The sequence below is a fragment of the Dipteris shenzhenensis genome, chromosome 33 (assembly GCF_047967505.1).
Source record: "Dipteris shenzhenensis isolate YYH24624 ecotype China chromosome 33, Dip_SZ_1.0, whole genome shotgun sequence".
NCBI lineage: Eukaryota > Viridiplantae > Streptophyta > Polypodiopsida > Gleicheniales > Dipteridaceae > Dipteris > Dipteris shenzhenensis.
This window is the reverse complement of record NC_141628.1, coordinates 38,875,775-39,144,673: the sequence shown is the minus strand read 5'-3', so window position 1 is coordinate 39,144,673 and position 268,899 is coordinate 38,875,775. Positions and strand designations below refer to the sequence as shown.

General features: G+C 44.7%; 3 protein-coding genes and 1 pseudogene across 5 annotated transcripts; 2 read left to right on the top strand and 2 right to left on the bottom strand.

Moving 5' to 3' along the window:
- Window positions 1-11,912: 11,912 nt before the first annotated feature.
- LOC147880092 (GTP-binding protein YPTM2-like) lies at window positions 11,913-14,822 on the bottom strand. Its single transcript, XM_087372122.1, has 8 exons — window positions 14,628-14,822; window positions 13,805-13,877; window positions 13,630-13,677; window positions 13,468-13,515; window positions 13,252-13,323; window positions 12,983-13,138; window positions 12,499-12,602; window positions 11,913-12,396 (listed from the first exon to the last, which is right to left on the bottom strand). The coding sequence occupies exons 1-8, from the start codon at window positions 14,639-14,641 to the stop codon at window positions 12,303-12,305; spliced, it is 609 nt and encodes a 202-aa protein (XP_087228248.1). The 5' UTR covers window positions 14,642-14,822; the 3' UTR covers window positions 11,913-12,302.
- Window positions 14,823-43,112: 28,290 nt separating this feature from the next.
- LOC147880090 (kinesin-like protein KIN-UA) lies at window positions 43,113-211,777 on the top strand. Its single transcript, XM_087372136.1, has 17 exons — window positions 43,113-43,248; window positions 43,355-43,472; window positions 43,555-43,657; window positions 43,896-44,010; window positions 85,259-85,362; window positions 85,769-85,855; window positions 86,260-86,340; window positions 126,892-127,022; window positions 130,048-130,109; window positions 130,602-130,661; window positions 130,916-131,008; window positions 178,018-178,106; window positions 178,200-178,313; window positions 178,703-178,869; window positions 178,981-179,059; window positions 179,166-179,225; window positions 211,670-211,777. The coding sequence occupies exons 1-17, from the start codon at window positions 43,113-43,115 to the stop codon at window positions 211,775-211,777; spliced, it is 1,707 nt and encodes a 568-aa protein (XP_087228262.1).
- Window positions 133,444-135,040, top strand: LOC147880091 (uncharacterized; annotated as a pseudogene).
- A 37,422-nt stretch (window positions 211,778-249,199) lies between the features above and the next one.
- On the bottom strand, window positions 249,200-264,290 carry LOC147880089 (pentatricopeptide repeat-containing protein At3g53360, mitochondrial-like). Of its 3 annotated transcripts, XM_087371901.1 has the most exons (4): window positions 260,631-264,290; window positions 250,476-250,744; window positions 250,241-250,316; window positions 249,200-250,138 (listed from the first exon to the last, which is right to left on the bottom strand). In XM_087371901.1, the coding sequence occupies exon 1, from the start codon at window positions 264,143-264,145 to the stop codon at window positions 261,839-261,841; it is 2,307 nt and encodes a 768-aa protein (XP_087228027.1). In that variant the 5' UTR covers window positions 264,146-264,290; the 3' UTR covers window positions 249,200-250,138; window positions 250,241-250,316; window positions 250,476-250,744; window positions 260,631-261,838. The 3 variants fall into 3 exon arrangements, with proteins under 3 accessions (XP_087228027.1, XP_087228026.1, XP_087228028.1); XM_087371900.1 differs by having other exon boundaries at window positions 249,200-250,316; XM_087371902.1 differs by lacking the exons at window positions 249,200-250,138; window positions 250,241-250,316; window positions 250,476-250,744 and adding an exon at window positions 256,921-258,593.
- Between the last annotated feature and the right edge of the window lie 4,609 nt (window positions 264,291-268,899).

Sequence of the window (268,899 nt, the reverse complement as noted above, 5' to 3'; positions counted from 1 at the left end):
GACAGTAGTTGCACTTTGACACATTGGTGGATGCATTCCCTCGTCCTTGAAATCTTCCTCGATTGGAATGATTTCGTCTTTGTTGATTTGCTGAGGATGATGCTGATGCTGATGCTGATTCTGACTTTGATTTTGTTGATGATGACCACTTTTCTGATATGATCTACCTCTGTTTCTACCTTTGCCTCTGCTTCTGTCTGAAGCTGTGAATGTCTGATCATTAGAATGACCTTTACATGCTTGAATGGCCTGAGTCCTGAGTTCTTCACCAAGTAGAACTGCTGACTGAAGTTCTTCCAGTGTTGGAATTTGCCGTTGGATGGCAATACTCTGGACTAGATTCTCATATCCTTCTCTTAGTCCATTCAGGATTACTTGAACCATTTCTGCGGGATTCATAGTCTCTCCTGCTGCTGCAAGTTGATTGTTGTAGTCTTTAATGCAGAGTACATAAGCATGATCGGTTTCACTGCTGTTGCGAAAACTCTGGTTGATTTGGTTTCTCAGGGTGAGAATCTTGGATGTGTTCTTGGACTCGTAGAGAGCGGCGAACATATCCCATGCTTCTTTTGATGTCTTGACTGTGTTGAGTTGTCCTAGCATGACATCTTGCACATTCTGCTTGATCAGGTGATAGGTATACTTGTCTTTCTTATCCCATTCTGCTTAAGCTCGAGCAATGGCAGGATCTACTACTGGTGCAGAAACTGTTTTGTAGATGTAGATCCCGATGTAGAACCCGTTGCTGGTGCTGTGACAACAGATGGAGTAGAGCTACTGGTGGCTGGATCAGCCAATGGTCTAGGTGTAGACCCATCGACATACTCCCATTTGTCCTGAAGCACAAGAATGGTCTCCATTCGGTATTTCCATGTACCGTAATTGGAGTTTTCTAACTTAGCAGATGCCTCTAGATTGAGGTTGCTGGTCGACATGGTGCAAAAAATGTACTCAAAAAATGTCCTGAAAATCTCTGTATGAATCAACTGCAAATACACTGAAGATGCCAAGTGAAATCTCTGTACCGTCGGTGAAGATAGAACTGCAGTATATAAAATCTGATATGTATTACAAGGCTTGTGGCAATGATGCCGAGAATAGCCAAGAGGCTTTACAAGGCTGAAATGATGTGCACAATGCCGTGAGATAGCCAAATAGGCTTTACAATGGTGGCATGTGTGTGTGAAATCAAGTGCTATCTGCCCACTGAATCAATCTGCAATGCCTCTGAACTCTGAAGTCTGCTCATTGAATTGATGAACGTAAGGTTTCAGGTAATGTAATGATATGAAATCGGATGTGAGCATATGGACTGACTCCGAGTAGGTACTAGTCGGGAATTTCGGGCATGGCTTAGATTGGCAACTTGGGGAATTCAAAGCGTCCCCTCTATGGCGATCAAGTCTACTCTGATCTAGATCTAAACCAACCGTCGATCGATGAAAGAACAGCAAATAATTCCTTTTCTTTTGTTCTTTTTAAGTGCTAGGTCAGATGCATCGATGTAGAGGAAAATGTGCGTGAAGGAAGTGGTTTTGTCGGCGAGGCTCAAATGTGAGTGTAACTTGTGCCGAAATGTGCACGTGATGTGATGAGCACGTAGAGCACGAAAAAACGAGCGACTTTTCTTTTTGGAGCGCCCTCAAATTCTTCCTAGATCAAGAGATATGACTTGATCTAGGTGGAGGGGCGAAAGGAGTGCAAGTGGTGCTCAATGATGATGTGTCACTGTGAGTCACATGCAGTGATGATGTGGCACTGTGCCTAGCAAGAGGTGTGCCAGTGAAGCTTTGTGCTGAGGTGGCAACTGTGTGCACATGCAGTGTGTGCATAGTGTGCCTGACAAGGGACTGTGCCTGCAGAGGGTTGGTACATATGATGTCAGTAAGGTGATGTGGCAATGCTGACATGGCACTGATGACATGTCCCTGATGACATGGCACAGGTGACGTGGCTGATGATGTGGTAGTCAGTGATGACGTGGCCTGGTGATGTGGTACTGATGATGTCTCAACTGAGCTAGGCTGCTAACGTGGCTGCTTACGTGGTGTTGATGACGTGGCTTTCAGTGATGATGTGGCAGATAAGGTCTACCACGTGGCTGGTCCTTAACCAAGCCCTAGTGTGGTGACCCTGAGGATAAGACTTGGCCACGTGTCGCTACGTGGTCAGCCAGAATCTTTTAAGGTGCTGACAGAATCTCTAAGATTTCATCGACGGAACTTCGACGATGCTGAGCTTGGGAGCCCATGAGCTCCGTGTGTGGAGGCGCTGGCTATGTATGGGAGCTTGTTTCATCAATGGCATTGGTTGATGGAGCCTTGCACAACACTAGAGAGGAGGTGCTAGGCTGCAGAAGTCTGAGGTGCCGGCTATGAGGGCTTTGGAGCTTGGAGCTACCCGGGCGGCTATCGACCGTCGCTCGGTGTGGTATAACGGGAGCTGCTGGCGTGGATGGAGTTGTTGATCATTGGAGTAGGCGCCTCAGTTGCTGCGTTGCAAGCCTGTGGTTGAAGGCTATGGCACCACAGAGAATGGCTTAGAGGTCGTCGAAGAGCCAACGATGGAGCTTCGTTGCAACCTTCCCCCTGTCGCTCGGGAGAATCCGTCTGCAGTCCGTGGCTAGAGGTTGAAGGTGTCTTTAGAGGAGTTGCGTCTACGAGAAGGAGCTCTTTGAGTCTCGGCTGGCGTTGAATGGAAGAGGTCGGTTGGTGAAGTGCCTTTCGTAGAAGGTGAAGCTCCTGAGCTCCCGAGAAGGCTTGACACTGCCGCCTCTATGAGATTTACAGTAAGGTGGGCTAATCCTCAAAGAGCCTATCTTTGTGAACAAAGGTACAGATCTCTTTTTTTTTAGATTGTCGTCGTGATGAAGGCTTTGAAGCCTTGGGTGCTACAGAGAAGCTGGTAGTGAGTCGCGGCCCTTGGAGAGGTCGTTGTAGACTATCTTCTTGACGCCGCTTGAGGACGAGCCACCTTGTGTGGCTAGTGCTAGCTATAGGAGTTGCAAGAGTTGTAGTCCTGCTTGCTTGTTGCAGCTAGGTGCTTGCGGAGCACTCAGGCAATAACGGAAATTACTATCTCTCTCTCAATTCTTTGAAGAAACTCTTGATGGAAATCCTCTCTCACTCAAAAAGAAGAAATCTCTCTCTCACAATAAGAATGAACGGAATTCTCAGACATGCAATGGATGAAGTTCTCTCAACGGAAGAGAAAACTCAAGTTCACAATCTCTCGATCTCTATCTCACTCTCGCATACGGATCACAATGCCTCAGCGGAAGGTAAGGGAGCTCTGATACCATGACAAAATATGAAGAGGGAGAGGAGAAGAGTGGAGATGAGGAGAGAGTGCACAGCTAGAGAGCACACCACAAATGACTAACTGTACACTAGATTTAGTTGAAAAAATAGAATATATACAAACCCTTTTAGGGTTAGGGTTAGGGGTTCTAGCCCTTTCCTTTATAGCACTCTATAAGGTTAGTGCTATGCACATATGATCACGTGATGGTGCTATGCACACATGATCACATGATGTTGAGCGTGAACTCTCAACAATCGGCCCCTGGGTTCAACACAAGAGACTCCTGCCATTACCTTTGCCTCTTGGTACCAAACCTCCATGGATAAATTGACAAACCAATGTCTTTGGGTTTTCTAGTGGGTTAACTAAGCCTTTCATTAGTGTGTTTAGCATACTTAGAAAGATGCTCCGTTTATATTATGTAACCAAAGGAGCATGGTTGGATGTCACAATTGTGTCTACGATGCATTAAAAATCCAAGTTTAGATAATAAAGAAGACATAGAACTCATTGAGAGGTGTCTAAGCAGCTTGGTATATGCTGCGAGTTAATATGTTTCAAGTATTACATACTTGAATTGTATGCTTTCACTATAGCGATGGTCACAAGATGCCAAAATACCACATCTAGAAGAAGCACCTAGAAATGTTGCCGAGTGGAAGTCAATAAAGATTGTAGAAATGTGGTGACTTGATCACAAGCCCCAAAGATGACTACTCTAATGTTACATATCAAGGCTAGGGTGCAAATTTCCACTAGAAGAAAAAAAGCAAGTAGCTAAGCAAATCATGATCCACTTGAGGAAAGAGTTGGTGATGATATATTATCATGGAGAGAAGCTTTAAGTCTTAAAGATGCCATGAAGGATGACGCGCCAAAGCGAATCCATTGAAAGGGAAGACTTGACCCGCAAAGTGAATCCATTAAAAGTGAAGAGTTAACCCTTACAGCTTGGAAGACCTTTAAGGATCTTAATATCAGCATGACGATGAGATAACTAATGGAAATGGCACCCTATTGCAAGCAATTCTTCCACTGCAGAGAGACAAAGAAAGCAATTCATGTACCTACAACACGTGTTCTAGAAGCTATAGATGCTTTGCAATTTTTTATGTGAAGCTAAAGAGGAATATGAGTCAAAGGAGTCACAATGGATGGAGATTTTGGTGTTAATAACAATTTTGAGTCAATTAGAAAAAGGCACAAAATAAAGAATGTTAGTATATTCAATGAGCATGTTAAAGGATGTTTATATCAGATTCTTGTCACATTTATTGTGATCCAAATGGAAGAGGATAATGCCTCTCATATGCTACTCAGCAGGTCATGGCTTAAGACAACTAAGGTTTTGCATAATTCGGGAAATGAAGAATTGACAATCAAGACATAGGAAAGCAAACGAAAGTCTTCAATACATCCTATGCACTAAAAAAGAAACTCAAGCTAAAATCTTTGCAATCCTAAAAGGATGTTCCAATAGATTGAGAAGAATGTAATGTTGATGTATCCATTTCTAGACCTTCATGAAGTGCTAGAGAAACAAAAGGGAATGTTCTATCGAGACCTATTTCTAGCGGCCATAATTGACCTTTTTGTAGTAAAGGTAGATTTTCATGAAGTGCTAGAGAAACAAAAGGGAATGTTCTATCGAGACCTATTTCTAGCTGCATAATTGACCTTTTTGTAGTAAATGTAGACCTTCATGAAGTGCTAGAGAAACAAAAGGGAGTTTCTATTGAGCCTTTACCCCCTCAAGTGTCATATTGACTTTGATCTATTGAAGGCTGCTCATGATTATTTAGAGATGCCAATTGATCAAATGGCAGGTGTTTGACTAGTAATTATTGGGCTAGTAATATAAACAACAAGCAAGGGTTGGGTCAAAAGGTGAGAACTCTCTATTGTTGTAGATATCACAAAACTTCTTCTCCACACTACCACATAGGCTTCAATAGTTGATGCTTATATGGGGGAATAGGGGGGGTTTATATAGGGGCTAGCTACCTCTTTTATTTGGCCAACCTAATGGTCAGTTCCCACAAAGTGGGCCGACTAGACTCGTTGGCTACTGGCTGACCCCTTGGGCAAGTCTATAATAGGCCCTGACAATGGCTCTTTTTGCTTGTTTTTGCTGATGCTCCTGTAGCCCATGCTGCTGCTCCAAACCTACCACCCCATATCCCTTCCCGAGTCACAGTCATATGCCCCCTATGTCCTCATATGGGGGTCTCACAATTGGGACACTTTAACAAGAAATGCATCCATTTACTCCCACGACTAGAAAATCTTTTGTCAATCTCTATAACCTTTTCTCTAAGCTCTTTGGCTAAGGAGAATTACTATATTCAATTGAAGCATCACTAATGCCTTATCTTCCTTGGCATGACAAAGCATACATAGATGAAATAGAAACATTTGAGCTGATTTTATCCCTATAGCTTGTTAGGATCACAATGCACATTTGACACATTTTCATCAACAGGGAAACCATGAGCATCAATACATCAACTTGCATTTGGACCTCTTGAAAAGCATATAGGCTCATATAAAGACACAAAAATCTCCCAAGTTATGCGATCGAAACAATGTAAGGAGATAGCTACAATTGCTTGATGAAATTTGTATAAAGGCACAACAAGTCTCTAAGATAGGATGATTTAATAGAGCTAGCTAGATGTAGCCTTTAAATTCGAATAAACATACATTTTAGAAAAACCACCACAATGAGGTGAAGAACTTCCACCACAATCCAATCAGGAAAGAAGACAAGAATCTTGGCTTATTCAAAGGCATGACATTATACTAACCAAAAAAGCATGGATATATCTACTATATTGGCCATGCCTTGGCAACTTAAACTTGGAAATCCAATAATCACTACGTAAGCGAGAATGGATCTCGTGTGCAAAATGCCAATGATTTAAAAGAATCACATAATAAAGAAAAAACAACAAAAATGTATATGTGGCATTGATTATCCTAGGCTGTACAAATGATCGAATCTCCCATTGTGTAGTGTGCCCAAACAGAGAGTCTCTTGCTATTACACTTCAAAACTATCCCCCCACGCTTCAAACCAAAGCAAGGACTCCATTGTGTCTAAATAACAACCAGCAAAAGATTCCTAAAAGATACTCTTAACAATTTTTATGATATTTTGAATTTGTTATTTCTAAAATATGTTCATTGTAACGGTTCATGCCGTTATTGCATATTATTACCATCCAACCTACACGTGAATCCAAGTTCAGGGATTAGGTTTTGATTCATCCTTGAAATCAAATTAGTATGCAACCTTCTACACAAGCACCCAACCTCATCTGTAGGATTGTAAATTGTATACAAATATAATTCCAAGAATTTGGTCGGGGTAATACAACCAAGCATGTGAAATGTTATCTCAAGAGATATTTCTACTACCAAAGTATGCCTCTTGAGCTTCTACCACTCCTTAATGGTCAACATCGGGCAACAACCCACTACGTTTGCAATAGAGTTTTTTAGCATTCTGAAAGTATAATGTAGGCAATTTATATTCACATTCAAAGTGTACATAATGATTATAATTGTCCTTAAATAAAACAAATGATTGTTAATTGATTGACATGTTCTTTCAAATCAATGCACTTACATGCAATACCTTGATATTATGTTCCCACTATAGCTCTCAATTATCTCTAGGTCTAGGTTGACCATGTGCGTTCAATACCCTCGACGTTTGTTCTAAGGTCAATTATCTTACCTTCTCCTTGAGAAGTCCGATTTGATTCGACATTTGTACCAAGGTCAATTCCAATTTGGTTATCGATTGGTCTTAGCAATAGATTTATATGGATTTAATAGCAAGATGCTTTCTACCTCGAAAGCTTGTATCATAGGCATGCTTGATTGTCACTACATCCAGATGATGCCAACTCTCAACATCCCTTTATTTATAGCAAGTTTGATAGCTTTGTTTCCACACTCGATGAACATCTACAACTCAACCATTCATGAAGCTAGGAGTGCTACTTGACTTGTTTGCACCCTTCATTATGTCACATGTAGTCACATCCCACTAGACCGCTTATTAGAGTTGCTATCTTCACTATTGCCTTTACAAAAATGTAGACAAATATATTCCTTCCAAGAACCCACACCAACACCCCATCAATAGGGAATTCTCCATGAGAGCATGCCGATTCTATCTCAAAAAGCAATATCTTGCACCCACTCTAACTACATGCTCTTGTACCATTTGCTTCCTATTGCTAACTTCCCAAGCAAGGTCAAGAAGACCTAGTATCCATCTATTGGGATATGTGTGATCAAGGGCTTGCTAGGTGCATGTGTGCATCCACTACCAGTCATATGGTTGTGTGTGTGTGTGTAGAAGAGGCACACTTAGTGCCATAGGCCATGACACAAGTGATGATGTAATGCAAAGGCCCCCACATGGGGTGGTGCCTATGATTTAGGAGTTACCTCCTTTGATGTAGGAGATGTGCCATTGATTTAGGCCACCCTCTCTGCCATTCTATGAAAGAGAGGACTTTCTCTTAACTCAATGAAACAATTTTGCACTTGGTTCCCACACTCTCTTCCATGGTGTCCTCCTTCTCTCCCACTCCCCAACATGTGGTATCAGAGCCATGGAAGCTACCATAGCCCAAGAACCCTAGCTAGGTTGTGCTGCCACGTGGCATCATCCCTACCAAACTCACCTTCTTCCTTCTCTTCTTCTTCCCCAGTTCGTGCTAATCTTGTCAAGCTCCATACACACACTCAAGGCGACATTTCTCCTAGCCCTCTTGGCTAGAGATAGCTCTCATATAGGTGACCTTTGAGCCTAGAGAACTCTCCAACATTTTGCCCCTGCTGCCCACCATTACGACTTCTCTACCTGTGACCTCTTCACGAAATTCATCATCTGTGGGGCACATGTCGACATTTGCTTCTAGCTTTGCTTTAGCAATAGTATGATCAAGCTTCTCATGAATTTTGAGCTCAAACTGAGCTAAAATCATGGAAAAATCATCACTTTTTCACTCAGGAATGGTGCATCTCTAACAGGCTACTGCAGATTTCATTTCGCCCATCGTCTCTAGTGGACCTTAGCTACAGTAAGGGCATCGCTTTGCCTCCAAAAGCCCTCTCCAAGTGTGCTCATAACTCCTCAATTCTGCCCTACAACTCTCAGTTTCTCAAATTGGGAAAAACTAGAGAAGTTCAATCAAAGTTTGACTATTCCAATCAATTGACTAGCCAACTATGATGTTTATTATCTATTATAGTTTGTTGGACTCTCAAATCTATATCTTGACTGGGATTCATTCAGATTTCAAGTCTCCAAGTGTCACTAACACTTTGGAAATTATGCTTATCATGATGTATGAGATGAATTTACTTTTTAATGATTTCTTTTTGCCATATATTTATGAGATATATGAGCTTCAATGTACAAGAGTAGACACTGCCCTTGTTTTATCAACAAGTGGTAAGACCCTCTTCAAATCTGGTTACTTTGAAGGTATATGGTATGCATTTGAGGGTTCTATTCTAGAGGCATATCTCATGGAGACTAAGGAGAGTGATCAAGGTGATTACAACATCTTGGCAATCTATGCAAATGATTTTGTAGACTGGAGAACTAGAAGATGAGTACATTAGAAAGAAACCTTGCAAATTTCGTGGTTTAACTATACACAATATGGAGAATCGTCACTTAAGAAAAGCTATCCCTTGATATGCTTGCTAAGAGACAAGCTGAAGAAGATGCCATGAAGGGCAAGGCCTTGTGGAAAAACGAACGCAATCATTGTGGAAAGACCAAGATTGCTACAAGATCAATCCTTGCACTTATTGTGGCAATAATAATCATTCATAGAAGTTTTGCAATGAGCAAAAGAAAAACATGGCAAATCTGGTTAAAGAGAACTCCATCAACAAATGAAGAATAAAACTTTATGGTAGAAGACAAAGACTACCTTTTGAGCACTTTGTCTTTTGAACTTTATTTATCATCACTTGGTCAAATTTTTGAGGTTCTTTGTCGAGAATAGTATTCCCAAAAGATGAATGATATTCAATCATTCATAAGGCCTACCCAAGATCAAAAAAAGTAAACAAAAAGGAATCCACTGAAAATGGTGTGAAGGAAGAGGAGATAAAGGGGAGAGAGAGAGAGAGAGAGAGAGAGAGAGAGAAGGGGACTAGGAGAAAAGTTAGAGATCATGTGTAAAAAGACTTGAGGAGATAAAGCAGGGAAAAGAGAGAGAGAGAGAGAGAGAGAGAGAGTCAACCACTTTAAAGTCTGCATTCAAGTCCAATGAAGAAGACCCAATAGAAAAAATACACTTTCAAAAATTCAAGAAATGCCTAATTTCTGCTTTGCCAAAATCTCATCATTGCTAAGGCTACGCTGAGGGCTGACCAAAGAATGTTGTGTGTTTAGTCTTTTGTAAATCACCTTTGGTCACCATATGATGTAAGCCATGTGATATGTGTTTATCCTCATGATACCTCTTGCAAACATGAGAAACTAGGTCCACACAAAGGCCTAAAGATTAATCCTTGTACATGCAAGGGAGGTAACCATTTGAGGGGATCTATCCCATTTTTGTAAATCTTGACCCTTGGGTACCTTTGCCAGCATAAGATCCTAGCCATAGATTTATCCTTGATCATCATGAGATGACATGTGAAACTATGTGACTAGATGTATCCTTGACATAAGGAAAAGCAAACCTTTGAGAGGAGGTATGTTGGAATATGTGTGATCAAGGGCTTGCTAGGTGCATGTGTGCATCCACTAACAATCATATGGTTGTGTTTTTGAGTGAGGCACACTTAGTGCCATAGGCCATGACACAAGTGATGATGAATGCAAAGACTCCCACATGGGATGGTGCCTATGATTGTGGAATTCCTATGATTTAGGAGGAAACTTCTTTGATGCAAGAGAGGTGCCATTGATTTAAGCCACCCTCTCCCATTCTATAAAAGAGAGAACTTTCTCTCAACTCAATGGAACAATTTTGCACTTGGTTCCAACACTCTCTTCCATGGTGTCCTCTCCTACTCCTCAGCAACCAGTAAATTAGAAGGAAATGGAGAGAGGTGAAGGTGAATGAATATAGAAAAACTTAGATGAGTGAATCGAGAGAAAAAAGAAATGAAACTTAGATAAGTGCATCAAGAGAAGAAAAGAAATGAAAGAGAGGATCGCCCATTAAATACGAGTTGGCCATTTTTGCAAGAGACCTCTTTTTAAATAATCACATGCTTTTCATAAAGATGGTCTCATTCAAACTAAATGACAAAATTATTCACTACACCTCATCTAACGCAAAAACTTCATCCAAACAAAGTGAAAGTCATTTAAGATCCTCACAAAGAGACAAAACCTATACCCAAAACTCATTACAATGGCCTAAACTACCACTAATCCTAACACTAAACACCCATTAACATGGTCACCTTTACCAAATGAGCTCAATTATAAACCAGATTAGCATCATCCCTTGCCCAAAAATTCCCTTAACATGTGCAACAGCTAAACAACATGATGGGAGTGGGCAGCTTTGCTAAACTCCAAATCTCACATGAGAAGACCTCTGAAGTCCCCTTCTTCTATCACATCATACATGCTTGTGGACAGTGAAAAGCATTCCTTAAGTCAACTTTCCACCTGGCCTCCTTAAGTCAAGGAAGCAACGATCCAAACAAGCAGTATTACTTTCCACCTGGCCAACACCAGCTTGCACACTGGTACTTCATGCACAATTTTTTCACATTTTTATTTATTGGGGAGGCCAAGGGAATGAGGCATCACTTGGATGCACAAACCAGAGCTCGTAAAACAGAGCCCAAGCAGTATTACTTTCCACCTGGCCAACTTTCCACCTGGCCAACACCAGCTTACACACTGGTACTTACATGCACAATTTTTTCACATTTTTTATTTAGTGGGGAGGCCAAGGGGGTGAGGCACTACTTGCATGCACATTCAGAGCTCGTATAAACAGACCTAAAGCTCTCTTCATGCGTCCAGAGCTAGGTTCTACAGGTTCAAGACTGCATGCAACCCATTTTGTCTAAAAGCGTAGTGAGGAGAATTTGGGGGTGAAAGGATAATTAAGGGGTGATCGTCGGCAGGTGAAAGATCAGAGCTACCCTCTTAATGTTCATAGTACTTTGAGCCTCCAGCTCTACCCTACCCTACCCTGCAGCACTACATTCCATTACCCTCCCTTTGATTCATGCTGTGTTTGCTAAGCGCTAGCAAGGGCTTTTGTTGTTTCACACCTTGTTGGGATAAGAACTGACAAAAGCAAATAACAAATGAATGGTACCCTATACAACTAAGACACCATGCTACTCTTTTATATCAGACTGTCATGCCCTCTTCACGATCCTGTTTACCAAACTTGAAACCCTGTACCTGTCATACCATGCCTTCATAAATAGGGCTGAAAACCAGTAACATAATTAAGTGCAATAGAAACTTGTTCGCATGCCGCCATATCTGAACACGTACCTAAGAGGTGCTGAAGTCTTCTTTCAGCATTCAGAATATCATTTGCAATATCCAAGCTTGAAAATTGGCAAATCATGGACGAGTACCAAAATAGAATGAAAATCTACCTTACTGTCCCTTCCTTAATGTCCATACAGGTCTGTGAGAACCATCCTTCAGATACAATTATCGCTAGAAATAACCTAACAATGCTAAGAGAGCTCATTAGACCAAGCCAAAACATCCTCTTTTCACAAATAGACTAAAGAGTTCAGCTTCATCTCATTTCAAAAGAATGAGTTAGTTTTACATGTACATCAATATCTCCAGAGTTTCAGCACAATTGAATGCACCCCCCAGAGAAATGGTCAATCAGAAACTCATCTCAAAAAGCCTCAGACCAAGAGGATCTTCAATAGGACAATAATTAGCATGGACTTCTTGAGGTGATCAATCAAGTTGCAAGGCTTATGAACCTGCTTCAACGCTTGCAAGGGACAGCCTAAGAGCAGCAGCCGTTCTTTTGAGGGATAGGTTGACCGTGCATTTGCACAAGCTTTGGCTTGCTGCTATTCATAGCTGGTTGACTTGCCATCCTGAAAAGGAAGAGCATGCATTAGAAGCTTAGATGCATGGAGAGACTGGAGATACCAAAAACGACAAATAAAACTTGAGTCCATGTATCAATTGTTGTTCACCTGTTTTTAATCTCCGCAGCCATTGTCATGAAGGCTTGCTCCACATTGGTCGCATTTTTCGCACTTGTCTCCAGAAATGGAATGCCAATTTCATCGGCAAATGCCTGTCTCCCCAAATACAGGAGTCAAACGCAACTCACAAAACTTTGCCCCATACATTTAAGAAGTGCATAAATACAATTAGGAAAATCTACACACATCTCAACTAATGTAGAAGTACAGTTACAGTACAGTTTTAACTCGGTAATTTAGAATGTATGGAACAAACTTGGTGGTCTATTAACATGCCCAATTCTAACATCTTAAAAGCAAACTGCAAGCACAATTTTAACATTGCCGACGCTTTGTTAGCACCATAGCTGCGTGAACCTCTTGAGACTCTCTCTCTATATATCTATCAATCTATCAAAAATAAATCCATCCATCTCTCTCTCTCCCTCCAAGTTTAAACATGAGAAGATTAAATGCATGAACTCCTCCACACCTTGGCAGTCTGCGAGTCAACAACTTTCTTTGCTGTTAAGTCGTTTTTGTTTCCCACCAAAAGCTTGTTCACATTTTCACTTGCATAACGGTCAATTTCATTCAGCCACTGTTTCACATTGTTGAAACTATCCTGGTCTGTCACATCATATACAATCTGGAAGAGGGAAACAAAAAAACACATCAATTATTGTGGCTCCAAATAAGAATGCGGAAACCTTGCATTAGTTGAATACAGCCTTGAAGAGATCAAAGCAGTGAGGTGCATACAATTATCCCATGTGCTCCTCTGTAATAGCTGCTTGTTATTGTCCTGAATCGTTCTTGCCCAGCCGTATCCCACTGCAACAAATCGCCAAACAACAAATGAAATTTTTAAGTAGGAAGGAAAAGTATTTATCAGACACAGAACAGAGCAAGGAGAGCGTAGCACTTGTCTACAATCACACTGACATAGCCACAACTTCATATGGTGATGTTACTCACAATCTGAAGCTTGATCGTTTTGCCATCAAGTTCTACAGTGCGAATTTTCTGAAACGACACAGCAAGTTAATTATGCGCACAGCCTCTGACATGGCAAAAAGAGAAGATGAGACACTGTCAATCTGCAAGCTGATCCAGTATAACTCACGCAGTTACACTCACAAAATCAACACCAATAGTACTGATGTAGCTCTCGAGATACGAATCATCCTGAAAGGAAACACAAGTTTAGAAAATCCACCCTAAAATGACAACTATGCCTGCATGGAAGGGTATACGCTTCACACTAATAGCTACCACCCAATGAACAATTCTTAAAAAAAGCAGAAATCATTACCGCAAATCGCAATAAAAGGCATGACTTCCCAACGCCTGAATCGCCAATCAGCAAAAGCTTGAATAGGTAATCGCTACACACCACCAAGAAGCGAATCAGCCTCTTAGGAACCCTTTTCATGTTCACGTTGCAAAGCAAGCGCAAGAGGCCTTAAAACCTTTACAGTATAGTGCTACAAGGCATGGTTTAAACAGATCCGTTCACCCAGACGTTTAATTGAAAAATGCAGAACTTAGATGATCCATTAAGCCACAAACCTTCGTCCTTTCCTGCTTTCCTATGCTATCGTGTAACGAAACGAAGTAAGACCTACCACTGCCTCTGTATTATATTGTCGCAAACAAATTTCAAACTGTTCACGGTAAAACCATGCTAAATCTCCCGTTGCAATTTGGGGATTCAGTTTCTCAAGCCCATGCTAAATCTCCCATTGCAATTTGGGAGATTTAGTTATATTCAAGCCCATGCTAAATCTCCCATTGCAATTTGGGGATTCAGTTTCTCGAGGAAACCGTTCCTCTTACAGATCTCCAGATCTCCTAATGATGAATAACCCTCGACGTTTTTGAAGCCGTCGGATCTCAAGAGCATCGGATGAGACGTGCACAAGAGGGAAAAGCTCCGAGGGAGACGAGCGATGCAGATAACACAACCTTGCCTACAGATCCCGGCCAGAGGGGGGGCGGATCCCTCAAGCCAAGGAAGGCTGGATCGCAAAGGGAGCGGCGAAAGAGCAAATCGGAAGGAAAGACGAAGCAAAAACGCAGAATCGGAAGGGAAAAGCCACGGATCTAAAGAAAAAGGGAAAGGGGGAGGAACTTACTATTCAGGATTCATGGTCGAAGGAGGAGGAAGGCGATGGAGATGAGGAGCAAGCTGGCTATGGCGATGATGCAAAAAACAACAAAAACCGAAAGGAAACAATGAAAGAGCAAAACCTTAAAAGAGGAACAGATTCACCGACTAGACAACCACCCAAACTTTCCTCTCTATAAACTCACTCTTAATATCTTCCTAGTTATTGGCCCCCTCAGTTATTGGCCCCCCCCCCCCACTCCTCTCTGCTCTCTCCTCTCCTCTTTGGGCCCACAGGCCTTGTGCCTTGCCTTTCGGACTCTTCTCACTTTTACCGCCCGCCCCCCTTCTCCCCTGCCTTGACTCCACTTGGCTTCCGTGCGCCCCGTGTGTCATTGCTCACCTTATTCTTGCTTCGAACATCGGTCACTTCCATTGTACAAGGAAGAGACATTACAGTAGAGCATACCACTGAATAAATTAGTTCTTGCATTTGTGTAAACAATATTACACAAAATGTTTGTCCTCTTTAACTTAAAGAAACCATCCACCTTGACTCATCCCCCGGTAAATATGGTATGATTGCACCCCTATTACATCTCCTTCCACACTTTACATCACATCATGCACAAAGTAAATAACATCGTGGCTAACTATTACACCTTTAAGGACTAAGCAATAATTCAAAGACAAAGAAGGCCAACTATAATAAGACCACCTTTTTGCTTACCAGACTCTATATAAATCATAAACTTCTTTTGGGCTTCTTTTTTCAATGTTAGAACTGCTCGTTAGCCTTATAAAACTAACAAAAAAAGAGAGCTCACACAAAGAGATGTAATCATTTGAGTATAAGTTTCTGGCAGCAAACACTTATATATAGAGAGAACACAAAAGGCCTTCTTTCTATCCTTCCTAAGAGGAATGCTCACGTGGAAAGCTGTAACTCTTTGACTAAAGCTCTTGCATCTAAGCTTGCCTCTTCTTCCCATGTGAAGGACATTTCAAATGACATTTTTGCATGACATAGTAGAATCCTAGTTGATTGCTTTGAAATTTTATTATATTTTCATGTCCTTGTTTTTGTGTGTGAGTTTTTTTGTAATAAGGCATTCATAACCTACGTCAAAAACATCAATAGTCATGCATATATTTGCCCCCCTCCATGCTACTAAAACATTTGAGAGCATTCATCCTCGATCTTGTGATAATTACTAATTATGTACCCCACGTTGTGAATTGTGATGACACCATCTCTTTCTTCTAGGAATTTCCACTATATGGGCCAATCATCCTTCATGGCATGAGACCTATTGCATCTTCCTATAATGGTGGGTTTGAGCAAGTGCATGTGTTGGATCCCATTTTGGATGACTATAGGTAATGCCAATTGACGAGCCATGTCCTTACAGGGGGTTTGCACACATGGACTCATCTATTTAGCTTTCTGAATCACTCTCCATACCTATGGCATACACATAAAGTGCAAGGTTGTTTTCATCGCATAGACTTCTTGTCCACTTTTCACATCCAACACCATTAATGCAATTTTAGGGTGAGTCTTGAGTGCTATGCGAGATGTGTGCAAATCTATAGATATGCATCTAACCACTCATTACTAAGGGAATGCAAGGTTGGCATGTGTATAATAGAGGTTGAAATGCTATAAGAAATGATAATTTGGTTTTGCATAGGCAAGATGTCAGAAACTGGGGACAACAAAGACATGCAAAGATCAAGTCATTCGAAGTAGAGGTCTTTTGAGCAAGCCTTTCCCCAAAAAGGAAAAGTGCCATTGCACAATGAACTAAGGATACCTTCATACGTAGAAGAAACTCACAATGTTGTTAGAACAGTGATGCCATGAACTATTGATTGTGTACACTAGCTCACCTTCATTGCTCATTAACATAGTAATAGGTAAAGAACTCACAGTAAACAATCTACAAACCTCCAGGTGAGCATATCATATATCAATACCTCTTCACCCTCCAACTCAACCAAGAGAAGTTGCTGAATAGGAGAGGAGGTGAATATGCATCAAGTTTTCCCTACCATTCTCCCAATTGGGAGGTTCATCTGTTAAAATTCACACCATTCGTATACAAGTATTCAATTGATCCTATTATTTCTTACAAGAAGAAATAAAAGAATTGGGATTCTCTTTTTGTTCACACTTTTTGTCCTTAATCTCATGACAATATGAAAATTTCACATACCAAGGGTTTCCAAAGTATGTGTGCATGCATATGTACGAACATGTGTGTGTGTGTGTGTGTGTGTATGTATTTTGGCTACACATTTTTAAAGTTTATACATAAGTTGTTCAAGTCTGAAAGATGCAGCATGTGTTCACGTCCATGTGAGGAGATCAAAACTAGAACCAAGTAGGCCATCAATGGTGTATGCACAAAATTTGCATTGCCCATACTCATTAGCTCAAAAATCTAAAAATCATTATGCAAACATTGAGCAAAAAGCTTGCAATACAAGATTGCTGAAATTTCACAAGCTTATGCGAGTCCCACAGTCTTGAAGGTCCTAACCCTAAATATTTTCATTCCATCCATGCAATAGGCATACCTTAAGTTAGTCCATTTTTGTACATAAAAACGGCAAAATCCTCTCCTCCATTAATTACAAATTGGATTCGAGAATTAATGCAATTCTTTAAAATATGTGCATGCACATATGCACGCATGCGCCTACACATGCACATGCACAAGCGCACACACAAGCACATGCACGCACACAAACACACACACACACACCCACATGTACATTCATGCACATATGCACATATGAACACACACACACACACACACGCACACGAATGCAAACACGAATGCAGACACATGTGCATGCATGCACATGCGTGCGCGCACACACACACTTGCATGTGTGCGTGAGTATGTACACATGTGGACATGCGACAACACACACACACACACACAAATGTACACACGTAAGATCACGACAGGCAGCTACACCAAGAGGAGGTGGAAGATTGTAGTATGGGAAGAGGCTACCACGAGCAACCAGCAAGGAGGTAGGATGCGCTATGACTTAAGTAGAACCATGCGCAGTTCGGAATTCAAAGCCACCGATTGGCCAGCTCATAAATGACATAGCTAGCCTTAACTTAAGGGACCCTTAAGTTTCTTCAATAAAGAACCCCATCATGGACCCCCTCATTGCAAGGGGTAAGAACCCCCTCATAAAGATCCAACCTCCTTCAAAAAACTAGATTAATAAAGGGGTGAACCAAGCTTGGAAGAATAATTATACAAAATGTTAGAATTATTAAGTAAAAAGTTCTAAAGGAGTACTTAAAAAATCATAAAGAGGGTACTCCACACCTTTAGAAAGATAAGTAAACATAAACACTGTAAAAGATTGCTTAAGTTTGGGGAAAATAATTTTGTAAAGCAAATTATAACCTAGAAAAAATTAGGGTACATTAAAAGCTTGAAACAATTACTTAAATAAATTAGGAAAAATACTTAAGGTTAGAAGCAAAATTAGGGTTAGAATTTTTTTTGGAAAAATACAAAAGAATGAGTGAGTGTGTGAAACAAAGAATGCTTGTAAGAAAATCCTAGACATAAGTAAATACATTAAAAACTGCAATAAAAGAGAGTTAAAAAAGTAAAGAAGAAGTAAAAAAGGAAGAAACTGGGTTCTGACCAATGGAAAAAGCACAATGAAAATATAGTCAACCCAAAGGTTGACTAATAAAAGACACTCACAAAGGTTACCGGTTTAAAAGTGACTCATGAAGAAGCAGGAGTCTGTAGCAAGCATAGACCAATGAGCCCGTAATGTCACTTCGAAGAGAGTTGAAAACCAAACCATGAGGCAACCTACGAGGTGAACCACTAGCTAGCCAAGCACCAAAGCTGGCCAAAAGTGACAACAAGAAAAGCTCATGAGAAGGGGACAAGAGGCACGTATGCCACAGGAGCTAAGAGCACGCCAAAGGTCTACAAGAGAGAGGAGTACGCAAGGCTTAGTAAGGAACAAACCAAGAAGTAGGTTCAAGAGAAGAGGGCAAACACTACAAGAAGGAAATCACGACTAGCAGGAAGAAGTCACGACAAAATCGCCAAGAAGCACGAAGCCACAAAGAACATGCCATTAACTCATAAAGAAGGAAATCACGACTAGCAGGAAGAAGTCATGACAAAATCACCAAGAAGCACGAAGCCACAAAGAACATGCCATCAACTCATAAATAAACAAGAGGGAAAATCATGTAGTTTGCTTGCCAAGCAAAGGCAAAAGAGTAAGAGGCAGGTAAACTAGAAAGGAGAGGAGCAAAAACAAAGGAAAGGAGACGCCGAGCGACGACCAAAGGTAAAGAGAAGGTGTTGTAGCAGGTCACGATAGGTCCAACCATCAAAGCAGAAAGGAGAAAAGGCCATGCGCCTCAACGACCAAAGACAAAGGTAGCCATGCAACTTGTCGGTCTGGTGAAGCTTGTCTTATAATCATAAGGTCGAGATGCGCTAATCAAAGTAGAAGCAGAAAGACGATGATAGAGCAGTACAATTGATACAAATCTTGCAGTCGTAATAGCTTGAGCATTGCCCATAAGAGCAAGACGCAATGTATTGTGACTAGACCAATAAGCCGTGTTACCAAGAATAACAATGGGTTGGAAAAGGGAGAGAAGGAGCCAGCAGAAGAGTTTCACGGCCAACCAAATAGACCAAGCTAGAGAACTGGAGCTTCGTGGCCAAAAAAAAGACAACGATGACAAAAAGAAACGAGCATAAGGGGATGAAAGTATGCAGGGTGAAGGAGGATACACAGGTTCGAGCACCTGAGACAACACCACGAGCCACCCACTAAGAGCGTAGATCAAGTGGGTAGGTGTGCAGCTGAGTGGAGGTATAAGAGGTTGAGGAAGAAGTGGTTGCAAAGGACTAGTTTCTTTCCATCAAATAAGAGAATGACCGTATAGTGTCATCACTCATGCCGCTGCCAACCTAGGTATGCATGAGTGTCTCCATAAGTGTACATTATCTCTTTGCCCAACCTTCTTATCCATTTGAACCTTAGGCTATCCTTTAGACCAAAATTTTGCACTTTATAACCCATTAGTAGTTTCTTTTTATAACCAAATTATAATCAAATTATACTAAGGGTACAAAAAATACAAAAGTTTAAAAAATAAAACATAACTATATTTAAGATGGGGGTTTAGAAGATAATTAAAGAGTAGCATAGAAGATTATATTGTCTAAACCCAAGCATTAAGGTTACACTTTTTTCGAGGTCTTTCAATCTTCAATACATAATGTTCATACTCAGCCCCCGAGTTACTACCCTATATTGCAAAGCATTATGAAATGGAATAGTTAGCCATCAATGCTGCAAGATTACCCCAACCAAATACTTGGTCATCCTAGTCATCTTTTACCATTCTGTTGAGTATCATTAAAGCAGGCACCTAGTATCATTCGTCCATCAAAGTAATAGTACCTTGTATCTAACAAAAAAATTGTGAGTTTGTGAAAAAAACAAGGGAGAAACTTGCTTAAGCTATATGTGCCTGTCATTTTAAATGGTTGTGGAAGAGAAAGGTATGCGAGAAAAGGTGTGTAAGTGTGTGTGTGTTTTGTGAATGGACAAAGTTCTGAGAGAATTTTGTGTCTGTGTGAAAATAAAATGGAAAAAAAAGGGGGAGAAACTAAAATAAATTTATTTATTTTAATGGGAGGATAATAATTTTAGGGGGGGTTTTGTGCATGTGTGTGAAGAGATGATTAAGTGAAAAAGTAAGTGTGTGTGTGTGTGTGTGTGTATTCTTTTGTATGTAACATATATGTGTTGATTGAGGACTAGTAATATGTGATCTAGACATAGCTTAATGCAATTCTTTAAAATATGCATATGCACGCACATATGCATGCATGCGCATGTGCCTGCACATGCACCTACACATGCACATGCACATGCACAAGCACACACACAAGCACATACACGCACACACACATGTACATTCATGCACGCACACACACACACATGAATGCAAACACGAATGCAGACACATATGCATGCATGCACATGCATGCGCGCACACACACATGCATGCCATGTGCATGCACACACACCCACACCCACACTTGCATGTGTGCGCGAGCATGTACACATGTGGACATGCGACAAAACATGTACACACACACACAAGTGCACACACCCACATCATACATACATACATGTGTGTGTGTGTGCATGCGCACATGCATGCATGTGTAAAAGTGTTTTATATATATTTATATATATATATATATATATAGAGAGAGAGAGAGAGAGAGAAGGGGGGGGGTATGTATATTCTATCATCTATTCAAAGAAAATACAGAGCATACCTTCTATATATTTAAAAAATACATTAAATTAGATTGAGAACACATATGAGTAGTCTTGAATCAACATGCACATCTTACTTTCAAAAGTATTATGTTAGAATGTGTTTGCACAATCTTAAGGCATTAAGCAAAACAATTGCATGGTCATTCACACCATGATATGTAGGTGGGCCATTATCAAAACCTCCAACACACGATGCATCATGACTTCCAAAGTCTCAAGCTCGCAACTTTCAAGGCCTCATAGCAATAGTAGATTAGCTTTTGAAATCAAATCAAATGTCTCATTATCAATCTTATATAAGGAAGTCTTGAAGTAAGCACCAAATACGATCCCCCCAGCAATCATATCTTTAGTCGTAGTCACATCTATAGTCATTTAAAGAAGTAATAAAAAATCTCATTATAAAACTATTTCTGTTTCAATCACACATTAGAATTCTTGCAAAGACCTAATGATCTATCATTTAAGCATCCTTCATGCAACATTCATCACTCTATAATTTAACCTTACCATGGCCTATCAATATTTAGTATTTTCTTTCTAAAGGCAAAGATTAATCATTGAACTAAAGTATAAGGTGAAAGGAGGCATATCTCTATGTTTTGGAAACCTTCAACTCTTCCCATTTTTTCTTTAAAGGTCAGCATCCTCCTCCTTATTGTCGTGTGGACTTATCACATGTAGGATTGCTTGATATCTCTAATGTTAACAATATGTGGGCTATTAGAAGACTATCTGAATAAATATATCCTATAGTTGATTGGGATTATTCATGCACTCATATCTATTGGCACAATTTGTTACAACAATGCACCGTAGCTCAAATAATTAAATTGCGAGTTTGAAGGTCTTTACTATTTTCAAGAGTGATCTGCACTTCTAAATAGTTTGGAGGATATTGTTTAAGACTAGTGATGCTCCTAGAATTTCTCTATTGTGCGAGATATTTGACATTAAGCAATTGTTACATTTACATGCGTGCCCCACCCCTCGGGCCGCCCCCCCCCACACACACACACACTTATTTTCTTAACCAGAAATGCACACACGATCTAGTATAGGAGTGAGTGTTTGGCCTTACTAATTTCCAGTCCGTGTAACTCAATTATTCACGTCGTGACATTGACGAGCATAAAAACCAAGTGTGCATGTGCACTTATTTATGGGTACACTCACTCCCCCTAGTATGCCTAAGGGCACTTTTAATTGAGGACTAAAATCCAAAATGAATTACACGAGAAAGGGACAAGGACTGTAGTCCTCCTGTGAATCATATGCATTGGTAACTTGCAAGCTTCTTAGTGGTACAGACCCTAGCCACTTGACTTCAAAGATTAATATGCCACCTTATATCACCCCCTTGGTATGTCCTAATTACCCTTCCTCTATAGAAAATAACTATCTCACATGTGGGACTGGAAGGCCTCCAAAAAACATCCCAAGAGTACCTCTTTAGTCAATGAGGATGACTTGGCTCCAAAGAACCTTTATGGTATTTTTCTTATACTAATAATAAAGGAGTTTGGTGCCTTGCTACTAGGTTTGGCAATCAAGTTTATAACTATGGTCCCTAACTCTCCTTGGAACTTAGAAGCTCTCACACTTTATCATAAGAACTATCCTAAGAACTGTATGTTTTGAATTCAGCATGTTAATATATATCATTTTTTGCATCTTAAACTGCAATTACAACATCAATTTCCTTTACTTTTGTATGTCCATTTGGTACACCAGTCATAGAACCCTACCTAATTCCAGGAGTGGTCCCTTATTTTACACACACACACATACACCGCGCACGCGCACGTATGTACATGCATGCATGCATGGATACAAACATACATCTATGTAACCTACCTACCTATCGCACAAACACACACGTGTGCATGCACATACACACACGCATGCATGCACTCGCGCATGTGCACACACATGTGCATGCATGCATGCATACAAACATACATCTATTGATCTGTTAGCAATGTTAGTTGTGTAAGCCTTGTGGGAGCTTCTTTTTCTCTAAGGTGCAGGGAGTGTGGTTGGCCAACCACTTGTCAGTTTGGTATGCATGCATGGATGTGGGAAGTTCTAAAGCAGTCATGAAGATTTTGGTGCTATTCTTCTTTGAATAGTTCGTGACTTGAGGGTAGCTCAATAAGAGTCAGTGTGGTCATGGCTCTTAGTAGCAACTATGAGACACCCCTATAAGCAATTCAATGATTGGATGAGCTTGTTGGCATGGGAAGAACCGACTCTTCTATATAGCAGGCTTGCTTCAGATGGTTGTGTGTGTGTGTGTGTGTGTGAGCACTAGAGAGTCACATTGTCTTTCATCTATCTTGCGATTGTGTGCCGCCCCTATCATCCACATCTTTGTAAGCCTTTGTGGCTAGTCCCATTGTCAGTTTTTGCTGCAATAAGCTAGTGAGGTTGAGGCATATAGTTGTCTTTGTTGTTGTATAGTATTGTAGGAGATTTACTACTTTAAGAATTTAGTCGCCACCTCTCAAATTTCAATATACTAGTGTCATTTTATGTGAATAGTCTTATATTTTATGTGCAAGTTCTATCTCTCTCTGACTATCACGTGGTTGATTTCTTTCATCACAAGTATATACTCTTTGCGAGCTCTTTGCTTGAAAGCCAACAATTGGTACCAGAGCAATTTCTTCCACAGTGATATTTCAAGTCGCTAGGTGAGAAGTTGGGAATGGATAGTTGGTTTAAGTCATCTATGTTAGATAGCTTGAAACCTCAGTTGTGATGTTTGATGGGAAGAATTTTCCATCCTAGCAATTGTTTGTATGGTTATTACTTATGGAGAAAGGCCTCTAGGTGGTAGTTTCAGGCATGGAAAATAACTCTGCAAAGCAGGATTTGCAAATAAAATTCATGCTTGGGAATTGAAGAATGAGAGGTCTAGGGCTCTTGGGGAAAGCTCTGGGGGTCGATTATTTTCATCATATTAATGTGTCCAAGAGGCATATACTAGAGACATTATTTGGGTCCAAATTCAAAAATTCAAAGATTTTTTTGAAGCAAAAATTGTGTGGACTCTAGATGGCAGATAGTGATTTGTTGGAAACTCACTTGAACCGGATGCAATCATTGTTGAAGCAATTGCAAGCTTAGGGAGTACGTGTAGAAGATGATGATGCAAATGCTATTCTGTTGAGTAGCCTTCCATTGAAATATTCAAATCTTGCTACAATTTTGAGGGTGAATTTGTACTTTCTTAACTCTCACGATGTGGTTTCAATGTTGATGAGTGAAGAAAAAAGAATTGAATCTGTGTGGCCTAGAGGTGAACCTGCATATACAATCAAGGACAAAGGTAAAGGAAGAAGAAGGGTCTAGTTTGTGATTATTGTGGGAAAGAAGGACATGCCGCAAACTTCTGCTACAATCGTGCCTTTGATGTCAAGCAGCAAGACTCAAACAAGAAGGTTTGCCTCATGGAGGAAGGATGTGAAGAAGATTTGGTAGCACTTTCGTAGATAGAGACACCACTTATCGACTTGGAAAAGGATGGTGATTACACCTTTTGGTATCTGCTCATAGTCAAAATTTTGTGCTTCATAGATGGCGATAGTTTTTGGCTTTCCTTGTCAACATTTTCCCCCACTCAGCTTATGGGGGGCTGTTAGCAATGCTAGTTATGTAAGCCTCATGGAAGCTTTTTTTTCTCTAAGGTGTAACCACTTGTCACTTTGATATGCATGCATGGACGTGGGAAGTCCTAAAGCGGTTGTGAATCTTTTGGTGATATTTTTCTCCAGATGGTTCGTGACTTGAGGGCAGCTCCATGAGAGTCGATGTGGTTATGGCACTTGGTAGGCAGTAATGAGGCCACCCTACAAGAAATTCAGTGATTGGATGAGCTTGCTGGCATGGGAAGAGCTAACTCTTCAATATAGAGGGCTTGCTTCATACGGTTGTGTGTGTGTGTGTGAGCGGCATTGGAAAGTCACAATGTCGCCCCTACATTCACATCTTTGTGAGCCTTTAAGGGGCTAGTCCTATTGTCAGTTTGCTCTACAAGAAGCCAGTGAGGTTGAGCAGATAGTTGTCTTTGGCATTGGTAGTATTGTAGGAGATTTACTAATTCAAGAATTTAGTCACCATCACTCAGATTTCAGTGTACTAGTGTCATTTAATGTGAACATACTTATATTTTATGTGCAAGTTCTATCTCTCTCTAACCATCATGTGGCTTATTTCTTTTGAGATTCCCCTTTTTCTTGGATGGACATGATTATAGCATCCTTATTACCTTTGAGATGAGATTGTGTTCTTTTCTACCACCCGCTTGTTACTTTGGCAACTTCGAAATGGAATCTTTTGGTAGCTATTAATGGACACTAGACACAAATGGATTCAGTATTTCATAAAACTTTCTGGAAACCCTATATAGTTGACATTCCTTCAAGAGGTGTCATTGCTTTAGTATGTTGGTTCCACTAGCTTTTCCTACTATTGATGGATAATTAGAAATGTCTTTGTAGAAAACCACTTTGTTTTTAAAGGAAAAGTCATTGAATTGTTTGTTCTAATAACTTCAATAGTGATGGGTTCTCTCATTGGGTGTATCATGAGAGGATCCTCTTTGAATTTCCCTTGTCTTGGTGTATGTTTTCTAAAGCAAACAATAATCCCAAAAAAAAAGCTTTTTGCCTCCATCTTGTTTTAAATTGGGAATAGATAGTTTATATTAATACACAAAGGTTTTATGAAATCATGTCTATTTCAAATTAGCAAAGATGGTTGATAGTAGTAGATAGAGTCACATTACTAGTACTAATTGTAAGAAAACAATACAACGTCTGTGCTCAATAGATAACAGGATCTTGTATGCAAGAGAGAAAAGCAGATAGTATGGAGAATCAAAAATTTGATTACTGTAAAACTGAAACAATAGATGGTGCTGCCTCCCAGCCGTGCGCTCCTGTGTGAGAACCTTTGATGGCATGCTGGAAAGAGTAGAGGACGGAGGCTGGATCTAAGGAATCAGGGTTGTTGTAGCCAGTGATGATGATGGGATTCACGGGCTTGCTCTTACATAGCCACCAGTCATAGTTGGTTAGACCCAATTGGGAGATCGCCAACCCAGTCCGCCTAGAACGATCGAATGGGGGTCGGTCTCGAAATAGGTCACCGACCACACGATAGAACCGTGGCACAAAATAGAGCAACTAACCTATGGTTACCATTCGGCCCAGAGCCATCCGGGATCATCTGGGGCTCCAAACAGGCCTCGCAACGTGAGAGTGGGCTGCCCCGAGAAATGCTCCGTCTACCCTCAGTGTAGTCAGTCATGGGATGCCTTCCCACACTTGCATGTAGCCTAGTTGGTAGTATGCCAACTCTATCTGAAGCCATCCAGCCATCAGGCCACACATGGCCCCCATCTGGTGTCCAAACCAAGACCTATCGAATAATCGAGCTACTCAAATGCCTTCTCCTCATATGGGGGGCTTACAAGTAGAGTTAGCCGGTTCCCGCGTAGTTACACGAGAGTGGAGCATTGATATCTAACACCCCCCCTCAATGTCCACCTGCAAGTGAACTTACTTTTTCGGCCCAATGCCAAGTCGATGAAGATGCCTCTCCAGCAAGTCTCTTCCAAGAGCCTTCATGAAGATGTCCATAGCATTCTCTGTAGTCGGACAATACACCCATCCATGATGAGCTCGTGTACAAAGTGATATTGAATCTCAATGTGTTTTGTGTGAGCGTGGAACACAGGGTTCTTTGCATGATAACTACGTAGGCTTGTTCTGCACTGCACCCATGTCCCCTAAAATCCTCCTCAACCACACTGCCTCACAAGAAGTAAAACATGCTAATTTGTACTTAGCCTCGGTAGAAGAAAGAGCAACTATGGGTTGCTTCTTGCTGACCCATGACACAGCTCCACATCCAAGTGAGAAACAGTAACCTGTCACTGATCTCCTGCTATCCACATCTCCTGCCCAATCCGAGTTATAGAATCCGGTCAAGATGTTGCCCACTCTATTATGAAAATTTTTTGTATCGTGTAGGAACTTGAGGGGGATAAGGAGCCAACGCTAGGAAAATAATCTTTTTTTAAATGGAAATGAGAAGGTGGGGGTCGGGAAGACGTAAAGAGCGCCATAGAATGAGCTAAAAAATAGGGAAAACAGGCCTCCAAGGAGACCACATCGGCCTCTTAGGAGTGGTGGTGGTTATTTTTTTTGCCCATTCAAAGGTTGAGCAACATGCTAACAAAAAATGGCAAAAGGGGGCTTGAAGGAGGCCATGATGTGACAGCCTCCTAGGAGTGTTGTATGGCCATTTTTTCACCCCTTCAAAGGCCACACCAAATGCTAAGAAAATATGGAGAAAGTGGGCTTGAAGGAGGCCGCGATGTCGTGGCCTCCTCGGAGTGCTCTTTGGGTGTTTTTTTTGCCCCTTCAAGGGCTGTCCCAAATGCCTTAAAAAATGGCAAAAGGGGGTTTGAAGGAGGTCGCGATGTCGTGACCTCCTAGGAGTGTTGTTTGGGCATTTGTTTTGCCCCTTCAAAGGCTTCGCCAAATGCCCAAAAAAATGGTGAAAGGATGCTTGAACGAGGCTGTGATGTCGTGGTCTACTGGGAGTACTCTTTGGGCATTTTTAAAACCCTAAAAATGCCCCTTCAAAGGCTTCAACAAATGCCCAAAATAATGGCAAAAAGGAGGCTTGAAGGAGGCCGCAATGCTACGACCTCCTGGGAGTGGGCATTTTTTATGCCCATTCAAAGGCTCATCCAAATGGCCAAAAAAATGGTGAAAGGGGGCTTGAAGGAGGCCTTAGGAGTGTTGTGTAGCCATTTTTTTGGCCCATTCAAAAGCTATGCCAAATGCCAAGAAGAAATGGAGAAAGGGGGCTTGAAGGGGGTCACAATGTCACAGCCTTTTGGGAGTGTTGTTTGGCCATTTTTGGATGCTTGGAAGATGTGGTACTAGCAAGGTTAAGGTAGATTTGAAATCTTGAAAAAACAGTGAATGGTGGGTCCAAGGAGACCGCGACATCATGATCTCTTAATAGCCCAAGTTGGACATTCTATTTACCATATTATAGGCCCATACTGTGTGCAGAAAGGGCCTGCTTAAGGTGCCAAAAAATAAAGCAAATGAGGTGTATAGGAGGCCACAACATCGCGGGCACTTTTATGCCCTCTTTATTCATTTTTTGCAAAGAAATACGCATCTCAATTTTATCATCTAAATTGGCTTCATAGCATCTCAAATTTATCAATCTAATGGCATTTTGAAGAATTGTTTATTTCTTGTGGTTGTTTGTGTTAGTAGATGCTGGGAGAGTACAATTACTCCACCTAAAACAAGAGGAAAGGGTAAAGAGAAATTAGTTTCACCTCCCAAAAAGAGAGAGAGGAAAAGGAAGCAAACTGTCTAGCCTAATCTTGTAGAGGGTGAGGTAGATTTGGGAGTTGAGATGCCTGTAAACACAGAGGATACTATAGATCTTCATGACACTGAGGGTGGAGGAGATGAGGTTGATTCAACAATTGAGGATATAGACTTGGACCTTGTTAATGGGAGAGATATCATTTCAAAGTGTAGGCTCCTTAGCTCAGATGAGTGTCCCAGGATCCTTCCTTGTAGACTCATCATTTATGCTAGAGTGAGAGGTTTAAGGAGTGATGTGGATGCACTAAAGAGTGCATTTCAGTATGAGGGATATCTCCCCAAAAAGGGAGCATTCATTATATCCATTTGCATGGGGAGTGGGGAGGAGATGGTGATTACTCTAGCAAAGAGAGACTCTTGGTCTCAGATGTGGAGAGAGGTTAATGACATGCTCGAAAAAGAATTGGGTAGAGGCCAGATTTGCATTATCTATGTAGTGCCTCCACCTGTTGCTACAACTGGAGATGGAAGCGATACCTCCACACCAGTCCCTACAACAACCATCATGGCGCCACCTAATGTCACCCAACAGCCACATGACTCGCCTCAGCAACTTTCCAATTGCAAGAATGCCAAGCAAAATTGATAATTTGCTTGAGGTTGGGTGAAACACCTGTGAGTCAGGTCCAAGATTGCAACACCGCCAATGAAGTTTGGGAAATGCTCTGCATACTATACGAAGATCGCAATGTGGCAAGCATCTTGACACTGCAATGAACACTGAGCAACTTACACTTGAAGGAAGGAGAGCCCATAGCTCCTCACATAGAAAAATCCAAGGCCATCGCTTACCAACTCGTAGCAACAGTAGCAGGTACTCCTGTTCCACCAAATCAACTTGCATTCAATATCTTGAGTAGCATGCCACCATCATTAGACCCCTTGATCATGACGATTGAAGGGAAGGCTTCTGAAATCACTGTTCAGAATGTAACTGCTCGATTGCTCCAAGAAGAGGCCAGGCGCAAAGCAAAATGCTCCCAGAGATGAACACGCCCTTCTTGGCGGACGATCAAATCCCAAAAGAAACCTTCAAACTACATTCCTCCTAGAGGTAACAATCACACACCCTCTTCAAACGAGAGGGGGAAGAAGATAGTCTGTGAAAGGAGGCATGATTGCTATTATTGCAATGAAAGAGGACATCACCTCAAAGATTGCCCGAAAAGAGCTAAGGACATGAAGATGCGCTATCAACTATGTGCCCACCTCGCTCAATCGATGGGAGATGCACAACCGAATGCCCTGGTTGCTATAGTCCATGAAGTCGACAATCAACCAAGGGAATTTGCTTTCACTTTCCAAGGACCGCATGAGGAAAGACACGGCATCGATCTTTTTTAGTACCTCGACTCTGGAGCGAGCTACCACATGTGTTTTGATGGACAAGTGTTCTCTACATGTATCAACCCCTCCCAAGTGGATGAGATGTCGTCATCGGCAACAGTGGTTCCAGATCTACAATTGGGCAAGGAACGGTGGAGATTTCCCTCAATCAAGGAGAGAGAGGGATCATACACAACATTCTTCATGTCCCCGCCCTAGCCAAGAGTCTACTGTTTGTAGGTGTCCTTGACACTCGAGGAATTACGGTTCAATTCAAAGGTGGCAGATGCTTACTATTACGACATGGTAAGTAGTACACAACTGGAGCACACTGCCAAGGGCTTTATCAACTGCATGCAACTACCATTTACCCATGCTCCACAGCTCTGACCGCAGTGCCAAAGCCAAACATGATCAATTATGGCATCGAAGGTTCGCCCACACAAGTGCATCAAAACTAGCAACCATTGCCAAATACGAGCTCGCTGATGGCTTCGACTATCAACTAGGTACAAATCTTGAATTATGTACAAGGTGTGTGTTTGGAAAAGACCACAAAGAACCTTTCAAGCATCATGCAGGACACCGATTTACTGGCATCTTGGATCTAATACACAGCAATGTATGCGGCCCCTTTCAAACAACATCAATCGGCGGCTCCAACTACTACGTTACCTTAATCGACGACTACTCTAGATTCACATTCATCTACTTCCTCAAAACGAAAGATGAAGTACTCCACAAATTCACAGAACTAAAGGCATTGTTGGAAACACAAACAGGTCGCAAGGTGAAGAGGTTCCGATCCGCGACAATGGTGGTGAGTACTACAATCAAAAGTTTCATGAATTTTGTGCCATTTCGGGCATCCACAGAGAATCCACAATTGCATGTACCCCTAAACAAAACGGCATCAGCAGAAAAAAAATTGCATCATCATGGAAATGACAAGGTGCATGCTACATCACGAAAATCTTCCAAAGTTCCTGTGGGCAGAAGCAGCATCAACAACCGTCTACATCCTTAATCGAATTCCTACAACTTCCATCGAGATCACAACACCATATGAACTATGGCATGGATGAAAACTCCTAGTACATCACCTGTAGGTGTTTGGATGCCCTATATTCGTTCACGTACTAGAGGAGGAATGAAAGAAACTCGACCCACGTGGCGAGGCATGTCTGTTCATCGGTTATGCCACCAATGGCAGAGGATACAAGGTATTTCATCCTCCCACTCACAAAATGAAGTTTTCATGAAATGTACTATTCATCAAAGATGACAATCAGCCACGTCCAATGCATGACACCCCCTCAACTAGCCACTTATCCTCCTCTCCTTCCATGGATGCCAATGATCCTGCATCCATACCGATCCTCCCCCTGCCATTAGTCTCTCATTCAGCAGCTTCAACAGCCACCCCTCCCCACAACACTATGCCCTCACCACTAATCACTGCTCCCGCCATCCCACCCGACGCCCCTTGCCCAAATACCTCCAATACTGAAGCACCCTTAGATCCAAACCCATCTACAACTCCCGTAGAATCTTCATATCCTAGACGCCCTAGCAAAGAACCCATGCTCCCCACCCACCTCTCATCGCCGACAGATATTTCATCCACTAGTTCACCACATCCAACTCCTATTGATATTAGGGCCACCTCCCATTCCATCAAATTCTACCACCCCCCCCCCCATTCCACATGAAATCCTCAGATGATCCACCCGGATACACTACCCACCAAATCGTTTTGATGACACCTCTTTTGTTGCATACGACTTCACTCGGCTTTCAAAGATGTAAAAGTGATCCTAGTCTATACGTCTCCACTGCAAATGATTTGCACTTGGTCTTTAGATTGTATGTTGACAATCTGATCATCATCTGCAACAACCTCACATAGCTAGAAATCTTCAAAAACAAATTACACCACTCTTTTCCAATGACTGATTTTGGCCCAAGTCACTACTACCTTGGCATACAGGTACAACGAGATCGACAAGCAGGCACCACTTAGCTTCATCAATAGAGGTACATCAATCACATGCTTGAAGAATACAACATGCAAGATTGCTCCACTCTTGCAACTCCCCTAGAGCCCAACGTCAAATTAACAGTTGACATGTCACCACAAACTGATGCCGAACGGCAACAAATGATAGCGTCTCCTATCGCAGCTTGATAGGCTCTCTGATATACACAATGGTTTGTACTAGACTAGACATTACCACAGCAGTCAACAAACTTGCACAATTCATGGTCAACCTCGGTCCACAACATTGGCAAGCAGCCAAGCACATTTTGCGCTATCTCAAAGGCACTGTAGATATTGGCATTTGCTACAAACCATCAGCCATAGAACTTCTCGGGTTTGCAGATTCTGATTGGAACTTTTGATTGGAACATACCACCATCTTGGATCAGAACGATCCGAATGAAAAACCACCTATATTAAAGATGGATGCCAAATGCTGTCAATTATATATATGAAATTATGCTTAAGTACATGTATCAATGGATCATTAAAAACGAAAAGCTTCAATTAATTAAATCATTAGTATGCACCTGCTCACAATGCTCGGGAAGAACAAAAGTATCACTTTCATCGGCGGTCCAAAGTTTGGTGGAGTCTATTGCAAAGAAATCACTACTGTCTTTTCTCACTGTCGCATGGGGACCATTGTAAATAGTTCTAAACCATTTTACATCAAGAATGAAAATACTAAATCGTCTGAAATCAATTTCATAGATTTCGCGTATGGTTCCACAATAATCCAACTGCGAGGAGAGATAATCGGTATCCGAAGCACTTGCTCGGCTATCTTGTGTGAAGTTAGCCATGACTCCACAATCATATGTGACTCTCTTTGAATCGATGCATTCCACACAAAAATGTTGTCCATATGACCATAATGCACTATACTTTTTGTACTGCAAAAGAGCATCATTAAAATAATGAAGATGCATCTATTTTTATATTACCACAAATAATTACTTAATTACGTCAAGAGGTAAGAAACTTACATGCATCTTACATTCAATAACTCTCACTCACGCTCGTTTATTGTCTCTCCATTGCGTTTGGCTTTACGTAGAGCCAGTTGTAGCCAATCAAGTGACATGTGAGTAGGGAGAAGGGCGAGATCCCGTGGATATGGTTGCGATCACTCTGAATCTCTTCCTTGCAACTATTCTTCTTGCTTTGGCCGCTTCATATCTCTCAATCTACTTCTGCATTTGCTTGTTAATTGAGGATATAAAAGTTATTGAATTTCTCCATTTGCTCTTCGCTCATCTTTCTTTCAATCCCTTTTCCTTGGGGAACCTCGCCAACGATGCGATCATCATCCTTGTTATGCTAAGCCTGCGGCATATCGGGATCCGTGGATGCAAGAAACTCCGTGATATATACTAATGACTCTTGTGCAAGCCATCCCTTTGCCATGCTTGCTTTTGGTCTTGCTCTTTGTCTTGCAAATCCCTTCAAAGTTTTCATAAACCGCTCGAGAAAATACATCCACCGACTATGAATGGTACCTGCAATGGCCACCTCATCAACTATGTGTACAAGCAAGTGCACTTGAATTGTCATAATGCTCAAGGGAAAGTGCTTCTCAAGCAAGCATATGGCTTTGATGGAGTCCACCTGATATGGAGATCTCTTTTTGAGATATCCACCTATTTCACATGCCCATGTAAGATATATTCATAATCAGTCTATAGATTATTCAGCTTAAATTGAAGAAAATGCAATTAATGCATTTGATAGTAAGTATACCTCACAATACCACTGATCTTGAATATAGCATTTCTAACATCTTCTTGTAAGCACCCTTTTATTGTAGTTGGGAGGATGAAATATCAAAGCAACAAAGAAGTCATGTCAATAATATAACATGATCATAATTACACTAATGCATCACGATTATCGGTACACTAATCCTACAACTTAGAATACTTGTAAGACCTTGTGCCAATCATGGGACTTGAGCCCACTAAGCTTTCTGTCCTTTGAAAATGCTCCTTTCAAACAACGCATGTACCTTGTGGATGCTCGAAAGGAGGCAATGTCTGCCTTGACCGTTGCCTCCTCTCTCGTGGAGAGGATCCATGTTGCCTTTGGGAGAATAACTTTTCCCGAAGCACGCACTTGGGGCCACAAATGAGACATCCTATTCATAGCACGGAAGTCTCTCGAGTCTTTGGAACCAACCAAGTGTGTCCAAATAGTAGCCCCCACATTCTTGAAGATATGCATGGGATCCAAGAGATGATTGATTTGTAACTGACCCCAATAAGGAAGCTCATGAAAGATGGATAGCCTCTTCATACCACGAGGAGGTTCCTCTCCATTTGCTCTCCAAGCTTGAATCCAATCACTTGTCTTCAAATATGGTGGTGGTGGATCAAGCTAACATCCACGCGTGAGATGGTCCAGTGGAAGGTATCGAGCATGACCTTCATAAACATTTTTCCTCATATGTTTGGAGTATCGTGCAAGCGGTTTCAAACCTGGTCCACAAACAGGACAAGCATGGTACCCACTTGTAATAAGTCCTGCACGTGTGCATGAATGTGTTAGTATAGGACATGTGCATGAAAGAGAGTCATAAAAGCATAATCCTATATTATACATGTAAAGACACAACCACGTACTTGTGCACTCTCGATATCCTGGGTAGTCATGCATGGTCCACATCAAGATACCCCTGACCAAAATATCATTGGTATGTCTAGGAGCTCTCGAAATATCAAAGACCCGCACTCCTTTGCATAAGATCTGTAACTCCTCTATCAAAGGTGCCATGTACACGTCCATGTTTTTGGCCTTGTACTTTCCTGGCACAAGTAGTGCAAGCATGAGGTGTCCCTTCTTTACTGTTAGCCATGGTGGGATATTGTAATTCACCAAGACTATGGGTCATGTCGACCAAGATGTCCAAGATGTAAGTTGTGTGGCTCCCTCACAAAGTCCAACCCACTGATTGTCTATGTGCTTCCAAGCTGCACAATATGTGGGAATCCTCAATGTGTCATCAGTGGACTGATGAGATGCATGCCAAGTCATCAACTCCGCTATGGATTTGCATCGGAACATGTGCTATATTCTTGCAATGATGGGAAAGTGTCTCAAGACCTTTATCGGTATTTGCTCACCCCGCAAGTCTTCTCTATATCCTTGTTCTCCACACTTCGAACAACTAGCCAAATCTTCATGCTCACGACGAAAGAGAATACAATCATTATAGCAAGCATGGATGGTAACATAATCCATAGCCACCGTTGTTAGCATCTTCTTCACTTCATCTCTTGACGTGAGCATGGTATTTGGTGCAAGTAACATCTTTTGGAGCAACCTATCACAATTCAAACATACATAGGCTTCGAATAATGATGATTCTCAAAACAAACAATATCTAAATAATGAGTCAAATTAATGCGAGAGCTAACCTCATTAAGGCCGAGACACTTGTATCCGACCACCCATACTTTGCTTGCAGATTCAAGATTGAGAGACAAGCCCATAGTTTAGACATCCTAGAACCCTTGTACAACTGTGTTGATTGCACAATTATCCCATATTGACGTCAGACTCTGACATCACGTGTACATGTGATGTAGTGCTCCTAAAAATAGAATCCATCATGTCCACCATACCCTCGTCAGTCATCATCTGGCACATCCGAGAGACTATAGTCTTGCTCAAAGTGTGAAGGTATATGCGCACCCTCACCACCCTCATCTTTTCTCAAAATTTTGTGTAAATATAAGATCTTGTGTCAAGGTTTCGTGTCATAATGGTATCCAATATTAATCACGAACTCAAATAGCATTGATTTACTGATGATCCATCACCATGTGCAATACCAACAGTAGGTACTGGTTCAGGCTCCTCCCCATATATCTGCAAGTGGCACATAACAATACGATGTTGATGTCATACTTCTCGCTTGTAATGAGTGCAATGACAATACAACCTCTCCGTAAGCCACTCTATGCTCCCGGGCATTGGTGCATCATCTGATGAGCTTCCACTCATCCCTTCCATGTGCACACCTTCAAAATCAATACATGAGCTACAAGGAAATCTATTAAGATCCAAAAAATAGCCACCCATGAGCTCCTTTTCTCTCTTTTAACAGAAAGTGCCCTGAACCATCGCTATATAGTGATGCTTTGCCCTGTTCCATTGCTGTATAGTGATGCTTTCAGGATATAAATGTTGCTATATAGCGATTGACCAACGTCGCTATATAGCGACGCTGGGGGCTAAAACCCGAAACCCTGCGTGATGCCATCTTTCACATCTCTATTGCAGGAAAAGCAAAAATCTCTCCTCCTACCTTATATTCGATGACCTCGCTTTCCTCCTCTCTATTCTCCACTCCTCACCCCTATCCAGCCCCTCTCCTAACACTTGTGCTCCCTCTCCACCCTTCTCCCTCTCTGCTTGTGTGAAAGGAAGTTTTTCAAGAAGGTGTGTCTCTTCAAGCAATGTAGGTTCATTTTTTAAGAGATTTTGTTTTGTGAGTGTTGAACCATGTTTCTCCTTGTATTGCTGAGCCTATGTGCTAATTTTCATGCTTGATTTTCAGAGGTTAAAGACATATGTATTTGCCTATGCTTATGCTTATGCTTATGTATATGTATTTGCTCATATGCTAATGCATAAGCACAAGCTTATGCTTTCTCTCTTTTTCTCTTACGCTCATATGCTCATGCATAAGCATAAGCATTGTTTTTTTCTCTTATGCTTATGCTCTTTTTCCCTCTTCCTTCTCTTATGCTTATGCTCTTTTCCTCTCTTCTTTTTCCCCTTTTTCGATCTCTTTTCCCCTCTTCCTTCTCTTCTTTTTCCCTCTTCTTTTTCCCCTCTTCCTTCTCTTATGCTTATGCTCTTTTCCCCTCTTCCTTCTCTTGTTTTCCCCTCTTCTTTTTCCCCTCTTTCAATCTCTTTTTCCCTCTTCCTTCTCTTCTTTTTCCCTCTTTTTCTCTTTTTTTCATAAGCATATGCCTATGCCTATGCCTATGCTTATGCTTATGCTTATGCTTATGCATGAGCATATGCTCATATGCTCATGCATAAGCATAAGCATATGCTTTCTCTCTTTTTCTCTTATGCATATGTTTTTCCTTCTCTTATGCTTATGCTCTCTTCTCCTCTTCTTTTTCCCCTCTTTCAATCTCTTATGCATATGTTTCTCCTTCTCTTATGCTTATGCTTATGCATGAGCATATGTTTCCTTCTCCTTCTCCTTCTCCTTCTCCTTTCTTTCTCTTCTTTTCCCCTCTTCCTTCTCTTATGCTTATGCTCTTTTCCCCTCTTCTTTTTCCCCTCTTCTCTTCTTTTCCACTCTCTTTTTTCCTCTCTTTTTCTCCTCTTTTCATAAGCATATGTATTTGCCTATGTTTATGATGCTTATTTTCTTCTCCTTAGTCGTATTCGGTTCTTTTTTCACATGATCCTTAGTCGTATTTGGTTCTTTTTTTTTTCAAATAGATTCTAAATGGAACGACCACACCCTCACCCACGGGTGCCCTTCTTAAACCCCAACCCGATTCCCCATGTCGCAAGGATTATAGACATAGCTTCTCTGCTAGCTCATGTAAAAGAGAAGATTGCGCAAGAGAGTGACTGGGTGAAGTACAACGTGGGGGTGCATGCTTCTGGGTGGGGTCCAAGCCGAAGGGTAGTGGAGCAAGGGCGACTGAGGAATCATCACACAACCTACGGGATCTCCATAGGTTGTGGAGAGACTGCCACGACCAGTGGAGCCTCAAATATGATTGTGTAAAGGACATAATGGATTGTGTGGAGGCATTCGTGGATTGCGAGTACAAAATCGCTGAAGAGCATGACCGCATATTAGAAGAGGTGGAGGATGAGGTTCCCAGTGACCCACCTAGCAGTGCGGAGGAGGAAAGTACCTCTGACAATAATGTAGAACAGTAGACCTCCTCCACCATTTTGGCATTTTTGGAGAATGTCTCTTTTGGAGACAAATTTTGCTTAAGCATACTTTTGGAGACATATTATTTTTATATACATAATTTTGGACACATACTTTTGGTCTCTATTTTATATATATATATATATATATGAAAATCTTATTGGATTCCACTTGTCTTTCATAATATTTGTCTTTTCAAAACTGGCTTTTCATAATTGTCTTAAGTAAATAATTGTCCTTTCATATTTATACTTTATGCTTGATGTCATTTTATAATTTTCACAAGTGATTAATTGCCTTTTCATTATTCCTTGAGTTTAAATTTCATAATTGTCTTAATTAATTGTCTATCCACTTCTTACCCGCTCTTGTTTTTTGTTTTTTGTTTTTTGTCTTCGTGTTTGTGTCTACGTTTGTCCAATCTCCCCAAATTAGACATGGGATCATGTCGCACGTCCGACGAGTATGAAAACCCTCGTAGGAGGAGACATCATGATCTCTACTCTCCAGATGACTTTGATTCCACTCACACGACACCTTAGGGGCCTACCCCTGTGACTACCACTAGCCTGACTCCTCTCGGATGTAGCACTGTGAGCAGCCCATGGCTTTGTCGGGAGTCTTGACGATTTTGTCACACAGATGACCAATGCGAAGGCAGCGAGATTCTTTTCTTTGCTATCCCAGAGGACCTCAGCAAATCCCTATCCTACACCGATGGCTGGACCTACTGTCCAGCCGTCCCCTCTAGCTCCTTCGACTGAGGGGTCATCACCTGGGCATGCCCATCATAAGGGAAGAGTAGGAAGGGTCGCTTATGTTGTGCTAACTCGGGAGATGTAAACGAGTCAGCACACTCACATCCCTACAGGTCTCCACTTGGTCCCGAGACCGAGTACCATAGTTAGGTCCCTTGCCCTCTCCTACTCCCACTGCTACTTCTCGCTCCGTAAGCACTCGCAATAACACCACTCGCTCTGACTCTACCACTACCATGAGTCCTCCTTACCCGATCGAGGACCTGTCCTATGAAATCATGGTTACTGGAGAGAGAATAGAAATTAAAAAGGGCTCAATAGCAGTGATGGCCACCATGAGGCGGTTAATGAGCCACCACTTTAGGAGTAGCATAACTACTAACTGGCGGTACCAAGATGACCAAAAGAAGCAGGCAGTCATCGATGAATTGAAAAGACAATATCCTAACCTCCCAAATTGGGAGTTCAATTCGGATTACATGAAAGAGCGCATGGGGGTCCTCTTGAAGCATCGTAGGTCAATCTTGCGTACTTCCATCGCAAAGGGGAAGGCTAAACCGAGCTGGGTAGACAAAGTTGACTAGAAGTTTTTCAAGAAGCAGTACAGGGACCATCCTGAACTGTTTGAGGGTCAGAGGAGGGTTGCGAGGAGATGGCTGGACTACATAGGTACTTCACACTTTGGTGCAGGCGAACGGTTGGTGTTCGAGGCAACCATGGTAAGTCTACTTCTTCTCATTTAATGTATTGTTCTATTTGTTTTACTACATATTGGATGCACTTTATCTAACTCCGTAAATTGGGCCCACAACAAGCTGCGATGGGTCACCTTCCCATAGACACAGAGACAAGATGCGAGTTTTGCGTAGGAACAAAGCCCTGGTTTATTAAGCAGGAGGCGTTGGGAGTGACGGTCGATTAGGCTGAGGTGGCTGCTCGCACTGTATAGTTCTACTTCTACTTGTAATCTCACTTTTTAAACTATTTTATGAATATGGGCTTCACGGGCTTGCTCTTATATAGCCACCAGTCGTAGTCGGTTAGACCCAATTGCGAGACCGACCCAGTTAGCCCAAAACGACCGATTGGAGGTCGGTCCCAAAATAGGCCATCGACCACATGTTAGAACCGTGGTGCAGAATAGAGCAACTGACCTACAGTATCCATTCGGCCCAGAGCCATCCGGGATAATCTGGGGCTCCAAACGGGCCCCACAACCCGAGAGTGGGCTGCCCCGAGAAATGCTCCATCTACCCTTCATGGGATGCCTTCCCGCACTTGTATGTAGCCTAGTTGGCAGTGTGCCAACTCTATCTGAAGCCGTCCAGTCATTAGGCCACACATGGCCCCCATCTGGTGCCCAACCAGGACCTATCGGATAACTGATCTATTCAAATGCCTTCTCCTCATATTGGGGGCTTACAATTAGAGTTAGCTGGTTCCCGCATAGTTACACGAGAGTGGAGCATTGATATCTAACAGTTCCCTTATGATCCTTCTTACAACTTTTACTTATAGGGGGTGACATTGAAAAACCTCTCTCAACCTATCTTCATGAAAGAGTTTCTTCAAAGAAAACTCATTGAAGCAAGCCATGCAGGTAGTTTTGCTAGCAAAACCCCTTTGAAGTAGGACTTCCAAGGTAGTTTCGCTGGTGGCGAAACTACCTTGGACAACACTTTTAAAAGTGACATAACTTTCACATCCAATGTACAAATATACTCATTCAACCACTCAAATTGATCGAAACACTTATTTGAGCACATCTATGGAGTTATATTTTGGAAAATATTGCATATATAGCATTAAATATTACATATATTTTATGAGAGTGATATATAAGCCCAAGTTAATACTTATTTATAGTAATTTAAGTATCTTCTTTAGAAACATGTCCATAAATGTCTTGTTATTTATGCTATAAAAGCACTAGAAAGATATTGCCATATGATTTAAATGTGTTAATAAGTAATTATATATGTATAGTATTATTACATTGAGAATGATTATGAGGGATGTTTCTTAAAGGAATTATTTTTCAACAGTTTTTAAAGGTAATAATAGGGGTACAAAGAGATGTCTATGAATAAGAAATATATGTTGTGTAAAAATGAATGAGTGACTAGTTTGTATATTTTTATGATAAAGGGATCTAGTTCTAGTGAAAATAAAAGTGTAAAAACCATGTTTCCTAAAGAAATACAATTTTTAAAATCTCTTGACAAACACGCTTGGATAAACCTGCTCATAGGTTTTTGCTCGTAAAATTGATGCATTTGCGTAGGCCGAGCTTGAGCCAAGGCTCTGTGTTGGCCAAATTTTATATTGGGTGTTGTTTTGGGGTTTCACTCTTGGTCTCTTTTGGGGGGGGGATGCAAATAGGAAGATGGAGGATTTCGAGGGATACAAATAGCAAGTGCAATTTAGCCCAATCATAAAACTATCTTTTTGTAAACAAGGTGAATGCTCATAAATCATTCATAAGGCTTGCCTGAGATGTGTAGCATGGAAAAGAGGGCCAAAAGTTGAGAAAGACAAAAGAGAGAGAGGAGGGAGGAGAGAGAGAGAGAGGGGGGGGGCTAGGGGGTGGTTATATGTAGAAGTTAGACTCTAGTTGCATGTAGTTGGAGTCCAAATTTGGACTAAGTAGTGGAAAAAGAATTTTTGGAAATGATTTAAGATGAGTTTCACTACTAAGGCTACCTTTCAGGCACTCCAAAAATAAAAGCCTCAATTTTCTCTTTTGGAAACTAGGCACCCGTCACTATACCTTACCCCCTCTAGGGTAGGTAAAAAAGGCATATCATTTTTCCAACTGAGATTTCTAATTTCAACCGCTTTTTGTGAGCATTGGTTGTCGTGCATTAAATGAGTACCCTTAGATGTAAACCCAATCTGACGATACGTGTGTGAATCTACTTATTCCAATTGTTAGATCATCAGATCTCAAATCCGACGACTCGAGCGGCACGCTCGTTTGAAATCGTAGATTGAGATTCAATCCAACGTTCCCTATTCGCCCATCATAAAAAGCAAACAACAAGTAGGACAGCGTCGTGCCACGTGCTCCACTTGTGCTCACCATGTGTGAACACATCTGTAGCACTTTGCATTAATGGTGGAGCAGTTGGGTGTTTTCAATTGACTCGTTCGATTCGCTAGGGATGCCCTATTGCACCCTTGTTATTTGCCATTGGTTCGGTCTCGTTGCTAAATATCCTCAAGAAGGCTCAAAGCTCTACTAATTTGCATGGAGTTAGCCTGCCTTTTTGTAAACAAGATGAATGTTCATAAATCATTCATAAGGCCTACTTGAGATGTGTAGCGTGGAAAAGAGGGCCAAAAGTTGAGAGAGACACACACAAAGAGAGAGAGGAGGGAGGAGAGAGAGAGAGAGGGGGGGGGGGGTAGGGGGTGGTCATATGTAGAAGTTAGACTCTAGTTGCATGTAGTTGGAGTCCAAATTTGGACTAAGTAGTGGAAAAAATAATTTTGCAAATGACTTAAGACGAGTTTCACTACCAAGGCTACCTTTCAGGCACTCCAAAAATAAAAGCCTCAATTTTCTCTTTTGGAAACTAGGCACCTGTCACTATACCCTACCCCCTCTAGGGTAGGTCAAAAAGGCATATCATTTTTCCAACTGAGATTTCTAAATTGAACCGCTTTTTGTGAGCATTGGCTGATGTGCAATAAATGAGTACCCTTAGATGTAAACCCAATTTGACGATACGTGTGTGAATCTACTTATTCCAATTGTTAGATCATCAAATCTCAAATTTGATGGCTCGAGTGGCACGCTCGTTTGAAACCGTAGATTGAGATTCGATCCAATCATAAAAAGCAAACAAGTAGGGCAGCGTCGTGCCACATGCTCCACTTGTGCCCGCCATGTGTGTACTGCCAACTGGACCTCATCTTTGTGCACCGCGAAAGAGTCCAATCCAAACAAGCCCCGAGGGGAAGGGTGCCAAATGCTCCAATCCTACGAAGCCACACAATCTACAGAGTATCCGGTGGGAAACCAGCAACGGGCGGCATCGGAACGAGGGAGAGTATTATGTGCTTGGGTCCTACATGCCTGGGTCCGTCAGGGCCCTGGTATCTTCTCTGCTCTCTGGTGTTATGTTCTGCAAAGGGTCCACACTTGAGGTGGCGCCGAATAAATAAGGCAGGGGAAAGAGTTCTCCATGAGATGTCGGGGGGTGTAAGCGCATAAGAGAGCAAAGCCGGGCTCTCAAAACAAAACAAAAAGTATTTTGTGGTAAACGGGCCTTTTGAAATAATAATAACATTTTCTTGAAAGCTGAAGAGTCCATGCAAATGTCACGTAGCGCGATTGCATGTGCATGCATGGAGCAATCACAAGACGCTCAGAAATCTGTTCACGTAAGCAGTTTTCGATTCGACTGCATCATCAGCTGATGATAAGCGCAACCTCAGTGCATTGCATGAAATCTTCGTTTCTCGCCAACTTTGGCCGTTACACCATCATCTTCCACGAATCATCCCCGCCAATCTCCTCTTCGATCTCTTGCTCATTCGCTCAGACGATTCCCGCCTTTTGGATGCGAAACCTTCCTTTGCTGATGCTTTCCATCGTTTTTCCTAAGCCTTCGTAAGCATCCGTAGCTATCGTGAGCGGTCTGTTTCACAAAATATGAACAATCACCCTGCACCCAGAGTACCGCCCCTTTCCTCCAAGCGCTGTAAACTTCATGGGCTCGTCAGGGCAGACCCGAAATGTCTCAGCGCCGATCGCAGCAAATCGCATTTCTTTCAGGAGAACGATAGTGGTAATGCTTCCGTTGCCACAGAGATCAAGGTGACTATAATGTGGCTGTTTGGGCCTGTGTACATGGTCGATAGCGCGTAATTTGTGTTTGTTGTTGCCTCATGCAGAACGAGTCAGGGTAACGGTGAGAGCAAGGCCATTCACCAAGGCCGAAGAGGAGAAAGAGGATGCTGTTCCAGTGGCCTATGTCAATGCTGAGAAAAGTACTGTTACTGTCCGACGGAGGTACGTCTCTGCCAAGTTGGGCGTAATGCCTTTGTGAATTGTGCTCGAGACCGGCTTTTGATCTGGAGCATCTTCGTCACAGGGGAAGCTTTGTCGACTACACAGAATTTCGATTCGATTCTGTTCTTCCCGCTTCTGCCTCCCAAGCCGACGTCTACCGTGTTGCTGCTCACCCCATTGTCCTGGCAAGGCCTCCACTTCGGTCTCAATAGTTTGCTAAACAATCGCAATTTGTGTCCGGGTCGCTGTCAAAAAATAAAGTATTTCTATCGTGTAGTCACTAGTCCGGACTGCGAAGTTTCAAAGTGTCAGTCAGCAAACAAGGGCAAAACGGTTTCTGTCCTCCACTTCGTAGTAGTTTGCCTGTGACCTGTTTTTGAAACTATTATGATAGTCGACTCTTTTGCACGTAATGAAATGCAGGATGTTCTAGAGGGTTACAACGGTACGATAATGGCATATGGACAAACAGGAGCAGGAAAGACATACACGCTCTCTGATGTGGTGATTGATGATGCGGGCGAATCAAGAGTTGAAGGTACAGGACTTTTGTCATTGCCAAGTCAAGTCGAGGTTGCTCTTAAATAACACGTGTCTCTACGAAGACGGTGCACACGTCAGAATGAGCAAAAACTGGGCTTTGATTTTCTTCTTTTAAGCTGATATAGTACTGTGGTCTCTGCTGTTAGCGCTCGGCACGCCGAGTTAAGCGACGGAGGAATGGTCTTTTCGGTGGTTTCCATACCACGTTGGAATTAAATAAAGTGCGACTATAGTCGGAGAACTGTTTAGTGTTAACTGACTCCGTACATCAGATCGACTTGAATTAACACGAGAATGCAGATACTGCATGAATACAGAAAGTGAAAAAATTTTACCCACGTGTTAAGAGTAAATCTTTGGCTGCACGATCTTTCCTTTAGGCAGTTCTACTTTGGATGACTGAGGTAAAAGCATAGGTGACATCTGAGATGATGATGCGCCAGTCCACAGTTGGAATATCCTATCGTCCGCTTAGACTTAGGCACATGCCATTTCGTCAGTCCCGATAATCCGCTTGCTACTCTTTGAGGCTTTTGATTGTCTTGCAGTGTCTCTGGACAGGACAGGACTGGTCCAATCACCAAGATGGCAAGTTCTCCAAAATTAAATTCTGGCCTTATAGACGTACGGATATATTGAGTCCTAACAAGAGAGTTCTTCAGCCACCTTAGCGGACGAGCAAATTCCTTGTAAATCACAGTTTAGTAGCGTGTGATTGTTCGCCTTCGGGTCACAATCCATACCTGCAGAAGGTTGCCGGCTGGGATTTCTCTGAACCAATGACTTCTTTGGGGTTGAAGCTGGTACAGTTCCTTGGCAAGGGTTTCTTCTGAGATGGCAGAACCAAGGTCATCAGGTCACTGGTTTTCTTCCAATGGAGTTTTCTTTCCTGAAGCGTAATGCTGCATCCACATTTCTCACACTCCTTTTAAGGCAGAACTGATAGGCAGCAGAATGTTGGTTTTTTTTTTCCAGCTCTGCCACTTTTATTGTACTGGATAGATTAATAGGTTCTGGGGCACGTGCTATTGCGTGTGAAAGGGCTGAATTTCCTCACTCACGCCTTGCCTGCACGAACATTGGGAACTTTTCCCTGAGATGTAAAAAAGCAGGCAAAAGTGTGGTGGGATAGTGACGTGAATACGAAGGGCTTTGTTGGTGGAAGAATTGAAACCACCATACAAGAGACGTCGAGCAGATGCCAAATTTGACTCCTCATTAAAAGAGATGGGGTCCTTAGTATCCAATACTTGAGCAAATCTAGTAGGTAAGGTAAGATAAGTATCCATAGCTTGTGCGACTTGTTGAGCAGAAGCTTGAGCAGGTGTAGTGAAAGGAACAGGCAATGAGATCCTGCAGACAATGAATCCAACATTTAGTTCTATGTGATGCATTTGAGTCATGTGCAGGTTTTCCCGCAATCATGTTACATTAGAATGCATTTCACTTCTCAGAGTCTGACAAACTTTAAGGCACAAATTATGCAATGTGGGCATTCGTGGTCAAGCATACCTTGATTGGCAAAGGTCTCTGAGAAATTGTGATAGGAAAAGAGACTCATCCTCTGCTGCTCCTGCAACGCCTACGTCATCAGGTTCATCTACCATTACTTCTGTCACTTTATCAGTTGAGCAGAAGTGCTTTGACAAGCGCAATGGGCAAGCAATTTCATTGATAGTGAATTCAGTCAAGAAGTTGGTGATGCATTCACTGAAATCATACACATTGGCAAAGGATGTATGGGATAAACTTGTACATGTCAAGAATGAGGCAAGATTGTTGTCTTTGGAAACTCAGCTCTCAAGGAGCTAAATATGCAGGTCAATCAGACCATTCTTGAGCATATCACCAAATTGACTAATCTGTGTGATCAATTTGCAGCTATTGATGAGAGCATTGGGGATAAGAAGATGATTTCAGTCACACTGAATAGTCTCACCCCCTGGTATCACACATTTATTACCTCGCTGAATATTACATTGCGTGTTGCACCTGAGTTCCTAAATAGGCCATCCAGTGCTGTGTACACACTGAATGAACTCACAATTGTCTTGGCTCTTATTGGCTAAATATAGCCAACTGGCCCCTTTGCTAATAAGCAAGTCCTCTAGTCCCATGTTAGCCTACTTCCCTTTATCCCAAGGCCCTCTAGCCTCGTTGGATTACGTCCATAAATCTGAGGATTAGTGTCTAGTACATAATATTCTTCCCCTCCTTTAAGCATTTACTCTTAAATGAAATCGGGAAAGCTCTTCTGTAAACTAGCAATCGATTCAGCCATGCATCAATACACTCAGGAGTACGCTCCTCCTCCTCCCATCTCAGGTACAGTAAAGGAGGATGCCACGGGTACCCCTCCAACTCTTACGCCAGGCCCGTAACTGTGGCTTGCCGCACTGCAATCGTTTGAGTTTGCATCTTGAGGCACGCTTCTTGGGCTGCAAACAGGTCCTTCAAGTTCATTTGTGTTTTGAATAGGTCTTCAGCTCCATGTGTTTATCTTCACCAAATCAATCTCATCCTCATCTCATCATCCTCTTCTCCACCACGAGGCTCTTCAAGTGGAGGCATGCTGGCTGCAGCTTCCTTTTGCATGCGACTCCCTTCAGCCCATGGTAGGAGAATAGCAGAGGAATGCAAAGGTGGACAGAGAGAGAAGAAGGCTGTGAGTAGAGAGTGGAGAGAGAGAGAGAGAGAGAATCTGCAGATGCTATTCACTGCCAAACAGGTGCGAGAACTTAGAAGATCTGCTGCTAGCTTCAATGCAGTCTGCAAGCTGCCTTCTATGAGGCTATTTTACTGGCTCACAATCTTGTGTGGAGATTTAATCAGCTGGTTTGGTTTAGAACTGAATGAGGTGATCAGTGTCTTATGGCTGCCACAAGGGGAACACAAGGTCTTTAGCAACCTGGCCCTCTAAAGCTTCCAAGATAGCCTTTGATTTTGGTGGACTTTTTGTAAAAGCTCACAAAAGTCTTTTGCTTTTTGCTTTCCAGAGCCTTCAGCCTAGGATAGGCCGACTACTCCTATGAGCGTTACTATGCAGGCCTTTAATCAGCGAGACAAAGTACTGCAAAACCCACGATGACTGCCCTAAAATAATAACCCCCATATTGCCAGCGAGTACCTACAGCAGGTTTGCAGCAGAGTGCTTAATTTCCCCACTTTTAAGGGGAAAGCACAAGACAGTGGTGCCCCACTTCAATGGAGTGCCCACTTCAGCCAAAAGCAGAAGAGGCAAGAGCTCCTGCGAGCTTCCCCCTCCCCCTCTGTACCTCTACCTCCCCTAGCCCTCCTCCTCCTCGCCTTGACTTCACCTCCCCCTCACCCGCTGCCGCTGCACCCTCCCTCGCCATCCCCGCTCACCTCCGCCTCACCCCCCCTCGCACCTCCGCTCACCGTCCTAGCAACCCCGCCTCACCCCACCCTCACCCCCTCACCCCGCCTCACCCTCCCCGCCTCGCTCCGCCCCCCCTCGCCACGCTCACCCCCCCCCCCCCCGCTCCGTCTTTCCCCCCTTGCCCCTCCGCTCCACCCCTCCCCGCTTCCGCTCCGCTCACCCCCCCGCCTCCCGCTCCGCCCACCCACCCCTCGCCTCCCGCCCCCGCCGCCTTTCGCCTCACCGCCCCCCCTCCATTTCACCCCCGTCTCCCCTTCCCGCTCTCCGCCCCCCGCCCCCCCCCCCGCCCCTTCGCTCCACCCCCCTTCATCCCACCCTTCCCCCTGCCCCCCGCCCGCCTCTCGCCCCACTCCGCCTCTCCCCCGCCCCCGCTTCCGATCCCGCCTCCTCCCCACCGCCCCCGCTCCCCGCCCCCACTCCTCCACCCCACGCCATCTCCGCTTCCTGCCCCCCCATCCCGCTTCCTCCGCCCCCCGCCCTCCATCCTTCCCGCCACACCCAGGCTCCACCCTCCCGCATCTACCCCCCTCCTTTTTGGGTGGCAGCCTTTTCCTCATCGGAAGCCTCGCAGTTTGTCTTGGCGGTATGGCGGCCCCTTGCCCGGAACCGGAGGCCCAGACGGACCCTCCCTCTCCAGATGCCTACCGCCGCATCATCCTGACAGAGCAACAATCATCTCGGGTTCAGGAGGTTGCCAATGACTTTGCCCTTACCTCTGTTTATGGCAGAGTCATTGGACATTCCCCCTCCAGATCAGCCATCAGGGACTGGCTCCAGTCCACTCTCATGCTAGAGGACGGCCATATTGAGGAGGTGGCCCTTATGGGAAGGGGCATCTTCTGGCTCAAACTCTCCAATGCGAAAGCTGCGAGCAACCTGATTGCTGGCTCCCCCACGACTGTGGATGGAAAGATTATCATGATAGTCCCGTGGTACCGCGGATTTAGCGCAGCGGATTTTGATGCTCGGTTCCGTATACCTCGTCACCCAGTGACGCTAGTTTTTCCAGGTCTTGCTGCTGAGCTACGGCCGATTGTCAGGGACCTGGGCTCCCACTTTGGCTGGGTTATGCACGATACTTTCGCCGATGCGGTGACTACGGCAGGAGCCCCCCGAGTCCGTGTGGCTGTGGCGGATCCTGCGACTCTCCCGACAGTGATCGAGATCGTGACAGATGCCGGCAGCATTACTCAGAGCATGGTAGTCACCGGACAGCCAGGGCAGTGTTTGAGGTGTCACGGCTTCGGGCACCTGGCGGCTGTTTGTCCACGCTTCGCCAGCTCTTCTCGACCCCCCCCGCCACCCCCCTCTCCGCCCCCTCCCCCCCCCTTCGGGCAACCACGCCAGGAGGAGCAGAGGCAGCCGGAGCCCGGACCAGAGTTAGCTGGCGGCTGGACTGAGGTTAGAAGGAAAAGAGGAAAGAACAAGAAGATTTCTGATAAAGGCAAAGAGGCTGAGGTTACCCAACCTGCAGCTGCACCTCAGAGACCTGACAGGCAGCCGCCCCAGGGACCTGGGAGAGCATCTTTTTCGACGGTAGCCCGCCCTCCACAGACTCAGGTCCCCCTCTCCTCCTCTCCCCAGCCTCTTCCCATTCAGCGCCAGGCCATCCCCCATCTGCACCCCATTTCTCCCGACCCGCAGCTTCAGCCCCCTCCTCGTCCTCCTCAGTCTTCTCCCCCTCCTTCTCAGCCCTAGTTCCAGATGCATCCCCATTCCTCCCCCCCCCCCCCCGCCTCTTTCAGCTCTCCCGCAGAGCTAGTTGCACCGACGGTTCCTCAGCCGAGGGCAGCCCCCGTTCCCCCTCCTCCTCCTCCTCCACTAGTTGCCCCTGAGGAGTCTGAGTTGCCTATTCCCCCGCCTCCTCCCCCTCCCCCTCTGCTGGCAGGACACTCTGAGTCTACACCTTCACCGGAGCAGGCTTCTCTGTCCGCTAGCCCCTCAGTAGCAAACTCCGACGGGCCTCAGCTTCAGGAGAGAGAGCTCCCCCGCGACTTTTACAGATCTGGCCCCTGGGACTACTTGGATGTGGCCGACCTCGGGACTTTCCCTGCTTGCCTCGACATCAGTATCTTCCTGCTCCGCAAAGGGGCGGATGGGAAGATAGCCGCCTTGGCCCCCAGGGATGGCCCTAGCTTTGCTTTCACGTTCCTTAGCGACGGCACCGAGACCTGGACAGACGACTCGGTCTGGGAGGCTCTCAGGGAGCAGACACATGCTCAGGTTTGCTCCTGGATAGGCCCCCGTCCGGTGGGCAGCTTCTCGAGACTCAGTGGTCCGAGGGTGACGTGCGCCTGCGGTGGCGTTGCGCCGCCAAACGCTTCAGACTGATTGTGATCCTCAGGCCCCCTCTGTCTTGGCCCCTCCCCCAAGATGTCAGAGCCTGGACCCCTCAGAAACTCCGCGCTTTCTACGGCATGACCACATCAGAGATCTCGAGCTGGCTCGAGAAAGCTTTCGTTCATGGTACCAAAGGCCTCTCACCTTTGCTGAAGGTGTTGAAGGACGGGCAGGATGACCCCGCCTCCCCCTCCAAACCTTCCCATAAGCGTCACGACTCCACTCCGAAATGTCAGCTTCTTCTTCGACTTCGACCGCGAGCAGACAGCTGTTCGCAGCCTCCCAGCTCTCACCATGAGCCTACACCTCGTTTCCTGGAATGTGAACGGGTTTCACTCTTCTGGAACCCGTGGTCCTAGGAAGCTCATTTTGAGACAAGAACTTCAGCCAGCAGTGATAGGTCGTTTGGATGTACTTCTGCTCCAGGAGCACAAGCTTTCTGCGGCTCACTCCCGCAGATGCGGGAAGATTCTCCCTGGACGTTCTCACACTTATTGGGAGCCCTCGATCGGCGCACTGGGGAGGAGTGGTGGTGTCTGTACCTCCGTGGGCGAGCAGCTAACCCAGGGAGTTTTCGGTCATGGCACGCTGATACCAGGCCGTGCCCTTTGGGTAGGCCTGGAACTGGAGGGATCCAGAGTTGGAGTCCTTGACATTTATGCTCCCACAGATCTCCGTTGTAGAGCCACCTTCTGGAGGACACTTACAGGGATTCTCCCAGACATGGATTCCTGGATTGTTGGAGGTGACTTCAACAATCTGGAGACCTTGGAGGACCAGCAGGGCAGAGGACCGGAGTTTACAGGTATGTCTCAGGCAGAGCAGTCAGCTTGGGACTCTTTTATCTTTGCGACAGGAGGAAGGGACAGTTGGCGAGACCCGTCCTTCCGACGTTGGCACGGGAGCTTGGACTTCTCGTGGGGCTTCCGCAGGGAAGGAGGTAGACTCCTGGAGAGGCTGGATAGATTTTATGTTAGTGATTGGGCCATCGGCAGAGGCGGTCAAGCGGGTATAGTTCCAGGGACGACACTGTCCGACCATGCGCCTGTGTTCTTATCATTAGATTCGGCAGCTCAGTCCCTTCCCCCCCGCTCATGCCGGATTCCTGACTCCATTTTCTCGAGGGAGGATGTGCGCAGCAGTATATGCAGTCTTTGGGACAGAGACTGGGGCGAGTGCGTGGATATGGTTGGCTCGGTGGCGCAGGCTTTGCAGGAGTCCAGCCAGATCTGCCAGCTCGCAGTCCTACAGGTTCGACAGGATTGGTGGGGCAGAGAGAGAGCTCTTCGGAGGGACCTCGCCTCCATTCAGTGACTCCAGCAGGCTTCCCCGGGCTCGGAGGAGCTTCGGATCCAAGCCCTTCGAGCCAGAGCCCTTCTGGAGGAGACACTCCAGCGTCGCTCAGAGTTTTCCTATCATGCCTCTCTCTCCTTCTGGGCCCGGAAGGGTGACTGGATGTGCAGGGAGTTCTTCAGGACGCATGGCCAGAGAGCTGCAGGTGATCAGCTTCGGAGTCTCAGGACAGCGGATGGTCACATCGTTACGGCGGATCCGGGGGAGGTCTTGGGGTTGGCCACTGACTTCTACAGGACCCTTTTCCAGCAGGAGCCGCTTGCCCCTCGTACTCGACGTGCCCGTGAGGAGGTGTGGAGGCACACTCCATCCCTGTTCCAGCCTAGCATGCAGGCGACATTGTTGGCACCATTCACCATGGATGAGATGCTGGAGGCCTTGATGGCCATCGACGGACAGAAATGCCCAGGTGAGGATGGGCTATCCCGGGCATTCTTCACCTCCTTCTGGGACCAGATCCATCAGCCCCTCCTTGCAGCTCTGCAGAGGATTTTCAGCAGCGGTCAGATGCCAGAGAGCCTTTCCTCGGGACTGATTTGCCTCATCCCGAAGGGAGGAGATAGACAGGAGATCCGTCAGTGGCGCCCGATCACTCTCCTTACCATTGCCTACAAAATCCTCGCCAAGATGATCAGCGCCAGAGTTCGGCCTCTACTCCCGGACCTCATCCATGACACTCAGACAGGCTTTGTCCAGGATCGCAGTATCTTGGATAATGTCTTCACCTTTTCAGAGGCGGCGGAGTGGGCTCAGCACAGCGGATCACACCTTGCTATTCTACTTCTCGACTTTGAGAAGGCCTACGATCGAGTGGACTGGTCCTTTTTGGAGGGGACTCTAGAGCGGCTAGGTTTCCCAGCAGGTTGGATTCAGGGTATCTCAGCTTTGTACAGGACAGCTTTTAGCAGGGTCATCATTGGAGGCAGGATGGGTGAGCGCTTTAGCTTGGAGAGATCAGTGCGTCAAGGCTTCCCCCTTGCTCCTTACCTGTTTCTCTTCTTCGCCGAGGCTATGACTTACTACCTTCGGGCGAGGTCTACAGGGATCAGGGGTGTTCGCCTTCCACTCCGAGAGGACACGGAGCTTTTGGACTCGGAGTACGCAGATGATACAGCCCTGTATGTCCAGGACGATGAGAGGATGCTGGAGAGGGTGCGGATGGCCCTGGAGGTCTTCTGCTCGGCCGCTGGTGCGAAAATCAACTGGAACAAATCAGTTGGTTTTCTCACAGACCCCGGGGCGTGTTCTCAGTGGGGGAGGTTTTTGGGTTTCAGATGGATCCCTCGGGGACAGACAGCTAGATACCTTGGTTTTCAGGTTGGCCTGGACATCACGCCAGCTCAGCAGTTTCTCCCGGTGCTAGATTCCATCCGACGGAAGCTGGCTTTCTGGAGCACTGCTAAGCTTTCCCCTGCAGGTCGTGCCCTGGTAGTTAACCAGGTCCTCCTAGCCACGGCTTGGTATGTGGCTTCCTGCTGGTGTTTCTCGAGATCCAGCGTGGCACAGCTCAGGAGGCTGGTTCGGAACTTCCTTTGGTCCGGGGAGGATGGTCTCAGAGATACCAGAGCCAGGGTTGCTTGGCAGACAGTCATTCTTCCGCAGGCTGAGGGTGGCCTGGGGGTCATCGATCCAGAGCTTCAGAGTCAGGCCTTGTTAGGCAAGCTTGTCATCCGCGGTTTGACCCCGGGGGGGGCAGACGTGGAAGATGCTACTTCAGCAGGGAGTCGGTTCTTGTATCCCGCACCGAGGTGGAGAGTGGCTACCGTCCCTCAGGTGGATCTTCACTTCCGCCCCGCTCACTCAGCCCCGTTCCCCACTCGTTCGTAGCCTCCTCATGGTTTGGAGGTGGCTCCGCCTCAGTCTCATTCAGTCCCCTCCTAGCTGTCAGGAGGAGATCGATCGCCAGCCGCTTATCTGGAACGGTCAGGTCAGAGATGCCGAGGGCCTTCAGTTGGAGGAGAGGTCACATATCAGGTGGGATGGCTGGATGAGGGGGCCAGCCCGGTCCCTTCGAGTTTGGAGGGATACGTACAGACATCTGGAGACGGCTGATCTTGCAGACGCAGCTGGAGGTGCACGTGGAGCCCAGGCGAGACGCACGGAGATCGACGGCGCGATCCCAGTTGATTGGTTGGTTCCACCTGAGCCTTAGGTCCTCATGCCTGGTGACGCCCGCTGGCTGGGACAGTTCACCCCCCATGGCATCCCACTGGTGATCGCAGGACGTATGGATGACTCCTCTATTTCCTTCTTCGCGGTTTCTGGGGATGGACGACTTAGGAGAGAGGATGCGCTCATCGACCCCCTACTCCCATGGCAGAGGGTTCGGGTCGTAGGCCTTTTGGGGAAGGTCTGGCGTACCGATCCTAGCATCGAGCAGGACCAGATGCAGCTTTGGTGTCTCTGGCTCTGGGAGAGGCGGGCCTTGTCAGAGCTTGATTGGGACCCAGGAGAGTGGTGGTGGCCAGAGATTGTGACAGGACAGGGGCCGACTTCCTTCTTCGCCTACAGCACGACTCTGGGCAGGCGAGTTCTTGGGAGGATGCAGAGCCGCCCCCCCACCCAGCGGCGCAGTTGGTATGCACAGGGTATTTCCAGGTTCTTTTTGCAGGCCTTCTGGAAGGCCTTGTGGGAGAGCTGGCGGCTGCGGAAGATCTCATACTTCCTGTGGCTTCTTGCCCACAAAGGTCTTCCAGTGGGGAGCTGGTTGCGGCAGATAGGCCAGGACGGATGCTGTCAGATTTGCCATGAGGATGAGGAGTCACCAAAACACTGCCTGTGGAGCTGCACTCGCGCCCAGGAAGTGTGGAGGTGGACTTTCGGGATTATTACTCGCGCAGCACCAGAGCTAGGATTGATCACTTGGGGCGCGTTCTGTTGGTGCAGCACCGCACCTGGTCTTCATCACTTATTCGAGGCATGCCAGCAGGACCCCACTTTCCTTATCACACAGGGGACGTGGGGGCCGCTCGAGGGTATCCCGCAGCACCTAGCAGAGGCTGATACAGGAGTTCAGGAGAGGCAGCCAGTCTGGGAGATTATTAGCAGCATTGCAGGGTGGCACATCTGGACCTCGCGCTGCACGCAGATCCTCGGTGGCACCTCCTTATCGACTGCCCAGATCATGACGGAGATTTGGAGCGAGATTATTCATACCCTCAGGGGCCAGTGGGACCAGATTCAGGGAGATTCCCGGGCCGGCTGGGAGAAGCGGAGACGCTTCCTCCGGGCTTGGGACACACAGGGCCTCTTCTTCGAGCAGACTTCGCAGGGCCTTCGGTGGCACTACTCACCACCCCGATGGCTGTTCATTCACACTCGCCTTATCCCTCCGTGAGAGTATGATTTATTTTGTTACCTTTTAGGGCTGTGTCCGATTTGTGAACGCAGCCCGTCAGCTACAAGCTGACCTTTTGTATCTTGTTCTCGAAGTAATATAATTAGCACTGTTTTTTCGGCTAGGAAAAAAGCAGAAGAGGCACCCACTTCTAGGAGAAATCGCTTACTTGAGCCAAAAGCAAAAGAGGCACCCACTTCTAGGAGAAAGCGCTTACTTTTTGACAAAGCCCTAAAGCCTGCTTTTGGGAAAGCTAAGAAAGCTCCAGCTTTCAGAAAGCAGGGGGGGGGGCAGATTTTAGAAAGTATATGCTTTCTAGCTAATCATCAAGTCTATAAATTGAGAGCCCTTGTGCTCCCAAAGCTGTTGAGATTTGTACTCAGCACTTGTTCCCTCGTGAGCCATCTTGTACAAACAAATTTCTATTGCAATAAAGACCTACGAGCAGGGCCAGCTCTTATTTTTGGCTCCTAGTGTTGTGTTTTCTCCCTCTCCCTCCATCTCTCACACTCTCTCTCTACAGCAAATTAAATTCCAGCCCAATCATTGAGTTCTTTCTGTACCATTCTGGATTTCTAGCCACCATGCGGAGTGTTTCATAAAGTGCGATGTGTTCTAGCGTGCTGCAATTTGGATTTCGGCTCCCATGGTCCCATTTTTTGAGGTGTGGTTTATCTAGAAGGCTGCGATTTTGATTGAAGAAGCTGGGTTTGAGATTTGGTTAAGGTTTCAGTGGTATTAGAGCTCAGCCTTGTCACTTTCCTTAGTGACAACGATCCAAAGCAAAGCATATTGAAGAGGGACAGCAACGAAGTAAAGGAGTGAGGTTTTGAATGCAAAAGATATAGGCAAGAAGCTCAGTTTGATTGTGATTGTCGTATGTGTGAGTGCCACATGTCATGTTGGGAGATATCCCATATACACTTTGGTATTCTAGTGTGTGTCTATCCTCCTATATATGATTGTACTTGTGTGTCACATCAACACACATAAAGGAGACTGCATCAAGCTTTATCAATGTGAGTCTTTATATTTTGGTCTATTGCTAATTTCCATTTTCTTTCACTTTCTTTATGTTTCCATTTAAGTATTATCTTCTCTCTCCCTAGCCTACCCTCTCTCTCTCCCTCTCCCTCTCCCTCTCCACCATGTATCTTCATGTGGTATCAGAGCCATCCTCCCTTCTCCCTTTCTTTCTTTCTCCATCCTTCCTTCTCCTAGTCTTTTCCCTCTTGCTCCTTGCTCTTGTAAGGGATTGAGGTGAGGAAGGCCCATAAAGAGGAGCTACTCTCCCTTTTTCCTCTTGGAAGGGAACCCTTCTTCCTTCACCCTTAGTCTCTCCATGAGCTGCTGATCTACATCGACTTTGGAGCTGTTTTCGTGGAGTTGATTCGTGGAGCTGCTACATGATTTGCTGTGGATTTTTGCTGCGACTATCAGCCTCAAATTTGCTGCAGATTTGTGCTTAGATTTAGAGCAACTTGGTCACCATTCTTGTGGGCATTAGTGGGCGTCTTCGTAGAGCAAAAGACAGCTCCTTTTTTGCTCAAAAGCAGCCCGTTTTTTGCTGAAAGACAGCTCTTTTTTGCTATTTTTGGGGCGTTTTTGTGAAGGAAATAGTTGCTTACTGTTGTGGAGACATTTCTACTACTGGTCTCCCTAAAAATGACCTCATTTGGAGCCAAATTTTGAAGAAACGACCTACTTGAAGAGTGTTGTTGCTGCTGCTATTCACGCCTCATGAATGCCACCATCTGCCCTGCTGACTACAACATGAGCTACTGCCTACGCTATTCCAGCTGGTCCGATGCCTTTTCTTGGCCATTTTCTGCCCCGAATGCAAGCTAAGCTGCTGCTACATCCCAGACTATTCTAGCCTTTGCTCCGAGCTCACACTTCAGCCCGTTGCTGCAACATTTGAAGCAGACATGGAGTACTCCAAAACGGAAATTGTCATTGAAAAGTTTTCTGGTAAGAACTTTCCAACTTGGCAAATGAAGCTGAAGCTTCTGCTTATGAAGGAAGGTGTGTGAAAGGTGGTTAGTGGTAAATACAAGAAACTTGACTCTGATGAAAAGAAAATTGTAGCGTGGAAAACTCTCAATGACAAAGGTCTTTCTATCATTGGTTTGGGTTTGTCTGATGATGTTATTCATCCCTTGGATTTTGATGACACTGCACATAAATCGTGAGACAAGCTAGAGCGCTTATTTGGCAACAAAATTATCAATTTTAAAGTGTTTCTCAGACAGGAACTTTTTATTTCCATATGAAGCATGAAGATTCTCTTAATGCTCATTTCAATCATATGGAATCCCTCATCAACCGACTTGCTACTTTGAAGGCCCCTGTTGGGAAAGATGATCAGGTGGTTGTCCTCCTTTCCAACAATGAGAATATTCCTCAGTTTTGTGATATCATATCAGTGCTTCGAGTAGCACGGGATATGTTCTTTGATGAAATGGTAGCAATGCTTCTCGATCATGAACAAAGGCACAAAGATGTCCATAAGGAATAGGCATTATATTCCAAGGGTAAAAGCCATTCAAACCTTTCAAATGTACGTACTGTAAGAGGACCATTGTTTTCAGAAGCTTGCCTTGCCAAACAACAATCCAAGGAGCATGCTAACTTGGTTGCAGCTACCACTAGTGAAGAAGAAGAAGATGACACTCTCACTGCTCGTCTCCTAAATCTATCCTTCCCTCAGGAGGTAGAGGAGGATGATGAATATGTCTTCTAAAATATGTCCATGAGCTTGATGTATATGGGTACTCTGCCCTGGGTAGTCCCCAAAAAATTGAATGTAAAAATCTCTCTGAGTCAATAAAGGTTCTCAGCCTTGGATAGTCCTCCTAAAATGATGTTTTGCTATCTATGGTGTGTGGCTCCATGAGCCAAGGGGGGGATGTACTATGGGAGCCATGTATTGGCTTTGATAGGGTCTCTTTATCAGGCCTAGCCGAGTTCCAAGATGTTGGTGTATTCCTAGACCTAAGAGCTGGTCATGTAGCCATGCTGATACGTGAGCCTCTGAGTCATGTTGAGTCTCAAGCCATGAGAGTGCTTGGATCAACCTTTGAACACGCTCAGACTTTAGCCTCCGAGTTACATGGGATGCACAGTTTAGTAGTCCGTCATTGTCATGTTTTGTTCTTGGTTCCATTCCAGTAGCCCCTCACCTTTCCTTCATGGGGTCATGTTAGAACATGAAGTCAAGTTGAGTGTGTTTTAGAGTATTCTACTAGGAGTTCTAGTAGAGTCTTATGTGTGAGTCCCACATGTCATACTGGGAGATATCTCATATACACTTTGGTATTCTAGTGTGTGTATATCCTCCTATATATGATTGTACTTGTGTGTCACATCAACACACATCAAGGAGTCTACATCAAGCTTTATCAACGTGAGTCTTTCCATTTTGGTCTATTGCTCATTTCCATTTCCTTTCACTTTCATTGTGTTTCCATTTGAGTATTATCTTCTCTCTCCCTAGCCTACCCTCTCTCTCTCCCTCTCCCTCTCCATCATGTTCCTTCATAAATGACGCCCGATGCGAGTAGTATACCAAAAGAACGAGACCTCATACACCCGGTCCGAATGCCCTATGTGGGCTCGCCAAAACCACTCCCCTAGATCCTACAGAATGTCACATAAGGGTCTGCTCCCTCTGGGGTCGATAAGACTATGGAGGGATCGATGTACCAAGTCTTGCCCAAGCAGCCCACAATCCTGACCCTCTACCAATCCAAGTCCTCTAAGTCCACCTCTGTCTTCTCCTCCATCTCCGACTCAGCCTCTGCAGTGAGCCTCCTGGTCCCACCCGCCGATAGAAATGAGACTAGGGAGAACCAAGAGACTCCCAAAAGAAGTGTATCTAGAGCAATAACCCTGTCCACGAGAACTGTCCTGACTAGTAATGGGGGGTCAAGGGCTCCATAATCCTTCCCACCAAGAGTCCGAGATTGCCTCCTAATGCATGCTCCTTGGAGAGGGTCCCATCTCTTGATGATTTGATTCAGCTTAGCTTGTTATCAGCAAATCGTTTTGCTGATTTGCAACTGAACAAAACTGATCCAGCTATGGCCGGTTTTGATCTATCAAAATTTATGTGCACACCATGGTTTCGGAACATGGTATTTTGGCTACTAGACGGGCCAACCAAAGGGATCTTGATGAAGGGTTTGTAAGAGCCATAATTCAAGAGCTGGAAACTTTAAAGAATATTCCTCAATTTCTGTATCTTTTCGAGGGTACACACATGTCTTAGCAAGTGTCCGTCTCCAAGGACGTAAGCTGGTGGTGTTCACCTAGCCTATCACCTTCCCGAGAGTGTCATAGCTCAAGGAAAGTGGAAAGAGAAAGAGATCTCCTACTCCTTAAAGTAATACGTGCACGAGAAAGTCATTTAGCTCCAATTCTAGTACGAGTTCTTTGACTACTTCACGCCGAAGGCACCAAGGAGAACATTCAGAGCCTAAGGAGAAAAAGTTCAAAGGAGGAGGTAAGTTTGTTTGCTTTGTCACTTACGATGGAGCTTATGGACACACAGACAAAGCTATGAAATTCATACGCTAATTTGATGTGACTTTTGGTACTGAATATGAAGAATCATCTAAGCTTTGCATGGTGAGTCTACATCTCACAGATATAGCTAGTGCTTGGTGGAGTGCCCAATCACTGGAAAAGCTCCCAAGACTTAGGTAGATTTTAAGAAATCATTTTATCGGTAATTTCTTCCAAAACAATTTGTGGATAAAGTACATATGGCATGGGAGGGCCTCCACATGGACGAGGACGAGCCTATCGAGGCCTACAACAAGAGTTTTGGGATGCATATATGCAAGTTTCTCTTGTCTCAAAAATCCCCGGTGAGGTATAGCTTCGGAAGTATAAGGCAGGACTACCACCTAAAGTATGAGTTTACATGAACACCTCACCCAATATATTGATTTAGGATGTTATGCCTTCAGCTTCTCTTGTATATCAAAGACCATCCTTATTTGGAGAAAACAAACAAAGGGGGACCAGAAAAGAAGAACATTCTGCCAAGGGGAGTGGGGAAGAAATTATTTGTGCCACCAATATTTGAAAAGAAAGAGTTTCAGCCAAAGAAGCCGAGGGCTGAACCAAAGCCCTATAAAGGAAAGTCCAGATTCACCCTAGAACAGATCGAGACCTTCCGAAAGCACCTTGATCGGAAGGTTCTCTACCTTGCATTCCCAAAACTGCTTCCCGTCCGAAAAGTTGCACCTCATATGTGTGATCACTAGGTGTCGTGGTCAGCCCCAACTTTTTCACAAGTTTGTAATCCACAAAATTCTGAGCTCTGCTCGGATTAAAGAGAGTGTGTACTTGTTGATCTCACACTTCTCCATAGACTCGAAAAAGATCATAGGGGCCAAACAATTATGATTAAAAGTTCAAATACGAGAAATGAGTAATGACATTAACCGGAATTACCTGTCAAAGAAATCTGCTTGGTATCTTTAGACTTTCCACCTTGACCCAGTTTGGGTTTAGGTTCGTCGGTCCCTGCGGGGAATCCTATTTTTCAAACAGTTCGACTTGGTGTGACCCCATTCCTCGCAAATAAAACAGTTTCCCTCTTTCTTGAGACGTAAAGTGCATAGAAATTGATCTTGATTGCCCTTTGTTAAATTCAGCATTTTCTCGGAAGGGCTGTCTTGAGAGTTTCCCTCCCCAGTGCCAGAAGAGAGCTGGAAGAACTTCTGTTTGTTCTTTCCTTCTGTATCTGAAGTAGCTGGCTGCTTTGCTGAGGTCATAGTACCACGTAGATGCATGCGTATCCTATGGCCTCGTGTAAAGTTGTACTCTTGTTGTTCCTTAACCTGAATTTTATAAGAATCAGGTAATCTGTTGACAAAGAATTCCAACATAGTGACGGGATCCGTCTTGGTTGCACGTGTCTGCAAGTCTCTGAATTTAAATGAGATTTTGCTTGGCCATGTTGAGGGCTTTAAACTTTCCCACGATGTCATAATCTTCCTTCTCCTTCATGAATTTTTTCCTAGAAGGTTTCTTCGAATTTAGTCAAGGTGGTAGGTTTTAGCCACAATTTCTTCTACCAGAGAAGTGCTTTGTTTGACAAATACCCTATGGCAAGATGAATTTTCTTGTTATCAGCATAGCAATGAACTTGGAAGTGTACCTACCACTTACGGAGCCAAGTATCAACCACCTCCTTTGTTTTGGGCTTCTGTCCTCTAGGATAAGGATATTTTATGGCAACCAGGGCTATATCAAAGACTCCTAGTCCCTTAGATTTGGTACTAGGACCATCTCACCTTGGAGATTCTAGTGTTCTCCCCAAGAGGAAGGACGTACAAGTCCTGATGAATTTTTGTCAAGGCTTGTTTTAGAGGGGGCCCAACAAGACAGGTAGAAAATTGAAATAGGATAAATGCAATGGTTGAATAACAACCTTTTACTTGCAAGATTGGCTTGAAATCTCCTCCATTTATCTAACTTCTTTTGACATCTATCCATAAACCAATCCCACCTTTGCTTCATAGCAATATCAAAGCACAAAGGGATTCCAAGCAGCCTGAACACAGTTCCCTTACTAATAATATGGCATCCATGCCCCTTATGGATTTTCTGCTCACCTCCATTGAGAGTAGCATATCCAGTCTTTGTGTGATTGATCATGGATGCAAAGGCCTTGCAAAAAATGCTAAGACATTTGATAGTGTATTCCACATCTTGTGGTGTATTTCTAGGTGTGAGGGTGGTGTCATATGCAAACTATTGGCATACTAATTGCTTTCCATAGGCCAATTCTATGCCTCTAAGTCTCCCTTCCTTGACTTGGTATTTAAGCAGCCACCCTAGACCATCTACTACAATTGCAAAAAGCAATGTAAAAAGAAAAAATGTAGATTTTGAAGTCCTCTAAATAACAAAATCTGGAATTCGGCCAGCAGAGACGAAATATGGACGTCACACTGTCTACAGGTCTCAGAAACAGCACCTCAAGGTTGCCCTCACACAAAAGATGTCTCTTACGTAGAAGCTGGAGCTACTTCATGAAGAGGAAGTGGAGAAGGAGAGAGGCTGGAGATGAGTAAGTGGAGAAGCAGAGAGGCTCTGATACCAATTTTTGGAATCATGGGATCATGCTGAGAGAAGAAGCATGAAGCAGGAAACACATGATGGAGACAATAGATGAGGCAACTGCAACAACGTTGATTGATCCCCAAGAATGAAGTACATAAGCCTCCTTTCGTAGGCAGGGGCTGCCTTATCTTCAATGCACACATACCTCATAGATGAGGTCACACCATACAACTCACACATGACACACAAGAATCTAATCACACCTAACACCTAGGAGGTGGCACTAATTGCTCACCCACAATGACACACAAGAATCTAATCACACCTAACACCTAGGAGGTGGCACTAATTGCTTACCCACACACTAGCCCTAGTGTTACCACACCTTAGGCTACGAATATCCAACAAAATATTAGAGAGCATTAGGAGGAAACTCCTATTTTGGAGTTCGGCGAGACTTGACCTTGCATCCAAAGTGGTGGTTGTAAACCAGGTACTATTGGCTACAGCAGCCTGGTTTGTTTGCTCTTGTTGGTGCCGATCAACAAGCAATATCACTCAGCTCAAGAGACCTATCAGGAATTTTTTGTGGAGTGGATTAGACGGCACTTCAGATGTGATAGCCAGGGAGGCTTGGGAGACTCTTATTCTATCCACTGAGGAAGGGGGTCTCAATATTATTGATCCAAACTTGCAGTGTAGAGCCTTGCTATGCAAGATGGTGGTTAGAGGTTTGATGCCTGGTCAGGAGCCTTGGAAGGATTTTTTCTTATAGTATACAGACATGCACACCTTCTCAGGGAGGAGATTGGATGGACAGCCCTAGATGGATCTTTACGTCAGCCCATCTCAGATCTCCTACCTCCCCTCTCATGGCTGCCATTCTGCTTGGGACAGCTTCAGAAGTACTCTTCGGAGAGTTCCACCCTCCTCTCGCGAAGAAATTGACAGGCAGCCTGTCATGTGGAATGATTGTAGACTAGATGAGCATGGCAGATCACTGGGCATGTCACACTACATGCAGTGGTCTAGATGGGAGTTGGGCCCTGCATCCACAATGGGTGCTTGGAAAGCTTTCAAGATGCTTCCAGAGGATCAGAGAGTTTGTTCAATTAGTCACCTCAGAGGAAGTGCAGCCAGGATGTAGCAGATAGATGCAGCCATACCAGTGGAGTGGATGGATACAGACCACTTGCCTATTTCGGAGTCCACCTAGTTAGGGGCTTTTACGAGGACAAGTATCCCTTTGCAAGTTATAGCCTTGCCGGATGCACATGAGGATACCCTTGTCTTTCAGGTTCATGCAGGAGGCAGACTCCACAGATCTTCAGAAAACATTCTCTTGGAGGCTCCTTTTTAGCCTGTCAGGATTGCAAGATACATGGAGATGGGTAGAGAATCACAGTGGTGGCTTGATCCAGACCCCGTTCTCGTGGCTCTTGGATCTTGGAGGCTTTGGTTGTATGGAGGTTTCCCTATTAGATCCTTGCAGTGGGATCCAGGGGAATGGGAGTGGATAGATGCAGGGCACCGAGAGAAGAGCATCCCCTTCTTTCGTTACACGGTCAGAAATGCCAGGAGATTCCAGCTTAGTTGTAGAGGTTGGAGGCCCTCTAGAGCTCCTCATTGGGATACTTTTCAGATTTTTGCAGAGATGCAGGAAAAATTTTGGAGGAGACTTTGGAAATCCCTCAGGAATAGGAAAATCACGTTATTCATCTGGCTTACTATTCATGGAGGGATTGCAGTGAACCTGTGGAGATCCAGTTTCGGGGCTGACCCTACATGTCCTCGATGTTACTCAGCCGGTTGAGTCAGTGCAGCACTGCCTTTGGGAGTGCACTCAGGCGATTTGGAAGGGTGTCGCTACTAGGATACTTTGCATTTTTCATAGAGCACCCTTCTTCATGACCTAGGGATTAGTTGCTTGGTTGTCACTCACTGGTCCACATGCTTTCTTCGGGGGACATGACACGGACACAGCTTTCTTTGTTCAACGACACCTTGTGGATTCATGCTCCCTCCAGGATGTTCCGTTTACTCCATTCAGAGCTCCCCACGCTTCTGTCGACACATCTTGCGAGATTCGGGCTAGTATTACAGCATGGCATATTTGGAGAGCCAGATGTACAGAGGCTTTTGAGGACTCCCAGGTTCACCCTTCTCAGACTATGGCCAGTATCTGGGGAGATACTATACACACTTTGATGGCCATTTGGGCGAACATACAGGGAACCTCTAGGACTGCTACTGCTAGGAGGGTTGCTTTTCTTAGAGTCTGGAAGGGTTCTCCTTTCTTCTCTGACTCCCCTTCAGGGATGAGGTGGCATTTTTTGTTTGCTCATTCTGAGCTGTTTTTTCTCATGCTTGACATGATGTACTCTCGCACTTGAGCTTGCTCTGTGGTTTTTATTCATACTTAATGAGGTACTTTTCTTGCCAAAAAAAAAAAAACTAGAGTCATGGAAAGAGTTCAAAGACCATTTTAGCTGGTAGACAATGATTTAGAGGGTCTGTTACTATCATGGCTGATGGAAAACCCCTGGAGATGGTAGATTAACTCTTGGGTTTTATAAAACATTCTGGGAAGTGATTGGGCCTTATCTTCTCCTCTTCTGGCAAGAAAGTGCCAAGAATGGAGCTCTGCCTACCCATATTAATGGAGGGGTTATCAAGCTCATTCCCAAAGAAGGGCCTAAGAATGAACTTAAGAATTGGAGATCCCTCACTATGCTTAGCTATGGTTACATAAAATTTTGCCAAATTTTCGGCTCTTAGAGTATAAAAGAAGATGAATGATTGGATCTTACAGGAATAAAAAGGATTCATTAAGGGAAGACACCTCCTTGAGGCTATTATCAACATATGGGAGGGCTATGAATATGCCAAAGAGTCTAAACAGGACATATGTTTCCTCAAGGTAGATTTTGATAAGGCTTATGATAGAATTGAATGGGACTTCCTTATTCAGTCCTTGGAGGATATGGGACTGGGGCCTCTTTTTGCTCTTATGTGAAGCTCCTACTAACTAATGCATCAACCAAAACTCACTTTAATGGTGAAATGAGCCAGTGTTTCCCTTTAAGAGGTCAATCACACCGACTCAATCCGACTTAACTGTAAAATGTTATGATCTCTGCAAGTTCTGTCAAGACTTTGAGCTAGTGATGGAATTCTTACTTCCTGATTCCAGAAAGTGTTTTTTTTATATCAACGTGGTGGTTGCTACTATTATTTGCTGAAAGCTGTTCAAACAGAGCATCTTATTGCTACTATTCTCATTCAAAAGATGGAGTATGTTGTATTCACCTCAGTTTAGATCTGAATACACAGAAACTTATGATGTGAGGTTTGATTTGTGATCATTACCTTGTAAAGCCTAAAGCTATAAAGGCTACGTGAGTAGCTTTATGTTATAAAGAGCCTATCTGAGTTCATTCACATGTGACCTGAACAATTGTTTGGGGCTTCTTTGATTTTCCCTCTCCTAGATCAGAATTGAAGCCTCCCTCATGTAAAATTTGGGATTTTGCTAAAGTAAGCAGAATTGACCAGATTTGAGGTCACCTTCTCCACATTGGTGACTACTACCTTGACATTTTGAGAGTCATGCTGTGATTGCTCTACGCAGCTGCTCCTATGGCCATCACCAACATATTCTTTGCGGACATTTGTGCCAAGAACTTCATCATGGACACTTTATTCGGATACATGATGTGCATACCTTTGTATGCAGCAGCTGTGAGGAGGACATCTCTCACTTGAGAGATCTATATTTGTATTTCTTCATTTATTTTTGAGCGATTGGGTTCTCTGCCCTTGCTATGCATAAAATGATTGTTTTGTTGCATCAATAAGGGTACTCTGCCCTAGATAGTCCTCCCAAAATGCTTGTAAGCTTTTCCTTTTTTGTTTGAGTCCTACCCAGTACAGAGTAAGGGGGGATATTCTAGAGTAACCGATTTCAGGCTATGGATGGATATCCAATATCAGGCCTGGCTGAGTTCCAGGATGGTGGTGTATTCTCTAGACCTATGAGCTGGTTATTCATCTATGCTGAGACATGAGCCACTGATCATGTGGATTCTCAAGCCGTGAGAGTGCTTGGTTCAACCTCTGAATCATGCTCGGACTTAGCTTCTAAGATTGCATGGGATGCACAGTCCAGTGACCATCGTAGACCTTGTTATGGTTTTCTTTCAGTCATACCACCTTATGCTCTGAAGGGGGAATTTGTTGGGTATTCGTAGCTTAAGGTGTGGGTGGTAACACTAGGGCTAGTGTGTGGGTGAGCAATTAGTGCCACCTCCTAGGTGTTAGGTGCGATTAGATTCTTGTGTGTCATGTGTGAGTTGTATGGTGTGACCTCATCTATGAGGTATGTGTGCGTTGAAGATAAGGCAGCCCCTGCCTACAAAAGGAGGCTTATGTACTTCATTCTTGGGGATCAATCAACGTTGTTGCAGTTGCCTCATCTATTGTCTCCATCATGTGTTTCCTGCTTCACGCTTCTTCTCTCAGCGTGATCCCATGATTCCAACAGTATCCAAGGGCAAAACATTTGCCTTCTGCAACATCAAGAGAATCCCACATTGACTTTCTGTCTGCAGCAGAGTTTGGGGCATATATAGAGGTAACTGAAAATTTATGACCCTTCATTGAGCATTTGAGCATTTGAGCATTATCCATCTGTTTTGGGCATCAGTTATAGACTGAAGTACACCTGCATTGTAGTGTGATAGGACTCCTATTGCAATGCCCCTATTCCCTTCATCATGAGAAGTGAATTACCAGTTTCTCCTTCTATTAATAGATTTTAGTCTACTCTCTAAGCAGTAACCAGAATTCTTAACCTCTTGAAATGCTAGGAAGGTAGGAGAGAGGGATTTATCTCTAAGCTAGTGAGCTATTTCATCATCCCTACCAGGATTAGTTAACCCCCTAACATTAAGAGCCAAGAAAGACAAAGATTTATTTGTCATTCTTTTTTTGCCCCTTTTTAGCCTTGGCGTTAGGGCTATTTACATGAGTGGAAGATGCCTTTGCTTGAGATTGCCTTCTTTTATTTTGTACAATTGTAAAGGCCTTACCTTGAATAGTAATATCCTTGTTGCCAGCATTAGTCTTTGGTTGCTCATCTTTTGATTCCTCATCACTTAACCCATCTCCTTCCATTGCATCTTCTCTATTAACATCTTCCTCAAACTCCTTGGACCATCCTACTTCAATCATAACATCATCCTAAATTCCTTGATTCTCTTTAATCCACTCCTCAGCCTCCTTGTCCAGTAAAGCCTCAAAAGACTTTTTGGAAGCAAAGGAAGAGGTTATAATCTCTTTTGCCTTTTCTGTAGTGATATTGCTATTAGAGGGAGGGACCACCTCCTATCCTGGTTTCTCTGCATTTGCTGGAGCCTTAAGAATGTACTTCTCTATAGAAGTGGGCTGCTTGGGTGCAGGAGCAGCTGTTTCCTTGGGCTTGATCCTCTTAAGGGGACAATTTTTAACCATGGCTAGAAAGCCCACAAAGGAAGCACGAATTGGGTATATTCTTATACAGAAGCAGAGGCTGTTCACTACAGATACTTCCATTTCTTAGAATAACAAGGGTTTTGGGGCGCTCCTCAGCAATATCAAGCTTGATGTAGATCTGAGGATTCCCTCTGGGGTTTATAAAATTTTCCTGTTCAAGTCCAAGAGCCTCTCCTAACCCACAACATAAGAAAGGCAATTGATTACATAGGGATAGAGGTAAATCTAGGAGTTCAACCCACACTAGAATTTTGGTGGATCTAGGTGCATCAAGAGAGAACTCCTGAGACCACCATTCCAAGTATAGAGGAGGCTGGTGCCTTATTGTCTAAAGTCCATACTGTAAGGCTCTAGCAGCCATTTCTGGTCTCTTAAAGAGAAAAAGAAAAAAACCTTTCTTCAAGAATTTTACATTGATAACATTCATGCCCTTTCTAACCCAATTGGTTCTAATCCAGGTTTCTAGATAAGCCATACGAGGGCGGACTCCAGGAAGATGACCTACCAAAGCATGGGTGCTAAGCCAATTCACTAAATCTGAAAGTAACTTATCATCCAGGAAGGCCATGATACTCTTACCTGGATTAAATTGCTCACCCTCACCCGGAATTTTGTGTGCTCTTTTAGCAGTTGTTCCCTCATCTCTTCCTGCTCCTTGGTCATTCTTTAATGCACATGGTAGGAGGAATGGAATGGAAAGAAATGGAAGAACTAGAAAGCAATGAAAGGAAATGGAAAGTACAAAGCAATTATAACCAAAATACTCAGATGATAGAAAAGCTTAATGTAGACCACTCTGATGTGACACTAGACAAGTACAACACTATATATCGTGACACTAGACTCTACAAATCCAAAGTGTATATGGGATAACTCCCAATATGACACGTGGCATGTCTAGAACTCACTAGACTATAAAAACACACCTAGAACACTCACTTTGAGTTCACGTTCCAACACCTCCCCATGAAAGAAATGTGAGGGACTACTAGAATGGAACAAAAAACAGAACAATGATGGAGTCTACTGCTTTGTGCACCCCAAGTAGCTCAGAAATGAAGCATGGCTACCTGACCAGCACTTTCATTCTAGGGAATGCACCAACATCCTGGAACTTGGCCAGGCCTGATAAAGAGACCCATCAAAGCCAATAGAAAGGCTCCCACAATACATCCCCCCCTGGCTTCATAACAGGATATGGTAGGAATCCACACACCACTCGTAAAGGAAATAAAACATCATTTGAGGAGGACGATCCAAGGTTGAGAACCTTTATTGACTCAATGATTCAAGGAGATTATTACATCAATTTTTGAGGGACTAGCTAGGGCAGAGTACCCAAGTACATCAAGCTCATGTAAAACTTAAAATGCAAAGTCACGATCATTGGGCCCAAAGATCTATAGATGGAGAGAGAGATCTCGGATGTGAGCCGTGAGAGCATGTATCGGTGATGGCGGGTCTTCATCTGCTTCCTCAGCTTCACTATGGATGGCCGCAACCAAATTGGCATGGTCTTTGATTTGTTGCTTGGTAAGTTTCTTGAAGAAAAGATCCTCAGTGTGATCAAGCTTCCCACAATATGTGCACTTGAGAGGTTTGAATTTAACTTTACGCTTTGAAAAAAGTGTAGTAGAGTCAGGAATCAGTATACCTTCGTTCATGGTCAAGTAGCATGGCCGCCATGCCATGGAAGGAAATATTTGCTACTCTTAGTGCTGGAATGACCTCCTGGTACTTTGGAATGTCTTCAATGCTTGAGAGGAGGACAACAACTTGATCATCTCCCCCTACAAGGGCCTTCAAAGAAGCAAGTTGTGTGATGAGGGACTCCATGCGATTTAGATGGTGTTGAATTCAAGGGACATGATTCAAATGGGTTTTTTTTGGTTCTCTGACACTTAGTAGAGTCATGTTTACTACAGGATGTTGCTTTTACTCCTTTCAGAGCTGCACATGCTTTGGTAGACACATCATGGGAGATTCTGGCTAGTATTGCAGCTTGGCATATTTGGAGAGTCAGATGTATAGAGGCATTGGATGGATCCCACGTTCACCCCTCTTAGACATTGGCCAGTATTTGGACTGATACTATACATACCTTGATGGCCATCTGGGCGAGTATGTAAGGGTCATCGAGAGCAGCCTCTGCTAAGAGGAATGCTTTCTTTAGAGTTTGGAGGGGGTCTCCTTTCTCCTCTGATTCTGTCTCAAAGTTGACTTGGCATTTTCAGCCTCATCCCTAGTTATTTGCTAGCTCTTTTTGAGCTTTGATTTCCCTCATGTTGTTATTGACATGATGTACTTTCACATTGAGCTTGCTCTGTGGTTTTCATTCATACTTAATAGAAGTATTTTTTGCCAAAAAAAGAAGAAGAAAGGATACTTGTGCGTCCTGTTAAAGTGGTTGAGATGTAGAGTCTGCACTCGATGTCATCTTCTTTTGGCCTTTTTGGGCCCGCTTGAGCATGCCTTGGTAGGATAATCCCTCCACCTCATAGGTGATCTCTAAAAGATCCTCTGTCACCAAGAAATCTCTCTGACAAGTAAAGATCAAGCAAGGTGAGGTCTGTGACGTACTCCTCGCCATATAGAATGTGGCCTACACCATTGCTCCATGGCTTCATTTTGGATGTGTACAACTTCTCTTAGCGCATATCACTTACCTCATCCCCCACCCAATCCTCTCTTGGTTCCCTCCAATCTAGATGTGTACTACTACTCTTCTTGTCCAATCCTCTCCTCGTTCCCTCCAGGTTCATCATGATGCATTAAAGGTGTCAATTGTTCTTCAAGAGTCATCTTAGGCACCACCCGTTCTGGGGTGACATCAGTCACCTATTGGTCATCCTCCTCTTCGGTATCATAGGGATCATACTGGTCACCTGACTTTGTGTCATTATCGATTTCATCTTCGTCTGTTGTTACCAGATGGTCCTCAACTTGGTCCGAACTTTGCCTCATCATGGTCATTCCCAAGGTCACACAGCTGACCTCACAGCCACCTTGTCCGATACTTGTAACCACCATCCTCCGATACATGTGGGGATTGTTGCAAAGACCAAAAGATATATTTTCATAAACTAGTTTATCTAAACCTGGTGAAGCAGTTTAGGCCCGGTACTTGTAGCCACCATCCTCCAATACATGTGGGGATTGTTGCAAAGACCAAAAGACATATTTTCATAAACCTGTTGCACCATCATTGGGCTACCGAAATGGGCTTCAAAATCATATGGGGCACATAACTCAACCATGTTGACTGATAAGGAGCCCCTGGCTCTCATCCAATCCAAGATGGCAGTTTCTTCCTCTTCTGAGCCAGCCAGATCCAATTAGTATGTCAAGATCTCACTAGCCTCTCGTGCAGCTCCATCGAAGGTTTCATCTTGAAAGGGTGAGCCCTCATTGTAGGCCAATTTTTCTCTCTAAATAAGCCAATCCCCAAGAGCCTAACGCTCCTCCTCAATGCATGCTTCCTCTTCAAAATCCTCTTCCCTAAGTTCTACTAGCTGGTGATGAGCCTTTCTGTTGATCATATCTATTTTCCAAGGATTTTGATCCTAAGGGCAATCTGACCTCATTAGTGTACCAATATTGAATGGCCTTGCCAAACTGCAGTCATGGCTTGTCAAGAAAGAGAGGATAGGTTTGTTCATCTTTGGTCATATCCAAGACTACAAAGTTAGATAGGAATGTGACTCCACCAATCTTCATGTGGATACCTTTGACTGCTCCCATATGTTGGGAAGTGGTGGGAGAGAAGAGATGCATCATGACAAGAGATGAGAACACAAGAAGAAGCCAAAAGTGTCTTCTATTGATTGTGAGAGAGAAGCCTCTCATTTATAGAGTGGGAGAGAGGGTGTCCTAGATCATAGACACCTCCCCTACATGAAAGGCAATCAATCCTACATCATAGGGACTTCCTAAATCATTGGCACCTCTTGAAGAGGGTGCCTTCTACTACATCATCACATGTGTCATGGTCCATAGCACTAAGTGTGCTTCACTACACACACACTTTTTTTTTTGTGAAACCAAGAAAATTATATCATGAAACATTCATTTACATCAGGGCAGTGCTCAAAAAGAGAGCCAAAGCCCTATCCATCAGAAGCAGTAAAAGAAAAGCTGAATACAAGAAACATCCAAATCTTCCTCATGTAAGGCATCATATAAAGACTGCCGCAATGAGGCTCGAAAGAACTCATAAGGATGCTAAAGGGGAGAATTTAGATATGCTTGATTGCGCTGTAGCCAGAGGGTCCATAAGGCCCAGTATCTGATCCAGTGGAAGAAAAGAGAATACTGTGACAAAGAAGCTAATAGTTTGCCATACATCCAGAAAAACCTGTAGAACTTGTGTGCTGGAAATCTGAGAGATAAGAAATAGGAGATTTTGTCTAGGTGGTCTCTGGAATATGAACAAAACCACAATAAATGCGGAATACTCTCAGAAGTAAGGTGACATCTTGGACAAAGAGGTGAAGCTATCCGTCATTGAGTCAATTTCACTCCCACTGGAAGAATACCAACAATGCATCTCCATAGAAAGAGTCTTTGCTTCAATGGCATTTTCAACTTCCATATCAATTGCAATTTTCCTTTCCACCAGGCTAATGACTTGTTCAAATGCCATAGAGAATTAGCATGATGGGCAATCCAGGGAGGAGGTAATATCAATCGATAAGCCTATATAGAAGTCAATAAATGCAAAGGCCTAGAGGATATGCTTGGACTTGAAGACTGAAGGTGCCAATCTTGAAGCCTGTCTCTTACATTCAATGTCGGAATCGGAACCAAAGGGAGTAAGAGATCAGCAATAGCTTTCCAAATAGGTCTATGATGCATCCCTAGATTGTATTGTCGACATGCTACTGGAAAAGTGAGAATATTTCCTTGCATATCTACCACGTCATCAATGAACCGGATACCCAATTTCATAAGATTGTAAGCTCTGATGGGTTGTTGAACAGCAAGGGGAGAGGAAAACACAGCACTCCAATGAATACTTTCCATTCTGAGTGAGGAAGCTATAGAAGAAGGATGGGGAGACCATTTGATGTGAGAGAGTACTTGCTTCCAATCCTGAATCAAGGAATTAGAAAATGGACAACCAGGGATTTTACCTTGAAATTTGCCAAGTACTACTTCCGATGGATCAACTAGCCAATGTCCATAAGCATTTGTGCGCATCTGACCACACAAAATTGCCAACATGATAGACCAAGGCTGCTCTTGTTGAAAAAATGTCTTGAGCATAGTGATCTTTCTTGCCAATACATGAAATTTGATGTTTATTATATTCAAACCACCATGCATTCTTGGTGAGCAAAGCAAGTCCATTTTGAGTAACCGTAAAGCTTTTTTATGAAGCTTAGTTTTCCAAAAAATCTCCATGGCTTGAGACATAAAGAAAGTGAGATCTCGAGATGACCAATGTAATAGAGGAAGGTAGAACTGGACATAAGTTAGAACAATAGACTAGACAATTCGAAGCCGTATATGCAGAGGCCAAGTGGAGATCTTCCAATATTCTAATTTGTCCTGAATTTTGTTTGACACCCATGAAATTTGTTGCTTATTGTTGATTTTCCAGCCAATGGGATAGCCCAAATGTCTTATTATGTTTTCCGGATAAATAATCTGGCCTGGCCACAGGATAGCATGCCAGTCACAATGCTTGAGAGGCAAGAGTTTTGATTTCTGAAAATTAATTTTAAGACCAGCTGCCAACCCAAAATTTGAAAGGGTATCCATCAAGAGGCGAATCTCCAAAGGACTGTTCTTTGGCATGAAGAATGAATCATCTGCATAGGCCTGTGCAATGAAGGGTCGTGAACCAGAAATCTGAAGCCCCTCTAACTGCCCAGTATCAACCATGTGATCCATATAAAGAAGCAAAGGATGTGAAGCGATGGCATAATGCAAAGCACTGAGAGGGCATCCCTGTCGAACTGAACGGTCGAGAGTTCAAGACTCAGACAAATGATTCCCTATAAAGCATTGTGCAGTGGAATCTGAGTAAAGCCAATATATGACATTAACTAGCTTTAGCCCAAAACCAAGTTTTAACATGATTTGAGAGACATAATCCCACTGTACCGTATCAAATGCCTTCGCCACATCCACCTTCATGACCAACACATCTTGATCTGAATATTTTGCATATTCCATTGCGATGAGAGTGTTAGAGATATTGTCATGTATATGCCGTCTTGGAACAAAACCATATTGCTTGGGATGAAGTCCATCATGAAGGATATCCTTTATCCGATGTACCAACATTTTGGCAATAAGTTTGTATATAACCGGCATCAAAGTGATGGGCCTCCAGTCATCCATTGTCTCACATAGAGGTTTTTTGGGCACAAGCTTAACTAGACCATGCTTCCAAGCTGAGGGAAGATGTTGATGCTGCTAGGCTACATTAATGAACTTCAAAATTGGACCCTTCAATTCAGCTCAAAAGGCTTCAAAAAATTCAACCGTCAGACCATCCCAGCCAGGGGATTTATGTTTACCCAAATGCTTAAGGGCTTCATCCAATTCAACATCTGAGAAAAACATTTCTAGCATTGAGGCTTTTTCCAAAGAGACAATAGGAGAAACAAGCTCAGTAAATCTGTTTCGAGCCAATGCAACCTGAGGTGTAGAAGAAGATGGCTGAGAAAAAAGAAGCTGAAAATGATCCAGACATTGTTTTTCTAGCTGAAATAGAGTCTGGGTCCAAAGACCGCCGTCTGGTTTCCTGACCCTCATGATAGATTGGCTTTGTCTATGTGCATGTAAGTTCCGAAAGAAAGATTTCGAGGAACAGCCCTTATCTAGCATAGGTTTAACTCTGGCCCTGATCTGCCATTTGGACAGCTTGCGTTTATCATTGGCATCAATTATGGAGGAAGCACAAGACAATAAATGCTGCTCAGAAGCAGATAGAGACCTTTGATGGCTAATCTGTACCAAATACTGCTTGTATGATTTTGCCCACTGGATATGCTGTCTGGTTTCTGCCATGTACCATCTTCCATATTCCTTAATGACATTTTGAATATGATGTATAAAAGAGGTCCAAGCAAAGTCCAGATCCTCCTGAGCATGGGATAACAATGGCATGCAAGCCAGTCTGATCATGTGCTGGAATTTTTCATGAGAAAGATATAATTGATTGACCTATAAAATTTTGACTGAAGAGAGCTGCAAGTCATCCAGAGGCATTCCAAAAGAAAAGGTGAGCCAAAGTGGAGTGTGATCAAATAATTGTTGTGAATAATCAGTCCACATTTGACATGTATATTCATCATATTGCTGAGCATGAGTGAGAGAATATCTATCAAGCCTGGCCCAATATTCTGTAAAAGCATTATGATGATATGTAAATCCCATAACTGAAGGGTGAGTTGCTGTCCATAAATCTGCAAATTGAAGTGATGATGTCATATGTTCCCATTGCTGGATTTCAGAGGGCAGCATATGGGATTTATGCGTGGTATTGTCCTTCCAGTGAGGAGAATTGTTGAAGTCACCACAAAGTAGAGCATTTGAAGACCAAGGATATTGCTTTATGGAGTTCCACATTTGAGCTCTGGAAGCTGAATTTTGAGAGGCATACAAAGATCCTATTTCAAAAATCTCTCCATTGATCATACATTGGATAATCATCCATCGTCCACCAAGATCATTATATGCTATCCAGGGTTGCAGATCATGTCTGGCTAAAATGCACAGCCCAGAGAATTGTTCAGATCCTGAATAAAATATATCATATCCAGAAAAAAACCCATGCTGGCCAGCAAAAAAATGCTGATTATGCTCTTGCAGACACACAACATCTGGATGAGTTGTATTTATATAATGCCATAGAAGCCTCCATTTATAAGAGAAGCACGCATGAAAATATGTACAAGAGATGAACAGTCCTCCAAAAGAATGGGAGGCATCAAGCCTCTGCCATTGCCACAGGGTCTTGCTGACCCTCAGCATCCAATTCCCTAATTATATCATCTTCTTCACAAAGGGGAAGACCCTTCTTGACTGCATTAACCCATGCCATTGAGATGGGGTTGCTCGAAGAGGTAGAAGATTGTCCTGGAGAAGGAGCAGAGGCATCCCAATTACGAGATTGGAGAGGTCTTTATTTGAGAGGCACCGTCTTCTTTGCAGTCTGCCATCCCTCATGAGAAGATGAGTTATTTTCCCTAATTATATCATCTTCTTCACAAAGGGGAAGACCCTTCTTGACTGCATTAACCCATGCCATTGAGATGGGGTTGCTCGAAGAGGTAGAAGATTGTCCTGGAGAAGGAGCAGAGGCATCCCAATTACGAGATTGGAGAGGTCTTTATTTGAGAGGCACCGTCTTCTTTGCAGTCTGCCATCCCTCATGAGAAGATGAGTTATTTTCCCCTAACTTGCTTTTTCCTTAATCCTTATTTTGAGCCAAATTGGCCTGGCTTCCTGTATGAACTGAAGGCTTTACTCCTTTAGCTTCAATCTTTTCCACATATGTCTTCTGACCTCCTTTATTAGATGGCAGAGGAATAGCTGCTGGAGGAGGTGGATGAAGGATAGAGGGACACTCCGAAGCAAGATGCCTAAACTTGTGACAAGAGAAACAAGCTCCAGCAAAAATGCCCCATTTTAAAGTGAAATATTTCTTTCCCAAATTAACACCCTCAATCTCAACTGCAATAGAGGAGGGGGTCGGTCTATCAGTATCCCATAAGATGCAAAAACGATTTTTATTACCTGTGGGACGAGGGGGGCAGATCACTTGTCCCAATGTCATAGCTAAACCTGGAAGATTTGTTCTCATGTAATCTGGAAAATCAACTACTTCAACCCATACAGGGCAATGATGCTTGATGAGGTTCTGATAGTCCTTATTAGGGGACCAGGGCATGATATGCACCATTTGTCGACCAAAAAATAAAGGGGACATTTCCAGCATCTTTTGTTTTGTCAAGGCATCCAAAAGGTGAACTTCATAAAATCCTCGGGAGGCAAAATAGACTCCTTCTACATAGTATCCACCTAGGAGAGAATTCACCCATTGTCCCACATCATTAGCAGAGGGTATTTTGCCTGGGAAAAAGATGATAACTGCAGTTTGAGAGAGCTTCTTCAAAGGATGCACAAGAGAAGGCAACTTCATTTTGTAAGTGAGTTCCGAAGCAGGTAGAATCCATTCTCTTCTACTTTGTTGAAAATCATCATTCAACATGTCAAACACATAGGAAGCATCTTCAGATGAAGGAGCTATGGGGGGAGAGGTTTCCCTTGATTGCCTTTTGGGTTCAGGAGAGAGTGCTCTCTTGACATAATACTTGCTTGCTTCTGCCATGGAGGCTAAGGGATTCAACAGATATCAAACAGAGATAATCAGACGGGGCACAAAGAAGGGCTGACAGGCTGTACGGATGCTGGACTAATGCACTGTACGGACGTACGGAGAAGTTGACAGACTGTGACAGACTGTACGATAGGATTGACAGGTTGCACGAAAGGACTGACAGGCTGTACGGGACAAGTGACAGGCTGTACGGGAAGATTGACGAGTGTACGGGAAGACTGACGGTGACAGTTGCACAGAAGTACTCACGGTCTGTATGGACTTAGGGAAGGAAAACTGCAGGAAAGGAACAGTCGTGCAGGTAGGAACGGAGCTCTGTTCCAAGACGCGTAGGTAGGAAAACTGCAGGAAAGGAACAGTCGTGCAGGTAGGAACGCGTCTTGGAACAGTCGTGCTCTGTTCCAAGACGCGTAGGTAAGCCAACCTGGTGCGGTATCTTCTTACTGCCGTATGGGAACCGTACGACGGTCGTACGGAAGTACGGACGGGAAGACTGGCGCCATGCGATCTCAGACGACGTTGATCAGCTGAGGCAGCGAGCACTCAGACCCTCACGGACTGCTACAAGATGCACACAGGCACCTTAGAGCAAGCCCTGGAGCACAAATAAACCAACATACCCCCCCTCAAGGGTTTGCCTCATGCTAATTTGTGGATACATCTAGTCACATAGTTTCACATGCCATCTCATGGTGGTCAAGGATAAATCTATGGCTAGGATCTCATGCTAGCAAGGGTGCCCAAGAGTTAAGGTTTATAAAATGGGATAAACCCCCTCAAATGGTTCTCTCTCTTGCATGTACAAGGATTAGGCCTTTGTGTGGACCTAGTTTCTCATGTTTGCAAGAGGTACCATGGAGGCAAAAACACATATCACATGGCCTACATCATATGGTGACCAGAGGTGATTTACAAAGACTATAAGGACTAAAACACATAACCATAACATTCTTTTTGGAGTACTACTCCAAGTAGAGAACCTCAAAATTGACTACATGACCAAGTGATGACAAAAGTTCAAAGATGTTGGACTTTAAAAGGTCCAATCTTTATTTTCCTTTACAAAATTTGTTTCTTCATTTGCTGATGCTATCACAAAATTTGTTACTTCATTTGCTGATGGCGTTCTTTCTTCAACCATATTTACCTTGACTTTCTTCTTCTCATTGCAAAACTTCTTAGAGTGATTTTTTTTGTCACAATAAGTGCAAGGATTGATATTATAGCAATCTTTGTCAAGATGATTAGTCTTTCCACAATGCTTGCATGCTTTGTAGTTGCCCTTTGATGAGAACTTCACTGTAAGTGCCTGAGCTTGATCTTCTACCTTGAATTCTTCTTTCTCCCTTCTTCTTGTAGAGCACTGATGATGCTCTCTAGTGTTGTGGTTGGGGAAGATTCTTCAAAGTAGTCACAACATAGTCAAAATTGTGAGGCATATTCTTCAAGAGCACAACCATTGCATCATCAGTGACTGGAGAGTTGACTGAGGCCAATTGTGTCATAAGACTTCTCATAGTGTTGACATGAGCTGCAACAGAGTCAATTTCGAATTATGAGAGCTAGCAACAAATAGCACATCTAACTTATGCCAAGCCTCAAAAGGAGATTCCAGATCTGAAATATGATGCACATAATCATCTCCCAAACCTAATGCAATAATTGCATAGGCTTTCTCTAGCCTTTTAGCATCTGCTGGTGTTGTTGAAGCAGAGTCACTTGCCTTCCCTTCATAAGAACAAATGAAATTTTCATTTGCCAAGTATGGAAGCCTTGGCCATTGAATTTGTCTATCCTAAAGGTAGCCATGAGAGGGTCTTACCTTTATGTATAGGCAGTGTCTACTCTCTTACAAATGGCTATAAATCTTAACCATACAAGTGCATATTGCAAGCAATGAAATCAGAGAATCCTAGTCTTTTTGCATCAGAATAATAATTTGGCTTTTTCTTCACAATCTTTCACACTTTTCTATTGACATATCTAGGTGCTTCTTTCTTCTTCTTCCCTTTCACATATGAAGCATTAGAAGAGTAACAAGAGCTAGGAATTGTAAACAAACATTACCAATGGTGGAGAATTTACTATCAATAAAGTATCCTCAACATGTTTGAACTTGCATCAAGCATCCATTTCCCAAACTGTTAAGAATATTAACCAAAAATAGTAGCAATCTTGGAGACCAAAATGTGCACTAATAGAAGAAGAAATTAGAGGGATTTTGAAGCAGAAATAAAGGTTGTATACCATCCAAGGTCTACACCAGAGGATGGGCACAATTGCGCGTCAAGTTGCCATAGACAAGATGAAGAAATTTGACTAGTTTTTCTTTAAATTTTCCTCACTCTAGCAACCATTTAGGCTTAAAATCAGGAGGTAGCTTGTAGCGCCTCCCAACTTTTGCTAAGGGCAGGTCTAAATTTATTCTATAGAAGCTGAATTGCGTAGAAGTTTGTTGGGCGAAGTTTGTGTTGGAACGGGCTGTAAAGGGGATATTTCTCTAATTCCTTTAAGCCAGAGGTGTGTCTTATCAAGGGAAAACTACAACTGAACGGGCTCAAGAAATGGTGTGGAAATGAGGGAGAACAAGCTTAAGCAAAAATTGGCACAGAAGAGGGAAGAAAATATGAAGAAGGAGAGAGATGGGAAGAAGATGATGATGTGGCAACTAGGGGGCTAAAGGGTTTTCTAGAACCTAGAGCTCTGATACCACATGTTGGGAAGTGGTGGGAGAGAAGAGATGCATCATAACAAGAGATGAGAACACAAGAAGAAGCCAAAAGTGTGTTCTATTGATTGTGAGAGAGAAGCCTCTCATTTATAGAGTGGGAGAGAGGGTGTCCTAGGTCATAGGCACCTCTTCTACATCAAAGGAAATCAATTCTACATCATAGGGACTTCCTAAATCATTGGCACCTCTTGAAGAGAGTGCCTTGTATTGTATCATGGTCCATAGCACTAAGTGTACTTCACTACACACACACACACACTTTTTTTTGGTGAAATCATTGATTGATTATATTATATGAGTAGCAACCTAAAAAAAAGGTGCTACAATTACATTAACTGAAAATTTCAGTATATGCCAAAAAGACCTCATGATCTATGCAGCGGGTCTGCAAGCAATCAAAGAAAGATTGCTGCAGAGAACGCCTAAAAAAGCCAAACAGAGAGAAAGTAGGATCACCAAAGACTTTACAATTCCTATATGTCCATAAAGTCCATAGTGCCTAGTAGCGAACCCAAACGAAGAAAAGATGAAACTCTGGTCTGGATGGATGAAACCTGAATAGCCAGAAGAACTTCCCAAACGGAACAGATGGGAATCTCGCTCGCAGGTGCTGTCGAAGCAGATCAAAAAACTCACGAGAGCACGGACAATGCCAAAACAAGTGAGGCACAGTCTCCGAAGAAGCAGAACATCTATGGCAAAGTGCAGGAGCAATGTGTCGATGAGCTAATAGCTATCCAAATGGAAACACTCCCAAAAGAACTCGCCAAAAGAAAACCTGTTGCCGAAGCGGTACTTTATAGGCCCAAAGTTGCTGTAATCTTTTCCTCCACCACTTGGCTGGGCGATGCATTCGCCAAATAGAATCACCTCTCTCTGAAACCCAAGGTTGAGGCAAAAGGATTTTATACAATGTAGACACAATAATCTGAGATAGCCTCAAAGGACAAGAAGAGGACCTTGGAGAAGTCAAAGTCCAATCTTCCAGTTGGTCCTGGAGTTCCAAAGGAGGAATCGGAACTAAGGGCAAAAGCATAGAAGTAATTTGTCGCCACAAAGGATGATAATGAGAGCCCAATCCATATGTAGTGGCTGCTAGAGAAAAGGGGACCACAGTACCAGCATCATCTATAACATCAGCAACCGAGGTGATGCCTTTAAACGAGACAAAGTAGGAACGTCGAGGTTCCTGTAAAGCCAAGGGAGGCTGAAAGACTTTCGACCAGTGAATGCTTTCAGCTCTCAAAGAATTCCCAAGCAAAGATTCCCGTCCATTCCATTCCCGATGAGAAAGAACATGCTTCCAGTCAAGAAGCAAGCGCGAGACAAAAGGGCATCCTGGCAAAGTGCCATCAGTGCAGCCAAAAAAGAAATCCCAGTGATCGAGTTGCCAATGACCACACGCAAAAATACTGATATGAGTGACCAGAGTGCTAATCATAAGAGCCCAAGTCTGATCACCTTTGCAGAAATTGCAGCAACATTTTCCCCCTGTGGGCAAGAATATGCACATGAATATCCGTAATGTTCAATCCACCATGCATCTTGGGAGAACAAATGTGATGCATCGAAAGCAGCCTGAGACTTTTTCTGCCATGTTTGGATCGCCAGAAGAGTTCCATAAAGACAGACATGAAAGATGTAAGATTTGCCTTAGTAAACATGATCAATGGCAAGTAAAATTGAATATATGCCACAAGGATGGACTGCACTATTCGAAGACGAACGTGCAAAGGCCAGGTTGCCAGTTTCCAATACTCAAGCTTTTTCCGAAGCTTAGCCAAAACCCAATCAGTTTATTGTCGGCGAGTGAGTTCCCACCCCAAAGGGTAACCAAGATGACGAACAAATTGAGTGGGTGGAATGTTATCCTCGGGCCATAATAGACTATGCCAGTCTTTGGAATGCAAAGGGAGCAGCTTAGACTTCTGAAAATTAACATGAAGACCAGCTGCCAAACCATAAATAGAGAGGGCCTGCATCAAGGCACCAAGATCATGGGGTGTATTCTTTGGGGTAAAGAAAGAATCATCAGCATAAGCTTGAGCAACCATGCTGCAATTAGCATCCAATTCCAAGCCATGAAGTGATCTTGTAGCCACAAGATGATCAATATATTGCAGCATAGGATGAGTAGCAATGGCATACAGTAAAGCACTGAGAGGGCATCCCTGGCAGACTGAACAACGAAGAGTCCACTCATCAGAGATATCCCCAGAGATAATGCAAGCCGCATTGCTATCTCTGTAAAGCCAGTAAATAACCTGCTGCATTTTTTGTCCAAACCCCAAAGCTCGCATAGTTTGCGAGATGAAATCCCATTGAACTATGTCAAAGGCTTTTGCAATATCTACCTACAATAGTAGAACATCCTGCTGTGTGTATTTGGCATATTCAATCCCAATATAAGCATTGGCAATGTTATCTGTGATATGGCGACGTGGAACAAAGCCATATTGGGAGGGATGGAACCCATCATGCAAATAACCTTTAATCCGATCAACCACCATTTTGGCAATGATCTTGTAAATGACTGGCATGAGTGTGATTGGCCTCCAATCACCCAGTGAATCACCTAGCTGCTTTTTTGGAATCAGCTTGAGAAGACCCTTTTTCCATGACAAAGGCATCTGCTGATTTCGCCATGCTGTATTTACCATTTGCAGCAAGGTGAATTTAAGAAGATCCCAGAATGCAAGAAAAAATTCAACAATGAGACCATCCCATCCTGAAGATTTCCATCTGCCACAGAATCTCAGTGCATCAGACAATTCCCTTTCAGTGAAGGGATGTTTAAGTTCCAAAGCCTGAGCATCAGACAGAATTGGATGAACATGCTGCAAAAGAAGCTGACGTGCAAACACGACTCGAGGAGAAAGAGTATCCAGATGCCCAAAATGAGTGGAGAAGTGCTGCACACATAAATCAGCAAGCTCTGAACGAGATGTTGACCAAGAACCATCAGGCATCCGGATCCGACAGATATTGGCGGCCTGTCTTTTGTAGTATAAACTCTTAAAAAATTGCTTGGAAGAGCAGCCTTTATCCAAAAATGCCCGTTGTCTGGATCGAGTTTCCCATTTAGCAAGCTTTCTATGATCATTAGATTGAAGAGAGAATTGAGCCTGACATAAGAGCATGCTTTCCTGTGAAGACAAAGGGTGAAGATGAGCAAGCTCAGTCAAACTCTGACATGTAAATTTGGCATGTGCTACTTCCTCCCTTGTGGCTTGCATATAGGATTTGTCATAATCTCGAATAACTGCTTGCATCCGAGCAACAAAAGCCTGCCAGGCATAATCCAAACCAATGCGTATCTGACGAGAGAGAGGCTGAATAGCATCAGAGACCAAGGCTTTAAAGTCAGCATGCTCCAGATAACTATTATTAATCAGCAAAAGCCTTCGGCAAGGCAATCTGTCAGTGGGAAATTCATGTAAGGAAAGCCTCAACCAAAGAGGAGCATGATCCGAATGTGTGAAAGCATGATCAACCCAAATTTGACAAGTAAAGGCATCACAATGCTGTGGATCAATCTGATACCATCTGTCCAAGCGTGCCCGATAAGAAGATTGAGCATTATGCTGAAAGGTATTACCCGGAAGCATGGGCTGTAATTCCTTCCAGAGATCAACCAGGCAGATCAACCAGGCGCAACTGAAGCAAAAAATCAGACCATGCCTATGTTTCAGAAGCCAACATATGAGTGTGGCCTGAGGTGTTGTCACCCGATTGAGGGGCATTATTAAAGTCACCACAAATGAAGGCATGTTGTCGCCATGGATAAGTATGCATGGCAGCCCAGATCAAAGCTCTATCACGAGAAGACTAGGGGGCATAAACCGATGCAAATTCAAAAATTTCCCCTTGAACAAGGCATTGAACAATAATCCATCTACCATGGCGATCATTGAGAGCCACAACAGGTTGAAGATCGTGCTTTACAAAAAAAGCCACACCAGAAAAGGAGTGCTCTCCAGCCACTACACACACACACGTGACTACTACTAGATGCACCCATGCACGTTAGAGCAAGCCCTTGATCACAAATATCCCAACACCATAGGCTTCACTCTCCGTTGATCAGCATTCGTACTTGGAAATGCACATCACTTGTTAGCTTCAATCCAATTGGTTGTATTGTACCTCTAGGGATGATGTTCACAAGTGCACCACCATCCAGGAGGACATCCTGTAGTTGCATCCAATTTATTTCCATAGTGAGCTTGGGACTTTGCTCACACATGAGGGAAGCATAAGCTAAGCAATGATTTATTGTTGGTTCATCCTCACCAACTCTCTCTTGAACTAGCCCCTTCTCTCGACTCCTGGCATGCACTTCAAGAATGCAATCGTCTAGTGCCTAATTTGTGGAGACAACTGACATAGTTGCCTCAGGGTAATGTTGGGTCAAAATTCTATTAGATTCTCCATCAACAAGTGATGCATTTTTTTGATCGAAGAATCTTGGCTTTGGTCGGAGGATCGAAGCTCACCCGAGGTTGATGGCATAAATCCTAATCTACAGCCCTTGTCTCTTGTATTGGGGTATCCATCAGCCCTGTACCTTTGTCATCCGAAGTACCATGGCGTGCTGTTTTCCTTCCCCTTGTCGGATGTGCTTACTGTGGGAAGAGTGAAAGGTTCTGGTTGCTCTTCCTTGTTTGTGCTCAGTCCTAGTGTCGGTACCCTACTCTGGTCAATTGTTGCAAACCTCACTGTTTTGGGCTTCCAGGAAGGAAACTGAGGAGTGCTACCCTTTTCCTCAGTCCTTGATTGTATCTCTCTGGTAACATTCTTAACCACTGCCTATCAATTGAAGACGTACCACTCTTAGAGGTTGTGGCAGGCCATGATGATCTATATCCTCGTAGATATTCTATTGGATTCACTAATATTTGAAGACAAGGGCAATGCATTATTGGGCACATTGCCTACCGAGAAGATGTGGGGGATGACTTCCTTGAAGATGTTGCTGAGGACACACTTGTACTAGCTCTTGTGATGAAGGTGTTGGCGATAATGCCTCTGGTATGGATACTGAGTTGTCACCAAAAATTTTAGCTTTGGTTTGTGACCTTGTCACAACTCCAATTAGATGCGGGCTATCTACCTCCCTCACCGCTCCCACCTCAACTGCTCGTTCCTTCCTTCCATTGGGACAATCTTTGTTGTAGTGGTCATTAGTGTGGCACTGTGGGCATGATGGTCCCCCAAACGATTGTGTACAGTCATCCTGGCAATGGCCATACTCACCACATCTATAGCACATAATGGGTCTACGAAGGTCGGTCCCCCTGGCTGGTCCTCCCCGACCTCATCCAAAAACCACACCGTATACCACATGGGAACTATGGTCCATATCCACCTCTTGGTTGGTATGGTGTATAATACAGCTAAGGATAGAAATATGGGGCCCCAACTTGATCGGGTGCAAATACCATTGGTGTGGCTCTTTGGACCGCATAAACTATTAGTGACCCCTTAAGGTACCGACATTTTTCAAAAAAGGTACAAAACAAGGCAGAATTCAGTACCTTATGTTTAGAGGGACATTCCTAGCGACCATGACCAGAACCTTAGCAGTTGGTGCACCAGAGCCCACTTCTAACTTGGGTTTCAAAGAAGGTCCCTCTACCCTTGTTCTTTCTTTAAGTCCTTCTTTGATTTCTTCCAACTCCTTGAGATGCTGCCATTCTAATGATCCCTCCTCTCTTGGAAGCTTGGTGGGTGCAGGTTGTGGTGGTGCAAAACTCAATTGTGAGCATTCCATCTTCATTGCATCCCTCATGATGTCTTTCAAAAGGCATACTCAGGGAATTTGTCTACTAGCCTGATTGCAATGGAGGGAGGTGGTTCTGGTGGCCTCCATTTCCTTGCATGGAATCAAATCATATTTTGTGCACTAAAAATTCAGTATTTGTGCATTATATATATATATATATATACTTTTTCTGCACTAATATTCTCTCTGCTCTAATTTTGTTGCGAGTAAGCAGTTATTGGTTTGAATGGGTTTGGAGTGTTCCTATTTTCTTCTATATTGTGCTACAAGGAGTTATTGAGCTAAACATTCTTAACTTCAAAGCTCCTTGGGACCTTTTGCATTGTGCAGGTATCATTCCAAGGTCTGCTGCAAACATTTTTGAATATGCCTCAAATGATAAGGATCATGAATATCACATATCCATGAGCTACATTCAGATTTACATGGAGACAGTGAGATCATTTGCTTGACCAATTTATCTTGATTGTCGGAGGTTCAAATAATTTGTATAAGATAACAGAAAGCTGCAGTTTTTGATGTGTATGATATCCTTGCTTTGTTTTTTTGCTGTTTGACCAAGGGTGCACTCACTGTAAAGTGATTTAAGATGTGTCATGTTCAAATTCAGAAGGTGCAAAAATCATAGATCATCACGTTGACTTCTCTTATCTTGCCCATCATGAAAATAATACATTTTGTGCTAGTAAACTGGATTTTATACACCTATAAATTTCACCTAAATGCAATATGCCTTGTAAAACCATTTATTTCTTATGAAAATATGATCCTTTCAGAATTGTTTGAACATGCCCTCGGGTTCTTAAAGATTCCATTTAAAAATAGGAATAATGATTGCAGATACAAGATCTACTCAATCCAGAAACGTCAAATCTACAAATTCGGGAAGGAGAGGAGGGCGGGATTTTCATAGCAGGTGTGCAAGAGGTGCAATGCTTTTCCATGTTTAGTAGGCCTTCGAATTTTATCTATTGTTTTAGCTATGTATACAATTGGTGTTTAAAGAATCCGATAAATAATTTTCTTACTATTCATGTATGTATATTCTTTGACTGTTTCTCTAGGAATACTCTTTTCTCTGCTACAAAGCGAAACTAGCTGTAGTGTCCACAGGGAACCTTAGTTACAGTTCTGATATCTTCTTCAATCTCTATTGTTTTATAAATTTTCTAGAAAAGAGGAAATCTGTTTTTTTTGTTTTTTTGGGAGGGGGGGGGGGGGGAGGATCCAGGATGATCTCCTATAGAAACCCTCACACAAAAGCAGAAAAGAGCAAATCATAAAGATGGCAGCATCGATAATTCTGCTTGTTCTGTTCATTTTTTGAGCAGATTGAAGTTAAGTCCATTGAAGACGTGGTAACACTTCTGATACTAGGTGATTGCAACCGTCAATATGCCTTCACTAAGCTGGTAAGAAAAATATCTTGTTTACCATATTTTAATTGAGAGCTGATCTGTTTGGTGATATACAGAGAGTACATTGGTGCTTTTTAAATATTGAATTTGATATCCTGCTGGATATTTTGTCTTTCTCTCTTCAATTTCCTCCTTATACCCTTTTCTGCTTTCAGTTCATGCTTCTATTGCCAGGGAACGGGAACATTCTGGGAACTCCAGTGCGCCTCTAGCAGTTCATGCTTCTATTGCCAGGGAGCGGGAACATTCTAGGAACTCCGGTGTGCCTCTAGCAGCTGCCTCTTCCTGGCCACACAAGTTCCATACACAGGCTATGTGCCATATAATCAGCTTTCCATCTTGCCATACAAATAGGCCCCTTTTTGCCGTACAATCAGGTCTCCATTTTTCCATTCCTATCACCACTTATAGCTCATGTTTCAAGAATGAATCCTGTACAAAAAGCCGTAAAAACAGGCCGTACATGGAGCCATTTTAGTGGCCGTACCACTGCTTCCCCTCACTCTGGTGCTGCCATTTCAGCGAGTTCATCTGATTGTAAGCCTGTCCAGTTCCATCCTTTTGTGCCCGGGTTTCAATCTTGATTCCAGGTGCTCAAATATAGCCTCAGCTCGACATTTCTTTTACAAATTCCTGGCCTGTGGTTGTCTTGAAAATCCATTGTGTCGGGATGGTGTTCACCATATGTGGTAGTCTAGGCAACTAAATGCTAAGTGTTGGAGGCATGCAAGTGATTGAATGCCTAACTAGAACCATATGGGGATTAAGGGCTTTGGTATAGTTTGAAGGAAGGATTGAGAGAGTGGTAAAAAGCATGGGATGACGTGGCTGATTTTTGGAGAAGAGAAGCATGCATGCATGTGGCTACGTGATAGGAAAGGAAGCCTCTAGTTGTGAGCTGGTGGAACGTGAAGATGGCAACTATGAAGGTGGCACAGGGATCCTGGACGGAGGGAGATCTGGTTTAGAAGCTTCACGTGAAGGAGAGGCTCTTCTGGATGAAGGCGACGGCTAGAAGGAGCTCAGAAGGAGCTTGGAGACCGGTGGCTCACAGAGAAGGAGGTGAGCGCAGAGGCAGGGAGGACGAGATGATGCGGCAGAGGGGGATCCCTCAGAGGAGTTGCTGGAGAATCCTGGTTAAAGGGGCTGCTGGTCGGAGGTGCTGCTGCGTGTGTGAAGGATAGACTATGAGGATATTGGAGAAAGCAAAAGGACCAAAAGAAGCGCAAGGAGGGTGTGGAAGGAGACGTGGTGATCTGAAAAGCTCCAAACGGGAGGAGAGCAGGGGCCGTGAGCAAGTGAGGAGCTTGCATGGGAAATCTGGGCTAACCAAGATTGGAGTTTGGTTGGGTGTGGCAAGCTGTGAATGAAGGGGTCGTCGGTTACATAGAGCAGAGCTCCGTGAGCAAAAACACGCTATGCAGTTCATGGCAACGCGGAGGAAACGTGAGCTCGGGGACGGGGAGCCTCTCATTGATGGGAGCTCTAGAGCAAGGGAGAGCGGCTGCAGTGAGGACGTGATTACAGACTGCAGGGTCTGAAGGGAAGCCGAAAATATATGAGGCATGGTATGAAGCTTGCGGGTTGGAGAGTCGGGAGAGAAGGATACTTGGATTATCACGTAAAGGCGGTGATGTTGTTTGAAAGACACACTGTGTGAGCTAGAGCTTCTGGACTTGGATATGGCATCTTTATAAAGTAGGTCGGGAGTGCCTTGATTGATGGAATGTGTGCTCTGTGAGATGAGAAGCTAATCAAAAACAAAGCAAGCTTGTACTCTATGCCTCTGCTTTTCTCCTCCCGGATCAAAAGGATAACTTTGAACCTTTGCTGATGTTTTTCTTTAGCTGCTGGACATGAATGTCACAGTTGAAGAGAAGGGGTTGCTAGAGATGTGTGGATAAAAATGAAAAAATGTTTTTCACTTGTTGATGGGTGAGTGCATAGCTATGTACATAGCTAGTTGGTAGTGGAAATGAACTATGGACACCCTCATGAAGGACTCCACACTGATGATATACTTTCTTGAGATGGTAGGTACTTCCACAAGGACTTTTGGGAGATAATGAAGTGCAGTGTAGGTGCACCAGACAATCCAAAGCATGGTATTCAGAGTGTGATGGAGTTTTGTTGTGCGATGACATGTACTCTTCATGGTTGTCCCGAATCTTTTTTGTATGAGGACATGAGCATTTTTTTGTTATGGTTGTCTTGAAAATCCATTGTGTCGGGATGGTGTTCACCATATGTGGTAGTCTAGGCAACTAAATGCTAAGTGTTGGAGGCATGCAAGTGATTGAATGCCTAACTAGAACCATATGGGCATTAAGGGCCTTGGTATAGTTTGAAGGAAGGATTGAGAGAGTGGTAAGAGTGGTAAAACGCATGGGATGACGTGGCTAATTTTTGGAGAAGAGAAGCATGCATGCACGTGGCTACGTGATAGGAAAGGAAGCCTCTAGTCACGAGCTTGTGGAACGTGAAAATGGCAACTATGAAGGTGGCACAAGGATCCTGGACAGAGGGAGACCTAGTTTAGAAGCTTCACGTGAAGGAGAGGCTCTTCTGGATGAAGGCGATGGCTAGAAGGAGCTCAGAAGGAGCTTGGAGATCGGTGGATCACAGAGAAGGAGGTGAGCGCAGAGGTAGGGAGGACGAGATGATGCCGTAGAGGGGGATCCCTCTGAGGAGTTGCTGGAGAATCCTGGTTAAAGGGGCTACAAGTTGGAGGTGCTGCTACGTGTGTGAAGGATAGACTACAAGGATATTGGAGGAAGCAAAAGGACCAGAAGAAGCGCAAGGAGGGTGTGGAAGGAGACGTGGTGATTTAAGAAGCTCTGAACGGGAGGAAAGCAGGGGCCGTGAGCAAGTGAGGAGCTCGCATGGGAAATCTGGGCTAACCAAGATTGGAGTTTGGTTGGGTGTGGCAAGCTGTGAATGAAGGGGTCGTCGGGTACATAGAGCAGAGCTCCGTGAGCAAAAACATGCTATGCAGTTCATGGCAACGCGGAGGAAACGTGAGCTCGGGGACGAGGAGCCTCTCGTTGATGGGAGCTCTAGAGCAAGGGAGAGCGGCTGTAGTGAGGACGTGATTATAGACTGCAGGGTCTGAAGGGAGGCCGAAAATATACGAGGCATGGTATGAAGCTTGCGGGTTGGAGAGTCGGGAGAGAAGGATGCTTGGATTATCACGTAAAGGCGGTGATGCTATTTGAAAGACACACTGTGTGAGCTAGAGCTTCTGGACTTGGATATGGCATCTTTATAAAGTAGGTCGGGAGTGCCTTGATTGATGGAATGTGTGCTCTGTGAGATGAGAAGCTAATAAAAAACAAAGCAAGCTTGTACTCTATGCCTCTGCTTTTCTCCTCCCGGATCAAAAGGATAACTTTGAACCTTTGCTGATGTTTTTCTTTAGCTGCTGGACATGAATGTCATAGCAGAAGAGAAGGGGTTGCTAGAGATGTGTGGATAAAAATGAAAAAATGTTTTTCACTTGTTGCATGTTGATGGGTGAGTGCATAGCTATGTACATAGCTAGTTGGTAGTGGAAATGAACTATGGACACCATCATGAAGGACTCCACACTGATGATATACTTTCTTGAGATGGTAGATACTTCCACAGGGACTTTTGGGAGATAATGAAGTGCAGTGTAGGTGCACCAGACAATCCAAAGCATGGTATTCAGAGTGTGACGGAGTTTTGTTGTGGGATGACATATACTCTTCATGGTTGTCCCGAATCCTTTTTGTATGAGGGCATGAGCATTTTTTTGTTGTGGTTGTCTTGAAAATCCATTGTGTCGGGATGGAGTTCACCATATGTGGTAGTCTAGGCAACTAAATGCTAAGTGTTGGAGGCATGCAAGTGATTGAATGCCTAACTAGAACCATATGGGCATTAAGGGCCTTGGTATAGTTTGAAGGAAGGATTGAGAGAGTGGTAAAAAGCATGGGATGACGTGGCTGATTTTTGGAGAAGAGAAGCATGCATGCACGTGGCTACGTGATAGGAAAGGAAGCCTCTAGTCGTGAGCTGGTGGAACGTGAAGATGGCAACTATGAAGGTGGCACAGGGATCCTGGATGGAGGGAGATCTGGTTTAGAAGCTTCACGTGAAGGAGAGGCTCTTCTGGATGAAGGCGATGGCTAGAAGGAGCTCAGAAGGAGCTTGGAGACCGGTGGCTCACAGAGAAGGAGGTGAGCGCAGAGGTAGGGAGGACGAGATGATGCGGCAAAGGGGGATCCCTCTGAGGAGTTGCTGGAGAATCCTGGTTAAAGGGGCTGCTGGTCGGAGGTGCTGCTGCATGTGTGAGGGATAGACTACAAGGATATTGGAGGAAGCAAAAGGACCAGAAGAAGTACAAGGAGGGTGTGGAAGGAGATGTGGTGATCTGAAAAGCTCCGAACGGGAGGAGAGTAGGGGCCATGAGCAGGTGAGGAGCTCGCATGGGAAATCTAGGCTAACCGAGATTGGAGCTCGGCTGGGTGTGGCAAGCTGTGAATGAAGGTGTCGTCGGGTACATAGAGCAGAGCTCCGTGAGCAAAAACACGCTAAGCAGTTCATGGCAACGCAGAGGAAACGTGAGCTCGGGGACGGGGAGCCTTTTGTTGATGGGAGCTCTAGAGCAAGGGAGAGCGGCTGCAGTGAGGACGTGATTAGAGACTGCAGGGTCTGAAGGGAGGCTGAAAATATACGAGGCATGGTATGAAGCTTGCGGGCTGGAGAGTCGAGAGAGAAGGATGCTTGGATTATCACGTAAAGGCGGTGATGCTGTTTAAAAGACACACTATGTGAGCTAGAGCTTCTGGACTTGGATATGGCATCTTTATAAAGCAGGTCGGGAGTGCCTTGATTGATGGGATGTGTGCTCTGTGAGATGAGAAGCTAAGTGGCAGCTATAATCTCATGAAGGTGACAAGTGCAGCTGCAGGGACCTTGACAATGAAGAGCGCCAGTGATGGCAAGCTATGTTGAGTGTTTTTTCTCACTTCAGTTTTATAGGCAAAAGATATAGGAGGTAGGGTCAACAAGTAGTTCTTCTCTACTCTTGGCCCCAGATATAGTAAGGAGAGTGTTTCACAGTTTATTGACTCATGTAGAGTTTTATAGACACATCCAGATGCCATCTTGCAGGTAGCTACACATTTCTATGCCTCCCTTCTTACAATAGATCCTGACACACATGTTGAGGAATATGGTGCCATGTGCACATAGATTAAAGGCTAAGGTATGGTATAGGAATGTATTAAAGTAGCCACCCTAAACCCTAAACCGTAAACCCAGGGAAGGATTTGATCTTGTAATACCCACACTTGTCCACCTTAAGTAGCTAGGTATGCACTAAGGGGAGGTGATGGATTTGTAACTCACATCTGACCCCCTTGCAGTAGCCAATGGATCATGGCATCGAGGGAAGGTGTTGAGAAATATGGTGCCATGCGCACATAGATTAGAGGCTAAGGTATGGTATAGGAATGTATTAAAGTAGCCACCCTAGGATGTGGACAACATGATGCAAGGATGTGGAGCAAGGACATCCACTAGGAGAGATCTGGATCAGAGGATCCCACAAGTGTTGACTATTCTAAAGGCTCTCTCTATATAAGAAGCCTTCTTGTATTGTTGAAATACACATTCACTCAAGATTCTATTTATGAGTCCAAGCTAATCTATCTTGGAACCTAATTGAGTAACATGCCATGAACACTCTCTTAATCATGTTTGCACTGAGGTTGCATCCACCATAGATTTGTGTTACATTAGGATGTCCTCGCATCACTAGGAGAACTCGATCCCCCGATTTTAACATTGTATCATAGCTTAGGTATCCACAAGCTTAGGTAGATTAGTGTGTGTGATTTTTTCATGTTTCTTGTAAAGAGAAGAAAAGGAAAATTATGGCACACGCTTATCTTTGTTATGTTAGGGAGAGTTTCTGAAGATTGTTGCAAGAAGAAAGAAGGAAGCTGTTGTGCTTATAGCGACGTTTTTCCAGAGAGGTTTTTTTTTTAATATAGGCCTTAAAAGTTAGTTTTTTCCCAGAAGATGCAAGACATGGAATGGAATGGAAAGGAAAGGCAAGACTAGGAAAGCATAATGGAAATGAAATAATTCAAGAAAGAAATATACAACCAAGCAAAGTACTTACATGATCAAGAAAGGCATGAGGCTTGATTCTCAGAGGCAAGTGAGCATAACATAGAAAGCTCATCTAGCATGGCTCACAGGCTCAACATGCTTGTATGCATGATCAACTCAGAGGTCTAGGAGACCAATGCACCAACATCCTGAAACTCTCAAGCCAGGCATGATAAACAAATAGACCTATCAATGCCAATACATGGCTCCCACAGTACATTCCCCCTTGGCTTCATAACAGGACGTGTTAGGAAGCCACACACTAAAATAGGAAATCCAATACATCTTTTTAGGAGGACTATCCAACGTAGAGGACCTTACCACTCAATGACAACCAAACACTCAGCTACATATCATTTTAGGGGGACTACCCAGGGCAGAGAACCCCAAAATACATTAAAGCTGTAGGAAAAATAAAAATAGATCTCTTAGGAGTAAGAGAAGTCCTCCAAGTAGCCACTGCACATGTGTGCACATCCCTGCGAGTCGATGACGATGTCGATGAAGCACTAGGCATGGATGCCCCAAAATATGTGTCGGTGAAGTCCATGGGATAGCTACATGGAGCGGTCATGGCATGACTCTCAAAATAGAAGATGGAGAGTCACCAAAAAGTCGATGTAGAGGCTGGAGGTGCCACAAGGACTAGTAGAGTCACTCAATATGCAAGCCTTGCAAGCCTAGCACCACGGGCAATCAGAGAAGTAATCGGAGAAGCCGGAAAGTAACCGTACCTCACATCAATATCATTTTTTGTTATCTTCTTGCTGCAAATTGGTGTGGAATCTACACACCGTTATAGAAGGCGGATGAGGTGTGCAATGTGGCAGCTCGAATGGCGAGAAGATAGAGCTTTGTGGGCAAGAGGAGAAGCGTTAGAAGCAGGAGCAATAGCATGGGCAGCTAGAAGCAGCGTACGCAGCTAGATGGCGGGGGCAGAGAGGATAGCTACGTGGGCAGCAAGAGAAGCTGCGTGGGCAGCTATAGCTTAGCTTCGTGGACACCAACTAGAGCAGCAAAAGATGGAGGTGGATATGAAGATAGTGACAATAGGCTAGAAACTATCATCCCGTGACCTCAAGAACAAAATCCGCACGCAGGAATAATTTTCGTCACTTTTTGCAGGAGCTATATCTTTTCATAGAAAACTCGGATTGCAATTATGTAAAAACAAAAATTTTAGTACTCAAGGTCCTCTACAACTTTCATGAAGACACAAAGCCATGATTCTGCTTCTAGATCCAGATAGAAGCATCACATCATTCGCAGGTCACAGAGAGAGCAATAGAAACAGTACCACTCCAGGACGTCTTTGTAGCTGAAGGAAGGAGAAGAGCTCACCAAGGAAAGGGAAGAGAGGTGGCAGAAGCTCAAGTTGGAGAAGACAACATTGGAGGAGAATCCCAGTGTTGATGTGGCCTTCAATGGAGAGGAGTAGGGAAGGGGAGCTTCTCCAAGAGAAGAGAGGGCAGCTTCTCTTTCCGGCCACCCTCTACCTCATGGAGAAGCAAGAAGGAAGAGAAGGGCTAGAAAGGAAGGCTTTGATACCATATGAAGAGACATGGAAGCTAGCTAGGAACAGAATGGAATGGAAATATGAAAAGCATAATGAAAGGCAGAATGGAAAGGAAAGAAAGTACAAGTGCAAGTACAAGTGCAAGGCAATAACCAAAATACTCACAATATATTGATAGCTTGATGTTTATTGTTGTAATAGACAATAGACAAGTACAACACTATATAGTGTGACACTAGACTCTAGAAAGTCACAATGTCTATGGGATATCTCCCAATATGACACGTGGCATGTCTAGGACTCACTAGACTATAAAACACCACCTAGAACACACATTTTTGACTCACTTTGGCTTCATTTTCCAACACCATCGACCTCCTAGCTTCATCTGCCATAGCTGCCATACTGCAAGGGTCCCAATGACTCAGTCCAGCACAAATAATAGCTCTAAATAGTGCCACATGCATCAAGCAGCAGCCCACAGGCGAAGGCGACCAACAAAGAGCAGCAAACATGAGTAGCTTGTGGCTCGATCAATGCCAACCATCACACGAACAGGGCAACCAGTAGCTCGCAAAATCTCTAGTAGCACCAAGCTCTTGCGAGTGTGCTTGATTGTGAGGCGATCGGTCAAGGATCTTCAAGCGGCAGACACAGGAATCGGCTAGCAACAACGAACGGAGCGCTACGATAGCGATGAACGACGATGGACAAAGTCTCCTACAACCCTAGCAGCACAAATACCTTAACTCAGATAAGGTTGGGTATGGGTGTGGCTAAGTTAATCCATGGTGAGGTTTAGGGTTGGTTAATATGCCACATCACCATGTTCCACCCAAGCATAGTTCCTTTCTAAGCACAGTCCTGCAAGCAACATGTGAATCCATATGCCACATCATCAATTGCCCCTCTTCTTCATAAAACTTCAACAAGCCATAACTTGCAATCCAAGAAGAATTTGCACACGCTCCAAAAAGGAAAAGTAATCATATTTTTTAGCTCTACGCGCCTGTCAAGTCAGAATCATTACTAGCAATTAGACACTACCATTTAAGCAAAACTAAGCTCATGGTAAGACCTTTGCAACAAATGGTAAAGCAACGTATGAATGCAAAAAGCACAGGAAGAACAAAGCATCCTGCATTAAGCAAAGAGAAGTAACAACCTTGCCACCTTTAGCCCACATGTTTGTAAATCAAACCTGATCACCTGAGGGTACCTATGAAAGCACCCAGGGGAGGATTTGATCTTGTAATACCCACACTTGACCACCTTAAGTAGCAAGGTATGCACTAAGGGGAGGTGATGGATTTGTAACTCACATCTGACTACCCTGCAGTACCCAATGGATCATGGCATCAAGGGGAGGTGTTGAAGAATTTGGTGCCATGTGCACATAGATTAGAGGCTAAGGTATGGTATAGGAATGTATTAAAGTAGCCACCCTAGGATGTGGACAACATGATGCAAGGATGTGGAGCAAGGACATCCACTTGAAGAGATGTGGATTAGAGGATCCCATAAGTGTTGACTATTCTAAAGGCTCTCTCTATATAAGAAGCCTTCTTGTATTGTTGAAATACACATTCACTCAAGATTCTATTTCTGAGTCCAAACTAATCTAACTTGGAACCTAATTGACTTGAGTAACATGTCATGAATACTCTCTTAATCATGTTTGCACTGAGATTGCATCCACCATAGATTTGTGCTACATTAGGATGCCCTCGCATCACTAGGAGAACTCAATCCCCCAATTTTAACAACACAGGCTAGAGATGATGCTCGAGTTGTTATTTGGAAGCACTAACCTATGGTGGAGGCTGAAGATATGATAGTCTCACTTGATGCACCCTTCACCAGCATAGGGCTCAGGACTTGCTCTCTCTGCCGTTCACAAGGGCAAGTGCCCTGGATCAAATGGAATTACCCCCTCTTTTTTATTTCATTTTCGGATTAGATTGGGGATCACATTACCTCAACTTTGCAGGGCGTTTGGGACTAGGGTGAGATGCTAGACTCACTTGCAGAGGCTCTCATTCATCTACAAAATCTTAGAAAAAGCAATCAGCCTACGGTTGTAGCCCTTTCTTCTAGATCTTATACATGATACGCAAATGGGCTTTGCGCATGGCAAAAGCATCTTTGATAACATCTACTCATTCTGGGAGGCTTCTGATTGGGCCATGCATAATGGCCATAGGCTTGCCATTCTATTCCTGGACTTTGAGAAATCTTATGACAGAGTAGACTAGGGCTTTCTAGAGGATACCCTCGTTCACTTTGGATGCACAGAAACATGGATCAGAGGGGTGTCAACTCTCTACATATCAGCCCATAGTCAAGTTCTTATTGTGACTCATATTAATTGGAACAAATCCAATGGCTTTTGGATTAGTGATGAGGACAATCCAGATTGGGGAAACGACATAGAATTCACTTGGATTCAAAGGGGTGTTTCCAGCAAGTACCTAGGATGCCAGGTTCAGGTGGGCATCTCTCCAGCACAAGAGTTTTCTCCCATGTTGGAGAGCATCAAGAGGAAACTCATTTTTTGGAGTTCTACCAAACTCGACCTTGCATCCATCACTACTCAAAGTCAGAATCAAAACCCCAAAGAGTATGAGTCTCAAATCGATTACCCTCACAAAACAAAGAGAGGAGATCCTCACAAAGAGACTTTAACTCAAAAATGACAGTCTGTCCAAGAAAGTGAAAGGAAAAACCAAAACACCACACCTTTGCTTAAGGCATTACAATCATTTAGGGGAAATATCCCGGGCAGAGAACCCATCAAACAAACATATTCAAAGCATATCTTCTTATTCTCCATGCAAGAGTGAAGCCAAATGCCTCCACAACCGTATTGAAACCTTCAAGGTGGTGGGTAACCATGGGCAAAGGATTCGATTGCTGGACACGATCAGTTCTGAAATAATCATTATCTCCAACACTTGCAATTTTTGGGACAGCGCTAGAGTCACCATCAGCGACAACTAAACCTTTGATATCCAACAAATGATGCAGCTTGTAGCCCATGAGCACAAATATGTCACACCAGTAAGCAGAGAACTGCTCAAAGCTTTTTGAGCATGTTTTCCGAGAACGTCACCATAAAATAGGTAGACACGAACTTCCGATCAGCATCTACCCAACCTTCGGATCAGCCTTGATGGTAGATATACTTGTGGATTTCGCTAACCAGCAGTAACCTTTGGAGAGCAGCAGGAGCTCACAGACGATTAGCCATCAGCGTTAAGTATCTTCACGGGCAACGTAAGCAAGTTGGGTAGATCTCACGTTAAATAACATCACGGATTGGATCTTCAGCAAGAGTCGGCAGCAACAACATTCCGAAGCAGTGCACATACGATGACAATGAAAAAGACCAACCTTCTGAGCTGTTCTTCAGCATTGGATAGTCAGCAGCTTCGTGGACCTTGAACAGCCACAGCAGCAGTAAACCTCAAAAGGCAGCGTTGATTGTAGGAAGCTCTTGAAGGCGACGGTGAGTAGATCTTTACGTAGCAAGAGCAGTAAATCGGAAGGAGAGACTTGTGATGGAGTAGAGGTAGCATGGATGCAAGCTGAGAGTGTGGAGAGGTAGAAGAGGAGTAGGAAAGAACACTGCTCTGATACCATGTTAGAGTTTAAGCCCTATGGAGGCTCGTAGAAAGTAGAGGTACACATGACCAGAAAGAGTACAGATGTTCACAAACGATGCAAGCTATGGAGGATCAAGCATGAGTGAGAGAGAAAGTCGACAGTGGACACAATGATCATATCTTTATTCATGAGAAGAGCCATTTAAATAGGCTTGGAGATACAAAGCGTCTTCTTCCTTCATGCATCACTCATGATGTCATGAGGGGGATCTAGATCCTAAATCTCCTCCATAATTATCTCCATCACCTAACCACGCTTACACATCACCTATTGCTTTATTGAGCACCCAGTGGATTATGCAGCTCAACACGAGCTCTCCTACTGACTGGGCCTCCCTCAATAACTCACAAGCATTCAGATTCATGATGCATCCATTCTTGCAATTCACAAGGCAACCACCCACATAGTGACCATGGTTAGTAACTTGTCACCCATCTCTATGTTCATATAATGAATCCCAGAACCACGGCTATCTCTTGCTCACAGGATTTGTGGAGCTCATGGACTCTATTGCCCATCACCTCCAACATGGTTTCGTCCTAATATTAATAACAAGTACCAGGTTCGCTACAGCCAGTAACCCTCAAGCTCCTACGAGCTGAGGATTCCTCTCCGTCGCGAAGAAGAGCTCCTGAATAGTGAGTTGGCAGATGACACGGTTATTCTTTTGGATGCCTCCCCCAGAACACTCACTTCCTTCCGGACAGCCTTGGATTTATTTTGCACAGCTGCAGGTGCACACATTAATTGGCATAAATCCAATGGTTTTTGGATTTGAGATGATGATACCCCAGATTGGGGTAATGATATTGGTTTCACTTGGGTATAGAGGGGTGTCTCCATCAGATATTTGGGCTCCCAGGTTGGGGTGGGCATCTCTCCTTCACAACAATTTGCTCCGGTGTTGGAGAGCATAAGAAGAAATCTCCTTTTCTGGAGCTCAGCCAAACTTGACTTGGCATCTAGAGTGGTGGTGGTTAACCAGGTTCTTCTAGCCACAGCATGGTTTGTATGCTCTTGTTGGTGCCACTCTAGGGATTGTATCGCTCAGCTCAAGAGGCCTCTATGAAACTTTTTATAGAGTGGTCTAGATGGCACAACTGATGTTACAGCCAGGGTGGCTTGGGAGACCTTGATTCTTCCTACAAGAGAAGGGGGTTTGAATATCATTGACCCGGATCTACAGTGCAGAGCCTTACTCTGCAAGGTTCGTGTGAGAGGACTTATGCCAGGGCAAGAGCCTTGGAAGGACTTTTTAATCAGATGCATACAGTCTCGCACACCCACTTCAAGAGATGATTGGATACACAATACCAGATGGGTTTTCACCACAACCCACCTCAGATCTCCTTCTTCCCCTCTTATGGTTGCTATCCTGAAAGCATGGGCCAGCTTCAGGAGTACTCTTCGCAGGATTCCCCCGTCCACCCATGAAGAGATTGAAAGGCAGCCTATCATGTGGAACGAGAGTATTTTGGATGAGCATGGCAGACCACTTGGAGCTTCTCTTTACATGCAGTGGCCAAGATGGGAGAGGGGCCCTGCATCTACTGTGGGAGCATGGAAAGCCTTTAGGAGGCTTCCTGCAGACCCGACAGGCCCAGGTGGTTCATAAGCTCAGAGGGAGTGCAGGGAGAGTTCAACAGATTGATGCAGCCTTGCCCTTGGATTGGGTGGACACAGATGACATGCCTATTACTTGTTCCACCTGGATGGGGGCTTTTTCCAGATCGGGCATTCCTTTGCAGGTGATTGCTTTACGTAACACACATGAGGATGCCCTAGTCTTTGATGTTTCTTCGAGGGGCAGGCTGTCCAAGTCCACAGACGATATATTGTTGGAGGTACCGTTTCAGCCAGTCAGGATAGTGGGCTTCATGGAGCATGGCTCTCTTTCACAGTGGTACTTGGATCCTGACCCACTATTCATTGCCCTAGGCTCATGGAGGTTGTGGCTCTATGGAGGTATCCCAATTAAGTTTTTGCAGTGGGACCCTGGGGAATGGAAGTGGATAGATGAAGGGCATCGAGAGAAGGACATCCTTTTCTTTCATTACACGGTCAGTAATGCCAGGAAATTCTAGCTCAGCTGTAGGGGTTGGAGGCCCACCAGAGCTCCTCATTGGGAGAATTATCAAATTTCTGCAGACTTGCAGAAATTTTTTTGGCAGAGGCTCTGGAAATCCCACCGGAATAGAAAAATCACTCTCTTCTTTTGGCTTTCTATTCATGGTGGGATAGTAGTGAATCATTGGAGATCCAGGTTCGGGGCTCACCCTACTGGCCCTCGTTGCCTTTCTGCTTCGGAGACAGTACAACACTGCCTTTGGGATTGCAGACAGGCGAAAAATCATATGGAAGGGGATTGCAAGACCTTTAAGCACTTTTGTTCGCCTCCCCTTCTATATGACCTGGGGATCAGTGGCTTGGCTCACTCTTTCAGGGCCCCAGGTTTTCTTCGAGAGACATGACTCCTCTTGGGCTCTACACATCCGACGACACCTTGTAGAGTCATGCTCTTTAGAGGATGTTCCGGCCACTCCCTTCAGGGCTGCTCATTCCTCGGTTGACTCTCCATGGGAGGTTTTAGCTAGCATTGCAGCATGGTACATTTGGAGAGCTAGATGCACTGAGGCTATGGATGGTTCTCAGGTTCACCCTTCTCAGATCTTGGCCAGTACTTGGACAGATACGGTATACACTCTGATGGCCATATGGGCGACCATGCAGGGATGCTCTCGAGCAGCCTCCTCCAGAAGAGTTACTTTTCTCAGGGATTGGAGAGACTCTCCCTTCCTTGCTGAGACTTCTACAGGGTTGAGTTGGCATTTTCAGCCTCAGCCTTGGTTTCTTTCTACCTCATTCTTCTGAGGTGTTTTTTATTACATGCTTAGCATGTTGTATTTCTGCACAGAGCTTGCTCTAGTGAGTTTCTTTCTTACTTAATAGAAGTCTTCTTTTTGCTTTATAATCCCGCTACTAGGAAGGTAATAATCAACAGAGATGTTCTCTTTGTTGAGAATGAGTGTATGCAGCCCGCTAGTGCAGACTTGCCACCATACGATGACACCCCTTTGGACCAATTTGAGGATGATGAGGTGGAGTCTCTTGATGCTTCCCCTTCTACTTCTCATAGTTCAGATGGCTTGCCACATGTTGAGGATCGCTCTCCCTCAAATGTTTCAGATTTGCAGCCAATTATTGAGAATAGACAGCCTCATGTTTGGAAACATTATCAACGTCGTGAGGCCACTAAAGATGTTGATGCAGCCCCGAGTGGTACAGCAGAGAAATCTATTCCACGTTGGTCAAGGTTGACCATTCAAGATGCTAAGGATCAGCCTACTTTGGGGAAAACCAGGGCCAGCACTCATAAAAATAAAAAAAAAGTCAATTTTGCTTTGATGACCTTGATGGAAGCTGAAAATGAGCCTCATAGCTTCAAGGATGCTCAGCATAATCTAGCATGGCAAAAAGCTATGGAAGCTGAGAATAAATCCATCGAGAAGAATGCCACATGGGACTTGGTTGATGCACCCATTGGGAAAAATGTGTTTGGCACGAAATGGATTTATAAGGTGAAATACCATTCAGATGGCAGTTGAGAAATACAAAGCCCATTTGGTTGCAAAGGGGTATGCACAAGAGGAGGGGATAGAATATAAGGAGACTTTTGCTCCATTGGCCAAGATGACCACCATTCGTTCTGTCATCTCTCTTGCTGCATTTTATGGTTGGTCAGTGTACTAGGTTGCTTTCCTCAATGGAGATCTTAAAGAGGAGGTCTATGTACATCAGCCACAAGGTTTTGAGGTGAAGGGACGAGCACAAGGTATGCAAGCTCAGGAAGGCTCTATATGGCTGAAGCAAGCACCTCATGCGTGGTATCAGAAGATACATCAGTTTTTGATGTCCAAGGGCTTCGTAAACACTCATACAGAGCCAAATCTGTATGTTCTGCAGCAAAAATCTGAATTGGTCATGTTGGCACTATATGTGGATGACATCATACTCACTGGCAGTGATTTGCAGCAAATTACAGCAGTGCAGTCCACTTTATGTTATAACTTTGACATGACAGATTTGGGCCTATTGCATTATTGTCTTGGCATTGAGTTTTGGCAAAGCCATGATGGGATTTCTATGTCACAGAAAAAGTATTTGAAGGTGTTGTTGCAGAAATTTAAAATGGAGAACTGTAAGCCTGTGGCTACTCCATTGGAAAAGGGACTCAAGCTAAGTAAGCATGATGCTGCTGAAAAGTTTGATGGCCCTTTGTACAGGTAGTTGGTTGGCAGTTTGATATATCTATGCTCCACACGGCTTGATATTGCCTACGCCACAGGGCTTTTGAGCCAGTTCATGCATTGTCCCATGATCACACATTGGAATGCAGCAAAGTGGGTTCTCAAATATGTCCATGGCACTCTCTCTCTTGGCTTGCATTATGCTTCAAATTGTGATCTAGGGCTGAGTGGTTTCACCGACTCAGATTGGTCAGGGGACATTGACAAACGGTCCACTACTGGCTATTGCTTCTCATTGGGTTCAGCCTGTATCTCATGGCTCAGTAAGAAGCAAGAGCGAGTCTCTCTTTCCTCCAGTGAAGCAGAGTACAAAGCTGCAAATTCAGCGACTACGGAGTTAATGTGGTTAAGGAAGCTTTTGCATGACTTGCATCATGCATAGGATGGCGAAGCAAACTCTATCTTCTATGACAGCTAGAGTTGCATTGCCATAGCTAACAATCCTGTCTTTCATGCTCGCATGAAACACATTGAAAATCATTATCATTATGTACAAGATTGTATTTTTAATGGATTCATTGATCTCATCTATTGTCCATACGACGAGGACAATGTGGCAGATATCTTCACCAAAGCCCTGTCAACAGATCTTTTCTTATGACATCGACATGGCTTGGGGATCAGAGACATTCTCACAATGTCAAGGGGGGTTGTGAAGTGATTCACAATGACATTGTTTTCATGTACTCCTATAGGTTGCATATCCATCTGGATGAATTTGTGCAACCATGGTACTTTAGGTACTGCAGGGTACATCTGAGACGTTTTCAGGGTACTTTCAGCCATATCTTTAGGGGGTATTTGTAAGACATTACAAAGATATGGTGTTGTAGGCATAACCATCTTTATGGGTTCGATCTCCACCAACTCTCTTCTTGTGGACAAATTCAAGGGGGACGAATTCCCCACATGGCAAACAAAAGTGCAACTTCTTCTCATGAAGGAGAATGTTTGGGATGCCATTGAAGATGATGAAGCACTTGAGGCATCAACGGACCCTCAAACACACAAGATTTGAAAGCAACGTAATTTGAGGACCATCGCAATCATCGGGCTTTGCCTAGATGATCCATTGATTCATCATATTGACTTCAAGTCCAAGGCTAAGGAGATTTGGGCACGCCTCGAGAATATATTTGATAACAAGATCACCAACTCCAATGTTTTTTTTGAAAATGCAATGTTATAAATTGAAAATGGAAGAGTCTGATACCTTGAGTGCACATATAGCAAAAATTCAGTCTTTAGTTCAAGAACTCTCCAATTTGAAGTGTTGCCCGGATGACGAGGAAAAAATGGCTGTCCTCATGACAAGTATGGAAGGGATTTCTCACTTTGTGAATGCCCTTGAAGTACTTCCCATTGGATCGACTACATTCAAAGATATGTGTCTCTTCTACTTGAAAACGATCGCCGCAACAAAGAATCTCCATCTTACTCATCGGATACTACACAAGCTCTTGCCTCCACCAGCAAATGGAGACCTAGGTCATCGACTCCACCAGCATGAGGAAAGACATTCAAGCCGTTCAAGTGTACTTATTGCAACAAGCTTGGTCATACTGAGGACAAGTGGCTTGCTCAACAACAATCGAAGGATCATGCCAGTTGGGAGGCATCCGCTACTAGTGATGATGCAGAAGAAGATGACCAGCCGACATAGGATCATGCTCTTACATCCTGTCTCCAGCATCTAGAGAATGATGGAGATCATGATTTTGCTTTCTAAGCATGATATATTTGGGTTCTCTTCCCTGGGGGTGTTTCCCAAAAATGAATGAAATAACTCATGGGTGTTAAGTCAATAAAGGTACTCTGCCTTGGACAGTCCTTCTAAACTGATGTATTTCTTTTCTACTTTTGCTGTGTGGCTCCATGTTTCTCATTAGTCTTTGGATCCAGGAGGGGATGTACTATGGGAGTCATGTGTTTTTGGTCTATTTGGTGGTGCATTGGTCTCCTAGACCTCTAAGTTGATCATGCATCCATGCATGATGAGCCTCTAAGCCATGCTAGATGAGATTTTTATGTTATGCTCACTAGCCTCTGAGCCATGCTCACTTGTCTCTGAGAATGTGTGGGAGCCATGTCTAGTTCTAGACCGGCATGCACAGTTTTTGATGACCATCATGTTCTGTTCTTTGTTTCATTCCAGTAGTCCCTCCTTTCCTCCATGGGGGGGTGTTAGGAAATGGAGTCAATTCGAGTGACTTTTAGTGTGTTTCTATTGAGTTCTAGAGTAGTACTATACTACTTTATATCCTAGAGTGCCACGTGTCACTATGGGACTTATCCCATATACATTTGACACTTAGAGTGTGTGTGCCTATTCTATAAAGGCATTGTACTTTCTCATGTCAAATCACTCAAGCCTCAAGCCTTTCTTGGTGATGTAAGTACTTTACTTCAGTTGTACATTTCTTTCTTTCTTTCATTTCCATTATAAATGTTTAGTCTTGCTTTCATTTCCATTCCATTCCATGTCTTGCTTCTTCATAGACCGGCATGCACAGTTTTCATGACCGTCATTATCATGACTTTGGTTCCATTCATGTAGTCCCTCACCTTTCCTCCATGGGGGGGTGTTAGGAAATGGAGTCAATTCGAGTGACTTTTAGTGTGTTTCTATTGAGTTCTAGAGTAGTACTTTATTACTTTATATCCTAGAGTGCCACGTGTCACTATGGGACTTATCCCATATACATTTGACACTTAGAGTGTGTGTGTGCCTATCCTATAAAGGCATTGTACTTTCATTGTCATAATTATCAAGCCTCATGCCTTTCTTGATCATGTAAGTACTTTACTTTGGTTGTACATTTCTTTCTTTCTTTCATTTCCATTATGGTTGTTTAGTCTTGCTTTCACTTTCCATTCCATTCCATTCCATGTCTTGCATCTTCAATAAGCCCTTGTTGGCTACAGCAAGGCGCTCCTAGATCCAAGCATCTATAGGCCATTTTTTAATTCCCTCTGTCGGCGGGTAGCCACCTGCTAGCGAAGACCAACCTCCTGTCTGAGAGTGACCACTCTAAATGTAGCTCCAATCATGGCAAGAAGCTGATGGTACACTTGGGACAGACCTAGAAATCAAATGAAGAGAGACATTGTCTTCCTACTATCCTCCTCTATAGGATCGAAACCAAGAGAGAAGAGCTTAAAGAAGATCTTCCTGGGACCAAGCCGTAAGGGGTTGGAATTAAGCACAGTGCTTGAAGTTCTAGGAGTGTCAAAAGACACCTGAAAGAATCCTTGTCCCAATAATATAATTTAGTGAGGTATCGGGCGAGGTCCTCTGATAAGACCACAAGCATCCAGATGAGGGGAGGGGCTGAGAGGGGAGAGGCTAAGGGCACGGGCTGAGAAAGGAGAGGCTTAGGACGGGAAGCTGAGGGTGGGCAGAGTGAAGGAGAGAGCAAGCTGCCTTTGACAAAAAAATGCTTATGCCCTCATACAAAAAGGATTCGGGACAACCATGAAGAGTACATGTCATCCCCCAACAAAACTCCGTCACACTCTGAATACCATGCTTTGGATTGTCTAGTGCACCTACACTGCACTTCATTATCTCCCAGAAGTCCCTGTGGAAGTACCTACCATCTCAAGAAAGTATATCATCAGTGTGGAGTCCTTCATGAGGGTGTCCATAGTTCATTTCCACTACCAACTAGCTATGTACATAGCTATGCACTCACCCATCAACATGCAACAAGTGAAAAACATTTTTTCATTTTTATCCACACACCGTCCCGGTGAATAGAAACGGAGGACGAATCCGTCAAAGGAAAATAAAAATGAACTTACAAACCATTGATATGGTGATGGAGTAGGAAAAGGAAATGGTACAGACCATGTTGTTGGCTGTGGGAGTAATCCAAGATTTGTATTAAGTTGAAACATGAAAAATAAACTGCTGCGTGATAAGGGACAGCATGGAAAATTGCAAAAAAAACTGAGTACATCTTGAGGTAAAACACTGATATTTACAGTGAGGGCCAAGCAGCTTGGCAAAAATCTAACAGTGCAAAAAAAAACCCAAACACCCATTATCAAACCCTTGTATGAGATTACTGAGGGTGGTAATCAGCAGCCTGTTCCTCTGCCTTCTCCACTTCCGCCTTCGTATTTGGCTCTGTGGCCTTTTGCTCATCCCTTTGCTCTGGCTCAGTCATATGTATCTGTGGATGGGGTGCTTCCTCCTCACACTCAAGCGTGTCCATCACATTTCTCAGATTTTCATACTTGGCTTTATATCGGTGGTATCGCTGGTAGTAATGATCCTTTTGCCCTTGCAAGGTGGACTGGGAAGTCTGGAGGGTGGCCAACTATGTCCGAAGATCTTTGAATTCTTCCTCCATGGATGAACGCTTGTTTTCCAATTCAGCCACTCTGGATTCTGATTTTTCCTTGGCAATCTTGGAGGAAGACAACGACTCTTTTAACTGTGTAATCTCCTGGTGAAATCTGGTCACCTCTGTGACATGCTGGCTTTGCAAGGTTGCCAGAGCTGCTGCATGTTGGCTGTGTAGTGTTGTCATTTCTGCTTCCCATTCCTGCTCGTGATTATGGAGGCGATCCTCAAGGGCAGCCTGCTGAATGTTCCAAGCGATGTCACGCTCATGTATTGCTGAGTCCTTCTCTTTCTGCCACCTTTCCTCCTGTTGTCGAAGTGTCACTTTTATGGCGTGCTGCTGGGCTGCCTGTGCTCTCTCGAATTCTAACTTCAAATGTTGCTATTGAGAGAGGAGCTTATGGGCATAACCTGTGGAATTGAACACTGCTATCCCAAGCTGCATGAAGGTGTCATCCATGATACATGGACCTTTTCATCCACACATACCTATCACTGTAATTCATCCTGTCTGCCAAATTAATCACGTCCCCCAATTCCTCAAACATGTCAGGGAGAGCTCCCTCTTCCTCGGTTGATAGGTATCCTGTAGGTGCCAATTTGTCTAAGTGCACAAAACATGTCGGGGCCCTGGAGATCTTTCTATTCTGTGCGAGGCATTCCTGCAAGGGAATGGTGAAGATTTGATTGAGATCCTCCTCTTCCCTGCATACTGGTGAGCATTTTTTGTGAAGGACAGATAGTAGTTGGCTGTAATCTTCATTCTGTTTTTTCACCAGGGAAACATTTGAAAGAGGTGGGCCTGATGAAGCAGCTATGTCTGTGAACATATCATTCTCATGAAGGGGTGGGCAATCCACAGATTGGGACAAAATCCCTCCCTCAAATACCTCCTCTGATGCTGAAGTGGCCGATGGAGGATCTCCTCGAGAGGGGCTCCCACTTTGGTCTTTGCTCCTGTCTCTGCCCTATGGTGGTCGTGGTGGGGAGGCCGAAATGTGAAGTACTCCTTGGGATGACATCCCCTGAGAAAGCCCGTGGGACTCAGGGCCCACAGGCTAAGATTTAGGTCCAACACTTGGTCCAACACATGGTCAGAGGTCACCTGAACTGTGGTGATGACTGCATCGGTGAAAGTGGTAGGGAGGGAAGATGAAACAGCTGCAGTCCTTCGTAACAATACATCTTTCGAGGAAGTCCCTGGTACAACAATCGTATCTGGTACAACAGTCATCGTCACTGGTACAACAGGGGGTGTACCTGGTGCAATCCCTCCCACTGAAAGTTTGGAGATCCCTAGAGAAGCCTGGACAAGTGTGACTGATGGAGAGGCAAGTCCTGGCACGGGCACGACTGATGGAGATACAAGACATGTCACTGATGGGAAACCTGTGGCACAGGTAACAGAATATACTGAAGAAGCTCCGGCACAAACTTCATGAGGTGGCACTCGTCGAGGTGTCCTCCTGATCGAAAGAGGAGAGGAGGCAGTTCCGAGGGAAGGGACTCTGGAAGTGACAGTGAAAGAGATGGAAGAGGGGGTGACAGGATGGGAGAGAGATGATGAAGGGAGGCAACCTGTGACAATGGAAGGAGGGTTGGCCTTCCAGTGGTGAAGTAAGAAGGTGAGGTGGGGCCCAGAAGTACAGGTATATGTGCCCCGACTCTTGCGAACTGTGTTACGGAAGGCAGAGTAGAAGAGTGAGGCGAAATCGTAGGGAGTGACCAACTCATGGAGTCACATTTGTCCCCCTAGACACAACTTGTTGGTGAAGACCATCTCCTTCTGCCACTACTACAATATCATTTGCTATATTCATATGCAAGACCCTAACAAAGGAAAGGCAAACCTTTCTATTGAGGGGCTGCTCTTGGTATACTTTGCAACACAGTGCTAGCATGTCTTTGTACTTGTCTTCATGCAGCATTCAACATTTTATTAGGCCTATCCCAGTTCTCATCTCTTTCAATCCAATGAGCCATATCTCATTTGGAGCATCTGAACTTGAAGGTTAAGGCTTGTCGAGGCGGTACTCATCATGGAAGACCTCTTTGGTTCTACCAACGAATTGCTTTTGTTACAAAATTTCTAGACGCAACGCTTGAACTTGACATGCGTAACATTTAAAAAAACAAGAGAGAGAGAATTTGTTCCCTATTAAAAATCTATCTCTGTAAGGCAGAATGGATCGCCTTGGTGATGAAGAAGTGGCCTGGGGCAGAGTAGAAGTGCGTGAACAAATACCTCGCTAAAAGCGCCTCTCGGCTGTTCCCTTTGAGAACCTTCTTGCACTCATGTCCTCTGCGATGAGTTTTACACGTAGACAAGAAGGACAGGAATGTGGGTGAGTCGGTGTGAGGTGGCAAAAAGGGAAGTGTGGGAAGACGGAGATATGTGGATATGAGACTAGGAGTGAACATGTGACGGGAATTCAGGAATCCAAATGTGTCTGTTGCAAAGTCATAAGACTGAATGAACACAGTACACATTTGGACGTCCACCTGGGGAAGTGTGACATCATCAAACTCCATGAGAGACATGCGGGCTATCTCATCAGGTGACAAGATGCTAGACAGCTTGAGTGTGGGATCGAGGAAAGGCTTGAAAACCACCCAAATGATCGAGGAGGATGAAGCAGGGGGTGGAAGATCACAAGCTGTACTTTGTGGGGCCAAATCACCGCCACCGGTACTGTGACCACTGTGCCCACTGGATGCCTTGGATGGTGTTTTGATTGTACCTGTGGGGGGCAGATAGTCAGAGCCTCCATGATCTGAATCAGAGGAACTTGAAAAGGGAGATAGCTCCTCATCTGATATGATAGTGATCCTGTTGGAGGGAGGTGAATCTGTAGCTGCTCGAGATCGTTTAGAAGTGCTCTGTGGTGTAGACCCGGCACCCAGGTCATCAGTGGTGCATTTGCTAAGTGATGCCATGGAAGATGGTTCTGATCCTATTTTGTGGCCTGCCCGAGCCCAATGAAAGTCAACGAATAAAGTATCACAGGGTAATCTGGGTTTGTACTTGTGGCGAGGGGCACGGGTAGGCATGAACGATGGCATCGTATGGAGAGGAAAAGAGTGCGGAGGGGGTGTCGATGTCGAGGTTTGGAGAGGCAAGGAGGGAGGAGGAGGTGTTGATGTCGAGGTTAATAAGAGAGGAGCCCGGAATCTGCTACGAGAGAATTCCTTAGCAGAGCCACCAATGCAGGCCCATGCTTCGTATGGAGAGGAAAAGAGTGAGGAAGGGGTGTCGGTGGAGAGGTAGAGCAAGAGGACGGATGTAGGCTGATAGGGAAGGAGGGGTGACGAGGGGGGGAGGAGGGGGGCGGGAACAAGGAGGGGAGAGGGGGTGACGCAAAGGGTGTAGGGAGGAGAAGGGGGGAGAGTTGTGCAGGAGAGGGGGACGTAGGCAGGTAGAGGGAGAGGGGAGAGAGGGGGTTGCGCTGGAGAGGGGGGAGGCAGGTAGAGGGAGAGGGGGGAGGGGCTGCGCAGGAGAGAGGGGGAGGGGGAGGGCAGGGTGGCGGGTCGAGGGAGAGAGGGGAGGGGGCTGTTGCGCAAGAGAGGGGGGAAGGCAGGTAGAGGGAGAGGGGGGAGGGGCTGTGTAGGAGAGAGGGGGAGAGGCAGGGTGGCGGGTAGAGGGAGAGAGGGGGGGGGGCTGTTGCGCAAGAGAGGGGGGAGGCAGGTAGAGGGAGAGGGTGGGAGGTGCTGCGCAGGAGAGAGGGGGAGGGGCAGGGTGGCGGGTAGAGGGAGGGAGGGGGGGGGCTGTTGCGCAGGAGAGGGGGGAGGGCAGGTAGAGGGAGAGGAGGGAAGGGCTTCATAGGAGAGAGGGGGAGAGGTAGGGTGGCAGGTAGAGGGAGAGAGGGGGGGGCTATTGCGCAGGAGAGGGGGGAGGGCAGGTAGAGGGAGAGGAGGGAGGGGCTGGGTGGCGGGTAGTAGAGGGAGAGAAGGGGAGGAGAGGGAGCTGCGTGGAGAGGGAGAGAGCTGGTTGCCAAGGAGAAGAGAGCTGGGAGGAGGAGCTGGTTGCCAAGGAGGAGGGAGAGAGCTGGTTGCCAAGGAGAGGAGAGTTGGGAGGAGGATAGTTGGCCGCCAAACTAGCGCGCTTTTGAGTGTGGTGTGTAAAGGGTGGAGAGAACCAATGGAGGGGAGAGAGAGCCAAAAAGCAAATCCACCAAACTTAACCTTATCCACAAAAAATAGCATATCCACTAAATTTAGCATATTCGTCAAATTTAGCTTATTTGCCAAATTTAGCATATTCGCCACATTTAGCTAAGTGCCAAAAATAGGTTGGACGTGCATGCCAGGATGATGGAAGATGGAAGAAAAAGAGATGAGTGTGACAAAGGGTGGAGAGAGAAAGTATTGGTAGGAGAGAGGTGGGGAATGACATAGGGTGGAGAGAGAAGGTGTTTGTAAGAGGGAGGCAGAGGTGGAAAGGGTAGCCAGGGTGGCTTGGGAGACCCTGATCCTCCCCACATAGGAAGGGGGTCTAAACATCATAGATCCGGATCTACAATGGAGGGCCTTGCTCTACAATATGGTGGTGAGGGGACTTATGCAGCATCGTTCTGTCTCAGAGTTGTACATAGACGCTCACCCACATCTTGTTACCCCTCGGAATTGGAGATTATGGCTTTATGGGGGTGTTTCTATACGTACTTGTAGTGGGATCCTGGGGAATGAGAGTGGATATTGATGAAGGCACCGAGAGAAGAGCCTCCCCTTCTTTCGTTAAACTCTTAGTAATACCAGGAGATTTCAGCTTAGTTGTAGAGGTTGGAGGCTCTCCAGAGCACCCCTTTGGGAGAGATTTGAGACTCCTTCTTACTTGCAGAAGAAATTATGGAGGAGACTCTAGAAATCCCATAGGAATATAAAAGTTGGTGCAGATCTAGAGGTTGTATTGCTCAGCTAATGAGACCTATCAGGAACTTCCTATGGAGTGGTTTAGATGGCACCTCAGATGTTGAAGCCAGGGTGGCTTGGGAGACCCTCATTCTTGGTAGAATATGAAGCCAAGTTGAGTCGGTTTGGTGTGTTCTAGTGTGAGTTCTAGTCTAGTGAGTTCTATGGATGCCACGTGTCATATTGGGAGTTATCCCATATGCATAGGTGTTCATATGTGTGTGTGTGTGTGCTCTTATATAAGAGTTGTACTTGTCTAGTGTCAAATCAATCAAGTATCAAGATACAAGCTCTTTGGTCTACATGTGAGTACTCTCATTTTTGTTCATTGCTCTAGTCATTTCATGTCAATTTCATTATGTCTCCTTTTGAGTATCACTTCCTCTCTCCCTAGCCTATCCTCTCTCTCTCCCTCTTTCCATCATGTTTCTTCATGTGGTATCAGAGCCTCCCTTCCTACCTTCCCCTTCTTCTTGCTCTATCTAGAGGATGAGAAAAGCCCGCAAATGGAAGCTCCCCTCTCCTCTAAGGTAGAGCCTCCCTTCCCTTAGCCTTGCCATGGTTCCTCGCCATCAAGTACTCCAGTGTCCTAGTGATTGCTCTTGGTCCTCGTTTGTGAGTTCAGCTCACTCCCGCATCAGTTCGTGGTTCTCCCTCAGCATTGGCGGACATTCCTCGTCAATTGGTCGCCAAAAACTTGTTTTGGAGCAGTCCAACGGCTGTTTTTTGACCTTTTGAGGGAATGAGTTTGTACGAAAGAGGTGGGGGTTGGACAGAGGGTGGAAAGAGAAGGGATTTGTAAGAGAGAGGTAGGGGGTTGGACATAGGGTGGAAAGAGAAGGTGTTTGTAAGAGAGAGGTAGGGGGTTAGACAGAGGGTGGAAAGAGAAGGTTTTTGTAAGAGGGAGGTGGAGAGTTGGACATAGGGTGGAAAGAGAAGGTTTTTGTAAGAGGGAGGTGGGGAGTTGGACAGAGGGTGGAAAGAGAAGGGTTTTGTATGAGAGAGGTAGAAGTTGGACAGAGGGTGGAAAGAGAAGGGTTTTGTAAGAGAGAGGTAGAAGTTGGACACACGGTGGAAAGAGAAGGTTTTTGTAAGAGGGAGGTGGGGAGTTGGACAGAGGGTGGAAAGAGAAGGGTTTTGTAAGAGAGAGGTAGAAGTTGGACAGAGGGTGAAAAGAGAAGGTTTTTGAAAGAAAGAGGTAGAAGTTGGACAGAGGGTGGAAAGAGAAGGGTTTTGTAAGAGAGAGGTAGAAGTTGGACAGAGGGTGGAAAGAGAAGGTTTTTGTAAGAGGGAGGTGGAGAGTTGGACATAGGGTGGAAAGAGAAGGGTTTTGTAAGAGAGAGATAGAACTTGGATAGAAGGTGGAAAGAGAAGGTTTTTGTAAGAGAGAGGTAGAGGTTGGACAGAGGGTGGAAAGAGAAGGTTTTTGTAAGAGGGAGGTGGAGAGTTAGACATAGGATGGAAAGAGAAGGTTTTTGTAAGAGGGAGGTGGGGAGTTGCACAGAGCGTGGAAAGAGAAGGGTTTTGTAAGAGAGAGGTAGAAGTTGGACAGAGGGTGGAAAGAGAAGGGTTTTGTAAGAGAGAGGTAGAAGTTGGACAGAGGGTGGAAAGAGAAGGTTTTTGCAAGAGGGAGGTGGAGAGTTGGACATAGTGTGGAAAGAGAAGGTTTTTGTAAGAGGGAGGTGGGGAGTTGGTGGACAGAGGGTGGAAAGAGAAGGGTTTTGTAAGAGAGAGGTAGAAGTTGGACAAAGGGTGGAAAGAGAAGGGTTTTGTAAGAGAGAGGTAGAAGTTGGACAAAGGGTGGAAAGAGAAGGGTTTTGTAAGAGAGAGGTAGAAGTTGAAGAGAAGGTAGAAGGAGAAGGAGTTTGTAAAACAGGATGAAAAGGGGAGGCCGTAGTTAGAGAGAGAAAGTGACATGGAGTGAAAAAGGGAGGTCGCATTTAAAGGGTGGTCATTTAGAGAGAGAAAGTGGCACGGGATGAAAAAAGGAGATTACACTTAGAGAGAGAAAGTGGCTTGGGGTGAAAAATGGAGGGCTCACTTGGAGAGAGAAAGTGACACTCGGGTGGAAAGAGAAGGACCCATGTAGAGAGAGAAAGTGGCATCAAGGGGAGAGAGGAGGAGCCATGTAGAGAGAGAAAGTGGCACCAGGGGTAGAGAGGAGGACCCTTGTAGAAAGAGAAAGTGGCTCTCAGGGGTAGAGAGGAGGACCGTTGTAGAAAGAGAAAGTGGCCTTGAGAGGGAGAAGATGTCACCAGGAAGGAGAAGGACTAGGAGGGTGTTTTCTCATTGATCATGGTACCTCTTGATGCATGACCCATTCATTGGTGCAGGTAGGAGTCTACCTTCCAAAGTGGCCAAGTAGACTCCGCCACTTGGGATAAGCTTGGCAATGAAAAATGGACCTGTCCAACCACTTACAAACTTAGGTTTGTGTTTGAGAAACTTATTGGAATACAAGAGTACTAAATCTCCGACTTTGAAATTTCTTTTTCTGAGGTTCCGGTCATGCCAAGCTTTTTGTCGCTTCTGCCACACTTCTTGAGCGAAAACTGCTTCACGTCAATGCTCTGCCAATGCTTCCAAATCCCACAAGCGTTCCATTGTGCAGGCTTCAAAGTTGTCATTTTTGTCTAGAAGAATCCTGTGGGTGTCAAGATGAAATTCATAAGGCATAACGGCCTCCAGTCCATAAACCAGCTCGAAGGGTGAATACCCAGTACTCGCCTCTTGTAAGCAGTTCGATAGGCGAATAAAGCAGCTGGAAGTATGTCGTCCCAATCGGCTAAAGAATTTAGGCAAAGTCGATGCACGATCCCACACATTGTGCGATTTGAGCTCTCAGCTAGACCATTGGCACGTGGGTAATAGGGAGATGAAAATTTGTGAATTATTTGTAGCAGGTGAACTAGTGCAGCAATGATGCCATTTAGGAAGTGAGACCCTCTATCACTCATCAACTCAACAGGACAACCAAACCGAGAGATGATCTGGTCATATAGAAATGTGGCTACTACCTGGGCTGTACAGTTCTTGATTGCCTTGGCTTCGACCCATTTGGTTCCATAGTCGGTGGCAAGCAGAGCATACTTTTTCCCTCGGCGTGTGGTAGGAGAGATGGGTCCAATGAAATCCAATCCCCAGCGATAGAAGGGAGGCACCGGAGTGAATAATTTGAGAGGGAGGTACTCACACCTTGTAGGCTTGGGGCCCGCTCGTTGACATGAATCACATCTGGTCACATGAGCATGGCAGTCGCGGAAGAGCTTGGGCCACCAGAACCCTGCTCACATGATCTTCCGAGCAGTAGCATCTGAGGCCATATGCCCTCTACCTATGCCAGCATGTGCCTCTTTAAGAATGGATTGTGTCTCGTGCGGAAGCACACACCGTCTCAAGATCTGGTCCTTCCCGAGCTTGTACAATTGACCTGAAATCAACTTAAAAGGAGTAGCTTGAAGGATTCGCTTGCATTTCTCTTTTGGAGTTAATCCTGGAGGAAAGCCACCTATAGATAAGAGGTGTACTATGTTGGCATACCATGGTGGGAAGCAGTCCACCGCAAACAGGCATTCATTAGGTAGTGCTGTCATTCCGAACAAGCCCGCATCGGGTAATTCATCAGTGATACCACTGGCTGGTTCCCCGGAATGTAACCTGGACAAGTGGTCTGCAGGTTGATGCAGTCTCCCAACCCTCACCACAATGTCAAATTCAAATTCTTGTGCTGGAGTATCTTCAAGGGGAAAGTCCCCCTCCACTTCTCTCAACCAAGATGGGGGGTAAGTAACTGGGGGGTTCTCATGCATTAACTGAGATGTAGAATCAGTAGATGTTGCAGATGTTGTATGCCTTCGATGCCTCGGTGACTGTTTCAGCATGCCCCGGTAAGGTAAGCCTTCCACCTCATAAGTGGTTTCCGGAAGGTCTTGAATTGAGGGGTGGTCGGCTTCTGATAAGAAAAGGTCAAGCAAAGTGAGATCAGCCATGTCCTCACCTCTGTATCCGGGATGCACCTTGGGTCCCCCCAAGACCTCAAGCTGTTGGTGGTGATTCTCCTCAAGTTCAGCAATGTCTATGTCACTTTCTTCTAAATCACTATCACCATCAGTCTCGTCTTCATTAGTGTTACTGTCTTCTGTATGACCATCATTGCACTTAGCAATACTATGGTTGTACACCGTAGTACCATGGTTGTGCACCGTAATACCATGATTGTACTCTGGAGTACCATTGGTGGGTTGTGTTGTACCAGCCTCGTCTATAGTAGATCCTTCATTGTATCCTATAGTATTGTCAGCATCATTTTGACCAATGTCCTCCATGTCAGCCACTGGACGATCCTCAATGTTTACTGCAGTACCATCATTGTCCTCAGTACGATCAGTGGTGTCCACTGTAGTACCCCTAGTGACCATTCTCTTATACATGTGTGGACTATTGCGAAGTCCAAAGGGCATCCTTTCGTAAACTAGTTCAGCCAGACCCTGTCGTTCTGGGTGGATTTCTGATACTGCAAGTAGGTGTTCTTCTTGATCTTCTTATTGGCATAGTTCCACCATGTTGACCGCTAAGGAGCCTAGGGCTCCCATCCAATCCAAAATGATAGCTTCCTCGTCTTCTTGATCAGCCCGATCCAACAAGTAGGTCAAACTTTCAAATCCTTCTAGGGTTATCTCCTCATTGATATCTTGGTCCCCACCCCTGGGCCAGTCCCCACAGGCCCAATGCTCCTCTTCGGCTCCGGCTTGTTCTTCAAAATCCTCCTCTCCTAGTTCTATTGGTATGTGCCTTGCCTGCCCTGTGACCATATCTATTTCGAGGGATGTGGATCCCAGGGGCAATCGAACTTCATCAGTTGACCAATCCTGAATGGCTTTTGAAGACCACAACCATGGCCTACCAAGAAGTAGAGGGTAAGTTTGTTCATTTTCGATCATATCAAGGACAACAAAATTGGAGAGAAAAGTTACTCCGCCAATCTTCATGTGAACACCTTTGACTGCACCCATTGGTTTTACTCTGCGTTGATCAGCCATGTGTACCTAAAAGTGAACATCACTTGTCAACTTCAACCCTAGGTTTTGGATGTACCTTTCGGCATAATGTTCACAGCCGCCCCACCATCAAGGAAGACGTCCTTTAGCTCCACTCCATGGATCTCCACGGTGAGCTTGGGACTTTGTTCACAAGTGAGGGCAGCGTAGGCAGAGAAGTGGTCTGGTGTAGACTCATGCTGAGCTAGTAATGTCTCTGGTGTTGGCTCACTCGAAGTAGATCCCTTGTGTCGACCTCCTGGGAGGCGATTCAGAAATGTAATAGTCTAATGCTTGATTTGGGGGGACAATAGACAAAGTTATCGTAGAGTGAGGTTGGGTTTGAAACTCATAAGATCTTCAAATAGGGAGTAGTGGTGGACACTAGCATTAGCCTTCTGCAACCATCCTCCTGGCGTCTGGCTGGGGGTCGAAGCTTACACGAGGATGTGGATGTAGGTCTGAACTGTGAGTCATTGTCTCCAGTGGTTTCTCTTCCATCACTCCTTTCCCTTTTTCCTGGGCAGGACTAGGTCTTGTCCCCATAGCCCCTTCTCTGTTGAGTGTTGTTGGGGACAATGTGGGAGGACCTACTCGTGCCTCATTATCCCGGTGCTGTCCGAGGGTTGTCACTTCTGTTGGAAACCTCACAGTTCTAGACTTACGGGATGGAAGCTGAGGTGTGCTACCTTCATCTTCAGAACTTGTTTGAAGATCTCTCGTGACACCCTTTACCACCTCCTGATACCTCAAAGGCATAGAGTGATCACCCGAGGATGAGGCACTTTCAGAGTTAGTGGTTGACCTTAATGGCTGTGTGCCCTTCGAGTTTGTTTCTGAATCACTATCAGAAGCCAGCATGGGTGGTCTATTCCTGGGCGTACTATGTACCTTGGAGGAGGAGAATGACCTCGGTGGGGGAACACTTGTCGAACTCATTGGTGCTGAGGTCTCTGGTGCTGACTCTGAGTCACCCTTACATTTGTCACCTTTTGTATGTGACCGTGTCACAGCGCCCAACACTGCGCCAATCAAATGGGGAATGTTGCCCTCCCCCGCCACTACTACATCAACCATATTCACTTGGGATGCGGGTTCCACTCTTCTATTGGGACAATCTCTGGTATAGTGGTCGTTTGTGTTGCACTGTGTACAAGAGGGTCCCCTGAATGGCTGTGTACAATCATCTTGGTAGTGGCCGTACTCGCCACATCTGTAACACATGATGGGTCTTCTAAAGTTTGTACCTCTGCTTGCACCTCCACGTCCACCTCAGAAACCACCCCTTCGACCGTGTTGATAAGAGGGTCCATAGCCACCTCCTGACATAGGTGGTTGGTACGGTGCATAGTATGGCTGAGGATAGAAATAAGGGGAACCAATTGAATTGGGGGCAGGAGCTTGGAGCAAAGGGGGAGTCGGAAGCAATGGAGGTGGCATGACGGGAGGAGGAGGTGGCTTAGCTGCTCATGCAAGAGGGGGAGCAGGAGATACTTCTGCTGGGCCAGAAGTTATGGGTACCGTTCTGTTGACTGCAGCAACTAGAGGTTCCCCGAAGGTATATTCTGAAAGAAGCTTCCTTAATCCTTTGAGGTACCTACACTCAAAGGCATCATGTCCATGGATCTCACAAAATGTACAAAATGAGGTAGAAGTAGGTACCTTTCGCTTGGAGGGGCACTCCCAGTAACCATGGTTAGAACCCTTACATTCTGTGCACCAAAGGCCACTTCAAATTTGGGCCTCAAAGGACGATTGGCCATCCATCTTTATTCTATCTTTCAGGCCTTCTTTGATTTCTTCTAACTCCTTCTTGAGTTGCTGCCATGTGGATGATCCCTCCTCTCTTGGGAGTTGGGTAGCCGTAGTCGTTGATGAGGCAAAGCTTAGCTGTGACCGTTCCATCTTGACAGCTTCTTTTAGGAAGTCTTGAAGTGAGGCATGTTCAGGGAGTTTATCCACCAACCTTATCGCAATGGAAGGGGGTAATGCTTTCAAAAACCATCCCTTCATGACAGCATCATTAGGTGGCACAGACATCTTTGCCGCCAAGACCCTCATCCTTGTGTACATCTCAGAGATGCTTTCTCCAGGCTTCATGGTGTCAGTGGATAACTCTTGGACAATCATGTGTTCGAAATTTTCCAACTTGAAAGTACGTAAGAATTCCTCCCTTAGGTCTGTCCACGTCTGGAAGTGGTCCGGAGGAAATTGACTGTACCATACATCCGTGGCATCCTCCAATGACGAGGGAAAGATGTGAAGGAACGCATGCTCATTCTCCACACCTTTAGCTCTACATGCTGTGAGGAACTTCCTCACATGAGCTTCCGCATCCTCATGGAGGCAGCCTTTGAACTTTTGAGTCTTCACATGAACCTTGTTGAGTAGCTCGAGAAGTCTAGCTCTATCTGGAGGACTGAGAACGGCCATCCCCACCCGAGAGGTTGGAGAAGATGCAAGAGTTGGAGGGAGTCCCGATGGGGCTGTAATGAGTGTTGGTCCTCCCAAGGAGGAGACCACCCCGACAACTCCTCCTGTGGAGGACCACAATGGGGAAGTCACTATTGATGTAGTCATAGAGGAAGTGTACCCAGATGGCAGCACGTAAGTGGGGGGTCTCGGTGTTGCAGAGGGAAAGGGTGAGAACATGGAAAATGTGGGGATGAAAGAGGATGGGAGAGCATTTGGGAAAGAGAGGAACGGAGTTGAAGTCATGGATGAGTAGGCAGAAGGGAAGAAACGAGGTGGTGGAAAAGGCAACACCGGTGTGGATGGAAAGGGAGATGAAACCATCATGGCAGGTAAAGGCATGGCCGGAGCAAAAGTACCACCCAATGGGATAGATGTAGAAGAAGGATTAGCTAGGAGCCTAGAGCTATGCATAATAGATGAGGTAGTAGCTTGTCCACAAGAGGTCGAGGTGGGAGTAGATGAAGTCACCACTCCGGTAGAAGAGGTGGTTGATGAAGACATCGTTGCAGGAGGAGGAGAGGGGCTGCCTTGACCTTGATGAGTCCCTGAGGAGCCCTCGTCCTTAGTACCCTCTTCTTTCACCTGTTCTCCGCTTTGCACTTCTTCTTCTCTAGAGTCCGGATCTGACCACCAGGGTTCCTATTGATCCAAGTCAATGAGAGTGTCGATGAAGTTACTTGCTCTGGCTACTGCTCCAATGGGCTCACTTTGTACTCGAGTTGAGGACTTCGCAAACTTACGTCGCATGTAATGCTTCTTGTACCTAGTTTGGTCTGCCGGAAGTCTTTTCTCCACTCTCTTCAAGTACCTCCTAGTTCTCTCACTAGCTCCTTCAAATGTTTCAGAACTACTCGGCATAAGACCTCTCTCTAGGACCCTAGATCACCACTTCACTCATGCTACTCAATACCAGCAGTGTCCCACCGTGATCGCCATAAACTGTTTGAGGGGAGGGGTTCCTATCCTTCCAGAGGTGTTACCGGAGGCCAAAGGCCACTGGCGTGAGAAGCATGAGTGTTGCAATGCTCTAATGCAATGGATCGCACAGAGCGCACCGTGCAGTGGTGTGCGAGTGTCGTATGCTATACTGCAATGAACGACGACGTACGAGTGCACTATGCTAAATGACAATCACCGGCGAACTCCACAACATAAGTAGAATAAGAAAATCTCGTCCTAAAGTGGTGAACAATCCCCATATCGGGAAGAGACAAGAGAGATGAGAAAGTGACCAAGTTGGCCAAAGTACATATCACTGGACTAGTGTCCCTAGGTTATAAGTCACAAGTCACAAGAATACACAGGTCTATCCCCATAGTAGACAGAGGGTACACACAAGTCTCTCCACACTCTCTCCTTGGCGAGCTCGTAGCTCTAGCCTCTATCTCTCCTCACTCTCCTCTCTTTCGCTCCAGTGCCGAATGCTGAATGAATTTCCCTCTCTCTACCTTCTCCTTCATCCTCATCCCCCGCCTTGGAGGGTCCCTTCTTCGCTGATAATCCCCCCCTTTCTTCCCATTGGTCATCCTCTTATCTCCTTAGCTGTTGAGGATAGCCGTTGCGCCGTTGGCTCTCTTGATGGCTACGGCGACTTCCTGACTCCCTGACTAGCCAGCCTGATGGTGTAAATTCTCCATATGCAGGTGAGCTGGATCACCGCACCACTGCACCACTGTATCACTGAACCACTATGTAAATGTAAATACTCCTGACTGCTCCATGTGCTAAGCTCACTCTCCATGTGCACAGCTCTTGATGAGATCACTTTGGACATGATACTCCTGGTTGACCTGTGGTTAACATGTGTCGACCTGTGGTTGACATGTGTCGTTATACATGATTGCCTCGGAGAGTACTCCTGGATGAACCCGTGTGATTGCGTGGCTAACTTGTGTTGACACATGGTCAACATGTGGTCAACAGATGTCGTCATGTGGTCAACGCCTGTCGACAGGTGGTCATCGTGTGATAAGGTAACACTCTGAAAAAACTCAAGACTTGTACAAGACTATATAGTGTGAGCCTCTAGACTCTAGGAAGTCACAATGCATATGGGATAATCTCCCTATGACATGTGGCACTGTCTAGGACTCACTAGACTATAAAATAAGTCCTAGTAGGGACCTAGGACACACAAATATACTCACTTTGACTTCATATTCCAACATCACCCCATGAAGGAAACGTGAGGGAGTATTGGTTCTAAAATGGAACCAAGATTTGAACATGGTAGTGATGGAGTCGATGGAACCAAGAGCAGAACATGGTCAGCATGATGGAGTCTACGCATCTGTGTATCCTAAGTAGCATAGAGGATCAAAGTGAAGCATGGCTACTTGACCCAACAAATCGGTCTGGGAAATGCACCAACATCCTGCAGGCTTAATAACTCAAAACATCTATCCATCATGACCAATACATGGTTCATCTATCCATCAAGACCAATACATGGTTCCCCAATACATCCCCCCTTGGCTTCATATCGGGAAACCGGGATGAAGTCACACACCACTCATAAAAGAAATAATATCAGTTTAGGAGGACTATCCAAGGCTGAGTACCTTATAGACTCAATGAAAACAAAATACTCAAGACATATCATTTTAGGGGGACTACCCAGTGCAGAGGACCCCAAAATAACATCAAGCATGTAGTAATAAAAATAGATCTCTTATGATAAGAGATGTCCTCCAAGTAGCCACTGCACAAGTGTGCACATCCCTGCGAGACAATGACGATGTCGACGAAGCGCTAGGCAGGAATGCCCCAAAAGATGTGTCAGTGAAGTCCATGGTGTGTGAGAAGATATGGCTGGCAAGAACGATGGAGGCAACCGATGCTAATCCGAGAGCTTTTGATGCCACGAATTCGTAGATGTAGCCAAGCATGTCAGTATTGAAGGAAGCCAACGTAGCTCACATGAAGGAACAGAATGGAGCGATGGTCTTCCTCCAAAACAGCAACGTTTCTTCCTCAGAGCAGCGTCGTAATAAACTGAAGGGCATACGTCAAGTAATCATTGATGGTAGTGCTCAAGGATGTGGGGAAAACAGTAGCAGGCAGTATGCATAGCAAATCACAATCTAATCAGAGATGCCCAGTGGTTGTAGAAAAGGGGATAGAACATTAGTCGCAGTAGCCAAAAATTAATGCAGATCCGGTTGTCCTCCTTTGAGTGCAAGGCAGCAACCATGAGAATAGTAGACGAACTTCAGCGTGAATGTAACAAGGTCTCAAGGCAATTACCCGTGCTTTGATACCATGTATTGGGGAACCATGTATTGGTCTTGATGGCGGGAGCTGCTGGACAGCAACAGAGGCAAAATGCTGAGGTGGGAGCTGTAGGCGGAATGCTGAGCAAGGCGGAATAAATGGGCAGATCTCAGCAGCAAAGCAGGGCGGAAGTAGAGCAGCTCAAAGTCAGAGCAGCAAGGTGACATCGTGGGCAGCTCCAAGTCAATTTTGGGCAGCTCAAGATCTTCCATCTCATGTCGGTGGAGTAGCATCATTAGTGAGGCTTGGGTGAGGGAAGGGGAGCTCATTCATGGAGGAGAGAGTAGCCTTCCATTTGTGGGCCTTCCTCATCCTCTAGAATGAACTATGGAGAAAGGGAAAGGCTAGGAAGGGAGGCTCTGATACCACATGAAGGAACATGTGGAAGGAGCGGAATGCCAAGCTAGCTAACTAGGAACGGAATGGAAAGATGGAAAGCATAATGAAAGGCAAAATGAAATGAAAAGAAAGTACAAGTGCAAGAGATAACCAAAGAAAGAAAGAAAGAAAGAAATTTTATTAGAGTCTTCGGAAGACCGATGGGTCTATGAGACTGAAAGAAAACCTGATACAAATCACAATAAGGGTGGAGCTACTAAAATGAGCATCATCACCTGTGCTGAATCCCAAGGCTGATCATACATAATCAAATACATCTGGGTATGACAGTGAAAAGAAAAAAGACTGGAGCGGAACGTAATCCTCCATATGTCATGTCGCCCTGGCTGGTGCATAGCCACCAATGATCGGGCGCTGGCATCCGTCAAGGGGTCCCGTGCGTCTCGGTGTCCCGGAGGAGGCTCGACGACGCAAGACCAGAGCCACTGTGACTCCCGTGGGACGTATCTCAGGTCTAAACAATGACGGGAGATCCCCCACAGTGATCTGTGTGTTCCCTCGATGTCTTGTGTGTCATGCTACGGTCGTCGGGTCAGGGTCTCTGTCACATCTGTGGCTAGAGACTGAACGATCAATGTCACTTGATGAGAAGAACTATGTGATCCTGATTTGAGAGGTGTTTGATGGTGTGGCCAAGCCCCGTCGCCTGAGTAAGTACTCTCTATGTCAGACCCCCTCGTGAATGAAGGCCGCGAGGCATCTTTGATCTGGGTAGGCGAGGAATCTGGAAAGGAGCACGGAGCCGTCTCTGAAAAGACAGTGGTAGCGACCTCGAATCTCGTAGTACACTGGGCACCTGAAAATAAAAAGCTACTCCGACTCAACCTCCTGACAGTCGCACAATATGCATATGTGATGCTCCCTAGGGATCCCCTCTGCTCTGCCGCTCTCTATGCAGAGGCGGTTTGATGATACCCGAAACTGTCCAATGGAGATCCGTAGTGAGTGAGGCATATGAAGCTCAATGTACCCTGGTGGTGTGATGAATTCCTCCTCCGAAATACGAAGACAATAATCTCTGTAGAAACTCAGATTCATTGGAAGCTCCCTCGACTCCAACCAGGTCCTAAAGATGTGTAGCTGCAGGAGATGCTCTCGAATGACCTGGTTGGTGTGTGGCCCGATCGGGATGGTGGGTGGGAGTACCGGAGGGGCATCTAAACTGTACTGAAAAGGAGGTATCCTATCGATGTGAAACCCTAGTCTCACAAACCATCTGTGAGTTCATGCATACTAGCATCGCTCGTCTCCCTCTGCTGCCAACCTCATGGAGGAATCGAGAGCTAACCATGGCAACCTCTGTCTCCCTGATGTGCAACCCCCATATGATCTAACCCGGTGTAGATATGTGATGGTCTGAAAAGCTGCATCTAGCTAGAGTGGAGAGGCACCAAACTCGGCGTGAATGATGTAATGTGGTACAGATGGTTTCCCCCGGATCATCCGTGAGAGCATGAGAATCTGCAAGCGCTCCACCCGTGTCCACTCTACCTCTAACATGTAAGGTCCCGAACAAGGGCTGCCATACATACTGGCTGGTTGGACCAAGGAGTCGAAGAGAAGAGCCTTGGTCCGAGGGTCCTAAAAGTGTCAGTGGAAGCACTGTCTCTCTAGCTGAGCTAGTGAGGCGTATCCTCTGCTCAGTCTGGCCTGCATCGCTAGTCTCATCGTGAAGATTAGGCCGGAGAAGATGACCCCCAAGTAAGTGTATGAGAATACGATCTCAAGTGGTGACCCACCGAAAGTAAACTGCTTCCGTTGCATGATTGCTCGAGAGGTGTTAAAGATCATGACCTTGGTCTTGCCAAGGTTGACCTCCAAATCATGGGATAGACAAAAAGCCTGCAGTGCATCTAGGTGTCGCTGGAGCCCCTCGGGTGTGGAGGACAAGAGTACCACGTCATCTGCATAAAGAAGAGTCCTGATGATGATCCCAGCAAGTGAGCAACCACTCCCTCCGAACGCCCCCATGAAAGTCTCCAGCTCATCGATGTAGAGGCCAAACAGGGTTGGTGATAAGGGACAACCCTGTTTGATCACCCCTATAGTACTCAAGATCTCATCTGTCCAACATGCGCCTCTCTGAACTCGGCCTGAGACTCTCTCATAAAGTTCCATGACTGCCCAGATGATCTCTTGATCAAATCCCTATGTCTGTAGGCGTATGATGAGACGAGCTCGAGGTACTGTGTCAAAGGCTTTGCAGAAATCCACAAAGCAGCAATATACCCTCAGTGAGAATAGGTATGTGTGATTAGCTCCTGGAGGGAGTGGTGCTACAGTGAAGTCGGTGATACATGAAGTGAAGGTAGGGGATCCCATGATGTAATCTACTACACTAGTGCCCCCCCCCGGTGTGGGAAGCAAGTAAAACCACCTGAGGAGGGCCATTGGTCAAGCCCGTTGTAGATGATGAGATCATGCATCCTGCCCAAATCAAGGAGCACGTGTCCATATGGTGTAACAGGCCCGTGTCGGTCCGATGAGGTCCTGGTCATACTTGCTCCGTCGAGGTCCATGTCTGGTAGCATGATAGAGTCATCTCGAAAGTCCAGGAGTGGTGCTTGGCGCGTGGTCATCCTGGCGTTGAAGTCCCCAACAAGGAGAACTTCCCCACGGGCTGAAAGGTCTAGGATATCTTGCTGTAAGGGTGCAATGGCGATGTCTCACCCTCCTCTCGTGCCACTTTGGCGAAGTGGGATGTGTCTGGCGGGAAGTAGCATATTGCTATGAAAAGGTCACGGGTATCTGTGTGTCGGATCCGGATCCACATGAATCGGGAGTGTGCGTCCTTCCTCTCAATGGAGATGGCTCCAGTGAGGGAAGACCTGTACAATATTGCAACCCCACCTGATCCTCGGACTCCTCCTGTATCCCTCGTCTCATCCCTGAAGGCTGACTCCCATGTGTAGCCACTGACTATCGCTAGTGGACGCTTTGGGCTCTGGTGTGTCTCCGTGTAAAAGACTATGTCTCGTCCTATATAAGACTCCGAGAAGTTCCGTGGGTCCGATCATAAGGTACCATTACAGCTCCAAATGGTGCAGGCTAGGGTCTTGGAAACATGAGTCTCATAGGCCCCGTCCCCCTAGGGGGTACAGGTGGGAGTCCGCCGACAAGTGTACCATCTCAGACCACGGCCCATGTCCCCTCCTTGTGGGCAACATCCCGCTACTGTAGAAGAACTCGTCGCTCCTCAATCTATAGTGGTGTCAAATCCTCGTCCATGGATAGGGTGGGATGCTCTCGTAGGGCGGCTCGGCGTCGGAGTGTCACTAGTCGAGCATGTGAATCTCTGAAGCGAATGACGGGGTTGCTCTCGGTTGGGGTCTCTCCCAACACGCCATGCTCCCTCTATGCCATGGTCGGGGACCCCCATGGTGGTGGTCACAAAGGTGATCGCCTCCTCCATGGGCGTCGTAGTGGTGCTGGCTCGTATCCGGATGTTGAGGGCCTTCGAAGCCCTTTGCTGCTGCTCCTGTATGGCGACTGAAACGGTTGCCTTTGCGGGCTCCCGTTTTGCCATGTCCACCCATCTAGTCGTCTCTGCTATAGCCGGCTGTATCATGGCTATCTGTGCTTCCATCTCTGTGACTGGGGTCCCTCTAGGCACTGCTCTGAGGGTCCCGAGCTCCTCTCAAAGTCGTGTGATGTCATGTCTGAGCCCCTGGATAAGGGTGCCCTGCTCGTGTATAATGCGGGCCTGCTCCTGGGTGTATCGGGCCTGCTCCTAAGTGTAATGTGTTAGCTCTGCCAGTCAGGCCCGGATGGTGTGTATCTCAGCCAATAGGGAGTCCCAAGCATCTGGTGTGGACCTAAGATGTCGTGGTCTAGGTGGGAACTGGATCTCGAGAGGGGTTGGAATGAAGGTGGGCTGCTGAGGTTGTACTGAGGGTGGGGACGCTGTGATCTGGGCGGGGGAGTGGTATGTAGGAGTAGCGAGGCCGGACGGGGTGATGAAGGGTGGCTGACTGAGAGGTAGAGGTGATACGAGGGGAAAGTACTGTGGAGCCATGGCCAGTGGGGCTAGTGGTGAGGCTACTGGAGAGGAGACATGTGATGATGATGCAGGAGAGGGGGAGGAGAGAGGTGGCAGAGATGATGAGGCAGATGATGGTGGTGAAATAGTGGTGGTAACCATAGCAGTCGAGGATGTGGTGAGCGGCACGGGCTTTGGGTGGGCCCCTTTCTTATGGGCCGCTTTGGGGGAGGCTGGTTGGTATCGGACCATGTGGTGTTCTCCAACAGATATAAGCGAGATGAGGGTAGTGGTGCTGAGGATGGAGAAGATTAGGATCTTAAAAAGACAAAACCAAATCTTATGCTTCCAATTGTATCTTTATTATGACGTTTTCTTTGAGAGAAATAATAAATAATTCATGATGGTTTCTTCGAGAGGCTTTTAATGCCTTATTTATATTGCATGTGAGAGAAACCAACATGAATGAGCTTTTATTTTTCTTCATGCAGAATGCTCACTCATCCAGAAGCCATGCCATTGTTATATTAACAGTTGAAAAGAAGACAGCACATGGACTGGATCCCAAGAGATTTGCAATGGATGGAAGAAGGGTGGTAAAAGGAATGGCATCTACAGAAAAGTAAGGTTTTGTGTTACTGTGTGCAGTTTAGTTGTCATTGCGAAAAGAAAGACTTCATTTTCTTATGAAAATGTTGACAAGATCAAAGGATACACCTTTGTTGTTTGTTGCAATTTCTATTTATTTATAGAAAAATGAATGAGAATAGGCTGCAATTACAATAGTCAATGGTGGAGTTTGCTAGATTGCAATTCTTAATCCTGATCCGAATAATTTCAATTATTTGACATTATGCTAAGTTTATGTGAAAGATTTTGTGTATTAGATTTTGCAAAAAGAATATGGTATGTTTGCAAACATGCACGTAAGCATCAGAACCGAAAACTATCAATTGCTTGATGACATTCTTTTTATCTGTACTGTACAGTCATTGTTTTGGTCAAATTTCAAAGTCACCTTCATATGTTTTTTTTCAGAAAAAAGATCTCTAATAGGTATGAACAAAACCTGCAATAGCAAGTTCAAGGCAGAAATACATCATGCAATGCATGAAAAAATAATCCTTTGAAAGAGGTAGAAAAGAACCAAGGTTGAGGCATCTCAACCCTATAGTAGTCTCAGAGAAGAAGGGGGAGCCTCCCCGTTCTCTAAAAAAGATAGCCCTCCTAGCAGAAGCTGCCATAGATGACCCTTTCATGGTCGCCCAAATGTCCATTAGTGTACGTATAGTATCCGTCCATATATTGGCCAAAGTATGAGAAGGGTGGACCTGGGATCCATCCAATGCCTTTTTGCATCTAGCTCTCCAAAATGTGATGCTGCAATTTGCCAGTATTTATCAAGAAGGGTCTAGAGATGCATGCATAGTTGTGAAGGGTGAGGCAAGAACATCAGCCAATGAGCATGGCCCAACAAAATAGCACTGAATCGATAATGCACATGAAGAGTCATGTCTCTCATAGAGGACCTGGGGCTTGAGAGAGAGAGCCAAGCAACTAAACCCCAAGTCATGAAGAAGAAGCAACGAATAAAAGTATTGAAAATCTTGACTACCCCCTTCCAAATAATCTCGGCATCAATCCACGTAGTACAAACTTGCAGAGTAAGGCCATACACTGCAAGTTCGAATCAATAATATTGAGACCTCCTTCTCCTATAGGGAGAATTGAAGAAACATGGTGGAAAGAGGGAGAGACAGAGGGTAGGCTAGGGAGAAAGGAAGTGATACTCAAAAGGAGACATAATGAAATAAGAATGAAATGACTAGAGCAATGAACAAAAATGAGAGTACTCACATGTTGTAGCTTGATACTTGATTGATTTGACACTAGACAAGTACAACTCTTATATAAGAGTACACACACATATATGAACACCTATGCATATGGGATAACTCCCAATATGACACGTGGCATCCATAGGACACACTAGACTAGAACTCGCACTAGAACACACTAGAACACACATTTTTGACTCACTTTGGCTTCATATTCTAACACCCACCCATGAAGGTAAGGTGAGAGACTATTGGAATGGAACCAAGAACTGAACATGACAATGATGGTCTAAGGTGAGGGACTATTGGAATGGAACCAAGAACAGAACATGACAATGACGGTCATCAAACTGTGCACCCTATGTAACTCAAAGGCTAAAGTCTGAGCGTGTTCAGAGGTTGAAACAAGAACTCTCATGGCTTGAGACTCAACATGCTCAGAGACTCACGTTATAGCATGGCTACATGACCAGCTCATAGGTCTAGGAATACACCAACATCCTAGAACTCGGCCAGGCTTGATAACGAGACCTATCAAAGCCAATACATGACTCCCAAAATACATCCCCCTCTAAACCTATCAAAACCAATACAAGGCTCCCATAGTACATCCCCTCCTGGCTCCAGGGGCTAATGAGAGACATGGAGCCACACACCAAAACAAAATAGGAAAATACATCTTTTTAGGAGGACTATCTAAGGCAGAGAACCTTTGACTCAACACACATGATTTATTTGCATTCATTTTGGGGGACAACCTAGGGTAGAGTACCCTTCACTCAAACAAGAAAGTACTAAATATATATTTTATTCATTTTATGCATAGCAAGGGCAGAGAACCCACGTGCCCGAAGTAGCTTCCGCACAAAAGTGTGCTCATCGTGCTCGTCGATGATGTGTCGAAGATGCTCATGTCGAGGATGCCTCGAATGATGTATCGATGAAGACCATGGAAGCAGCCACCAAGGGCAATCACATCATGACTCTCAATGTGCCGATCAGAGAGTCACTGAATGCGCAAAAGAGGCTCAAAAAAATGAGTGAAAGTGCTCAAAAAAATGAGCAAAAATGTACTGTAGGAGATGACGAGGTGTGAAAAGAGTATTCCCTGCTGTCGGAAGCCTCAAGTCAATGTATCGGAGTGTCGGTACAATCGAAATGACTTGTGGGTAAGCTCAGGAAACTCAAATCACTGGTGGAGGTCATGGGAGTCCAAATCTAAGCAAAAAATGCCAAAAAGTAGCCTAAAACTGCTCGGAATCGCCTTTTGACAAGTTGTACGGACTCCTGGCACTGTCGCGCATCCGCATGCAAAGGTCCGTACATCTGTACGGACAAAAAGTTGATTTTTTTTTTCTTTCTCAAAATGGTGCGGGACAGGGTCGTTATGTTTGGGCAGTGCCAAAATGTCAAATAACGTCAAAATCGGGAAAGGCTTGAGGCTTGATGATTATGACAATGAAAGTACAATGCCTTTATAGGATAGGCACACACTAAGTGTCAAATGTATATGGGATAAGTCCCATAGTGACACGTGGCACTCTAGGATATAAAGTAGTATAGTACTACTCTAGAACACACTAAAATTCACTCAAATTGACTCCATTTCCTAACACTAGAGAGAGGATGGGACAGCAAGGGAGGGAGTGGGAGCTGAGGGAGGTGGGGAGGAGCAGCAAAATTGACCTTCTTATTCAAACCAAAGAATCAATGAATTGCTATTTTGTATATTCTTTTATCATGCCATCTGCTTTGCAACCTTCATGACTGCATATTAATGAGGCTGGAAATATTCTACTACTGCTGCAGAATTCTGGTGGGAAAATTGTTTTTGGTTGATCTTGCTGGTTCGGAGCGTCTAAAGAAGAGTGGTATGTTAAAATTTTATCATTGTTGCAAGAATGAAATCTGGATACATAGCATTATATGCAAATTGTATACAGTTAGCTGGTACACTTGCTTAATTTGTGTAAAAACACGATCAGCTTCCACTGTTGTTTTTCTTTTGAGATCAAGTTATATTATCCATTTTTGTTGTATAATGTTGATTGCAATTATACTTTGTAGTAATCATCAATATCATAGATTCTACAAGTGCATCATTCAGATTTATATAATAGGTTTTATATGTTGAGAATGGAGGAATTCTGCCAGCTAAATTATGTTTTTTTAGTGAGGTGGTGTGCTTTTTGTATAGTCAGAATGTATTTCCAAATGGTGACTTCAACTCACGTTCCAATCTACCTGCAGGCTTTCTTCTTCTTTTGAATATGGTATGAAGAAGCATTGTTTTTGGGGGAATGGTGGTGGGTTTAATTAGAGATGTGTAGATTTGTCATTTATGTGTCAAATACGCCATGCAGGATCAGAGGGTTTACGTGCAACCGAGGCTATGAGTGTCAACATGTCACTTACAGCACTTGGTGCGTTCCTGTTTATCAAATGGAATTGAGATATACTGATTTAGTATGCACTCATCCAATGGATAGCAATGTTTGTGTCATAAATTCTTCCCACCTTCCCAATATCTGGAGTGGATAAGCCAATTTTGTGTCGTGCACGCATTTTTACATTTTTCTTTCTCTGTTTCTATTTTTAAGACATTGCAAACGTGATCTATGGAGCGTCTTTGCCTTTGGTTAGCCATGCAAGAGAATTCACTTAAACTTCTGCACAGGGAAATGTATCAGTGCACGCGCAGATCCCTCTGTTACACATGTTCCATTCCGGGATTCAAAGCTCACTCGCCTTCTCCAAGAATCGCTAGGAGGTATGACAAAGGAGGAATGAATATATTGATGCATTTCTCTTTTGATTTCTGTTGGTCACAATCTAGGGGACTATTTGTAATAGCTGCATGTGTTGATGTTGTCTCTGTTTTCAAGATGAGAAAATAAGATAAATGTACATATGTACTCAGAATTTTTGGTTGTAAGATGGAGATGGCAAATCGAGGAAAGTAAGCCGTAAAGTAATCTTTATGTATGCATGGTTTAAATAGTAATCTCGGAGGCAGCCAATATCGATGAATGACACAGAGATGCATTTAAGGATCCATTTGTTTCACAGATGAGACACTCTTAACCCTTTATGATTAAGGGCTACTCCAGGTTTTGGATGTATCCAAGGTATGAGATTTTTTTGGACACCCAGTTGGGTGCCACATGTAGTAGCTGCATGGGATAGGTCCATTGTATGTGGAATAATTCCCACAAGCTCGCTGCAATGCATGGATATGACCAGATTTGGTATTGTTTGTTAGGTGCAATGTGGCACGAGCTGTGTGGACATAAATGCCTCCATTAGCCACCAGACATCTCTCTCTTATCTATGTCACAAAAGGGCCCAAGGGTTGACGAGGAGGGCCTACTAGTCTTTTTATGCTTGGTTTTCAAAGTTACACCATTATATGTAGGATAATCCCCAGAAGTGTGAGCCACATATCACCTGAGTATTACCTATGAGTTTCCTGTGCCTTTCAAGCCTTTCATTCATCATATCATAATCATCCTAGTCTCATCTTTGGTGCTATTGCACACATGTGCGCACTGGGAAGGCTCGTGCCTCAACAGGGTTTATTATGGAGATTGCTTGAGTTGATACAGTATGTGTCCTGGCAGTTAAAAGTAAGCTGAAAATCTGTCGATAGGGTGGGGGTTGGATTCCAATGTCTTGGCAGACGTGTAAGCTGATGCGAAAAGATCCCTCTAGTATAAGTGATCGGAATAAGGGTATTCACTCTTGCATGTGTCTAAATCATGAAATCTGGGGCTTGGAAGCCTTCATGGATCATAACAAGTTTGAGCCTAGTGACGACTCGAAGAAGTGGGACCAAATCACTAAAGAGCTTATCCTTAAGACCAAACTCTCAACCTCAAATGTCATTGCATCCACAGTAAATTTGGAGGAGAAAGATGAATGTTTGCCAAGGGAACTTGACGAGTGACCGTGAAGAAGCTATACAAAATGGCTTGCCAAAAAGGACAAGAAGGTTTCTAGACAAAAGCTGAAGTTCACTAAGGAGCTTAGCTTGGTTCAAGAGAAATTCATTCAATCAACCTTGTTTCAATCCCATTTTTGGCTACCTAATAGCTTGCAAGGCCAAAGGGAATGAGATGGGTTTGTCCTTCTTTTCCTACTTCATTGAGGACAGCACGGACATCTACTACAATCAGCTTGCTTTTATCAACACTTTGAAACATGGGAAAAATAAAATATGAATTTCTTGGGTCTACATGCCAAATGAACCTTAAAGGGCCACAGCATAGAGCCTCCCATCTACCCTTAGCACCTCTCTTAGCCAAGGCACAAAAGGGTTCCGAGAGCTTGAGAGTCCATAGAAGCCGTTAGGCCACAGATCCAACTGCATTACATGCCAACTGTGTTATATGGGATAACTAAGGCATTCACGAAATAAAATACATGGTGGCTGCAAGGTACATGAAGGCCTTGTGTCCCTCATTTCAACATTATATGTCATGCTTATGTTAGCTGCATGCCAGGTATCTACCTAGAGATCACAAATTGCACAAGAATTATCTATGATAAGGATGCGGCCAAGAGAAGATTACTAAAAAAGGAGACAAGTTTTGGCAAGCCAAGATGACCAATCCAATGAACAACTAATTGGTGCAGCAGTAGCTCATGAATCTTTCCCGATATTGACAACCAACATTGAAATGTTGCTTTGAGGATGCCACTCTCTAGGGTTTTGCCAATGAAGCCATGATGATGGAAAACTCCCATGTCGTGTCATGTTGCTGTACTTCAGCTTGTTTATAGAAGACAAGAGAATACCTTTATCTTTGGACTATGTAGGAAGATCTTGAAGAGGTGGTTCCATCCTTGAAATTCTAAGCTAGAGGGCTTTTATATATTGATTGTCATGGATCAAGACATGACTTATGGAATTGGTTCCATCATTCAAATTCAAATCTAGAGGGCTTTGATGTATTTTGTTAGGAAACGGAGTCAAGATGAGTGAGTTTGCTGTGTTCTAGTGTGAGTTCTAGTGTAGTTTGTCCTATGGATGCAACGTGTCGCATTAAAAGTTATTCACATATGCATTGGTGTTCATATGTGTGTGTGTGCTCTATCTAAGATCTATACTTGTCTAGTGTCAAATCAATCAAATATCAAGCCTACAAGCTCTTTGGTCTACATGTGAGTAGTTCATTGCTCTTGCTATTTCATTTTCATTTCATTATGTCTCTCTTTGAGTATTATTATCTCCCTCCCTCATTTTACAGAAGCAAGAGTTATGTTGAGGGTGCAAGATATCCGACATGCCTGGCAACCCGAGCTTTTTCGACAGAAATTGATTCTGAGACTGACTGCTGGTCAGAGTCCGAAGACACTCAAGCGCAGGACGAAGGATCAGAAGCTGAGGACAGAGAAGCGCGGCCTGGTTCTGACTCTGATTCAGTTGTAACCAGCAAAGAGCTTGATTTGGAAGCTGAGTCCCTGCGTCATATGCAGTTGGATCGCATAGTTAGGCGTTCTTCAGTGACCTGGGGAATTCTCCTTAAACAAGAGCATCTGCAAATTTATGGAGAAACAATCATACAGTATCTAAAGGGCAAAGGAATCAACATGTTCGAGCTAATGAAAGTTGAAATTCCAACCGTCGTCGAGGTCATGAAGGAGCGTTTAGAATTTCTTCAGAGACTTGGTCTGGATAATGATGCTATCAATAACTATCATTTCATGCTGGGTTGCAGCGTTCGAAAGAAAATGGTTCCTGTGCTGAAGTATCTAAATAAATTAGGCATGGCCAAACATTTTGTGCCATGATTTTTATGGAAATATCCAATGATCTTGCATGCCAGCATTGTCATCGACATACTACCGGTTATATATTTCTTGCAGGGTCTAGATATCAACCCTATTGATATTCCTAACGTATTGATGCGATATCCTGACCTTTTGGCTTTCAAACAGGACGGCACAATGAGTACGTTGGTAGCCTACCTTGTCAGTATCGGCGTAAAAATGAGACATATAGGTAGCATACTGATAGAATATCTCCAAATTATGGGTATGAGGGTAGCCAGCATGATTCAACCAAAGGTGGATTACCTTATCAGCTTAGGAGTACCACAAACAATGGTTGCCAGAATATTGGAGAGACGGCTGCAATTGTTAGTTTGGTGTATTCTAGTGAGTTCTAGTCTAGTGTGTCCTATGGATGCCATGTGTCACATTGGGAGTTATCCCATATGCATTGGTGTTCATATGTGTGTGTGTGCCCTATATAAGAGTTGTACTTGTCTAGTGTCAAATCAATCACGGATCAAGTGAGTACTTTCATTTTGTTCATTGCTCTTGCTATTTCATTTTCATTTCATTATGTCTCTCTTCGACTCTTATAGTATTATTATCTTTCTCCCTAGCCTACCATGTCTCTCTACCTCTGCACCATGCACCTTCATGTGGTATCAAAGCCTCCTTTCCCACCTCCATGCTCAATCTAGAGGATGAGGGAAGCCCGCAAATGGAAGCCATCCTCTCCTCCATGAATGCCTCACCTTCGGAAGCTATGGAGCTTGGTTTGCTTCCCACAAAGGAGCAACTCGATCACCATTCTTGTGGGCATTAGTAGGCATATTCGTAGAGGAAAAAAGGCAGCTCGTTTTTTGCTAAAAAACAGCCCGTTTTTTGCTCAAAAACAGCTCATATTTGCTGTTTTGGGGGCGTTTTTGTGAAGGAAATGCTTGCTTACTATTGTGGAGATTTTTCTGCTACCGGTCGCCCTATAAACGATCTCATTTGGAGCCCATTTTTGAAGAAACGACCTACTTGAAGAGAGTTGATGCTACATCGACCATTGGCATCATTATGCAAGCCATGGTTGCTCATTGCCTCTTCTCCTCCACATGAGCTGAAACATCCTCGTTTTGCCCACAAATTGCTGCTTCATCTCTTGCATGATGGCATCTCTATCCTTTGCCTCTTCTGCCTCTAGTTCCAGCCGTCAGTTTCATCTCTTTTCCGGCTCCCAAAGTGCTGAAGACTGAAGTTGCCATTTCCCAAGGTAGAATATGAGTTCAAACTCATTGCTTGTGGAGAAGTTCAAGGGGGAAGGATTCCCTACTTGCCAAACTAAGGTTCCTCATGAAAGAAAATGTATGGGATGCTATTGAGGATGATGCTGCCACAAGAGATCCTCAACAACTCAAGACATGGAAGAAACACAACTTAAAAGCTATTGCTATCATCAGACTTTGCCTCGATGATACTTTGATTCATCACATCGACTTCAAATCAACGGCCAAGGCGATATGGGTGCGTCTCGAGAATCTTATTGGTAACAAAATCACAAACTTCAAGGTTTCTTGAAGTTTCAATTTTATATGTTAAAAATGGATGATAGTGGTACCTTGTGTGCACATTTAGCATAGATACAATCTCTTGTGCAACAACTTTCCAGGCTGAAGTGTTCCCTAGATGACGAGGAAAAAGTGGTTGTCCCATGAAGAGTATGGAAGGAGTCACTCGTTTTGAGAATACTCTCTTGAAATACTTAGGCTCGCCATGACTACCTTTATGATATGGTTACTCTTCTTCTCAAAAAAGATTGCCGAAACAAAGAATCTCCGATCTCTTCTTCAAATACAACAGAGGCTCTTGCCTCCACCACTAGCAACAACAGATGGAAACTTGGGCCTACACTAGTACATGGAAAGACAAAGCCATTCAAGCCTCTCAAGTGCAAATTTTATAACAAGCTTGGTCATACGGAGGACCGATGGTACGAGAAGCCTACCAAAGAGCAAACTAAGGACCATGCCAATTGGGTTGCAACCGCTGCCAATGAGTGATGATGAAGATGACGACCCTCTGACACAAGTTCATGCTCTTACTGCTGAAATCCGACATCTCTCTTTCCCTCCAGAGGACGATGGAGATGATGATCCATATATTTTCTAAGCATGTTCTATTTGGGTACTCTATCCTGGGATGTTTCCCAGAAATGAATGCAATAAATCATGTGTGTTGAGTCAATAACGGTCCTCTGCCTTGGATGGTCCTCCTAAAATGATGTATTGTTTTCATATTTATGGTGCGTGGCTCCATGTCCCTACTTAGTCCCTAGAGTTAGAAGGGGGATGTACTATGGGAGCCATGTATTGGCTTTGATAGGTCTATTTATCAGTCCTAGCATGTGAGTTCCAGGCCCTTGGTGCATTGGTCTTCTAGATCTCTGAGTTGGTCATGCATCCATGCATGATGAGCCTTTGAGCCATGCTAGGTAAGCCTCTGAGTCTATACCATGCTTACTAGCCTCTGAGCCATGCTCACTTGCCTTGACTTAGCATGGGAGCCATGTCTAGTTCTAGACCGTCATTGCAATGTTCGATGACCATCATTGTCATGTTCTTGGTTCCATTCCAGTAGTCACTCACCTTTCCTCCATGGAGGGGTGTTAGGAAATGAAGCCAAGATGAGTCAGTTTGGTGTGTCTAGTGTGAGCTCTAGTCTAGTGTGTCCTATGGATGCCATGTGTCACATTGGGAGTTATCCCCCATACGCACTGGTGTTCATATGTGTGTGTGTGCTCTATATAAGAGCTATACTTGTCTAGTGTCAAATCAATCAAGTATCAAGCCTACAAGCTCTTTGGTCTACACGTGAGTACTTTTATTTTATTCATTGCTCTTGCTATTTCATTTCCATTTCATTATGTCTCTCTTTGAGTATCATTATCTCTGTTTGTAGCCTACCCGCTCTCTCTCCCTCTCCACCATGCACCTTCAGTATTGACTGTCATGGGTCGAGACTCGTGATTCCTTGGTTAAAAATGTATCAAGGAGCCTCAAAAGCTTCATCCAAGATCATACCATAATAAGTAGGATCATGACAGCTTGTTATTGGAGCCGATCCACAAGCTAGCCCTAGATTTTGTTTCTAATTCTATGCAGTCGCTACCTAGATCTTACTTCTGCTTCCATGTACCCTGAATGTATACTGATCCTTTTATGTCTTCACATCCACTTGCAGCTATCACTAGCATTATGGCTATTAGCCTTTGGCTAGAGGATTTATACAAGGAGGAGGCAGTGAGGAATACGATGAGCTAGATGATGCAGTCCAACTATGCATGAACAAAGTGGAACCCTATGTCTAAAGGTATCTGACTGATGGAACAACTACAACTTCAATCATCACTATACTACAGATTGCCCAGTGAGATGAGAGGTAACCATGACTCAACATTTTAATTTTGGTTGAACTTTTTAGACAATGGTTGAGTCACTAGAAGGCTTAATTTGATTTCCATAGTGACTAGAGTCCACCAAGCTTAAGCTCAAAACAATGAGAGAGACTTGCAAGTGCATGCAGCTGAGCAGTTGGTGGAAGGAGGCTTGATAAATTGAAAGTCGTACCTTAGGCTAGCCAATATTGTCCAAGCTAGCAAGTCAAACGAAAAAAGGACGACCCTTTGCATCCGTAAAGAGATGGTGGCCAAAAGAAGGGGCAAGCATTGAAACAATAACTGAAAATTCCATCAAGATAAAGGCTCAGCAGTCTCAATATTTGTTTTTAGTCCCATCCCGGGAGTCCTCATGGCAACATATCATCAAAGGTAACAGCCATTACAACCCCTGTTGACATTGTTTGAATGTATATGATCCCCAAGCCATCTCTATGACTTACAAATAATTCTATTAAGAGGCTTTTAGTGAAGATGTTTGCCACATTGTCCTCAGATGGACAATCAAGGTAGTCAATGAAGCCATCTGCAATACAATCTCGTACATAATGATAATGACTTTCAATGTGCTTCATGCGAGCATGAAAGACAGGATTGTTACCAATGGCAATGCAACTCTGATTGTCACCAAAAATGGAAGTCGCCTCATCATCCTATGTATGATGAAAATCATGCATAAGATTCTTTAACCACATACACTCCATAGTGGCTGCATTTTCTATAATACATTCGAAGGAAAGAGAGACCTAGTCTTGCTTCTTACTGAGCCATGATATGGAAGCTGAAGCCAATGAGAAGCAATAGCTGGAAGTGGATTTTTTGTCATCTATGTCCCTTGACCCCAATCTGAATCTGCAAAACCTTATAGATCAATGTCACAATCTCGGGCACAATGCAAGCCAAAAGTGAGAGTACCATGTACATATCTGAGAACTCTTTTGGCGGCATTTCAATGTGTGCTAGTGGGACGATGCATGAACTGATTAAGCAACCCTGTAGCGTAGGCAATATCTGGCCATGTAAAGCATAAATAAATGAGGCTGTCTACCAACTGCCTATAAAGAATGCCATCAAACTTTTCAGCTTGGTAAGCTTGAGCCCTTTCTCAAGTGGAGTATCTACGGGTTTGTTGTTATACATTTTAAATTTCTGCAAGAGACTCCTGGCATACTTGGTCTGTGACATACATATGCCATCCTGGGTTTGCCAAAATTCAATTTCTAGACAATAGTGCAATAAACCCAAGTCTATCATATCAAATGTTTGACACGACACTGATTGCACTGTTGCAATTTTTTGATCATGACTATTAGTGAGTATAATATCATCCACATAAAGCACTAGGATAATAAAATCTGATTTTTCTTGCAGGACGTAAAGATTAGGCTCAATATGAGTGTTGACAAAGCCTTGGGATAGCAAGAACTGATGTATCTTGTGATACCATGCATGTGGGGCTTGTTTGAGCCCATATAATGCTTTCTTAAGCTTGCATACCTTGTGATCTTGTCCCTTGATCACAAATCCTTGGGGCTGCTGCACATAGGCCTCTTCCTTGAGATCTCTATTCAAAAAGGAAGCCTTAACATCTACCTGATACACTAACCATCCATAACTAGCAGACAGCTAAGGAAATGACACAATTGGGAGTCATCTTGGGTGCCAGAGCAAATGTTTTCTCATAGTCAATTCCCTCTTCTTGAGCATATCCCTTGGCAACAAGACGAGCCTTGTACTTCTCCACTGTTCCATCTGAATGATACTTAATTTTGAAGATCCATTTGGTGTCCTTAATATTATTGCCAATGGGAGGCTCAACCATGTAGGAACAAACTGGATACAGGTTGTGAACACAAGTGAGCAAGAGTGCACACACAAGAAAGCTCCAATAGAAATGTTCAAACGAAACAATACAAGTAGTTGGTATATATAGTACCCAAGTACTACTGGTCAACCATAGGGTTGACTTTATGCCTACCACAGCATATCTTTGTAATCTCTTACAAACCAAATCCCATGTGGCATTCTTTTCAATTGATCTAATCTTCCATGGATTTTTGACAATGGGAGGCTTAACCAAATCCCATGTGGCATTCTTTTCAATTGATCTAATCTTCCATGACTTTTTGCCACCATAAGGGATGTCCCTGCGCATCTTCATAACATTGAGACTCACTTTTAGTTTCCATCAGTGTGCTCATCAAGGCATAATTGACTTGATTATTTGCTTGACTTATGCAAAGCTCTCGTTCTACCCAAAGAAGGTTGATCCGGTGCGTTTTGAATGGTCAACCTTTCCCTTGCCCATTTTGGAAGTGGTTTATTGTCTATACCACTTGCTGTATGTACCCCACGTCAGTGATATATAATGGGCTGTCTATCCTCAATGGCTGGTTGCTCATCTACAACATTTGGGAAAGTAATCTCCTCAATATGTGGAACCTAGCTGAAGCATTTGAGGAAGAAGTGGAATCCTCAGGTACATGTGAGGAAGATGGATCTCCCTCATCAGGTGGCATCTCTTTAGGATCAAACTGAATGATATCCAAAGGCACATCATCATCAAGTGGCATTCCAAGCTTTCAAGCATCATGCTGTTGGAATATGAAGCCAAAGTGAGTCAAGAATGAGTGTACTAGGTGTTTAGGGGGTGTTTTATAGTCTAGTGAGTCCTAGACATGCCATGTGTCACATTGGGAGTTATCCCATATACACTATGGCTTTCTATAGTTTAGTGTTATACTATATAGTGTTGTACTTGTCTTGAGTCTTTTGACATCAATCAACATCAAGCTATCTACATGTGAGTATTTTGGTTATCATTGCCTAGCACTTGTTCTTTCATTTTCTTTCCATTTTGCCTTTCCATTATGCTTTCCATATTTCCATTCCGTTCCTAGTTAGCTTGGCATTCTCCTACCGCCATGTCTCTTCATATGGTATCAGAGCCATGTTCCTAGCCTTGCTCTCTTTCCCTTTTCCTTCCAAGAGGTTGAGGTGAGGGAGGCCAATGAAGCTACTCTAATTCCTCCTCCTTTGAAGGCTGCCCTCTTCTCTTCTTCCTTGAGCTCTCTTCTCCACGCCATGATCTGCCACCTCTTTTCTCCTTCCTTCAGCTACATCTTTCTGTGACCTGCGGACGATGTGATGCTTCTATCCGGAGCTAGAGGCAGAATCATGGCTTTGTGTCTCGAGAAAAGTTGTAGAGGACCTTGAGTACTACGAATTTCGTTTTTACGTCATTGCAATCCGAGTTTTCTTGTGAAAAGTTACAGCCTTTGCAAGAAGTGACGAAATTTGTTTCTACGCGCGAATTTTGTTCTGGAGCTCAATGATTTCATAGCCCAAGCATGATGCAACCAACTCAACATGGAGCTAACCATCCTCTTCATTGTTGACATCTACTCCAGCCCGCCATTTGCTCCTTCTGCCCGACATTCTCTTGGAGCTGCTGCCCGCAAGTTCGTGCCCGTATTCTGTCCGTCATTCTCTTGGAGTTGATGTCCACGCTGCCTCTATCTTCTCTGCCGGTCACTTGATGTGAGCTCTTGACATTACATTGCGGTGACTCCTTCATGTTGATAGGACAAAATTTGTATCAAGTTTTTGAGCACTGTATATAGCTGTGGGTAGGCACATAGTTGTACACATCTAGGGTAGGTGTGGGCTTTTGGCATTTGTGGATTTTTCTTTCACAAGCATGATGGACTGATGTATACTTTTTTGAGATAATAAAGTATGTTTTGCAAGGACTTCATGGGAAATGATGAAATGCAATGTGGTTGTACGAGACTTCCAGAGCAAGGGTGTCCAGTGTGTGGTCAAGTGAAATGTTTTTGGGGTCATGTAAAGTCAAGTCATGAAGGGTTTTTTAATATTTTCCTGAGCCAATGTGCACTTGCATGTTACAGGAATTTGATATGTTATGGTGTCCATGTCAAAGGGCTTTTCATGTGTGTGTATGGGGTTGCATGCAAGCTTTAATTGGGAATTGTGTGACTAAAGGTCCAAAATGTGCATTTAATGTGATTTGGGGAAAATGTCTTGAAAGTGGTAAAATGTCACTGATGAGGTGGCAGATTAGGCTGAGGTGGCTGGACTAATTCGGAAGGCATCCTGCTCATGCAAAGGTGGCTACGTGATGGATGAAGGGATGCTTCTCGACGACGAGCTGGCATGCTACGTGAAAGGAGGCTACTATATGATACCAGCTAGAGAGCTCTAGAAGGGGAGCGCACGTTGCGACTGTGTGGATGAGGAGAAGCTCAGAAGAGCTGGAGGAGGTTGCAAGCCAGAGGTGCTGCTGCTTGTGTGGAGGATTCACGACGAAGGGAGGCTATGAAGCAGCCGGGGAAGCTCACGACTACGGGGTAGAGGCGACTCGATTGCAGGGCTGGGAGCTCTTCTACTTGGGAGAAGGCATGTGCTCCATGAGGAGAAGAGGAGCTATGAGGCAGCAATGATCACAAAAAGAAGGTGTGGGAGAAGCGTCGGGTGCTAGGGGACGTAGCTATGGCGTCGCTACTGTGTGGCCGGGGAAACTTTGGAGACACGGGGAGGTCGAAGATGGCGCAGAGGAAGGCATACCGGTTGCCTTGGAGAGGAGCTTCTAAAGTTTGGGGGTCGAGAGCTTGAACGTGACCTGGGAAGGATGGCGCAAGGAGACCGTGAGTTGCTGGTTATAGATGGGCATCTCAACTACGAAAGGCAAAGTAACTTGGTGGAGATATGAGCTTAAGAGGTCGTCGATTGCATTGATGGAGGCTTACGAGTCTTGGCTGTGGGATCTTGATTGTGGGTTGATGTCTTGAAAAGTCCCAAAGATAACCTTCATGTGGGCTGTGGGTTCGTAGTATTCTGAGGCTGACTGTTCTCTGAGTTGTTGAGGAAAGTTTAGTTCTAACATCTAGTTGTCTTGGGTTGTGTAGTCCTTTGGTTCTCTCTGAGTCTGTGTGATCTATGTTCAGTCACTTTTTATGGGGGTTTGTCTCGGTGCCTATTACAGAGACACATACTCTGGAATGTGGTTCATAAGCTCATCATGTATGAGCCCACATTGCAGCTGATCCCTATGAAGTCTCAGCTATCTGATGTGGTGAAGTACATAATTCCTGGTTGTCTTTCCATTTTTTCCTTACCATCTTTTTTGGCGATCCTGCTGGGGATAGGAGGAGTTTTGAATTGAGATTGGGTACTCAAGACAAAACGGCCCAGAAGAATTGGCTGGGGAATGTTGCTTGAATTTCTGTGTGGTTAGGGATTGAAACTATGAAGACAAAGTCTCGCATGAGAGTGATTCATTGTGAGTCATGTGGGAAGTGTGGACACAAGAGAGATAGATGCCTTGATGTTGAACTTCGGGTGATACGTCTTCGTGCTAAGGTTCAAAAGGCTTTGAAAGTGATTGCTCTTAGAAAGAAGAATGCCAGTCAGATGCAAGGTAAGCTTTCTTCAGTAGAGTGATTATTTTTGCTTTCTTCCAAGAAGAGGTTGGGTGGTATTTCTAGTTGGAAGTGTGTTTGAGATAAGTTAGTTAAGAGGAGAGATGGCTAATGAATTTCCTCGATTTCACGGGTTGTCCAATGAAGACCCAGAGAGATTTTTAGAGTGCTTGGAGTTCACAGCTCTTATTAAAGACAGGAATGCTCCAGAAGTCCTTCTTGAGATTCTATCCTTTTGTCTGTTGGGAGAAGCGAGAACTTGGTTGCATACTTTCTCTGCAAGGATGCGTGATGATCAGGGTGCTCATAGAAACCCGACTTATCCAGAGGTGAGGATAGCTTTCCTGGACAGGTCTATGTGTGTTAGAGATCTTGATGGCATTTGGAGAGAGCTATGTTTATTGCAGCAACAGCCGACTCAGTTAGTGGATGAGTATGTCAGTAAGTTTACTGTGTTGTGGAATAAATGGCAAGTGGCCTTATTACCTAAAGTTCCTCCCAGAGTCATAAAAAAGGATAGGTTTGTTGCTGGTCTGAAGCCAGAGATTAGGATGAAGATTGAATGTAAAGAGCTGGTCACTTATGAGGATGCTCTTAGGGTAGCAAAAGAGAAGGAGAGGAAGCAGATAAGATTGTTACAAATGATGCAAGAGATGCCAATGGTTCAGCATGTGCCTAAAATTCTCTCTCATGTGAAGCCAGAAATACAAAAGCCTGAAGTCAAGAAGGAGGAGAACATAAAAGAAGAAATTCATGAAATGTCGGAGCTTATGAAGAGTTTGAGTTTGAACTTGATGAACGGTAGGGAAAGAGGTAGATCATGTGGTTATGGCAGAGGCAGCATGCCTTCTTCAAATAATTCAGGCCCGTGGCAGGCAGGACGAGGTCAAGGGTCATTTGCACCTTGTGTCCAGTGCTTTAAGTATGGAGAGTGGGGACATTACAGCACACACTGTGATAAGCCTCCTCGTGCTGGAGATGATGTTTATCCATTGCCAATAGGGTTGAATAATAGGGTGAATGATCATAGTGTAGAAGTAAAAGATGCAGGTCAGCCTAGTACCTCTGAAATCTGTAAAGCTACTGCAGAAGAGAAAGGGAAAGGTAAGGCAGTTACATTTTGCTTGTTGGAGTTGGAGGAAGTTAAAGATGTCATGCCATTAGGGAAGAGAACCTACCAAAAGAAGAAGAGCAGGAAGCCCAGAAGGAAGTACAGAACAGCAGATTATCCCATGGGGAAGGAGCAAGGAGATGATGATTTGGTGGAAGATCTTTCAGCGAGGAAACCGGAGATTACATTTGCTCAAATGATTGGTCTATGCTGAAATCTTAAAAAAGAATGGAGGCGGGCTGTAAATCCAGCAAAGAAGAACTCTCATAAAGGTACAATTAAGCTGATGTCTATCTCAGAGTTGCCGGATCTTTTGCCTGCTGTAGAAGCCTGGCATAAAGGAAAGGGTTTTGGAGAGGCCTATATAGATGGAGGTGCACAGATTTGTGTGATTACCCAGGCTTGTGTGGAAAGATTAGGATTGAAGATATCCCGCTCCTCTAGTTATCGCATCAGAATGGCAAACCACTCCAAGGTGAAGACTTAAGGGATAATACCTGGTCTGGAGGTTGAGGCATTCAATGTTTCATGTCGAGTGGATTGTCATGTGATGCCTACGGGGTTGGGAGCCTATCCTTTGATTCTTGGAAGGCCGTGGTTGAGGAAGGTAGGTGCAATTCAGAATTGGTAGAAAGGAATCTTTTCTGTACATACGAATGGGAAGAAATTGAATTTCGATATGGTAAGCAGGGCTGAAGTTTCAGATTCAGCAAGTGAAGAGGAAGAGAGAAGTGAAACCAGCAGTGAGAATGAGAGTCCGGTGACAATAGCATTGGTGGATTTGGTAGATGAGGATTCACAGGTGGATTTTGTGGGAGTAGCAGGGTTCAGTGAGGAAAAGGTGGATAGGTTTGAGGTTATCGAGGATTTAATGCAGCCCAAATGTTCTCAAGAATCAACCCAGGTGTTGATTGAGCAATCATTGAATCCTGATCTCAAAGTTGAGGAGAAAGAAGAATTTTTGAAGATGTTGCAGAAATACCCCAATTTGTTTATCACCTCTTATGAGGAGATCAGGGGATTTAAAAGGAAGCCTATGAGGATTGAGCTGAAGGAAGGTGCCAAACCTGTTTTTCAGAAAATAAGGAGATTAAGTTCGGAACAGAGAGATGTGCTGAAGGAAGAGGTAGATAAGCTTCTCAAGGCAGGAATAATTTATCATGTAGTTCACTCTGATTGAATAAGTCCAGTGGTCATAGTGCCAAAAGGTGTAGACAAATGGAGAGTCTGTGTTGATTACAAACCTCTGAATGCAGTGACAAAGAGAAACCACTATCCTTTGCCTTTTCTAGATGATATTCTTGATAAAGTGGTGGGTCATGAAATGTACAGTTTGTGTGACGGATATTCAAGGTACTTCCAGATAGCCATAGCCCAGGAAGATCAAATCAAGACTACTTTCATTACCCCTTGGGGCTGTTTTTGTTACAGGAAAATGCCTTTTGGAGTTACCAACGGCCCCTCGCACTATCAGGAGAATTCAGATCTGATTTTATCACCTTTCCTGGATAAATTTTGTAAAGTGTTTATTGATGACATCTGTGTGTACAGTGGAAGAAGGGAGCACTGTGGAAAACTGGATCAGGTATTCTATGAGATTCATAATAATGGGGGTTCAATTAAATCCTAAGAAGACTCAGCTAGCTCGGACCAGCATTAAAATATGGGGGCATATTGTATCTGAGAATGGGATTGAGCCGGATCTAGGTAAAGTAAAAGCTTTAGTTATGCTGTCCTCTCCTGAGAATACCAAGCAGTTACATACCTTTCTCCAGAAGGTGAAGTATCTGTCGAGATTTATTCATATGTTATCTCAGATTTTGTATCCTCTTCAGCAGGTGGTAAAATCTGAGCCTCTAAAATGGACGACAGAGAGTGAAGAGGTGTTTGAGGCAGTTAAGGAATCCTTGACTCATATTTCAAGTGTAAAGCCATCAGATTATTCTAGGACTTTTTATGTGAGTCCGTCTATGGGACCAGATGCTATTGGTGCTATTCTTTTGCAACAGGGAGAGGGTTCCAGATATATGAGGCCAATCTACTATGCCAGTAGGCCAATCTACTATGCCAGTAGGGTGAAGAGTGAAATAGAGAGGAATTATTCAGTGGCTGAATTGGTCCTGGCTAGCCTCTTGTATGCCTATAGGAGGTTTCGGTCTTATTTATTGTCCAGGCCTTTTGTGGTTCTCACCTCATGTTCACTTCTGCCTCATACGTTGAATAGTACAAACATCTCCAGGAGCATGATTAAATGGATAGTAGAGTTACAAGAGTACTCTTTTACCTTCTTGGTTGAGAACTCTATTAAAGCTTCCTTGGCTGATCTCCTCACCTATAAGGAAGGACCTATTTTAGTTGAAGATGTGGAGAAGAACACTGACATGAATGAAGAAAAAGTACTAGAGGATGCATTTGTTTGAGTTTAAATAAAAGTACAAGAGGAATTGTCATTTATGATCCTGGAGGAAAGGAGATTCGAAAAATGGGAATTCAGCTTGAAGCCAGCAGTAATAATGAAGCTGAATATGCAGCCCTCTTCGAAGGTTTGAAAATATGCATTAATTTGGGGATTAAGAGACTCATGATTAAGGGAGATGCTCTATTGGTTGTGAAGCAAATTTTAGGTGTTTGGAAGGTTAAGCATGTTCATTTGAAGAGATGGATAGGCGCGGTAAAGAAACTGTCAAATCAATTGGATGCCTGAACACTCCAGCATATTGAAAGAGGTAAGAATGTAAATGCACATGATGCTGTGCAGGAAATTACAGCAGCCTATGTTGGTGCAATAGGAGTGCAGGAGTCCTTATACAAAGGAAGGGAGACATTAGCTTGTGAGGAAAGCTTCCTGTTAACGGGTAAATTGCTTCAAGAAGTTCCGAAACAAAGAAAATACAGATTTATTAAAAGCTGTACTTCTTATTGTCTGATAGATGATGTTCTTTGCATGAAAGGTGTTGATCTGGTGCTCAGAAGAATTCCTTGGCATGAGGAAGTTTTTCATATTCTACAAGCTAATCATGAGGGAGTATGTGGAGGACATTTTTCTTTCAAAATCATGCTGAGGAAAATACTTACAGAAGGATATGTGTGGCCATCCCTCCAGAGAGAATAAGACATTGGTGCAGGTCATGCCTACAGTGTCAGCAGATGAGTAAGAGGATTTTATATCCAGAACTCAGAAATATCATGCTTGCTTATAATATTTTCGAGAAATGGGGAATAGATGCCATCGGTCCTCTACCCATGACAGCCAGGGGAAATTGTTATATGCTGACAGCTGTGGATTATTTGACGAGATGGACTGAAGCACGAGCAGTACGGGCTGTCAATGCAAAATCTGTATGTAAATTTGTGTATGAGGATATCTGCTGTAGATTTGGTGTACCACTGGAATTGCTTTGTGATAGAGGTCCAGGTTTCAGGAGTGAACTGATGGATTTATTATGTGGTAAGCTGAAGATTAAACACAGATATGCAAGTCCCTATTACCCTCAATGTAATGGGATGAATGAAAAATTTAATGGTGTGTGTACTAATATCATGGGAAAGATTATGAGAACCAATGAGAAGGAGTGGGATCTTGCTTTGCACTAGGCTTTATGGGCTTACAGAGTTGCAATAAAAGAAGGCACCCAGTTTTTACCATTTCATCTTGTTTACGGGAAAGAAGCTCTATTGCCCTTGGAAGTAGAAATTCCTGCATTACAGATGTTAATGAAGGTAAACGAGGATTCAAATTCTACTTTCCAGAACCGGTTATTGGATTTGCAGGAAGCACAACTAGATAGACAAAAGGCGGTGGAACATTATGCTTTAATTCAAGAGGAGAATCAGAAGAGAGCGAACAGGAAATTCATGGATAAGAAAATCAAGGAGGGTGATCTAGTTTTGAGATACAACAGTAGTCTGGATTCTACCTTCAAGAAGAAATTTGTGACCAAATGGGATGGACCTTTTCGTGTGACAAAGAAATTCAAAAATGGATCATATCAACTTGAGGATTTGTATGGTCAGCAGCATAAGAATAGAGTCAATGGCTTTAGACTAAAGAAATATTTTCATAGGATCATGAGTGTGGGCGGCTGTGGACCTACTCTGATGAAACCAGACAAGTTGGAAGACCTCATGGATGAGGATATCTCTGAAGAAATGCAAATCTTATATACCTCTATCTGCAAGACATGAATGTCTGCAGACTTGGGGATGGGCAAAATGATAGGACACAATTTGTATCAAGTTTTTGAGTATTGTATATAGCTGTGGGTAGGCACATAGTTGTACACATCTAGGGTAGGTGTGGGCTTTTGGCATTTGTGGATTTTTCTTTCACAAGCATGATGGACTGATGTATCCTTTTTTGAGATAATAAAGTATGTTTTGCAGGGACTTCATGGGAAATGATGAAATGCAATGTGGTTGTACCAGACTTCTAGAGCAAGGGTGTCCAGTGTGTGGTCAAGTGAAATGTTTTCGGGGTCAAGTGAAGTCAAGTCATGAAGGGTTTTTTAATATTTTCCTGAGTCAATGTGCACCTGCATGTTACAGGACTTTGATATGTTATGGTGTCCATGTCAAAGGGCTTTTCATGTGTGTGTACGATGTTGCATGCAAGCTTTAATGTGCATGCTAATGTGTGTGGGAATTGTGTGACTAAAGGTCCAAAATGTGCATTTAATGTGATTTGGGGGAAATGGCTTGAAAGTGGTAAAATGTCACTGATGAGGTGGCAGATTAGGCTGAGGTGGCTGGACTAATTCGGAAGGCATCCTGCTCATGCAAAGGTGGCTACGTGATGGATGAAGGGATGCTTCTCGACGACAAGTTGGCATGCTACGTGAAAGGAGGCTACTATATGATACGAGTTGGAGAGCTCTAGAAGGGGAGCGCGCGTTGCGACTGTGTGGATGAGGAGAAGCTCAGAAGAGCTAGAGGACGTTGCAAGCCAGAGGTGCTGCTGCTTGTGTGGAGGATTCGGGACGAAGGGAGGCTATGAAGCAGTCGGGGAAGCTCACGACTACGGGGTAGGAGGCGACTCGATTGCAGGGCTGGGAGCTCTTCTGCTTGGGAGAAGGCGTGTGCTCCATGAGGTGAAGAGGAGCTGTGAGGCAACAGTGATCACGAAAAGGAGGTGTGGGAGAAGCGTCGGGTGCTAGGGGATGCAGCTGTGGCATCGCTACTGTGTGGCCGGGGAAACTTTGGAGACACGGGGAGGTCGAAGATGGCGCAGAGGAAGGCATACCAGTTGCCTTGGAGAGGAGCTTCTGAAGTTTGGGGGTTGAGAGCTTGAACGTGGCCTGGGAAGGATGGCGCAAGGAGACCGTGAGCTGTTGGTTGTAGATGGGCATCTCAACTATGAAAGGCAGAGTATGTTGGTGGAGATATGAGCTTAAGAGGTCGTCGATTGCATTGATAAAGGCTTACGAGTCTTGGCTGTGGGATCTTGATTGTGGGTTGATGTCTTGAAAAGTCCCAAAGAAAACCTTCATGTGGGCTGTGGGTTCGTAGTATTCTGAGGCTGACTGTTCTTTGAGTTGTTGAGGAAAGCTCAATTCTAATGTCTAGTTGTCTCGGGTTGTGTAGTCCTTTGGTTCTCTCTGAGTGTGTGTGATCTATGTTCAGTTACTTTTTATGGGGGTTTGTCTCAGTGCCTATTACAAAGACACATACTCTGGAATCTGGTTCATAAGCTCATCATGTATTAGCCTACATTGCAGCTGATCCCTATGAAGTCTCAGCTATCTGATGTGGTGAAGTACATAATTCCTGGTTGTCTTTCCATTTTTTCCTTACCATCTTTTTTGGCGATCCTGCTGGGGATAGGAGGAGTTTTGAATTGAGATTGGGTACTCAAGACAAAACGGCCCAAAAGAATTGGCTGGGGAATGTTGCTTGAATTTTTGTGTGGTTAGGGATTGAAACTATGAAGACAAAGCCTCGCATGAGAGTGATTCATTGAGTCATGTGGGGAGTGTGGACACAGGAGAGATAGATGCCTTGATGTTGAACTTCGGGTGATACGTCTCCGTGCTAAGGCTCAAAAGGCTTTGAAAGTGATTGCTCTTAGGAAGAAGAATGCCAGTTAGATGCAAGGTAAGCTTTCTTCAGTAGAGTGATTATTTTTGCTTTCTTCCCAGAAGAGGTTGGGTGGTATTTCTAGTTGGAAGTGTGTTTGAGATAAGTTAGTTAAAAGGAGAGATGGCTAATGAAGACCGAGAGAGATTTTTAGAGTGCTTGGAGTTCACAGCTCTTATTAAAGACAAGAATGCTCTAGAAGTCCTTCTTGAGATTCTATCCTTTTGTTTGTTGGGAGAACTGAGAACTTGGTTGCAGACTTTCTCTGCAAGGATGCGTGATGATCAGGGTGCTCACAGAAACCCGACTTATTCAGAGGTGAGGATAGCTTTCCTGGACAGGTTTATGTGTGGTAGAGATCCTGATGGCATTTGGAGAGAAAGAAAGAAAGAAAGTTTATTAAAGTCTTCAGAAGACCGATGGGTCTATGAGACTGTGAAAATCCTGATACAATGACTTGTGGTAGTGGAGCTACTAAACGAGTGTCCATACCAATGCAAAATGCAAAATGCAAAAAAATGCAAAAATGCAGAATGGTAGTACTAAGTCCTAAGTCCTAAGTACAACATAGTCATGTCGATGGTCGACTATATATCAATCTCAGCATCATCATCAATATCATCATCATCCCCAGCAACAGCAAGATATCAGGATGGATGAGGCAGTGGAGGCATGAAGTCGGCAATAGAGTGCTGTCGGCCACTGAGAGGTGCGGTCCTGGCATGTCTCTTGGTCGTAGCTCTGCATCTAACCAAGGCTACTGTGACCCCCGGGCTCCGACTCTAAACAAGGAGGGGATGTCTCCAAGTGTGATCTGTGTGTCGACCTTCTGTTTGAGCTGTCGGGTCATGGGCTCCGGGTCACGGTCATGTTGAGGCCTCGTCTCGTTGGGTCCATGTGATCTTACTGAAAGAACTCTGTGATAGAGCTCTGAGAGGGATCAACCGAGGAAGAAGTCTACTCCTGTCTCCGTGCTCGGAGTATCCTCTCGTAGTGTCTAAGTGCCTCATGAATGAAACCTGCCAAACACCGTTGGTCTGCGTAGGAGAGGAAATGGGCTAAAATCCCATAACTATCTCTGAAGAGGCAGTGGAAACGTCCTCGGATCTCATAGTACACAGGACACCTGAAGATGAAATGCTCCTCTGTCTCAACCTCCTGTATGTCACATAGTGTGCATATGCGCCGCTCCCTGGGTAGTTCCTCTACTCTGCCGCTCTCGATGCGAAGTCTGTGTGAAGAGACCCGGAAGTGCCCAAGAGAGATCCTCATCGAGTGGGGTAGGTGAATCTGTGTATCCTGGTGGGTCAATGAAACCCTCTGCTGTGATATGTAAGAAAAGATCTCTATAGAAGCTAAGCTTCACTGGGAGTTCACTCGGGTCCGAAAAGTGTGTAGCTGTAGTAGATCCTCATGGATAACCTGGTTGACCTCGTGTGATAAGAGGGGAGAGAACGGAGCATCCATGCTATACTGGAAGGGAGGTAGTCTATCCATGTGGAGCCCCAGTGGCTCAAACCATTTGTACGTGCATACCAGCACCTCTGATCTCCTCCTGCTGCAAGTGCCATAGAAGAGGATAGAGCTATCCATGGTAGCCTGCTACGCTTCGAGGTATAATCCCCATATTCCCTAACTCGGTATAGATATGTGATGACCTGAAATGCAGCATCTAGCTGTAAAGGGGGTGACACAAACTCAGCCTGAATGATCTGGTGAGGAACGGCGGATGACTTACCACGAATCATCCGTGATAGCATGAGAACCTGTAGCCGCTCCACATGGGCCCACCACTCTGTATCCGACAAGTCTGGCCCCCAACAAGGGCTGCCGTACATCCCCGCTTGGCGAGCCAAGGAGTCAAAAAGCAACCCCTTGGTGCGTGGATCCTGAAAGTGTGAGTGGAAGCACTGCCTCTCTAGCTTGGCCAATGAGGCATACCCTCTACTCAAGCGTGCCTGCATCGTGGGTCTCATAGTGAAGCTCAGTCCGGAGAAGATAACCCCAAGATAAGTGTATGATGAAACTATCTCAACAGATGACCCCGCAAATGTGAACTACTCCTGACGCATGATGGCTCGAGATGTATTGAAGATCATGACCTTGGTTTTACCCAAGTTGACCTTCAAATCATGAGATTCACAAAAGGACTGTAGTGCGTCTAGGTTTCTCTGAAGCCCCTCTGCTGAGGAAGATAAGAGAGCCACGTCATCTGCGTAGAGCAAAATTTGGATCAGCGTGCCCGCAAGAGAGCAACCTACACCCCCCTGTGTCTGCATCACTGTCTCAAGCTCGTCAATGTAGAGGCCAAACAAGGTAGGCGACAAAGGACACCCTTGTTTGACCCCGATGGTACTCATGATCTCGTCATAACCCAAGTCTTATAGGCGCCGGATGAGGTGGGCGCTCGGGATGGTGTCAAATGCCTTGCGAAAATCCACAAAGCAACAATAAATCCTTTGCTTCCGTGACCTCGCCTCCTCGATGATATATCTGAGCATCAGAATGTGGTCCATGGTTCCATGATCACGTCGGAATCCGGCTTGTCCTGCTGCTCTGAGTCCTCGACACTCTGCAAGTCTGCTAACCTCGGAGTCAAGTACTGATGCATAAATCTTGGACATGACATGTCCAATCATAATGGTCCTATAGTTCTCCGGGCTCATGGGATCCCTGCCTTGTGGATGGGTGAGATAGTGTTAATGGTCCAAGTGTGTGGAAATCCCAAACAAACCGCTTCATTAAAAAGCTTTGCTAAGATCGGGGTTAGGGAAAAAAACATCGCTTGCAAGCTAAGCTGCTGCTCCTCCCCGCTCCCTTGCTGCACCCTCTCCCTCAGCCCGTCCCTTCCTCTCTCCCTTGCCCTCAGCCCCTCTCTCTCCCTCAGCCGCTCCCTCCCTTCCCCTCCTCCCCTTCAGCCCGCCCCCTTCCTGCTCGCTTCCTCTCCTCCCCCTCTCAGCCTGCTCCCCTGCCTGCTCCCTCGCCCCCTCCCTGCCCCTTCGCCCCCTCCCTGCCTGCTCCCCCGCCCCCTCTCTGCCTCTCCGCTCCCTCTCTGCCTCTCAGCCCGCACCCTGCTCCCCCGCCCTCTCCCTGCCTCTCCGCCCCCTCCCTGCCTGCTGCTCCCCTGCCCCCTCTCTGCCTCTCAGCCTGCCCCCTGCTCCCCCGCCCCCTCCCTGCCTGCTCCCCCGCCCCCTCCCTGCCTCTCAGTCCCCTCTCTGCCTCTCAGCCCGCCCCTCCTCTCCCTCTCCTCCCCCTTCCCTTTACTACCTTCTCCCTCTCCTCCCCCTCTCAGCCTGCTCCTCGCCCCCTCCCTGCCCCTCCCTCTTCTTCCTCTCCCTCTCCTTCCTCTCCCTCTCCCTCTCCTTCCTCTCCTCTCCCTCTCAGCCCTCCCCCTCCCAGCCCGCCCCCTTCTAGCATCTCCTTCCTCTCCCTTTCCTATTCCTAGCCTGCCCCCTCCCTCCCTCTCAGAATGCCCCTCTCCCCTTCAGCCTCTCAGCCTCTCCCCTTTTTCCCTCCCCTTCTCGTTCTCCCGCAGCTTTTTTTTGGAGCGGAAGGAGCCTTTAATTTGTTAGAGTCGGCCTCCTCACCTCGATTGGCGATGGATACTTCGTCAACCAATCCTACTCCACCTCCACCGGCCGCGAAAACTATTACCTTTTCTAAAGACGAGTTGCCTCAAGAAGGATGTAGAGATTGAATGCTCTACCACATTGCTAGCACGCATCTTCGGGTCTCACCCCTCCAGATCCCAAGCCAGAGACTGGATGCTTGCGGCTCTCCCCCCAGACCTCACTCCACGATTGTTAGATGTTCGTCTTCTGGGACGAGGTTTTTTCCAGGTTGTTTTAAACACTCCAGAGGCTGCGAGCACTGTGCTCAAGGCTGAATTTTTACACCTGGGACACAGGAAGATCTTCTTTGAAGCCTTTCATATTGGTTTCGACCCAGTGGAGGCAGATAAGAAAATCTTTTCGCTCTTCATCAGATTCCCCGAGCTTCCCCAGGTTTACCATCGACTTCTTTCTGTTGTTGGGGAGCATTTTGGCGCAGTTGCTGAGATCCCACCCCTCCCTGGGTTGCCATTGACTGCAGCAGAGGCAACCAAGGCTGATGGGGTACCTAGAGTTAGGGTTCTTTACAAGGATCCTAACCTCAAGATGGACCATGTTATGATCCAGCGCCCGAATGGTTCCTTTTTTTGCCAGAGAGTAGAGATTTCAGGCAGACAGGACCAGTACAGGATTTGCAGGACCTCTGGACACTTTGCCAGGGATTGCCCCAGGAAGAAGAAAAGGCCCAAGAAGCCCTCTGGTACAGTTACCGCCCCATGGCCTTGACAGGGGGGACAGGGGGGTGGTATAGGTCCAGCACTTGCTCCTCGGCCTCGACAGAGGGGTGGTACAGGTCCAGCACCTGCTCCTCGACCTTCGCATGGCGGTCCTCCTCAGATTGGTGGTGGTACAGGTCCAGCACCTGCTCCTCGGCCTCGACAGGGGGGTGGTACAGGTCCATCACCTGCTCCTCGACCCCCACCTACCTCAGGGGCACGCGACGCTCTCCAGTGGGTTTCGGCACGTGTGCAGATCCCTCCTTCAGTTCACGAGGGTACTTTAGTGGACTCTGCTTCACCTCAAGCCACCGTCCCTCCAGTCTCACCTTGCACAGTCCGAGACGCTGAAGCTTCGACCTCCTCCCCGGTTGCAGCTTCTTCCCTAGATCCAGTGGTGCCAGATGCTCTTCTTGAGGCAGGAGAGGTCTCCGCGGCTGGGCAGACATAGGATAGAGAGCATTCCTCACTTCCTCCCTTGGATAGGGGGAAGGGGATAGCTTACACTATTTATCCTCTTCCCTCACAAGGGATCCTTCGCACTCCGGTGTCTGGCTTGCTCCACAGGAACTCGTTTTCAGCCTTGGCAGAGGGTTCCGATTTCCCAAAGGAGGAGTTTGTGCCTGCTACTTTTGGGGAGCCAGTGATTGGGTTTCCTGTTGACAGGGCTTCTTCTTCAGGTGCCAAGGTTCTTTCCCCTGTTGATTTTCCGCCACTTGGTTCCATCCCTCCCTCATCGAGCAGGAGGTCTTCCCCTGTTGAGGGGTTTGTTTCCGCCACTAGGTCGGGTAAGGTGTTCCACTCTACATCCTCCCGTCGATGAGGATTATTAGTTGGAACATAAAGGGCCTAGGTGGCGTCCCACATCGCCGCCGTAGACAGCTGATTCGGGATCAGCTTCATGCAGGTGTTACTGGGGGTTCCATTGATATATTATTTATTCAAGAGCACAAGCTGGATTCTAGAGATTGTGCCAAGCCAGGCAAGTTGCTTTCTGGCCATACTTTTTGGTCGCCTGCCTTGGGCACCAGGGGGGGCACTTCTATTTCAGTTTCGCAGTCGGTTCTCCCCTTAGTTGTTGGGCACGGAGTCATTATTCCCTCTAGAGCTTAGTGGAATATTCTTTTGATTGGAGGGCGTAAGGTTGGTTTCCTTAACCTGTATGCCTCCAACATTAGAGGGGAACGTGTCCTTATGTGGAAGACTTTGCTCTCCTGGGCCCCCGTTGTGGATTCATGGGTGATTGGAGGTGACTTTAACATGGTCGAGTTACCGTCAGACATAAAAGGGGGTAGAGAAGACGGACTTCACTCTTTGGAGAGAGCAGCTTGGGATGCCTTCCTTTTTCACTTCTGTGGCAGAGATACTTGGTATGATGATGCCTTTCTTATTCAGCCACAATCCCTCCTGTTCTCTTGGTCGAACAGGAAGGCAGCAGATGCCTATTCATGCATGCATTGATAGATTCTATGTAGATGACTGGGCACTAGACAGAGGTGGATCGGTATGCATTGCTGCTGGGGTTTCCACTTCAGACCACTTTCCTATTGTGCTGGCTATCTCAGAGCCTCACTTGAGAGGCCGATCTGCCAGCATCAGGATTCCAGATGCCTTTTACACAGAGGAGGACCTTATAGAGGCAGCCCTGCAGATATGGGTTGCTCATGTCTAGGGTGGGCAGCCATATCCATCACATGTAGCCACTGCCCTTTCTGGTATTAGCGACTTCTACCGCTCAGTTGCTTGTACTAGGAGACGAGATATTCTCAGACGTGAGATTGGTGTTCGCCAGCAGTTGGCAGCTTTGCAGAGGGAAGAGCAGAAACGGCCTTCAGATGCTTGGATTCAGGAGCGCCTTGCTGCAGCAAGGGCTCATCTGCAGTTATTGCTTGATCAGAGAGCAGAGTATGCCTTTCATGCACGGGAGTCCTTCTGGATTCAGATGGGTGGTAGAGTCAATAAACACTTTTTCTCTACTCTTGGCCCTAGACATAGTAGAGAGAGTGTATCCCAGCTTATTAACTCACATGGGGTTTTACAGACAGAGCCTGATGATGTCTTACGCATAGCTTCAGATTTCTATGCCACCCTTCTTACTGCTGATCCTGAGACACATGATAGAGAGGATGCTAGACAGGCTATTTGGCAGAGCATCCCTATGTCGGTGAATCTGGGTATGCATGTTCTACTCGATGCACCTTTCACCAACACAGAGTTCAGGACTGCACTTTCAGCCCTTCACAAGGGCAAGTGCCCAGGTTCAGATGGCCTCACGCCGTCTTTTTTCATTGCATTTTGGGATATGATTGGAGACTGTATTACTTCAGCCTTTCAGGTCATTTGGGACTCTGGCGAGATGCCTGGGTCGCTTACAGAGGGTCTCATCCACCTTATCCCAAAAGGAGGTAGCAGAAATTTAGTGTCCCAGTGGAGGCCTATCACACTTCTGGGGACTTGTTACAAGATTCTGGCCAAGGCTATCAGCCTCCGATTGCAGCCACTTCTCCCTGATCTCATTCATGACACTGAGACGGGATTTGTGCATGGCAGAAGCATTTTTTATAACATTTTTTCTTTCTGGGAAGCTTCAGAGTGGGCCATGCAGAGTGGCCAGAATCTTGCCATTCTACTTTTGGATTTTGAAAAAGCTTATGACAGAGTATGTTGAGAGTTCACGCTCAACATCATGTGATCATGTGTGCATAGCACCATCACGTGATCATATGTGCATAGCACTAACCTTATAGAGTGCTATAAAGGAAAGGGTTAGATCCCCTAACCCTAACCCTAAAAGGGTTTGTATATATTCTATTTTTTCAACTAATTCTAGTGTACAGTTAGTCATTTGTGGTGTGCTCTCTAGCTGTGCCCTCTCTCCTCATCTCCACTCTTCTCCTCTCCCCTCTTCATATTTTGTCATGGTATCAGAGCTCCCTTGTCTTCCGTTGAGACATTGCGATTCTTGAGAGTGTGAGAGAGATTGTGAGATTGAGAGTTCTCTTGAGTGATTGTGAGATTTTTTCCCTTCACTTCCGTTGAGAGAATTTCCGTCCATTGAAAGAAATTTCCATCATTGTTCTTGAAAGACTTCCTTGATTGAAAGCAAGAGAGATTGTGAGTGATCTCTGCAAGAGAATCATGTGAAAGAGTTCTTCGAGTGTATCCTTATGAGAGATAGATAAGGAGAAAATAGAGAAAATAGACATTCTATTATTTGAGAGAAAGAGCCGAAGCTCTACTGGTTTTGAGAGGAAAGAGAGAGATTTGATTCTTCTCCTATGGGGAGAGAAAGAGATAGCTTCTTTCCATGTTGAGAGTTTTTTGAGTGAAAGGTTAGTATCCTAAACCAAGCTTCTGCAAGCACCAAACGGCTCTCCACAGCCTCCATCGTCAGCGATAGCGAAGCTCCAAGCTCCATCGCTGGCCTGCGCTCCATCAACAACGAACAACAGCCCACAGTCTTCTATAAGGCGCCTCCAACGACACCAACAAACAAAGGCTTTCACTCGAGCACCCCAGCAGCTCCATCAGCTCGCACGCACGGCTCCTTCTCCATAGCCACTCATAGCCTCTCAATAGAGCTCCAACCGACCGACCAACGAGCAGCAGCAGTGGCGACTCCAACACAGCGCAACACCTTCCGAAGCTCCTGCGACTCCTAGCCTTCTGTCCCGAACGACGGACGGCCGACTCTTCTCCACAACGCTTCTCCAACGAGCTTCTCCACAACTGCTCCAACGAGCTTCCACCATGTCTGCAGTATGCCTAGCCTCTCTGTCGACTCAACCGACCTCTACGACCTCTTGCTAGCCTCTCCTCCACGGGCTCCAACGGCCTCCAGTAAGCCAACGGACTGCGTCGCCTCCAGCCCACCGATGGCTCCTTAGCACAATCTCCATCAACGGCCCCCTACAAGCCTCCATCGCCAGCGACGCGCTCCAGCCTCCACAACCACCAGCCGCTCCCATAGCCTCTGCGCGCTCCCGCTCTCATCAACGACGGACTTCGAACTCCTTCAGCCCCTTGGCTTTCACATACTCCGCTGCCATCGTCGTAGGCCGTGCCTCCAACTACCTCATCGACGGAAATCCGCGGCCTTGACGGAATCTTCATAGATTCCAGCAGAACCTCGAAGATTCCGACCTCCAATCTTCCTACACGTGGCAGATAGGAAGCACCTAGGGGCTGGCCACAAAATTGACACCTGGCATAGACCTTATCCACCCAGGGTCACCACACACACAGGTGTGGTCAAGGATCAGCCACGTGGCACCCTTATCCACAGTGCCACGTCAGCACTGCCACGTCATCAGGCCACATCATCAGGCCACGTCATTAGGCCACGTCATCTGTGCCACGTCATCAGTGCCACGTCACCCTACTGACATCATCTGTGCCACCTCAGCACTGCCACCTCAGCAGTCCAGTCAGCACTGACCCCTGCAGGCGCAGTCCCTTGCCAGGCACACTGTGCACACACTGCATGTGCACACTCCTGCCACCTCAGCACAGAGCTTCACTGGCACACCTCTTGCTAAGCACAGTGCCACATCATCACTGCATGTGACTCACAGTAACACATCATCATTGAGCACCATTTGCACTCCTTTTGCCCCTCCACCTAGATCAAGTCATATCTCTTGATCCAGGAAGAATTTGAGGGTGCTCCAAAAAGGAAAGTCGCTCGATTTTTCGTGCTCTACGCGCTCGTTACATCACGCGCACATTTCGGCGCAAGTTACACTCACATTTAAGCCTCGCCGACAAAACCACTTCCTTCACGCACATTTGCCTCTACATCGACACATCTGACCCAGCACTTAAAAACAACAAAAGAAAAGGAATTATTTGCTGCTCTTTCATCGATCGACGGTTGGTTTAGATCTAGATCAGAGTAGACTAGATCGCCATAGAGGGGACGCTTTGAATTCCCCAAGTTGCCAATCTAAGCCATGCCTGAAATTCCCGACTAGTACCTACTCGGAGTCAGTCCATACGCTCACATCCGATTTCACATCATTACATTACCTGAAACCTTACGTTCATCAGTTCAGTGAGCAGACTTCAGAGTTCAGAGGCATTGCAGATTGATTCAGTGGGCAGATAGCACTTGATTTCACACACACATGCCACCATTGTAAAGCCTATTTGGCTATCTCACGGCATCGTGCACATCATTTTTTCAGCCTTGTAAAGCCTCTTGGCTATTCCCGGCATCATTGCCACAAGCCTTGTAACACAGGTCAGATCTTATTTACTGCAGTTCTATCTTCACCGACGGTACAGAGATTTCACTTGGCATCTTCAGTGTATTTGCAGTTGATTCATACAGAGTTTTTCAGGACACTTTTGAGTACATTGTTTGCACCATGTCGACTAGCAACCTCAATCTGGAGGCATCTGCTAAGTTAGACAACTCCAATTACGGTACATGGAAATACCGAATGGAGACCATTCTTGTGCTTCAGGACAAATGGGAGTATGTCGATGGATCTATACCTAGACCATTGGCCGATCCAGCCACCAGTAGCTCTACTCCATCTGTTGTCACAGCACCAGCAACGGGATCTACATCGGGATCTACATCTAGTAGCAGATCCTGCCATTGCCCGAGCTCAAGCAGAATGGGATAAGAAAGACAAGTATGCCTATCACCTGATCAAGCAGAATGTGCAAGATGTCATGCTAGGAGAGCTCAACACAGTCAAGACATCAAAAGAAGCATGGGATATGTTCGCAGCTCTCTACGAGTCCAAGAACACATCCAGGATTCTCACCCTGAGAAACCAGATCAACCAGAGTTCCCGCAATAGCAATGAAACCGGTCATGCTTATGTACTCCGCATCAAAGACTACAACAATCAACTTGCAGCAGCAGGAGAGACTATGAATCCCACAGAAATGGTTCAAGTAATCCTGAATGGACTAGGAGAAGGATATGAGAATCTAGTCCAGAGTATTGCCATCCAACGGCAAATTCCAACACTAGAAGAACTTCAGTCAGTTCTACTTGGTGAAGAACTCTGGACTCAGGCCATTCAAGCACGTAAAGGTCATTCTAATGATCAGGCATTCACAGCTTCAGACAGAAGCAGAGGCAAAGGTAGAAACAGAGGTAGATCATATCAGAAAAGTGGTCATCATCAACAAAATCAAAGTCAGAATCATCATCAGCATCAGCAGCATCCTCAGCAACATCAAAATCAGCAAAGAGGAAATCATTCCAACCGAGGAAGATTCCAAGGACGAGGGAATGCATCCACCAATGTGTCAAACATTCAATGCAACTAGTGTCACAAGTTTGGACACTATGAAAGAGATTGCCGCAAGAAGCAGTATGACCAAGGCGGTCAATCCAGCAGTAATCGAGGGAATTCCCGAGGAAGAGGAAATCATTGTGGTGGACATTCTAGTCACAGTCATTTTGCAAATGAACATGGCAATATGTTTCTTGCAAGTGAGGAATTGCATCAGACTGATACAATGCACCTAGACAATGCACCTAGACACTGATTTCAATCCCAAAGAAGATTTCAGCTATCAAGTCGACCAAGTGGAACAGGATCCTTGGTACATCGACAGCGGTGCATCATCTCATATGACAAATCACCAGGAATGGTTCACAGAAATGAAGCCATTAGAAGGTCAAAAGAATGTCATCTACACAGCAGACAATACACCGAATCCGGTTCAAGGGACAGGTGTTATCCTTATGAACAATTTCACTGGTACAAAAGGATTAGTCAAAGATGTGCTCTATGTTCCGAAGCTCAGCAAGAACCTTTTGTCAGTAGGTCAAATGACGGAACACAACTACAAAGTCATCTTCGACGGTGATGAATGCACTATCAGAGACAAATCCAAAAGAGGTCAGCTAGTAGCAAAAGGTGTCAAGGAAGGACGCTTATACAGGATGCTAGCTACAGTACCAGATAAGCATGCCATGTCAGCTCAAATGCAACAGATGCCACTATCAGCAAAATGGCACAAGAGATATGGTCATGTCAACTTCAAGTACTTGTTAGATCTAAGGAATCAAAATATGGCAATTGGGATTCCGAAGCTACAGTTTCTTGGAAAGGTTTGTGAAGCATGCTGCTTCGGCAAACAAAAGCGAACCAACTTTGTCAGAAGTACCTCTCGTGCACGAGGTATTCTTGATTTGATTCATACAGATGTATGGGGTTATGCCCAGACCCGCAGCATCAATGGTTCACTTTATTACTTGACCTTCATCGACGACTATAGCAGATATTGTTGGGTCTACTTTCTGAAAGAGAAATCTGAAGTGTTTGCCAGATTTCAAGAATTCAAAGCCATGGTAGAAAACCAAACAGGCAGAAAGATCAAGGTCATGAGATCAGACAGAGGAGGTGAATACATGTCTTCAGCATTCATGAACTTTTGCAAAACTCACGGTATTCGAAGACAATTCACATGTGCAGATACTCCTCAGCAAAATGCAAGAGCTGAAAGGAAGAATGGGACTTTAGCAGACAGTGCTAGAGCAATGCTTAGTGAAAAGCATCTTCCAAATCAGTATTGGGCAGAAGCAATAGCTACAGCTAACTACTTGCTTAATCGGCTTCCTACCGAACCGATACAAGGTATGACTCCTTATGAAGCATTCACTGGACACAAGCCACGCATTGGGCATCTCCGCATATTTGGTTGCATAGCATATGCCCACATACATGATGATCATCGCAGGAAATTGGATGCGAAGTCAGGCAAATGCATCATGGTTGGCTACAGTGAAGAAAGCAAAGCATACAAATTGTATGATCCCATCAACCGCAAAGTCATTATCTCCAGAGATGTAATCTTCGATAAGGAATCAGAATGGAAAACCTCACCTACACAGGAGATAGAAGCATCGACTTCACAGTCATCTACAGAACAGGTTGATGAAGAAGAGCAAGAATTGCCAGCAACACCCCAAGCAGAGCCACAGCAGCTCAGACGGTCTACTAGGGAAAGCAGACCACCAGCCAGATTGACATATGCTCAGAAAGGCAAAGCAATTCAGGTGGAAACCACCAGCTATGCTCTTATGACTACCATCATGGCTACAGAAGAGCCAGTGTACTTCGAAGACGCAGTAGATAAGCCAGAATGGCAAACTGCTATGAATGAAGAAATGGATGCTTTGTATAAAAATAACACTTGGGAATTATGCGACCTTCCACCAGGAAAGAAGGCCATAGCCAACAAATGGGTATACAAAGTGAAATACAATCCAGATGGCAGTATTCAGAGATACAAAGCCAGACTAGTTGCAAAAGGATTTGCACAACAATATGGCCAAGATTATGATGAGACTTATGCTCCAGTAGCAAAGATGGATTCCATACGGTTCTTGATATCACTAGCGACACTCAGTAAATGGAATGTGTATTAGCTCGATGTCAAGAATGCATTTCTCAATGGTTATCTAGACGAGGAAGTCTACATGCAACAACCAGCCGGTTATGTTGAACCAGGAAAGGAGAACCAGGTTTGCCATCTCAAGAAAAGTCTCTACGGCTTAAAGCAAGCACCCAGAAGTTGGTACAACAGAATTGACAAAAGCAGAATTGACAAGTATTTTGCTGATCTGGGATACATGAAGTCCAATGCAGATCATACTCTCTACTACAAAGTTCAAGGGGAAGATATTACTATTGCACTTTTGTACGTAGATGATCTGATTGTGACAGGAAGCAAGGATAGCTTCATCAGAAAACTAAAACAAGACTTATCTGCAGAGTTCGACATGAAAGATCTTGGACTTATGCACTATTGTCTTGGAATTGAGTTCTGGAGAGATTCAGATAGCACATTCATGAGTCAGCTCAAGTATGTTGACAGTCTCCTGAAGAAGTTTCATATGGCAGATTGCAAGATTGCAGCCACTCCCATGGAACAGAGTTTGAAACTTACTAAAGATTCAGAAAAGCCTACAGTCAATGACAGATACTACAGGCAACTCATTGGATCTCTTATATATCTGACAATCACACGGCCAGATATTTGTTATGCAGTAAGCTCACTAGCACAGTTTATGGCAAATCCAAAACAGTCTCACTGGAATGCAGCCAAAAGAGTCTTGAGATACATCAGAGGTACAAGACAATTTGGGATAGAATACAGAGGAGTCATCCACGGTTGCATGGATATTGTGATAGTGACTATGCTGGAGATCATGAGACCAGGAGATCGACACAGGGATATGCATTTTTCCTTGGTCACGGTGCTATATCATGGTTGTCAAACAAACAACCAACCGTTTCTTTGTCTTCAACTGAAGCAGAATATAGAGCACTCACTACAGGTGCATGTGAGGCTATATGACTCAGAAGACTATTGTCAGAAACAGATTACTTTGATGAGTCAAAGCCAACAACAATATACTGTGATAATCAATCGGCTCAAGCATTGGCCAAAAATCCAGTATATCACTCCAGGACAAAGCACATTGATGTCAGAGAGCACTTCATCAGAGAAAGAGTGTTACTTGGTGACATCACACTGCAGCATTGTGATAGCAAAGAAAATGTTGCAGACATCTTTACCAAACCACTCGGTAAAGAGCTATTCGAGAAACACCGACTAGCTCTTGGTTTGATGCAGAGGAAGGACATTCCCATTAAAGGGGTGTGATGGAATGTAATGCTCAGTCCTTCTTCGATTCCCCAGAATCATCATCTTGAGGGAAGGCCTACTTCATGATGTTGATCTTGAGGGAAGGTGTTGAGAGTTCACGCTCAACATCATGTGATCATGTGTGCATAGCACCATCACGTGATCATATGTGCATAGCACTAACCTTATAGAGTGCTATAAAGGAAAGGGTTAGATCCCCTAACCCTAACCCTAAAAGGGTTTGTATATATTCTATTTTTTCAACTAATTCTAGTGTACAGTTAGTCATTTGTGGTGTGCTCTCTAGCTGTGCCCTCTCTCCTCATCTCCACTCTTCTCCTCTCCCCTCTTCATATTTTGTCAGAGTAGATTGGGGTTTTTTGGAGGGCACCCTTCTACGCTTTGGCTTTACTGATTCTTGGATAAGAGGTGTTTCCTCTTTGTACAGATCAGCCCATAGCCAGGTACTTATTGGTGGGGTAAGGGGTGAGAGATTTCAGATTTCGAGATCAGTCCGTCAGGGATGCCCCCTTGCTCCTTTTCTTTTTTTGTTCGTGGCCGAAGCTATGAGTATCTATGTTAGATCTCAAGTTGACATCTGTGGGCTGAGACTTCCCATCAGAAGGGAAGAGGAGCTACTTGACAGTGAGTTGGCAGATGACACAGCAGTTTACTTGGATGCCACTCCACAGACGCTCACTTCTTTCAGGACAGCATTGGATTTATTTTGCTTGGCCGTAGGGGCGCAGATAAATTGGCATAAATCCAATGGCTTTTGGATCAGTGGGACACTCCAGTTTGGGGGCTTGACATAGGATTCACTTGGGTTCAGAGGGGTGAGCCTATCAGGTACTTGGGCTGCCAGGTCGGCTTGGATATTTCTACCACGCAGCAGTTTGCTCCCGTTTTGGAGAGCATCAGAAGGAAGCTTCTTTTTTGGAGCTCAGCCAAGCTGGATCTTGCCTCTAGAGTTGTGGTGGTCAACCAGGTCCTCTTGGCCACATCCTGGTTTGTTTGTTCATGTTGGTGCCGTTCTAGGGACTACATCATTTAGCTCAAAAGACCGATCAAAAGCTTTCTCTGGAGTGGGCTTGATGGCACAGCAGATGCCTTAGACAGGGTGGCTTGGGAGACCCTCATCCTCCCTACACAGGAAGGGGGTCTCAATATTATTGATCCAGATTTACAGTGCAGAGCTTTACTTTGCAAGATGGTGGTGCGGGGACTTATGCCAGGGCAGGAACCGTGGAAGGACTTTCTTATCAGCAGCATACAGAGGTGCACACCTTCAGGAGGAGACTGGATGAGCAGTGTTAGATGGATCTTCACCACAGCACACCTCAGATCACCTTCGTCCCCTCTCATGGTTGCCATTCTGAAAGCATGGGCCAGTTTCAGAAGCACTCTTCAGAGGATTCCTCCTTCCTCTCGGGAAGAGATTGATAGGCAACCCATCATGTGGAATGACAGTATTTTAGATGATCATGGCAGACCACTGGGTGCCTCACTCTACATGCAGTGGTCCAGGTGGGAGAGGGGACCTGTTCAGTAGCTCCTCCTCGTTTCGACGAACGAAGTCTAGTTTCTTCCTCCGTACCAGTCTACGGTATTCACGTACCGTATCTAGTGCGTCGGAAGACTGTTTTTGGTTTTGAATGTGAGTTGACGGCGTAAGGCCTTACACTCATCATTGTACCAACTATTACAGGGTACGGTTCCAGGGGGTGGTGGGCGGGTGGAGCGGGTGGTGTGGGGAAAAGCGTGAATGGCAGCCTCGTGTAGTGAGCGGGTGACAAGGGAGCACGATCCTCTAAAAGGAGTATGAAGTCAATATAAGCGAGAAGTATGTACAGACGGCCAGAGTAAGAAGGTGAGTGATCCCGATCAAAGTGTATATCGTGATAAGTGGAGTAAGCACTGAGTGGGGTGGAAGGTGCTGTGCGAAGGGAGGTGGAGATGCGAAAGAAAAGGTATGTATGATCAGACCCTGGGGGGAGAGGTGCTACAGTGAAGTCAGTAATGCGAGATGTGAAGACAGGGGATCCCATGATGTAATCAACAACACTGGAGCCCCCCCATGTGGAAAGCATGTGAAACCACCTGAAGCGGGCCATCTGTCAAGACCATTATAGATAAAGAGATCATGTATCCTGCCTAGGTCTAATAGGGCCTGCCCATAGGATGAGAATGGACCTCGCCTGTCAGCCGAAACCCGTAGCATACCTACCTCCTCAAGGTCAACATCTTCCAGTAGAGTGGAATCATCTCTGAAATCAAGAAGTGGTACCTGACGAGCCCTTGTCCTCGCGTTGAAGTCCCCCCACTAGAAGGACTTCTCTGCGGCTAGAAAAGTCAACGATGGACTGATAAAGGGCAGCAAATGGGGATGTTTCATCATCACCTCGAATATCTCTGGCAAAGTGGGAGGTCTCCGGGGGGAAGTAGCAAACTGCGACAAACAAATCCTGGCTGTCCATGTGTCGTATCCAGATCCAAAGAAATCTGGAATGTGTATCTCTCTGCTCTACTGAAATGATCCCCCGAAGTGTGGATCTGAAAAGGACTGCAACTCCACCTGAACCTCAAACTCCTCCTGTGCCCCTCATCTCATCTCTATAGGCAGACTCCCATGTATATCCGCTGACTATTGGAAGAGGGCGTTCTAGACTCTGATGCGTCTCTGTATAGAAGACTATGTCGTGGCCTGTATAGGATTCCGAGAAGTTCCCTGGTTCTGACCATAAGGTACCATTACAGTTCCAAATGGTGCAGGACAGGGTCTCGGATATCTGAGTCTCATAGACCCCGCTTCCCCATGTAGGGGAGGGGACAGGTGTTCTACGGGGGCCTGTAAGAAGGCGTCCCTATCGTACCACTGTCCACTTTCCCTCCTTTCGGGCCTGATCTTGTTGCTGCAGCAAAGAGCGCCTCTCCTCAACCTGTAGAGGTGTGAGGTCCTCATCCATAGAGATCGCTGGCTGATCTCAAATGACTGACCTGTGTCGTAGAGCTGAAAGTCGTGCCTGAGTGTCATGAAATCGTATGATCAGGGGTTGCTCTCGGTTGGGATCTCTCCCCACCCACCATGCCCTCTCTATCCTGTGCTCAGCCACACGCAGGATAGCGGTCACGAACGCAGTTGCATCTACCATCGGTGTAGCCTCAGTGCGTGGGATCCCATGTACTCTGATGTTGAGAGCCTTATTGGCTCTCTGCTGTTGCTCCATGAGGGTAGCCGAAACGGTGACCCTTGCGGGTTCTTGTTTGGCCACGTCAACCCATCTGGAAGTCTCCTCAATAGCAGATTGCATGCTCGCAATCTGTGCCTCGACCACCGGGGTACTCCCTGGGGCAGTGTGTATGGTTGTGACCTCCTGTCGGAGCTGCATGATATCTTGTCTGAGTCCCTGAATAAGACCCGCCTGCTCTCAAATGGCCCTAGCCTACTCCTGTATGATGCGGTGTATGATGCGGCTCTGCTCCTGGTTGAAGCGGACCTGCTCCCGTGCGAAGCGAGCCAACTCCATCTCACACTCACGGAAACTATGTATCTCGATGAGCAGGGTCTCACGGGCCTCTGGTGTATCAGTCCACCCATGTCCATGCTTAAACTGTGGTGACTGTGGCATGAAAGAGTGGGACTGAGTCTGGAAACTGGACAGTGGGAACGGAGATGATAGTGGAATGGATGAGGCAGTCCCAACAGGGTGTGGGAGGGTGGGCTGACTGAGAGGGAGAGGGGAAAGTGAAGTGTAATGCGGCACAGTGTATGACACCTCCGAAGTAGGGGTCATAAGCTGTGCGAGAGCTGTAACAGAAGAAGAGGGAAAGGGAACAACAACCGGTGCCATGGGCATGAGTATGTCACTGATCGTAGATGTAGATGGAGCTAAGACTGGAACTAGAGCTGGGCCTGAAGCGGGGATTGAAGTCGAAGTAGAGACAGAGATAGAGGGAGCTGAGGTTGTGGAGCTGAAAACGAAACTGACACTGTAGCGGGAGTTGAGGTTGAGGTTGAGGTTGAGGTAGAGATAGAGTCTGAAGAAGCTGAGGCAGGTCCTACCTTTGCCTTGCTGTCTACCTCGAGTCCACTTCGGTTGTAACGTTGTTCACATCCTCCAAATTCAGTTGTGTCGTTTGCTTTTTTGTTGTTGTTGTTGTTATTTTCGCCTTTCTTGGCTTTTTCCCCCATTTCTCTTGGGGTGCAGGTGCAAATCTTAGTGTTAGTGTTCAGCCGAGAGCAGGAGCACCGGTTCCCCTCACATAATGGGAGGCACGTCCAGTGCGAGGTGGTGGAGAGGTAGGGCGGAAGCCTGAAGTGGAGAGGCAGCCAAGAGGTGGAGAAGGAGGAGAGGCTACGATGGCGAGGATTTTTTATTTTTATTTTTTAAAGGTGGTTGGGGGAGGCGGTGGATGAGCGGAAAAGAAAAGAAGGGAGGGAGGTGGCTGAGTGAGGGGGTAGTGGGGAGCGAGGGGTGGTTGAGGGGAGCGAGGGGCTGAGCAGGGGGTAGCGGGGAGCGAGGGGTGGTTGAGGGGAGTGAGGGGTTAGCGGGGAGCGAGGGGCTGAGAGCTGCGAGGGAGAGCTGAGCAGGAGAGCGTGAGCGTAGAGGCAGCGAGGGAGCTGAGCGTGAGCGAGGGGGCTGAGCGTGAGCGTGAGCGAGGGGGCTGAGCGAGGGAGCAAGGGGCTGAGCATGAGTGAGCGAGAGAGATAGCAGTAGCAGTGTGGGCGGAGGGGCAGAGGCTAAGCAGAGCAGGAGCAGCGATGGAGGCTACGGGAGCAACGATGGAGGCTATGGCAGCAACAACAGTGTCCAGCGGGAGCAGAGGAGCCATCGCCAAGAGGTCGCGACAACCTCTATCGTGCGTGCTCTGGTCCTCCAGCAACAGCCGACTCAATTAGTGGATGAGTATGTCAGTAAGTTTACTGTGTTGTGGAATAAATGGCAGGTGGCTTTATTACCTGAGGTTCCTCCCAGAGTCATAAAAAAGGATAGGTTTGTTGCTGGTTTGAAGCCGGAGATTAGGATAAAGATTGAATGTAAAGAGCTGGTCGATGCTCTCAGGGTAGCAAAAGAGAAGGAGAGGAAGCAGATAAGATTGTCACAAATGATGCAAGAGATGCCAATGGTTCAGCATGTGCCTGAAATTCTCTCTCATGTGAAGCCAAAAATACAAAAGCCTGAAGTCAAGAAGGAGGAGAACATAAAAGAAGAAATTCATGAAATGTCCGAGCTTATGAAGAGTTTGAGTTTGAACTTGATGAACGGTAGGGAAAGAGGTAGATCATCAGGTGGTTATGGCAGAGGCAGCATGCCTTCTTCAAATAATTCAGGCCTGTGGCAGGCAGGACGAGGTCAAGGGTCATTTGCACCTTGTGTCTAGTGCTTTAATTGTGGAGAGTGGGGACATTACAGCACACACTGTGATAAGCCTCCTCGTGCTGGAGGTGATGTTTATCCATTGCCAACAGGGTTGAATAATAGGGTGAATGATCATAGTGTAGAAGTAAAAGATGCAGGTCAGCCTAGTACCTGTGGAATCTGTAAAGCCACTACAGAAGAGAAAGGGAAAGGTAAGGCAGTTACATTTGGCTTGTTGGAGAGAGCAGCTTGGGATGCCTTCCTGTTTCACTACTGTGGTAGAGATACTTGGTTGGACGATGCCTTTCTTATTCAGCCACAGTCCCTCCTGTTCTCTTAATTGAACAGGAGGCAGCAGATGCCTATTCATGCACGCATTAACAGATTCTATGGCTGCCTTGTAGATATGGGTGGGTAGCCATTGCCATCACAGGTAGCTGCTGCCCTTTCTGGTATTAGCAACTTCTACCTCTCAGTTGCTTGTACTAGGAGATGATATATTCTCAGACGTGAGATTGGTGTTCGCCAACAGTTGGCAGCTTTGCAGAGGGAAGAGCAGAAAAGGCCTTCAGATGCTTGGATTCAGGAGCGCCTTGCTGCAGCAAGGGCTCATCAGCAGGTATTGCTTGATCAGAGAACAAAGTATGCCTTTCATGCACGGGAGTCCTTCTGGATTCAGATGGGTGGCAGAGTCAATAAACACTTTTTCTCTACTCTTGGACCTAGACATAGTAGAAAAGAAAAAGCAAGAAATTTTATTAGAGTCTTCGGAAGAAGGATGGGTCTATGAGACTGAAAGAAAACCTAATACAAATCACAGTAAGGGTGGAGCTGCTGAAATGAGCATCATCACCAATGCTGAATCTTAAGTCTAATCATACATAATCAAATACATCTGGATGTCACAATGAAAAGAAAAGGACTGGAGTGGAGCAGAATCCTTCGTATGTCATGTCGCCTTGGCCAGTGCATAGCCGATGATGGGACGTTGGTGTCCGTCAAGGGGTGTTGTGCGTCTCGGTCTCTTGGACGAGGCTCGATGCAAGACCAGAGCCAACATGACTCCCGTGGGACGACACAGAAAGCAATTACTCAGACGACGGGGCTTGGCCACATCATCAAACACCTCTCAGAGCAAGATCGCAGAGTTCTTCCCATCGAGTGACATTGATCGTCCAGTCTCTAGCCACAAGCATGACAGAGACCCTGACCCGATGACCACAGCACAACACACGAGACATTGAGGGGACACAGATCACTATGGGGGACCTCCCGTCATTGTTTAGACCTAGCCCCCTCGTGAATGAAGGCCGCGAGGCATCTCTGATCTAGGTAGGCGAGGAGAGCCCGGAGCTATCTCTGAAGAGCCAGTGGTAGCGACCGCGGATCTCGTAGTACACTGGGCACTTGAAAATAAAATGCTCCTGATAATCGCACAATATGCATAAGCGATGCTCCCTAGGAATCCCCTCTGCTCTGCCGCTCTCTATGCGAAGGCGGTGTGATGATACCCGAAACTATCCGATGGAGATCCGTAGTGAGTGAGGCATATGAAGCTCAGTGTACCCCGGTGGTGTGATGAATCACTCCTCCGAAATACAAAGACAATAATCTCTGTAGAAACTCAACTTCACTGGAAGCTCCCTCGGCTCCAACCAGGTCCTAAAGGTGTATAGCTGTAGGAGATCCTCTCGAATGACCTGCTCGGTGTGTGGCCCGATCGGGATGGTGGGTGGGAGTACCAGAGGGGCATCTAGACTGTACTGAAAAGGAGGTAACCTATCGATGTGGAACCCTAGTCTCACAAACCATCTGTGAGTCCGTGCATACTAGCATCGCTCATCTCCCTCTGCTGCCAACCTCATGGAGGAATCGAGAGCCAACCATGGCAACCTCTGTCTCCCTGATGTGCAGTCCCCATATGATCTAACCCAGTGTAGATATATAATGGTCTGAAAGGCTGCATCTAGTTGGAGTGGAGAAGCACCAAACTCGGCCTGAATGATGTGATGTGGTACAGATGGTTTCCCCCGGATCATCCATAAGAGCATGAGGATCTGCAGGCGCTCCACCCATGTCTACTCTATCTCTGACATGTCAGGCCCCCAACAAGGGCTGCCATACATACCGGTTGGTCGGACCAAGGAGTCAAAGAGAAGAGCCTTGGTCCGAGGGTCCTGGAAGTGGGAGTGGAAGCATTGTCTCTCTAGCTGAGCCAGTGAGGCGTATCCCCTGCTCAGTCTGGCCTACATCGCTGGTCTCATCGTAAAGATCGGGCCGAAGAAGATGACCCCCAAGTAAGTGTATGAGGATACGATCTCAACTGGTGACCCACCAAAAGTAAAAGTAAACTGCTTCCATTGCATGCTTGCTCGAGAGGTGTTAAAGATCATGACTTTGGTCTTGCCAAGGTTGACCTCTAAGTCATGGGATAAACAAAAAGCCTGTAGAGCATCCAGGTGTCGCTGGAGCCCCTCGGGTGTGGATGACAAGAGTGCCACGTCATCTGCATAAAGAAGAATCCTGATGATGATCACAGTAAGTGAGCAATCGGTCCCTCCGAACGCCCCCATGAAAGTCTCAAGCTCATTGATGTAGAGGCCAAACAGGGTCCGTGATAAGGGATAACCCTATTTGACCCCTATGGTACTCAAGATCTCATATGTCCAACTTGCGCCTATCTGAACTCGACCTGAGACTCTCTCATACAGTGCCATGACTACCCAGAGGATCTCCTGATCAAATCCCAGTGTTTGTAGCGTGTGATGAGATGAGCTTGAGGTACTGTGTCAAAGGCTTTGCAAAAATCCACAAAGCAGCAATATACCCTGTCCTTTCGTGATCTGGCCTTCTCAATGACACTCCTGAGTGTGAGTATGCGATCCATAGTCCCATGGTCTCGCCTGAAACCGGCCTGACCCTCTGCTCTGAGCCCTCTCATCTCTGCGAATAGGCTGACCGACGCATCCAATACAACTGCATAGAACTTGGACATCACATGTCCAATCATGATAGTCCTGTAGTTACTCGGGTCCATGGGATCCCCTGCCTTGTGGATGGGGGTGATGGTGTTGAGTGTCCAGGTGCAGGGGAAGCCAAGGCAAACAGCGTCATTGAATAGATTTGCTAGGATCGGGGCTAACGTGTCGATCCCATATGCGATAAACTCAGTGCATAGCCCCTCGTGATCCTTAGCTCGGCCATTGTGCAGTTTCAATGTCGCGTCCTTGACTCCCCCTCTGGTGAACAACGTGCAAGTGGTGGGGCGAGGTGTGTGTATGATATCTGGAGTGGGCTGGTGTGGGCATCATAAAGATGGTATGCATACGTGTGCCAGACTCTTGTGTCGGTGAGGGGTGATGGAGACCTACGCTCAAGGAATCTCTGCAAAAAATCCTTAGAGTTGTTGCTGTATAAGATGTACAGCAGCTCCTCCTCATTTCGACAAAGAAATGCCTGCTTCTTCCGACGTACAAGACGTCGGTACTTGCGTACCATGTCTGGTGTGTTCGGGAGGTGACATTTGGTTTCAAGTCGGAGCTGTCGGCGATAAGCCTTACACTCCGCATCGTACCAATTGTTGCAGGGTACAGAACCAAGAGGTGGTGGTCTAGTGGACCGTGTTGTTTGGGGAAAGATTTGGAGGGCAGCCTCATGGAGTGTGCGACTAATCAGGGCAGTACGGTCCTCTATGCGTGGTATGTGATCGATGTAGGTTAGGAGTCTATTTAGGCATCCAGAGTAGGCCGGTGAGAGACTGTGATCAAAGTGTATGTCGTGGTAGGTGTCGTGCTTCCTATGTGGTGTGTGTGGTGTGGCTAAGCATGGGGTGGCAATAGTGAAGAATAGGTATGTGTGATCAGCTCCTGGAGGGAGTGGTGCTACGGTGAAGTCGGTGATACATGAAGTGAAGGTAGGGATCCCATGATGTAATCTACTACACTAGTGCCCCCCCCGTGTGGGAAGCAAGTAAAACCACCTGAGGAGGGCCATAGGTCAAGCCCATTGTAAATGATGAGATCATGCATCCTACCCAAATCAAGGAGCGCATGTCCATATGGTGTAACAGGCCCGTGTCGATCCAATGAGGTCCTAGTCATACCTGCTCCATATCTGGTAGCATGATAGAGTCGTCTCGGAAGTCCAAGAGTGGTGCCTGGCACGTGCTCATCCTGGCATTGAGGTCCCCAACAAGGAGAACTTCCCTGCGGGCTGAAAGGTCTGGGATATCCTGATGTAAGGGTGCATATGGCGATGTCTCACCCTCCTCTCGTGCCACTCTGGCGAAGTGGGATGTCTCTGGCGGGAAGTAGCATATTGCTATGAAAAGGTCACGGGTGTCTGTGTGTCGGATCCGGATCCACATGAATCGGGAGTGTGCGTCCTTCCTCTCAATGGAGATGGATCCAGCGAGGGAAGACCTGTACAATACTGCGACCCCGCGTGATCCTCGAACTCCTCCTATATCCCTCGTCTCATCCCTGAAGGCTGACTCCCATATGTAGTCACTGACTATCGATAGTGGACGCTCTGGTCTTTGGTGTGTCTCCGTGTAAAAGACTATGTCTCGTCTTGTATAAGACTCCGAGAAGTTCCCTAGGTCTGACCATAAGGTACCATTACAGTTCCAAATGAGAGAGTGTATCCCAACTTATTGAGTCACATGGGGTTTTACACACAGATCCAGATGATGTCTTGCGATAGCTTCAAATTTTTGTGCCGCCCTTCTTACTGCTGATCCTGAGACACGAGATAGAGAGGATGCTAGACAGGTTATTTGGCAGAGCATCCCTTTGTTGGTGGAACAGGATATGCATGTTTTGCTTGATGCACCTTTCACCAACACAGAGTTCAGGACTGCACTTTCAACCCTTCACAAGGGCAAGTGCCCAGGTTCGAATGGCCTTACCCCTTCTTTTTTCATTGCATTTTGGGATATGATTGGAGACTACATTACTTCAGCCTTGTAGGGCATTTGGGACTTTGGTGAGATGCCCGGGTCGCTTACAGAGGGTCTCTTCCACCTTATCCCGAAAGGAGGTTGCAGAAATCTAGTGTCCTAGTGGAGGCCTATCACACTTTTGGGGACTTGTTACAAGATTCTGGCCAAGGCAATCAGCCTCCGATTGCAGCCCGTTCTCCCAGATCTTATTCATGACCATGGCAAAAGCATTTTCGATAACATTTTCTCTTTCTGGGAAGCTTCAGAGTGGGCCATGTAGAGCGGCTAGAATCTAGCCATTCTACTTTTGGATTTTGAGAAAGCTTATGACAGAGTAGATTGGGGTTTTTTGGAGGGCACCCTTCTACGTTTTGGCTTTACTGATGCTTGGATTAGAGGTGTTTCCTCTTTGTACAGATCAGCCCATAGCCAGGTACTTATTGGTGGGGTAAGGGGTGAGAGATTTCAGATTTCTAGATCAGTCCGTCAGGGATCCCTCCTTGCTCCTTTTTTTTTTTGTTCGTGGCCGAAGCTACGAGTATCTATGTTAGATCTCAAGCTGACATCTTTGGGCTAAGACTTCCCATAAGAAGGGAAGAGGAGTTACTTGACAGTGATTTGGCAGATGACACAGCAGTTTACTTGGATGCCACTCCACAGACGCTCACTTCTTTCAGGACAGCATTGGATTTATTTTGCTTGGCGGCGGGGGCGCAGATAAATTGGCATAAATCCAATGGCTTTTGGATCAGTGATGAGGACACTCCAGTTTGGGGGCTTGACATAGATTCACTTGGGTTCAGAAGGGTGTGCCTCTCAGGTATTTGGGTTGCTAGGTTGGCTTGGATATTTCTTCCACGCAGCAATTTGCTCCCGTGTTGGAGAGCATCAGGAGGAAGCTCCTTTCTTGGAGCTCAGCCAAGCTTGATCTTGCCTCTAAGTTGTGGTGGTCAACCAGGTCCTCTTGGCCATAGCCTGGTTTGTTTGTTCTTGCTGGTGCCGTTCTAGGGACTGCATCACTCAGCTCAGGAGACCGATCAGAAATTTTCTTTGAAGTGGGCTTGATGGCACAGCAGATGCCTTAGCCAGGGTGGCTTGGGAGACCCTCATCCTCCCTACACAGGAAGGGGGTCTCAATATTATTGATCTAGATTTACAGTGCAGAGCTTTACTATGCAAGATGGTGGTGCGGGGACTTATGCCAGGGCAGGAACCGTGGAAGGCCTTTCTTATTAGTAGCATCATACAGAGGTGCACACCTTCTTTAGGAGGAGACTGGATGAGCAGTATTTGGTGGATCTTCACCACAGCACACCTCAGATCACCTTCGTCCCCTCTCATGGTTGCCATTTTGAAAGCATGGGCCAATTTCAGGAGCCCTCTTCGGAGGATTCCTCCTTCCTCTCGTGAAGAGATTGATAGGCAACCCATCACGTGGAATGATAGTATTTTAGATGATCATGGCAGACCACTTGGTGCCTCACTCTACATGCAGTGGTCCAGGTGGGAGAGGGGACTTGCATCATCTTTGGGGTCTTGGAAAGCTTTCCGCAGGCTTCCAGAGGAGACCAAATCTCAGTTGACAGGACATCTCAGAGGGAGTGCAGGGAGGATCTTGCAGATTGAGGCAGCCCTTCTAGAGGATTGGGTAGACACAGATGATATGCCACTCGCTCCACTTGGGCAGGTACTTTTACGAGAGGCAGTGTTCTGCTTCAGGTTTTGGCCTTTCGAGATGCACAAGAGGATGCTTTAGTTTTTAGTGTGCAAGATGGTGGCAGATTGCTCAGGTCCACAGAGGATATGGATGTACCCCTTGCAGAGGGATTTTACAGGATGATATGCATGCTCTCTCTCAGGATGCTGCCCCTGCTCTTACTCAGATTGATCCTCAGAATGAAGCTCAAACGCTAAACCCTGCTTTATGAGATGCAGCTTTTTCATCGAAAGATACAGATGTTGATTTAGCTTCTTTGCCTTTGATGCTTGTGCCAGAGTTTTCTTCTGTCCGGGATGTAGAAGTACCTATAACTCTTTCATTTGGTGTAATACCTCGCTGTCCTCCCTGCCCAGATTTCCCTGCTTCACTTAGTGTGATAGTACCTTCTCTCCCGCATTAAGACAATCTGTTGTGTTTTCCTCATTTCTTGCTTGGAGCAACATCCTACCACTCTGTCTACAATGAAGGAACCTAGCTTCTTGCATATTTTGGTCCATTCAACTAAGACTATCGAACAGTGAAGCATGAGGCCAAACTCGTGGATTTAATTTTACATTGTCACCTCTCACGTCCCAATAGAGACACTTGTAATTGGGTCCATGCCAATATCATCACATATGCTGCCTTGCTAATGCGACTCCCATATTTTGTCTGAAGAAGCTTTGTTTTGTGTTGGAACCAAGGAGCATGTACATAGTCCTTTGTCCTCTGATACATGAGTCCCTTTCCTTACCTTGTTTGTGCCTAAAAGCCTAGATGCATTTATGTTCTATCTCGTAGTCACCTTCCAAGGGCTATCGATCAAACTCAAACATGCATTCATGCCCCCCAGTTTAGCTACCAGGCACCACCATTGATTAACGATGAGGGGCTCACGAATCAGTTTGTAGTCTGCAAAGGACTCCAATATATCCCCTGTTGCTTGCAGTTCCCTCCATGGTCTCAGCATTGAAAGGAGTCTGACCAGCAGCAGGTTGCCGTCAAGCCACCTACAAGTTCTGCATGCTTAATTTTGTCCTTTTTAGAAGTGGCAAAGGGATTGAAGATAACTGGGTTCATGACTTACTGCCCCAGCAGGGATACTACACTCTGCAATCCCTTACCCCACCCCTAACTCAGCTCCATTTTGTGGGTCATGGCTCCAGTCACCTGAATACGAGTTCATGACTTACTACCCCACTACAGATTACTCACTCTGCAATCCTTTACCCATCCCCTGACTCAGCTGAATTTTGTTGGGCCACGGCCCACGGCTCCTGTCACCTGTGGTTCATTATCCACTATCCATAACAACTTTCCTTCAGACAATGCGGGCTACATGGTAGGATTTCAATATTTTACTTAAACAATTATCCTTCAGACAATGCAGGCTATATGCTAGAATAATCCTTGTTTCTGGGTGCTCTAGTTGACCACATATATGACTTTCTGGTGTCTTTGGAACAGCTATACCTTTTAAAACAAACTTCAACCACGCCTTTTGATTTATTTTGTGTCACAGACACTTGACTTTAGGACCCAGTGCAAGGTGTGAAGTGTTGGATTCCATGGTACCTAGATAGATTAACAGAGCTTTGGCAACATTTCTTCTTCAAGAGATGGCACAGGATAGAGACAAAGGGGTCTCAGAGCAGGACTGATTCACCTTCAATGGTTACTTGAGCAGCGTACAAGTTTCCTTTTACTCTATAAACAGATGGTTCACTCCAAGGCCAAGTAAAAATGTAATAGATCGGCACTCAGAAACAAAATTTCACAATCAAAAGACAATCTGTTGTCGCTTGCCGTTTTTCAGTTAGCACATGCAATCCATTATCTTTACAAGCTCTCCACAAAACGACCTTCTTCTAGCACTGATCATTGAGGTGGAGTTCACCTACGTGGATGTTAGACAAAATGTATAGAGAAACAAAGGAGTTAGGGAGCGAGAAAGAGGGAACAGAGAGGTGAACTAATGTTGTTGAGCAGGAAATACAAAGACATCTCTCATTATCAATATAGCTCCATGCGGCGAGTATTTTCAAGAAACTATATCTTCCCTGAAGTTCGGTATACGGGTAATGTTATCCTTTCCTCCTATATTTACCTTTGTTTCTTTATGCATATAATTAAACTGCAGTATTCTGATTGGACAGCAGCTAAATCCACAGGCAATGAAAGTGGGTTCCAGAGCTATTCTAAATTTTGAGGAGGAATTTCGTGTGCTCAATAAGAACCTACAGGAGGAAGTTCAACCCGGTGTAGAGACAGTACAAGGCTCTGAGGTGTGGGATTCACTGAAACAGAAATCTATTTCTAGAATCTAGTCTTGAAAAGCAGTTGTCCTTAAGTTCTTGTAAAGATGGTATGGCATTCACTGAAACAGAAATCAATTTCTAGAATCAGATGCTTGAAAAGTGAGAACAAGGATATCCTGCTGAAGTTCTTGTACACGGTGTAGGAATTAGCAGGACAGAGCACTTGCTCTTCCTCTGTTTGTATGGTATAGTTTTTGGTTGTTATTTCTATTAAATTCATTTCTAATGATTCCTGTGAATCATGTGCACTGTGTATCCTCAATGCTGTGAGTTTCTGTAGAACATTTATCTATCAAGAGTCAATCAATGTTAAGACATCAGAAAGTATGTATGTATTCTAAAAGGCCTTTATTTAGGCTGTACCTTACGAAGTGCTCGACCTGAAGCACTCTCAAGTGACACCAAATCCTCAAGGTCAATTGGAAGAATTTCAACTTTTGATAGAGGCTCAGAAAGATAATTCCTCTAAATACAATGGTCTTTCAGAGCATAAAAGAAAAAGAAATCAAGAGAAGAAAGACAGGTGTGGTACTCTCTACAGCCACCTGAAGACTTGCTGAAGTTTTTATGTATGTTAGTATTTCTCATGAGATATTAAGGTGTCTATCTGACTTACATGTGTCTTTGGTTTCAGAAAGGATCTGATAAAAATAGCTACAAAGGAAGATAGATTTGGGCAAGCTTTAACGGATGTGAGTATAAATTATAAAGAGGTGCTCTACCATCTAAACATAGCTTTCAAAACTTACTGAGCTTTGAAATCCTGAGGATGTTGATCATATGCCCATGTTTCTAAGTTGTTTCTGTCCTACCATCCAGGATGAAATACAGGAGCTTCAAAAATCATACAAGAAGCACTACGTTGATGAGTTGCAGAATGTAGGTTTCTTATGACCTGTCAAAGTGTACTGATCCACCTAAACATTAATTCTGTTATTTCCATGCGAGATCTTTATAATATAAGAATTATATCTAGCTTGTATAAGAGAGTAAGTACAAAAAAGAGAGGTAACTAGTGAAAATATAGTAATACTTCAGCTCTTTGCGAGTTTGTCATTATCACTTTTCATCTCATCTGACACCTGTTGTAGCTCGTACTCAGGCTGTCAATTATTAGGGAGTGCACAAAATATTTGGATAAATCTTCGCCTGTCTAATTATGGATGACCTTCATATGACCATGACAATGTATACACCTCTGGGATGGAGGGAGGAAACCGAGGACCCACAAACTCTATATGAGAAAAATCCATGGTCATATGAAAATATAGAGTTCGTAAGGTCTAGCCTTGATGAAACAAAGATAAGTACAAAACTTTCTAAAGCTATATAATTTCGACACTCTAACATGAGAAAAGGCTTCATTCATATCATTTCAATCGTTTTGACTACAAACATGACCATATTTGGAGTCCTATTGACCAAGTTATGGCCATAAAACAAATGGCAGGTGGAGCCTCCCAAGTGGTCGCGATGCCTTACCTTAACCTTGTTGATGTTCATGATTTCAATCCTTCAAGGGATCAGACTTTGTTTGAAGGTCATGAATTCAGCATATGCATGGTGGAAATATGTAGAAAATTTCCCACTGTCAATGTCAGGCTGATATTATTCACTTTTATCTCTATTTCCTTCTTAGCATTTTCTGCCTTCACTAGAGTCACAATAGAAGTTGTTGAAATGGACTCCATGTTGTAGTGCTTGGTCTCTTGATAAATCATGTTATTGGATTGAGTAGCGGCTTGGTTCTTTCTTCATCCCTTTAAAGGGTGGCTTGTATAGTGGCCCTGAGTTTTCCAGATCTGAGAAACTTTACAGTGGTTTTTTTTCCAAAAAAGAGACTTCTATTAAGTAAGAAAGAAACCCGCTAGAGCAAGCTCTATGCAGAAATACACCATGCTAAGCATGTAATAAAAAACACCTCAGAGGAATGAGGTAGAAAGAAACCAAGGCTGAGGCTGAAAATGCCATCTCAACCGTGTAGACGTCTCAACAAAGAAGGGAGAGTCTCTCCAATCTCTGAGAAAAGTAACTCTCCTGGAGGAGCCTGCTCGAGATGATCCCTGCATGGTCGCCCAAATGGCTGGGGATGGTTTGAGGCTGGGGATGGTGGGACTTGTTATCCACTATATTTCTGATTAGCGTAGATCAAGGTGGACATCAGTAATCAGCTAGTATGACATTTTGAATGTTTAAGGATATTGAATAGAGAGGTTGCAATGGAGAATAGAGATGATTCATATTTTTTTGATACCTCCATTGCATAGATTAAATGATACCTATCTTGAAGAGACATGAGGTAGGAGAATGCCAAGCTAACTAGGAATGGAATGGAAATATGGAAAGCATAATGGAAAGGCAAAATGGAAAACAAATGAAAGAACAAGTGCTTGGCAATGATAACCAAAATACTCACATGATATAAGGCTTGATGTTGACTGATGTGAAAAGACTCAAGACAAGTACAACACTATATAGCATGATACTAGACTCTAGAAAGTCACAATGTCTATGGGATATCTCCCAAGATGACACGTGGCATGTCTAGGACTCACTAAACTATAAAACAAATGGAAACAAGAACAGAACATGACAATGACGGTCATCAAAACTGTGCATACCGGTGGAGGGACAAAAGCAGTAGAGCCCAATTTGCCTTCACAGCCACCCTCATCCACGTTTAAAACACCCGAACAACACAATCACAAGGCAAAAGACTTTCATTCAACATCCTTGTCCCTACACCCCTCTATTCCATGAACAATCCTGGATCTCTTTGACATCAAGTCAATCATCTGCCTCATATACTCAAAGCCATCACCCCTCTTCTATGCCATCGAACACTTACAAAGAGTTCTTCAATTCACACATAGCCAACAAACACTACTTCCCCATAGCCTATGAGCAAAGAAATTGAACAACGCGCTATGTCAGAACCCACCACAATTCTGTCAGAGAACCCACACCGAAAGCAACATAAAGTAGTCAAGTACTTCACACAAGCACCTCATATGAGACCAGACTATCTTCTTTTATGACATCCAATGATCAAGTATGGCAACAATCACAAGAGCTCCTTCTTCGACCAACAGTATGCCATCTTCATTTGGAATTGCACCTTTGGACTGCATGAAGACTAGTACTTTAAGCCATCTACTTCCCATAGTCCCGTTGCCACAACCAAGGCCTTTTCCAAGATCATCCATGAGCACCGGCTTGCTGCTCCAGCCAAAAGCATGCACTATGTCCTTACAAGCCATGCATGGAGCTATACACTAACATGGTCTCTTTGTCGAAAACCCGCCACCCACAAACTCCCATTGATATTCTTTTATGTGAGTTGAGCCAAGCTCACGTGATGCAACTCACCATCTCTGCAGTTAAATTAGCCAAGGTCTCTACAACTACAACTGAACACCCGCCTGATCCACCTACGGCCTTTAAGCTAATGTGTGCTTTTAAGTTGTATGACGACTAACCAGCCCGCACTCTTTCTCTGCACCACCCCCGTTATTCCTCACCTCTTCATGCTATGATAGCCCCTCACGGCTTCTCCTACTCCAACTCTCGTATTTTTATCAAGATGCTCTAGCACCATAGTTTCTCTTGAGGACTTGCCGCACACGTCATCTTTCTTCGAAGGCACCCTAGCCCACACACAGTCGTCTGTCAAGCTATCTCCAACCTGAACCTCCCAGCAAAAGCCACGGCCTCTCCTTCACGATAGTAGCTGCTCACAGAGCTCCAATCTCCTGCAGAGACGCCACCCTTGTCCCAAAGCTCCTGCCTCCACAGTAGTCCTCTTCCACATAGTTTTGCGACCTTGCCCTCCTGACTTGTAGAGAATCCCATCCCGTGAAGATAGCCAGTAGCGCGGCCTATCCCATCATCATCCACGCAGCTCTAAACTTGCTTCTTCAGGTCGGCAATTCTACCACGGCCTCGTGTGACAGCTACTGCTCGCCAAACTCTACTGCCTACTGCTTTGCTTTTCTACATGTGTTCCCTTCTCCCACTTGTGACTCCTCTCGATTCCTCTCTATCTAGCATTACTCTCTGGAACAAACTCTCCAACAATTGCCATCAGTCCCCGAGTGAGCAACACGGCCTATCACCAAGCTGTTCAAAGAGCTCTCATCTCCCGCCACCTTAGGTTCTCCTCACCTACCCAGAAAGAGATGCTTCCACAATCGGTTACTTGGACTCCTCATTCACGTGCTTGTTTGCAACCCTCTCGTCACAAGAGCCACAGGCCTCCCTTTCACAACGATCACAGTCTTGCATCAGAAAGCTCCGGTGTTGGGGCTTCTCTCATGGAATTAGCGCACACACTCTCCAACCAAGCTCCTACAACTTGTTGCTACAAGATCACCTGCTCCATCGCTCACTAACTCCAACACTCCATCCCTCTCTCCAAAAGCCTCAGCCCACACCCATATGGTGGAATACGACCTACAGTAGCCACGCTCTCTGCCAGCCACCCTTGGTAACAGCCCCGTTCCTCCAAGCTTCCCCCTGAAGGGCCTCAAGCCAGCCCCACGATCAGCTTTTCCTCCTCCTGCAAGCCGCCATCTCCTCGTAGCATGCCGCTTGTAGTCGCCACCTCGCCATCCAGAACCTCCTCGCCTCGTCTTCACGTAGCCACCTTTGCATGCATGCCTTTTTTATTATAGCCACGTCATCCCATGCTTTTTACCACTCTCTCGATCCTTTCTTCAAACTATACCAAGGCCCTTAATGCCCATATGGTTCTAGTTAGACATTCACTCACTTGCATGTCTCCAACACTTAGCATTTAGTTGCCCAAACTACCACATATGGTGAGCACCATTCCAACATAATGGATTTTCAAGACAACCACGACAAAAAATGCTCATGCCCTCATACAAAAAGGACTCGGGACAACCATGAAAGCACATGTCATCCCTCAACAAAACACCATCTCACTTTGGATGCCATGCTCTGGATTAGCCTGCTGCAACCACACTGCTTTCCATCATCTCCTAGAAGTCCCTGGAGAAGCATCTGCCCTCTCAAGAAAGTATATCATCAATGTGGAGTTTTTTATGAGAGTATCCATAGCTCATTTCCACTACCAAGTAGCTATGTACATAGCTATGCACTCACCTAGCAACATGCAACAAGTGAAAAACATTTTTTCATTTTTATCCACACATCTCTAGCAAACCCTTCTCTTCTGCTGTGACATTCATGTCCAGCAGATAAAGAAAAAACATCAGCAAACCACCTGGATCAAAAACAAAGCAAGCTTGTACTCTATGCCTCTGCTTTCCTTTTCCCGGATCAAAAGGAAAACTTTGAACCCTCCACTGCCAGATATGCATAATCCACCATCCCCCCTGGATCAAAAGGAATCAACAACACACCAAATTGATGTAGCCACCAGCTCCCTCTATATTTCCACATCCTCACTAAGCCTTTAGGATCCCATAGCTTATCCTGCCAAGACATTACACAACTCCACTGGCTATTAGCCATCACTCTTGTATCATGAGTCTTGCTCCTCTTCTCATGAGTCACATCTTTTGAGGTCACTACCTCACTCACAGATCTCACAGGCACCACCAGCTCATAATCTGTGATTAGGGACTTCTCAACTGACCCTATTGCCTCAACCTTATAAGCTGCAAATCTTAACCCATCACATGAATTATCAAGATCACCCAGGAGCAAACAAACATCCTTCCCACCTGTAGAATGCTCAAACATATCAGCACACTCTTTCTTGTCTTTGCCAACCACGCATGCAAAATCCAGAAGGGTATCATCAAGTAGAGCATCCAGCTGATCATCAACCACACTATCACTGCCATCCAGCTCAACATGCATACTAGTGTTTACATTCTTTTTCGAAGAGATCAATGCTAACATATCATCCAGTGCATCATCAAGGAAGCAATCCAGCTCATCAACTGAATCACCATCATCTTGTAAACACTGAATCTTAACCTCATCATACTCATCACAGTTTGCATGCACACAATCAACACTTGCTGGTCCCACCCAAACTAAGTGTTTTAACTGCAGGTCTTTTACTTTATCAGTAATAGCCACATCAGCTTCATCACTATCACACATAATTGAGCTCTCATCTTCACTGCTAGTTTCACCTCTTTCTTCCTCACTTGCTGAACCTAAAATCTCAGCCCCCTTCAGTATGCACAATCACAGTGTCAACCACAAATTGATTGCATTCAGCCATCATATGCACATCATCACCACACAACACTAGAGCATGATCATCATCTACACACACAGACTTATCCTTAGCTACCTTTAATGGGCTCTCAACCTTTTGGCCATCTGTGGCAGCAACCCCTTCTCTTGGGCTCTCCTCTGCCATCTCACATAGAACCAGTTGAGCAATACCCTCCTCCAGAGCAACTGACAAGCCTCCATTCATAAGTGTAATGATTTCCAGCTCCCCTATATCATCAGGTTCCTTCAACAGTGAAGACAACTAACTCTCTTCCTCTGATGAGATGCTCTCTTCCCTTGTCTCACTCAAAAAATCTCTCTTCATCTGTGATTGTCTCCTCAGGTTCCTCTTCCAATTCCAGCCTACAGCTCATCACATAACCTGGTACTCTCCTTGCGCCAGCTGAACTTCCTTCTTCTCCATCCATAGCCTCTCCTCTTTTGTTATTTTGACCTCTGCTTCTTCCTACAGTCTCCATCCAATTTAGGCTGAATGTTTTCATCAGCTCCACAACTTCATGCAAATCCTTTTTCAGGGAATCATCCTGCACAGGAACAGACACCGGCTCTCTCTCTACATATGCTTTGATCATTTCTGCCCTGTTGACTAGGGTTTTAGGCTCCTCTTGCATGCCAAGCTGCCTTAGTCTCTTGACTTTCCACTCCTCCTCCCTGGCCACTCTAACTGCATCCTCAAAACTATCAATATTCCTCAGCTCCACCTTCAAACGGAGTAAAGGCTCCAGACCCAGCCACAAACCGGTCTCTCTTTATTATCTGCGGGGGTACTTCAGGAATCAAAGCCTCACACCATAGACTCCACAGTCTACCAAACTCTATCAGATACTGATCCACATCTTGACTATCCTTTTGCTGAGTTTTGCACAACTCCTTCCATACTTCATTAGGGCTCCTGGATTGTGCAAACCGTAAAAGAAAAGCTGCTCTCACCACTGTATACTCCGGATTTTGATGCTAAGGATGAGTAGTCCTGAAGGTAACCACTTGAGTCTGTAACCATGCTTTTGCAATTCCGTGCAAACAATAATTGATGATCTGAAACAAAATCTCAGGGGTTGCCCTATCTTTCATAAGTGCTGTAAATTCCATCTTTTCCAGGAATCTCACTGCATTCTCATATGGCATCCCCCAAAACTCTGGGAAGTCCTCTGCCTTCTCTCTCAGCTCTTCAACACTACAACTGATTGCACAACTTCACACTTGTAAACTGAAGTGCACAGTCCTCCATGGAGGCGCCAAAACGTGGAGGGACAAAAGCAGTAGAGCCCAATCCACCTTCACAGCCACCCTCATCCACGTTTAAAACACCCGAACAACACAATCACAAGGCAAAAGACTTTCATTCAACATCCTTGTCCCTACACCCCTCTACATTCAGCACATATACTGGCCACATTTCTTCTGGAAGCCAAACAACCTCAAGAAAAAACCAGTGGACCACACAGCCCAACACAAGCTTCTACTGTCTGAGCTCAAGCTCAGGAAATACATAGATGACCTTTGAAACATAACTCCAGAAAATGACAACTTCAGGACTGCATAACTACCATGAACACATCCTGATAGCTCAAGGTATAACAACCATGCTCATATCTTTCCTGACAAAATCCATGAACAATCCCGGATCTCTTTGACTTCAAGTCAATCATCTGCCTCATATACTCAAAGCCATCACCCCTCTTTTATGCCATCGAACACTTACAAAGAGTTCTTCAATTCACACATAGCCAACAAACACTACTTCCCCATAGCCTATGAGCAAAGAAATTGAACAACACGCTATGTCAGAACCCACCACAATTCTGTCAGAGAACCCACACCGAAAGCAACATAAAGTAGTCAAGTACTTCACACAAGCACCTCATATGAGACCAGACTATCTTCTTTTATGACATCCAATGATCAAGTATGGCAACAATCACAAGAGCTCCTTCTTCGACCAACAGTATGCCATCTTCATTTGGAATTGCACCTTTGGACTGCATGAAGACTAGTACTTTAAGCCATCTACTGCCCATAGTCCCGTGCCACAAGCAAGGCCTTTTCCAAGATCATCCATGAGCACCGGCTTGCTGCTCCAGCCAAAAGCATGCACTATGTCCTTACAAGCCATGCATGGAGCTATACACTAACATGGTCTCTTTGTCGAAAACCCGCCACCCACAAACTCCCATTGATATTCTTTTATGTGAGTTGAGCCAAGCTCACGTGATGCAACTCACCATCTCTGCAGTTCCATTAGCCAAGGTCTCTACAACGACAACTGAACCCGCCTAATCCACCTATGGCCTTTAAGCTAATGTGTGCTTTTAAGTTGTATGACGACTAACCAGCCCGCACTCTTTCTCTACACTACCCCCGTTATTCCTCACCTCTTCATGCTATGATAGCCCCTCACGGCTTCTCCTACTCCAACTCTCGTATTTTTATCAAGATGCTCCAGCACCATAGTTTCTCTTGAGGGCTTGCCGCACACGTCATCTTTCTTCAAAGGGACCCTAGCCCACACACAGTCGTCTGTCAAGCTATCTCCAACCAGCACCTCCCAGCAAAAGCCACGGCCTCTCCTTCACGATAGTAGCTGCTCACAGAGCTCCAATCTCCTACAGAGACGCCACCCTTGTCCCAAAGCTCCTGCCTCCACAATAGTCCTCTTCCACGTAGCTTCGCCACCTTGCCCTCCTGACTTGTAGAGAATCCCATCCCGTGAAGATAGCCAGTAGCGCGGCTTCTCCCGTCATCATCCACGCAGCTCTGAACTTGCTTCTTCAGGTCGGCAAATCTACCACGGCCTCGTGTGACAGCTACTGCTCGCCAAACTCTACTGCCTACTGCTCCGCTTTTCTACATGTATTCCCTTCTCCCACTTGTGACTCCTCTCGATTCCTCTCTATCTAGCATTACTCTCTGGAACAAACTCTCCAACAATTGCCATCAGTCCCCGAGTGAGCAGCGCGGCCTGTCACCAAGCTGCTCACAGAGCTCTCGTCTCCCACCGCCTCAGGTTCTCGTCGCCTACCCAGAAAGAGATGCTTCCACAATCGGTTACTTGGACTCCTCATTCACGCGCTTGTCTGCAACCCTCTCCTCACAAGAGCCACAGGATTGCCTTTCACAACGATCACAGTCTTGCATCAGAAAGCTCCGGTGTTGGGGCTTCTCTCGTGGAATTAGCGCACACACTCGCCAACCAAGCTCCTACAACTTGTTGCTACAAGATCACGTGCTCCATCGCTCACTAACTCCAGCACTCCATCCCTCTCTCCAAAAGCCTCAGCCCACGCCCATATGGTGGAATACGACCTGCAGTAGCGACGCTCTCTGCCAGCCACCCTTGGTAACAGCCCCGTTCCTCCAAGCTTCCCCCTGAAGGGCCTCAAGCCAGCTCCACGATCAGCTTTTCCTCCTCCTGCAAGCCGCCATCTCCTCATAGCATGCCGCTTGCAGTCGCCACCTCGCCATCCAGAACCTCCTCGCCTCGTCCTCACGTAGCCACCTTTGCATGCATGTCTTTTTGATTATAGCCACGTCATCCCATGCTTTTTACCACTCTTTCCATCCTTCCTTCAAACTATACCAAGGCCCTTAATGCCCATATGGTTCTAGTTAGACATTCACTCACATGCATGCCTCCAACACTTAGCATTTAGTTGCCCAAACTACCACATATGGTGAGCACCATTCCAACATAATGGATTTTCAAGACAACCACGACAAAAAAATGCTCATGCCCTCGTACAAAAAGGACTCGGGACAACCATGAAAGCACATGTCATCCCTCAACAAAACACCATCTCACTTTGGATGCCATGCTCTGGATTAGCCTGCTGCAACCACACTACTTTCCATCATCTCCCAGAAGTCCCTGGAGAAGCATCTGCCATCTCAAGAAAGTATATCATCAATGTGGAGTTTTTTATGAGAGTATCCATAGCTCATTTCCACTATCAACTAGCTATGCACTCACCCAGCAACATGCAACAAGTGAAAAACATTTTTTCATTTTTATCCACACACCGGTCTAGAACTAGACATGGTTCCCACTCAATTTCAAAGGCAAGTGAGCATGGCTCAGAGGCTAGTGAGCATAACATAGAAATCTCATCTAGCATGGCTCAGAGGCTCACCATGCATGGATGCATGACCAACTCAGAGGTCTAGGAGACCAATGCACCAACATCCTGGAACTCTCAAGCCAGGCCTGATAAACAAATAGACCTATCAAAGCCAATACATATGGCTTCCACAATACATCCCCCCTTGGCTTCATAACAGGACATGTTAGGAAGTCACACACCAAAAAATAGGAAAACCAATACATCTTTTTAGGAGGACTATCCAAGGCAAAGGACCTTTAGACTCAATGAAAACCAAACACTCAATACATATCATTTTAGGGGGACTACCCAAGGTAGAGGACCCCAAAATAACATCAAGCATGTAGTAATAAAAAATAGATCTCTTATGATAAGAGATGTCCTCCAAGTAGCCACTACAAATGTGTGCACATCCCTGCGAGACGATGACGATGTCGATGAAGCGCTAGGTAGGAATGCCCCAAAAGATGTGACAGTGAAGTCCATGGGGTAGCTAAATGGAGCGGTCACATGGTGTCTCTCAAAATGGATGAGTGAGGGTCACCAATGTCGAGATAGATGTCGGAGGTGTCACGAGCACTTCGAGGAGCCAATCAATGTGTACCACGGGCACCACGAGCACTCGGAGAGGTGATCGAAGAAGTCAAGGAGTAACCAGGACTCACATCAAGCTCACATTAAGCTTCTTTTTGCTGTTCAGATAGCGAGCAGTGGGAGGCAATCTTGGCGGCAGATTTGGCAAGCAAGATGGCGGCACTAGAGGTGCTGCAAATGGTGGTCTGTGCTGCTCAGATGGCGGACAATGAGAAGCCTGCTTCTGCGCAGAAATGGAGAAGCATTGTTGAGGCGGATTTTTGGCAGAGAAGGAGCAGAGCTACATGGGCAGAGCTACGTGGGCAGCAGCAGCAGCGTGGGCTGCTAGATGGTGGGCATTTTGCTAGATGGCAGGCAGAGCTACGTGGGCAGCAGCAGCAGCGTGGGCTGCTAGATGGCGGGCAGAGAAGAATGTCAGAAGTGGAGCTGAGACAGGGCATAGGACTGGCAGCAAGCTTGGCGCAGGTGGAGCAGATATGGCGGGTAAAATGGGAAGCTCACGATCAGTCCACGAACAAGCACGAACAGTCCACCTTGGAGAAGTCAATGTTGATGAAGATGTAGATGGAGCTCAAGGTCTTCATGTTGGAGATGAGGCAATGGAAGAAGAGGGAGTGCTTAAGGAAGGAGAGGAGGAGAGGATAGCCCTCCAAGTGGAAGAGAGGACCTTCCAATGAGGAGGAGGGAAGGCAGCTTCATGGCTACTCTCTTACCTCAACCTCTTGGAGGTGGCTGTGATACGAAATGAAGAGACATGGAGGTAGGAGAATGCCAAGCTGACTAGGAACGGAATGGAAATATGGAAAGCAAATGAAAGAACAAGCTAGGCAATGATAACCAAAATAATCACATGATATAAGGCTTGATGTTGACTAATGTGAAAAGTCTCAAGACAAGTACAACACTATATAGTGTGACACTAGACTCTAGAAAGTCACAATGTCTATGGGATATCTCCCAATATGACACGTGGCATATCTAGGACTCACTAGACCATAAAACACCCCTTAGACACCTAGTACACTCATTTTTGACTCACTTTGGCTTCATATTCCAACATATCTCAGGCTTGGTTGGAAGCTCCATAGCTCTCCAACAAGAAAACAAGACATTCATTATTTTCATGGGTATCTTGAATACTAAATCTGGTTATGGATGACCAATTCCTGCAAGTTGCCTGCAAAAGGTTAAAATATAAGGTTGTGTGAGACATGCTGTTCTCTCCCAACGATGTTCCCTGTCTTGCATGCTATAGTTTCCCACTTACCGCTCCTCCCCCTCTACATAGGCTGCTCTCTTTCCTCATCCTTGTGACCTTTCAATGCCACCCCCCTACAGCTTCTGTCTGATTTCTATCACCTCTCCTATGCCCGCGAGTACATAGTGAACCCATTGGAGTAGTCACTAGAGCTAGCAACTTCATCAAAGTTGTCATTGACTTGGACAAACAAGAGCCGTGGTTGTCAAGTCCAAGTTGGAACTCTGAAGGGGAAGAAGCAGTGCAAAGTGGAGAGCAAGCGAAGGGGGAAGGCATGAAGGATGAGTCTCCATTCTAAGATCTTAGAAGTCAAAATAGCATCCCCTCTTCTATTGCAACTATATCTTCATGAACAACCACTTTGATGGGGTTGGCGACCACTTCAGCACCTGACGTGACATTGCAAACTTGTCAAGCTGCTATTGTGTCTATTATCCACAATAAATGTTTTCTATCAAGTCTAGCCTCTACCCCCATGGCACACCTTATTCCTCATTTCTCTTCAATCATGTCCCTAGCACCGTCCATCAATGTTCCACCTCCTCTCTCCTGTGGTATCTTTTCCACTATCTTTGTCCTTTTATATTGCTTACCGTTCATACATGCCATCGATTCCATCCTTTTCCCCAATTTCTCTTGCATCCTCGGTGGTGACTTCCACATCTTCTATTTTTTCTCTATCTGCATTTGCATCAGTAGTGCCTTCAGCACCTGCAGTACCTTCTACGCCCTTTTTATCTATGGTTACATCAGCGACTTTACCAATGTGGTCTTCCCTAGGGACCTTGCCTCATCCATGGCTTGTCAACCATATGCCCCCATGGCACCCACACTTTCTATTGTTCAATCAGAAGGTCCTTCAACTTTTGCAACCACTTCAAGACCCTAGAGCGGGTCATGAGCTATGGCGATTCTCAGTTCTATAGAGAGAGGGAGACTTCTAGAATTTCTCAACAAGGTTCATTTGAAAACCCAAAAGTTTAGGGCTAACTACATGAGGATGCAGAATCTCATGTAGAAAATTCTTCACAGCATGTAAGGCCAAAGGTGTGGAGAACAAGCATGCCTGTTTACACATCTTCTTCTCATCTTTGGAAGATGCTGATGCATGGTACAATCAATTCCTGTTTGATTATTTCCTAACTTAGTTAGACCTCAAAGAGGAAATTTTACAGACTTTCAAGCTATAAATGTTTGAACATATGATTGTCCAAGAGTTGTTCATAGACACAATGAAACCAGGAGAGAGCATCTCTGAGTTATAACTCGAATGAGGGTCTTGGCTGACAAGATGTCAAACCTACCTAATGTTGTTGTCATGAAAGAGTGGTTCTTGAAAGCATTATCCCCCAATATTGCAATAAGACTTGTTGATGAACTTCCTGAGCATGCCTCCTTGCAAGACTTCTTGAGGTAAGCCTTGAAGGTGGAACAGCCTCAATTAAGTTTTGAACCACCACAACCCTGTTTTGGAGCGAGGAGGGGGATGTATTGTGGGAGCCATGTATTGGCTTTGATAGGGTCTCTTTATCATCCCTGGCCGAGTTCTAGGATGTTGGTGTATTCCTAGACCTATGAGCTGGTCATGTAGCCATGCTAAGACATGAGCCTCTGAGTCATGTTGAGTCTCAAGCCATGAGAGTGCTTGGATGAACCACTGAAATGCTCAGACTTTAGCCTCTGAGTTTCTTAGGGCGCATAGATTAGTAGTCCTTCATTGTCATGTTCTGTTCTTGGTTCCATTCCAGTAGTCCCTCGCCTTTCCTTCATGGGGGGGTGTTAGAACATGAAGACAAGTTGAGTGTGTTTTAGTGTGTTCTACCAGGAGTTCTAGTAGAGTCTTATGTGTGAGAGCCATGTGTGATATTGGGAACCATCCCATATACATTTATGCACTCTAGTGTGTGTGCCTATCCTATAAAGGCTTGTGCTTGTCACTTGTCAAATCATTCAATCTAATAAAGCTTACAAGCACTTTGGTCTATAGCTTGGTCTACAGTTTTGTCCATACAGTTTTGTATCTACTATGCTTTCCTCCTTGTAAAGCGTTGCTGCTTCCAAGCCTTTTCCTTAACTCGAATGGTGGATTATTCCTATGAGAAAAGCTTTCACAAGGACAAGTCGGTTTCCAACAAGAAACAAAAACAGGTGATGGATTCAGATGGTTTCCTTCATGACTCTACTGAGGCTCAGCTTGTTTATGAGGTTATGCATGAAGGGTTTGAAGACACCGGCAAAGGTTGGAAAGATCCACTTCCCACCACTGGCATTATGGTGGAAGCGGATGATATATTTGATCCAGCTAAGGGGTATGTAAAGCATGCCATTATAATTTTCTTCCTAGGATGGATGCTTGCTGCAGCAGATGTTGGGAATTGGTTGACTTGAACCCTGGGTGGTTCTTATGTTGAAAAAGTTCATTATGTTGCGAGGGGCTTTTTTAAGATCATCATGGCTGATGAGGAGCACCGTCAGGTCTTGCTGGAGGACTCTCCTCTCTTCTATAGCCAGTAGATGCCACTCGGGATTATCAAGCATTGATTCGGCATCGTTGCCCTGTTTGGGTAGAAGTTGTGGATTTTCCTCAATGCTTGTCTTCTCTTCTACCTAAAATTGCAGCTTCCCTCGGTAAGGTGGTATGTCCACCGCGACCCAATGGAAAATCGAATCGCTTTTGCATTTTGTGGGATACGGATCATCCCACTCCAGCTTCATATTTGGTTACTGTGAATAATGTTTCCATGGGGAGTGCCTTTTACAAGCTCAAGTGGCTTTCCTTACATGAATTTCCCACTGACAGATTGCCTTGCTGAAGGCTTTTGCTGATTAATAATAGTTATTTGGAGCATGCTGACCTTAAAGCCTTGGTCTCTGATGCTATTCAGCCTCTCTCTCGTCAGATATACATTGGTTTGGATTATGCATGGCAGGCTTCTGTTGCTTGGATGCAAGCAGTTATTCGAGATTATGGCAAATCCTATATGCAAGCCACAAGGGAGACTGTAGCACATGCCAAATTTACTTGTCAGAGTTTGACTGAGCTTGCTCATCTTTGCCCTTTGTCTTCAGAGGAAAGCATGCTCTTATGTCAGGCTCAATTCTCTCTTCAATCCAATGATCGCAAAAAGCTTGCTTAATGGGAAATCCTATCTAGACAACGGGCTTTTTTGGATAAAGGCTGCTCTTCCAAGCAATTTTTTAAGAGTTTACACTACAAAAGATAGGCTGCCAATATCTGTCAGATCCGTATGCCTGATGGTTCTTGGTCAACATCTCGTTCAGAGCTTGCTGATTTATGTGTGCATGTGGATACTCTTTCTCCTCGGGTCGTGTCTACACGTCAGCTTCTTTTGCAGCATATTCATCCAATTCTGTTTGATGCTCAGACTTTGGAACTTGAACATCCCTTCACTGAAAGGGAATTGTCTGATGCAGTGAGATCCTGTGGCAGATGGAAATCTCCAGGATGGGATGGTCTCACTGTTGAATTCTTTCTTGCATTATGGGATCTTCTTAAATTCACATTGCTGCAAATGGTAAATACAGCATGGCAACATCAGCAGATGCTTGTGTCATGGAAAAAGGGTCTTCTCAAGCTGATTCCAAAGAAGCAGCTATGTGATTCACTTGGTGATTGGAGGCCAATCACACTCATGCTAGTCATTTATAAGATCATTGCCAAAATGGTGGTTGATCGGATTAAAGGTTATTTGCATGATGGGTTGCATCCCTCCCAATATGGCTTTGTTCCACGTCGCCATATCACAGATAACATTGCCAATGCTTATATTGGGATTGAATATGCCAAATACATGCAGTAGGATGTTCTACTCTTGCAGGTAGATATTGCAAAAGCCTTTGACATAGTTCAATGGGATTTCATCTCGCAAACTATGCGAGCTTTTGGGTTTGGACCAAAAATGCAGCAGGTTATTTATTAGCTTTACAGAGATAGCAATGCGGCTTGCATTCTTTCTGGGGATATCTCTGATGAGTGGACTCTTCGTTGTTTGGTCCGCCAGGGATGCCCTCTCAATGCTCTTGTATGCCATTGCTACTCATCCTATGCTGCAATATATTGATCATCTTGTGGCTACAAGATCACTTCATGGCTTGGAATTGGATGCTAATCGCAGCATGGTTGCTCAAACTTATGCTGATGATTCTTTCTTTACCCCAAAGAATACGCCCCATGATCTTGGTGCCTTGATGCAAGCCCTCTCTGTTTATGGTTTGGTAGCTGGTCTTCATGTTAATTTTCAGAAGTCTAAGCTGCTCCCTTTGCATTCCAAAGACTGGCATAGTCTATTATGGCCCGGGGATATCATTCCACCCACTTTGTTTGTTTGTCATCTTGGTTACCCTTTGGGGTGGGTACTCACTCGCCCACAACAAACTGATTGGGGTTTTGGCTAAATTTCGGAAAAAGCTTGAGTATTGGAAACTGGCAACCTGGCCTTTGCACGTTCGTCTTCCAATAGTGCAGTCCATCCTTGTGGCATATATTCAATTTTACTTGCCATTGATCATGTTCACTAAGGCAGATCTTACATCTTTCATGTCTGTCTTTATGGAAATCTTCTGGTGATCCAAACCTGGTAGAAAAAGTCTCAGGCTCTTTCGATGCATCACATTTGTTCTCCCAAGATGCATGGTAGATTGAACATCATGGATATTCATGTGCATATTCTTGCCCACAGGGAAAAAATGTTGCTACAATTTCTGCAAGGTGATCAGCCTTGGGCTCTTATGATTAGGACTCTGGTCACTCATATCAGTATTTCTACATTTGGTCATTGGCAACTCGATCAATGGGATTTCTTTTTTGGCTGCACTGATGGCACTTTGCCTGGCTTCCCTTTTGTCTCCCGCTTGCTTCTTGACTGGAAGCATGTTTTTTCTCATCTGGAATGGAATGGATGGCAATCTTTGCTTGGGAATTCTTTGAGAGCTGAAATCATTCACTGGTCGAAAGTCTTTCAGCCTCCCTTGGATTTACAGGAACCTCGATGTTCCTACTGTGTCTCGTTTAAAGGCATCACCTCGGTTGCTGATGTTATAGATGATACTGGCACTGTGCTCCCCTTTTCTCTAGCAACCACTACAAACGGATTGGGCTCTCATTATCATACTTTATGGCGACAATTACTTCTATGCTTTCTCCCTTTGTTCCGATTCCTCCTTTGGAACTCCAGGACCGGCTAGAAGATTGGACTTTGACTTCAGACTTTGACTTCTCCAGGGTCCTCTTCTCGTCCTTTGAGGCTATCTGAGATTACTGTACCTGCATTGTATAAAATCCATTTGCCTCAACCTTAGGTTTCAGAGAGAGGTGATTCTGTTTGGCGAATGCATCGCCCAGAAGTGGAGGAAAAGATTATAGCAACTTTGGGCCTATAAAGTACCGCTTCGGCAACAGGTTTTCTTTTGGTGAGTTCTTTTGGGAGTGTTTCCATCTGGACAGCTATTAGCTCATCGACACATTGCTCCTGCACTTTGCCACAGATGTTCTGCTTCTTCGAAGACTATGCCTCACTTGTTTTGGCATTGTCCATGCTCTCGTGAGTTTTTTCATCTGCTTCGACAGCACTTGCGAGCGAGATTCCCATTTGTTCCGTTTGGGAAGTCCTTCTGGCTATTTGGGTTTCATCCATCCAGACCGCCACAGATGTTCTGCTTCTTCGGAGACTGTGCCTCACTTGTTTTGGCATTGTCCATGCTCTCGTGAGTTTTTTCATCTGCTTCGATAGCACCTGCGAGCGAGATTCCCATTTGTTCCGTTTGGGAAGTTGTTCTGGCTATTTGGGTTTCATCCATCCAGACCGGAGTTTCATCTTTTCTTCGTTTGGGTTCGCTACTGGGCAGTATGGACTTTATGGATATAGGAATTGTAAAGTCTTTGGTGATCCGACTTTCTCTCTATTTGGCTTTTTTAGGCGTTCTCTGCAGCAATCTTTCTTTGATTGCTTGCGACCCGCTGCATAGATCATGAGGTCTTTTTGGCATAAACTGAAATTTTCAGTTGATGTAATTGTAGCACCTTTTTTTTTTTTTTTTCAAAAAAGAGACTTGTATTAAGTAAGAAAGAAACCCGCTAGAGCAAGCTCTGTGCGGAAATACACCATGCTAAGCATGTAATAAAAAACACCTCAGAAGAATGAGGTAGAAAGAAACTAAGGCTGACACTAAAAATGCCATCTCAACCCTGTAGAAGTCTCAGCAAAGAAGGGAGAGTCTCTCCAATCTCTGAGAAAAGTAACTCTCTTGGAGGAGGCTGCTCGAGATGATTTCTGCATGGTCGCCCAAATGGCCATCAGAGTGTGTATCATATCTGTCCAAGTACTGGTCAAGATCTGAGAAGGGTGAACCTAAGAACCCTCCAAAGCCTCAGTGCATCTGGCTCTCCAAATGTGCCATGCTGCAATGCTAGCTAGGATCTCCCATGGAGAGTCGACCGAGGAGTGAGCAGCCCTGAAAAGAGTGGCCGGAACATCCTCTAGAGAGCACGACTCCACAAGGTGTTATCGGATGTGAAGAGCCCAAGAGGAATCAAGTCTCTCAAAAAATACCTGGGGCCCTGAAAGAGTAAGCCAAGCCACTGATCCCCAGGTCATATAGAAAGGTAGGCGAACAAAAGTGCTGAAAAGTCTTACAATCCCCTTCAATATGATTCTCGCCTGTCTGCAATCCCAAAGGCAGTGCTGTATTGTCTCCAAAGTAGAAAGGCAGCGAGGGAAAGAATGGTTAGCTCCGAACTTGGATCTCCAATGGTTTACTGCTATCCCACCATGAATAGAAAGCCAAAAGAAGAGAGTGATTTTCTATTCCAGTGGGATTTCCAGAGTCTCTGCCAAAAAAATTTCTGCAAGTCAGCAGGAATCTGAAAGTTCTCCCAATGATGAGCTCTGGTGGGCCTCCAACCCCTATAGCTGAGCTAGAATTTCCTGGCATTACTGACCGTGTAACAAAAGAAGGGGATGCCCTTCTCTCGGTGCCCTTCATCTATCCATTCCCATTCCCCAGGGTCCCACTGCAAAAACTTGATTGGGACACCTCCATAGAGCCATAGCCTCCATGAGCCAAGGGCGAGGAGAAGCGGGTCAGGATCCAAGTACCACTGTGAAAGAGAGGCATGCTCCATGAAGCCCACTATCCTGACTGGCTGAAACGGTACCTCCAACAAGATATCGTCTGTGGATCTGGACAGCCTGCCCCCCGAAGAAACATTAAAAACTAAGGCATCCTCATGTGTGTCAAGAAAAGCAATCACCTGTAAAGGAATTCCCAATCTGGAAAATGTCCCCATCTAGGTGGAGCAAGTAATAGGCATGTCATCTGTGTCCACCCAATCCAAGGGCAAGGCTGCATTAATCTGTTGGACTCTCCCTGCACTCCCTCTGAGATTAAGAACCATCTGGGCCTGTCGGTCTGCAGGAAGCTTCCTGAAGGCTTTCCATGCTCCCACTGTAGATGTAGGGCCCCTCTCCCATCTTGGCCACTGCATGTAAGGAGAAGCTCCAAGTGGTCTGCCAAGCTCATCCAAAATCGTGTCATTCCACATGATAGGCTGCCTTTCAATCTCTTCACGGGTGGATGGGGGAATCCTGCGAAGAGTACTCCTGAAGCTGGCCCATGCTTTTAGGATAGCAACCATAAGAGGGGAAGAGGGAGACTTGAGGTGGGCTATGGTGAAAACCCATCTAGTACTGTGTGTCCAATCCTCTCCTGAAGTGGGCGTGCGAGACTGTATGCATCTGATAAAAAAATCCTTCCAAGGCTCTTGCCCTGGCATAAGCCCTCTCACAACGAACTTGCAGAGTAAAGCTCTGCACTGTGGATCTAGGTCGATGATATTCAAACCCCCTTCTCTTGTAGGAAGAATCAAGGTCTCCCAAGCCACCCTAGCTGTAACATCAGTTGTGCCATCTAGACCACTCCATAAAAAGTTTCGTACAGGCCTCTTAAGCTAAGTGATACAATCCCTAGAGTGGCACCAACAAGAGCATACAAATCATGCTGTGGCTAGAAGAACCTGGTTAACCACCACCACCCTGCAGGCCAAGTCAAGTTTGGCTGAGCTTCAGAAAAGGAGCTTTCTTCTGATGCTTTCCAACACCGGAGCAAGCTGTTGTGAAGGAGAGATGCCCACCCCAACCTGGCAGCCCAAATATCTGACAGAGACGCCCCTTTGTATCCAAGTTGGCATCCTTGCAAATCCAAAAACCACTCGATTTATGCCAATTTATGTGTGCACCTGCAGCCGTGCAAAACAAATCCAAGGCTGCTGTCCAGAGGGAAGTGAGTGTCTTGAGGGAGGCATCCAAAAAAACAGTCGTGTCATCTGCCAACTCTCTATCCAGGAGCTCTTCTTCCCGGCGGATAGGAAGCCTCAGCCTATAAATATCAGCTTGACATCTAATGTAGATACTCATAGCTTCCGCCACAAATAGAAAAAGAAACGGGGCAAGAGGACATCCCTAGCGGACGGATCTGGAAATCTGAAACCTGTCCCCTCTTACCCCCCCAATGAGCAACTAGCTATGGGCTGATCTGTAGAGAGAGGATACTCCTTTAATCCATGCATCTGAAAAACCAAAGCGAGATAGAGTACCCTCTAAACAGTCCCAGTCTACTCTGTCGTAAGCTTTCTCAAAGTCCAAGAGTAGAATGGCCAATCTCTGGCGGCTCTGCATGGCCCATTCTGAGGCCTCCCAAAATGAGAAAACATTATAAAAAATACTTCTGCCATGCACAAACCCTATCTGCGTGTCATGAATCAAATCTGGAAGAAAAACCTGTAGCCGCAGACCGATGGATTTCGCCAGAATCGTGTAAAAAGTGCCCAATAGAGTGATGGGTCTCCATTGAGACACAGGATTCCTATTACCCCCCTTTGGGATGAGATGAATGAGACCATCTGTAAGTGAGTCCGGCATCTCACCAGAGTCCCACATGCCCTGCAGGGCTGATGTAATGTGATCACCAATCTGCTCCCAAAAAGTAATAAAAAAGGAGGGGGTAAGTCCATCTGAACCTGGGCACTTGCCCTTGTAAAGGGCAAGTAATGCAGTCTTGATTTCTGCATTGGTGAAAGGTGCATCCAGATAAACATACAACAATACAGGGATACACTACCAAATAACCTCTCTGGCATCATCAATGGCCTGTGTGCCTGGATCTGCAGTAAGAAGGGATGCAAAAAAATCTGAAGCTACACGCATGACAGCATCAGGATCTGATTGTAACACCCTGTCTGAGTCAACAAGCTGCGAAACACTATCTCTACTATGTCTGGGCCCATGAGTAGAGAAAAAGTGTTTGTTGACCCTGCCACCCATCTGAATCCAAAAGGATTCCCGTGCATGAAAGGCATATTCTGCTCTCTGATCCAACAATGTCTGCAAATGAGCCCTTGCTACAGCAAGGCGCTCCTGAATCCAAGCATTAGTGGGCCTCTTCTGCTCTTTCCTCTGAAGGGACGCTAACTGCTGGTGTATACCAATCTCACATCTGAGAATCTCACGTGTCGTAGAATGAGCGACTGTATGATAATAGTCACTAATCCCGGATAAGGCTTCAGCTACCTGAGATGGGTGGACAGCTCCACCCTGTATGTGAGAAACCCAAATCTGTAAAATATCCTCCGTGAGGCTCTCCTCTGCATAAAAAGCATCCAGAATCCTGACATTGGCAGAGCGTCCTCTCCGATGAGGCTCAAGAATCTGCAACATTCACTGGAAAATGATCTGAGGTGGAAACCCCAGTAGAAATGCATACAGATCCTCCTCTGTCAAGTGCCCAATCTCTACATAAAATCTGTCAATCCGTGCATGAATGGGCATGTGTATTCTCCTGTTCGACCAAGAGTACAGGAGTGACTGTGGCATAATATGAAAGGCATCATCCAACCAAGTGTCCCTGCCACTGAACTGAAAGAGGAAGGCATCCCAGGCTGCCCTCTCCAAAGAGTGAATTCCACCCTGTCTGCCTCCCTTTTTGTCTGAAGGCAACTCAACCATGTTGAAGTTGCCACCAATGATCCAAGAATCTGCAAAGGGGGCCCAAGAGAGTAACTCCTTCCAAAAGGAGATCCGCTCCCCTCTATTGTTGGGAGCATAAAGATGGAGAAGACCAATCTTACGCCCTCCAATCAAAATAATGATCCATTGAGCTCTAGAAGGGGAGATAATACCATGACCAGCAACTAAGGGGAGAATAGAAAGAGAGACCGAAATGCAAGTACCTCCCCTTGTGCCCATAGAAGGCGACCAGAAGGTATGTCTTGAAAGCAGTTTGCTAGACTTAGTGCAATCACTGGCATCCAGCTTGTGTTTCTGAATAAAAAGGATATCAATAGCACCTCCAATGACACCTGGATGAAGCTAGTTCCAGATCAACTGCCTATGGCGACGGTGTGGAACTCCGCCTAGGCCTTGTATGTTCCAGCTGACTATCCTCATTGACAGGAGGATGCTGGATGGAAAGGCTTACCCGACCTAGTAGAGGAGACCAGCTTCCCCTGGCCCGAAACACTCCTGCTAAGGGTAGGAAACTCAACAGGTGAAAGGATCCCCACACCTATTGAAAGGGAGGCCCTGTCAGAAGGAATCCCAATGACCGGGACCCCTAAGGTGAAGGGCACAAACTCCTCATCATCCATGAAAGTCGCCGAATCTGCCAGTGCCGAAAAAGAATTCCTGATAAGCAAGTCTGGCCGAGGAGTGCGAAGAAGACCTGCACTCGTGGAAGATGGAGGAGGACCTACCAGGCCTCTATCAGCAGAACTGGAGCTGGGGGTTGAGGAGGCCTGTGGCTGGAGTGAAGAGGAATCAGGAGCCCTCATCTGCGCTTGCACTTTCTCGGTTATCTTGACTATGGCAGGAACAATCTGCGGGGAAGAAGTACCTGTAGCCCCCTCGTGGTCAGCAACCAAGGGGTCAGAAACCAAAGTGACTGGGGTTGGTGGATCTAAAGGCCCCTCCTAATGTGGAACTGTAGTGTCTGGGGCTGCAGCAACATCCACCTCTGGAGTCTGGAAGGCTTCTGTCTGAACAGGATCAAAAGTCTCCTCTTGAGGTAAGGGAGCCGCTCTGATAGCTCTCCATCGTGGTACTGGGTGTGCTGCGGGCATTGGGCGCCCTGCTGCCCCTGGTGGTCCTGGGGCGCGTGAAGCAAGGCGCCTTGTTGCTCTTGGTGGTCCTGGAGTGCATGGTACAGGGTGCTGGGGAGGTGCAGTCATGGTAGTACGTGAAGGAGCCGCACCAGAAGACCTCTTGGGTCTTTTTCTCTTCCTTGGGCAGTCTCTAGCAAAGTGCCCAAGGGTCCTGCAAATCCTGCACTGGTCCTGTCTACCTGAAATCTCGACTTTGTCGAAAGGGAGAGCCGTCTGGACGCTGAAGCATAATGTGGTTATCTGAGATGTTAGGGTCAGAGACAATGACCCTAACATGAGGCACCCCGTTGGCACTGACTGCCTCTGTCGAGGAAGAAGGCATACCAGAAGGGAGTGACCACTCCGAATGTGGCTCCGATAGTGGCAAGCAGTTGATGGTAGACCTGAGGAAGACCAGAAAATATAATGAACAGTGATGTGACCTGCCTGTCCTCCTTGATCGGATCAAAGCCCAAGGTGTAGGGTAAAAGAAAGATCCTCCTCGAACCCAAAGCCAAGGGATTAGCTTTGAGAACAAGGGCTGTGGACTCGTGGGAGTCGAAAACCACTTGGAAGAATCCACGTCCCAAAAGTCGAATATCCCTGAGGTGTGGGGCGAGGTCTCCTGGTAATGCCACCAGCATCCAGTCTCTAGCCTATGATCTGGAAGGGTGTGACCCAAAGATGCGGGCATCTGGGCCACTGCATGTACAGAGAAGCTCCAAGTGGTCTGTCATGCGCATCCAAAATACTGTCGTTCCACATGATAGGCTGCCTTTCAATCTCTTCACGGGTGGATGGGGGAATCCTACGAAGAGTACTCCTGAAGCTGGCCCATGCTTTTAGTATAGCAACCATAAGAGGGGAAGGAGGAGATCTGAGGTGGGCTGTGGTGAAAACCCATTTGGTACTGTGTATCCAATCATCTCTTGAAGTGGGTGTGCGAGACTGTATGCATCTGATAAAAAAGTCCTTCCAAGGCTCGTCCTGGCATAAGTCCTCTCACAACAACCTTGCAGAGTAAAGCTCTGCACTGTAGATCTGGGTCAATGACATTCAAACCCCCTTCTCTTGTAGGAAGAATCAAGGTCTCCCAGGCCACCCTAGCTGTAACATCAGTTGTGCCATCTAGACCACTCCATAAAAAATTCCGTACGGACCTCTTAAGCTGAGTGATACAATCCCTAGAGTGGCACCAACAAGAGCATACAAACCAAGCTGTGGCTAGAAGAACCTCGTTAACCACCACCACTCTAGATGCCAAGTCAAGTTTGGCTGAGCTCCAGCAAAGGGGATTTCTTTTGATGCTCTCCAACACCGGAGCAAACTGTTGTGAAGGAGAGATGCCCACCCCAACCTGGCAGCCCAAATGTCTGACAGAGACACCCCTCTGTACCAAAGTGAAACCAATATCATTACCCCAATCCGGGGTGTCATCATCGCAAATCCAAAAACCATTGGATTTATGCCAATTAATGTGTGCACCTGCAGCCGTGCAAAATAAATCCAAGGCTATTCGGAAGGAAGTGAGTGTCCTAGGGGAGGCATTCAAAAAAACAGCCGTGTCATCTGCCAACTCACTATCCAGGAACTCTTCTTCCTAGCGAAGAGGAAGCCTCAGCCCATAAATATCAGCTTGAGATCCAAGGTAGATACTCATAGCTTTTGCCACAAACAGAAAAAGAAAAGGGGCAAGAGGACATCCGTGGCGGACTGATCTACCGATCTGAAATCTGTCCCCTTTTACCCCCCCAATAAGCACCTCGCTATGGGCTGATCTGTAGAGAGAGGATACTCCTCTAATCCATGCATCTGAAAAACCTAAGCGAGAAAGAGTACCCTCTAAAAAATCCCAGTCTACTCTGTTGTAAACTTTTTCAAAGTCCAAGAGTAGAATGGCCATCCTCTGGCGGCTCTGCATGGTGGCCCATTCTGAGGCCTCCCAAAATGACAAAATATTATCGAAAATACTTCTGCCATGCACAAATCCTATCTGTGTGTCATGAATCAAATCTGGAAGAAAAACCTGTAGCCGCATACTGATGGCTTTCGCCAGAATCTTGTAAAAAGTACCCAATAAAGTGATGGGTCTCCATTGTGACACTAGATTCCTACTACCCGCCTTTGGGATGAGATGAATAAGACCATTTGTAAGTGAGTCAGGCATCTCACCAGAGTCCCACATGCCCTACAGGGCTGATGTAATGTGATCACCAATCTGCTCCCAAAAAGTAATAAAAAAAGAAGGGGTAAGTCCATCCGAACCTGGGCACTTGCCCTTGTGAAGGGCAAGTTTGAATTCTGCATTGGTGAAAGGTGCATCAAGAGAAACATACATCTCATCCTTCACCAATACAGGGATACACTACCAAATAACCTCTCTGGCATCATCTATGGCCTGTGTGCCCAGATCTGCAGTAAAAAGGGATGCAAAAAAATCTGAAGCTACACGCATGACGGCATCAGGGTCTGACTGTAACACCCCGTCTGAGTCAACAAGCTGCGAGACACTATCTCTACTATGTCTGGGTCCATGAGTAGAGAAAAAGTGTTTGTTGACCCTGCCACCCATTTGAATCCAAAAGGATTCCCATGCATGAAAGGCATACTCTGATCCAACAATATCTGTAAATAAGCCCTTGCTGCAGCACGGCGCTCCTAAATCCAAGCATTAGTGGGCCTCTTCTGCTCTTCCCTCTAAAGGGACGCTAACTGCTGGCGTATACCAATCTCACATCTAAGAATCTCACGTCTCCTGGAATCTGCGACTATATGATAATAGTCACTAATTCCGGATAAGGCTGCAGCTACCTGAGATGGGCGGACAACTCCACCCTATATGTGAGAAACCGAAATCTGTAAAATATCCTCCGTGAGGCTCTCTTCTGCATAAAAGGCATCCGGAATCCTGAAACTGGCAGAGCGTCCTCTCCGATGAGGCTCAAGAATCTGCAACACCACTGGAAAATGATATGAAGTGGTAACCCCAGTAGAAATGCAAACAGATCTGCCTCTGTCAAGTGCCTAGTCATCTATAGAAAATCTGTCAATACGTGCATGGATGGGCATGTGTACTCTCCTGTTCGGCCAAGAGTACATGAGAGACTATGGCATAACATAAAAGGCATCATCAAGCCAAGTGTCCCTGCCACTGTACTGAAAGAGAAAGGCATCCCAGGCTGCCCTCTCCAAAGAATGAATTCCACCCTGTCTACCTCTCCTTTTGTCTGATGGCAACTCAACCATGTTGAAATCGCCACCAATGGTCCAAGAATCTGCAATGGGGGCCCAAGATAGTAACTCCTTCCAAAAGGAGACTCGCTCCCCTCTGTTGTTGGAGGCATACAGATTGAGAAGACCAATCTTATGCCCTCCAATCAAAATAATGATCCATTGAGCTCTAGAGGGGGAGATAATACCATGACCAAGCTCACCTCTTTAGGAAAGGGCTACCGATGCTGCTTGCCCATCATGCAAGCTTCACAAACATTGGGCAGATCTGTAATTTCTGGTAGGTCTGCAATCATTCCACTTTCATGCATCTCCTTTAAAGAACTTAAGTTTAGATGACCAAACCTCTCATGCCACAGCTTATGTTGCTCACATGGGTTCGAGCACTGAAAGCTGAGAGTTTGTAGATGTTGTTGCGCCGTGTACCTTTACCAATGACCTTCCCTTGAAGATCCAAATTCTGTGTGCCATTCTTATCGAAGTGAACTTTGAGGTCCCGATCTGTGATTGCAGAAACAGACAACAAGTTCCTCTTGATATCTGGCACATAAAGAACATCGGGGACAACTGTTTTCCAACTGCATCTGACTTGAGAGCAATCGTATCTTTTCCTTTTACTGGACATTTTGCATCATTGCCAACTGCTACCAGGATGTCATTTCCTATCGGATGTAGAGAGGTATACCAATCCTTCCGACTGGTCATGTGGCATGATGCACCACTATCAATAATCCAAGGTTCATCCGTAGGTATATGAACTGCCTCTGTGCGAATCTCCTCAATTGCTACGAACAGCTCTATAGGTACTACCTGCACACTGTTGCTGGACTCTTTCTTTACTCCGTTCTTTTTAGCTGCAATCTTCTTCCGACACTCATTCTGCTTGTGCCCTGCCTTGTTGCAATAGAAGCACTTGATCTTCTTCTTTCTCTTTTTATCATCAGAAGAAGATGGGTTGCCAGAGTCCTTACCCTTACCTTTCTTTGTTCCATCATAGAAAGCCGAATCTTCTCCAGTTCTCGTCTTTTGACGCATCTCCTCCTCCAGAAGCATGAAATCCTCAAAGTTGAGAGGCGGATTTCTGTTCTGCGTATTCAGCGCCGTAACAAGACCATCATACTTTATTGGGAGAATCTGTATGCACCTTCGAGCTAGATTCTCGCTGGTGATGGTGATGCCAATCGTAGTCATCTGATCGCGCAGATTCTTCACCCTGGTGATGAACTTCTCTGCCGTTTCAGACTCAGACAGTTTCTCGTTTGCGAGTTGAGTCTCCAGATTCTGAATCCGCATGTGATTCGTGGCCTCGTATTGATTTTTCAAGACCGTCCATGCCTCCTCCACTGTGGCGACATGTTGAATTGATGCCATGATAGAATCACTTACACTGCAGACAATAGAACACAGCGCATCTGCATTTCTTCTTATCCATGCGAGAATCTGATCCGCAGTTGGTACTATCTGTTATCTTGCATTGGCTGGATTCGGTCTCGCAATCGGCTTCACGTCCACCCTAGTAGTAGTATCCTAAAGCTCGTATGCGCTTAGGATGGTCTTCATCTTGAACTTCCATAGTGGAAAGTTAGTGCCGTCCAACTTTCCGCTTTTGCTGAACGGTGGATTCGCAGTCTTGCGGGCTGGGCCATCTCTTACAATCTGCTCGCAAACAGAAACACACTACCAAATCTTCTTGCTAGAGCCTAAGCTCTGATACCATGTAAGAAAACAATACAACGTCTATGCTCAACAGATAACACGATCTCATATGCAACAGAGAAAAGCTGATAGTATGAAGAATCAAAAATTTGATTACTGTAAAACTGATACAATAGATGGAGCTGCCTCCCAACCGCGCGCTCTTGTGTGAGAAGCTTCGATGGCATGCTGAAAACAGTAGAGGACGGAGGCTGGATGCTAAGGAATTAGGGTTGCTGTAGCCAGTGATGATTATGGGCTTCACGGGCTTGCTCTTATATAGCCACCAGTCGTAGTCTGTTAGACCCAATTGGGAGACCGACCCAGTCGGCCCAAAACGGCCGACTGGAGGTCGATGAAATAGGCCACCGACCACACGTTAGAACCGTGGTGCAAAATAGAGCAAGTGATCTACAGTCTCCGTTTGGCCCAGAGCCATCTGGGGCTCCAAACGGGCCCCGCAGCCCGAGAGTGGGCTGCCCCTGGGAAATGCTCCGTCTACCCTTAGTGCGGTCAGTCATGAAATGCCTTCCCGCACTTGCATGTAGCCTAGTTGGCAGTGTGCCAACTCTATCTGAAGCCGTCCAGCCATTAGGCCACACATGGCCCCCATCTGGTGTCCAAACCAGGACCTATGAGATAACTGAGCTACTCAAATGCCTTCTTTTCATATGGGGGGCTTACAAGTAGAGTTAGCTGGTTCCCGCGTAGTTACACGAGAGTGGAGCATTGATATCTAACAACAACTACACCGGTCCCATGTGCAAACATTGATGCACTCAATTCAGGCATGTCCGTATCCAAGGTAAATGTCCTGCCCTTCTTCTTCCCTTTTGCTATCAAGCGACCTTTATTTTTCATATCCTCAACAAAGCATTCATGAGGATTAAATCTGACTTGCAAGCCCTGCTCAACCATTTCACCAACAGAAACCAGGTTCTTGGTGATGTTCGGGACATGAAATACATCAGACAGGTATTTCTTTTTTCCATCTATCATAGACAAATGAATTTTACCAATATGCACAATAGGATGTGCAGTATCATCACCAATCTCCATAAATCCTAGTCTTTCCATTTTCCTTGCATTCTGCATCCATCTGCATGACCTGTCATGTGGTTTGACGCACCTGAGTCAACATACCACACATCATTGCTTTCTTCTGCACTTATCACATAATTGGTCATGTGCTGCATCATAAATAGATGCTCATTTCTGTCATCACCCTGTCTACTAGAGGATGCATAATTGCCTTGCTGTAATTTTTCAATCATGATGTCATTCTACTTTTCATAGCAGTCTTTAACCATATGACCGATTTTACCACAATAGTAGTATTCAACATTGCTGTTTGCATTTTGGCCTCTCTGCCATCCACCACGACCTCTTTGGCTTCCCCTGCCTCTAAAGTTACCATGTCCTCCTCCATAGGACTGGTTTTCTTGAATTTGTTGCATATTCTGATTTCTACCACGGCCTCCAAATCGGCCTGCTCTACCTCTGCCTCTACCTCTTCCAGCATTTGAGTAGAAGACAACTTCTTTTGAAGTTCGTCCTAAAGAAGATGCACCACCATTTCTCTACTCTTCAGAAATTAGAAGAGCAATCAACTCCTCAAAATCCACGGACGGCAATGGATGTCCAAGATTGTGCATAATCCTTTCCTAGACCATTCAAGGTCACAGAAACTAAATCATCATCTTTCACTGGCGATGCAATAGAAGCAAGTGCATCTGCAATCTTCTTCACCTTCATGTGGTAGTCATTGATGCTCATATTTTCTCTCTGCACATTATGCAACTCCTGCTTGAGCTGCAGTTTCCTGGCTTGCATATTTGTGCTATATATTTTTGTCAAAGTATCCCACGCCTCCTTCGGCGTGCTTGCATCCTGAATATGCACAATCATAGAATTTGAAATACTGATAGACAGCCAGTACATAACTTTTCTGGCTCTCTCATGCCAGCCTTTAAATGCCTGCAACTCTTGTTGATTGGAAACATTAGGAATAACTGGTTCTTGTTCAGCTCCAGTAATGAACTCCCAATAGTCTTTTTTCTTAAGGAAATTCGTCATTCTAAACTTCCATGCTTGGAAGTTGTTCTTGTTAAGCTTTTCAGTAACAATCTGTGAAAGAGCATCAGACGCCATTATAGAACACTGCAAAATATTCTGTCATTGCAAAAAAACACAACTTCTACCTCACAAGGGCAAATCTACAAAACTGACGAAAGTGGTATTTAACCACACAGTCACTTCCTAGTGACGATTATGCATCAACATGCATAAGAATGATTCTGTCACTCCCAATATCTCGATATCTCAACAAGAGGTGGGAGGTGAAATTGCCGAGGTCGTGCTCGTTTGCATGGGCTGACTATTGAGGAGCTGCTTTGGCTATGACGGTCATGGAGACAGTGCGTATGGACGTGGGAGCTTGGAGATGAAGGCTTGGGAGCCCGAGGCTCGTTTTGACTCATTGTGTAGGCTGAAGCCTTGTTGTTGCTGTACTCGCACTACTGGTTGAGCCGTTTCGTCTACCTCGATGTGAAGGTTGAGCTATGGCAGTGTGGACTAAGCTTGAGAGTTTTGTTGGAGGTTGATGATGTATGCCAGGGCTACTGTGGTTGCTGAAGCTTCTCATGGGTAGAGGCTAGAGCCTTGCTGTGTGGAGCTTGGCTATGGCTCATCGCATTTTGGAGAAGTTAATGTTGATGCTGGGAGCTGGTGTTATAGGGGCGTTGTAGATGGAGGCTATGGAGCCAAAAGCTAGTCGTAGTTGGAAGCGTTGTATGGAACACTGAGTGGAGCTTGGCGGCTACTGGCAAAGCACTTCAGCGTAGTTCATTGCATGACCATTTGAAGCCTTGAGTGGGCTACTTCATTGCAGAAGCTCACTGGAGCCTTAGTGGCAGAAGGTGGAGGTTGATTTAGTTGCTCTACTAAGCCCTCCAATGACACTCTCTTAAGAAGATTCCTCTTACAGGGAGCCTTTGAACATTTTAAACTTCAGAAATATGGAAAGAGATGCAAGTTTAAAAAATATGTATAGAGATGCAGAGACCTCACAAAATCCTACAGAGATGACCAAAAAACCCTCTGAACTTTAGAACACCATAACATGAGCTCCATGAAGCGAAGTGGAGAGATTCTTGAACTAGATTGAAGAGGAGAAGGAGCTCTTTGATGAGAGCCATAGAAATTGATGAAGATGCATCATAGAGAGGGCTTATGCCTTGATGGAGCAAGGGCTTGCGTGGTAGAGAGCCGAGATCGGAGCACTTTGGAGCTTGTGGAAGAGCTGCTATCGTCGTTGCACGGTTGTGAGATGATGTTGAAGAGAGTCATTTTGCAGCCACTTACTTGTTTGCCAGTTGCTTGCTTGCCTTGTGTGCTCTTAGGTCCACGTTGAGAAGCTTTTGAGGTCGAAGTGGCTGTATAACAACTTTGTTGCTGTGGCGTAGTGTTGAAGATATCCGTCTAGCTTGAAGCTTGGGCCATGGGTGTTACTCATGTTGGAGTCGAGGTTACCAAAGCTTGAGAGTCTCTCTCCATAAGAGCATGAACCACACATAGGAGGACCGTCGAGAACCGATGGAATGTAGAAAACCTTGAAAATTTTTACAACACAATCTATGTTTCTCATAGAATACTCCTCACTAGGAAAATAACCATATCTTGAGCTCCAGATATTAGATCAGGGAGCTTTTTGAAGCAAAACAAAGATCAAGAGGAGATCTACAAGATGAAATCTCCAAGAGAAGAAGATGCCTCAAATGGAGGGCTTGTCGCCTTAACGAAACAAGGGCTTAACGCTCTCTCTTGACAGAAAACTCTATCTCAAGGAATGAACCTCGCAAATCTCTCACGAAGATGAACCTCACTCTCGGAGATGGAGGATGCCTCATGGAAGGAGGGCTTGGTACCTTGACAAGATGTAAGGGCTTGGGTGCACCTGGTCCTCTGATACCATAATAGAGAGAGAGAGAGAGAGAGAGAGAGAGAGAGAGAGAGAGAAGTGCACATGATATAGCTACCTATACACTAGTTGTATTAAACATGAACATGAAGATATACATGTGAACCCCTTAGGGTTAGGGTTAAGGTTTGCCTCTATGCCCTAGAGGTATGGTGCAATTTACACCATCCTCAACACCTTAGTTTTCATTTGGTAGGACATCATTCTTAATTTATGCGCCACTTGGGAGCACAATACTCCAGGTTCGAGAGCAATCGCCGAAAGGTGAGAGCATTTCTGCAAGGCATGGCGTGAAGGAATCTTTTACACTTTTCCATGAGGGGTATTTGCTGATGTATAGACCACCACCATGGTTGCTAGCTCCTGTTTGGGAATCTCACTAGGCAGTGATGCGAAGATCCAGAAGTAGGATTGTCCTCTAATTTTGGCAACCTATCTCTTTTGCATTTGCCATCTATAGCTCCTTTCAGAAGCTATTTTGTATGGTGTTTTAAGCATTAATAGAAGTTTCTTTTCTCTTGAAAAAAAATATTAAAATGTCTTGGAGCTAAAAAGGACTCCTGGAAAATGTCATGTTAAATTAATGATACCCACTCTTTTATCCCCCCCCCCAACCCCCCAACCTCAACTTCCTGGAGACTGCTGGCTGAATTTAATGTCCTCTCAAACCCTCTCAATGAATATTAAGGCCTGTTGTTCCACTAAGAGTAAATTGTTTGCATATGCCCTTCTGTAGACCTTGATGATTTTGGTTTATTTTGGGCCTGCATAGATGCCAGTAATCCCAGGATTGGGTGTGTGTGTGTGTCATCTAATGTTTTTAAAGTGTGAAAACCCTCATTAACTTCAAGGAAAGTTCCTATCTTCACAATTCAACTTGCCTCCCCAAAATCAGTTGTACATGCTATCAGGAGGCAACAAAGTATTTAAGCAGGTTGTTCACACAAGATCGGGTCAAACATTTTGCTTATGTATGACCTTATGTCTAGTTACAGAATCACATCATATATTATTTTAATTGACATTGTCTTTAATCTTTAAGAAAGTAAAAAGAATATCGTACTTTTCTTGATGCAGGAGAAGAGAAAGGTAGAGGTTGTTGCAGGTTCCCAGCTTATGGCAAATTCAGCTGCCAAAGTACTCAAGTCTTTGAGCTTAATTGATGATTTTTTTACAAAAAAGTAGCCAAGTGAATCTGATCTGAGTGCCGTTTCGATATCTGTTTATGGAAGATCTTTGCTGGGTTATCTTAAAAGATGAGGTAGCAGAGCAAAGGTTTTGATTCTGCTCTTTGTTATTAGTGATGTGTTCCACAGATGGAGTTTTCAAACATGCATAATGATAAGGGGTATTTCTTTACAAACTTCTTTTTTCAAGAAGCCACTCACAAATTACATGTCACATGGAATTTGTTTTAGTCCACCATGTGTCCATGAACTTTCACACTAGCATATAAATGTCAATTGGCCTATGCGGACCTTTCAAATCATGAAAAAGATGCTCACAAGCTCTCTTTTCTAGCAAAAATGCTAATTATCAAATTTTGAAATATCAAAAATTATATTATTTTAACTTCCTTGGTTTGTACCATATCATTTATATGCTTGTGTTGTATCTTGATTTTAATGCACAAGATGCTTGTCAGCAAACTATGTAAACAAGTCTTTCATTAGATTCTTTAGATATCTTCCATTGTTTTTGTTTAGAACTACTTCATCTCCTTGCTCTTTGCTTCAAAGATGCAAGCTGATCCAGTACAAAATAAACTTGTATTTTCCACACCTATTATCAATCTTAAGTACTTATGTCTGACAAGGTAGGAAAATTTTGAACTTTAACCTTGCGATCCATACATAGACATTTCTTTCCTCAACTCCACATTGTTCGGATTGCCTCCCATATCTAGCCTCTTATATGATTTGTACAATGAAACTAGGCTATTGACACTGAATCATGGAACCCCATTATGGTAGCATGAATATCATTTTTGCAACTACCATCACGCAAAGTAATGATGTGCCTAACACATGTTAGTGGGAGGTTATCAACATGATTGCTTTGTATCATGCTATGGGATGCAGGGAATGTGTAATGTTGGAAACATAGCAATACAAGATTGGCCTTAGTGTAGCAAAAATTATATGTTTCATCTTCTACTGACTCATAGCTTAATAATGCATACTAAAGGATGGATAATGTGTAAAGCTTTGGGATTCATGCCAACCAACATTAAGGTAGTGCTTATGGTGAATGTGCTCTCCTTATTTTTGGATGGCAATTAGATTGGGCTAATGTTAATGGTGGCAAATTTTGTAATTATTTTGGATTCTCAAGGGTTATTCGAGATCTATGCTTTTCAACATTTCACATTGAAACCAAAAGTAATGCATGTAATTGCTTATGCAAACATTTAAATGAAATCATGCATAGGGGTGCAATATTGCAAAAGATTAGATGAAATTATATCAGATAGTACAAGATTGTTCTAATAAAGAACTAAGAATTACCTTTCTATTGTTTGTCTCCAAATACTACAAGATTGCTCTAATAAACAACTAAGATTATAAGCAACTCCTTTCCAAAAATTCTTTTAAAGAGTAGGTGCAATGCTGCTTCTCCATCATAGCTATTATTGCAGCTTCTTGGCTGGCCCATTTTAACAGACTTTGCTATTATGTCTCTATTGGCCCGATTTATGCAATGTATCTCTGATGTTCAATTGGAGTGCATGCAACTCCGAGTGTTGAAGATGACCCTTGCCAAAATTGGCCTTTGTTAAAGTTAGGGGATTTCTCACCCATCTTGTGGTGCTCTGCTACTTTGGTCCCTCCTACTTGCTATAGCTACTTTTCTCAAGCTGGATACAAGGAAAGCAAACTATGAACGTGATCACAGAAATGAATGTATTGTGGTTAGTGTTATGGAAATGAACATTTGTGGGTTCTTTCAAGGCAATCTGCCTTGTGAGAGAACATGCAAGCATACAATTGATAAGATAGAGGGAATGCAATGAGCAACACGATGATGGGAATGACAAAATATGAAGAGGGGAGCGGAGAAGAGTGGAGATGAGGAGAGAGGGCGAGCACACCACAAATGACTAACTATATACTAGATTTAGTTGAAAATGTAGATATATACAAATCCATTTAGGGTTAGGGTTAGGGCATCTAACCCTTTCCTTTATAGCACTCTATTGGGTTAGTGCTATGCACATATGATCACATGATTGTGCTATGCATACATGATCACATGATGTTGAGCGTGAACTCTCAACACCTTCCTCAAGATCAACATCATGAAGTAGGCCTTCCCTCAAGATGATTCTGGGGAATCAAAGAAGGACTGAGCATTACATTCCATCACATCTCTTTAATGGAAATGTCCTTCCTCTGCGTTAAAATAAGAGCTAGTCGGTGTTTCTCGAAAAGCTCTTTACTGAGTGGTTTGGTAAAGATGTCTGCAACATTCTCTTTGCTATCATAATGCTGCAGTGTGATGTCACCAAGTAACACTCTTTCTCTGATAAAGTGCTCTTTGACATCAAGGTGCTTTGTCTTGGAGTGATATACTGGATTCTTGACTAATGTTTGGGCTGATTGGTTATCACAGTATATTGTTGTTGGCTTTGACTCATCAAATTAATCTATTTCTGACAATAGTCTTCTGAGCCATATAGCCTTATATTCAGCTTCAGTCGAAGACAAAGAAATAGCTGATAGTTTGTTTGACAACCATGATATAGCACCTTGATCAAGAAAAAATGCATATTCCTATGTCGATCTCCTCGTCTCATGATCTCCAGCATAGTCACTGTCACAGTATCCATGCAACCATGGATGACTTTCTCTATATTCTATCCCAAACTATCTTGTATCTCTGATTTTTCTCAAGACTCTTTTGGTTGCATTCCAGTGAGACTTTTTTGGATTTGCCATAAACTATGCAAGTGGGCTTACTGCATAACAAATATTTGGCCGAGTGATAGTCAGATCTATAAGAGATCTGATGAGCTGCCTATAGTATCTATCATTGACTGTAGGCTTTTTTGAATCTTTACTAAGTTTCAAACTCTGTTCCATGGGAGTGGCTGCAATCTTGCACTCTGCCATATGAAACTTCTTCAGGAGACTAAAAACATACTTGAGCTGACTCATGAATGTGCTATCTGAATCTCTCCAGAACTCAATTCCAAGACAATAGTGCATAAGTCTAAGGTCTTTCATGTCGAACTCTGCATATAAGTCTTGTTTTGGTTTTCTGATAAAGCTATCCTTGCTTCCGGTCACAATCAGATCATCTACGTGGGGAGGAGTACAGGGGTGCTCGGCTTCAAAAGTCTGTTGCCCTTTGGATGACCACCATAGATACACTGAGTTGATGTCAATGGGAGGCTACTTGGGGTTGGTAAGCTAGCAGTCCATGGTCCATGCTTTGACCATTGGGTTTTCATGAGGCTTGGTGATGTCCAGTGCCATTGTAGGATCCCTAGTGTAGCATTGAACTTGGGATGCCCGCTCCTATAACTTAGTACTTAGATCTTTACATAGGTCTTGTATGTTATTTTGCATTGATGTAGCCTCGGTAACATGATTACTAATAAGCTTCTTCAGATCCCACAAAAAGTTATCATAGGGAGAAGGGAGCTCGGGCATTGTAGTAGGCTTGGGCAATTGGTGATGGGCAATTGGTGAATCCGAGTAATGATCAACTAGTATGTTATTCTGCATTGATGCAGCCTCAGTAACATGATTACTAATAAGCTTCTTGAGCTCCCACAAAAAGTTAGCATAGTGAGAAGGGAGCTTGGGCATTGTAGGCTTAGGCAATTGGTGAATCTGAGTGACGATCTATCGGTGCTCGCATTGAGCGTGCTCTTTGACAAAATGGTTGAAATCCTTGATTGATCGGTCGTATACCAATATTACTGGTTGTACTAGCTCAAAGACACCTTGATGCATAGAGTGGGGGGAGACGTGAACTCAATTTCTTCCATCTGTCGATAGATCCAGTATGGTATAGGCATCTCCTCACGACTTGAAACTCGATGCAAAACTTTCAAAGATGGGATGGCTACAGGGAGATCTCACGTGGGAAAATGGGCTTGGCCTCCAAAATCAACTCAGTGGACACACCCACCTCACTTGTGTCTGCCAAAATTTTGATTCGTACTATGGCATCCTTAAAAGTGGCAACATTCCCAAAATCACAGTACGTTTGTGTAGCTATCTCCTTGCAGTCTGCTCGACCGGTTGGATTACGCATTAGGAGAGCTTGGGCCATGATTCCCTCAGCTGCCTCATCTGTGAGCCACCTCCATCTTTGGTTGGTTTCTGCTCCAAGGTGCCCATCTAGTTACCTGGCATCAATAGTTCACGCACACTAGTCTGACCATTCTAGCTATCATGGTCTGGTGGCTGTCAGTGAGGCAGCTTGTTGGGGTGTTCATCGGAAGCCTGGAGGAGATAGACTAGTTGCTGGAGTTGGGCATACTGCTCCATCTTGGATTATAGGTGTGCATTATCCTCCTTGAGATCCTCGTTATCCTCAGTAGTAGCCTATCATAGCCGAGTATTCTTCTTTTCAAGTGCTTCTATTTGGGTTCGAGTTGTCAGGTTCTATCTGGGGTCATTGGCCTTTTGCTGCATGCTCTTTAGTGCATGTTGTAGTAGCTGAATATTCTTCCCCATCACAACTATGACCTTGCTCTTAGACTTGGCATGAGTGCTTTAAGTCTGTCTACTTTGCATTGCAGGTTGCCACATCTTGAGCTTAGCATGGGTGTGCTATAGTTGAGAGTAGATCTGGATCACTTCATTGTAGACTTAGTTTTTGCTGTTCAGCTGCTCTTGGAGAGACTTGCACTCTGTGGTCAAGTCAGCCTCAGCCCCATCTCAAACTTGCTATTTGTTCCTCGAAGAACTTGATCATTTCCTCCTGGTTCTACGTTTGAAGGAGGAAAAGGTTATGTTTGAGTACTTGGGGAGGGGACCAATGGTTGGCGAAAAAATCCAAGGCTTAGGGTGTGTGCACCATATTATCCCATAGAACTTGCCATGCAGCTTGATCCTGATGGATTGTCTTGAATAAGCATTGGATCCAAGGGGGATGGCTTGGCATAGGTAGGCTTTGTAGAGGCAAGGGAGGTAAGGGCAAAGTGATGGTGGTGGTCCGAGTGGTACCACCCCTTTACTACTCAATTGGCTGCTCGGTAGGCTTTCATGAGGGCTCGGGCATTGACCTTGTCTGCTTCAACCTCCCTTTGCTCCTTGTGTGCAATGTCTTCTTCCCATTGCTCGAGTGTTCCACTTCCTTCCGCCCCCTTAGATGATTATTGCTCTAGATTCTCAGAGGTGCCCTTCCCACTATTCCCCTTTGAATTTCCTTCCTTTGGCTCCTCAAAGGTGCCCTTGACACCATTCCCCTCCAGATTATTTTGATTCTGTTTCTCAAAGGTGCCTTCATTGCTATTCCCATCTGGCATCTTATCTTGTGCCTCTCTAGCACCCTTATCCTGCTACTCCTACCTGCCCTTGTTGTTCCTGGTCTTCCATGTCTTGTTGCCCTACTCACCCCCTTCTATTTTTTAAGAAATGGATATATTGTCTTTATCTTCAAAAGAGTAGAGATGGCAACGGAAGTGGTTCAGAAGGGAACTTGGACGATTAAAAATGAACCTTTATTAGTCCAGCTTTGGGAGCCTTCCTTCAATCCCGTCTCTCCTCCACCCACTAAGGCACCTATCTAGGTGGAGTTCCCTGATCTGCCTCTTTCCCTATTCCCACAACTAGAGGCTCTCTGCTTGCCCCTTGGCCAGTTTCTAGGTGTAGAAACCGAGAGGTTCATAAGCCCAAGAGGAAACCCTCTTGCCTGTGTTCTTATGGACCTATCCTTAGACCCCCCTAACGCCATTAGACTTCTAGATGGAGACGGTGCAGAATTGATTCAAAAAGTTTCCTATAAAAATATACCGAATTCCTGCTTCCTCTATGGGCTGGGGGGTCATTTTATGAAAGACTGTCCTTCTAGAAGTAATCGTGGCAAAGAGAAGCAACTAGAGAAGATAACTGAGAAGCAACCAGAGAAACTAGCAAAGAAGAGCAAAGATCCAAAGAAAGGGACCAAGCCAATGACAGGGGCACCTACCCTTCTGCTTCAAGAAGAGAAGCCTAACCAGACCAAGGAGGATAGAATTACTTTAGAGAAAGTAGATAAGTAGAGAGTAGAAGTAGCAAAGAAAATATGGAAGAAAGCTCTGATGAAGAGGAGTTTTTTCCTGACATGCAAAACTTCGAAGCTCAGCTAGAGCAAGCGGAATTCGAGTCCATCTCTTAAGATGAGCAGCCTTTTACCTTAGTAAAAGGGAAAAGAACCACACAACTAGAAAAAAGGTTGAGCAGTGCCCACTTAGACATCCCGACTAAGAAAGCCTTAGCAGAAAGGGAAAAGAGAAGACTATCTAGAGGATTCGCCCTCTCCCCTCAACTGAGCCCAATCATGTTCAAGAAATTGAGGAACAAAAGCTCCACTCAATGACAAGCCAAAAAAACTTCACGTGTCTATCAGTTAATGTGCAGGGGTTAACAAATGACTTGAAGCCCCTGGTCTTTAAGAGATGGATGAGAGTAAATAAGCTATGCCCCGACTTCTTAGCACTTCAAGAAGTCAAAGTGGGAGGAGTTAAGATCTACTGGGAAACTTAAACAGATCGACGACAACAGAACTTGGTTCACAATAGGCCACGAGGAGGGGAGAGGAGGTGTGGCTCTTGGGGTTGCTAAACACTTGGCAGCTGGGATAACAAGGGTCCTTCCAAACTTTGGCAAATTTGGAGTAGGAGTGGATTTTTGCCACCCTCACCTCTCATGTCAAATCTTCTCTGTGTATGCCCCAAATGTGGCTAGAGATAGAGCGTTGCTATGGGAAACAGTCCTCTTGAATGACAATGTGCTTCTTCTCAGTGACTACAACATGGTTGTTGAGAGCAGAGGTGACAGGTGGGAAGGAATAGGCAGTGTTTTAAGAGGACATGAGCTAAATACATGGTCAAACTTCAAAGATAGGTCCGAGCTTTTGGACGTGTCAAGAGACACCTCCTACACTTGGACAAACAATCAGGTGGGTTCCCTTCACAGGAAAGGGCAGCTGGATAGAGTGTATTGCTCTAAGAGAATTGTGGAGGAGTTGTTATGCATCAAGTGCAAAGCAATTGGCACCCTTTCCTTCTCAGATCACAAACCAATCGCTACATTTCTAGAAAAGGAAGAGAGGAGAATTGGCCAATCATGGTTCAAAGCCACCAACCATTTTTTTTTCCAACTTCCTTACGTCAGAGACAAGATAGACAAAATTTGGTTAAATGCCTTTGGGGGAACAGCCAGTGCTACTGATAAGTGGATCAGAGCGACGGTGAGGACCAGAACCTTTTTACAAGCAATCAAACGGAGAGCAGATAAAGCTAGAACCCTGAGAACCCATAAGCTCAAAGAACAAATGACTCTCCTAGAAAGCAACCGCACAACATAGGGACAGGAACAACTAAGGTCTATCAGCGCAAAACTTAGGGCAAAAGCAAAAATAAATGCCAAACAGGCCAGAATATACACTAGAGATTGGTGGGCAGGAAGAGCAGACAAGACCAACGAAGACATGTTTAAAAGTTTGAGGAAAAAACACACCCAAGAATCCCTCAATTCTATTCTAGTTGATGGTGTGACATGAAGTTGGGGGTAATGAAACTTCACGCACCTCTTAGCTTCCAAGGGGGTAAAAAAAGAGGGAGCAGAAGCTCCAAGACTACTCATAGAGAGAGAATGAACTAGAGAGAGATGGACTCAAGAGTCTACATAAGATAATATCTACAAGAGGGAGAGAAGGCTCATGGAAGAGGCTTGAGGAGACTAGAGCTACAGCAACATGAGGCCTAATGGTGGAAGAGATTGATGAACAAGGGAGAGGAGGGCTCCTTTTATATAGATTTTGTCACCTTCCTTCACCCATTTACAATTGCTGCCTATAGATTCTTTTCCCCATCGATCACATAAGCCCATATGTCACCATCCATGTCCTTTTTGGCTACTCTTGCCATGTGTCCCATCAAAAGGTTCTCAAGACTCTTAAAATATTGAGAAAGTCAAGATTCTCCCCACATGGAGCCCATAGGAACCCTCTCTTTTCCATATGTCCACATCCTCCTTATTCCACATAGGAGTTCTAGAAGGATTCCTCTTGACTCCACACTCCTCCACATGCCTTCCACATGCTTGGCATGTGGCCTCTCTTATATTATTGGAACACATGGACATAAGTCCACCTCTTTATATGACTCACTCTTCCTATTTTCTAAAAAAACCCATAATATCCCATACACAAATAACTCTCACCCCATACCAAGGTATTTATAATTCATACCTATGGTATTTACAATGATCCATTCCACTCATCCTCTTAATCCCATACAATATCTTAGAAAATAGAAATAAGTGAGAGCCGCTAGGCTATCACTTGATACTCAAACTCTTATCGAACATAGAAGAAAACAATACCAATGCCAAATAAAAAATATCAATTTTTGGCGTCACATCTTCCCCCCCCCAACAGATCCTCTCTTGTAACAGAGAGGGTCTGCTGGCCCTCAAGGTGGTCGAGGATAGAAGAATTTAAGGCGATACTCATTGATGCATCCGGGTATCACCATGCCGTCAACATCCTCAAGCTGATAGGTTCCATTCATGAACTTCTTTTTGACTCGATATGGTCCCTCCCATCGTCCGATAAATGTTTTGTCTAGCTGCTTGTCTAGACGGCTATCAAACCTCATGACCAAATCTCCTTCTGCAATATCTTTCTTCTTGTGTAATTTGGTGTCGAAACGGGCCTTGTGCCTTTTTTGAGAAGCTTCCAAGTTTTGTAAGGCATATAATATGCATTCATCCAAGGCTTCTAGCTATACCAAGCATTGAGCATAGGCATTCTCCTGTCCTTCTTTTCTTGCAACAGTAGTGCGAAGACTATGTATCTCCAATTCAATGGGCAAAATGGCTTCTATTCCATACACTAGTTGGAATGGTGTAAACCCAATAGCTAGCTTGTATGTGGTTCTGTAAGCCCATAAAACTTCTACCAAGTGCCTATCCCAATGCCTTTTCTTGGTGTCTACAAGCTTTTCCATTGAATTGCACAACAATCCATTTGTTTTCTCAGCCAAGCCATTACATTGGGGATAGTATGGCATGGACATGCTATGATTTATCTTTAGCTTATGTACCACATCTTCAATTAGTTCATTTCTAAATTCCTCCATCAGTGAGAATTTCCAAAGGACAACCAAAGCGTGAACAAATTTGATCAAAGAGAAATTTTGCAACTGTGCTTGCCTTGCTATTGACTGTGGCCTTGGCCTCTGCCCACCGACTCGCATAATCCTGAAATAGGCTTGAAGGACCTAGGAAAATTGTCGCCTTCCAAACTTTTGGCATACTTTACAACTTCGACACCATTCATATACATCCTTATGGAGGCGTGGCCAAAAGTAACCTGCGTTAAGAATTCTCCTAGCTGGCGTCCGAGGAAGATCTCCTACTTCCTTTGGATGGTGGCACACAAGGGGCTTCCAGTTGGCAGCTGGCTGAGATAGATGGGGCAGGAGGGGCATTGCTAGATATGTTTTCAGGAGGAGGAGCCCCTGAAGCATTGCCTTTGGAGCTGCTCGCATGCGCAGATGGTTTGGAAAGGAATCATGGGGATCTTAGCTAGGGCTATACCCGATCACTTGGGGAGCCGTTTGTTGGTGCAGCACTGAGCCGGAGCATCACTTGGCCTATGAGTTCTCTGGACAGGATCCCGTCTTTTTCATCACGCAGGCCACTTGGGCTTACATGGACAGCTTCCCATGGCATCTGACAGAGACAGATGTAGGAGCGATGCCTCGACACCCAGTTTGGGAGATCATAGGGAGCATCGCAGGCTGGCATATCTGGACTTCCAAATGCGCGCAGACTGTAGGAGCTCAAACTACTTCTACTACCCAGACACTAGCAGATATCTGGAGCACGATTATTCACACACTCAAGGGTCAGTGGGATCAGATCCAGGGAGAGTCCCGGGCAGGGAAGGAAAAGAGACGACGTTTCCTTCGCGACTGGGATCACCGGGAGTTATTCTTCCAGCACTCCACTCAGAGTCTTCAGTGGCATTATGCCCCTCCACCGTGGCTGTTTGTCCACTCTCCGATGATTATGCCCTAAGAGGCTTGTATTTAGCTTTTTGACTTCTCGGGCTGAATCCGTTTTGTAATTATATCCCGCTGGCCTTAAGGCCTTCTTGTACTCTCGCTTTCAAGTAATATAACTAGCACTACTTTTTGCGCAAAAAAAAATAAAATTCTCCTAGCTGTGCTTGTTGAAGCAAAATGACCAGAGCATTCATGACACATTTCTAGGATTCTCCTAGTCTCCATGGGATGGACCACCTGACAGAGCACCTTATCTTTTCCCAATTTATAAAGAATGTCATCAACAATAGTATAGGGACAAACCTTCCTTACCAATCTCTGCTTCTGTTGTGCAGTTAACCCTCAAGGAAACATTCCTTCTTCCACATATTGCTGAACATCTTGCAGTTCTGGCCATCTAGTGTCTACCAAAGAAACCACCCCCCGGTCTTGTACTACAATGGCTTGAGTAGCTAACTCATTTGCCCTTTGATTTTCTTTTCTATTTATATGAACAAATTTGCAAAAATCAAACCGACTACATAGTGTCATAGCCTTTTGATTAAGCTCCTTCAAATGAGGACTTCTTGTCTTGTAATGCCCTTGCATTTGCTTTATAATAAGCTGAGAATCTCCTCTTACTTCCAATTCTTTAACTTGACTTTGAAGACAACCCTCCAAACCTAGAATCAAAGCATTATACTCAACTGCATTGTTAGTTGTGATACCTGGAAGCTCTTGTCCTCTTGCCCACACCTCTTGACCTTCATAATTCATCAAGACTATCCCGCTGGCTCCTTGTTGGCATGAAGGACTAAAAGTCCCATCAAAATACAAGACAAAAGCTGTTGGTGGTGTCTCCCTTTCATCATTAATGTCCTCCTTATATTTCTTTTCTTCTCCTAGATCCTCCTGTCCTGTGAGCAAATTTGCCATAGTGGACCTAGTGGTATTTCCAGTGACAAAAGAGAAAGGGAACTCTTGAAGCTCTGACAACCATTTTGCAAATCTCCCCCCAGGATTAGGCTTGCGAACTAGATATGCTAATACAGACTGAGAGGTAAGGAAGAAAAATGGTCGAGGTAATAAATAGGAGCAAAACTTTCTGACTGAAAACACCAAAGAGAGGGCTTGCTGCTCCATTTCTTGATACCTTGTTTCCACCTCTGTAAGTTGTCGGCTGGCATAATAGATGGGTTGCATTCTACCTGCCTCTCCTTTTTGTAGCAATACAGTACCAACTGAATGCAAACATACACTTGGATTTACATAAAAGTCTTGAGACCAGTCAGGGGGCTTCAATATTGGACCCTTACTCATGGCCTCATTAAGTTGCTGAAAAGACTCTTGTTGCTCCACACCCCATTGGAAAGAAACTCCTTTTCTTGTCAGCAAGTTCATGGCATGTACTATCTCTGTGAAATCATCACAAAAGCTTGATAATACTTGCTTTTTCCTAGAATTTTGCGAACACCAGTGACACTCTTAGGACTTGGCAATGCCATGATTGCTTGATCCTTGTGAGGATCCATTTGTAGGCCTTCTTTAGACATAATATGCCCCAATAAGACTACTTTTGTTTGAGCCAAATGACACTTGCTAGGATTTAGACACCCTTTTGCTTCATCAATCCTAGCTAAGGCCATCTTTAACTTCTCCATGTGATCTATGTGCCAAGAATAAATGCAAAAATCATCCAAAAACACCCTTAAGAACTTTCCCAAGTAAGGCTTCAGCACTTGCCTCATGAACCTTTAAAATGTAGATGGTGCATTGGTCAACCCAAAAGGCATCACTCTGCAAGCAAAAACTCCCCAAGGTGTGACAAATGATGTTTTCTTTTAATCTTCCTCCCGAATTTGAATTTAAAAGTACCCAGAATACCCATCACATATAGAATACATCTCATGCCCTGCTACTTGGTCTAGTATTTCATCTTAGAATGGCAAAAGAAAATGATTCCTCTTAGTGCATGCATTCAAAGAATGAAAGTCCACACAAACCTACCACTTATTTCCTTTCTTTGGTGTGACAACTATAGGAGATATCCATTCTGAATTATCAACAGGAAAGATGAATCCCGCCTCAAGTAGTTGTGTTACCTCTTTCTTTAGTGCCTCAGCTTGGATTACTCCCAATCGCCTTAAGTGTTACACAACTGGCTTGCTTTCTGGCTTCAACTCAATCTTGTCCTCCACAAGAAAGACAAGTCAAAGTTGTGAATAGCTTGTTGCAAAGAGATATGGAAAATCATCTAACATATCCAAGTACTGGAGCTTCCCACTACCTAATAGAGAATCACCAAGAAGCTCTTCATTGCATTGGCGTCGTTTAGTGTGCTCCACATCCTCCACATGGTGTCTCTACAGGATCTTCTTGCACCACCACCTTGTTCCTTCCTGACTCATCCCGATCAACACCAAGACAAAGACCAAAGGCCACTCCTTCTACCTCACCCTCTGAGCTGGACTCCTCGGAGCTACACCCTGTCTCTTCTTCTTCATCGGTTAAGTCAGAGCTCGAACTCTTTGATGTTGAAGACTCCTCCTTGACAACTTCCTTTTTGCGACTTCTGATGTTGTAGCGCACCTTCTTATCATTTTCTTGCAAAATCAATTCTCCAGTATCCCACTTTTGAACAGCCTTCACCTTGCGTAGCCAAGGCCTTCCCAAAATCAATGGATAGGCACGTGCATCTGGCTTGGTAGGGATCACCTGAAAAGTGGTAGGCACATAAATTCCACACACATCCACTTCTAGATTCTTCACAACTCCCAAGGTCTTTACCCTAGTGTTATCAGCCAATTTGATGCAATAAGGAGAGGTAGTACTAGAGTATTTTAAATCAGCATCTATCATGGTCTTCTCACTCATGACATTAATCGATGCACCTCCATCAATGTACACATTAGAAATCACTTGACCATCAATGATCACATTAACCATAGGTACATCATCACCAACATCTATATCTACATTTTGAACGCTAGGAATGGCACTTTTCTTCTTTTTCTTCTTTGACACTCTTGCTAGCTTTCCCCATTCTTTTCGTAGTTTTGGAGACAAAGCAAGTAATTGACGAAAGGTGATATGAGCTTCCTTTTCTTTAAGGTCAGACCACAAGTCATGGCTTCCAATGCCTTGTCCTAAAGGAAAGTCTGATTGGTTATTCTCCTTCTAGATGCCCTCTTTTTCTTATTATGGTGTTCCTCTTCCTGATGTTTCTCATCTACTTCTTCCTTGCTTTCTTCTTCTTCTTCTTTTGCTTTACCACGCCCTCGTTTAGCCATCATTACCTCTCTTTTCTCATCCCTTGAAGAAGCTTCTAACAAGGATACTTGTTTTCCATCTTTCTTTCTCAATCTAGGACACTTAGGGCAATAGTGACCTTTTTCATTACATTATAGCAAGTGACCCCACTCTTATCTCGAGGCCTATCTTCACTTTTTGGTGCTCTAGGTTGTTGTGCATTAACCAAATGCAATTTCAAATCAGCAAACTCTACCATCAATTGGGAGATATTATGATCTAACTCAAAGGACTTTGGTACCTAAGGAGTGCCCATTACCTCCACCTTAGAAGTTGAAGCTGCTGAAGATACAAAAGAGGATTCGATCGTTAGAGAAGCTTCTTTCTTGGTCGCAATGCGAAGTGCCTCCATGTATGTTGTTGGATCTTTACTCATTACTTTTGAGCGAAGACGAGGCTCCAAAGACATAACAAATTTGCTCATCTTTAAGTGCTCTATCCCTGAGAGACTTTGAGGGGCCGATGATGCCGATGCCATAGCTCGCAAAGCTGCCCTTTCATACTTTGTCCATAAAGTTTCCAGCAGGTTGGTGCTTCTAGTTATATCATTTGGGCATCCAAATTGGCAACATTGGATGTGTTGTTTTACACTTTTCTATTGTAACCAATTCCTATATCCAAATGTTGAAGTCGTATCCCCTGAATCTATGGGTTTCAATACATTTATAGGTACAGGGGATGCATGGTTGGTGGTTGTAGTGGAAGATGTGTTTTCAATATTCTGGGAATTGTAGGTTTTATTTCACATGTTCCCAAACTGATCTTGACAGTGATGTCTCGATTTTGGATTGTGATTGATTAGTGCCCCAATCATGGAGTACCAACACTCTGCAAAGCCATGGTATTTCCAACAATATCTAGTATTTTGTGGATCCCTTGGGAAGATCCAAGATAATAAACTCGAGAGTGAACGTGACTCTAACAATTTTTGTTGGCACAATGTGAACAATGCCCAGTGGCTTAATTTTAGTATGGTCACATCTGGTGGATGTTGAATGTAGCCTTCTACATTAGAGATAGGCCCCATTATTCATAAATATCTTTTGCTAAAATGTTTACACTGGCTCCGCCATCCACTATTGTAGGGTATTGGTGGCCAAAGGCAATACGCTCTAGCGGGATGGTTACATTTTTTATGTCATCCCTAGCACCAAATTTTAATGAAATAACCTTATCTTATTCTTCAGTAGGGGGAAGTATTGTGAAGATTCTATCCATCCCTTGAAACTCTCCCACATTATAGGGAAATTTCTCAGTAAGTTCCAATTGGTATCATGATGGGGTAGCTTATCAAGCTGGCTAGTGTGGTACCATCCAATTGGGGATGTTTTGCATGTTGCTCCATTACCCTTTGGAAGCTGTTGGGATCAATCATTGTGTCAATGCTGGGTGATGAGGGTGCTCTAACCTATGCTATTGCCATCTTGTCTACCTCAAATTTCTCTTGTTCCTGATGTACCCATTGCTTCAAGGCTTGATAATAGGCTTTCTGAGTTTTAGCATTGGGGTATGCTTCCTTTGCTTCTTGGGTGGAACTTTCTATAGATGTGCTGGGCATGGCTGTTGTGGGATTGGCATGGCTTGTTTTGCTAAAGGGATATTTGCTTTTTGAGTGGAAAGGATTTTTGCCATACCCCTTCTTTCTACTATCTTGTTATAATCAAGATTGGCTATGATACCACACTTTGTGTAGCCACACTGTGATTTTCCACACTAATCATCCCCAGGGGTACACTTCCTTGGTTGGTTGAGGCTTTGCTCCTAGTGGGCAGTCCATGCATGCATGCCTAACTCCACATTCCCTATACACAGGTTGAAATGTAACGGGGTTTCCCTAGTTTGGGCATTTCTGCTACTATGTGGTGGTTTTTCCCACAACCAAAACACCTGCATCATTCCATCCTTTACTCGTAGGTCCATGGCTTCCACTCTTTCCTAAATGGTGCAATCCTTGGTGGAAGTGCTTCCCTTATTTGAACATTTCTTGTCATGATGACTTGATTTATTGTCATCACTATCGTTGTCAAAATCAGTCATGCCATCCTCAATGTCAATTGCAGCTTCATGAACATCGCTGAAATACACATAGCTGTTGATTTTTTCATGTCCTTGAGAATGGAGTTTTTCAGCCTAGAGATGAGCCATGCTATGAGGTACTTGTTTTTTAGACATCGAACACACTTTGTGATTAATCTTTTCATTCTTACTAAGTATGTTCTAACCTTTTCTTTCTTGCGCATTTCCATATTTCCCAGTTGAAGTGTGGGGTCATCTTGGAGCTTTTTTATTTGGAACCTTCTTCTGAAATGCTCGAATAGCAGTGCCCATGTGGCTCTTTCTTCTATGAGAAGGTTGAGGTACCATTTAGAGGCCTCATTGATTAGGTCCATCAGAAACTAGGTAGCTTTGGTTTCATTTGATTGGTCTCCTCTAGCACAACATGCTGTGTCAAAGAGTTGAAGCAATCTGATAGGATCCCCTCATCCATTTTACTTTGGCATTTCCAATTTTCCAAAGTGTTTTTTTCCACTGTTGTTGTTGTTGTGGTCACATCATTGATTGAAGTGATCTTTGGGATGCAGATTGTCATTCTCTATTTCTTCTTCAATCCTTAGGTCCTCCATCTTGCTTGTCGATGGTGAGAGGTTGAATTCTTGGAGAGTGCCAAGGGTAGAAAAAAGTTCATAAAAGTAGATAGGTACTAGTCTTTGGCCATATTTGAGGTGTATACACAATGCTTAATTATTTCAGGTGAGTGCATCCGACTTTAAAATAGACAATTGATTTCGACCTTCATTGCCCAAAAATGGCAAAACACATGCAATCAACAGGTCGAAATTAGTGCCTACGTGGTGGTGACTTTCAAGACTCAAAATAATAGTAAAAAGACTTGAATAAAATTTTTTGACATAGGTTTTTGTGTAAAAATATATAATTTTTCGATAAAGGTTCTTTTTTAAAATATAATTTTTTTTTGGGAGGATTGTTAATTTAAACTAACTTCCCTAACTACACATGAGTTAGATCCTCCCCTTTCTTTTCTTAAAAAAATAAAATAAAAAAACTCTAACCTAACCTATTATACTATGGTTAGTTTGATTAACCTAAGGGCTAGTTGGTCCTACCCTAATCTCTCTCTATATCCCTCTCTTCTCTCCTTTCTCTCTCTTCTCTCTCACCTAAGACTTAGACTTGCTATTTTCACCGAGACCCTATGCATGGATGGTGGACTAGAAGCGTTAAGTATGGAAGTACCTAGCATCCCTCCAGGCAGCCTATTTTCTTAGGGTGCGTATGAAGAGTGTGCTTGAAGCCTGTAGAAGTGGTGTGGAATGTTTGTTGGTACTAGATTCCATTGACTGGAGCACTTCCTGGAGTTTGGCATAGACTTGAGTAATCCATTGGTTTTTCAGGTGTCTCGGCCAGAGCATTGTCATCTTCCTCAGATACTAGTGTCATGGAATGAGCAGCAGGTTCTTGTGGATCCACCGTGGATGTTGCCTCCGTAGACGTTGATGTTGAAGCCAATTGTGGTGAAGGGTTCCTTGGAACTCATTGACCCTCGATCCTTCCCTTGAGTGCAACAGGTCTTGTGTTACTCTACTGTGACATGAAGTTGGGGGTAATAAACTTCACGCACCTCTTCACTTCCTACTGCTTTCAAACTGAGTGATAGAGATATTTATCACTGGGAAAGGGACATTAAAAAGAAGCTTTTATACCAAGAGACCACACCATACTTTCCTCCCTTAGATGAGAATGAAGATGGTAACATCCCAAGTGATGTTGTACTCAAGCATAGGGAGAAGGAAAGGATCAGCGGAGGCCATAATCTCAACAAGCCGGTCTGGGCCAAAGAGAAGAGCGATACGTTGTTGAAAGAAGATCTTGCAGCTCAACATGCCATGAACTGATATATAGGAATAAGGGTCACTCCAATGGTCAGAATCATCACCAAGGTCTTCAAAACTTGAGTCGCTGCTATAACCTTAATGCAACGACGACAACCGATAACACAATGACTGCCTCACCCGTTGCTATATGGATAACGCGATGACTCTTATCATGCTGTGCTAAAACTAATGCTACTCATTGCGCTAAAAGATAATGCCAATCGACGCTGCCATAATTACCGCCACACTACTACTATATGGATAAAGCACCTGACTACCTCTATCCCAATGACACACCATCCCAATAAATCCAACCCCTTTAATAATTCCTACCTACTACTTTAATAACACTGAGTCGCTCCTATAATTCCATATTATTGTCAGTTGCTCTATTATTTGCGCTTTACCAGGTGCCCTATATAAACAACCTGCCTCATTTAAGGAACTCACTTTTTGTAGTAGCAAAACTCTACTGAAATTCTCTTCAAATTAGCACAACTCCCAAACACTTCCGAACCCCACTCAACATTTTCATTCATGTCCACCATCTCCTCCTACTCAGTATCTGCTCACGATCTCTTTCCCATCGAAGAGCTAACAGAGGTTACCTCTACTCTCCATCACCCAGATACAACTTCCTCCTCTCATACCATATCCGTGCCACTGCCAGGACAAATGGAACAAGAGCAAATCCAGGAACTGGAGACCTTTTCCCAGCACTCTACCATGTGGACCCTCTGGAAGCAAAGGATTTAGGACATTGTAGAAGTAGACGACCTCTCAGAACATGGAGTACAGGTGACAAGGTTTTCACCATTGGAAAAAGAGTGGCTAGAGCAGCTGCAGGGAATAGTCTTGCACTCGCAATTCCAGTACAATGTCAAGGATTACAAGCTGTATTACCACAATGCAGCAGCATACATGGCCCTCCAGCCCCATAATGCAATCAGGCTATAGACAATGGTAACGAAGTTCCCCTACCACCTCAATCTCTGATAGGCTGTGGAGTTCATAGCCAATTACCATAACAAAGCGACAAGCACCACAAGCTGGGTGCATGGAGATGGCTAGCTCCACTACTACCATTTCATGCTAGAGATGATTCAGAGATCATTTCAACCTACCCGTAATCTCTCAACCATTCTAGACACAGTAAGAGCCATGAGGAAGAGGTTGGCATCAGTGGCCCACTACAATGGCCAAATCTATCATGGAGAAAGGATCTATAATTTGCAAAAGCGCTCGAGTCATCACGCTACTCGTACAAATATAGATGATAGAGTATCATTCAGTGGTCCTCCCCAACTTCTTGCTACGCTTGTATAAGCTGGAGCGCACCAACTGGGCAGATTTCTTTTATCGAGAGATCAATAGCATCTACCACCATGGTGAAAAGATTGGCAACCCCATATTGATGCCCATCATCCATCACCTTTCTGATGAACCCATTCGGTAAGGTTATGGTGATGCGGATAGAGATGTTCAGTTAATATCCGTACCATCACCCGATCGACACCGACAAAGAAACAAAAGGAAGAAGAGGCGACCAAGAAGGCCCAGGAAGATGAAGCAGCCAGGAAGCTCTAAGAAGACGAGGTCACCAGAAAGCTCCAAGCAGAGGAAGAATCCTAGAGACAGAGAGAGGAGGTAGAGAAATCTCCTAAGACAGCAAGACGAACAAGAAAGGATCTGCTCAAAGGAGGAGCAGAAAAACGCAGTAGAAGTACAGGCAAGCCAAGAGCGGGAACACCAGCTCAAGCAACTGATCGGCCCCAACTAGCCTAATTCCTTGCTGCCTACTCGGCAGATTTAGGAGCAGCTCAAGAGCATATGCCTCTCCAACCCCCTTTCATCCCGAATTTGTATGAGCAGGCCATGGAGCTTTGTACATTGACTAAAGGGTACATGGATTTCATCCGTCATGATCATAATCTTGATATAAAGGAGCTAGACTTCATGCAGTCAAACAATGCTCTCATTGCGGCTACACATAATGTTCTAAATTGGCAGTAGGAGGCTTTGAGGCTGCAACAACAGGAGATCCTCCAAACCTCTTGCTAGCTCCGATAGACAACAATTGCGCTACAAAAAGAGCATGCCGATAGCTTCGTGGTAGTGGAAGCATCTAGACTATAGGCAGTGGAAAATGGAAAGAATCTTGAGAAGGAGCTAATACAAACACAGGAGGCCCTAGCAACCAAAAGATCACGAATGGACAGCCTCCAAGCCAACTTCGAGGCATTGTAGCAGCAAGCCTATCTCAATCAACAACAACATGCCCAGGTCACAAAATAAAAGCAAGCGCTCAAGCTTCAGGTCCAACAAGAGGCTACCCTCATCTATGAAGCTTCCCATTCAGAGACTATAGGCAGACCTTCAAATAGCAGTGGCTTATTGACCTCCCGCACGAGACCCCGATCAAATCCATGATTGCATGGTCCTTGACACAAACTTATTTCTTGCACACACTCACAACCACACTACTCCCCACAACATTAATTTGATAATACAATCACACTGCACGACCTCAACGAGGCCTTCCACCACTCCACCGTATAAGCACATCCGATACTAGTCATGGCCTACTTCCATGAGGATTTGGTTTTAGATGTGGACATCCTCACCCTCTCCTACCACTCCATCGTCTAAATTTTATGGCATGGCGCAAAGTGCTCCAGGACTCGGCCAACTATCTTCCATTACTAGAGCTAGTAAAACTTAAAGCCTTACAAGACCTACCCTTTCCTCCGCCCCACCCCCACCACCACCCCCATCACCACCCTCACAGCCCGACATAGCACTCATCATTGGCACTCACGCAAGCACAGGCACGACCACACAACCATCCACTTCACAGCATGGAGTAAGGGACACGCAAGGGCATCCTATTGATGGAGACCACCAAGAGGACATGGGTACAAAACACTAGTATAATATTCTCAAACCCATGATCTTCTTAGATATCGAAGGGCCCTATGAGGAAGAACCAGAGGAAGAAGTGCCACAACAACCCCTAGAAAAATAGGACCATCTGCATAACTCCACACCAGACCACCATGAAACATGGCATGAGGCCATCACCTCATTCAAATTGGTCGAGGATGTGGCAAACGTAAAAAGGTAGAAGGGAAAGCGATAGAGCCTTCATCTCTCCAGGAAAGAGATCATGGAGGTGAGAGCCGTCACAGAGCTCATTCAACTTGGTTTCCTCTAGTAGCGATGAGAGCACAAACAACATACTTGGGGAGGCTACACCCAACCAAATTATAAGATGGTACCCAAGGCAAACACTGATGTAGGACTCCATCCTCAATGGAGAATCTAGTTTTTGCGACATGCAGCATTCTAGACTACATATTGCTGCTCGTGGAGAATCAACCCGACATTTATGCCCCTACATTGATGATGGATTTTGAAAAGCTACACGAAGCGGATCCTAACACCGCCTGTAATTTCCCACACTTTGATTTTCTAGGAGTTGCCTCTTCCCTTGCTCTAGCCACCCAGATGGAAGAGTTCAACATGGCATTCATATCTATCCCTGATCCAGCCATTGTAGCCACCATGCATTTTTTTTGGGTAATTTCCCACACTTTGATTTTCTAGGAGTTGCCTCTTCCCTTGCTCTAGCCACCCAGATGGAAGAGTTCAACATGGCATTCACATCTATCCTTGATCCAGCCATTGTAGCCACCATGCATTTTTTTTGGCTGTTTGATAATTTTGTTAAGGGACCTACTAGGACAGGAGTTACCAACAGAAGAGCACAACAAGCAGCTATCTACGAGTGGAGACTATCTTCAATCTGAATGAGGGCCCTTCATTTCCTCAAGTAATGCAGCTCTATCTATGTGTCAGAAATCTTCATCGGCATCACATACAAACCTTTGAAGATATGTTTGAGACACATTTTTTGAAACCTCTCGATCTCTTATGCCGCATCTCCCATAGGATGTTCGATCGCTATTGCATCATGAACTACGCCCTCAAGTCCGACATCATACACTAGACACATTCCACTGAGGGATTGTGAATAGGAAGGGGGGGGATGTTAATAGCCATTGAGCATGTTAACGGGTCTGTCGTATCCAAACCCTATGGGTTTTGAGCCACAAATGGCTTCATTTTGAAGTAGTCATCGAGATGTCCCAAATTGGCAAGGATAACACAAGAGCCATTTGGATCTTGTATATGGATAACACAAGAGCCATTTGGACATAAAGAAAGGTTGAGAGAATTAGCATATGCCTTGATGCCATATGGGCCGAATTGGTTAGAGAGAGAGAGAGAGAGAGAGAGAGAGAGAGGTACAAGGAATAGGGTTGGCCCTCCCTTCAAAAGGTGACTTGTATAAAATGCCAAATGTTTGACTTTGGTCGTGATTGTGTACTTTCAAGGAATGGAATAGAAGCTCTCTTTTCCCTCATTCTCTTGTATTGAGTTTCTTTATTGTTCCTTGTGAGTTGTCTTGCTCCACTTCTCTCATGATCTCTTGCCACTACTCCCTTGCTCCACTTCTCTCCTGATCTCTTGCCACTACTTTCTTGCTCCCCTTTCCTTCTCTCAAGCTCTCTTCTCCCTTCCCTCTCCCTCTCCCTTCTCTTTCCCCTTCCCTGTGGAATCACTTGCATAGTATCCACCTGCCAGTAGACGCTTGGGTGACACAAGCGGGCTGTTTGTGCTTATGGAGCTCCCGCAAGGAGTTGTTTGAGAGTAGAGGCCTCAACAGCATTCTTTAAGGTCCCCACAACACATGAGTCACCGCCGGAGACTACACAAAATATGACAATATGAGGTGAGATGTATTATTACAAAAAGGCCCTTGAAGCTACATGAATGTATAAGGCAAGATCTATTACAAAAGTCCCCTCAAAGGGGCATGAATGTATAAGATGAGATGTATTACAAAAAATCCTTTAAAAGGCAATACAAGATCTCACTCACAATAAAAAATTGAGACTACACTATGAGAAACACACAGCAGGACTATGAAGCTTGCATATATCATTGTCATTGATTGATATAGTTGCCAGGTGTGTGGATTGGATGAAGAGAAATGGTGGTGTGGGTACAAATCAAACCTTATGAGTAAATTGAAGAGTAAGCACACACCAAATAGGTAGAAAGTGCTCTTTTAGAATGCCTGGTCGCTTGTGTAATAGTATATTCTATGCCTTCATCATAATCTTGTGGCATTGTCTCATTGGTTAGTTTTAATTTTAGGGATTTCATGCCATGGTACATGGACCTCATGCAAGAGGGACCTTTGCAATAAATGCCAACTACTATGGGGTCAGGGATTATCTCAGTAGGGGAAGAGTGTGTGTATAAGGAGGGGAGAATGTTGATTGATTGGGAGAGAGAGATATCTCTAGTGGGTGGAGTACTTACCCAATGAATGTCATGAAAGTGAGACAAACCTTTGGCAAAGTTAGTAGTGCGCATAACAATGAGTGTGCAATATTCTTGTGATGCTATTTTCTATCTTAATTATTACAATTGCATGATGGAGGGTTCCAAGCCACAATAATTCCCATATCAGATCAAGCTATCCATCTACCCCAAAGGGCAATGCAAGCTGGACTTATATGGTTTGCATGATCTCAACCTCATATCTCTCTTCAAGAGGCTCCATCTCTTCACACTCTATGTCCTCATGTTCATACTTAGAGGCCCCCCTTCCTCCATCCCCATAGCATGCATATGTATTATGCTTTCTTCTATATGAGAGAGTGATGAGGAGTCTAACTCAATTAGTGAGACATCAGCCACAGCAAGAGCATATCTAGTATAAGAATGCATAAGGTTTTAGAGAATGTGCATGCATCTCATCTAGAAGAAGGAGAGCTTCAATCTTCCCATTGCATGGACAAGATCTCAACCTCATATCTCTCTTCAAGAGGCTCCATCTCTTCACACTCTATGTCCTCATGTTCATACTTAGAGGCCCCCCTTCCTCCATCCCCATAGCATGCATATGTATTATGCTTTCTTCTATATGAGAAAGTGATGAGGAGTCTAACTCAATTAGTGAGACATCAGCCACAGCAGGAGCATATCTAGTATAAGAATGCATAAGGTTTTAGAGAATGTGCATGCATCTCATCTAGAAGAAGGAGAGCTTCAATCTTCCCATTGCATGGACAGCCAATATACATGGGTTTGGTAGAGCAGTATGTACAGTAGCATCCATGGACCATTACCCTTTTGCCATCAGACCATCAAGAGGTTTGTAAATCTTCCACAAGCCACATTTCACCAACATCACTAATTTCCACTTGGCTATGGTAGAAGATATAACCCCACCGATGTGAATTCTTTGACCTTTTGTTCAAATGATTCCTAGTTTATGTTGTTATTTTACACATTGAATTGGAAGTATTTCATCTGTTTGAAGTTTTTAGGAACTTTTTTTTCATGCTAAATTTGCTTACAAGCACTCAAACCCAACCACGGGTACTTTGGGGAGTGCTAGAGATCTCTGCATGTAGTCTTATGTGGGCTGATTCTCCCACAAACCTTGTGGTGGAAGTTGGAAGGTAGCCACTAGATTGGAACAAGTGGGAGTACTCCATTGTTACAATTGTAGCTGCAGTGATTGCCTCTCGTTTTGTGGCTATTGATGGTTGTTTTGTTGGCGCATGTGCTCTAGATAAGTTTGGGCATGTGATGTAGGCCATGTTTGATGAGGGTTTCCTATGCTTTTGGAGAACCATGTTTGTGAGGAGATGTAGTGAGGTGTAATGGTGCATTGTTGGTTCAATATTGGCAATGCAAAAGACTCTTGATTAATATTGTAGTGGTTAGTTGGAGATTTTTTCGGAACTAATGAGTGTCCTTATAGGTGTGCATGCTTGCGATGGGATTTTTTAAAATATGGATAGGTCCCATCGATCAAGGTACGATTGTGCTGAGCACCAACAACCCTCATTATGGATGATTGCCCTCCTTCCACAATAGTTAATCAAGCCAAGCCACACCCATCTACTTGCAAGAATTGATGATGGCACTTATTGTTAGGGGGGGAGACAAATGGCACCCCCATCTGGCCAAGTGACTAGAAGCTAGAACCTTAATAGCGTATTCTCAAAATATCTAAATAGAAATTTTTGAATGCAAACACACAATGGTTTTTGCTAATCTCATGAATAACTCTCTTCCTTAGGTTCCTACTGAAGAGATTCACTGTGCCAGGTGATATGATAGTGGGCCTTCTCGCTAGTACTAGGTGCATGGCTAGAGCATGCACAGACCTCCAATGACATTGCTTGAGCTGAGATTAGGATGGAAACTACCTTGCTTGGGACTTGGAACTTATTGAACGCATGTGTTATGCCATTATCCGGGGCATATGTGCCCCATTCCATGGCCAGTAACATGGATAGTGTAGTGTCTAGAACCCATAGCTACTCACTAATGTAGACAGTAAGGTGCAAAATTTATTTTGTGTAGCAATGTGTATATGGGAGTGTTAATGAATTATGTTGAAACGTAATTCTAAAGATTAAATGGCATTCTATGTTTTTCTACAAGCAATATGTACATGGCAATGGTTACAAATGATGTCAAAACTTAACTCTAAATGACGTATATACGGGAGTGTTTATGAAAGTTGTCAATTTTAGAGATTAAATGGTGTTCTTTATTTTTCCAAAAGCAATGGGCATGCATGCATGCATGCATGCATGTGTGTGTGTGTATGTGTGTGTGTGTGTGTGTGTGTGTGTGTGTGAGAGAGAGAGAGAGAGAGAGAGAGAGAGAGAGAGAGAGAGAGAGAGAGATAAGCACTTCTCAATGAGGTCCAAGAATATATGAACAACATTTTTACATCAAATGATATATGAACAAGGTATTACTAGAGACAAAAATATGGTTGAATCCTAAAAAGATAATATTTCTAGGATTATAAAGAAAATTTCCATGACAGAACCTTTATACTACACTTCAACCAGCAATAATGATACCTGCCACCATCCAACTAGCTAGGAATCTAGCTTAAACCAAAAGGGAAGGCAGGTGTCATAGCATAGCGGGACTTGTTATCGATGTCCAAAGAAAAGTAAAAGATTAATCCGTGGAAAAAAATTAAATGGATTTGGAAAATTCCTTAATCCATGCACACACAAATTACATCCATACATGCACATAAATACATGAATGGCTAGTTATAGAATGCCAAGTCAAAGTGAGTAATGAGGATGCCGATCACCAAGGTGAGCAACTTCAATGACATCATTAAAGGGGAGGAAGTATTTCCATTTCCTTTGTTTAGTGTCATTAAATTACTACACCCACCAGCACTTTTTTAAGGAAAAAGGAAAACAGGGATAATAATTATAGAAAAGGGCATCCCAGAATATAATTAAAAACAATTGGTAAGGCATTATTATTTTTGTTCCAAAAATTTTAGTAAAGGATTGGCTAAGGCTTTTTATGTACTTAAGGCACAAAGGGGTTGAAAAAGAACCCAGTGGACAAAGAACTAAAGATCCTAAGGTCCACTTAGAATCATAAGGTCAAAAATAAAAGGTCATGGGGTACAAAAGTCCTAAAGTCTAATTTTAAAAGATCCTACGGTCCAATTAATGTTAGAAATTGTCTGAGCTGTATGTAAGATACTGTTTGTGGAATATATGAGAATACCTCTTTCAAAATTTTTTTTAAAAAAAAGATCCTACGGTCCAATTAAAAGGGTCAAAGGCATTCCAAAGGACTCCTCGAGCCCCCCCTATATAACATCATGTTACTCTTGTGGTTCAAGGCCATAGGACCACAATACGCTATGAAAGCCCCTTATCCTTTTCTTGTTGTAGATGATCTCAGTCCTTGGCCACCGTAGCACAGACTCCTTGGAATCCAAACTTACCGTAGGCTACAGGACCCGAGGGATCAAGGGATCCGGACTCCCGTGCTCTATGTCTTGGACTGCGCAATGAGTAGTCTAATTCATAGTAAATGCGAAGCTTCCCCGCACTGCCCGTCGCACAGTCCCGTAATGGCTTTCTAGGAGTCTAGGATACTCGCCCGTGTGCTCGGCTAGTCCACTCAACCTCAATTGTATCCAAGGGCAAATGGATTTCAGGACCATCAATGCGCCGCCCACTGCAAACTCTATTGTTGTTGTGACACGCCTATGTGTATTGTGCAGCCCTCAAATTTGAAGGCTGCAACACCCTTCAAAGGGGTTTTTACCCTTCCCCAGAAGGGAAATAGAGAGATCAACCTTCAAAAGAAGGACCGCTTTGGGAAAAATTACAAAAGAAATGCCACGTCACCCTTTAAAAGTAACTTACAAGAAGGATAACTCTTAAATTGCCCTTCAAAATGAAATTCTAGGCTACCCTTCAAATTTGAGGGCTGGCATTGTGTATTGCAATGGCACTTAGCATATCGTGTGAGTACGTGTAGCCAGTGCTGGTCCCTCATGTAGCTTAGAGACCCGTGCCTCAGTCCTGTGCATGGAAGGCAAGTACATGTAAAGGTAGATTTTAAAGGTATACATACCTTTAAAGAGAAAGTACCGAGCACTCAAAGCTAGAGATCACGCAATCCACGAAGTAAGTTGACAGTTAATCCACTTCTCCTCCATGCCGTGAAATACTAGGGAGACTAGGTGGTATTTAAAGAGGTTTCAACCCACAAAATGAAGGGTCACCCACAAAATGAAGGGCCGTTTGCCTTTTCAAATTCCTTATGCCTGGAGATTAAGGGTCACTTGTTAATTTCAAATATCCCACCACCCTCGTGCATACATTTTTATTATTTAATCAATAAGCAAAGGTTAATTATATATTATTTGACCAAATAGCAACCCTTTGTGGTTGAGTGATTTTATCCTTATGACTAAAATGCCATGTACAAAAAAATATATTTTTGGAACTAGCTATAAAGGGAATAATTCTTTGACCTTGCTATGTAAAAATATGGTGTATAAGGAACATCAATTCTAGAACCTGATTGTCAGGAAATGGTGTGTGTGTGTGTGTGTGTGTGTGAAGAGAGAAGGTGTGGATAAGATTTCCTCTAGGTATGACTAAAATTCAAAGTTTCCTACAATACATTGCAAGAGCTTGTGATTTCATCAGTTAGGGTTATCGATTTGTCTGGAGTGGGATAGGAAGAATTTGTGAAGAGGGTGCACGACAGATTAGGGGAATTTTGATCTCAAAAAGGGCCTCATAACATAGATATTAGGATAATGGATTAATTTCTTAATTCTAGGTGAAGAGCTCATGGTAAGGAGGGATTTTGAAGCCTCTTAAAGAGGATGAGAGGCATTAAATACATGCTTTGGCAATTTGGAGGGCTTGGATGCATTCCAACTTCTATCCAATGGTGTGTAACAAGAGGCCCCTTATGGCCATTGGATCTTTGATCTTGATCCTACGGTGGGTATTTGCTATGTTTTCTCACTGATTGGATGAGCAAGAGGATCCAATGGCCACAAATGGAGGCATTTAAGGCTATCAAACCACGTGATAGATGGGAGAGGTAGATCCAAGGGCATACGACATGCACTTATTGGATGTTGTAGGATTAGATGAAGATCTAATGGTGCACGATTGGCACTGAATAAACGCCGTTGGATCTTCAATACGCTATAGTCAAAGGTCATAAGTGCTTCTAGGCAACCATGTTCCAAGTTGGGTGGCGATCGCACCATGTGTCCACTGTACACAGCTTGTCTACCTACAATCCACCATAGCCATTAGATCTAGATTGAGCTAATGGCCCAAAGCCAGCCGCCATGGACCTAAAAGATTGTGTGCGCCACTGAATAGAAACCCCACTCAAGTCACACCATGTATCTAATGCTCAAATCTTGCTCACCCTATAGTCTACCATAGCCATTAGATCTACATTGATCTAATGGCCCAAAGCAAACCACCAGGCACAATAATGATAGTGCGTGTTGTTGAATAGGAATCATTGGATCATTCGAGATCAATGACTATGGTGAATATGTATTTTTGTCCCTTGATGCTCTTCATTAATCAAATGGCCATGATTTCTAGCCTAGATTTCAAATTCCCCTTTACGATGGCAAAAGGGGTTAAATGCCTGTCAAGCCCTTTTTGTCCACCAATGAGGAGTTTAGAATCCTCCATAATTTTATTGCATGATGCTCCTCATTGGCGAACCATCTAATCAATTTTCTCAAGGGTTAATGCAAATCCCTATTGACACATCAACTTAAAGCGATTCAGACTTCTATTACTCTCTTGACTAGCACCGTTCAAGCCCTTACTCACGTGGATGCTTTAGCTTTCAGTGTTAGGTCTGAATATTACACTACATCCCTATCCTAGAGATAAAAAATCTAGGACGAAGGAAGTGGTAGATACTTGGTTGCAGAAGTGGCAAGTGCACTTCCAATACTACCATTATTCTCATGATAAGAAAGTGCAACTTGTAGCTGGGTATTTATCTAGAAAAGCTTTACTCTGGTGGAAGGAGTTGTTGCCAAAACCCTCCACTTGGACCGAATTTGAAGAAGTCTTCAGGAAAGAATTCCTGAAGAAAGATAAGGATTACGAGGAAATTCAAAGCTCTAGACATGTCCAAACAGAATCTCACCTTCGAAGTCTATCTCCAAAAATTCAGGGATTTGTAGACTAGAGCCACAAAGATGGATCATGTTACATTATTGGGATTCTTTGTGGGCGGGTTACCTGATTCGTATAAATTGTAGGCCAAGAATAACAAATGCACTTCTTTGCAAGAGGCCATGAATTATGTGTGTATCTATGATGGCACAATGGCCATGACAAAGGGTGCATCCACCTCAGATACCAGTGGGAAGAACAAGAGGAAGCTCTTTCAATCTTCTATTGGCACTAGGGAGGGTAAGTCTTTGGACAACACCTCCAAGAAGAAACTGAATTCAATTTAGACTGGCGAAGCATGTTTCCTCTATACCTTGAAGCTGAAAAAGGAAGGTCATTGTTTCATTTATGAGGAGCATGGCCACATGAAGGCAAATTGTCCTAAGTGCAAGAATCCTATAGCTACTCCAGGACCAAAGCTGCTTTCGAGATAAGGAACTAAAGACAAAGAGGCTACCTAGACAATGATAACATGTATTTCTACGAATGTTATTGCTAGCTCACTTTTGTGTAATAGAACTTTTAATAACTTGTTGTTTGGAACCCATGACCTTTTCTGGGCTTACGGGAAGGTCAGGGACACCTAGATTTACATTCTCTTTGACCCAAGCAGTTTTAACAACTTTATTAAATATAAGCTTGTGCAAAAGCTAGACCAACCTACTACACCTAGCGATCACACCTATAAGGTGCAGTTCCTCGCAAGGAAGCAGTTTTGGGATCACAAGCTTTAGGATCTTCCACTTCAGATTCAAGACTATACATACATTTTGATGTGCTATTGGATGCACCTAGACCATATAGACTTGTTAGGAATTGAGTGGTTTAAAACCCATGATGTTCACATAGGGTGGAAGGATCATACTCTTTATTTTTTGGACAAAGGAACTCATATATGTATTCATGGTGATGCTATTCCCTCTTCTCAGGGACCTATAGTATCTGCATTGCAGCTTTGGAATATATTACAAACTTCTTCTTTTGATGTCTATCAGTGTTTTTTTTTCTTTCGCTTTCTTCATTTGTTGTTTCAGTAATTGACAAAAATGATTTAAGCATGTATGAACACCAAGAATTAAACAAGTTGTTGAATGAATTTTCAAACGTATTCCCAAACCAACTGCCAAACCATAGCATTGATCTAGATCGTATTTAAAAGGTTTGAGACTGGCCAATATCTCAAACTGTGAGACATCTTCATTCTCTCCTAGGATTTACTATCTTCCTTAGGAAGTCCGTCCGAGATTATTCCAAGATCACAAGTTCTGTTGACCAACGTATTGAAAGGTCATGGACGTAAGTCCAATCAGCCTATATCTTGCAATGAAGATTTGAACAAGGCTTTTGACACATTAAAACTCTGTGTTAAGGAAGCACATGTTCTTGCACTTCCCGATCCTACCCAACCTTATGTTTTAGAGGCATGTGCAAGTGATTATGTGATTGGGACAACATTGTTCCAAGAGGGTAGACCTATAGCTTTTGAGAGTAAAAAGCTGGATGACACTCAATACCTTTGGCCCATAATGGAAAAAGAACTTAATGTCGTAGTCTATGCGCTCAAAGTTTGGCGGCACTACCTCTATGGTTCTAAGTTTGTTACATTGATTGGTCATCAGTCAATTATGTGTGTGTGTGTGATGGTTCGGACTTGAGGGGAAGAAAGGCTACATGGGTTGAGCTAATGTAAGACTTTGATTCTCAAATATGTTATCGTAAGGGTCTCTTTGCATAGCGTGGCTAATGCTTTAAGTCGAATCAAGTTTCTAAATGCTTTGTCATTTACTGAGATATCCTCTAACCTATTTCAATCCTTGAAAGGGCTTTGCATGACTGATAGTCATTTCAATCAATATTGGATGGGAGCTCAATGGCTGACCAAGACTTAGAGATTATGCAGCCTACTGTACAGGCGGCAGGAGGTCAGTGGATGATTTGGAATGGTTTGCTGTTCCAAAATGATAAAATCTGTGTACTGGATGTGTCAGATCTTCAATCCAAGATTCTTCGTGAGTGTCATGATGCACCTAGTGCGGGACATCCTAGAGTACACAGGACATTACCTCTTGTGAAACATGCTTTTTCTTGGCCTAAGATGCAAGAATTTGTTGCCGTAGTTGTCAAGTGACCACAACAGAATGCCTTTGAAGCACGGTGTTATTATAGCCCTTGGAAATCCCTGGTAATAAATGGAAAAGTATTTCCATGGATTTTAACATGGGTTTGCCACGAACGTGCAAGGGTAAGATGCAAGAATTTGTTGCCGTAGTTGTCAAGTGACCACAACAAAATGCCTTTGAAGCACGGTGTTATTATAGCCCTTGGCAATCCCTGGTAATAAATGGAAAAGTATTTCCATGGAATTTAACATGGGTTTGCCACGAACATGCAAGGGTCATGATTCCATATGAGTTACAGTGGATCGTCTAACAAAGATGGCTAGATTTTTACCTACTAGATCTTTCTTTACAACAAATCAATTAGCTCAACGGTTCGTTGCTGACATTGTCAACGATATGGATTCTAAGTTTACGAGTGAAGTCTGGACACTTGCCTTTGACAAGTTAGATCCCACTCTCAGGTTGAGTTCCTCTAAACATGCCCAATCTGATGGCTAGACAAAAGTGGTAAACCAATGTCAGGAGGATATGGTTCGCGCATATGTGTCCAAAAGGCAGCCTTCATGGGAAGAATATTTACCCATGGTTGACTTTGCTTATAATAGTGCAAAGCATCCAAGTATAGATTTTAGTCCTCTTATGCTTATGTGTGGATTTCAACCTAGATCACTAGTAATGGTTGGATTCAAGGGAATCAAGAATGAGGTTGCTAAGACATCCTTGCAAGACATGCAAGAGATGTTGCTGTTTGCCAAGGAGTCTATTAGAAGTTCCCAAGATAGGGATAGATTTTATGCTAATAGACATCATTCACCTAGAGAGTTCTCTATTGGAAGGTTTGTATCTTTGCGTATTCCCAAGAAATCCAAGAGCCCAAGTACTGGACAGGTTAGGAAATTATCCCCCAGATACTGTGGTCCATTCAAGATTATCCAAAGAATTGGCCAAGTTGCATATGAACTGGAATTGCCTCCTAATGTTAGAATTCATCCAATCTTTCGTGTCGGGATACTAAAGGAAGTACTGAGTGCTGAGGATTAGGTAGTAACTCCTTACCAACTTATAGAGGTTGAAGATTTGACCTTTGTACCCCACGATTTTGAAAGTATTCTTGGGATTTCGTGAATGTCAAGTTAGAAATAGGACAATCACTGAATACAAGATTCAATGGAAGGGTCGTGTCAAGGAGGATTCTACATGGGAGACATTGACTAACCTTCAAAGAGAGTTTTCGGACTTTCTTTTGATTTCAAGAGTAAGTTCTTAGAGGAAGGGGAGTATGTCATGTGCATGGACTGTATCTGACGTGTGCTTACGTACACAGAACTAGCTTAGGTAGCCTAGGGAGGCTAGGGGCTAGGCAAGCAATTTCGCAAGTTGAGTTGCAAGGGCAACGGACAAGTTAGGGTTTCTGCCATTTTAGCAGCACTGGACTCGAGCCTATATAAGGAGCCCAAGGGTTCAATTTTCAATCACGTAAGGCAGAGCAAGCTTGGCTCTTCCTTGGAGGTCTGGATCATGGATCGTGTTGTGGACATGCACCTACTTTCTAGCATAGCTCGAGCAACACTAGATTTGAGGCACCTGTGGTCACCACTTGGTGGTATGGGACGCCAATCTAGTTGGGAGATGTGCCAGTGTGCCAATAGCTTAGTTTGTGGCTCACAAGGGCATCCAAGTTTTTAATGTCGTGGTTGGGTTGTGAGTGTGCCTGCGATTTCCATTGTTGTTATGTGGTTGTTGTCTTGTGTTTGTTTGCAGGTCCGAGCTCTTACGAGCATTGGGGTAGTGTCACATAGCTTCATGTGTGCTTATTTGCGTGTTTACATGTGTTTGTGTGTTACCATTATGTGTATGAGTGGTTGACGCGATGATCTAAGCCATGATGTCGTGGAGAGCCATGTTAGATGATTGAGTGAATCAAGAAATGATTAAGGGATGAAACTAATCCCCTATTATGTATCCATTTGGCCTATTAAAGATGCTCATATTCTTGAATAAATTGTAACATCTATGTTTTGTGTTGCCTACGTGCTGGCCTACAATTCTCCTTTCCTTCTATTCTCCATAGCCAGATTTTATGGGTCCCACAAAGGCCTTGATTTCCTTTTAGATGAGTTGCCTTGGAACACAAGCATTTAATTTCTTCAACTAGATTTTTTTGGACAGGCTTTAAAAAAAAATTATAAGCATGTGTCTTCATGGCCTTACTCATGGTGTGGCCTTAGTCTTAAAGCCAAGATCCTTTAAGGAATAGCTAGTTGCACTTGGCAAACTTGAGATGGTTCTGGAAAATCACCATCTTGATTTGGAACCTTGAACATGTCCACCACTTGAGATTCATTCTATTCACTAGAATTTGCTTGTCCACTACTTGGAATGATTTTGCGCATACCTCATATCTGTCCATCGCTTCCTTCACCATGGTGTGATCAATCACTTGCTTCCACGATGATTCTGTGAAGTCTTTGAATCCTATTGCTCTAGCCATGATGACTAATTTCACATTGGAGGGGGTTGTTCTATCGATCAACTTTGGATTTTCTACTACCTCAGCTTTCTTTGGATTCCCTTGTCTCTGCTCTACTCTTCCCTTGGATGGGACATTCACCATGATTTTTGGTACTATCACTTCTGCTTCTTACAAGGTTAGTCTTTTTTTTTGTGGGTTGCAACTCAAAACGGATAGGTGAAGGCTTGTTAAGCTATGGAAATGGATATTGAATGCAATACAAAGAGACAGCATGTATATTAAGCACTCTACTCTTTGATCTTGAAAAAGGATGCATGCAATTATAGTGGGCTTACATAGTTGTGGGTGCCGGTTACCTTCCCATGACTTGATAATAACTACTAGCTCACCACTAATTAAACTTGTGGTGTTCTAAACATTGAACCCCTCTTTCATGGCATCGTGCCCATCTAATGCTCTTAAATCTTAACAAGATTTAGTGAGGCTAATGAAGGTTGAGAAATTGCGATTGAGGGTAGCATGGCCGCAAAGCATAATGCAAGAGGAGGAAGGCATGGTATGACAATGCATCAAAAATAAAAAATTCATAAAAGACATTTTGGTTTCGTTGTGCCAAGCTGGGAATGCAGAAACAAAATCTTCATCGACCATGGGTCGTCGGTCCATAGTTGATGAAACATTGTCATGTAATGGAACAATGATTCGTGAAGATCTAAAGGGGGATGAGTTGCCAAATTCCATGAAGATCAAAGAGTACTAGCCCAAAGTAAAACCCATTACAGTGGAGCAGGATTCCATGGTAACTAGTCGAAGAGGCACAGTTGGCAAATGGTCGTTACAACAAATCAAGTTTCATGGGATGGTAACTAGTTGGATAAGCGCAATTTCATGGGATGGTAACTAGTTGGATAAGCGCAATTGGCAAATGGTTGTTACATCAAATCAAGTTTCATGGGATGAAGGGACGTGAACATGAAGACAGACCTAATGCTAGTCGAAAGGGTGTATGCTTTGTCTTGACCTTGAATGTTGTGTGATAGGCCTGCTTGATCTCCTACATATCCTAGAATATTTTGATAATCTTGAATATATTCTTTTGACTATTTTATTCCTTAAAGTTTTGCCCCAAAATTCTAGATAATATAAGTTGCCCTTGCTAGATATGTGTGTGTCAATTTATTATCCTTACCTTTTCATCTTGTTCTTGTGATCTTTCAAGAATTGGTGATTCTTCAAGTATTGAGATAGTTGCCTAGATTAGATGCTCTCATAAGAACATGGGTTAATGAATTCCATCATATGATTGACAATACATCTAATGTCTGTGTATTTATATCTTTCCATTTTGTTTCTTTCTCTACATACTTTTGAGTATTGATGACTTCATAACTTATATGTACACACCTTGTTCTATAAAGCTCAAAATCTATGAATTTCATCCAAGGTGTCTCTGTTTCCTATTTGCTCTAATTAACAAGGTAATCCATGTTTTCAATATAATAAGCTCCATGATGCTTGCTACTTGCCTATGTGATTGTATGTATTATGATTGCTAACTGAGTTTCATTTACATTTTTTCAATATTTATAAGGCTGCCACTGTATCTGTAGTCTAAATGTGCTAGGAAATTCTTCTAGGCCTGAATAACTGGATTAAAACTTTGAAAGAATGGGCTTGGTTCTAAAAATTTGGCAGATCGCCAGCTTCTCACTGTGCCCATATATCCTCTTCATTTGCATCAATGGATATCTTCATAACACCCTATGCAAACTTGGGATATACCCTTCCTCATTTTAAGGCAAAGATATGTTATATTTTTGCTTTGGGAATATCTTCTCTCCCTATCAATACACAATACCATGAATGTCAGCAGTCCCCCTACTCTATCCTGATTTCTTTTATCTGGTTCTTTGACACTTTATTGACTTGACCGCCTTCTCTTCCTCCTGTATCTCAGCATATGCATAGATGTTGGACATCGACACATAAGCTGCAGCACTCTTTTCATCCACTTGTACTGCATGTTCAAAGGCCAGTCTTCCGAGCTTCACATTACTCCACTTTTGACAAGTACCCAACAGCGTAACCAGGATGGAATGGCATCTTTTTCACCATCACTACTGCCTCATCCAATTAGCCTGCACGGACAACAAGGTCATGTTGGAGGTCAACATCTCCTGATGTCACCATAGAGAGAGAAGGCCTTGCTTGTGGGTGTGCCTGCCCAATGAGTGAGGCTACAGTAGGTAGAGAGAGGGCTTTTGTTGTGGGTGTGCCCGCCCCTGTGAGGGTAGATCTACTTGTGCTAGAAGGATGCTCAGTGCGGGAGGGCTTGCTGGCCATGTGGAGGCAAGTCAGGGCCTTCTTGAGGCCTGATGTGCTGCTGCATGGCAGGCCCTTTGAGGCGCCTAGGGAGTCGGCTCCCTTGTGAGCAGGTTGCCTGGAGGGCAGAGGGCACAGCCCCTTCATATAGGCTGAGCAGATCCCAATGGAGAGCTAGGAGCAGTCGGCTCTTGAGCCTTGCTGGCCGGCTGGCAGACCCATGCCTTAGGGCCTTGTGCAGCCCTATATAGGCTCGGGCCCCTAGGCATGTGAGTCAGCCACGTAGGCAGCAGGTCAGCCCAGCCCCTTGCTGGCCAACTGGGAGGCTGGGGGGACTATTTATGGGCCCCCCTCACTTGCTCATTTCACTCCCTAGTGCTTCCTTCACTTGATTGTTGAGCTATCTTTTCCGAGCGCTCGAGCAGCCCGTTGTTTCCGAGGTTTCCCCCAGTTGTAGTGGGGTTTTCTCTAGAGATCATTTACAGTTCTCTTTTGCCTTTTGTAGGGTAGCTGCCACATGGCAGCCTACCATTGGTTGCGTCGAGTACGGGGGGTCGCAATCCCCCGCCTCCTAGCCACGCATAACCTCCTTCAGCCCCTAGCAAAAAGCCGGCAGGACTGAAGGAGGGTCCATCTATTAGCCTATATATACCAAGGATCATATATGTATCCCATGCTTATGGGATTTCTCCCCAATAACCTGTCCACGTGTCATCACGCGCAGCATGCCCTTCATTAATCAACACCCACGAGGGGGTTTGGACCACACCAAGGCCCTTATTGGTCTTTATTTCCAACACCCCCGCATGGTCCAAACGCCACGAGTGAACTTTGACCAGCCAACAAATGCTGAACACCCTACTAAGGGCAGGATCACCCCAGAAACCTGACCACCCACACAGAGCTGAGTCAGCCAATCACAATTGCTGGAAAGTTCCCAAGGACTGACACAGGTCATCACTTCCCATGCCAGCCGCCATTTCGAGCCGCACACAACAATCGCAACAGTCCACGTTGCTTTCAATGCAGCCGCCGCTGTGAAGATCCACACAGTCCGCATGACGTTCCTGCTTTGATACCACTGTAGGGTAGCTGCCACATGGCAGCCTACCATTGGTTGTGTCGAGTACGGGGGGGTCCCAATCCCCCGCCTCCTGGCCACGCATAACCTCCTTCAGCCCCTAGCAAAAAGCCGGCAGGACTGAAGGAGGGTCCATCTATTAGCCGATATATGCCAAGGATCATATATGTATTCCATGCTATGGGATTTCTCCCCAATAACCTGTCCACGTGTCATCACGTGCAGCATGTCCTTCATTAATCAACACCCACGAGGGGGTTTGGACCACACCAAGGCCCTTATTGGCCTTTATTTCCAACACCTTTCTCTCTCCTTTCTCTCCTTCTCAGTGTGTGTGTGAGGCGTGCTATCTCTCTCTCTCATCCGTTCATTTCCGCTGCACTTCTCATAGGTCAATCATACAAATGTGGTGCTCAACAGTTTGAGTGATGCCATAGTCTTTGCTCATGGCCTCAAAAGTACTTTTGGCCCTTATCCACTAGACCCGAGTGACTGCATACAGCAATAACAATAGAGAATAAGACCCATTTGGCCTTACCCCTTCTAATCGCATTCTCTCAAGCATATGGAAAACAATTTCCCTCTCTCCGAGAAGGGCATATCCTGCCATGAGTGCACCCCACGAGAGACATCTCGAAGTGGCAGCTTGTCAAACGTTTCGGCACGCATTTCTCGGTCTTTTCCTATAGCTCCTATGCTGCCACAAGCTTTCAAGTTGCAAACAAATGAGACAGCATTTGGAGGAAGTCACTCTCATTTCATCTCTTCAAGACAGTTCAACGCATCTTTACCAAGCCCATGCTCAGGATATCCTGCCATTAGTGCACTCCACAAGACCTGATTTCGAATAGGCAGCTTGTCAAATGCTTCCCGTGCTGCTGCAAGGGAGCATCGTTTGGCATACATAACCCCTGGGACTGCCAACAAAAAGTTATCTCAAGCCCCTCTCTGACAATCTCAGCATGTATTTCTTGACCTCTTTCTGCATCTTTCAGCCTAATGTACACAATCCTCTTGCATTTTCTGGTAGAGGTTGAGGGCATGCTGTGATTCCCCACATTTAATATAACCCAAGATTCAACCAGCTTGTTGAAATACGCGAGGGTCACACATAATTTCAACTTGGACTAACATTAGGATGAGGTAGTTCTCAAGAGATCTGAGATTTTCCAGCCACTTTTGCACATGCAGGCATACAAATGCTTGGCATATGGTAGATTTTTCAATGTTATGCATCTATGGAAGATGTATGTAAAGATCTGAGGGCATTTATTCCAGAGACACGAGTGCCTCCTCTAAGCTTAGTCTTTCCCAGCCACTCTTCTCAGGCAGTCCTTGCACTCTAAACGCATTCAGCTTTACTCCAGACAAGAAGCCACCCTGGCCACAATCCTCCATCAAGCCATGGTCTTCATAATGACCAGTGGATGCTTTGGCATTTTTGTCCAGCATGTCTTTAACCCAACCTGGATCATGCCAGCCATCTATCCATAGGGACTCCTTGGTAATCTTATCCTGAAAATCCGAGACCTTGGGTTTGTATGTAGTAAAGATTCACAATAGACTCGCAAGATTAGCCAATTACACCTTTACCTGTGCAAATCCTTCAATTGAGACCTGTCACATACTTACTTTGCTCTCTCTGTTGTCCCACAGCTGGGAGGGATCATGAAGTACTGCTTCCATGGAAACTCAGTTCCCAATGCACCTGCAAAGCATGACCACGACTGCGAGAAGTGAGTACCAACCAAGTGCACACTGCCAGAAAATAACTTTTTGCCCAAGCCATAAAAATAAGGACACCCCTCCTGACCCGAATACACATCTGGATATGTAAATTTTTTATAGTTGCAAAGTACAGCAGTACCTGAACATGCATATCCATCGAACATGGGTCCTATATACTGGGGGGCTTGATTGCATGTGCAGATGAGATGCTGGCCAGTCAAAGTGTAGATCTCCACTACCAAAAACCCTGGGCCACACACTTGAGCGAGGATAGGACTACACGGTTTTGTTGCGGTTGCGTGAGATGTATGAGAACAATCTTTGCCTCCTATATATGTGCTTCTCATCGTTACGATGCTTGGAGAGTCAGTTTTTTTGAAATGTTCCACACTTTTGCTCCATTGGGACCTGCTCTCATGTCCAAGATGAGCACGTGCGCGCACACCTCTCTCTCTCTCTCTCTATATATATATATATATATACACACACACACACACATACACACTTTTTTTTTTGTAAAAGAGATATTTCCTTCAAGAAAATGTACATTCATAACTATCCATAGTGGAACAGCTACTACTCAAAACTAGAAACACTTCCAACTAGGCCTAAGGAAGGTCTCCAAGGGAATGAGCATCTTGAAGAGACCGAAACAAAGAAGATCACTAATAGGGAAACACATCCACTAAAGAGTGTTCATACAATCGAATAGTACGAGCACAATACAATGACCAAAGAGCCCAATAGCGACACTAGGAGAAGAAGTGATCATATACCTAGATGAGTCCAGGGACATGCCCAAACTCATCCTCTAAAAACACAACATAATGCAGTTTCAATCTCATGATAGTCACTCATAAGGTTGAAAACCATAAACTCCATCAAGCATAGAAGGGGCTAGCTACTATGACATCCCCACTAACGTCATCAGCGCCCAACACTGGATGTAGACCATAGTATAAACATATGCTCTCACACATATAAATCCACACATCCACACATACTTGAGCATCCATTTATAATCTTCATACTGAGTTACTGTCGGCACTCCAGAGGTGAAGGGCAGACTCACCCATGACAAAGGCTAGCACTAAAGGAGAAGGCTAATCAAAAGGTAGTCCAAAATCTCTTCATTCAAGCTACAACTGCTTGTGAAGACTTAAAGATTTTATTTTAGTCTCTCCCAAACGAGCATCTAAATGATAGGGCAACACACCACTTAAGATAGAAGTGATCATAGTCCGGAATAGCAGCATGTCTCCATAACAACCAAAATTGCTTGCCAAACGAAATCGAGAGAAAACGAGCTTGACGTCCTGTCATCAATCTGAAAAGAAATCACGAGGTAGAGGACGGGTCCAAAATAGATGTAAGACCATCTCCCATGGACGAGAACATGTGGGGCAAGCCGAAGAACAATGCGCTTGGCAACCAAGAAAGATCCCACTGGGAAAGCCCCAACCAAACAACACCCTAGGAAGAACCACTGCTTGAGAGGTAGCTTGCAGCGCCGAAGAAGAGTCTTCCACCCAAAAAGAGATTTATTTAGATGCCAAAACTGATTTCCGTGGTCCTTAATCCAAGGCTGTGGAAGCAATAAGTGATAGGCCTTCTTGGTAGAAAGATCCGCAAATGAAAAGAAAGAGTAACCAAGAATCTCACGATTAAACCTCCAATCCAATAAGGAGAGAGTCGAAAAACAGGCGAGGGGTAGGCTGAAAAGGTTGCAACAAGGTAGTACTAATGCGCCAAATAGATCTGTGATGCAAACGTAGACAATACTGTCTCATGGTCTGTGGAAAGGAAAGGGTGCAACCATGATCATCTATAACGTTGATGTGAAAAAAAAAAAGAAACACAAGACTATCCTCAGACAAACACAAAATGACTCAGTACTTTATTGCTGACCCCCATACAATCATATCCACTTCTTCAGAATCCAACTCTAGAGACAAAATCGTATCTTCAGGACTTCTTCGGGATCAGTACTATAATATGGTAGCTCTTAAGGTAGAGCCTATGCACCGACTTTCAGAGCGGGTATCCAAAGCACACAAGTAACAAGTCAACCTCCCACACAATCTGACTAGAACACACCCAGACTCTTTGAAAGAGGGGAGAGACTACACAGCCCGAAACAAACTGAACTTAAAACTGCATGCTTCCCCAAAAAAAACTCAGAAAGCAGTCAGCCTCAAACACTTTGAACCCACAGCCCACTGCTCAATGGCCAGCACGACTCCCAAGGCCACAAGCTGTTCAAAAGAAGAACTGGCGGATACCATCATCTGAAAACCTGCAGGTATATTCACCGTACAAACAGCCGTACAATTATATGTACGACAGCAGGCCCGTACAACCACACAGAAATCCGTACAGTCTGCATTTAATGACGACCATCTTCCGTACAGCTCGTGGAAGCCATCTTTAATGACCCGTACGTGCCTGTTCAACCTGTAATCAAGGCACCATACTACCAGTCCGTACTGATCGACGAAAACACCTCCGTACAATCTCGTACTGTAGCTCATACAAAACCTGCACTTCAGATTCCGTACCACCCGTACGGCTCTTTCCAGCCTTCATTCAACACACGCCATCCGATGCAAGGCTACGCTTGTTCCCAAAGCTCCCTTCTCATCACGTACTAGCCCGTATTCTTCATAGGCGCTCAGCCCTTCGTTTATGCACACAGCTTTTCGTACAGCTCGTCCGCCCTCCACCGACTCCTCCCTCTTCTCCTTTATCTGCAAGCCCCTAGACTCCACGTACCATGCTCGCTCATCAACCAGAAGCTTCCCTCTTCTATTACGTAGCCACATGTATGAGCACGATACCTTCTCAATCTGCCCAGCCACCTCAGCCTAATCTGCCACCTCACTAGTGACATTTTACCACTCTCCCATTTAAAAAATGCAAATATCCCCCCAAGGCACATTAAATGCACATTTTGAACCTTTAGTCACAGAATTCCCACACACATTAGCATGCACATTAAAGCTTGCATGCACCCCCGTACACACACATGAAAAGCCCCTTGACATGGGCACCAAAACACATCAAATTCCCGTAACATGCAAAACCACAGTGACTTAGGAAAATTAAAAAAAAAAACCCGTCATGACTTGACTTTCATGACCCCTAAAACATTTCACTTGACCACACACTGGACACCCTTGCTCTGGAAGTTTGGTACAACCACATTGCATTTCATCATCTCCCTGATAAGTCCCTGCAAAAAACTTTTAGTCTTTCAAGTTCAAAATAAAAAGGTCTTTTACATGTGCAGCCAGTTACATTGGGTTATTCACAACCCGCAATTTAACACTATCATGTGTTCAGTGTCTACCCTCATGCACAATCTATGTGGAGAAAAATATATACAGATTTTATCCTATCAACGTCTGCCACTGTAGAAACTTATGCAAGAACAGTGTGACAAGAAACGTTTGTAGATTTTGCCAAGCACTTCGTCTAGAAACGGGTTTTTAAAATATATTTTATATGAATTATATATAAAACATAAATAATTATCTTCAGATTCTCTCTCTCTCAAAAGAGATCTCAAATACACATATACACATTGAGCACTCTCAAAAGAGTCAAGACATAGGTGAAAACCTATACTAGGGGTTTCGCCCAATGCACTTGCATTTCACCCGTTTCGACGAAACGTTTTGTCTAGAAACGACGAAACGTTTCTAAGTGTTTTGCTTGCTAGAAACGTGTTTTTTGATTACATTGTGCAAGAAATACGCCTTTCGAAGCTATAAATGAGCCAAGGATGAGGAAAGACCTGACTCCAATGAAGACTCTGCAATTGTAGGGTGTTGCCAGAATTTGGAGGTCTACCAGACCATTGTATATAAGCTAGAAGTTGTTGCCAATCATGAATCAATCGAGAAGGGGAAGGACATTCTAGAATACGATTATTAAGTGACCAAAGATCACAGAAGAAATAGCCGCAACCCAATGGCCCAAAGCTTCTGTATGGCGAGAGGTGACCATACAAGACAGCGTAAGAGTCCATGGTTAACGCTGCTCCCAAAAGGTGGTCAAGAGTGTAGCCTTGCAGGCTAGCAAATGAGTGTGAAGATCAAGAATGTTCAAACCCCCATGCAGCTTAGGTGAACAACATTATTGCATTTGAGAAGGTGAAGTGACTACCGATCATGCTTGGTGCACCAAAAGCATTCCATGACCTTAATGATAAACTTTTGAATATCCTAAGAAGACCAAGGAATAGGGGGCAAATAAAACTCCACATAAGCCATGAGTATAGACTGCACAACTAATCTAACTTGCAGAACAGATTTTGCAGCACCACAAGTTTCTCTTGTGACAGAGAAATATGTCATCCAATAGGATAGCCTAAATGACGCACCACCTGATCAGACGAGAGCACTGGTCCAGGCCATAAGATGCTATGCCAATCACACTCACAAAGAGGCAAGAGTTTTGATTTACTGAAATTGGCCACATAAATGGAGCGCAAATATAATATGCATGGCATGAGCTTCTGAGTTTTGTAGGAAGAAAAAAGAATCATCAGCATAAGTCTGAGTGACAAAAGGTGCTCCTCCTGGAACCTCAATGCCATGCAAATCCTGCTGAGAAGCCAAGGCATCTATATAAATCAAAAGAGGATGAGTAGCAATTGCAAAAAGGAGAGCACTAAGAGAACATCCCTGTCGAACTGAGCAGCCTAAGGACCAAGAAGATGAGAGGGCATCAAATAAAAAAGGCAACTTGTTGTGCCCTCATCATATAGCTAGTAAGCCACATTTGCATCATTGGCCCAAAGCCCAACTGTCGCATAACTGCAGCAATATAATCCCATCTGATAGTGTCAAATGCTTTTTGAATGTCCAACTGCATGATGAGAACACCCTGATGATTGTATTTGGCATATTCTATGCCAATATAAGCATTTGCAATATTGTCCATGATCGGCCTACGAGACACAAAACCATATTGTGCAGGGTGTAATCCCATGTACAAAAAATGCGATATGTGCAAGACCAACATTTTGGAAATCAACTTGTACACCACATGCATCAAGCTGAATCTAACAAGGATTGACAGAGGGGCTTCTTTGGAATCAAACAAAGCAAGCCCTTTTTCCAAGATGAAGGTAGATGATCAGAAAGCCAAGCCCTATTAATCATGAACCAGAGAACAGGGCTCAGTTGATCCCAAAATTCAGCAAAAAGTTTCCACTGTCAAGCCATCCGAAACCCGAAGATTTAGAGCGCCCTAATTTGGATAGTGCGGCTTTCAATTCTAATCTGTAAAAGGCAATTCCAACTTATGTGCATCTGCCTGAGACAGAATTGGTCGAACATTTTGTAGAAAAATCCTCTAGGCATCAACCTCCACAAGCAGGGGAGGAGGTGGGGCTGCAAACATATCAGAAAAGGAGTTTTGCACCTCATCATCAAGCTGCTGCCTATTCATTGTCCATGTACCATTCTGGCGCAGCACATGATGCAAGGAATGCATGCAGCACAAGGCATGACGGATTTTGAAAAAAGGCCTTGGAAGAACAACTTGTATCTTGCATACCTTTCTGATTAGAGCGAAGCTGCCATTTTCTCAACTTGTGTTTATCATTGTCATACAACAACGAAGGGCATCCCTAAAAGTAGACTGGTCATCTATGGACAATTGGCTCTACTGCTGTACTATAGAAGTGAAGCTGTGCACAAGGGGAAGGAAAGGGGGGGGGGGGGCAAAAGCGTTGAACCAAAGCTTTTGCATCTACTACTTTGTGATGCAAATCCCCAAGATAGCATTTGCCATAATCTTCAATGAGATCTTGCACTCCCAAGGAGAAACGGTCACATGCCCAGTCCCCATCAATAGAAGCATGCAAAACTAGTCGACAAATGAGAGCCTTGACCATAATCTGAAAGGCTTGAAGCTTCACATAGCAATTATTCACCAGTAAAAGCCTTTTGCATGGCAATTGCACATCATGCACTGGTAGACCAAAATGTAGAGTCACAGAGACCGGAAGATAACCAGATAAGCGCAAGGCATAATCCAAATGCATGTCACAAGTAAAACCATCAAACTGAACTGCATGAAGCGTGTACCATCGATCCAAACGTGACCAATACTGAGTGAATGTATCATGATGGAAAGCCAATATCATTAGGCTTAAGGTGCTGCCATAAATCACAGGCCTGCAAAGTATCAACCATGAGTGCCTAGGCATTGCTTTCTCTTCCCATCATATGCGAACGATGTGTACTGCTATCCTCATTGCTAGGAGCATTATTAAAATGCTCACATACAAATGCATGATCTCTCCATGGATATTCAACCAAGCGATGCCACATTTCAGCCCGAACGGAAGACGTATAAGATGCAAAGATGGAAGCCAAACTCATAATTATCCCCATTAATGATGCATCTAACAATAAGATAACAACCAGTGCGGGTCATTATAAACCAACTGTGGCCATAAATCATTATGAACCAGCAGGCAACCCCTGAAAAAGAAGTCTGGCCAATATAAAAGATGTGAAAACCCGCAAAGAATCCTTCACAGCCCACGAAAGAATGCTAATTGTGCTCTTGCAAACAAACCACATGGAGCCTATGAGCAATAATATAATCCCAAAGTAGCCTCCATTCATTTATATTACAGAGGCCCAGAACATTATATGTGAGGCATATGTACATATTTATAAAAGAGTATGTGTGACATAACATCATTATTCCTGCATGGCCACACCAGATGGTGGTGGCGGACCGGCATATTCCTGCTATGCATTTCCCGGGTCATCGTCCAGAATAGGACTAGGAGAAGACGGAGGAAAGGCGGGATTATCCTACGACACAGCTGTCATGAAAGGTAAACAGAATGGATCTGCACGAACCACTGCAAACCAAAGTTTACCAACCCGAAATCCATCCACTGTTGCATTCTCTTTAGAGGATGATGCATTTTCCGTCGAATATTAGCCAATCTCCTTGGCTTGAAAACTTTTTTGAGTGATTGCTTCTCTGATGTTTTATCAGCCGCCTTGGAAGATGTGGCCTGCATTTTGGCTTTACACTTATCGTTTACCACTGGGGGAGAGGCATTCCCCGCACCTCTAGCACGTGGTGCAGCAGCAAGCTTTGACAAGGGCGCACAGCCGCTGGGGGAGGTTTCAGTTACACCTGTGGGCATTCGGACTGCATATGGCCAAATTTACCACATTCAAAACAAGAGCCTGTAAATTTGCCCCATTTCAGCCTAAAGAAAACTTGCCGGATGGCATGCCTTGCAAAGCCACATATGGAGGAATGCTTGTCAGTGTCCCATAGTACACAAAAGTGGTTGACATTGCCAGGAGCACATGGGGGACAAACGACTTTCCCCGAAGCTTCAGCCAAGTACGGCAATGTCGGCATACAATATAATGGCAAATCAACAACGTCAACCCATACTGGGCATATATGTCGGATAAGACTTCGATAATCCTTGGTAAGCATCCAAGGATACACATGCACCAATTGATTGCCAAAAAAGAGTGGAGACTTTATAGTTGTTGCTTATATTGGGCATCAATAAAAACGACTTCATAAAAGCTTCCATCTGCTTTATAGCAACCCTCAACAAGCAGCCCTTGAGCAAGGATTTCAACCATTACGCCACATCCCCTGCATCAGGCATATGACCTGGGAAAAACAAAACTACCGCTCCTTGAGCCAAGCTCATAACTGGTGCAAATAAAACCTGTCCCAGGACACAGACCTGGGACTCTAGGACAGGCTCATCACTACAAGCTTGATTGATGTCTGAAAATCCTTCCTGTAATGTATCCAGAAATGGTTGCAGCTCCAGTTTTGTGCATAACTGAGATATTTCTGCAAGCACTACGCTTGGGTTCATTCCTATTATGCTGTTGAGACTCCATTTGAAAAGGATTAGGCAAAGAGGACAAGAAAGAGAGCACACAGAAGAGGGGAGATATGGACAGAAAAGCAGCAAGATAAAAGAGATTATACGAGGATTGTAAGGGAGGAAAGGGAGGGCTAAACAGGCGGAACAGAAAGCAAACAATTGAACAGCTGAGGGTGAGTTATGAACAGGTGAAGGCAAGGAGTCAAAGCAAGCAAGCAGCAATAGACAATAAACCACACTCATGCACACCCACTCACACACCCTGTGAGAAACACAAGCAGCTCACAAAATAGGGTGGCAAAACAGAGAGAGAAGGGGCAGGAGACAGCCCCGAGGACAACAGCATCCCTGGAAGACCTGCACGCAGCCCGAGGAGATCAGAAAGTTAGGCAACTGCAGGCACGATGCAGATTAGCAGGTCCATATATATATATATATATATAGAGAGAGAGAGAGAGAGAGCCCTTCAATCAGTCACGCTGCTGCTGGACCTGCTAATCTGCTAATCTCTCTATATATATATATAGAGAGAGAGAGAGAGAGCAGGGTGGTGCTCCCCTCCATCCCCCTGTGAAGACTGCTCAGCCAGCCTCCCAGTGGGGGCTTTCAGCCCTTTTAAGCTCCCGCCAAGGCCCTTCAATCAGTCACGCTGCTGCTGGACCTGCTAATCTGCATCGTGCCTATTGAGGTCACATGCACGCACCTGCAGTCATGTATGCTAGCCCCTTTTGGGCAGGAGATCTCAGTGTTGCAGATTGGAGACGAGTAGAGAGGTTACAGATCATCATGTTCTCCAGATTGATCAGAGCGAAGCCCACGGTACCGCATCAGATTACGTTCGCAGAGTTCGGAGCTACACCCCTAGCGCTAGATGCAGCATTTCAGTCAGTTACATACTTGCATAGGATCAGGGCGCTCGGAGACTCAGCAGCAGGCAGAGCACGATTACCGTGGCTAGCACTGACATCCTCGCAGATGTTAGCGGAGAGAGGTCATACTTTTTGTTGGTACCACACACTCTCCACATGGCTCACCTCGCTGGGCTTGGATATGGATAGGCTGCCACCATTTCGATACAGCATAGATGCCCCTCGCCTCCCTCTCACTCGACATGAGCTCAGCCAGGTTATCAGGGCAGATTTGTTGCAGCTACACACGTTTCGCACTTGGGTTCATCCCACGGAGCTTCCTACGAAGATGGCCACATATCGTGACCATTTTCTCAGGATTTCAAAGGATGGCTTCATCATATCCCCAGGATATATCGGCGTTCATATGTCGCACTCACTCAGGATTGCCTTGGGCCAGCTCAGGGTATCTTCCCACAGATTAGACGTTGAGACCGGCAGGATGCGTCGTACAGCTACCGGACATAGACCCAGGCGAGAGACTAGGATATGCCCTTGTTGCACTATGGGGGAGGTGGAGACTGAGGAGCACTTTGTTTGCAGATGCCCTTTATATTATGAGATCCGTGGCAGATTTCACTGTTTATTTGGGCACGGATTTGGACCTCTCTCTCGGATTATGGAGTATGAGGATCAGTATTGCTTAGCGTTGTTCATCAGGGAGATCACCAGATACAGAGAGAGATTCCTCAGAGAGCACCGTCGCATCCCTGCCAGAGACCTGGTTATTCATGAGGAGCAGGACGAGGCGCAGGACCATGAGCACAGAGATAGCCCATCTTGCCAGAGAGCACCGATGGTTCCACCCCGAGGATGTACATATGACATGATCCGGCAGCACCGCAGGATGATCTTACACAGAGGCCGTACCCGTCGCTTTATTTCTAGACGACGGAGGATGATGGCAGATTTTCGGAGGAGATTACTCCATGGAGACTTGGCACCGCCAGCAGCCCATTTGACACTTGCCCAGATCTTCACACTCATGGCAGGAGGCATGGTCGATGGCCATGACTTCCATCATTTCTTTGGATCACAGACCCCTTAGGGAAGACGATGTTCCTCATATTTCATATTTTACATTTTGTATCTAAGCATTTTTGGTACTCTATTTCATTTCATTTTGTATCCAGGATTTTTGTAGCCATTTTTGGCATCTTAGCGGTATTACGATGAGGCCACCTAGTTGGCGCATCGTTGATGATGTATTTTCCTTTCGGATGATTTTGTGTCCCATAGGCCATGTATGGCCTTCCGTGGACCTTTAATAAAATTTCTTTCTTTCTTTCTTTCTTTCTTTCTCTCTCTCTCTCTCTCTCTCTCTCTCTATATATATATATATATATATATATATATGTATCAATCATATTGAGGTTAAGCTTTTTAAGATGTCCCCTCCTTGAATTATACTTAGCCAGTTACCTGAAAATGAGAACATAAACATTGAAGAGGGGACACATCATTGAGTTATAACCATCGCTCCCACCTGAGAGAGTATTTTCTTGTTTCTTGGTTTGCCTTGGAAAGGACGAGTGCAATTGACTGTATACCACTTGCCCAATTTGGCCCACCTCTTGAAAAGTGGCTCCTGCAGACTCAGGCAACTCTGAAGTCTGCCCGGCTGACCTGGCAGATTGCTCAATTTTTAGCCAACAACTGGCTCCTACTGCTGCTCCTGCTGCTCCTGACTACATGGAACCCCTGCTTGTGCATAGACCCCTGCTTGTGCATAGATTTCTGCTTTTTGGCCAACTAGCGGCCCCTACTGCTGCTCCTGCTATTGGTCCAGGTGGCAGCACTGCTACTGTGAGGGTCTGATCTGTTGCTGTGCAGACACTGCCGCTGTATGTGCCGTACTTTGTTGCTGTCCTGGCTGCATGGAAGCTTCCCCAAGATCATATTTTCTAGTGATAGACTTGTGTGACCTCAGCTCGGTTTATATGGCTCGTTAGACAGCCAATGGCTGGTCCTACCCTCCCCTACTGTCACCCCTGAGATGGCAGCTTGAGCCCATGCATGGTTGTGACTGAAGGCAGAAACATATAAGATGAGCGGGTCCTCATCATAGCATCTCCTTGGGGCCCCTTTTGTGTGGCTAGGCAGATTGCTGTGATGGCAGCCCTGCATCCCAAGTTGCCACCTCTTTGCCTGACAGCTGTACTGGTTTGCATCAGTTTCTGAGAAGGATAAACATTGAATGGGTAGCCAACCTATGGCAGCAACAATTCGAATTACATTGGGTAGAGCAGAGTTATTTTCGTGTGGGGAGCCATTACATTACTGTTGTTGAAATAGCAGATATCAAATCACCAATAATCCGCACAAGAGCAAGTTACAGCCTTTATAACATGGATCTGATATGCATCCCTAATGACATTAGTAATCTTAATATGACCATTTCTGAATGACAGATGTGGCATACTTGAAGAGTCTTGATGATAAAAAGAGGTATCAGAGGGGGTGTGCTAATAAGGCCAAAAGTAATAGCCATCTTCTCACTATGACAACATTGCTTATGTAGCTTCTCAAAAAGCCCTGAAGCGCAAGCCTCATCTTAGAGAGAGATCCTGCCTCATCCATCTGCCCATACAACCTCTGTAACTCAGCATAAATCTCATCTTTTTGTTCGCGTGATTGATGATCATCAAAAAATTCGTGCACTCTACCCTTAACCTCAATTAGGCTGCAATCTGGTTATCTAATTAAATTCTCATCCGTCATTGTATGTAGTACATTTGCTGCATCAGGCTCCAGGCCAGCTGTTGCATACATGCTTGAGAGCATTAGATATGGGGAGGCAGTCTCTGGATCTAATTCCAACACATGGTTTGCAGCACGTTCTGCTTGCTCTAAGCTGATCTGGTTTCTACACGCACTAAGCAAGGCTGTCCACGACACAGCATTGGGTTGCAGTGGCATTTTATTGATCCAAACCTCAGCCTCGTCCAACCGTCCAGCTCTCCCATATGCATCAATCATGCAGTTAAAGTGATCCACAGTGGGTGTGATACCATAGTCGTCGTTGATGGATACGAAGTACTGACAACCCTCATCAACCAAACCAGCATGGCTACATGCAGAAAGAACACCTACACAGGTGACTTTATTTGGAATTATCCCTTCCTGTTGCATTTGATCAAAGAGAAGGAGAGCTTCACTGCCCTGTCCATTCTGCGCATATGCAGAAATTACTGTATTCCATGTGATCACATCCCGTTCTAAAATTTTGTCAAGCATCCTTCTTGCATCCTCTAAGCTTCCACACTTTGCATACATGCTGACAAGGGCATTCACCACCACAGCATCTGATTGAAGTCCAATGTTCATGATTGCAGCATGCAGCAGCTTGCCTTCAGCTAGGGCTCCAATGCTGGCGCATGCATCAACAATGCTAGTGAAGGTCACATGGTCTGGCCTTACACCAACCTGCTGCATTAGATCAAAAAGCTGAAGGGCTGCCTTGCTCTGCCCATTCTGAACGCAGGCCTCAATCATTGCAGTAAAAGAGACAACACTATGATCTGCCATCATGTGAAAGACCCTTTGAGCCTCACTTAGAATACCACACTTTCCATACATGTTGATAAGGGCAGTCCCAATATAAATGTCTACCTCGAATCCACCATCAATTATGTAAGCATACAAATCCATGCCTTTGGACAAGGTTGCTGGAATAGTACATAGAGACAAAAGGTTTGCGAAGATGAATCTGTCCGGAATCACCCCTTCATGAAGCATTTCATCAAAGAGCTGAAAGGCCTCATTACCGTGTCCAATCTGCACATATGCTGCGATCATGGCACTCCATGACATCAAATCCCGCTTACATAGTCTATCAAAAACTTTCTGTGCTTCTTCTAGATAGCCACACTTGCCATACATGTTCACAAGCGCATTTCCCACATCAACACACATGTCGAATCTCTTGTAGACAATGCACATATGCATGTCCTTACCTTCAGATAGGGCTGCCTGGCTGGCACATGCATCAATAACGCTGACTATTGTGACCTTGTCTGGGATCACTCCATCCTGCAACATTTGACGGAAAAGCTGAACAGCATTTGCGACCTGTCCACACTGGGTGTATATTACAACCATGGCAGTCCAGGTTACAACATCTCTGATTGGCATTTTGTCAAAGAGTTTTCGAGCATCTACCAAGCACCCACACTTAGCGAGCATGTGGATGATGGCAGTGCCCACCACAACATCTGAATCCAGTCCAATGCTTACAATGCGTACATACATTTGTTTAGCATGCACTAGGGCCTGCTGGCTCGAGTATGCAGAAACTACACTGACAAAGATAAACTTGTCTGGTATAATACATTCCACCTGCATTTGGTTAAAGAGAGTTAGGCCTTCCTTTCCCTGCCCATGTTGAGCATATGCTACCATTAAGGCAGTCCACAAGACCACATCTCTCTGGGTCATTTGATCAAATACCTTCCTGGCATCGTCCAGGCTTCCACGTTTACTATACATATTAACAAGGGCAGTCCCCACCACCATATCGGATTCAAAGCTACTGCTTGCAATGCGGGCGTGCATCCATTTGCCTTCTGCAAGGGACTCTTTGTTAGAGCACGCGGAAAGAATGTTTATTACAAGAAATTTATCTAATAGCACCCCTTCATAGTGCATTCGTTCAGAGAGGTGGAGAACCACCTCGTCCCACCCACGCAAGGCATATGCTCTGATTAAGAAGTTCCATGAGAATCGATCACGTTGGCGCATTCTGGCAAACAATGAATGCGCATCCTCTACTGCTCCACAATTCCCATACATCTGTACAAGCAAGTTACCTAAAAATACGTTTTGTTCAAGGCCGCTTGTGATGATCTGGCTATGGGCAAGTTTACCAGCAGCCAAGGTCTTTGCATTACCACACCACTTCAAGAGGGAAGCGAAGGACGAAGAATCGAGGCCTTTCAAGCACGGTCGTTCTTCGAAAATTTCTCGGGTCCTCGAGAGTTTTAAATGTGTGCAGGTGTTCATGAGAGTGGCAATTTCCTGTCCGCATTCTGTGCATGCGCGTAAGGGGAATGAAACCAGCCTATTCCAGAGAAACCCAGCTCAATAGTGGCCTAGGGAATCTCTGGTACAGAGGGTAACAGCCAAGTAGGGGGACTATGTAACCAATGAATCCCTCGCGGAGTGAATGTGTAGAAAACTCCTGCACGCCAAGCCTTGCAAAAACATGTGCGCCTCGCAATAGTCGCCCTAGAGCCCAGCATCCGGCGCTCCTAGGTTCAGCGCAGGGTGTAAATGATATCCTGCCAGAGAGCAACCCAAGTAGCCGAGGGTGGAACCGGAAGCTCACCCATCACCAAACTACAGCGAACAACCCAAATGTTACACACTGGCTACTACCTCCCACACGCTATCCTTCTAAGGGGAATGAGGATATGTGCTATCAAGAGGATCCCCCTCGTGGAGCTCTATCCTCTAAATGCTCTGACCTTGCATCTGGTAAGCTGGGGAGACCTCATCAATTTGGAACGTGTGGCCTCCCTCAGGTGTAGTCCCTCTAAAGGCTCTGCATGTGGGACAAAATTTTGAGGGCTCCCATCCAAATCCTCACTCCGCTGCGACAACTCCAAAGGCAGTGAGGGATCATCTCCAAAACTCCAGCAAAGCAGCAGAGTGACACTGCCCCTCCACCCACATCTACTACAACCATGGGCCTATTCGCAAGCCGCTGTGGGCGGCCAGCCAGAAGAAGTAGGAGATCTTCCTTGGCCACAAATTGGATCAAAGGTGAGTCCAAAACTTGGACTCGAACTCCTCCCTGCAACGGGATTGAGCACGGATGAGGCCACCTGCTAATCTCTGCGAGACCCTATGTAGGCTCCTCATCATGGGGGAACCCTTCCTTGTAAGGGGGTCCCTGAGAAGATCCATATGTGTGATTGCTGCCACTGCCCCCTCCCGTGCATGGGATGTTCTTGAGAAGCCGTCGCTGTAAGAGGAGCTTCCAAGGCTCTGCACCAGGGGTGAGGCCGCGCACAACCAAATGGCCCTGGAGGGCTCTGCTATGCATCTCCGAATCAATGATACCCAAGCCTCCCGATGCATGTGGCATGATCACTGTCTGCCAAGCAACCCGAGCTCCGGTATTCCACGTGCCGTCCGATCCTGGCCAAAGGAAATTCCGAACCAAATGTCGGAGCTGTCCAATGCACCCTCTATGAAAACACCAGCAGGAGGCAATGTACTAGGACATGAACATGGAGAATGCTAGTTGGCTACTTTGCTCCATGCTCCCCACCTAGGGGGGTCACTAAGAAATACATAAGATAGCATGTGCGATCAATGGAAGGGGATTTATATTTTTATGGAGTTATAGGAAATCTACATGCATAAGGGGTTTTAATACCCCTTGATCGCACGTGCAATATAGAGTTCATAGTGCCCCCCCTGGGGCTCCCCACATCCAACTCTCATCCGCCCAACTCCTCCCCAGCTCTGCAATTTGGCTACTTTGCTCCACACTTCCTTCTTCCAGCTCTCATCTACTCATCTGCTCCCCTGCTCATCCTCTACACTGCTCACTCACTCTTTTCACCTCTTCATCATCGCCATGCCAGGAACCAACCCACTTTTCTACCCCCCATATCAATGTGATCCCCATCTTATCTACTTTAGTGTACAAGTCCATTGTGTTGCACTCAACAAGAATTGAAATGCCTACTCTTGTGCATAGTCTTTGTATTCTCATTGGCTCCCCAAACATCTCCGTGTCATCACCTTAGATGGCATGCACATAGCTTACCTTTTTCTAGCTATCTTCTATGGATACCTAGAGACATTGATGAAGGGCAAAATATTTTTATGACACAGTTTTATGACTATCATTGTCAGCTCCATATTTTGATGCTTGCAACTGTGCATGGTCTTCAGCTTCTCAAAATCTTCATGTCTCCTCCATCAATGCCCCATAAATTCAAACGTAGCACGTTGGCCTTTGTGAATATGATAATGTATTGTTGTCTATCAGCAAGCCTCAATTGTTGGGCAATTTGATGTAATTAGGATAGAGGCTATGGGACACATGAGTGCATATGTGGACATGTGTGTGTATGTACCTAGATTTGATAAGTAATAGTCACTATATGGTGGAGAGTTGGCTAAGTCATGGATGGTGGAGGGTTGGCTAAGGCTACCAATGGATCTCATCCATGAGGTTGAGAGCTTTCATACTTGCCTTTATATAAGGCTTTTCTACTTGAATAACGATATCATTCTTGTGTGCTTTTTTCACATTCTACCCTCCTTGAGCTCTCTCACTCCTCACCCACCAAATCCAATAGTTGGTATCACAACAGTATGACCCGCCTTGAGCTTCTAGCCTTCTCATCATCATCTTCTTCCTTATCTTCACCTTCTTTCCCCTTTCAGTCCCAAATTTCAAACTGCTTGTTCTCCTACCTAGAAGCCCCATTCCCCACCAAACTTGGGCATCCTTTTCCCCTCCCATAGGTGCACTTTCACCTTAGAGGACTTCAGGAAATTTCGCTTCTACTGCTCCTAAGGACCTACTTTCTACCCTACAAGATTATTCACAATGTGGCTTGCATAGATCAAATTTCATTAAATCCTTTGAGCTACAATTGGAAGATAGTATAATATGCTTTTTGTTCAAATTTGAGCTTGATTGGACTATATGTTGACTAGAAATCGTCAAAAAATCAATTGAGATTGAAGCTACTGGCTATGGTGACCTGAAGTGAATTTCCACCCATCCTCTAGTGTGGACACTGTCTGTTATATTTACTTTGTTTCTACACAAAAATCCCCTATTTGTGATTGTATGTATTTTAGCCTCCAAGTTGTTGCTATCTCTGCATGCCAATTTGATAGTTTTTGGAGTTGTTCATGCTTCATGTGTTGAGGAGCATTTTCTTGACCACTAAACCCCAAGATTTTTGCATCAAATTTTGGTTTGTAGGGGATTAGACACTTTTTAATTATGGTAAGTGTAGAAGTGAGTAGGATAGAATAGATGCATCTTAGAAGAGGAGTGAGAGCACAAGATGCAAACCAAAAGTGTTGTTCTCATAGATTGTGAGAGAGGAGACTCTCTCTTATAGAAATGGGAGAGGGTGGCGTAGATCAAAGGCACCTTCCCTACATCAGTGGCAATTAGCCCCTACATCAGTGGGACTAGCCTAAATCAAAGGAACCTCCCATGTGGGGGTCTTTGTGCTTACATCATCACTTAGGTCACACACTAAACACGTCATAGCACTAGATATACTTCTACAACACACACACACACACATGTGACTCCCCTAGATGCACACATGCACCATAGAGCAAGCCCTTAACCATACTTATCCCAACATACCCCCCCTCAAAGATTTGCCTCTTGTAATCTCAAGGATTCATCTAGTCGCATAGTTTCTCATGCCATCTCATGGTGGTCAAGGATAAATCTATGGCTAGGATCTCATGCTAGCAAAGGTGCCCAAGGGTCAAGGTTTACAAAACTGGGATAGATCAAACAGATATCACATGGCCTACATCATATGGTGACCAGAGGTGATTTACAAAAGACAAAACACATGACATTCTTTTTGGAGTACTACTCCAGGCAAAGAACCTCAAAATTTGACCAAGTGATGATTGTTAGATATCAATGCTCCACTCTCGTGTAACTACGTGGGAACCAGCTAACTCTACTTGTAAGCCCCCCATATGAGGAGAAGGCATATGAGTAGCTCGGTTATCTGGTAGGTCCTGGTTTGGACACCAGATGGGGGCCATGTGTGGCTTGATGGCTGGACGGCAGATAGAGTTGGCACACTGTCAACTAGGCTACATGCAAGTACGGGAAGGTATCCCATGACTGACCGCACTGAGGGTAGACGGAGCATTTCCCGAGGTAGCCCACTCTCGGGTTGCAGGGCCCGTTTGGAGCCCCAGATGGCCCCAGATGCTCTATTTTGTGCCAGGTTCTATCGTGTGGTCGGTGGCCTATTTCGGGACTAACCCCCAGTCGGCTGTTTTGGGCGGACTGGGTCGGTCACCCAATTGGGTCTAACCGACTACGAGTGGTGGCTATATAAGAGCAAGCCCATGAAGCCCATTTCATCACTGGCTATAGCAACCCTGATTCCTTAGCATCCAGCCTCCGTCCTCTACTGTTTCCAGCATGCCATCGAAGCTCCTCACACAGGGTGATGATAGGTGGATGGAGGCTATGCAATCAGAGTATGGCTCCATAATGAAGAACAACACTTGGGACCTTGTGGATCGACCACCAAAACGCAAGGTAATTGGCACCAAGTGGGTGTACAAGACTAAGTACAAGTCCGACGGCACGTTGGATAAGTACAAGGCTCGGCTCGTGGTAAAAGGATTCGCACAGGTACATGGTTTTGATTATCAGGATACTTTTGCTCCCACAGCTTGACTAACCACAATTCACAGTGTTTTGGCTTTAGCAGCACACGGAAGTTGGCCCATGTTTCAGATGGATGTAAAATCTGCCTTTCTGAATGGAGATCTCAAGGAGGAGGTATACGTGGAACAATCACCAGGTTTTGTGATCCTCGGTTCAGAAGGTAAAGTCTATAGACTGAAGAAGGCACTTTACGGGCTGAAACAGGCCCCACGAGCATGGTACCAACGGATTGATGCCTACTTTTTGCAAAACGGGTTCAGGAGGAGCCCATCTGATGCAAATTTGTATATCTTCAGATAAGGCGGGAGGTCACATACAAAGTAGTTGCTAGGAAGAGAGTTTG

Coding starts and splice junctions, on each gene's coding strand:
- LOC147880092 (XM_087372122.1), bottom strand. Junction 13,324..13,467: donor AAACGATCAAGCTTCAGATT/GTGAGTAACATC, acceptor GATTTGTTGCAG/TGGGATACGGCTGGGCAAGA. Junction 12,397..12,498: donor GCTGCGGAGATTAAAAACAG/GTGAACAACAAT, acceptor CTTCCTTTTCAG/GATGGCAAGTCAACCAGCTA.
- LOC147880089 (XM_087371900.1), bottom strand. CDS start 264,145: ATGAACACCTGCACACATTTAAAACTCTCGAGGACCCGAGAAATTTTC.
- LOC147880090 (XM_087372136.1), top strand. CDS start 43,113: ATGAACAATCACCCTGCACCCAGAGTACCGCCCCTTTCCTCCAAGCGC. Junction 43,658..43,895: donor CTGCTCACCCCATTGTCCTG/GCAAGGCCTCCA, acceptor AATGAAATGCAG/GATGTTCTAGAGGGTTACAA. Junction 178,870..178,980: donor AATCAAGAGAAGAAAGACAG/GTGTGGTACTCT, acceptor CTTTGGTTTCAG/AAAGGATCTGATAAAAATAG.